Source organism: Geotrypetes seraphini, chromosome 6, assembly GCF_902459505.1.
Source record: "Geotrypetes seraphini chromosome 6, aGeoSer1.1, whole genome shotgun sequence".
Lineage (NCBI taxonomy): Eukaryota > Metazoa > Chordata > Amphibia > Gymnophiona > Dermophiidae > Geotrypetes > Geotrypetes seraphini.
Window position 1 is genome coordinate 226,542,553 of NC_047089.1, and position 243,078 is coordinate 226,785,630.

The following is a 243,078-nucleotide window of genomic DNA, read 5'->3' on the forward strand; positions in this document are numbered from 1 at the left end:
CAATAATTGGTCAGCGCCCAATTATTGATGGTTAAGAGCTCATTAACCAATTAATCTGCATGCAGATCTCAGCAGTGCCAAGTCACCAGTTTTCCTCAATGGAGGCCAGTAGCGAAGAAGGCATTTGATCTCATCAGAAATGAATCCAGCAGATAGTACAAAATTGTTTTATGTGACAATACAATTATTTAAATACTGAACTTTGTGAGCATTTACCCATAAAATAGACGGGATTAGTAGGAAGGCTTTTCTGACTAATGCTTTCTCATCTGACAGGGGTTTAGGCATGAGAGATATGCAAAAGCCCATCTCCTATGAGCGCTTGAAGCCTTTTCCTGCCTGCATATGAGTAGTTGAAACTAGTGTATTAAGCTTATAGTTTATTATTTATATTTCAATTTTATACAAAGCGGATCACACCAAAACATACATAATTAAAATACAACACAGCTTCAAACCAAATCAGTCACCCAGAATGCATATTTCACCTGACAAAGTTTGATTTGGTTTTTATAGTAGCGGTTACTTATTGACAGCCAATTGATAGTCAGAATGTCATATATAGACTCCAGAGGCCGGTGCTTTTTTCAAGTGGGTTACTATCTATTGAAAAGATGCATTTGGAGATTAAGTACCGTGCTCATGCTGCCGAGATGGTTTGGACCAAGACTGGACAGCTTAGATATGCTTTACTTTCTTTTCGAACTTTCCTTTATAGATAATGCAATTTCCTGTTCATTAGGGCTGCATTTTGACTAACATTTTAATTGCAATTAATCATGCAGTCAAAGGTATAAGAACATAAGAAGTTGCCTCCGCTGAGGCAGACCATAGGTCCATCCTGCTCAGCGGTCCACTCCCGCGGCGGCCCATCAGGCCCATTGACTGAGCAATGGTCTATACCTATCTATACCCCCCAATCCCTTTTTCTTCTAGGAATCTATCCAAACCTTCTTTGAAACCATTTAGTGTTTTCTTGTCTACAACAGCCTCTGGAAGCGCGTTCCATGTATCTACCACCCTCTGAGTGAAAAAGTACTTCCTAGCGTTTGTTCTAAACCTGTCCCCTTTCAATTTCCCCCAATGCCCCCTTGTGCTTGTGGTGCCCCTTAATTTGAAAAATCTGTCCCTGTCTACTTTTTCTATGCCCTTCAGGATCTTGAAGGTTTCTATCATGTCTCCTCTAAGTCTTCGCTTCTCCAGGGAGAAAAGTCCCAACTGCTTCAATCTGTCGGTATATGGGAGATTTTCCATTCCCTTTATCAGTTTGGTTGCTCTTCTTTGTACTCCCTCAAGTACCGCCATGTCTTTCTTGAGGTACGGCGACCAGTACTGGACACAGTACTCCAGATGCGGCCGTACCATTGCACGATACAGCGGCATGATAACTTCCTTCGTCCTGGTTGTAATACCCTTCTTAATGATACCCAGCATTCTGTTTGCTTTCCTAGAGGCTGTGGCGCATTGCGCCGATGCCTTCAGTGTTGCATCTACCATCACTCCCAGGTCTCTCTCCAGGTTACTAACCCCTAGTGGTGTTCCCCCCATTTTGTATGTGAACATCGGGTTCTTTTTCCCCACGTGCATGACCTTGCATTTCCCCACGTTGAAGCTCATCTGCCATTTTTTGGCCCACTTTTCCAGCTGCGTTAGATCCTTTTGGAGATCCTCGCAGTCTTCCTTGGTTTGAGCCCTGCTGTATAGTTTGGTGTCATCTGCAAATTAATGACTTCACACTTAGTTCCCGCCTCTAGGTCATTTATGTAGATATTGAACAAGAGCGGGTCCCAGCACCGACCCCTGCGGAACTCCGCTCGTGACCCCTTTCCAGTCTGAGTAGTGGCCCTTTACGCCAACCCTCTGCTTCCTGTTTGACAGCCAGTTTTTGATCCATCGGTGGACCTCCCCTTGTACCCCGTGGTTCCATATCTTTTTAAGCAGTCTCTCGTGTGGCACCTTGTCGAAGGCTTTTTGGAAGTCAAGGTAAATGATGTCTATAGATTCCCCTTTATCCACCTGGCTGTTCACTCCCTCAAAGAAGTACAATATGTTTGTGAGGCATGACCTACCCTTACAGAAGCCATGTTGACTTGGTTTTAGCTGCCCATTTTTTTCGATGTGCTCACAGATGCCGTCTTTAATCAGTGCCTCCATCATCTTTCCCGGGACTGAGGTCAGGCTCACCGGCCTGTAGTTTCCCGGGTCCCCCCTTGCGCCCTTTTTGAAGATGGGCATGACATTTGCTATTTTCCAATCCTCCGGGATCTCTCCGGTTTTTAAGGATAGGTTGCATATCTGTCGAAGTGGCTCCGCTATTACGTCTTTTAGTTCCTTGAGTACCCTTGGGTGAATGCCATCTGGACCCGGCGATTTGTCGCTCTTTAGTCTGTCAATCTGCTTGAGTACATCCTCTTGGCTTACCTCTAAATCGACCAGCTTATCTTCTTGGTCTCCTATTACGATCTCCTCGGGTTCCGGAATGTTGGTTATATTCTCCATCGTGAAGACTGACGTGAAGAACTCATTTAACCTGTCAGCTATCTCTTTCTCTTCTTTTACAACTCCCTTTCGGTCTCCATCGTCCAATGGTCCCACTTCTTCTCTCGCCGGTTGCTTCCCCTTGACGTATCTGAAGAACGACTTGAAGTTTGTTGCTTCCTTTGCCAGTCTCTCTTCGTATTCTCTTTTTGCTTTTCTAACCACTCGGTGACACTCTTTCTGGTGTTCTTTGTGCCCTTTTTGGTTCTCCTCTGTTTGGTCTTTTTTCCATTTTCTGAACGATGCTTTCTTGTCGCTTATCGCCTTCTTCACTGCACTTGTTATCCACACTGGGTTTTTTGTTCTATTTTTTTTGCACCCTTTTCTGAACTTGGGGATGCATATGCTTTGTGCTTCGTGCACAGTCTCCTTGAGTAAGGTCCAGGCTTTTTCTACGGATTCCGTCTTCCCTATGTTGCCTTTGAGCTTCTTTCCCACCATTTTTCTCATGGCATCATAATTTCCTTTTTTGAAGTTGAGTGCCGTCGTTGTGGTTCTTTTCCCCTTTGATGATCCAATTTCAAGCTTGCACTGGATCATGTTGTGATCGCTGTTACCTAGTGGGGGTAATACCGCCACCTCCTTTGCTGGCCCCCCTAGTCCGTTAAAGATTAGGTCAAGAGTGGCATCGCCCCGTGTTGGTTCCGTGACCAGCTGCTCCATGAAACAGTCCCTCGTGACTTCTATGAATTTTGTCTCTCTTGCGCAGTTTGAGTGCCCAATACTCCAGTCTATCCCAGGATGGTTGAAGTCCCCCATCACCACCACATTTCCGCTTCTGCATACCTGTTTCAGTTCAGCCTCCATCTCCTGGTCGATTTCTTCCGGTTGTCCAGGTGGGCAGTAGTACAGACCCAGTTTAATGTCTGCTCCTGCTCCTCCCTGTAGCTTAACCCATAGTGATTCCAGGCTATCCGCCCGTACTGTTGTTTCCGTCCTGGCTGATGGTATGGAGTCTTTTATGTACAGCGCTATTCCTCCACCCTTTTTATGTGTCCTGTCTCTCCTGTATAGTTTGTACCCTGGTATGGCCACATCCCATTGATTGTCCTCGGTCCACAACGTTTCTGTGACTCCAATTATGTCTAGGTCCTTATTGCTGGCTGTGATTTCCAGTTCTCCCATTTTGGCCCTCAGGCTCCTAGCATTTGTGTATAGGCAGTTTAAGACCCAGTTTTTTGTCCTCTCTCTTTGTTTCCCTTGTGCTTTGGTATTCCTGCAGTTTCCCTCATGGTTTGCCAGCCCCTGAGCTTCGTCCTCCTCCTGTTGTGTGTGTGTGACGTCCTCTGCCTGTTTCCCCTGCGCCTCCTGCTCTCCTAATTCCCACTCAGTCCTGGGCTCTTTTTCACAATGACTTTGCCCCTCTGTTTCCTGTTGTTCTGTATTGGTCCCGCTTACCTGGTCCATTTGTGCCCTCGATCCCTGCAATGCGTCTTTAGGTCCTTTTTCAACCCATACACCCTCAGACCCGAGTCCTCTTTTACAATGTCCCAGTTCAGTATCTTTGTCAGGTACTGATGTCCGATGTGTCGAGGTCAGGTCGACTATCGGCTTTCCCCTTCTTCTCAGTTTAAAGCCAAGTCTATGACGTTCTGGACGTTGCGTGCCAGCATCCTCGTCCCAGCTGTGCTAAGGTGCAGTCCATCTCTTCTGTAGAGCTTGTTCTTCCCCAAGAAGGTAGTCCAGTTCCTAACAAAGTGGAAGCCCTCCTCCTCGCACCATCTCCTCAGCCAAAAGTTAATTGATTGTAGTTCGCTCTGTCTCTTTGTGTCCGCTCTCGGTACTGGCAAGATCTCTGAGAAGGCTATCTTCCTTGTCCTTAGTCTCAGTTTCCTCCCCAGGGTCCTGAACTGGTCAGTTAGTGTAGTCCTGTTGAAGTTTCTCCTGCTGATATCATTGGTTCCGATGTGGATCACTACTGCTGTCTCCTCCGTCTCGGCTCCCTCCAGGATCCTCTCGATATTGTTGATGATGTCTTTTGTTCTTGCCCCCGGGAGACATGTTACCAGTCTGTCCTCTCTCCCTCCGGCTATGTGACTGTCTACTCCTCTCAGGATTGAGTCCCCGACCACAATAGCCGATCTCCCCTTCTTCAACTGTCTCTCTGGTCTCAGATCTGTGTCATATGTGTAGTCCGTTTGTCCGTCCTCTGGGCTCTGCTGTGTCTCCGCCCCTGGTCTCAGGTCTGCGTCATCTGCGCAGTTCGCTAGTCCTTTCTCCTGGCTCTGATGGATCTCCTCCTCCTCTGCCTGCCCAGGTCCTCCGCAAGGTCCTAGTTCCATGGTGTCTGGTGATTCCTGTCGTCCAACTGTCGGTTCCCTCCTGGTGTGTTGGTGGTCCTGTGCCTCTACCATCTTGCAGGCCTCCTCAATGAATTTCTCGAGCTCCCTAACTTGTTCTACGATGTGGCTTTCTCTGGCGGTGTCCACGGTTGTCCAACACTGTTCTTCCAGGGTTCACAGTCCCTCCAGTTCTTGTACTCGAACCTGCAGTCTCCCGACCTCCTTCTTCAGGCTATCCAGTTCCTGACATCGATTGCAAATGTATACCTGCCTCCCGGAGGGGAGGTAGTCATACATATGGCACTCGATGCAGAAAACTGGGTAGCTCCCCTGGGTTCCTGTAGCCTCCATTCCTGTAGCCTCGGTGATTTGGGAGCGGTGCCTGACGTGCAGTTATCTGAAAAAATAGAGAGAGAGAAAATGATAAGAGGAGAATAGTTTTTTTTTTGTTTGTTTTTTTTTAAGGTTAGAAGTTATTGAGGTTAAAAGTTAGAAGTTGGATTTAGATTTGCTGCTGGGCTGCCTGGGCTCCTTCACAGGCTTCCTTCGCAAAGGCGCTCTCGCTAAGGCGAGCGCCTTTGCCGCTCGCCTTCGCCGTGCGCCGAACGGCTGGGCGCCGTTGGCTCCCTTCTACTTAAAGGGGAGCCCGGGCGCCGATGCGACCTGTGACGCGACGGGGGGGGCGGAGCTAACTCTCGCCACAACCCCGGGTCTTTCTGCCTGCTTCCTGCCCTCGCTGTCTCTCCTGCTATCTCCGGCCCCTGCCCTGCAACAGCCGAACCTGCTGAAAAAAGAAAAAAGATTTGATTTTCTCACTGTTGCTCCTTGCTACTCTGGACAAGTCACTTGTCTTAACCCTTCACTGCCCAGAATCACAAAAAGCTGCACTGAGAAAAAAAAACCCCATGTACCTTTTAACTGCACAATTAATTGCATGATTTGTTACAATTCCTAATTTTAATTGACATGCAGCCCTAAAAAAGTTAAAAAACAAAGAGTAACGAAAAGAAATACAAAATACGAACTGAAAAATTACTGATCTAAAAGAATCTAAAACAGCATGCAGAATAGCTATGAACAGCCTTACAGTTTTCACAGCCTACTTCAGAAAAGCAAGTCTGTTATTCATAAAAGTATACTATTATACTGTATTTTAGTCTTTAAATCATCACAAAGATATTGCCTTTGGTGGTACTTTATATCAAAATTAAACATGAAACTATTTTATGAGGAACTTTTAACAGCCTTAGTTGAAACAGGACCTATTTACAAAGATATAAAAATGTTTGCACTATTGGTTAATGTATATCATCACTCTTTCTTTTCCCTCGTTAGCATTTGCATGAGTTCAGAGCTATGCCAAATAATGGTAATAAGCACACAAATTTAGCATAGGTCACATGAATGCTAAAATCCTTATTAAAGCAAAATGTAAATATGCCTTTGGTGCATTTGTACATTAAATGTGATTATGCTTTGTTGTGACACAACATGCTGTTCTTTAAAAGGCATAAAGCCTTTAATGCATTAAAACATTGTACTGGTAAGCAGACAAAAACAAAAAGCACCAAAAAAAACTCTGTGGAGTGACGATGTTCCTAAATGGACTTTATTTGAAAGTAGCAAAGTTCCAAAGGCACACTAAAATCATCCACATAAAATAATTCCATCCACATAAAAGTAAATCATCCACATAAGAGCCTTAAAGGACCTAGTCCGCTAGGGATACAGGACCCAACATGGTCTGCGTTTCGACAAAAAGTCTTCTTCAGGGGTCCCTATAATGGTGAGCAGTGTCTCACTTCCGGCTCACCACACAATTGTTTCCCACATACTCACCTTTATAGGACCCCCAGGGACCCCTGAAGAAGACTTTTTGTCGAAACGCAGACCGTGTTGGGTCCTGTATCCCTAGCGGACTAGGTCCTTTAAGGCTCTTATGTGGATGATTTACTTTTATGTGGATGGAATTATTTTATGTGAAAGATTTTAGTGTACCTTTGGAACTTTGATACTTTTAAATAAAGTCCATTTGGGAACATCGTCACTCCACAGAGTTTTTTTTTTGTTTTCTCTGGATTTTCTTCTTTGTGGATATTTTGGGGTCAATTCCTTTTGGTTTTTACTGGTAAGCAGACCCCAGAGTACTTTCCGCAGTTACCTCTGTAGAAACAAGAGAAACCTAGTTCTACCTAATTTGTAATTTCAAGGCACACTGTGCTTGACTATGGAGAGAGTCTAAGACAAAAAGGGAACGTGGGTTTCCTTTCCTGCTTGTCTCTATTCTTTTTATCCCTCAGACCAACTCTAGTTCCATGAAAAGTTTCAAGGCAGAGTACAGATTAAGAGATCTATATACCAAAAAGATGTAACAATAGCCAACATAATACTAATTTTAAATCAATTAATCCAATCAGAAAAAATAGTTTAACCTTTTCCTATCGTAATAAATTGTACGTTACGCTGGCTCCAATCGTAATTATGTTAGCAAAGTTTTGTATTATTCACCGTTATCATTTACGGCTATTGTAAACATAATGTAAATAAGTCATAAGTCTGTAAATTCAAATATTTTGTGTTCCTGGCTCTTTATTAGTCCATACAGACTGTTTATCCACGATGGCAACAGCATTTTTGGAATGTCCCGTCATCCGGGACACACAATAGGAAAAGGTTAATGCCTTTCAAAAACTTACTAAATAGGATTAAATTTGTCTAAATTTGACTAGGAATTCTATTCCAAACTTAAGAATCTTGAAAAGAAAAAGAATGTTGCAAACACAGATTTACAATGAACATTCCTCATAGTGGGATAGCCCAATCTGAGTGTTTTTAAAATGAATGGCAGGGGGAGGGGGGAGATCAGGTCTGGGAAAAGTAGGTACAGAGAATATAATGGAGTTGAGCATGGGGCTTCATAGACAACCCCGCGAAAGACAAAGGCGCGTGCCGACAACTGAGCGCAAGACGGAGGTGCGTGCCGAAGAAAATTACAGTTTTTAGGGGCTCTGACGGGGGGTTTTGTTGGGGAGCCCCCCAGTTTACTTAATAGAGATCGCGCCGGCGTTGTGGGGGGTTTGGGGGGTTGTAACCCTCCACATTTTACTGTAAACTTAACTTTTTCCCTAAAAACAGGGAAAAAGTGAAGTTTTCAGTAAAATGGGGGTTACAACCCCCCAAACTCCCCACAACGCGGCACGATCTCTATTAAGTAAAGTGGGGGGGTTTCCCCCCCACACCCCCCGTCGGAGCCCTAAAAACAGTAATTTTCTGTGGCGCGCACCTCCGCGCTGCGCTCAGTTGTCTGTGCGCGCCTTTGTCCTGGCACGCTTTTGACCTGACACCGAGCATGGGCATAGAACGAGAGAGCAGTGGTCTGGCCTGAGGAGGGATGGATAAGGGAGGGTTCTGGAATCTGGGCAAAGAAGACAACTGAGGTCTAGCCTGAAGAAAGCATACTGGAACCAGCCTGGATAATGAGAAGAACATCATCCCTGGAGGGGGTGAGAAATAGAGAATGTGGGCCAGATTCTGTAACCAGCACCTACGTTTACACGCCAGTTTTAGAATTTCCCCATGTGTATAAATGACACAGAGAATAAGTGTATACATTTAAGAGCAAGAGTGAGAATGGGATAGACTAGGCCACCAGGAGGAAGGGGATGGGATTCCAGGGCTGGGGGACACCTGAAGCAGCAGCCACTCAGTGTTATTCCCAGGGCCCATTTTGTAGGCAGTAAGGAATCGCATGCAAATCATGTTCTAATCATTTAGCCATTGCAATGTGACTGCACTGGTTAGTGCAGACACCCCTCCTCAGCCAAAAATAAATGGGTAGCATGCACACATCAGAGTTTTACCATGGGATGCCTCAGTGTGGAGAGTTGCACGGGGACAGAAATCCCACCCATCCCCTCTCCGTCCCCACCCATCCCCGCCAGGATCCTCTCCGTCCTCACCAGGAATTACCTCCATCCCCATAAAAGCAGCAATTACTTGTGTTTGCGCTGCTGTTTTCCTTGTGGAATCTCTTTGGGGGAACCCTTTTTTTGTTTTCTGTTCAGGTAATTAACTTATAAACCCCCCCTCTTTTACTAAGGCTGACGTGTCCATTATATTATATGGACGAACCCTGCTTCCAAAGCCTTCCATCCCTGTGGGAATCCCGTTGGCCAGAGGGGGGTCCCTGGGAGTCCCGTGGGTTAGGGAGGGATTCCTGCAGGACCCCCACAGGACCCGCGGGATTCCCGCGATCTCCGTTCCCGTGCAGACTTCTAGTGTATGTGCTGTACTAAGCATGCATTAGTGCTTACAATAGCTTGGTAAAAGATCTCTCATGTGCTTGTCTCATGATTTCTTGAATTCAGATATAGTATGTCTCCACCAGGCAGTCATTCCACGCTTCCGCCACCTTTTATATTGCATTAGTTTCTTTTATTCTGCCAATACCTTGTGATACTAGGCAGATTACAAAGGAAGAGATTCTGGTCATTTCCAGAAGATTACAGGGAAGCTATTGGTTGTAACATTTGGAGTCTGGTGAAGGAGTGAGGATATTGGTTGTATCAGGAGTTTGTCTTGACAAATTTCTTGAACAGTCTGGTTTTTATTTCCCTCCTGAAGGTTCTGTAGTTTGGTGCTGAAATTAGTACACTGGAAATATGGCTGTCTGGTTTCATTGCTTGCGTGGCGAGTAGTCCATTGTATATTTTTTTAATACTGAATGCCTTTGATTGGGGGGTGGGTAAAGGGTGTCTGAGTTCTCCTTGGTCTGGAAGAGTTGTTCCAAGTTAGGCGAGTGTTCAGGTAGGATGGTCCATTGCCATGTAGGATTTTGAAGAGCATGCAGTAGAATTTAAAAACTATTCTTGCTTGTTTCGGTAGCCAGTGTGTCTTGGTTTGTGGCGGTAATGTGGTGGAACTTCTTCAGTGAGTAGATCAGTCTGAGGGCTGTTTTGTACTGTTTGTAGTTGTTTTATCATGGTGGCAGGGCAGGGTATGTATATATTGTAGTAGTCTAGTAGGCCAAGTATTGGTGCTTGGACCAGAAGTCTGAATTGTGTTCTATTGAAGAATTTTCGGATATACCTTAGGTTATGCATGACTTCAAAGGCTTTCTGGACTGTTTTCTTGATATGTAGTTGCAAGGTACAACCTCTATCATAACCCCTATAATCTATGCAGATTACAAATTATTCAGGTACTCAAGCATTTTTCACTAACTGTCCCAGTGGGCTCCCACTCTAACTAATGTACCTGGGGCAATGGGGATTAAGTGACTTGCCCAGGGTCACAAGGAGCAGTGTGGGATTTGAACCCACAACCTCAGGGTGCCAAGACTGTAGATCTAACCACTGCACCACACACATCCCTTTCCATAAAAAAGTATTTTCTTAGATTACTTCCAAGTCTATCCACTTTTAACCTCATCTTATGCTCTCTCATTCCAGAGTTTTCTGGGTATTCAATCATAGTTTTTCTACTTACCATAAGTGGGTAGTATTTTATGTGTTGTTTGTTAGTCAGACCTATTTGTTTAGCGCTGGATGTCTCAAAACATAATACAGTATGCCCCTGAAATTCACAGGGGTTAAGTTCCTGGAGCACTCGTGAATTTTAAAACCCCCACGAATACTATTGGATGCGGGGGATCGGAGGCAGGAGAGGGCTGCAGAACAGTGCTGGGTGGGGGGGGGGGGGGGGTGGGTTGGCATTTCTCACTTCCTCATCCTGCCAGAAAGAATTTTGGCACACTTTTCGGTCTGTCATTAGCTGTTAGTCTGTGTCTCCTGTAAGCCCTGGGACTTTCTCTGGAGTCATTCTAGTTTAAAAGCACACACGGAAAACCCCGCAAACGACTGAGTCCGCAGTCAGAACCACAAATTCACAGGGGTATACTGTATTAGCAAAATAACACTGGTGGGAATTGTACTAGTTCATCTAAAAGTGCCACAAGTCAATATTTTGAATCGGGGACAGCTCATTGCGCTAACAGCGCCAGCAGCGTGACGGATTTTAAGAGAAAATGGGATACTCATGTGGGATCGTTAAGGGAGTAAACTCAGGGGGGAGGGATACTTGGAATGGGCAGACTTGGTGGGCTATAGCCCTTTTCTGCCGCTTTTTTCTATGTTTCTATGTTCTATGTTTCTAACTTGTTTTTGCATTCCTTTCTTGGGAGTCAAGTTGCAGTATGAACCATATGGAGAATGGGGTTCATATCATGAGAGAGGCCCATACCAGAAGGTAATCTATCTTGTCTGATCATTTCAGTTTTCCAGCCGAGTTGGTCCTGGTTTTTTTCCTCTTGCTGGCTTTCTAAATATTTTCCTGTATCTTCCTGCTCCCTATCTTCCCCATATCTGTTTCTGACATTGGTCCTTAGGTTTCACCTTTTTTTCTATTTCTCTCGGCTGCCTTTTTATCTACCTTGCCTTCTTCCTCTCCCCACCCTTCTAGTGTAGTCTCCCTCTTTTCACCTTTCACCTACTTACCAGCTTTCTATTTCCAAGTACTATCCTACGTGGAAAGACCAAAAGGTCCATCAAACTCATTATACTGTTTGCAACAGTAGCCAATCCGAGCTACAAGTACCTGGCAGAGTCCCAAAAGATTAAGGGCCCCTTTTACAAAACCTATATATTGCTTATACATAAAGGCCCTATCCCCCCTCCCCCTTGTAGGAGTGAAATTGTCCAGCTTCATAACTAAGATGAAATACAGTCTGCCATAATTTCAGGATCAATTTGAGGTACTTGATGGATCCAGGGTTTATTTTGTACATTTCCTGGGAATTTATCGAATAATGTGGGATTTTACCAAACATTTCTTGCTGCAAGCATAATAGTTGAAAAGTTATATTCTCCACACATTTAAACGTCTTAAGTTTCTGAAAATGTCTCTTACTTTGCCATTGTCACCCTTGTGAGTTTGAGTAAATCTAGGAGCTGTTGTCTGAATGGGATTTGGGTGATGATCAGCACCAATAGCACAGGCAGTTCAAATTAAATTTATTCAGTACAAATAATTTTGAACATTTCCTTACCTGCTTCTTAAAGACTGTAAAGGAAACTCATTTATAGTACTTTATGTCCGTGGTGCTGAAAAGGTATTTTCATCAACCATTCTCCAGGGTGAGGCACTAGAAACAGTGTCAAACCCAACTATTGAGGTCACACTGCTTATCCAGGGCCAATGTAATGAAAGAGCCATAGGGCAGCTGTGTGAGTGCAACCTGTGTATATGATTGTCAGTCACACAACCAGAGAGGTCTTACTAGCTTTGTCAGAAAAAAATACAAGAGTGTTTTAAAATACAGAAATCACATGTATTTTTCCATTTTAATAGCATATCACAAAAAAATTCAACAATACTTAAAATGCATAATTTTTTGGGGATTATACAGTATATACACACACCCCTTCTTGAATCAACCAGTGTGGTTTACAAATAATAAAAACACACCTACAGATAATGCTCTTACACATTAACAACAATGATGAATACGCCTGATGCTCTTGGACCAGGCTGACAGCTGGAACACAGATGTTTGCCTCTGATCACAGCTGTCACTGAAAACAGAGTTTAAAGTCTGGTACTTCTCTGATCAATACTGGCCATGTTAACCTCTGAACCCTTCAAAATATATATTCTGGCTATGTCATTGTTGGTGTGACTAGGGAAAGGGGATGAGGACTTGTATACTGCCTTTTTGCTGCTTTGGCATTTCAAAGCTGACATTCAAAGTAGAGAATGACATGGGGAAAAAATGTGTCCCCGTCACCGGCCCACCATCCTCTGCACCGCCCCGTCACCGCCGATCCCTTCACCGCCCCGTCACCGCCACTGCCATCCCATTCACCGCCCCGTCACCGTCCCCGCTGCATCCATATAAGCCTTTTTCCTTTCACTCCCTCCTTCCAATTTGAGCCGGGAACACTAGCGATCGCACGGTCCCCGCGGCCACTACCTGCCTGCCCGGTCAATCCTGGTGTTTGGCCGGCTCTCTCCCTTCTCCTCACCTTGGTTTGTGGGTTTTCTTTTTCGGCAACCTGCGCGCTTTCCCAGGGAGCCGCACACGCGCGGCTGCTCAGTGTTCGATCTTCTGCTCTGCTGCAACTTCCTGTTTCCGGTTGCGTCAGAGCAGAAGATCGAGGCTGAGCAGCGGCGGGTGTGCGCGGCTCTCTGGTAGCGTGCGGGTCGCCGAGGAGGAGGATCTGCGGACTGGGGTGAGGAGAGGGGAGAGAGCTGGCTGGACACTGGAATCGATTGGGCGGGCGGGTGTGAGCTGCGGGGACCGCGCGATCCTTCATGCCTCACTGCGGGGGACAAGACCATTCACCGCCCCGCGGGCGGTGAATGGCCTTGTCCCCGTCGCCGCAGCGACTGCTAGTTTTCTTCCCCGTTTTCGGCGGGTGACCCGCGGCTAAAATGCGGTGGCCGCGGGTAAACCGCCACCGTGTCATTCTCTAATTCAAAGCGGTGGACACTGGAGGATTAAGTGACTTGCCCAGGGTCACAAGGGGCAGCACCAGGATTTGATCTCACAAGCTCTGATTGCAGAGGCAGCAGCTCAACCAGTGAGCGTGGGAGCAATGCACAGCATTCAGCACGTCGGCCAGCGCTAAAAACCGCTTTTGTAAAAGGGATGGGGATAAGTGATGCCAAGGGTGGGCCCCTCTCAAAGACTCAAAGCCTGTGAGGTTTTCTAGTGGTGCATCTGAAGTATAAATGTTTTGCATGCTATACATGGCTGATGCCGAAACGCAATAAATTGGGAATACAGTATAATCTCATTATAACAGACTCGCTTATAACAGAACCTCGCCTATAGCGGATGAGGTCCGCTGGTCCCAGCCGTGCACCATTATAAACATACAGAAAATCATTGTATATAGCGGACTCGCATATAACAGACAACCACTTTGATCCCCAGAGCCGCTTTTAGCTGTAGTTTTCTTCGGCTGTAAGAGATATGCAGGCTCCGCCTACAAGGCGCATGGCATGCCGGTGATATAGTATCAAAATGCAGCCCAGAATAAAATGACAGAATATTTTTCTTTCCAGTACAGTACGACATAATGCTTTAGAACATCTTTTAGTGTTCTGGTTTTGCAATCATTTCGTGCCATACCAATGTTTTGCTGAGTTTTGTTCTTGATGTTGCTGATATGGTTGTGCAGTGACTGTTGTTCATTGATTGACTGTTGTTTCAAGTTGACCTAAATAAAGTTTTAAAAAATGCAACTCTGGATATAACGGACTCTGGATATAAAGGACCGTTTTTCCAGGTCCCTTGAAATCCGTTATAATGAGATTATACTGCACCTAGCATAGTACTTTTCTACTATTTCCCCTTTTACAAAACCACAAAAGCGATTTTTAGTACTGGCTAGCACACTGAAAGCTGTGCACTGCTCCAATGTTCAAGAGAACTCTATGAGCATTGGAGCAGCACATAATCAGTGCCCCGGCCGGTACTAAAAACTGTTTTTGTGGTTTTGTAAACAGGGGGATTGTTTGTTAATTGTTGACTTATTTCTCAAGTTTCTCAACTTGTCTGCCTCCTATTGTGGAGGGTATTGGTATGTTATTGAAATATTTCTCTCTTTATTATGTGACATGTTATTACTTTAAGCTGGCAATTGTCTACATAAAGGCTGACTGAATATGCACAACTGTTCCATTTCAGAAACTATCTTTTACTAGTTCAGGACACATCATCCACTAGACTGCTGCAGCTATAATACACCCATCAAGAAGGGAAGAACATCCTTTACAGATTAAGTAACTTTATTGGCTTAACTCATGATACCAAAGTAATACCTGTAAAATTATTTTACAACGGTGCTAAAAAAAAATGACATAAAACCTTCATTTATTTGATAAAGGCAAGTTAGGAGAATGTTATTCAAAGACTGTTAAAACACATAAAATAATTCCCAGCAGTGCACAGTAAAAGGTCTGCAGGGATTCTTGCTTTAGCTCCTGCAGACCTCATGGATCCCACTCACCCCAAGTATCCTCATACCCCCCAAGCAGGAGTTAAAATGAGGAACTGTAGAGAGAGAGATAAGCACATGTTTAAGGATGCGTGGTGTAGATCTTCAAGGTCCGCAGGATCCTCATTTTACCCAGTCCCCTCTGGGACTTGCAGACCCACTGGAGAGCCAAGTAGATCAGATCCAAACAGGTCTAGAAAACAGATTCAGCTCTCTAGGCCTGAGCAGATGAAGGCGAGTGTGCACTGGGCAGCGGCTCCCTTTACTTTCAGTGCCTCACAGAGGGGCACAGCTACTAAACACTGAAATTTTGCAGTGTGTATGGGAAATATTGCTACTCCTTGGATTTTGGCAAGTACCAGTGCCCTGGATTGGCCACTGTGAGAACGGGCTACTGGGCTTGATGGACCATTGGTCTGACCCAGTAAGGCTATTCTTATGTTCTTATAAATTGGGTGAGTCATTGAGGCCAGTTCATCAGGCTGAAACAGCTGTAATAAATCATTCCACACCCTCCAGTAGACTGAGTAGAGCAGTGGTCTCAAACTCAAACTCTTTGCAGGGCCACATTTTGGATTCGTAGGTATTTGGAGGGCCGCAGAAAAAAACGGTTAATATCTTATTCAAGAAATGACAATTTTGCATGAGGTAAAACTCTTTATAGTTTATAAATCTTTCTTTTTGGATAAGTCTTAATAATAATATTGTCATTTATATCTAAAGAGACATATGATCGAGAAACTTTTATTTTACTTTTGTGATTATGATAAACATACCGAGGGCCTTAAAATAGTATCTGGCGGGCCACAGGTGCCCCCCCCCCCAGGGCTGCAAGTTTGAAACCACTGGAGTAGAGGATATGTGTGTATACAATGCCTTCATTCATTCCGCTCTCCCAAAGAACAAATCAGGTACTCAAGCATTTTTCCCATCTGTCCGGCTCCTAATCCATCTTGCATACCTGGAGCAGTGGAGGATTAAGGGCTCCTTTTACGAAGCTGCGTTAGCGGCTTTATCGCACTCAACTTTTTAGCGTGCGCTAACCCCGCACTAGCCGAAAAACTACCGCCTGCTCAAGAGGAGGTGGTACCGCGTTAAACCATTAATGTGGCTTCCTAAAAGGAGCCCTAAGTGACTTTACCCAGGGTCACAAGGAGCAACGCCGGGGGGTGGGGGGGCGGTGCGCGAACCCACAACCTGAGGGAGCTAAGGCTGTAGTTCTAACCGCTACGGCTCTAAACAGTCCAGGAGCCCTTTCCTTCACGATTTCCAAGGGCGGGTTTTACTCGCTTCCTCCAGACAGCGAAATTTTAAGCCGCCCCACCGAGGTATCAAAGTCTCCACGCGCGGCCAGCGCAGAACACCCCACCCCCACCAACCAACTCTCTTTTCCCCCCCTCCCTGCTCTGGTACCTCTTCCTCTCTCCGCCCCCACCCAGATTCTACCTTCAAGCTTACCTTTAGCTACTAAATAACAGCGGCGCGTTCCACAGCTTTCCTTTTCCTATGTCCCGCCCCCTTCCTCTTCAGCCCCGTCCCGCCCTCTCAGCAACCGGAAGTCACGTCCGAGGGGGCGGGGCTTTCGCGGCCGGCTGTCTGTGAATTGCTACTTTTAGCGGTGACCTCAAAGACGAGTTTGGAAGGTAGGTAGGGCGGGCGGAAGGAAAGGTGCGCGAGGGCAGCCCGAGCCCACTCTGTCGCGCTCTAAACTAAAGCGTCCCTTTTACGTCTAATCCGCAGGGCGTCCCTGGTGTCGCGAGCCATGCTGCTAAACCCGGTTATCTCCAAGCTGGTGGGCAAGAGAGTGGTGCTGGCTAGCGGATCTCCGCGGAGGCAGGACATCCTTACGAACATGGTTAGTTCGGGGTAGCGGATATGCTCTGTTGGTCTGTTAAAAGAATGGCGGCTGTATTATTCGAACCAACCCCCCCCCCAAAAAAAAAAACCCCCAAACAAACTCCCAAGCATGCTCGATGGTGCTGCTTTCACTCGCTGCTAGCCGTGGTCGTAATCTTGCATGGTGCGCAGCAATATTTCAGGTTACACAAACTCGGGGTTGGCAAGTGTCTGTGCTTGACAACTAAATGGCTATTTCGCTGGGTCAGACCAATGGTCCATCAAGCCCAGTAGCCCGTTCTCACAGTGGCCAATCCAGGTCACTAGTAGCTGGCCAAAACCCAAGATGTAGCAATATTCCATGCTACCAATACAGGGTAAGCAGTGACTTCCCCCGTGTCTTTCTCAGTAACAGACTTTTCTTCCGGGAACTTGTTGAAACCTTTCTTAAGCACGGATAGTGTAGCTGATTTTAAGAAAGGTTTCGACAAGTTCCTGGAGGAAAAGTCCGTATCCATAGCATGGACTATTGCTACACCTTGGGTTTGGGCCAGGTACTAGTGACCTGGATTGGCCACCGTGAGAATGGGCTACTGGGCTTGATGGACCATTGGTCTGACCCAGTAAGTCTATTCTTATGTTCTTATGGGAAGGGGTAGATGTAGCAGAAGTACCATAATCATACATTTCTTATACCCTGCAGAATTTCAATGGCTTACAATAACTTATCAGAAGTTTACTTTACAGTTAGGTATTTGGAGTAACTTAGAGACAGTTCTGGGTATTACAGAGAAAAGAGAGATGTGTTTAGCGTTTTCTTAAACTGTTAGTATGAAGGGATCTGACGCAGTAGACAGAAACAGCAGACTATTCCAAACCTTGGGACCTCAAAATTCAAAGGTGGAATTGAATGGTTTTTCAGCGAATTTGTAGGGGAGATGAAACTGTGGTGGCTGTTAGTCTACTGTTCAAGGTAATACGTCGAAACAAAAACATAAAGAAAAAAGCCTCTTCTCTTTATTGGACTAACTTAATGTAGTTTATGATTAGCTTTCAAAGGTAACTCCTTTCTCTGATCAGATTTTTGAGGCTTCTTAAACTTCGTTATTAGGGTTGCCCAAGAGTTGAGTTCAATAAAAAAAGGTATTTTTTTTTCCTTTGTTGTTGTTTTATTTCTACACTAGTATTTTAGCCCGTTACATTAACGGGTGCTAGAAGTCTGGTCGGCTCTCGTAGTCCCTTGCCGCCGCCACCCCCCATTTCCCTTTCCGTGGTCCCGACTCCAAACCTGCCGACTCTAGCAGCTTCTGCAGCACTGTACACACGCTGCTTCGGGGCCCTGAAGCAGAGTGTGTAGAGTGATGCAGACGCTGCTGGAGTCGGCAGGTTTGGTGTTGGGACTGTGGGAAGGGAAGGGGGGGCGGCAAGGTGAAGAACTTACTTTTACCAGAGCAGGGAGTCCAGCGCTGGCGGCTAGTCCTGCCGGCGAGTGTAGTTAGGTGCTGTAAGGCTGGGGACCGGCGCATGCGCACTCCTGCCACCACGGACCTACATCTCACGGAACAGGGAAAATGGAATATGCAGGTAGGAGTGCATATGCGTGGCTAGGGTTTTATTATATAGGATATTACTGTAGGGGAGATGGAAAGGTCAGTTTAAGCTGCTATGGTGTTCTTGAATTGTGGAAAGACAAGTAGCCTTAATATCAGATCTGAGAGTTTTCTCCATATATGGTCTTTAGACCAGAGTTTCTCAATTTCAAGCCAAGTACCCCCTAAGTCTAATAAATCTCAGCCTGCCTAGGCTCCGCCCATGACCCCCACCCCCATAATAATAGTACTAATTGTAATGCAATTTCTACCATCCATTTTTCATATACACACAATATAGGGCTCCTTTTACTAAGCTGCGATAGCGTTTTTAGCACGTGCTAGATGCTAATGCCAGCAATGAGCTGGCGTTCTAGCCGCGTAGCTTGCGTGGGTTTAGCGTGTGTGGCAATTCAGCGCTTGCTAAAAACGCTAGCACACCTTAGTAAAAGGAGCCCATAATCTTATTAATACATAATGGTAACCTCAAAATTTTAAAAAACACAAAACACACTGTATGTAGAGAAAATGTTAATTATTTATATTCGTTGTTGAGGTTTTTTTGTGTTTTATTTCAAAAAGAGGTCAAGGCAGATGACTTTAAAATACACAATGATGCCTCAGTAACAACTATAGAAAAACAGAAAAATATAGTGCAAAATATAGACAACATATATAAATTCTCAAAACGGACACATTTTGATCACTGAATTGAAAATTAAAATAATTTTTATTACTTTTTGTCGTCTGGTGATTTCATGAGTCTTTGGTTGCATTTTCTTCTGACTGTGCATCCAATATTTCTTTCTTTCTGCCTCCTGTGCACTTCCTCTTCTCCAGATCTCTCACTCCCTTCACCCAACCAACCTATCTCTCTGAGTCCATCTTTTCTTCCTCGCACCTTCACCCCCATCGGCAACATGTCTCCCTCTCTCTCTCACTGTCCTCTCATTCCCTCCCTTGCTGCAAAGGGAGTGGTAAAAGAGAGTGAGAGATCCAGGATGCATCTCTACAACTCACTCTAGGCCACATCTAACATTTTTTCCTCTCTCATCTCCCAGATCATGTGCAGCATTTTTCACCACTACCCACCAGCTCCATGCCCATTTCTCCATCTATCATCCGTCTCCAGCACAATGCCACATCTCTCCCTCCATCACTATGTACAACATTCCTCCCCCTTGCATCCCCTTCAATATGTCTCTCTCCACGACTATATCTAACATTTTTCCCTCTCACCACTTTCTACCTCTTTGTTTACTCCTGGCAGAATTATGTGCATCACTTCATTCTGCTTCTGGATCAAACATCTTCCTTCTCCCCTTCCACCTCCTATGTATCTCTCTCTCTCTCTCTCTCATCTAACCCCATGTCCAATACCTCTTTCCCTTGTGCCCTGTGTGAAATCTCTCTATCCCCCTCCATGCACCATCTCTCCCTTCCTCTCCTTCATTATTTGCAATTTCATCTTAAGAACATAAGAATTTGCCTCCACTGGGTCAGACCAGAGGTCCATCGCGCCCATTGGTCCGCTCCCACGGCGGCCCATCAGGTCCATGACCCGTGAAGTGGTTTCTGACTAATCCTATAACCTCCCCTCACCTCTACTCCCCCCATCTTTCCTTCTCATCCTCCCTCTGTACCAACAGATTTTCTTCCTCTTACCCTCCCCCGTGCCATCAGATATCCTTTCTCTCCTTCCCTGTACTCAAGACTTGCTTTTTCTAGTCGCGGTATTGGCAGTGACTCTCACATGCTGCCTGCTGCTAACCTGGAAGTCTCCCCTCTGTCGCAGAGAGACTTCTGAGTCAGCAGCAGGCAGCATGTGAGAATTGCTGATATCACAATGCGATTTTATGCTGATTTGCTGCCGCCTCCCCCCCTCACACACACACACTTCTGACCTAAATGGCAGTGGTAAACAGGCTACTTGGCGGCCTGCCTGGGTCTCCCTCTGCCATGTCAACAGTGACGCGGCAGAGGGAATACCCCTGTTCACTGCCGCTGCTGCTCCTGCTTTGACCCAGAGGAAACAAGTCAATTCACCAAAGTGAATTGGTGAATCGATTTGAATGAATCGGGCAGCACTACTGTGTACATTTAAGGGTACACGTACACTTGTAGAGCATACAAGCAGTCTTAAACAGGGTTCTTTTTTCCATTGGAAGCCAGTATAACATTCTCAATAGAGGACTAGCCTCCTCAAATCAGTTTGCTCAAAAGATTAGCTGCTGTGTTATAGAGCAGTTATAGTCTTTTGAATTCCTCAGTGATACCAGAATACAGAGATTTGCAATAATACAGATAAGGGAGTAGAGCGGCTTGTGCAACTATCATGAAACTATTCTGGCGTAAAAGTTGTCTTATTGATCTAAGTTGTCTTAACCTGAAGAAGAACTTTCTGACCACGGAATTAATTTGTTTTCCAAATGTTAAATATGAATCAAGAATAACACCTAGAACTTTGAATGATTTCTCAATTTAAAGTTTCTCTCCAGAGATTAACATTAGGTCCATATGTGGAAGTGAATTGTAATTGCCAAACCAAAGCACCTTGGGGTCACAATCCCAACAAAAATGTGGTAAATGAGAAATTTGTGATCACTTAGGACGTCCCAGTTCCCACTGATAATTTGATGCAAGGAAACTGGACATTGTAGAAACCCCAAGAGCAGCAATATTAACGTAGATGCCAGTAGCAAGTGACTATCCTACATTATAAATACCAACTACCGTATTTTCACGTAGATAACGCGCACCCGTGTAAAACGCGCACACGGGTATAGCGCGCGGAAAACACAAATTTATGTACAGAAATTTTTGTATACCGCGCACACCCGTATACTGCGCATGCTGCCCGACTCTCCAGTCGCCCGCCCCGACTCTCCTCTGGTCACCCCGACTCTTCTTTCGCCTGCCCCGACTCTCCTCTCCCCCTTGAAGTCCTGTCCCCACCCTGAAAGCCTGATGCCCCCCCCCCCCCGGACGTCCGATTCATCCCCCCCCCGCAGGACTGCTCGCACGCACCCCTACCCTGAAGGACCGCTCGCACCCCCACAGCCTCCCGACCCCCCCCATCATGTAGAAGCTCCTACCGGTGTCCTGCTGCTTCCCCTCTTGCCCCGCCGACTCCCCGACACGATCGGGGCAAGAGGGAGCTCAAGCCCTCTTGCCCTAGCCAACCTTGGCACCCCCGACACGATCGGGGCAAGAGGGAGCTCAAGCCCTCTTGCCCCCCCGACTCCCCGACACGATCGTGGCAAAAGGGAGCCCAAGCCCTCTTGCCCCGCTGACTCCCCAACTCCCCGACAATATCGGGCCAGGAGGGAGCCCAAATCCTCCTGGCCACGGCGACCCCCTAACCCCACCCCGCACTACATTACGGGCAGGAGGGATCCCAGGCCCTCCTGCCCTCGACGCAAACCCCCCCCCCCCCACTGACCGCCCCCCCCCCAAGAACCTCCGACCGCCCCCCCAGCCGACCCAACCCCCCTGGCCGACCCCCACGACATCCCCACCCCCCTTCCCCGTACCTTTCTGTAGTTGACCGGACAGACGGGAGCCAAACCCGCCTGTCCGGCAGGCAGCCAACGACGGAATGAGGCCGGATTGGCCCATCCGTCCCAAAGCTCCGCCTACTGGTGGGGCCTAAGGCGTCTGGGCCAATCAGAATAGGCCCGGGAGCCTTAGGTCCTTCCTGGGGCAGGGCCTGAGGCACATGGTCGGGTTGGGCCCATGTGCCTCAGGCCCCACCCCCAGGAGGGACCTAAGGCTCCCGGGCCTATTCTGATTGGCCCAGGCGCCTTAGGCCCCACCAGTAGGCGGAGCTTTGGGACGGATGGGCCAATCCGGCCTCATTCTGTCGTTGGCTGCCTGCCGGACAGGCGGGTTTGGCTCCCGTCTGTCCGGCCAACTACAGAAAGGTACGGGGAAGGGGGTTGGGGGTGTCGTGGGGGTCGGCCAGGGGGGGCGCGGGTCGGCTGGGGGGGCGGTCGGAGGTTCTTGGGGGGGGCGGTCGTTGGGGGGAGGGGGGTTTGCGTCGAAGGCAGGAGGGCCTGGGATCCCTCCTGCCCGTAATGTAGTGCAGGGTGGGGTTAGGGGGTCGCCATGGCCAGGAGGACTTGGGCTCCCTCCTGGCCCGATATTGTTGGGGAGTTGGGGAATCGGCGGGGCAAGAGGGCTTGGGCTCCTTTTTGCCCCGATCGTGTCGGGGAGTCGGGGGGGCAAGAGGGCTTGAGCTCCCTCTTGCCCCGATCGTGTCGGGGGTGCCAAGGTTGGCTGGGGCAAGAGGGCTTGAGCTCCCTCTTGCCCCGATCGTGTCGGGGAGTCGGCGGTCCTTCGGGGTGGGGGTGCGGGTGTGTGCGAGCGGTCCTGCGGGGGGTGAATCGGACGTCGGGGGGGGGGGGGGGAGAATTATGTAAAAAAAATTTTGTACAACGCGCTCACGCGTATACCGCGCAAGGGTATGCACGGTTTGTAAAAACACGTATAACGCGCGCGTTATATGCGTGAAAATACGGTAATACAGAGACTAAGCAAATGTGGCAAAAATATGCAGAAATTGTTCCAGTTGTACCAGATGCCACCAACTTGATTAAAAATAATTTCTAAGTACAGCTCTGTGTTTCCCATATGCAATGTTTGAATTCCAGATTTCTTGGCATAGTACAAGTGCTTAAACAAACATAATTTAATTTTTAAAATAAATAATTTTAACACTCAATCTGAGAGATTGAAGTCGTCTTCTATATACCTTGGTTTACGAGCTATGTTCCCTCTAAGCTATGCACTTGAGCGATCGCTCTTAAATTCTAGGAGCGTCGCTCACAGATTTTACATGGTCGCTTGCAAAAATACTTACAATCTGGAAAATTGTTGGTTTTTAGAACTTGTTGCTCACACAAAGATTTTTCTTTAGAACTTCTCGCATGAGAAAAAAATTTGCATGCACCCAGCCAATCCTTAGTGGGAGCATTGCTTAGGAGTGAGGTTCACTCCTGATATTATTTAAAGACATTTCCTCAAACACCATTAGTGAGCTACATAAATATAATTCTCATAAACTCCATAGGTTTGGGGGGTATGCTACATTTCAACTGGAGCAAAAAGGGCTTTTAGTTTGTCTAATCCAACAACCAGCATGTACCCCAAAACAACCACACAACTTGGAAAGAAGTAACATTTTTCTTAACTTTTAATTCTTACACTTATTTTAAGTTTGGGGACTCGTATTTGTGGAGCTGTGGAGAAATGTGTAGGTTATTGCAATACAGATATAAGATCCTTTATCTAAAATGCTGAAAACTGAAATTTGACGTGAACCGGAAGTAGTTAATTTCCCTGAAGTGACACATTCTAGTGCTGCTTTACCTTTCTTGAAATAAGGAGACCAGAATTGAATGCAATACTCCAGCAATACAGATGCATAACATGCTTAGGGTGCCTTTTACGAAGGTGCACTAGTGGTTTTAGCGCACACACCGGATTAGCGTGCGCTAGCTGAAAATCCACGCATTAAGGCCCTAACGCGCCTTCATAAAAGGAGCCCTTAATCTTGTTAACCATAACTTTTCAAAAATAATTCCTAGCATCTTATTTGCTTTTTTGGCCACTGCCGCACATTGGGCAGAAGGTTGTCTACAATGACACCCAGATCCTTTTTCTTGGGCACTAACCCCCATGAGGGACCCTAGCATCTAGTAACTGTGACTTGGGTTATTCTTCCCAATGTGCATCACTTCGCATTTGTCCGCATTAAATTTCATCTGCCATTTGGACGCCCAGTCTTCCAATTTCCTAAGGTTCGCCTGCAATTTTTCACATTCTGCATGTGTTGTAACAACGTTGAACAGTTTAGTGTCATCTGCAAATTTAATCACCTCGCTTGTCATTCCAATTTCCAGATCATTTATAAATAAGTTAAACAGCACCGGTCCCAGTACAGACTTCTGTGGCGCTCCACTTTTTACTCTCCTCCATTGAGAAAAATGACCATTTAACCCTACCCTCTGTTTTCTATCCGATAACCAATTCCCAATCCACAACTGAACTTTGCCACCTATCCCATGACACTTTAATTTTCTCAGGAGTCTCTCATGAGGAACTTCATCAAAAGCTTTCTGAAAATCTAGATATACTACATCAACCAGCTCACCTTTATCCATATGTTTATAATATGCAAATAAATAATTCACTGAGGAGTACGTCTACTAAAGCTTAACGTGCACTAAATGTTGAGCATTCTATTTTATAGCCATGGCCACATGGCACTTAGCACATGCTGAGGTCTGTTATTGCATGCTAAACTTTAGTAAAAGGGTCCCTAAATAATGTAATTTATAGGAAAGAAACCTACAATTTAATCTTCTAATAAAATTGATTGTTTCTTTCCTATATGTTGTACATATTATAGGCAATTTAGGGGCGCTTCTACTAAGCTGTGGCAAATTTTGCACTTAACACAAAGTTAATGCAATAATTACTTTACTGTAAATGCAAAGGCTGTGTGGTAAATGTAGGGGCCATGACCACCATCTGACCTGCATTTACCGCATCGCATCGCGGTATATGCAATACCTGATAGTGTAAGTGCTCCTGAACGATTGGGCGCAACCTGGAACATAGTGCAAACCAGAGTGTTAAATAAATAAATAAAATCCAGTGCACCAGGCCTTTGGTGGCACTCCCAGTCTCCTTCACACAATACTCCCCTTTTGATTCATCTTCTGTTGATGCCCCCCTACCCAAACTTCCAGCCCCAAGAAAAGAAGCAGACTTCTCAAAGATAGAACTCAACCCCCAACGCAAGTCCCCAAATCCAACCACATTCCCCTCAAAAGACTCCACTCCTTGTCCAAGAAACTCTGTCCCCCCCAATTCCTCCATAAAACCATACTACTACTTATTTCCATAGTTCTATTAGACATATGCAGCGCTCTATATCAAAGCATAGAAGAGAGAGTCTCTGCTCAAAAGAGCTTACAATCTAGTCAAGACAGGCAAACTGGACAAGAAGTTGCATCTATACACACCCTGCTCAGGGATCTGCAGAACTTCTCAGCCACTGTGGCAGCAATCTCTCTCCGCTGTTGCATGGGTCACGTCTCCTGCAAAATAGTATATTGCATACCAGCCATAACCAATATGTATAATGCAAGTACTAAAAGGAGAAGTAGTGGGTTGTTTTATTTTATTTTTTTTTTTTTGAGAGACTGAAATTATACTACTCTTATCCCCACTCAGGCATGTGTGTCACTACTTCCATTTTACATGCAAAACTAACCCGTTTGGAGAAATTGGGATAACATTTTATGATCTAATGCTTCTTTGTTATTCATTCTAGGGCCTCCGATTTGAGGTTGTACCATCGTGGTTCAAAGAAACACTTGACAAGTCAACGTTTGCAGAACCTCATGATTATGCCATAGAAACAGCAAAACAAAAAGCACTTGAAGTGGCAAGGAGAATGTACCTAGTAAGTTGAGTGCCACACAGTGAAAATGTTCCAGTGGGGCAGTGTCTCCAAATCGGTTCATTTTGTAGGGAATAGGTTTAGAACATTACCTACTAAGTCATCCTTCCTTTTACGTATAATCTCTGAACATTGTAGCAATAGTCCTCCTCTCTGGTTCTTAAAAGAGGCGGACGGTGAATATTTATAAGCTATATGTGCATTCACTTTGCTCTGTGAACCGGGTGAATTTGTATATTTTGAATATCTTGATACCCAGACCTGTTGGAGGTTATGGCACTTATCAAACAATTCCATTGTCATCTGCTTAGTAGTAATAAACTTCTAAAACAGCTGACAACTAATACTGCTTTTCTCTTCAAATGAACTTATAAAGTGGCTTTACCATGAGAAATTTTGTGAGATGAATTGAATTCAACTGTTTGTCAATGATTATGTTAATTGGAGATGAGCAATTAAAGATAGTGCATAAGTAACCCCCCCCTTTTTTTTTTTTTTTTTTACAGAACCACAATAGCGGTTTTTAGCGGAGGCCAGCTTGCTGAATGCTCTGTGCTGCTGCCGACACTCATAGCATTCAGTGTGCCGGCCTGCGCTAAAAACTTCTCTTGCGGTTTTGTAAAAGGGGGGTAAATGATCTGTGATAGACCAAAAGATATTCCTTCTGTGCATCTTCTAAACCAGTGGTTCCCAACCCTGTCCTGGAGGACCACCAGGCCAATCGGGTTTTCAGGCTAGCCCTAATGAATATGCATGAAGCAGATTTGCATGCCTCTCACGTCCATTATTTGCAAATCTCTCTCATGCATATTCATTAGGGCTAGCCTGAAAACCCGATTGGCCTGGTGGTCCTCCAGGACAGGGTTGGGAACCACTGTTCTAAACAGCAAAATTAATTTCTGACAGTTTATTTTGTCTTCTATTCAGAAAATCTAATATTTTTTTCCAGAAACATCACATAACCCCGGATATTGTCATAGGAGCAGATACTATTGTGGTAAGTTGTAAGCACAACTTTGGTATGGAATCTGTAGAGACACTTTCTTTCTGCTAGCACAGGGGTAGGCAATTCCGGTCCTCGAGAGCCGGAGCCAGGCCAGGTTTTCAGGACATCCACAATGAATATGCATGAGATGGATTTGCATGCACTGCCTCCTTGAGATGCAAATCTATCTCATGCATATTCATTGTGGATGTCCTGAAAACCTGGCCTGGCTCCGGCTCTCCAGGACCGGAATTGCCTACCCCTGTGCTAGCAGATTTCGTACATTAGTCTTCCCAGTATATTTTTAGACTGCACACACCTGGCATTAGGTTTGCTTTGTGCACAATGCTTTCCTTCACCATGCTCCTGGCCTAAGCCAATTCCCCACCATCACCTTAATCATTTCCTATCCCCCCCTCACAAATTGATTATGCCAAGGGATAAAGCAGAGAAGGAGAGTAATTTTTATACATGATTATCTTCCCTCCTTCTCCTTGCATAATCATCCATTTCCTACCAGTATAATCATCTGATACCCGTTCTGATTGATTCTCAACAAGCAGGAGTCCAATAATAACTTCTTATTTGGCACCTCTCCCCCTCTTGACAGATTCCTTGTGAAGTCTGGATCAGAGAGAACCCCCATAGGTGAATTACTTCCTCCTGCTGGCTTCCAGCTATAGTAGAAAGAGGAAGAGGGTGATGCCGCACAGTAGATAGGAAGAGATGAATTTTGCGGCAGATAGGAATGGCTGTAGCCTGCTCCAACTTCCTGTTTCTGCTGGTATTCGAAATCATTTTGATTGATCCTAATTTATGAGTTGTATGCTTAATAAAAATGTATAGTATATATAATTTGTGTCAGGCAATCGGAGTCAGGATAATTACAATGGCTCATGGAACTAATTTCATTCTTCACCTGGGCGTGACAAGTTACTTTTGGAAAAATAAAATCTTGATGCTACCAGTATGAAATTGCTTCTTGGCTTCCATCTGCCATCTTCACATTTCACTGGTAAAATCAATTTATGTACTCATAAACTTTGGCTCACATTTCCCATAGTCTCAAGAAGCATTTTTAGATTATGTTACATTATAAACAAACATGTTCATGTTTATATAGGATGAGAAGAGTCCCTACAGTATTTTTCCAGCAGGACGATACATGATTGATTCCTAGGCGAATTCCATTAAAGCGTGTAGAGGTTTTAATTGAATCTGTGAATAGGCTCATTTGCTTTCATTTATTTTGTATTTTAGACTTTGGAAGATTCCATCCTTGAAAAGCCAGTTGATAAGCAAGATGCTTATAACATGCTGTCAAGGTTTGTAGCTTTAACCAAAATTTGTGCAGCTGAGTATAACTTTAACCCTTTTAAAATCCCGATGGTGTGTATGGGCATGGTATACTCCCTGGATTATACACTGGCTTTTGTACTATGATTGTGGATTACATTTTTAATTAAAGAAAAGGATTAAGAAATCAAAATCTTCTTTGTTTTAACATTGAATTAGGATCTATGCAACAACAATATCAACATCGATTTAATGTACCATCTAAACCAGTGGCTCAAGAATGGTTTACAGTAAGTTCAAATCATAGACATAAAATAGATTCACAAACCAATAATATAAATCTAAGAACTTAATCCAATTTTCAAGTATTTTTCAAATAGCTAAGGGCTCCTTTTACAAAGGTGCGTTAGGGCCTTAATGCGCGGAATAGCCGCTACCGAGGCGGTAGTTTTTCGGCTAGCACGCGCTATAGAGCGCACTAATCTGGTGCGTGCACTAAAAACGCTAGCGCACCTTTGTAAAAGGAGCCCTAAGAGTTCAGCAGTTTCTGAAATTTCAGATACTTTCCCCCTCTTCTATTAAACTGTGCTAGCAGTTTGTAGCACAGAGAGCCGCGCTGAATGGCCTGCATTGCCCCCGACGCTCATAGGAACTCTATTTCAGCACGGCTCACTGCACTAAAAACTGCTATCGCAGTTTCGCAGAAGAGGGGGTTTGTCTCGTATCTAATTCTCCCTGGCAAAGAATTCTGTAAAGGAGGCGTAGGTAAGTTAAAAAGTTGTCTTTTAAACGATGTTCTTAGCTGCTTGGAAGAAGGCAGCTCTAATTATTTAAGTGAATAGATCTTGTGGATTGAAATAAAATCAGCAATGTAAGAAGGACATTCACCATATAGAATATTAAATGCTAGATACAGGATCTTAAATTTCTTCTGGGAGTGACAGACAATCAGTGTAACTCACAAATAAGTGGGGTATCCCTATCATATTTAGACATTAAAAATGATCTTCACTGCTGTATTTTGTAGTAATTGAAGATGAGATAGAAATGATACCATCCCAAAATAGAAAAAAAATACAATAATCTATTTTTGAATGGATGGAACGCTACTACAAGTTTTTACAAATTGTCCAATGATAAAGAGCAGGTTTGACACACCAAGCACAGATGAACAAACACTGAGCTCATAAGATCATTAATTTGTGAACAGCCATTAAGGGGAATCTAACCACAATTCTAAGCTGTGGATCTCAGATTGTAAATGAATTATTTTACCTTCTAAAGTCAGATTCAGATTTGGACAAGGAAACTTCTTCCAAAGTAAAGATGTTTTTTCGGTATTATTTTTCATTCTATGAATAGACATCCACTGAGAGATATTTTTAGAAATTTGAACATCGTCACCATAAAAAAAAAAATGTTAGTCCTAATGATTCTAGTTCTAGACCCAGAATACTAAAAAAATATTAAACACTGGGGACAGAGAAGATCCCTGCGGAACACAGCACGGAAAAGATCAACTGTTAGAAGTAGAACCAGATTTTAAAACTGTATAGTTAATGATGTTTAAAAAAAAAAATAACAACCCATGAGAACCATTAAAGAACATTCGCAATAATTCCAAAAGATTCAAGTCTTAACAACAGCAACTTGTGATCAACCATGTTGAAAGCTGATAAAAGATCTAGTTGCATCAAAATACATGGAATGTTCTTAACCAATAAAGATTCTGTAGTTAACATCAGTAGACAAGTTTTGGTGCTATATGTTGCCACCTATGCAAAGTGGTGCTAGACGATATAAATGATCTATTGATAACGTGTTTTGGAAATTTATAAAGGCTTGAACACATAGCAAAGTAGAATAGTTTTTAATTTAGAGCCTTTTATAAACAGTTGCTTATATGTTTGTTTTTATGTATGTTTGTAGGATGAGTGGCAAAGAACACAGCGTCTTTACAGGGGTTGCCATAGTTCTCTGTAGAAGTGAAAACGGTAATAGCATGCTTTTCAATACAATAAAGATGCCTTCAAATATTAGATGTCTCATACAATCAATGCATCACACAATCAATGCATTTACTTCATGGGACAGTACACAAGATGGATCACAAAGGATTTCCAAAGTGAAACACCACCAAGATTATATATACCAAAACCTCATCACATTTTAAAAGACCCCCTCCCCTTCAATAAGATGCATCCTCAGGAGCTGCTCCTGCCTGCACCAGATTAGCTGATCGCTCTCCATCCCCTTCTGGGCAGCCAGGAGGTGGGAGATGGAGAATGATATTATCAGCTGGTCTGGTGTGGAGGGAAGGGGAGCAGCTTTAGAGATGCTGGGGGACGCAGCAGATTGGGTACTCATGGTAATTGCAGGGGTGATGGGGACATATACATATAGATTAGCAAAATTGCAGTGGTATGTATGTTTGTGCTCCCACTTGGTTTCTATTTTCTAACCTGCATGTATTAATGTTGAAACATACTCAAGCCATAGTGCTTTCCTCATGTATTTTTTTAAATAAAATTAGCTCTTCCCTGAGTACCATGTTAGCACCTTAGCCTACACATGTCCCACCTCACCTAAATATTTATTTTCCCAAGGGCATGGATATGTCAATTGTTGATGGGTGCTGCCTCTGCAGCCCTTCTCTCATAAAATATATCACATTTTCTGCATGTTTTCACTCCTAAGTCAATATTTACCATAGACAAACTATTTAAAATTCCAATTAAGGATGGAGCCTTTCCAGAGATTTGTCCAATTAGAGGAAGTGGTTCAAGAGAAGGCTCAAACTGTCCACTTTCTGGTTTGCTACCTTGCAGCAGTTGGTTGCAATGCACTTCTAGCAGTGCTCTCAAGCTGGTGGTTGCATTTTTGTATGACCATATTATCCCAGGACAAGCAGGCAGGTATTCTCACTAGTGGGTGATGTCATCAGACAGAGCCCCGGTACGGGTGATGTCATCAGACAGAGCCCCGGTACGGACGTCTCACAAGCACGTGTTGCTTGTAGAAACTTAAAAGTTTCTAGATGCCCGCACCGCGCATGCGCCGGTGCCTTCCCGCCCGGAGGTCCGGGCGTGTCTCCTCAGTTCTTTTCTTTCCGCGGAGCTGAGAAGTTCAACTTCATCATGCGCTAGCTGAATTCAGTTAAATTTGCCTTCCTTGTCCGCGTTTTCGCTTTCTTTTAATTACAGTTAACAGTACTTTTCTTTTTCAGTAAAAAAAAAAAAAAAAAAGAAGATTATTTCCTCCGGCGGGTCGAACGGGCCGGCCACGTGGCTCAGGCCCACTGGCTTCGACCTCGCGGCGGAGATTTTCCGGCCTATGTCCCGGCCAATCACCGGGTTTAAAAAGTGCAGCAAGTGCCAACGCGCGATTTCACTCACAGACCCTCACCGGCGCTGTTTGCAGTGTTTGGGCCCTGACCACATTCCGAAATCGTGCAGGCCTTGCTCTACCCTTACGGCACGCTCATTCAAGCGGCGTTGCCTATTGTGGGAATCGATGTTCAAGATGGACGCAGCTAAGGATCCCTCAGCCTCCACTTCATCTGATACCTCCCCGGTTCGGGCGAAACCGGTATCGACCCCTCCTGCATCGAGTGTGGTGAAACCGGCATCGTTCATCCCGACACCATCCACGAGCTCGACGTCGGTGCCTGCCCCGGTCTCCTCGGTTCAGGTACCTCTTCCTTCCACAGTGCCACCAGTGGTCATCAAAGTGCCGAAAGCTACTAAGCAGAAGCACTCGACCTCGAAGGAGCGCAATGACCGTGCAGGAGGACCCCCTTTCGGTGCGGATCCCTCCTTATCGGCTTCGCTACGGTCCATGCTGGAAGCTCAATTCGTTGAGCTCATGCAGACCATCGGACCCGGGCTCATCGCTGCCATACAGGGTGACCTCCCGGTACCGGTCCAAAGGGGCGGTCCGCCCCCTCCCCCTCCTCCACGCCGTTCGACCTCGAAAACCGACGAGGACGAACGGGGGAGGGCGGCGATGCCCATGCGGCAAGCCTCGCTTACCGATATGCCGCCATTAGAGCCCATTACGCCTCCGCGCCAACATGGGACCAGACCTCCGATCGATACTCAAAGCCCTGGGCATAGTCAGGAAGAGTTCTTCCGTACTCCTTACCAGACTTGGGTAGCATCGCAAGAATCCGCATCGCAACCCCAGTTGCGATCCACCGCTTCCAGCCCTATCCACCACTTGGGGGCCTCGGGAGACCATGCGATGCACAGACGATCCCGATCCCCGTCCCGCCACCGAGACGGGCACCGATCAAGACACTCATCCTGGCACTCTTCACGCCATTCGGAGGTGTCACCGCAGAAAAAACTGCAACGTATGGGATACTCCTCATCAGAGGTGTCCCCTCCGGAGGGACCGGAGTACGAGGAGACACCCGTACCCGATTCTCCTTGCCACTCCCCGATGTCCATGGACCCGGAGGCCTCCTCCTCCTCCAGCCCGTCCCACAGACCGACGCTGGCGGATCAATTGTCTTTCTCATCATTCCTCCGACAAATGGCGGATGACCTGGATGTGACCCTTGACACGGGCTCCCGATACTCCAAAGAGTATCTGGACACCATGCATTTACCTAACCCTCCAACGGAGTCGCTTCGGCTCCCCCTGCATAAATTGCTGGATCAGACCTTCATGCAGTGTTTCGAAACACCGTACTCCATACCGGCGATTCCCAGCAAACTCGATGCTCGATACCGCATCGTGCACCATAAAGGGTTTGAGGGCCCTCAACTCTCCCACCAATCCCTACTGGTCGAGTCCTCTCTTAAACACTCTCATCCCTCCCAGGTCTACGCCTCTGTACCGCCGGGCCGAGAGGGGAGAACGATGGACAAATTTGGTAGAAAATTCTATCAAAACTCCATGATGGCGTCACGGGTGCTGAACTACAATTTCTTTTTCTCTTCCTATCTGGAGTTCTTCTTGCCGGTGCTCCGCAAGTTCACTCCGTTCATAGACACCCAAGTTCGAGGAAGTGGTAGCCTCCCTCTCCCAATTACGCCTCCAGCTGATGCAATCCTCCTTCGATGCATTCGAACTCTCGGCACGTGCTGCCGCAAGCGCGGTAGCCATGCGTCGCCTGGCATGGCTCCGTACAATCGATATGGATCCCAACCTCCAGGACAGACTCGCCAACGTACCATGTGTGGGAGCTGACCTGTTCGATGAGTCTATCGAAACTGTTACCAAGAAGCTGTCGGATCATGAAAAATCTTTTCAATCCATCCTGCGGCCCAAACCCAAACCTCAACAGTCTCGACCTTCCAGGCCACCCCTGATTTACCAGCGGCGTTACATGCCCAGACAAACGCCTGCTGCGAGACAACCTGTGAAGAGACAACCTCCCCAGAAGTCTCAGCAAAAACCTCAGCCACCGGCTGCACCTAAGGCTCCCCAGCCCTTTTGACTCCCCTCCCGGGAGCATAACCGACACCGTTCTGCACTCAGCCTCTCCCATAGGGGGCCGCCTCCATCTTTTTTACCATCGATGGGAGGCCATAACCACGGACCTGTGGGTCCTTACCATCATAAGAGAAGGATACTCTCTTCAATTCCATCGGGTCCCCCCGGACCATCCTCCAAGAGAGTATCCTTCAAGCTCGACGCAGACCGCCCTTCTTCTTCAGGAAGTCCAAACCTTACTTCAGCTTCGGGCTGTCGAGCCGGTCCCGTCAGACCAATTGAACCGAGGGTTTTACTCCCGGTACTTCCTCGTCCCGAAGAAAACGGGCGACCTGCGACCCATTTTAGACCTTCGGGCCCTCAACAAGTTTCTGGTCAAAGAGAAGTTTCGCATGTTGACTTTGGCTTCTCTATACCCCCTCCTCGAGCAGAACGACTGGTTATGCTCCCTGGATCTCAAGGAGGCCTACACTCACATCCCCATTCACCCGGCCTCCCGAAAGTTCCTCAGATTTCGGGTGGGAAATCTGCACCTACAGTATCGAGTGCTACCATTCGGCCTATCTTCGTCTCCCAGAGTCTTCACAAAGTGCCTGGTGGTAGTGGCCGCGGCACTCCGGGACAGGGGTCTACAGGTGTTCCCATACCTCGACGACTGGCTCATCAAGGCCCCGTCAGCCCCAGAGGTCACTTCGGCGACCTTGGCTACAACCTACTTCCTCCAGAATTTGGGCTTCGAGATCAACTTTTCCAAGTCTCATCTACAACCCACCCAGTCCCTCCCCTTCATCGGAGCGGTCCTGGACACCACCCGACTCCGAGCATTCCTGCCTCTGCAACACATGGAGTCTCTTCTTCATCTCTGCCAGTCGGTGTCTTCTCGCCAAACCCTACCGGCGAGACAACTGATGGTGCTCCTGGGCCATATGGCCTCCACAGTACATGTGACACCCTTTGCCAGACTCCATCTCAGGATCCCCCAGTGGACCCTGGCATCACAGTGGAATCAGACGTCCGATCCACTATCCAAACACATCTTAGTCACACCTGCTCTTCGGCAGTCTCTACTTTGGTGGATGACCTCTTCGAATCTATCCAGAGGTTTGCTGATGCACTCTCCCCCCCATCAGAAAGTTCTCACAACCGATTCGTCGAATTATGCATGGGGGGCCCACCTGGATGGTCTCCGCACCCAAGGATTCTGGACCAGTGCGGAAAGACTACACCAAATCAATCTACTGGAACTCAGAGCCATCTTCAATGCGCTCCAAGCTTTCCAACACCTACTTCACGACATGGTGATCCTCATTCGCACAGACAATCAGGCCGCCATGTATTATATCAACAAGCAAGGAGGCACGGGCTCGGCCCTCCTTTGCCAGGAAGCTCTACGAGTCTGGGACTGGGCGGTGCGCCACAACGCCTTCCTCAGAGCAGTCTACATTCAGGGGGAGAACAACGTCTTAGCAGACAAACTGAGTCGTCTACTACAACCGCACGAATGAACTCTCCATTCCAGCCCCCTTCACCAAATCTTCACACAGTGGGGGACGCCTCAGATAGACCTCTTTGCGGCTCCCCACAACTCCAAACTGCCTCAGTTTTGCTCCAGGATCTACACCCCTCATCGCCTCGAGGCAGATGCTTTTCTACTGAACTGGGGGAAACGATTTCTATATGCGTTCCCACCATTCCCGCTGATCCAGAAGACTCTGGTCAAGCTGAAACTCGAACAGGCCACCATGATTCTAATAGCTCCTCGGTGGCCCAGACAACCTTGGTTCTCCCTCCTACTTCAACTCAGCAGCAGGGAACCAGTACCACTTCCAGTGTTTCCTTCACTACTTACTCAACATCAAGGATCACTGCTTCATCCCAACCTGCAGTCTCTCCACCTGACAGCTTGGTTCCTCTCAACGTAACCCCTCACCAATTCTCTCAAGAAGTGAGGGAGGTCTTGGAAGCTTCCAGGAAGCCCGCCACTCGACAATGCTACTCCCAGAAATGGACTAGATTCTCCTCATGGTGTGTTTCTAAATCAAAGGAACCTCAGCGAGCTTCCTTATCCTCCGTGCTGGACTATCTCCTACACCTATCTCAATCCGGGCTCAAGTCTACATCCATACGAGTCCACCTGAGCGCTATTGCGGCGTTCCACCAGCCCCTACAAGGGAAACCCCTCTCGGCCCATCCGGTGGTCGCCAGATTTATGAAAGGACTCTTCCATGTTAACCCTCCTCTCAAACCACCCCCAGTAGTTTGGGACCTCAATGTAGTCCTTTCCCGTCTCATGAAGCCCCCGTTTGAACCACTCAACAGGGCCCCTCTTAAGTATCTCACCTGGAAAGTGCTTTTCCTGGTAGCCCTTACGTCCGCTCGCAGAGTCAGCGAACTCCAGGCATTGATGGCGGATCCACCATTCACAGTATTCCATCATGACAAGGTGGTCCTCCGCACTCACCCGAAATTCCTGCCTAAGGTGGTCTCAGAATTTCATCTCAACCAATCCATCGTACTTCCAGTATTCTTCCCTAAGCCCCATTCTCACCACGGAGAATCGGCCCTTCACACTCTAGACTGTAAACGTGCGTTGGCTTTCTACCTGGATCGCACCAAGCCACACAGAACCACTCCTCAACTTTTTGTCTCCTTCGACCCTAATAAGTTGGGAAGACCCGTATCAAAGCGCACCATCTCTAATTGGATGGCGGCTTGTATCTCTTTCTGCTATGCCCAGGCTGGATTATCACTTCCTTGTAAGGTCACAGCCCATAAGGTCAGAGCAATGGCAGCCTCAGTAGCATTCCTCAGATCAACACCAATCGAGGAAATTTGTAAGGCTGCCACCTGGTCCTCGGTTCACACATTCACCTCACATTATTGTCTGGATACTCTCTCCAGACGGGATGGACAGTTTGGCCAAACAGTATTGAAAAATTTATTCTCTTAAGTCGCCAACTCCCCCTCCATCCCACTGAGGTTAGCTTGGAGGTCACCCACTAGTGAGAATACCTGCCTGCTTGTCCTGGGATAAAGCAATGTTACTTACCGTAACAGTTGTTATCCAGGGACAGCAGGCAGCTATTCTCACGTCCCACCCACCTCCCCTGGGTTGGCTTCTCAGGCTAGCTACCTGAACTGAGGAGACACGCCCGGACCTCCGGGCGGGAAGGCACCGGCGCATGCGCGGTGCGGGCATCTAGAAACTTTTAAGTTTCTACAAGCAACACGTGCTTGTGAGACGTCCGTACCGGGGCTCTGTCTGATGACATCACCCGTACCGGGGCTCTGTCTGATGACATCACCCACTAGTGAGAATAGCTGCCTGCTGTCCCTGGATAACAACTGTTACGGTAAGTAACATTGCTTTGTGTCCGTTTCTCAAGTGACAGGCCTGCAGCTGGTAATGTTCTGACCTTCAGTTCCTTGGAGTATTCTTCTGTGTTATTGATCGTAGTCTATGTCCCCTTGGAATTAGTATTGGCTTGGCAGAGATCTGCCCTGGCCTGGTCTCCTTTCCTAAGGGTGTGTTTGTGGATTTCGTATTCATGGATTTCAGTGCTGAGAAATTAAGTTATGTTCTTATGTCCTCACATACTGCATCATCATCCTGGGACAGATCAAAGGTACATCAAGCACAGTGTCCTGTTCCCAACAGTGGACAATCAGGTCACAAGTACTTGGCAAGATCCCAAATGAATGAAATAGATTTTATGCTGCTTTTCCAAGGTAGAAGCAGTGGATTATGAACTTTTTCTTTTAGGAACTTCTCGAAATCTTTATTTTTATTTTTTTAACTCTATTATGCTAACCACCTTTACCACATTTTCTGGTAATAAATTCCAGAGTTTAGTTACATGTTTATGAAGAAATACTTTCTCCAATTTGTTCTAAATGTATTACTTAGTAGCTTCATTGTGTGCCCCATCCTTCTATTTTTGGAAAGAGTAAACAAGCAATTTACTTCTACCCATTCCACTCTACTCAGTACGTTATAGACTCTATTATATCTCTCCTCAGCCATCTCTTCGAGCTTGAAGAGCTCCAGCCTCTTTAGCCTTTCCTTATAGGGAAATAATCCCATTCCCTTAACATTTTTGTTGCCTTTCTTTGTACCTGTTCTAATTTTGCAATATCTCTTATGGGATGCAATGACAATTGAATCCTCTTACTTGGTGGTCAGCACAGACTGGGTCTGTGCCAGCTACTCTGCATTCTAGATCTGGAAGATGGGCGTCTACTTTGAAAAAAGAATGAGCTCCACTTCTGAGAATATCCAGGGCCTTAGTACTCAATGTTAGAAACAAGTTATTCCTTTGGGCAGCACAATACTCACATTTGATGGTCTCTGTGATGTTTAAAGGCAGACAGGATTTATTTAAAAGATTTCTCAACAGCTTATTCCTAGGCAGCTTTACAAATAGTGACATACATAAAACAGAACATATAAGACTTGTACAAACATCAAAGATTGCAAACAATTAATTCACAGCTCTCCATAATAAATAAAAAAACCGGAAACATCATTCATTGGAATGCTTCTATAAAAAGAGTAGTCTTGAGCATTTCTTAAACTTCTAAATATCAGACAGAGGCTCTTTGCGGTCCAGTTAATTTGTTTCACGGTTACTCCTATGATGGAGATAGCCGAGGCTCTCGTATTCTCATAATGCACTTTTGAGAAGTCCATCAACGACAATCGTATCGCACCCTCAGACCGCAGAGTTCTAAGCGGTCAATAGATTGCCATAGTTTACGATAAATAGCAAGGAATCCCACCTTGGGAGCCTAGTGTCTATTGTGGCCTAGTCTTCCTGCCATCCAGGGTCCTTAGAGCTTCAGTGCTTTCCACTTTTCTAAACTGGTCTAGCAAGACGGCGTGGCAGGTGAAATTTGTTCATGTTCTACTATAATGATGCTATATAATGTTTCCTTTTTTTTTAAATATGATGCTATAATGTTTCTCTTTCTGATCACACTAAAACTAAAGTAAACTAAACCTTAAGTTTGTATACCGCATCATCTCCATAAAGATAGAGCTCAGCACGGTTTACAGGTAATTCAATAAATGAGGGAAGGACATAATAAGAAATTAGGGGTTATGAAGAGGATAGCTAGCTTTATGTTTTTAAATAGATAGCTTTATGTTTTGGAGAAAAGCCAGGTTTTCAGTTGGTTTCGGAATAATTGGAATGAACCTAGGTTCCGCAACGGGGCAGGGAGGTTATTACAAAGCTCAGTGAATTTGAAGAAAAGGGATTTCCCTAATTTACCTGCATACAGGACGCCTTTAATGAGGGGAAAGATAGTTTAAAGTTTGTGGGCGGATCTGGTAGTGTCAGGTCTCAAAGAATTCTAGGATAGTGGAATTGGGGGGGGGGGGGAAGAATGCTATGTAGGATCTTGAATATTAGGCAGGTACACTTAAAGTGAATCCTAGAAATCACCAGAAGCCAGTGAAGTTTTGACAGAAGCAGGGAAACATCCATATTGTTATGGTATGAGGTAGTTCTGTTGAGCTAAAAGCATTACTTAGAATTAATTTATAATGTTTCATATGGGTAGTTCATAAAAAGTGTTGCCGATCTCCTTTGTGAATAGTCAGCTAGAAGCTTTTAGGGTTGTACCACTTCTTAGGTTAGTCGGTTTACTGGTCAGGGAGCAGAACACATTCATCTGGACTTGCCTTTACAGGACTCAAGGAAAGGAAGTTTGCAGGTAAGGACAAATTTCGCTTTTATTTACATGCTTCAGCTTGGCTGTTGTCAACCTTTTAGCTGTTACCTTATATAGAGAATATTGGGGGTGATGGTAAACCTGCCTGATGACTTATTTTAGAAATAAATGTAAATTAATATTGTAATGTCTTTAGAGATCTATTTGCAATTCAGACCGCTAAGGGTTATAATTTTTCAGTGCTTTCATCGGAGAGAAATAGAAATTAGTTATAGTGGGTAAAACCAGAAAAGGTAACTTAGACTGAGCTCCCCTGGGGTAGTTCCATGGCTTAGTCCATTGTGTTGTAATGCAGGGGGACAAGTTTTTGATTTCTAACCATATCCATGAGAAGGGAAGGAAGAGTGTTGCCAAGTGTTCCCCAGAGATATGTGGGCAAACTTGCTGAAGAGGGGGGATTTTGAAAATGAGGATGGAAATGAAAGGGAAGGAAAAATTGGAGAAATTTGGTCTTTTGGATTAGGAAGAAGATAACGGGGTGTCTTTTATAACATTTCACTTAAGTGCAAGGGCATCAATATCTAATATTTTTTTTTAATAGATCACAAAAAGATCAGTTATTGTTAAGAATAGATATAGAACTGATACTCCATTATTTTATTTGAGGTACTTGTTTTGTTTTTTAAAGCAGAATTTAAGTAGTACGGAGACATTCCGGTTCCATAAACAAGCTTTTGAAAAACACGAGGCTACCAAAATCCATCTGCTCAGAACTCAAGTCTATATCAGAAACCCCCTTCTTCCTTTAGCCCCTTACTAACCATCCCCCTCCTTCCCCCCAAGGTGCAGGATGAAAACAAAATGACACACCAAAAGGCTGGCTGGTATCAGGTAAATAATAAGTATGAGACAAACCAGTGACAATGCTAAGAATGAGCATGTTGTGCTGTCCAGCTTTATTAAAAAATATACAATTTGATAATCCACATAAAATATTTCAAGTTTCAAGTTTATTAGGTTTTAATATACCGACCATCAAATAAATATCTGGCCGGTTTACATTACAATAAAAAAAAAATATAGGTAAGAAAGAAAAAAATTAATATAATAAATATTTAGAAGTACATATAGTGTATATTAAAATATAAACAAGACAAACTTGATAGTGAGGAGAGAGGTTTATGGGAGGGTAAAGTTACATTGTAGAGAGAAAAGGGAGAAAGAGGGAATGGGAATAAACATTTGGGTGGGGAAAAGTCTTTTTAAATATAATTTTTGAAGGTAAATAATTGAAAATATCAGGAAAAGTAGAGACTAAACTGAAGTGAATGCGTCGCGAAATAGAAAAGTCTTTAGGCCTATCTTAAATTTATCCAGGACCTAAACCATTGGGAGCTGTGGACCCAACACAGTCCGTGTTTCGACAATGCTGTCTTCCTCAGGGGTCCCTAAAAGTCCTGATATGAGAATACGTAGATTGAAAACTGAAAACAATACTAAGTTTATTTGCATTTTCTGTGGAATCAATCAAGGGTCAATTTTTTGTTTGTAGCGCTGTCCAACTAACATATTTGTCCCAGGTTTGGTGATCCCGCTTCATGGTAGTATGATGAAGGGCTCTGAGTTTAGACATTAGATCAGGGGTGGGCAACTCCGGTCCCCGAGGGCTGGAATCCAGTTAGGCTTTCAGGATTTCCTTAATGAATATGCATTGAAAGCAGTGCATGCAAATAGATCTCAAGCATAGTCATTGGAGAAATCCTGAAAACCCAATTGGATTCCGGCACTCGAGGACCGGAGTTGCCCATGTCTGCATTAGATGCAAATAACTCAATTTACGTTGCACCCAGAGTAAACTAGGCCTTTGAGGCTTTTTCCAAGAATGTGCTATTGCCAATCGAGCTGCTGCAAACACAAAGATGGCAAAGCTATAGTGGTTCTTCTTGTTTTTGAGCTTTTCGAGGGAACAGTTTAAGATAGTCCACACTAAAGTGAAAGTACATCTTAAGAATTGCCTTGTGGTCTTTGGGAACGATCCAAGATGGATGCCACTACCTGCCTGCTGTGAGGACGCCCCTGATCGTCCTTCTATTTTTTCCTTGTAAAAGTGTGGGAATATTCTCCAACTACGCCAAAGAGAAGGGGGAAAAGCATCGGCGGAGCCTCACGGCGCTCAGAACCCCCTCTTGCTACTATAGACGACTTTCTCAAATGTCTTCAACAAGAGCATCTGTGTCAGGGAATCGCTTGCTGGAGACGCCGGCAGTGAGTAATGCCGCGGCGAATATCCTTGGACTAGATGTTACTCTGAGACCCGACCTTAGGACTCTGCCTCTACAGCCAAAGCCGCAAGGAACCAGCTCACCATGAGACTAGATTACCCCCGAGGAGGAAGTTTTCTCATCCCGAGAGGCCAGTATATCAGAGGGCTCGCCAGTGGGAACAACATGGAGAGGTTTAATCCCCCTGAATGAACCTGTGGCCGGGACATCTCAAGCCATTGAGGTACAAGGTTTTCGGGAGGTAAAACAATCAAAAGAACTGCATCTTACTGCACTTGAAGTAGCTTTTTCTGCAGTTAAACCCCCAGAGGTTACCCTAAACGCCCTCTGGGACTTGGTGGCAAATTTAGGTAACTCTCTTAGTCCACAAATAAAGTATTTAAACAAGGAATTAAAAACCCAGAAAGAGGAAATTAGGTCCTTAAAACAGGATTTGACTTTGGTTAAAGCAGATACTCAGAAAATGGACAAAGAGGTAACCACAATTAAACAAAATCAAGATTTAATTGTAAAAGATAATATTATCTTGAGGAGGAAACTTGAGGCTCTTGAGAACAGTAATCGTGCCAACAATTTATGTTTGATAAATTTCCCCAAATTTTCTTCAGTTACTCCTCGAGATATGATTAAACGTTACTTATTGGAAGTCTTAAAAATACTGGAAAATTCCCTATCTCCCCTTAATAGGGCTTATTACTTACCTACAAAATCTCAAGATTTACAGACACAGGATTGTGACCTGCAGAAAGGTCTTCTGGATGTCACTGCATTATTGGAAGAATCAGATAGAGAAGCAGCTACTCCAGCTACTCTCTTATTGACTGTCGCATTATCCCCTGATAAGGACTGGATTCTCAAATTGTTCTTCAAGAATAGATCTAAAGACTTCCTGGAGTTTAACATTCAGATATTCCATGATGTTTCGAGAGAAACGCAGAAGAGGAGACGAGAATTCTTAATTTTGAAACCGGGGGTGACCCAGATACCGCTCTTTAAAATATGTTTTTTGTTGATCTGTCTCATTTAGTCAATTTTCTCTCCCTAAAACGCTTGGAGAATGAAGAAATAACTGTTTCACAGAAGATCCTAATTATTAATATTATCTTTTTGTAAATTACTCTTTCTTTACCTCTTGGACCATATATGAGGACTTGAGTGTAATTAAGTAAGTTTTGTTTCTTCATATGCTTTATGATTCTTGTGCTTAATTGTTATATCTTAATCACACTTTCTGTACAAGATGTTATGCTTGAAAATAATGTTGAAACCTTATAAATAAATAATTATAAAAAAAAAGAATTGCCTTATGTGAGAGAGGCTGTGGCTAAAATTTTGCTTTCAAAACTCACGTCTAATAAAATGTGACAAAAGCACACCATGAGATTTTTTTTTATTTTTTACCAAGTTCAACTTCTTCATACTTTAAAATGTCTCTGTTTAGGTTGTGCTGCCACCAGCATGTGTATTAACAAGTTGTTCTATATTATTGTGGCTCACACTGAGATTTTATTTCCAGAGAATGAACTAGAGACTGATGTGATTGATTTTTATGAAGAGACAAAAGTCAAGTTTGCAGACTTATCTGAAGAGCTTTTGCGGGAATATATTGACAGCGGAGAACCAATGTAGGTATTCAACAATCTCTATATGAAATTTATTACATGGGATCCACCAATAGCAGGTATGAGGATTTTTATAAAAGCAACAAGTTCTGAGGGCCTGATTCTAAAAATAATGCCCTGATTATAGTCGGCGGTAGGCGTCCTACCACCGGTTAACAGACCAATCAGGATTCACTTTTTTTTTAAAAATCCATCAAGCTTTGGATGCCTACAATATAGGTGGTATTTGCACACATATGGAGGTGTCTATGCACGCCTACGGATGCTTAAGTTCAGCGTAGGCATGGTTTATGCCAGAAGTGGCCTTAAACGTCCTAAGGAATGCCTAGGCACTTCTCACAGGTATGAATCAGACGCCTTAAATGTAGGCCCGTAAAATGCTGGCCTACATTTAAGACATCTGTTAGAAAAAATAGACGTGATTCCCTAAAGGATGCTGATTCATGATTGAAACGCAATCAGCGTCCTTTAGAGAATCAGGCCCTCAGTGTGCAGATTTTCTCCTCCTACCCCCCACCTCAGTTTTTAAATGTTTCATTGTGAGATCTGTTAGCTTTGCCTCCTGAGCTGTGGAAACTTGAGGCCTATGTTAATTACATAGATGAGTATGTTAACTTTTAGAAGATAGATGAAAGTATTTTTGTCATCTTGTCCAGGTGGAGTTTGGCTGCAGTGTGGCAGTTTATGTAGAAGTGGGGAACTGGAGAAAAAAAAAAGAACTGGTGATGGCTTCTTTGTAGTATGTGCTTTGCTTTTTTTTTTTTTTTAGAGGTCTTAACTAGGGCCATTTGGACACCTGGAAGGGGAGCACCAGGATGCCGATGTTGCTCCTTTATAGTTGTATCATTGGAAGGGAGGGCCTACCCTCCCTCCAAAGGTTTTGCTTAACCTGTGGCAATCCCAATTTCTTCCAGATCTCATGTTTATCAACTTTCCATGATCAGAAAATGGCAAATCAGTGTGTGACTGGCAATTAACTTTTTCATTTAAAAAAAATTCATGGGGCTTTGATCAGCCATGAACAAAATTAAGTTTTTGGAAAGATGAAATAAAAATGAAATTTGATTATACGAATTTAGCTTGTGTCTCTTCAGCAATTGTTCAAGGAATGTTATAATTGGATTACAGTATGTATTTCTGTCCCTGGAGGGTTGAAATCTAAGTTTGTATCTGAGTCGGTGGAGGATTATGTAATCCTGGTTCTCTGCCTACTAGGCTATGCTCACTCCATTCCTATGAATGCTAGCTAAGGAAAAGCAAAATATAAGTTGTAAAGTGTGAGCTTGAAGTCACAGTCGTGGCAGAAGATATCCCACCCTGAATCTGAAGATTAGGAATGCTGAAATAAATGTGAAGTATTTTAATGTGAAATTCATGCCCTCCTCCTGGCTGCTGCCATAGGCAAGTAGCTAGCCTTTGTTATTGGTAGGCTGGCCTTAAGGTGAATCCCTACTTCATTCAGGTGCTTATTGATACCTCTGTTTTCTGGGGCTAGGTCCTCCTTGAGCTAAGACTTAAGATTCTGCAAGGTATCCATGGGTAGAGCAAATGAAAGAGGAAAAGGGGGAAGAAGGGGCAGAGAAATTAGCAAGGGGGAAAGTTGAAGGCTTCATGGAACAGGAAAGCTTTGAGGACAGATTTAAACTTCACAAGGGAGGGTTTTTGGCAAAGGGAGGGAAGGAATTTCATAGTTTGGTGCCCAAGTAGCTGAAGGTGGTTTCTTGGGAGATCTTTGAGGTAAAAGGCAGAAAATGAAGGAACCATAAGGATATCCTGAAAACCAAGAGGTTGGGTGTGCTTTCAGGATTGAGTTAAAAAGCACTTGGCTAAGGGTTTTTACCACCTCCCTAGGCCAGAGAATGAGAGGGATACCATTCCCAAAGCCCTTATACTGATAAGTAGTTAGAAAGTTGCTGTTTTGATGAACCTCTGGATCAGGAAAGGTTTGAGTCTGTTTCACAGTTCCCTTCTTCTATAGCGTCTATTATTCCAGGCAACATATACATCCCTAGAATGGGAATAAAATGGAAATGAACGATTTTCTTGTATTTACAGCTATTTGAGGAGATCCCTAGATCTTTCAGCATGAGCAAGAGATGTATTTGTAGAACAGCTGTGAACATTTTTGAGCATGCAGTTAAATTTTGTTTATATCGCTGTTAGCTTTATACATTTAGAGAATATGGACCTTTTACTCAATTGGTCCTGTCTGAGTGTGATAAAGTTTGCCCAAGATGGGTTTTAATACAGCCCAAAATTTTCTTGCCATCTTATAAGTGTGTTCATCCCAACTATGTAACCAGCCATCCTTGATATTGTCCCCTTCTATTAGAGGGATATTTTTTAACAGCGCAATGGTTTGTGTTACATATAGTGATTTTTGAAGTTTTTCATTAATGATCTGCTTTGTATTCACAGACAAAGTGTTTCTCGTCAATTAGTGGACATACATTTTACATTGTCAGATAAAATTTATTAACCACTTGTGTTTCACATGTAGTCTGACCTATGGGCTATCAATAAAAATATTACCACGTTCATTTTCTTCCTACAATAAAACTGTAGCTAATATATAGGGGTTCTATATTCTAACCTGCAATATTTACCAGGGCTCCTGTTATTGGCAGAGGGACTTATTCACTAAAATGTGCTTAACTGCATGTGATCAGTTAGCAAATTGATCCTATAATCTTCACTGATCTGATTACCTCCATGTTTTGGTTTCTATGCAGGGACAAAGCTGGTGGATATGGTATTCAGGCCCTGGGAGGAATGCTGGTTGAGTACATTCATGGTGACTTCCTAAACGTAGTGGGGTTTCCTTTGAACCACTTCTGCAAAAAGTTAGCAGAATTGTTCTATCCTCCCCCTAAATACACTATACAACGCATAAAGCATGACTCCATACCTTATGTGGAAACATTTGAAGGCCTCAGTGATGTAGAGAGTGAGAGCTCCACTCACATTCAGTGTCCTAAAGCCACCAACACATTGGACACTAATGATCTTGCTTCAGATGCCAAGACCCATAGAGCAAATGGCTCAACTACTCCATATACTTGTGGACAGATGTCAGCAGAGAACTCTAGCAATGCAATAGTTTTTCCATCTAAAATGACAAAACTTCTGGATGGCTTTAAAGCATCAAAGGTAAATATGTCCTTAATCTTATCTTATCACATCTCTTGATGGCTCTGCCAAGGGTTCTGAAGTCCATCTTCGAGACACAACTAAGGACTACTACCAGCTCAGCCGCACAGTTACTGCTCTCCTAGTAATATGCGCTTATATCCTGCAATGCAGTTCAGCGTGGGTTTAACTTGTGCAGCATACATGGCTGCACATTGCATTCAAATTAATGCATTCGAGCAATGCAGTAAAGGAAACGGTAGCTTTGAGCATAGATACCACCCAAGTTTGCCTGGTTTAGAGTAGTATAGCCTGAACTAACCTCCATGCTCCATCTGTTGGGCTACTTTCTATGGTAGTTTGGGTGGGAGGGGAAGCGGCAGGAGGCAGTGGACCCCTCATGCTGATTTCGGGGGGGTACCTGTCAGGGGGTCCCTTGCCGCAGCCACTCAACTGATTGCAGCAGGGATATTCCCCCCCCCCCCTTAATCAGCTGAACCAGCAGGTCTCCCTGAAGCTGCAGCTTTGGGGAGGTCTGCCGGCTCACCTAATAGGGGATTCCCTTGCCACAATCAGCTGATGGCAAGGGATCCTTTGTAAAGGCAGGCGCAATTCTGTAACCAGAGCCAGTGACATGGGTGCCGGTTAGAGAATTTGGGGGTAAGGCATCTTGATTTTACAGACAGATGCAATTCTGTATAGGAGGCCGATGTGCTATTCTCAGCCACTGAGACCGGCATCTTATACAGAATCTGCCCCTGAATATAGATCTACAGACTCAGTTCACTTGAATGGCAAATGTGAAGCATGCTTGCTTTTTGCAATTCTGCTTAAGTATAATAACATATGGTCAGATTTATTTCCATCCATTTAAAGGCTATTTTGGTGTCTTTCTTTGTGCAGGCACTGTTTGTAGCATGCAGACTAAAAGTGTTCGATATACTGAAAGAAAGAGGAATGCTGAGAGCCATGGATGTTGCAAAGAAAAGAAACATCTCTGTGACTGGCACAGAGAGACTTCTTGATGTCTGTGTTGCCCTTGGACTTCTAGAAAAAACACACCAAGGTGACTTGGACTGTTGGGGGATCATTTTAATAAGAAATGCTCACACAGAAAGCATGCTTTACTCATGGAAAATGGCTCTGCTGTGCCTTCTAGAGGTTATCTGATAATGCAGTAGGCTATGGCAGTTAAGTTTCTAGTTCTGACAGAAAGTTCAAGTTTAAAATTATGGAGAAAACTACAGAAACTAGGTAATAAAGTTTACTTTTAAAATTCAACTGTCTTAGGCCCTCATACTAAACCTCAGTAGAGGTTTCTACCACAACCCGGAGCGCTAAATACTCCAACACTGCTCTGATGCTCATGAAACCTCTACTGTGTCTTAGTTAAAGGAGGGGTTAAACAATAAATCCCCACTTTCCCTTTGAACCCCAATCATTAGATCACCAAAGCACAGAGTAAAATATATCTTACTCAGAAAAATGTCCTTTTCTCTCTGAACATGTCAGAAAGAAGGTTGCCTGGGACCTTCCCTCTCTGGGGGAATTTCTTGCCGCGCTGGACTTGATAGAGGCTTATGTCAAGTCCAACGAGGCAAGAAATTTCCCCAGCGCCACCAATGCAATTACCAACTTTACCGTTTCCACACAGAAGCACGGTATCTTGAGAGACGCATTGACCCACATTGAGATCCAGAATTGACCTGAGTCTTGTTTGGAGATGATAAAGGATGTGAAGCATCTGCCTGAGCCCAATTCTTCATCCGGGACAGCTTCTATGGCTGCTAGATCCAGTAGCCTCTTTACTGTCACTCGGACCGCCTTCTTTGGCTTCCCAGCTGGAGAATCCACAAAAGGTCTGGAAGGGGATGAAAGAACTCAGCTTGTACCCCTCCTGAATAATTTCCAGTACCCAGCAGTCTGATGTGATCTTCACCCACGCCTCCCAGTAAGTCGACAACCTCCCTTCTATCCTTGGAGGTATGGCTCCTGAACTGGCATCAAAACTGTTTCTTGGGGGTCACTGCTGGGTAAGATCTGGAGGATTGGGGATATTTAGCTCTCTGAACTGAAGGTCTTCCCGAGTACTGGCGAAAGCGCCTAGAGCAACGAAAATAGCTCGACCTGACTCCCTAGTTTTCTCATGGTCCTCCCAAAGGTCTATGAGCATCTTAGCAATGTCCGGATAGGAGGGAAAGCATAGCACCTAAAACAGCCTGTGCTAAATAAGGAATCAAAAAAATTCAAGTAAGAGGATTTTAGAATTGGGGAACCCTGTCCCTAACCCCAGGAACCTTTTAAAATTCACTTTTTAGACACACCCCCCCCCCTTCAATTTCTCTCATAGGCTGTCACAGCCTTTCTCACTGAGAGCTGCAAAGAGCTGAAACTGCAGCCAGAGAACTTCTGCCTCAGAAAAACCTGGAACTCCAGATAGCTTGCTTCATCAGACTGTCCTCAATCTAACCAGCTGGACTGAGACTTCAATCCCCCTGGAACTCATGCGTGAAGTTGAGGGGGGGGGGGTAAAGAACCATAGTTGGCACCTGATCCTGGTGAAAATCCAACATAGAGCCACTCAGCCAGCGCTCAAGCTCTCTGCGGAAAAAACCTGGAGCAAGCCTTGCTCCCAAGGGAACAGACCCTGAGCTCCCTGACTGTTTACGCAGGCTGGCCAAGCAGGCTGCCTCTTGGCTACAGGCTACTGCCCTCAGAATCTGTGTTCTATGCAGACAGAGATGTCTCAAAATTAGGAGTCTCTGCAGCACTATAAAGCCTCACGACAAAATTTTTTTTTAAAAACCCAAATTAAATGCAAAAAAAAAACCACGAGCAGGACAGACAGACTCCTACCATCAGGTGTGTAGAGAGTAAAACTGAGGAGTTACAGGTTAGCCCAGAGTAAAGGGAGGTGGAATAGAAAAATGTAAAATGAGGCTCTCTACACCAGATTTCACGATCAGAGATATACAGCCCACATGTTCCAGAATGATGTGCCTATTGCACTAGAACAGGGATCTCAAAGTCCCTCCTTGAGGGCCGCAATCCAGTCAGGTTTTCAGGATTTCCTCAATGAAAATGCATGAGATCTATGTGCGTGCACTGCTTTCAATGCATATTCATTGGGGGTATCCTGAAAACCCGACTGGATTGCAGCCCTCAAGGAGGGACTTTGAGATCCCTGCACTAGAACTAACCATTAGGCTGCTCCTCTGGGATAAATTAACATGTTAACAGTAACCCATGTTGATAACTTCCCCATGAGAGGGAGAACAACTGGTTTAAGTTTGACAAAATATGTAGATATGTGAGCAAAAAGGAAATTGTAATAGACACAATGGCAGAAGTGAGAAAACAACGTCTTGGTGATGTTAAACATCTCTTAGAGAATATGGGATCTGCTATACCACCTTTCTGTGGTTACAGTCAAAGCAGTTTACCTATTAAATACAGGTACTTATTTTGTACCTGGGGAGAGGAGGGTTAAGTGACTTGGCCCAGTGTCACAAGCAGCTGCAGTGAGAATTGAGCCCAATTCCCATTGTCAGGCTACTGCACTAACCATTAGGCTAGGGCAGGGGTAGGCAATTCCGGTCCTCGAGAGCCGGAGCCAGGTCAGGTTTTCAGGATATCCACAATAAATATGCATGAGATAGATTTGCACCTCAAAGAGGCAGTGCATGCAAATCCATCTCATACCTATTCATGGTGGATATCCTGAAAACCTGACCTGGCTCCGGCTCTCGAGGACCAGAATTGCCTACCCCTGGGCTAGGGGAATATATGGTATATACGTAATAGATTGTAACATCTTCATAATTCCCCTTTCTTTGAATTGTATATGTCTTGTCTTCTTTTTAAGCTTATAGCAATACAGATTTAGCAAACACCTATCTGGTGACAGACAGCAAATATTCCCTTCATGACTACGTTATGTACTGTAATGACCATGTTTGGCCATTCTTCACAAACCTGGACGCAGCTGTTAAAGAAGGAACTACACTTCACCATGGGACCTTTTGCAAAAATCATGAGCACTTGCTCCAGGTAATAGAGAGCTACTACAGTTTGAAAACTTTATAATGGAGACCAATCACGGAATCTACAAATAACAGCCTACTTCTTTCGTTAAACTTATGGGTCCTTTTGTAAAAGGGCGTTAAGTCCTTAACACATGATTAGCACATCCAACAGGCTACCGCAGAATGCATTAGTAGTTTGCACTCATTTGCCTATTTGCATATGCTAAGCCATGTCCTACCTATTTTAAAAAATATTTTTCAGAGGGGGCTTGTTATCCCAGGACAAGCAGGCAGCATATTCTTGACTGATGGGTGACGGCACCGACGGAGCCCCGGTACGGACAATTTTAGAGTGATCTCACTCTAAGAACTTTTAGAAAGTTCTAGCTCGGCCGCACCGCGCACGCGCGAGTGCCTTCCCGCCCGACAGAGGCGCGCGGTCCCTCAGTTTCTTAGTTTCCGCGGAGCTAAGAAGACGCGTTTTTTTCAACGGCTGTTGAAACTTTTTTTCTATTGCCTTCCCGCTCGCGTAAACTTTTGGCTAATTGGCCTTATTTCGTTTCTTTTTTCTTTTTCGTAAAAAAAAAACAAAAAAACAATTTTTTCTTTTCTTAATTTGATTTTCCCCGGCGGGGCCTTCTGCCACCATCGAAGCCTCGGCCTTCGATTTGGCGGAAGCCGTTTTTCCTTTCATGCCCCCTCAACCGGGTTTTAAAAAGTGCCAGCGGTGTGCTAGGCCTATATCACTCACGGACCCACACAACTGGTGTTTACAGTGTTTGGGTCCTGAGCATCAGGCCTCCACTTGCACCCGCTGTGCCACTCTAAAAAAACGGACATTAAAAAATCGCCAAATACAGCAGCGATTACTGTTCGGTGCCGAGATGTCCGACCCCGTTCCTTCGACTCCGGCTTCGGCACCGATTCAGTCGGCACCCTCGTCTTCGACGCCGCGTGATTCCACACCGGCGTCTCAACAGTCAGGTAAGCCGGCTAAGAAGCCTTCCCCGCTGGAACGTCTTCCGGCCTCGAGTGCAGTGAGTCCAATCCTGCCGCCTGTAAGACGCCAGCGGAAGCGCTCCGCCCCTATAGAGGTGAGTCCCTCGACATCGGGCTCCTCATCTCCGGGGCGTCGAGCGGCACCGCAGGTACCGCAGAAGAAAAAAGCGGTACCGGTGCCATCCCTTGATGACCACATTACGGCCATCCTTCAGGTGCAGCTTAAGGAGCAATTAGAACGGCTCCTTCCTGCTATCATGACACCGAACCTTCCGGTGCCGGCCCGCACCGAGCTATCGGTACCGGTTGTGGAACAACCCGTATCGATGCCGATTGTGGAACCTGTGTTACCCGCTTCCACTATTTCGGTACCGCTTCACCTAACCTCATCGGTATCGATGCCAGTCCTTGCACCGGAGCCGAGAGCTCACCATCAATCGGTACAGACTTCGGCACCGGTGCGACCGATAACATCTCCTGACGCGGTATCGATGAGGTCGGGTAAGTCGGTGCGCAAAACCCGACACATGCAAATGTCGACACCTGAGTCTCGGGACCATTCTTCCCATGTCAGGGACCCTGATCTGTGGGGAGACTCAGAGGAACCCTTTCTTTCTGAAGGCGAATGTTCCTCAGAGGAGGAGGATTCGGCTGTCCCTGACCCATCCTCCAAACAGGTCACTTCCTCTTTCTCCTGTTTTTTGAAAGAGATGTGTGAATCCTTGTCCATTCCTTTGGAGGCTGAATCCAAAAAGTCTAAAGCTTTTTTGGATGCCCTTGATTTTGACCAGCCTCCAAAGGAATTTTTGAAACTTCCCCTTCATGACATCTTGAGGGAAACTTTCTATAAGAATTTAGAGACTCCTTTAACTGTCCCAGGGGCCCCACGTAAACTGGATTCTCTATATAAAGTAATTCCCATTCCTGGGTTCGACAAACCTCAACTTCCACACGAATCCTTATTTGTCGAATCCACCCTTAAAAAGACTTCAGGAGCCAGTGTATATGCATCTGTCCCTCCTGGCAGAGAAGGAAGGGCCATGGATAAATTTGGTAAGAGGCTCTACCAAAATGCTATGTTAGCAAATAGGGCTAGTAATTATGCTTTTCATTTCTCTTTTTATTTAAAGCATCTCCTTACCACCATGGCTTCTTTCGAAAAGTATCTTCCTTCACGAAAACATCATTCTTTTCACACCTGCCTGTCGTCTCTTTTCCAGTTACGTAAGTTTATGGTTAGATCCATATATGACACCTTTGAACTTACATCCAGAGCGACAGCAATGTCGGTGGCTATGCGCCGTTTGGCCTGGCTTCGGGTATCCGAGCTTGATGTTAACCATCAAGATCGGTTAGCCAACGCCCCGTGCCTAGGGGATGAGCTCTTTGGGGATTCCATGGACTCAACCACACAAAAGCTCTCTGCTCATGAGACGCGCTGGGATACCCTGCTTAAAAATAAAAAGAAGCCTCCTCCGCCAAAACCATATAGACAGCAGTCGGCCTATCAGCGCCGCTTCACAGCTCGTCCACTACCTACCACTGCTCAGCAACCCAGGCGTCAGAGGCAACAACAACGTCAGCCTCCCAGACAGCAGCAGCAACAACAATCTGTGAAACAACCTCCTCAGCAGAAGTCACAGCCCTTTTGACTTCATTCTCCACAGTATAGCCAGTATCCCTATTCCTGCTCTCCTGCCTCAGCCTATAGGAGGTCGACTTTCTCTGTTCCTCAGCCGGTGGGAAGTAATCACGTCGGACCAATGGGTCCTCAACATCATCCGCCACGGCTACTCTCTCAACTTTCAGACTCTTCCACCTCAAAGCCTGCCAAAAGAGTCTGCTTTGAACAGTCCTCAATCGGCCCTCCTTATTCAGGAGGTCCAATCCCTCCTCCTTCTGAACGCTATAGAAGAAGTTCCTCTAGATCAAAAGGGGCAGGGATTCTACTCCCGTTATTTTCTAGTCCCCAAAAAAACAGGAGATCTCAGACCCATCCTAGATCTTCGCGATCTCAACAAACATCTGGTAAAAGAAAAATTCAAGATGCTTTCTTTAGCCATCCTTTATCCCCTTCTAAATCAAAACGACTGGCTATGCTCCCTCGATCTCAAAGAGGCTTACACTCACATACCGATCAATGTAACCTCAAGACCATATCTCCGATTCATGATCAATCATTGTCATTACCAATACAAGGTACTGCCCTTCGGTCTAGCCTCATCTCCAAGGGTATTCACCAAATGTCTCATTGTGGTAGCGGCATTTCTACGCTCTCACTTCCTTCATGTATTCCCTTACCTGGACGACTGGTTGATCAAAGCCACCTCCGCTCAAGCAGTTCTCCTGGCCACCAACCAAACCATCCAGTTTCTACAAATTCTGGGGTTCGAGATCAATCTACCCAAATCTCATATCATCCCCACTCAAAGACTTCAATTCATTGGAGCGATCCTAGATACACTCCAAATGAGAGCTTTCCTACCATCCAGTCGTCTTCAGACCCTTCAGTCTCTATGTCAGCAGGTGCTTTCACTACCTTCCATCTCAGCCAGACAGATGATGGTACTCTTGGGGCACATGGCATCCACAGTTCATGTCACACCTCACGCACGTCTTCACCTGCGCACTCCTCAATGGACCCTTGCTACTCAGTGGTCCCAAGCGTCGGATCCTTGCTCACGACACATATCTGTGACATTATCTCTGCGTCAGTCTCTTCAATGGTGGTTGGTATCCTCAAATCTATCCAGAGGTCTTCTGTTCCATCAGCCTCCTCATCAACTAGTCACCACCGACGCCTCTCTGTATGCATGGGGAGCTCACTTGAACGAGTTCCAGACTCAAGGTTTTTGGACAGCCCAGGAAAAGAAGCATCAAATCAATTTCCTGGAACTCAGAGCAATGTTTTATGCCCTCAAGGCCTTCCAACATCTTCTCTTTCCTCAGGTCCTTCTGTTGTGCACAGACAATCAGGTTGCGATGTACTACATCAACAAACAGGGTGGGACAGGCTCTCGCCTTTTATGCCAGGAAGCCCAAAAGATCTGGACTTGGGCCATAGATCACCATCTCTTCCTGAAAGCTATATACATTCAGGGGGCACAGAATTCTTTAGCGGACAAACTCAGCAGAATTCTCCAACCTCACGAATGGACACTCGATCCTGTAACTCTACAGTCTATCTTCACTCAATGGGGCACTCCGCAGATAGACCTCTTTGCAGCTCCTCACAATCATCAGCTGCCCCTATTCTGCTCCAGACTTTACTCTCCGCACCGTCTGGCAGCGGATGCTTTTCTCCTCGACTGGTCGGATCTATTCCTGTATGCCTTCCCTCCTCTGCCTCTCATGTTGAGAACCTTGTTCAAGCTCAAGAGGGAACGAGCCACCATGATTCTGATTGCTCCGAGGTGGCCCAGGCAACATTGGTTCTCCCTTCTACTTCAACTCAGTTCCAGGGAACCCTTTCTTCTTCCTCTGTTTCCATCTCTGCTTACGCAACAGCAGGAAACCCTTCTACATCCCAACCTCCAGTCTCTACACCTGACAGCTTGGTATCTCTCGGGCTGACTTCGACTGATACTCTTTTGTCTCAGCCCGTTCGTTCCATTCTGGATGCCTCCAGGAAACCAGCCACTCTGCAATGTTACCATCAAAAGTGGACGAGATTTTCTTCCTGGTGTCTTCTTCATCATCTTGATCCCACTTCCCTGGCAGTGGAGACGTTGTTGGATTATTTACTTTCTTTGTCTGACTCTGGCCTTAAGTCCTCTTCCATCAGAGTCCACCTCAGTGCCATTGCAGCTTTTCATGAGCCAGTCCATGGAAAACTTCTTTCAGCTCATCCCCTGGTGTCCAGGTTCATGCGTGGGCTTTTCAATGTGAAACCACCTCTTAAAGCCCCTCCGGTTATCTGGGATCTCAATGTAGTTCTTTCCGCTTTAATGAAGCCTCCATTTGAACCTTTGGCTACCTCTCCTTTCAAGTTTCTCACTTGGAAGGTACTTTTCCTTATTGCTCTTACCTCTGCCAGGAGAGTCAGTGAGCTTCATGCACTGGTTGCAGATCCACCTTTTACGGTTTTTCACCATGACAAGGTAGTTCTGCGTACACATCCAAAGTTTCTCCCTAAGGTTGTTTCTGAATTTCATCTCAACCAATCCATTGTTCTACCTGTTTTCTTTCCAAAACCTCATTCTCATTCTGGGGAACAAGCTCTGCATACTTTGGATTGTAAAAGGGCTCTTGCTTACTATCTGGAGCGTACGAAACCCCACAGATCAGTTCCCCAACTTTTTCTGTCCTTTAATCCGAATAATTTGGGACGCCCCGTTTCTAAACGCACGTTGTCTAATTGGCTAGCAGCGTGCATTTCATTCTGTTATGCTCAGACCGGACTGACACTGGAAGGTTCCGTCACAGCCCATAAAGTCAGAGCAATGGCAGCATCTGTAGCTTTCCTCCGTTCCACTCCTATTGAGGAAATCTGCAAGGCTGCTACTTGGTCCTCAGTTCACACTTTTACATCTCATTATTGTCTGGATGCATTCTCCAGAAGGGATGGTCACTTCGGCCAATCTGTTTTACAAAATTTGTTTTCCTAATGGCCAACCTTCCCTCCATCCCTCTTTTTGTTAGCTTGGAGGTCACCCATCAGTCAAGAATATGCTGCCTGCTTGTCCTGGGATAAAGCACAGTTACTTACCGTAACAGGTGTTATCCAGGGACAGCAGGCAGATATTCTTGCGTCCCACCCACCTCCCCGGGTTGGCTTCTTAGCTGGCTTATACTAACTGAGGGACCGCGCGCCTCTGTCGGGCGGGAAGGCACTCGCGCGTGCGCGGTGCGGCCGAGCTAGAACTTTCTAAAAGTTCTTAGAGTGAGATCACTCTAAAATTGTCCGTACCGGGGCTCCGTCGGTGCCGTCACCCATCAGTCAAGAATATCTGCCTGCTGTCCCTGGATAACACCTGTTACGGTAAGTAACTGTGCTTTATGGATGGAGAGCGGATATTCCCGTGTTATCCAGCTAGCATATTAAACTTAGTGCTTACTAAATAGGAGGCAGTATGGGGGAAGTTCTGTATAGGTCTTGGCAGTCACCTAAGAAGCGGCTGAGAATCGCAGACTGGCATCCTTTACAGAATCACGTCTGCCCTAATGGACAGACACCTAACCCCGCCTAACCACCCTGATTCTCTTACTGGCACCGATTAGAGAATCACGCCTGATCCCTTGCCATCAGCTGATTGTGGCAAGGAAATCTCCCTGCCGCCATCAGGTGAGTGGCCGTGGCAGGGAACCCTCCTGCAAAGTCCCCAGCAGGAGGGATGCCCACTCCCTCCTACTCCCACCCCAACCCCGAGAATGTCGGCAGCCCCCAGGAATGGCCTAAGGCTCTAATTGGCCCAGATGCCTAAGGCCTCTCCCCAGTGCATCCCAGAATGCACAAGGAAGGGGAAGGCCAGCCACTTTGGAATGGTAGACCTGCCGGCCGGAGGGTGTATGCATCCCTCTGTCCGGACTTTCATCTTAAAAGGTATGAGGGCATGGGAGGGTGACGGGGTAGGTCTACATGTTGGGGGGAAGTACCTAATTAGCATGCATGGAATATTTGAAAATTAAAAGTATAATGTATTTCAAGAGGGTGTTTGAGTGGTAGGGCTCCTGTTTTTAAACAGTCTCTAAGTTGAGAAACAATTTCATGAGGGTGTTTGAGTGGTAGGGCTCCTGTTTTTAAACAGTCTCTAAGTTGAGAAACAATGTGGGTTTTAGTGAAGGTGATTTTATATAGAATGAGTAGATAAATATGAGATGTGTATTATAAAATGTCTTATTGTGAAAATTAAAGTAGTTTGATATTTTTAAAAAACAGCTTCTTATAATTTGATGTGATACTTATTTCTTAGGGATATTCAACCTGACTGTTGTATAGTTCTCTGGGGATGGACGTTCCCCACCCTTGCTCTGTATCTTTAAAATAAAATTATGAATTGTGAAGTAGTGAGCTAATTCCACCATATTAATTACTCCCCCTGGATGATTCTTATATTAAAGCAAGAGGAAATATTTTTTCACTCAGAGAATAGTTAAGCTCTGGAACGCATTGCCAGAGGTTGTGATAAGAGTGGATAGAAGGGTTTGGACAATTTCCTAAAGGAAAATTCCATAGTCTGTTATTGAGAGAAACATGGGGGAAGCCACTGCTTGCCCCGGATCAGTAGCATGGAATGTTGCTACTCCTTGGGTTTTTGGCCAGGTACTAGGGACCTGGATTGGCTACCGTGAGAATGGGCTTGATGGACCCAGTAACACTGACCCAGTAACACTATTCTTATGTTTTTTTTCTAGTTTTAATTCCTTTAGTAAGGAGTTCCACCACTGAGAACATTCTTTTCCAGACACTTTTGTATTTAATACTAGCTGATGCCCCGGCGTTGCACGGGTATTTAATTATAGCAATAACACTGTAAATGGATTCAAATAAAGATACTTTATAGTGGTGAATGAAAGTATTTTTTTACAGCTTAATAAAAAGTACAATATTCAAATAATAATGTGAAATATTTGACAAAATGAATACAATACAACTAACGCAAAACGTGATTATAAACAACAATTTTAGTTTCACCTCCTGGAGCAAGAACATATAAATTCTTGGGTGAACCCACCCTTGAGCAAGCAACATAGAGTTGTGGGCCGCGAGACCCCCAGAACATATCACCCCAGGTAGTGAGGGATCAGCATACCAAGTTTCGTTCAAATCGGTGAAGCCGTTTTTGAATTACTGTGAAAATGGCAGCTTTTTACATATTTTCCATTGACATGAATGGGTGAAATCTGGTTTTCTGTTTGTAGCTCCGCCCACGTGTGCAGGTGGGCCGTGAGCCCCCCAGAACATATCACCCCAGGTAGTGAGGGATCTGCATACCAAGTTTCGTCCAAATCGGTCAAGCCGTTTTTGAATTACAGTGAGAATGGCAGCTTTTTACATTTTTTCCATTGACATGAATGGGTGAAATCTGATTTTCTGTTTGTAGCTCCGCCCACGTGTGCAGGAGGGCCGCGAGACCCCAGAACATATCACCCCAGGTAGTGAGGGATCTGCATACCAAGTTTTGTTCAAATCGGTCAAGCCGTTTGTGAATTACTGTGAGAATGGCATCTTTTTACATTTTTTCCATTGACATGAATGGGTGAAATCTGATTTTCTGTTTGTAGCTCCGCCTACGTGTGCAGGGGGGCCGCGAGACACCCAGAACATATCACCCCAGGTAGTGAGGGATCTGCATACCAAGTTTCGTTCAAATCGGTCAAGCCGTTTTAGAATTACTGTGAGAATGGCAGCTTTTTACATTTTTTCCATTGACATGAATGGGTGAAATCTGATTTTCTGTTTGTAGCTCCGCCCACGTGTGCAGGTGGGCCGCGAGACCCCCAGAACATATCATCCCAGGTAGTGAGGGATCTGCATACCAAGTTTCGTTCAAATCGGTCAAGCCGTTTTTGCGTGATCGCGGCACATACACACATACATACCTCCGATTTTATATATATATATATATATATATATATATATACAGTATATAGATTTGATATCTTTGAAAGATGGTATTTCCAACAAGTATTCTTGGAGAGTGGTCTCTATCTCAGGAGGCCTTCGACAACATAGTGAAACGTTGGGGGTGCCCAACATTCGATCTCATGGCATCAGCCAGCACCAGGAAGTCAACTTGGTTCTTCAGTCAAAAGAACGAGCCTAGAAGTGAAGGTCTGGAGGCTCTGGTTCAGCCTTGGCCTCAGGCAGAACTCCTGTATATGTTCCCTCCGTGGCCAATGATAGGAAGAGTCCACTGAAGAATAAGGGCTCACCAAGGTTGGGTGATTCAGGTTGCACCAGACTGGCCGAGGCGGCTATGGTATGCAGATCTGGTGTGCCTCCAGAGGGGCAAGGGTCTCAGACTCACTTGTCATCCGGGCCTTCTCTCTCTGGGCCCGGTGGCCCTAGAGGATCCAGACCGCTATGGTATTATGACATGGCTCTTGAGCACACAAAGTTAGCACGCAAAGGCTGTTCTGACATGGTTATAGCCACTGCTGAGAGTGAAGAAGCAGTCTACTGTAGCAGCTTATGTGAAGGCTTTGGAGTTTTTCCCAGTTCTGGTGTGGTCGGAGGCATGCGGACCTGACCAAGGGTCCAATCTCATTAGTGTTAGCTAGCTTTTGTTCAGGAGGGTCTCAAGGCTTTGCAGTGGGCTTACTCAAAATGCAGATTGCAGGTCTCTTCTGCTTCAGGGAGCATTCAAGTAAACAAATGTTGGCTTCACATCCAGATGTGTCCAGCTTTGTAAAGGGAACCTATGCCTTCATCCACCAATACCCCAGCCTTTTCTTACATGGAACCTTAATTTGGTCCTACAAGCGCACACTAGAGCTCCTTAAGAACCCTTGGAAGAAGCATCTCTGATGGACCTGACGGTTAAAATCATGTTTTTCGTAGCAGTATCCTCAGCCAGAAGGGTGTCTGAGTTAGAGACTCTGTCCTGCAGGGAGACTTTTCTCATAATCTTGGACACTGGTGTTTCATTAAGAACAATTCTTTCCTTTTTACCAAAAATAGTTTTGAGTTTTCATGCAAACCAGGAAGTGCATCTCCCGGCTTTTATACCCACTGGAGCAAGGAAGGAGGATGGTTATGAAATCCCTGGATGTTCAGAGAATTCTCCTTCGGTACTTGGAAGTAACAAATGAGTTTCAACTATCCAATCATCTCGTCATGCACCTGGGGGCTACACAAAGAGGTAGGCCAGTGTCAAAGGCAACCATTTCCAGATGGATTTGGATGGCTATTTCTTCAGCTTATATCGGGAGTGGAAAACAGTCTCCTGTAATCTTGAAAGCACACTCCACAAGGGGGCGTTGCGTTATCCTATGCAGAGGCAAAAATCAGCCTCGCCTGAAGAAATATGTAGGGCGGCCACATGCTTCAGCCTTCATATTTTTGCCAAATTTTATAGGGTGGATGTCGCAGCCAGAAAGGATTCTTAGTTTGGTTCTGCTATACTGGCAGCAGGCTTACCTGTCCCACTCTAATATCCAGGGACTGCTTTGGTATGTCCCGTTGATCAAAATTGATGTCCCTATTGCATTAGAAGGGAAGATTAGGTACTTAACCTTGGTAATCTTTCTAATAGGTAGGAACACCAGTCTTGATGCCTGCCCTGTTTCAGATATGCCTATATAGCCTTGCTTGCTGAAAGCAACAGCAGGCTGCTTTTGGCCAGCCCTGAGTCTTCCTTCTGCTGCATCCCTTCTGCAAATTCCTGTCAGCGGGACACGGCAGAGGGAAGACCCAGGGCTGGCCACAACAACCTGCTGTACTTGCTATTGCTACCAGCAAGTAAGGTAACATTTAGAGGGCCATAGAGGAAGGCAGGAAAGAGGAGAAGAAGCAATGTCGGACTAGGGGCTTGAGAGAGAAGGGGAGAAAGCTTAAGCTTTGGGGGTGGGGCACCGTCATTAAAGTTGGCTCAGAGCACCATAACCCTTTGTCTCGGACATGCCTATATGGTCAGATGCTTTGTTTACCTCCACTGTCTAGCACAGTCAGGGAGGAGAAGAGGTTTAATTCCTATAGAATAACAATTACAAGTGTTAAATTCTAGAACTTCTGATGTAGGTTGCACACAGATAGGTGGCATATTCGTTTCCACCTCGTTATGAGTTACGTGTGTTTATATTTCAAACTGTCCTTGTTGAACAGAACAGACTGGTGGTGTGTCGGGGAGAATCCCTGTGTCCCCTCTCTCTCTCTTATATACACTCTAGGGCTGACTATCAACTTTGATACAGACTGAGGAGGTCCAGCTCAGCCTAGAATGAGGGGAGGTGAAGCAGAAGAATATGTAAATAAGGCTAGAGAATTACATTGGGACAAATTTGTCTCCATACCCGTGGGATCTCAATATCCCTATCCAGTCCCATTCTCTGTAAGATCTGCCTTATCCCTGCAATATCCCTGTCCTGTCCCAAGCCTCAAACACTTATGATTTTAAAGAGTTCAAAACTTGTGTAGATGAGGACAGAGTTTGCAGAAATGGGACAGAGCTCACGGGGATGGGATGGGGATAGAGATCCGTGGGGATGGGGAAAATTTGTCCTCGTCATTCTCTACTCTCTACACACTACACACTTCGCAGTCAAGAAGGGCTAAAACCTGTTGGTCAAGACTGATATTCCTATCTACTAGAAAGAAGATTTCCAAAATAAGCACCTATCCTTCCCTTTGAAAATTGCCCCCGGTATACAGTGATTTGTCAACTACATGCATGTAAAAACTGTTCAGCTGACATCGCAAGGATAGGCTCATCGTTTTAGAGGTATCATCTCAGTATTACTGCAGTCGTTTCACTTGTTACATGCAAAAAAAAGAAAAAAAAAATGGCCTTCAACACCTGGTGATATGAGTTGAAAGAAGATCAAGAAAACAGAGAACCTTGAAACTGAATTAAATATGATAATTTGCAATATTAAAGGTATATTTCATATTTTAAATTTTTCACATAAACTTATATGTCTAAATGATGTTTTTTCATCATTTTCTTTGAATTCCAAGGACTCTCAAAACATGCTGGTGAAGCAACGCTTGAGTGCCATGCACAGCTTTGTCAAAGTGACAGGAAGAGCCATAGCAACAGCCTTTGACCTTTCCAAGGTGAAATCTGCCTGTGACTTAGGAGGTATGGTAAAAGTTTTGTATATGGTTGATTTTGACTCAAGAAATGGTGGATTTCATTCTGATTTGTTCCTTGAATTCCCCTGGTTAGAAAGCATATAGCCAAGTAGAAGACAACCCTGAGCAGCTTCCATCTGTGTCCTTACCTCATTTTTGGTTTAAAAAAATGGGAGCATATCACTCCTTTTTATTTGAAACTCCATTGGTTGCTGATAGAGTCGAGAATTCTGTTCAGATTTTCTTGTATTTGTTATAAATCAGTTTCGGGTTTGTTACTATGTTGTCTTGTGTCTCATTTTTCTTTGGTATAACTCAAATGGCAGCACAACTTCACCACCATTAGTATACCCTTATGCCTTCAGATTTTTAGTCAAGTTTCAAGGATCCTCAGCGGCACCACTTGGAGCTCAATAACATTTCATTGCTCCAAGCTTTATGTGTCTACTCGTCATCGGGTCCTGTTGTTATGTTAATTATCACGTTCTATTATTTACTCTTGCTTTCTTCTATTATTTACTCTTGCTTTATATCAGAGTTTATATAATATTCAGATTGATATTTAAAAGCTGTTACTTAGCTTTTTCGTGTGGCCTCTGGCAAGGGGAATGTCAAACCGACATGTTTCGCTATAAGTAGCTTTATCAAGGAAAACCCCCTACGAAAACAGCAAAAGTTATATTAATATAAATACATCCTACTATTGCTCTCTAAGTAATCCACATCCCTTTGAAATCACCCAAACAGCAACCCTCTTACCCCAGTATTAAGCCGCCAGCACGTACGACCACTCAGTCCTTAGTGATGGCGGCAGCGTCTTCTGCTAACATTATATACAGTCTAACCCGGGAGCACTGTACTCACGTGAAAACGTGGCAACAGCGTCACGGGACCAAAAGCCGGTTTTAAGGTGGAAATACTGCTTCAATTAATTTAGTTTTAACTCAATTTCTTACCAGAGCCCTCCACCCGGCACAACTGACTAAATCAAAGTACCCCACTCCAATTCACCATTCAAACCATGGGGTGTTACAGTGTTTAAATGGTAAATCCACCGTTGTTCTTTAAAATTTAGCATTTGTTCACTATTACCTCCCTCCCTTCCCATCTCAAGGCTTTCTATCACCCGCCATTGAATCTGACCCATATTATGTTGCATACTTAAGAAATGTTCAACCATAGGAGCTTGAACGTTTTTAGTTTTAAGGCGCGATTTGTGCTCGTTCAGTCTGATATGTATGGGACGAGAAGTCCGGCCCACATATACCAGACTGGTATATGTGGTATACCAGGATTCTAAACGGTTTACAGAAAAATAGGGTGCATTAAAATTATAAGTAAAATAGGTACTTAGAAATTCCCTTGCTGTCCCGAAGGCTCACAATCTAAATAAAGTACCTGGAAAAATGACAATTAGTAGAGTAATGAAGAAATAAAATAGAGAATAGATGAGAAAAATAAGAAAATAAACATTCTAATAAGACTACAATGATCTAAAGGACTTTGAAAGGTTGAAAAAAGAGGGGAGATAAGAATAGATGCAGAGGGAGAACCGTTGAAGCAATAGAAATTTAAATGAAATTTGAATGATAAAATAAAACAAAATAAGTGGTAAAACAATAAGTGAGATTAAAAAATATATCATAAACTAAAAAGAAGAAGTGAAAATAAAATCAAAACAGTCAAAACTGAAGTCCAGCTTGAACGGGCCCCCAAGCCAACCGTTGGTCCGATGGCCGGACTGCAGCCCTCCTCCGTCGGCTCTCCCCTGCTGGAATGGAGGAGGAGCGAAGTAGGTCTCCATATTCAGTGCTGGACTTTGAGCACTGGCATTGGTCTGTGGTGATACCTGGAAGTTACATAGCTACAACCAATATGCAGTACTGTACCTGCATACCTGGCTGTCCTATCTTTGCTCAGTTATTTCCAAAGTCTAACTTGCCTGCTTAGGTATGCAAGGACTGGTATTGAATATCATTGGTGCCCACATAACTTCAGCACCACCCCACCATTGCACAGATAGTGCCGCAGTGGTCAAAACCAGTATTCAGAATATTGCCTAAGTCAGGGCTGCCCAAGTCCGGACCTCGAGATCTACTGGCAGGCCAGGTTTTCAGGATATCCACAATGAATATACATGAGAGAGATTTGCCTGCACTGCCTTCTTGGTATGCAAATCTCTTTCATGCATGTTCATTGTGGATATCTTGAAAACCTGGCCTGCCAATAGATCTCGAGGACCAGACGGGCAGCCCTGGCCTAAGTAATTGTGGCCAGCTCAGCTTCTTCTGCACAGTGACTATTTATCCTTTTATTACTGCTGACTGCCTAGCTATCTCTTCTTTTGTTCCTCCCAATTCTCTGCTGAAACAGTTGAAACTCTAAACCAGTCTTCGCCTTTAGAGATGGCCAGAATGACTTATAATTAGAAATGGAATTAGAGTTTAGAAGTTTAAAGTTGCTGTTTCTCCAAAGGCAGGGTTTACTGCATCCCAATATGCATTCTGTAAAGAGAAGGAAGAAGTCTCCTGTTTCCACTAACTATTGATCTCTACATATTTCCTCTGTCTAAAATCTGCTGGTGCAGTGTGTAATTCCACAGTACGTGTGCTTTTAGCCTTGTTTAGAGTAGGAATTCTCAGGAATGAAAAAGTATATATGTAGTTCTGCACTTTTCGATTCTGTGTGTCATTTTCCAGCAATGTTCTTTCTACCTACACAAAAAAAAAACACACATGCAATTGTTTGAGCTAGTTTCAAAGTGTAAGTACCTGACTACTTTCGCTTTGAAACTTGGAGCAGAGTCTTTGGATAAAATGTATCCAGAGCCAGCTCAAAGGGTTATGACTAGGTTTTCTCTCTCAAGCCCCTAGTCCAGCATTGCTCCTTCTCCTCTTCCCCTCCTTCCTCCGCGGCACTCTAAACGTTACCTTACTTGCTGGTAGCAATAGCAAGCACAGCAGGTTGCTTGGCCAGCCCTGGGTCTTCCCACTGCCGTGTCCCGCTGACAGGAATTTGCATACGGGATGCAGCAGAAGGTAGACCCAGGGCTAGCCAAAAGCAGCCTGCCTTTGTTTTCAGCAAGCAAGGTAATGTTTAGAGGATCAAGGAGGGAGGAGAGGAAGCAATGCCAGACTAGGGGCTAGAGAGAGAAGGGGGAGAAAACTTTGAATCAGGTGATCTCGGGGTTCCAAGGATTTCAGCACCCTGGGCCAGAACTTCACCAGATCCAGTGGTTGAGCTGGTTCTAAATATATCTGTGAATTTTGTCTTAAAAAAGGCAGTTTGAAAATTGGCCTGTATATGAGTCACAATTGGATTACAGTCATTCAGTACATAGCTGTGCAAGGAGAGTATTAATGGTAAAAGAAAACTGAGCTTTAACTTCTTTCTAGATGCATGTAAGCACTAGTGGTGCAACAATGAAACATCAGATACAGTAATTGCATAGAACTTATCTATGAGACAGGTATGTAGAAACTAGCTTGTTGGGGTTTTTTTCCTTTCAGCAATGTTGTTTTTCCCCCACAGGTTGTACTGGAACTCTAGCACATGAATTGGTCCAGATATACCCAAACTTAAGGGTTACGGTGTTTGACCTTCCCCATGTCATTGAAAATGTTTCTTCTTTTCAACCGTTAGGACAATGCGCTGCTCAGGTGGCATTCACCAAAGGTGTGTATAATAACATGTATATGACTTGCATGTCTTTAGAAAGCTGAACAAAATATGGCAAAGAAATTCCATCTGTGTTACTACAGCAGTTTCACATCATGCTTTCACCCTGGTTTCCCCACTCTGTGTATCCACCTCTCTGGCTGTGAAGAAATGTTTCCTTATTATTCGGGCATACTAGAGTTTTATGTATCATGTATATGTTTTTTGAAGAGGGTATCATGTTCATCTGCATTGGAGCTGAAGACCAGAACAGTTAGGATTTCCAGTCTCTATCAGCAAAACTCAAGGAGAAACCAGCTGGGACTGGTGTGGCAGGAGCCTGTTCTATTGTTCCTTTTTCTTTGCTAACACTGTAATTTTGGAATTTGCCTGTAATGCCAGTAGAGCAGAGGCAGAGTGCCGGCAGAAGAGATTCAGGTTATCGGAGGGAGGGAGGAAAGTAAAGGGCAGATGCTGGAAGGACTGGGAGAAGCAGTGGGCAGATACTGGGTTGGATGTGAATTCTGAAGAAGGTGAAGGCGGCAGGGGAATGAGAATGGAATGCAGGGGAAAGAGAGGAGAGGTGGGAGATAGGATACGTGGAGTTTGAGGAATGAAACAGTGGGCCTGGCAGGGCTTTCAGTCTCGTCAACTGAAAAACAAAAACAGAGCTGGGGTTTAAGTAGTACAAGTATTATGGTATCTGCCCTTTGACTCCCCATCCCCTTCTATAAAGCATCTGACCCTCTCTCCCTTTCCATCAGTATCTCCTAGTGTCTCCCCCTACTGTACAGCATCAGGCCCCCTCTCTCTTTTTATCCAATGTCATCTTCTCTCACCACTTTTCCCCTTTTATCACATCTCCATCCTGTCTCCTTCCATCTATACAGTTTCTTTCCCCCTCTCTTCCCCTTCTATATCCTCCGGTCTAGTATCAGCCACCTCTCTTGTCTCTTCCCTAACTTCCATCCAGCGTCTCCCCTTTCACTTCTTCCTTCCATCAACTCCCATCTTTGTCTCTTCCTGACACCATCTGCCCTCTTTTTCTCCCCTCTTCCAACCAGGATCTGCACTCTTCTCCCTTTCCATCAGTATCTCCTAGTGTCTGCCCCCATCTCTTTTCATCCAGCGTCTTCCTCTCTCTCACCTCCTCCCCCTTTCATCAGATCTCCCTCCTGTCTCTTCCCCACTTGACATCTGACTGCTGCTGCTTTTTGTGCCATATCTCCTACCTCCCATGGCCACCCCAGCCACTGCTGCTGCTTCGCTAAACAAGCAGCAAGTGGCAAAAACAGCCTCCCTCACAGCAATCGCAGCCTTAGTACACACAGGTGCCGGTCACACCCCTTCATCATACTCTTCCCGGTTCTAGGTCACAGCTAGCAGTTGATCTTATTGAGACTGTGGGTGCTGCCAGCAGGAAGCAAGACAGTCTGTTTTGCTGCTGCCGCTGCTAGTTTAGAAAAGCAGTCAGGATAGCGGTAGGAGGGAAGTGCTGATGCTGTGTGGTAGTCCTAAATTGCTGTGTGGGGTCTTTAAAAGAGGTGTATGGCCATGCAGCTTAGAGGGAACATTGCTCACACACCTTGGCTGGAAATGACAGCAGCATTAAAGTTTTATGAAGTGAGAATAACATTAAACACCTCTTAGAGCTATGCCATAAATTAGTGTAAGGCTGCTGGGGATGGAACAATCTTATAAGAGTCCTCCTAAGATCTCACACCCTCATATTAAAATTCTACATGTCAGATGAATCAACCGACCATGTCAAATATAAAGACACAAGTTGCAATATACAGTAGGACAATAAAGATGCTTATATTCCACAGAAATCAAATCAAAATCTGCCTAATGAAAATTCCTATTGCAGATAAATAAAAGAATTGTGGAAGTACCCAGATAGGGTAATCTCCCCAACACCCACAAAAATTACCATTTTGATCAAATTTAGCCACTTTCTCAAGTCCAAAATCTGGTTTTATTTGTTTAAATGTGCTTTCTGGAAACCTTTATTGTAAATGACATTTTTCTGGCAGGTGACTTCTTTAAAGACAACCTTCCTGAGGCAGATCTATACATTCTCTCTCGAGTTTTGCATGATTGCTCTGATGAGAAGCTCCATACCTTGTTAACCAAAGTATCTGATAGTTGCAAACCAGGTAAGAAATATATCTTTATGTAATCTTACTTTAGTGAAAAACCTTAACTTTATTATTATGCTTGCTGTATCTTGGAAGTCTTATTCCAAGATGCAGCAAGAAAATTAGAGGGGATAATCATTTCTGTAAAATTTACATTTTATCATCTAAAGTCCTTGATGCATCCTGGAGCAAAAAGATGTACTAGAAAAATTGTAAAAGTAAATTTTTTTTAGAAAAATTTGTATAAACTAGCGTAGTTGGTGTTTTGATTCCACTTGAATATAGAGAAATAAAGAGTCAAACAAAAGGCAAGGGAGGTGTCTTTTCAACCAATGATCAAGTCTTTATTTAAACTGGTGGTCCCAACAAGGATCCCAGTTTCGGCGTATAGAGGACGCCTTCCTCAGGGGACACTTTGCAAAAAGACATTGAGGGAAAATCACTCTTGTGTAGTCAAGCAGTAATGCTCAGAGCAGTGCAAAATGAAAGCTTTTCACTTTTGTTTTGCACTGCTCTGAGCATTACCATTTGACTACACAAGAGTGATTTGCCCTCTGCGTCTTTTTGCAAAGTGTCCCCTGAGGAAGGTGTCTAATATATGCTAAAACTGGAATCCTTGTTGGGACCACTAGTTTAAATAAAGACTTGATCTTGGTTGAAAAGATGCCTCCCTTGCCTTTTGACTGTTTATGCCTAAGGCAATGTGCTATTCTGATTGCCTATAGAGAAATAAAGGCCAGTAAGTTATGGGTAACACCTTTTTACAGGTTAAATTAATACCATTTGAACTGATTTTTGAGTTAGTTTTTTGTGGGGGGGGTTTCGACCACGGAAAGCAGTTTTGATAATCTGCCGCTAAAATACTTGCATGCTAAACCGTCTGGAACCGGTTTAGCGACTGCACTAAAGACAACTTTAAGTTTTGATAATCTGGCCCTCAATCACAAAAGTCAAATCAAATGAATTATTGCAGATACTAAGGGCCTCTTTTGTGAAGCTGCACTAGTTGGTGTCACATGGCAAAAGAAAACCAAAAAAACTCTGTGGAGTGACGATGTTCCTAAATGGACTTTATTTGAAAGTATCAAAGTTCCAAAGGTACACTAAAATCATCCACATAAAATAATTCCATCCACATAAAAGTAAATCATCCACATAAGAGCCTTAAAGGACCTAGTCCGCTAGGGATACAGGACCCAACACGGTCTGCGTTTCGACAAAAGGTCTTCTTCAGGGGTCCCTGGGGATCCTATAATGGTGAGCAGTGTCTCACTTCCGGCTCACCACACAATTGTTTCCCACGTACTCACCTTTATAGGACCCCAGGGACCCCTGAAGAAGACTTTTTGTTGAAACGCGGACCATGTTGGGTCCTGTATCCCTAGCGGACTAGGTCCTTTAAGGCTCTAATGTGGATGATTTACTTTTATGTGGATGGAATTATTTTATGTGGATGATTTTAGTGTACCTTTGGAACTTTGATACTTTCAAATAAAGTCCATTAAGGAACATCGTCACTCCACAGAGTTTTTTTGGTTTTCTCTGGATTTTCTTCTTTGTGGATATTTTGGGGTCAATTCCTTTCGTTTGTCACATGGCAAAAGCCCAGAAGCCCATAGGGATTTAACTTGTTAACTTTAATGCAGTCGCTAAACTGGTTCCAGACGGTTTAGCATGCATGTATTTTAGAGGCGGATTATCAAAACTGCTTTCCATGGTCAAAAAAAAAAAAAAGAGCTTCATTATATTTACTGAATTAAACAGAATGCCCATGCTAATATATGTTATAAAATATATTTGGAATATTAACTAATTTTTTTTCTAACTCAATATAGGCAATTTGTTGCTTGTGGTAGAAATTGTTCTTGATGAAGATAAAAGAAACCCCAGAGCACTGTTGCAATCTCTAAGCATGACGGAAGGCAAACAGAGGAGTGGCTCTGAATACAAACATCTTTTACAAAAATATGGATTCACCAATGTTCAAATTAAAATCACCGGAAATATTTTGGATGCTATTTTGGCTATTAAGGAATGAACCCTTTTATATTGTCTTGTGCTACAAATGACCTAGAAGTGCTGATTTATTTGTTATATTTTAGTTTGCAATATAATAAATTGTAAAGCTAAAATTAAATGGTTATTGTTGGTTTTATTTTTATCTTGATTATAGCTATTTAGATACTGTGACACAGTATTACAAATTACAAAAATATTTTTTAAATTATTTTTGTTCAGAATAAGTTTGTTGACATTTCTGAATTTTTTTCTACGTGGAAATAAAGGTTAACCAACAAAAAATGGACTATTGGACTATAATGCTTTGGGTAAAGTTAGTCTGCATGAATGCACAGATATAAAGGTTAAAATAGGGGCGATACGTTTTTAGTATTTTTTTTTTTATTGGGCCAGCATAAAATCACTTTGGGTGGATTAGCAAAAAAAAAAAAAATAGCAAACAGCAGAGACAAGGGGAACAAACAAGAACCAGAGGTGTCCATAAAATTTTAATGCTCGACTCTATTGAACTCGACATGTGTTTTGGTTAAAATAACCTGCATCAGGAGTCTAAAGTATGGCAGACAAGGGATTAAAGTTGTGGACCTCCAGTGGTAATGTGTGACAACTACACTGATAAGACTGCCGCCTGTAGCAGTCACATATTACCAGCAGAGGTCCATCCTTTTTATCATTTTTGTCGCCTTCTCTGTATCTTTTCGAACTCCACTATATCTTTTTTTTTCTTGCGACGATTTCCCTATGAGGAAAGGCTAAAGTGACTAGGGCTCTTCAGCCTGGAGAAGAGACTGCTCAGCAAAATGTCAGTTTTGTTTGTGGCCCCCCCCAATGTATGGTGGTAGGGGTTAAGTGAAAGGCGTACTGACAAACGCTGGTCCCAGATTCTGTTCCCTCACTGAAGTTTCACCAGGAAGTAGAATAATAGGCACAGCCAGAGGTGATTGCATAAAGAATATATTATAGAAATAGGCTTACAGAAAAGCAATATTTATAAGCATTACAATTAAGCAGAGAGCAAAGCAATTTCCCTGCCTTACAGAGTCCAGAAGGAAGTGTGAAGTTTCAGGGAAAGGCAGAGAGAGAGAAAGAGAGCCAAGACCCCTCTCCTCCACAGATTGATAGATAGATTGATAGCTAGCTTGATAGAGCAGAGAGGAGGCTTTTATACCTTGGCTGAATATAGAAACCTGTATGCCCCAGTATCTTTCTGTTTAGAACTTGCAAACTGTTTGAAACAATGGTTAATTTAATTGCTAAGGAGGGTGTGATACTTGCAAGCATGGTGATGGGATTAGCCTCTGGCTTCTTTGTTCCATGCACCTGGACCCATTGTCCTAAGCACCCTCTTAATCAGACATTAACACCTTTTAGCTAGTCATGATTCAATCAGGGCTACTTAAAACATATCAGTCAGGGCTACTTGAAACCGTCTTCCTGCCCTCAGGGTCTATCTGCATTCCCATGCCAGAGTCAGATTGATATAATTTCCCATAGGCCTCGCTGACATAAGTAATGCCAACTAAAAATGCTGAATGGTAGCGACAGCTAGGCTGACAGAAGCTACTAAGGGGTACATTTAAAACAAACCAGAGAAAATATTTCTTCACTCAACATGTAATTAAACTTCATAATAGAATCGGGGGGAGGGGGCCTAAGGAAGATGGCCGCGGGTGCTTGGAGCTAGACGCCACGGATGTTCCCTGACTGCTGTCTCTTCTGAATGGTGAAATGAAAATCTAAGCTTCGGATTTTCCCTGACAAATCCTTACCAGCAGCAATGGGCCCGATGGACGCCTTCCTTCAGCGAGGGACGCTAACACAGCCAGAGGCTTTCTCGGCTGGGAGAGACACGCTGGCTGAAGCGTTGCAGCTCTCCCTCGAGGCAACATCTTTGACCCCGGAAGAGCGGAGTCCTCCGAGTCACCCGGGGGCGTTTGACTGATCGACGGAAGAGCAAAGTCCTCCGAGTTGTTCGGGGGCGTTTGGCCAGTCGAGGGTGAAGGAAATGCCCCAGGGTGTTTGCTCTCCAGACATGCTGAGATCGGGAGTCGGCTCAGTAGGAGGAGGGGTGAAGCCAAAACTATTATCTGTGCATTCGGAGGAGCTGGGACAGAAACTACCTCAGGATTTCCTGACACTGACTTCATCGCCTGCTGAAGTTCCAGGTACTTTTTCACCAGAGGTTCTGGGTGCTGAACTGACACCAATGCAGAGACCCAAGGTTTTCAATATAGAGACAATTTGGGAAGCAATATCTAGCTTGCAAATCTCTCTGGGAATTCAAATGCAGCAACTTACTACACGTTATACCTCTGTTGTGTCTGAAAATTTGGAAATGAAAAATAGGATATCCAGCGTTGAAAATAAAGTGGATGGACATGAAACTAGAATAAAAACAGTGGAGTCCCAGGCTTCGGTCTGGGTAAAAGACAGTGGAAACCTTAATTTTAAGGTGGAAATGTTGGAAAATATGACTAGAAGAAGTAATCTTCAGATTATCAATTTTCCAAAATTACCACTTATTTCAGCGCAGGATACATTTAAAAAGTATTTGAAAGAAGTTTTGAAAGTTTCCGAAACCTCCTATCCGCCTCTCACTAAAATATATTATTTACCAACCAGAGCATCTGTTCAAAAACCAAACCAGCAGAATTTGTCTGCTGATAGTTTGGATTTGACAAATTTCCTGGAGAGGTCAGGTGAAGAGATACCGGCAACTGCTACGCTACTTGTACAATTTGCTATAGATGCTGACAGGGAATGGATGCTTAAATTGTTTTTTAAGTTTAAAGATGTTCCATTTATGACTAAAATAGTGAGAATTTATCCAGACGTGTCACGAATGACCCAAAAGAGAAGAAAACAATTTCTTATTTTGAGACCAAGGGTTCTGCAGTTAGGTGCGACATTTGTACTCAGATTCCCCTGTAAATGTGTAATGACCTATCAAGGGAATAGATTTATTTTCTTTGATCCTCAGCAGTTGACAAAATTTATTTCTGCTAAAGAGCAAATTTAAAATTCTTGAGAGAACTTCAGTCTCAACCTGCTCAAGTATAAGGTTTTTGGTTATGTTCTCCCCCGCTACCATCTTCATTTTCTTTGTATTATTTGATTAAGATTTCAGCAATTTTAAAGCTTTCTCCCCCCATGGATTGAGGTCTAACGATACAAACCAGTAAAAAATTATTTTGGGTTTAATGTTATGCCGTATGAGAAAGGAAAATCTTGCTTTGATTTCTGTATTTCAATTGTAAATGTTTATTATTACCTATTGTCTCATTTTTATCTTTGAACTGAGTTGTATTATTTTCTTGTTTTGACTAATATTATGTCAATACTATAAAATGAAAATAAAGATTAAAAAAACAAACAAAAAAAAAACCATGTAATTAAACTTAAATTCATTGTCAGAGAATGTAGTGAAAGCAGTTAGCTTAGCAGGGTTTAAAAAAGGTATGGATAACTTCCTAAAAGAAAAGTCCATAGTCCATTGTTAAGATGGACTTGGGAAAATCAACTGCTTATTCTAGGATAAACAGCTTAAAATCTGTTTTACTCTTTGGGATCCTGCCCAGTACTTGTGACCTGGGTTGGCCATTGTTTGAAACAGGCTACTGGGCTTGATGGACGTTGTCTGTCCCAGTATGGCAACTCTTAATGTTCTTATGTACAGCACATTGTATTGTCCTAGAGAAGGTTGCAAAATTCCTGCTCACCAGGTCACTAGTGTACCGTATTTTCACGCAAATAACGCGCACCCGTATAAAACGCGCACACGGGTATAGCGCGCAGAAATCACGCTGATATGCACAAAAACTTTGGTATACCGCGCTCACGGGTATACCGCGCATGCTGCCCGACGCTCCTTTCGCCCGCCCTGACTTTCCGTGCGCTGTCCCGACTCTCCGTTCACCCCCCCTGACTTCCGTGCACTGTCCCCCCTTGAAGGTCTGTCCCCATCCTGAAAGCCTGATGCCCCCCCCCCCCCGACGTCCGATACATCCCTCCCCCCGAAGGACCGCCGATTCCCCAACAATATCGGGCCAGGAGGGAGCCCAAACCCTCCTGGCCACGGCGACCCCCTAACCCCACCCCGCACTACATTACGGGCAGGAGGGATCCCAGGCCCTCCTGCCCTCGACGCAAACCCCCCTCCCCCCAACGACCGCCCCCCCAGCCGACCCGCGACCACCCTGGCGACCCCCACGACCCCCCCACCCCCCTTCCCCGTACCTTTGGTAGTTGGGCCAGAAGGGAGCCCAAACCCTCCTGGCCACGGCGACCCCCTAACCCCACCCCGCACTACATTACGGGCAGGAGGGATCCCAGGCCCTCCTGCCCTCGACGCAAACCCCCCCCCCCCCCAACGCCCGCCCCCCCCCAAGAACCTCCGACCGCCCCCCCAGCCGACCCGCGACCCCCCTGGCGACCCCCCCACCCCCCTTCCCCGTACCTTTGGTAGTTGGCCGGACAGACGGGAGCCAAACCCGCCTGTCCGGCAGGCAGCCAACGAAGGAATGAGGCCGGATTGGCCCATCCATCCTAAAGCTCCGCCTACTGGTGGGGCCTAAGGCGCGTGGGCCAATCAGAATAGGCCCTGGAGCCTTAGGTCCCACCTGGGGGCGCGGCCTGAGGCACATGGTCGGGTTGGGCCCATGTGCCTCAGGCCGCGCCCCCAGGTGGGACCTAAGGCTCCAGGGCCTATTCTGATTGGCCCACGCGCCTTAGGCCCCACCAGTAGGCGGAGCTTTAGGATGGATGGGCCAATCCGGCCTCATTCCTTCGTTGGCTGCCTGCCGGACAGGCGGGTTTGGCTCCCGTCTGTCCGGCCAACTACCAAAGGTACGGGGAAGGGGGGTGGGGGGGTCGTGGGGGTCGCCAGGGGGATCGCGGGTCGGCTGGGGGGCGGTCGGAGGTTCTTGGGGGGGGACGGTCGTTGGGGGGGAGGGGGGTTTGCGTCGAGGGCAGGAGGGCCTGGGATCCCTCCTGCCCGTAATGTAGTGCGGGGTGGGGTTAGGGGGTCGCCGTGGCCAGGAGGGTTTGGGCTCCCTTCTGGCCCGATATTGTCGGGAAGTCGGCGGTCCTTCGGGGTGGGGGTGCGAGTGGTCCTGCCGGGGGGGGGATGTATCGGAGGTCGGGGAGTCGGCCGGGCAAGAGGGCTTGGGCTCCCTCTTGCTCCGATCGTGGATGCGGGTGCGGGTGGGAGCGCGTGCGAGCGGTCGTTCGGGGTGGGGGTGCGAGTGGTCCTGCCGGGGGGGGGATGTATCGGACGTCGGGGAGTCGGCCGGGCAAGAGGGCTTGGGCTCCCTCTTGCTCCGATCGTGGATGCGGGTGCGGGTGGGAGCGCGTGCGAGTGGTCGTTCGGGGTGGGGGTGCGAGTGGTCCTGCTGGGGGGGTGAATCGGGCGGGGTGGGAACTATGTTTTAAAACTTTTGTATACCGCGCTCACGCATATAACGCGCGAGGGGTATGCGCGGTAGGTAAAAACGCGTATAACGCGCGCGTTATATACGTGAAAATACGGTAAGTCTTTTTTATTAGAAAAAAATAGGTCTAACAGACAGAGTAGCAAAGGACAAAGGTGAAAGAAATGACCATAATACCAATAAAAATGGTGTGAAAAAATACAGAGCTGATCTCCCATAGTCCAATTGACATGTGTACAGGAAACAATTGGTTTATGGAGCACAGCAGAGGCAAAGAAAGAAAGGCAATGAATATAACAAAGAACACACAGGTGCACCAAAAGCTGTATAGCAATAATATCCCAAACCCCAGATCCCTCCCACCCCACCGCTCCTCTCCTCTGATGAGCACCAAAGAATCAGAAAATGAACTTTCCGAGGAAGAAAGAGAAAGGGGAAAAAGAGAAAAGAACAAAAAGGAAGAGAGAGAGAAAGGAAAAAAAATAAATAAATCACCAAGTCACTAATGCTACTGCCCTTTCAACTGAGCTCAGGCTGCAGGAAGATGGGACATACCAAAGATTGGGAGAGGGGAAAAGAATACTGCCTATAAGCAGCAGGCAGAAGAATCGCTAGGTACTTATAAGAACCATAGAACCTCCTATAAGACTATAGAAACTCCTATCCAAGACTGGGATTATAAAAGCACATCATTAAATATGTTGTTTTAACAGCAGCACAGATTTCCTCCACTTCCAGATACACATTATAAAGTAATAATTTCATTTAAACAGATGCTTACATTAAGGTGGGGAATAACATAATAAAAGTATTACAATATTTCAAAATACTGTTGCAAAGCCAGTCCTAACATCAGACTATACTTCCAGTGAGTGTGAAAGACCCGATATGGGGTGTCAGATATGACCAATAAAAGCAGAACGCTTCAACGGTCTGTCAATTCTTCATACATCCCCAATCGTTATGACTTAGTGATGTCTTTATATATTTTTTCAGTATAATTTATACTTTTTATACTCTTTATACTTTTTATTAAAAAAAAAAAATTTCTTTTTACATTTTTCCGTGCATATATCTTAAAAATATGTTAAATTTAAAGAACTTATCTTCGTTCCATTATGGGTTGTGCTGTCAGCACAACTAGGAAGTTACAACTATGCAGAGCCCCCAGCCTTGATAAAGATCAGCGAAACGCGTTGGCAGAGGGGAGCGTTGACTTGAATGCAGGAACACAAGTTAATCACTACTATCACCCATAATGGAACGAAGATAAGTTCTTTAAATTTAACATATTTTTAAGATATATGCACGGAAAAACGTAAAAAGAAAAATTTTTTTTTTTTTAATAAAAAGTATAAAGAGTATAAAAAGTATAAATTATACTGAAAAAATATATAAAGACATCACTAAGTCATAACGATTGGGGATGTATGAAGAATTGACAGACCGTTGAAGCATTCTGCTTTTATTGGTCATATCTGACACCCCATATCGGGTCTTTCACACTCACTGGAAGTATAGTCTTTTGCCAATTTGAGTTTGGTTTAAATTTAACGTCTGAGAGGATAGTCCTAACATCAAGCACATAAGGGAGGAAGTTATTGGATTGGCAGGAGAAAGCCGCAAAGCAGCCTGTTTAGCGTGCTGCGGCTGCCAACGCTGGAGGGAGGTTTGTGCCAATATGTGGCTGTGAGTTTGGGCGATTTTGGGCCTCCTACGACCCCCATCTTTGTAGAGCAGGTAATCCAGCGCTGGTGGCGAGTCCTGCCGGCGAGTGTAGGTATGTGTAAGGCTGGGGACTCCACATGCGCACTCCTGCGGCCACAAACCTACGGATCATGGAAGCACGCAGATAGAAGTGCGCATGCGCGGCTAGGATTTTATTATATAGGATTAGAAGACCAACTTTCACAAATCATACCTAAGTTTAAGAAAAACAAAACACATGGTTAAACACTTCTGAAAATGTAAATATCCAGGTTCCAATTTCAGCTCCAAATATAGGATATTCCACAAAATTGGAATCCTACCTAAGCAGTGGTCTATTTTTGATATTAGATAGAAGGTTAAATTAAAAGTAAAAGCAAAATACATTTAACTGCTTTAATAAAAGTAACTTTGAGCAATTGAACATATCACTTTTCCACACAGTCCCCATGCAAGACGATGTATTTGTTGTATTGTTCAACTAGCTTCTGTATTCCTGCAGAGAAGAAATTTTTCGGCTGCTCACAAAACCAGAGGTGACTCTGTGACCTTGCAGCATGATTGCAAGGCACCAGATCTGGGCTGTAAGAAGGATGTGGAAGACATTCAAATCCAACTGTTGCACTGTCTCTTCTGCTATATGAGGACGTGCAATTTCATGGTGCAACAAGACTGTTTTGGATAACATTCTTCTTCTTTTGCTGTGAATTGCAGGTTTAAGTTCATTTCACAGCAATGCACAGTAATCTTCACTGTTCATTGTTTGCCCGTGCACTTGAAAATGAACCACAATAGGCCTGTCATGTCCAAAAGAAGATTAACATGATTTTCTTGGAGGGCTGATGTTTGAATTTCTTCTTCCCTGGAGAAGACAGATGTCTCCACTTCATGCTTTGTGTTTTGCTTTCCAGGTTGCAATGATACACCCATTTCTCGTCACTGGTGACAATTCTCTCCAGAATACCCAGAACTACTACTCACCGTCTTAGGAACTGGGTCACAACCTCCAAATGCTGTTGCTTGTGCAGATCAGGAAGCTGTTTGGGAACCCATTATGCACAGACTTTCCTGTATCTCAAGCCATCATGTATTATGGCAAATGCAGATCCATAGTTGATATCCAAATTTGCAGCCAATTGAAACACCGTTTGTCCATTGGCCTTCTCTAAGAAAGCATAGTTACCTGTAGCAGGTATTCTCCAAGGACAGCAGGTAAATATTCTCACAACCCACCCACCTCCCCTAGCTGGTTCCTTAGCTTTTAGATGGAACTGAAGGTTCTGCAAGCCAACGTCAGGAGGGAAGGCACATGTGCGGTATGGGCAGTGCTAAAGTTTTTAAAGTAACAGTATACTTTGGTACATGTCCATGCCAGGATCCGTGCCATATGTGAGAATATCTACCTGCTGTCCTCAGAAAACATCTGCTACAGGTGAGTAACTATGCTAAATGGAAGGAAGGAAATCTCAGCCCTGAGTTTCTTTAGCAGGAGATTCCTGGGATAGGAGGATATGTGTTATCAAGAGCCAGAGGCTAGGTAACCATAGTGATAAAAATGCACTTGCAAAACACAGTCACGTATGACAATGACGTATCTTACATCCTAACGTCTTGCGCGATTGTGTTATTAAAATTTCCTGCGCATGTGTTGTAGTTCGCTGCGCACAATTTCCGAAGCTAAGTTGTCTTGTGCGCAATTGTTGTTACGCTCAATTGTCTTGCGCTCACATCTGGTTGCGCTCAATTGTCTTGCGTGCAAGTGTCTTACGCTGAATTGTCTTAGCACAATTGTCCGCGCGCATTTGACTTGCCACCCTAGCCCTGCATTTCCCTTATCTTCCAGCCCCTTATCTTCCTTGGCCAATAACATATCTCTTTATTTACATACCGCAATATGCCTTTCGGTTCAATGCGGTTACAGAAAATAGATACAACAAGGAAGAAGACAAATGTTAACATCGAAAATAATAGAACCACTTATATGTAGGGATCATAATTTAAACTAATGTGTCTAAGAAGTAAAAGGTGTGAACTATATGTAAAAGAAAAGATAAAGAAAACAGTAATGCCTGAAAGGAAAGGGGTAATATGTTATACAATATTTGTAATACACTGTACAATGTAGGTACAGCTATAGGCCAATGTCTTGAGATCTCTATATCTCTCTCTCCCCTGCACCTCACAATTATTTCTGCCCCAGATTTGCAATACCGTCAGTCTTAGAAAATTGTACGGGTCAGTTCAGAAACAGAAACAATATAAAGGTGAGATAGCTAGATAGGGAGGGTCATTGGGGTGGGCAGACTGGATGGGCCGTGGCCCTTATCTGCCGTCTATGTCTATGTTTCTAACCTTGCAATCTCCCTGGGAATGCCAAAGCTAATTTCTTGTTGTAAACCGCCTAGAACTGAAAGGTATTGGCGGATAGAAGACATCAATGTAATAAAGACAGCATGCCAGAATGAGACTGGTACATTAGATTGTGAGCCCATCGGGACAGATAGGGAAAAATGTTTGAGTACCTGAATAAACTCATGTAAGCCGTTCTGAGCTCTCCTGGAAGAACGGTATAGAAAATTGAATGAATAAGACGTAACAGCACCCGAGCACGAAAACTAAGCAGCACCCCCCATCAGATTCGCCCCGCCCCCGCCGGCAGGTGGCTCGCCCCCCCCACCCCCCTGCACCTCCCAGCTTCACCAATAGGAAAGGCAAGCGGGTCGCAGAGGGCGGGGCTCCCGCCGCTTAGCTCACGCGTTGATGGTGTTGCGTCCTCCGGGTCTGTGAAGGGCAGGTTAGATTTAGGTGGTGAAACTACGGTTGCCTGGTCCTTTTCTACTTACGTTGAGCGGAGGGGGCAGGAAAAAAAAAAAAGGACCGGTAAGATATGGATCAGGCCGTCTCCTTCGCCAAAGATTTTCTGGCTGGCGGTGTGGCAGCTGCTATCTCCAAAACCGCTGTGGCTCCTATCGAGAGAGTAAAGCTGCTGCTGCAGGTAGGCGACCGTTTTTTCTCTGTGCGGCTGTGGGGCGAAGAGAGTGCGGCGCGTGAGCTGGCTAATTGCCGTTGCTGTGGCTACCGGCGCGTGCGCGCAAATAACGGTGCTCGCTTTGCGCGTTCCCTGTTCTTTTCCCACGCTACTGAAGGGGGGTGGAGAGGATGCGGTTCGGGCTCTTGTCAGTGCTCGGGTGGTGGGAGGTCTCGCTATCGTAGTTATCTCCTAAGTGCTGCGGTGACCCGAGCTCTGATGCTGTCACGTGACGTGCGGTGACCTAGAGGCAGCCTGCCCGCAGAGTTGGTGGTCGTTGCGGCGCGCGAAGTGTGGCCACGATAAGTACGTGGGGGGGTTTGGTGTAAAAAAAAAAAGCCGTGGATTAGAGTTGCTGATCACATGGTTTCTACCGGGAACTTCGCGACGTTATGAGCATGCACATAAAATAATCAGTAGCACTTATAAAAATCACCCTTTCTGTTAATGCATGAGCAGTGATTAATTTAGACATTGGCAGAAAGGGAGAGGTTTTAAATTTTTAAAAACGACACTGGTCCCATCTAAGTGCCCCCCACCCCCAGCAGCTGACCTGATTCCTCCTCCCCATGTACCCTAATCCCTCATATTTTGCTGCAGCAGTACCTCTTCAAAAAATGCCCTTGCATCTAGAAGTATCTCTTCTCTGACTTGAAAATGTCCTTGGTGCTTGCCTTGGATCAGTAGCATGAAATGTGGCTTGGGTCCAGGGCCTGACCTGGCTGAAGTCCCCTGAAGGCAGTTTCTATCGGTCCCTCACTCAGCCCTCAGTGGCTCCACCTGGGGAAAACTCTTCTCCCAGGAAAAATCCAAAAAACCTCTGTGAACAAGGTTGGCTAATAAATTAAACTGATTTATTTGCATTGTGTACATAGGCCTAATCGATAAACAAATTGTCAGGAATAGCTTTTAACAATTCCAGTACTCCCATACTTAAAACCAACACTAGTGCGATAATTTAACAACGTTCGAATACTATTCAGATATTCAAACACTCTGTTTATAGTCTCTCAAACCTTTAACTCTCAGTTCAAATCCAGCATTTCCAACCTTTTAGCCCCTTTCTTGTCTGATTGCCAACAGCATAATTGTAGGCTTCTCCAAAGCTTCTTAGCTTAAGTTACTAGGTGGGCATGACCATGTACCTAGATCCCTCCTTTCCAATCCATGTTCACTCAGTCCCCAAATTCTCACCCAATCCACAGACGCTCTTAAGGGTAGGTGGGTGTTGTCTTTATTAATTTTGAACACTAATTGGGGAGAATACATACTTTGTGAACAGGTTTCTGCCAGAGCCTCTAATATAAATACTCCAGCTGATGAGGACCTAAAGCTATGTCAACTGAGGACTTCCTCTGAAGATGGCTGGTGATCCCTTTTGCCAAGCTTGGTAGGCAGCAGTAGTGTCCCTGAGTCACAGATGCTGGCACTTCAGTGGCTCAGATGCTGCCAGCGACTGCTGCACTTGGTGGAGGTGCGTTTTGGCTGTCTTTGGAGGAGGTCCTCAGCTGGCGGTGCTTAGGGATCCCCACCAGCTACAGCAAGGGTCAGCAAGTACTTCAGCATTGGAGAAATAAAACCAGAAATGCATTTCCTTTTCTTTTGAATACAATACAAAAACATCTCCTATATAGATTTCCCAAAGCTAACATATTTCAGTCAATAAATTCCTTTTTACCTTGTTGTCTGGAGCTTTATTTCTCCATTAAGTTGTCCCAGTTTCTCTTTTTTTCTGCTTTCCTGTCTTGCGCAAATTCTTCTTCAAGTGGTTGCTGTCCATTGGTTCCTCCTACCATGGTCCAGCATTTCTCTCTTCTTTCCCATTGTACAGCATCCTCACTCCCTTCTATCCTGGATCATTCTCCCTTTTTTTCCCTCCCTACTCCTGCACAGTATTTCTTCCTGTCTCTTCCACCCCGAAGTGCAACATGTCTTCCTCTCTCTATCATCTTTCTCTCGTTCCCTCTCTTGCTGCAAAGGGAGTGGGGAGAGGGATCCAGTGTGCATCTCTCGCATCCCTTCTACTGCCCCATCCAACATTTTTCACTCTCCCGTGGACCATGTGTAGCATCTTTCATCCCTGCCCACCAGCCTAATACCCAATCTTTCTCCTATCACTCCTCTCTAGCACCATACCACATCTCTATCCACATTCCCTCCACCACCATGTCCAGCATCCCTCCCTCTTGCATCCCTTTCAATCTATCCCACTGTTCCCTCTCCACCATCATATCCAACATTTCTCCCTCTCATCTTTCTTTTCCCCATACATCTCTACCTCGCTCCTCTCACTCCCTGTGCCCAAAAATTCTTCTTTCTTCCATTCCCCGTGTACCCCATGTCTTTCCTTCTCACTCACACACCCATGCCCAACAATTCTCCCTTTCTGTTCCCTCCCCTACCTCAACATCTCTCTCTCCCTCCCTCCATCCTTGGTCCCAAGTTCAGGCCCCCTTCCTCTCTCCTTTCTCTATCCCAAGTTCATGCCTTCTTTTTTCCTTCTGTGTCCAAATACGTTCCCTCATTCCCTTGTGTCCCAAGTTTGTGCTCCCTCCCTCCTTCCAGCCTTTGTTCCAAGTTCATGCCCCTCCCATGTCCCAATGCACTCCCTCCTTTAACACAAGTTCATGCCCCCTCTCTCTCCCATCCTTATTCCAATGTGCTCCCTTCCTCCCTTCTGTGGCCCAATTACTTTCATGACCCTTCCCGCAAGACTACCGGAGCCCTCCAAGTCAGCCACCTTCTTCCTGCCTTCCAGCTACACTTCTTCACAGGGCCACAAGCCCTACATGCTGCACATGGCTGACCCAGAAGCCTTCCCTCTGACGTTGGAGAGAAGGCTTCTGGGTCAGCTGCGGGTAGCATGCTGGGTGCACTGTATGCTGCATTGTGGAGGGACAAGTACAGCTGGAGAGCAGGAAAAGGAGGCACACTTCTGAGGTAACATTCGACCCCCCCCTCGAGGTGTCGCAAACACCGTGGGATCCCCGTGACCCTGGAAGTGGGGAATCCCACAGGATTCCTATCATCCCTGTTCCTTTGCAGCTCTCGTCCCTGTTCCTGTGCAGCTCTCTACCCTGAGTTGCTCCCAAAGGCTGCTTACCTTGAGTCTAGCTCCGAAGGCCTGCTGGTCTTCTGCCCTGAGCTCTCTGCTTTGAAGGGCTGCTGATCCATTTCTTCAAGAGTGCCCCTAGTGGTACACTTCTGGTACACAGCATACCAGCTCTAAAAAGAGCTCTGTGTCAACTAGTGATAATTTCCCATCCAGGAAGCAACCTCCCAAATCAGTATAATGCATAGATAAGACTTTATGCCAGGGGTCTCCAAAGTCTCTTCTCGAGGGCCGAATCCAGTCAGGTTTTCGGGATTTCCCCAATGAATATGCATTGAAAGCAGTACATGCACATAGATCAAATGCATATTCATTGGGGAAATCCCAAAAACCTGACTGGATTCGGCCCTCGAGGAGGGACTTTGGAGACCCCTGCTTTATGCAGTACAAATTCATAGATTCTAGATTCTCCTTTAGCATGCTAGCTTTGTTATCCCTACTATGTCTTTTCCCTTCTGAACTAGTGGGGAGTAGATATCCACTTCTGTTATTCTGGCTCAGATTTTCTAAGCTCGCATCCCCATATTCATTTGAGCCCACAAGCTTTATTCCCATTCATTATATAAGATCTTAATGTGCATAACATTTCACCCCAAGTGTTTGAGTGTTCATCCCTCAGTGCATGATTTGCATATGGAATTACCCATCCCTCTGCATACTCAGCTATGTAACTTTCATAAATTAGATACAATCCTCCTGCAGTCAGATAAGTGGCAGGAAAAAACCCTTTTCAGTATTAACACATATAGATAATTGCTGGTTTTCAAATCCGTTGTTCAAACGCCTCTTTCTGAGCTCTGTCAGAAACCCACCCCCATGAAGTTTTCACTACTACAGTATTTGGGTTTCTGCCAGGTACTGTGACCTAGACTGTTAGAAAATGGATTAGATAAGTGGTTTCCAAACCACTTACTATTCCAAACTTTTCTATACCCCCATACCACTTACAAAAGTAATATCTCTACCATTGCTCAAGGCACATTGGCCACTAGCTGAGTGATGACTCGTCTCTAAGGGTTACAAACTATTTATTGGTACACCCCCTGAAATTCCATCTTGCACCCCATTTTGGGAACCCCTGGGCTTAGGGGTAGGCAATTCCGGTCCTTGAGAGCTGGAGCCAGGTCAGGTTTTCAGGATACCCACAATAAATATGCATGAGATAGATTTGCATCTCAAGGAGGCAGTGCATGCAAATCCATCTCATACATATTCATTGTGGATATCCTAAAAACCTGGCTTTGGCTCTCGAAGAACAGAATTGCCTACCCCTGGGCTAGATGGACCATTGGTATGACCCAGTATGGTGGTGGTTATGTTCTAATGGCATCCCTAGATCCCTATGCTTTGCAAGAGGCAAGAGCGATGCCTACTCGCTTGGGCCTCTGTGCCACCATCTTGAAATCTCTTAGGGTGTAAAAAGCAGGTTAGTTTTGATAAACAAGGTAATTTTTCCTTTATTTTGATAGGAAGTATTCAAAGTACCAAATAAGGGAGTCATTTCTATATTGGGCAGGTGGACCCTGTTCAGTGTATCTTGGGATGCATCATAGGGTTGGAGAGGCACTGCCATTTTTCAACATGGTGTTGCAGGGGCAAGTGGGCATCATTCTTGCCTCTTTCAAAAGGCAGTCAGTGCTGGGCCATCTGCTAAGATAGTGGTCCTCAACCCTGTCCTGTTAAGATTTTTGGGATAGCCCTTATAAATATGCATGTGGCAGATCTGCATTCCTATCATCTTCATTACATGCAAATCTCTTTCATGCATATTCATTAGGGCTATCCTGAAAACCTGACTGGCTGGTGGTCCTCCAGGACAGGATTGGGAATCACTGTGCTAAGAAGCTATCTGCGGTGGCATTGCATTTGTATTTTGTATCCAGGTTCCTTCTTGTTCCTTCCCTTCCTCCACTACGGAGGTGGAAAAGAGAAATGCTGGAGACCAGGAGTGGATTGGAGGAAGAGATGCTGAAGACCAGGAAGGTAGTGGAGGGAGAGTAGCCTGGATGAAGGTTCACCTAGGGCAGTGGTTTCCAACCCTGTCCTGGAGGACCACCAGCAAGTTGGGTTTTCGGGATAACCTTAATGAATATGCATATCTGCCCCATTATTCATTAGGGCTATCCTGGAAACCTGATAAGCAGGTGGTCATCCAGGACAGGGTGTTGGAATACATTTGAGATTGTTTTGAAGGTACAGGTGTCTTCGGGGCCTGGGGGAGTGGTGAGGAGGTCACTAAACACCAGAACTTATTTTTAAAAAAATATGGTGCGAGTGAGGGTTAAGTTGAGATCAGAGATTTTCAACCTTTCTTGAGCCACAGCACACTTATGCAGTGCTAAAATTGGCAAGACTTATCCCCACACATGATCCAGCATTTTACCTTCTGTTCTCTCCCTACCTTCCTCCACAAATACTCCAGCATCTCTCTCTCTTGTCCCCTCTCCATCCGGTGACCAGGCATCTCCCCTTGTCTCTTGATATGCCTCCCCCCCACAATGAACCTCTTTAAAAGTTTTCTTGTTTCTAGCAATTGGGAGCAACTATTTATACAGCCTGCTCACACCAACCCCAGCACCTTCACTCTAAAGCGTCCTATCTATGCAGAAGTGGGAAGTTGAGTCAGAGAGAAGTCTCTGTGGTAGGAGTGAGCAGGCTGTATGAATTACTGTTCTTGCCGACTGCTAGAAACAAGAAAATGTACTTCATTTCGGCACAAATTAAGCTGGCCGAGTTCTCATGGCACACGAATCTGCTGCAGCACATCGGTTGAAAAATGTTTCCCTAGATACCTTTTGGGTTTGGGGTACAGGTTTGATGTATAGTTGTATTTGTCCCATTCTACAAGCATAATAAAGAGTTCCAGGCTCCAACAGCTCTTAAATCAGAGATGTTCAGTATAGCCGTCTCCATCTGCTGGTAGGAGGACAGTCTATTGGTCTGGATTTGCGTAGCAGAAAATCAAGGTGAAATTTATTCATACCTCTTAAACTTTTAAGATTCATGTCCTAACTGTAAGGAACACCTACTGATTTATAGATAACTTGGGGCCAGATGCACTAAAGCCAACGATCATCGCTAAACTTATTTTAACAGCTTTAGTGAAAATCGCATTTGCCAACCCAATGCAGAAAAGGCTCACCACTGGGTTTTCTGCTCAATCGCTCATTATCCTAGGACAAGCAGGCAGCCTATTCTCAACATGTGGGTGACGTCATCCACGGTGCCCGGATGCAGATAGCTTCGCAAGCAGACTTGCTTGAAGAACTTTGGAAAGTTCGCAACTGCTGCACTGCGCATGTGCGAGTGCCTTCCCATCCGACGCAGGGTGTGTGTCTTCTCAGTTTTCTGCAGAGCCAAGAAGTCCTAATTCGACGCTCTGCTCTAGACTCAGTTTTACTTCGTGCCTTCTCTCACCGTGGCTCGTGTTTTATTTTTTTACAGGGTCGCTGTGTTTCTTTGCACGTTCTCATTTTAAAAAAAACAAAAAGAAACCCCTTAATTTTATTTTTCTTTTGTGTCAAGGCATGGTCTGCCTCGTGGCCTCAGCCTGCAGGCTTTGATCTCGCTGAGGCTATTTTTCCGTTAATGTCCCGGCCGGTCATAGGCTTCAAGAAGTGTAGCCGTTGCCAGGGTGCAATCTCCCTCACTGACCCACATAGGTGGTGTGTTCAGTGTTTGGGACCTGACCATCATCCGGAGTCGTGTGCCCGCTGTGCTACCCTTCAACCTCGAGCCCTCAAACGTCATCGAGTTCAGGTGGAAAAACTCTTTGGCAGTATCGATCTACTTTCTCCGGTCTCAACCTTGAATCCAGTCAAGCTTCTCACAGGGGTTCCACCTTCTGCCTCGGCCTCTACCTTAATCAAACCCTCCTCGTTCGGCAGGTCCTCAGCCTCGAGCAAATCTGCTAAGTCTTCTTCTGACAAGATGCTTGCCTTGCTGCCAGGTCAGGTACCAGCAGTGGTTATCAAGCTGCCCAAGAACAATGTCTCAAAGTTGAAGAGTCGTTCTTCCTCCTCTTCCTCAGAGACTATAGCCACACCAAATGTACCAGATCCTCAAATCTCTGTGTCACATTTGGAGGCTATGATTCAGATCATTTTGGATCGCCAGTTTGGTAATATGTTTGCCAAACATACTCCTACCTCGACTTTACATCCTGCAGTCCAGTCTGAGCACTTAGCAGTATCACAAGGAGTCGAGTCCTTGGCAGTGCTTCGAGCTGAATCTACTCACTCTATGCAAGGAGTTGTGTCCTTGGGAGTGCCTCAAGAGGATTCTACACACTCTATGCAAGGAGTCGAGTCTTTAAAAGTGTCTCATCTGGAGCATAAGCATGCTACTTAAAGAGCCGAGTCCTTGTCAGTGCCTCGAGATACCGCGACACAAGGAGTTCAATCCCTTTTGGTGTCTTGATCTCCAGCCTCCAGCCCTCTTTCCTCGCATAAGACGTCGCCCTTTCTGAGGCATAGGGTGAAGATTCCTCAATGTTCCTCTCAGCGAGACCTGCCTGGTTCGAGGCACTGTTTTTCTCATCAGTCGAGGCATCCATTGAGGCACAGATATTCTTCAAGGCCTCCAATTCTGAAGTCGAGGACACCACCTCCAGAGTCTTACACCTATACTTCTTCTCCTGTGAGGGATTCTATCCATTCTCTCAGTGAGTCTCTTGTCCTCCAGCGGAGTCTCTTAAATTGCCCATTAATAGACTTCTTTCTCAAACTTTCAAGCGGTATCTTGAAACACCTTATTCCATTCCTGCTGTACCAGGAAAGCTGGAATCTCGTTACAGGATGGTCCACTGCAAGAGCTTTGAGAAATCTCAGTTATCCAATCAGTCCCTTCTCGTGGAGTCTTCTCTGAAAAGCACCAATCCTGCCAAAGTTTATGCTATTGTCCCTCCTGTAAGAGAGGGCAGGACCATGGATAAGTTTGGTTGACTTTTTTTTCAAAATTCTCTTATGGCAACTAGAGTTTTGAATTACAATTTTGTTTTCATTTCTTATTTCAAGCATATTCCTCAGCAGTATCTTCCAGGGTTTCAGCATGTGATTACCACTCTGACTCAACTCCGCATGCATCTGCTTCAATCTTCCTATGATGTATTTGAACTTTCCTTGAGGGTCACTGCCTTCTCAGTGGCAATGTGCCGGCTTGCCTGGCTCCGCACTGTAGACGTGGACCCCAATCTTCAAGATCATCTGGCCAACATCCCTTGTCAAGGCAATGAATTGTTTGATGACTCCATCGATTGTCTGAACATGAGAAATCGTTTGCTTCCATCATTCGTTCTAAGTCTAAGCCTTCTACCTCTAAAGGCTTCAGGCCTCTTCCATCTTACCAGAGGCGTTTTCCACAGAGAGAAGATCCTTATACACGACGCCTCCTAAGAAACAACCACAACAACAGCAGTAAAGGCAGCAAAAATCTCAGACTCCTGCTGCGCCTAAGGCCTCTCAACCTTTTTGACCATCTAATACAGAGCATAACCTCATTCGTTCTACCTCTGTTCTCTCCCCTTCCCATTGGAGGTCGTCTCCATCATTTTTACCACCGCTGGGAGATGATTACATCAGACCTCTGGATGCTGTCTATCCTCAAGGAAGGATATTCTCTTCATTTCCTCCAGATTCCACCAGATCTTCCTCCAAGAGAGTATCCTTCCAATTCATCACAGACCACCCTTCTTCTTCAGGAAGCTCAAGCTTTGCTTCATCTCTGTGCCATCGAGGAAGTTCCCTTGGAACAGCAGAGCAGGGGGTTTTACTCCCGTTACTTCCTAGTTCTGAAGAAGACGGGCGATCTGCACCCTATCTTGGATCTCAGAGCACTCAACAGCGTCAGGATGCTCTCATTCACCTTTGTCACAAAGTGTCATCCCTCATTATACTATCAGCGAGACCCATGATGGTTCTCCTAGGTCACATGGTCTCTACAGTTCACGTGACTCCTTTTGTCAGACTTCAGCCCAGAATCCCTCAGTGGACCCTGCCATCTCAGTGGGCTCAGGCTTTCGACCCACTCTCTCAACACATCAGAGTGACTCCTTCATTGAGACAAACTCTCCACTGGTAGATGCTGTCTTCCAATCTCTCCAGAGGTTTATTGTTTCAAATATCCCCTCATCAGAAGGTCCTCATAACAGATTCTTCGATCTACACTTGGGGGGGCTCATCTCAATGGTCTCCGTACTCAAGGCCATTGGTCCAGATGGATCGTCAGTGTCATATCAATCAGTTGGAACTCAGAGCAATCTTCAATGCTCTCAAAGCTTTTCAGCATCTTCTTCACGTCCAGGTAGTCCTTATTTGGACAGACACCATGTACTATGTCAGCAAGCAAGGAGGAACAGGATCTCTCTTTCTTTGCCAGGAAGCTCTGAAGGTTTGGAATTGGGCAATCCTTCACAACACCTTCTTGAAAGCTATCTACATTCAAGGAGAGAAAAACTGTCTGGTGGACAAATTGAGTAGTATTCTACAACCTCATGAATGGACACTCAATTCCTCGCCTCTTCATCACATTTTTTTCTCAGTGGGGAACTTCTCAGATAGACCTATTTGCGTCTCCCCACAACAACAAATTGCCTCAGTTCTGCTCTAGGATATACTCCACTCACCGACTGGAGGCAGATGCTTTTCCCCTGGAATGGACGAATCGGTTTCTCTATGCGTTCCCTCCATTCCCTCTCATTCTCAGGACACTTGTCAAACTCAAACAGGAACATGCCACCATGATTCTGATAGCTCCTCGGTGGCCCAGGCAACCTTGATTCTCCCTTCTACTTCAACTCAGGAGCAGGGAGCCACTACTTCACCAGTTTTTCTCTCTCTGCTTACACAAAGTCAGGGGTCTCTACTTCATCCCAACCTGTAGTTTCTACACCTGACAGCTTGGTACCTCTCAACCTAACTGCCACTCTACAGTTTTCTCAATCTGTACAGGACATTTTAGAGGCTTCTAGGAAGCCTACCACTAGACAATGCTACAATCAGAAATGGACTAGATTTTCTGCTTGGTGCACCATCCATCACAAGGAGTCTCAATCTACCTCCTTGTCTTCAGTTTTGGATTATCTGTTCCATTTGTCTTAATCAGGCCTCAAATCCACATCCATTTGAGTCCATCTCAGTGCAATTGCTGCTTTTCATCAGCCTATCGAAGGGAAACACCTTTCTGCTCATCCTGTGGTTTCCAGATTTATGAAAGATCTTTTTAATGTCAAACCACCTCTCAAACCTCCTCCAGTGGTTTGGGATCTCAATGTTCTTGCTCAATTGATGAAGCCTCATTTTGAACCAATGGCTTCGGCTCATCTTAAATATCTCACGTGGAAAGTGATTTTTCTCTTTGTTCTCACATCTGCTTGCAGGGTCAGCGAGCTACAAGCTTTAGTTGCAGACCCACCTTTCACAGTATTCCATCATGACAAGGTGGTCCTCTGTACTCATTCTAAATTCTTTCAGAATTTTATCTCAATCAATCCGTTGTACTTCCAGTGTTTTTTCCAAAGCCTCATTCTCAACCTGGAGAAACAGCTCTTCATACTCTGAATTGTAAGCATGCTTTGGCTTTCTACTTGCAAAGAACTAAACCACACAGATCTGCACCTCAACTTTTTATCTCCTTTGATCCAAACAAGTTGTGACATCCGATTTCCAAGCACACAATCTCCAACTGGTTAGCTGCTTGCATCTCTTTCTGCTATGCTCAGGCTTGACTACATCTACAGAGTTGAGTAACAGCCCATAAAATCAGAGCCATGGTGGCTTCAATAGCTTTCCTTAGATCTACTCCTATTGAGGAAATCTGTAAAGCTGAAATTTGATCCTCGGTTCATTCCTTCATCTCTCATTATTGTCTGGATGCCATTTTGGCCAGGCAGTGTTACAAAATTTATTCTCATGAATTGCCAACACTTCCACTATCCCATTCTGGTTAGCTTGGAGGTCACCCATATGTTGAGAATAGGGTGTCTGATTGTCCTGGGATAAAGCACAGTTACTTATCGTAACAGATATTATCCAGGGACAGCAGGCAGCTATTCTCACAACCCACCCACCTCCCCTGGTTGGCTTCTCTGCCAGTTATCTGAAATGAGGAGACGCGCGCCCTGCGTTGAGCGGGAAGGCACTCGCACATGTGCAATATGGCAGTTGCAAACTTTCTAAGGTTCTTCAAGCAAGTCTGCTTGCGAAGCTGTCTGCATCTGGGCTTCGTGGATGACGTCACCCACATTTTGAGAATAGTTGCCTGCTGTCCCTGGATAACACCTGTTATGGTAAGTAACTGTGGTTTCTGCGATCTGACCTTGCAAATAAGCTAATTAATATTAAAATGCCATGTAAACTAGTAGAGCGATTGATGCTCTAACATGGCTTATGATGCACTAAAAAAAAGTGATCACTTTTTTAATGGGCATAGATGCTATGCATGTAACACTTGCACAATATCTTTCCCATTAGAAAAAAAAAGCACCCCCCATTAATGAAAATTGGCAGGAGAGATGCCCACTCCCTCCTGCTAATGCAACTTTCACCCACCCACCCCCGACGCGGCAGCGATACAGCAGCTGGGATGCCCATTCCCTTCTGCCACCGAAGGCCCACTCCCATGCTAGGCACCCCCAAAATATCTCCTCCCCTCCCCCTTTAGTGCATCAATAGCTCTTTCTGAATCGGTCAAAAAGTCGGATCAGTGCAGACCCACACAGTACATCTAGACCTTTAAGCTTTGTTAGTTTCAAAGGTGTATGTATGTTTGTTTTTTATTAGGAAGCAACATTTATAAATGGCGCATCTTGACACTAATTTTAAGCTGCAATTTAATGGCTCATTCCACTTGAAGAAAGCACACCAGTATATTCACTTATTGAATGCTTGTTTCTAGTGCAATGTATCTAGTAGTCCTGAACACTTGGGTTTTATATCTTGCAGAAAACTCACTCATGTCTTCCATTTCCTTCTCCTTCTCAAGGAGCTGCTCCTGCCCCCTTAGTTTGTTTTCTACAAGCAAATTGTTCAGAAGCATTTTTGCTCTGCTCTGCAGTGTGTTTTGTTTTTGGGTTGTTCTTTTTTTTTTTGGGGGGGGGGTATTTTTTCTTAGTGATCTTTGGAGGCTCAGTGCCTAGAGGTTCCCACTTGGTGGAACCTCTGGAAGAAGATGTGGATTTGCACAGAAGTCTGCTGCTGGCAGGATCAGCCCCTCGGGGACACCTATCTAGCTAGCCAGCCTCTTGTATTTTTTAGAGCTCAGGGGTCATCCCCTGCATAGCAGCTTGCATCCCTGATTCAGTCAGGAGCTTGAGTGCAGGCTGTGTGGGCTCCTTCCCAACTCGGCTGGGACCAACAGTGAGCTGTTGTGTGGTTCCCCCCTCCCCCCCAATTTTGTAGCACGCTTTTCCAGGTGTTGAGGTTTGGTCCAACTGGCAGCGAGAAGACCAGGTTTGTCCAGTGAATCTGTGTGGCAGATATCTTCTCCCTTTGATTCCAGCTGAAATCCTATGCTGAAGCATGCAAGCATCACATGCCACAGTGATGTCATGCTATTGAAGCCTATTGGGGAAAATTGGAGGGGAAAGTTGATTTTTGAAGGGTTCTGTCTCCAGAGCCCAGGCCCCCACCTCAAAACCCCTTTCCCTGTGAATATTTCCTTCAGGGAGGTCTCCACGGATCGTTTTCGGTGCAAATTTTTCTGGCAGTGGTCATCTTAGATTTTAAACAATCTTTTTTTTATTTTTTTTATTTTTTTTATTTTTGCCTCCTCAGGCGCTTTTACCCCTGTATCATGCCAGATTTGCACTGGATGTCCCACTTATAACAGAGTACGCTTGGAAGGGGTGGGATCCTCAGGCTTAGTCCTCCAGGGCTGTGAATCTGAAAGAGGTGCATCCACAGGGAAAGAAACCCCTTCTAGGACCCTCAGAATCTGTATTGGCCAAGCGTAGTTACATATCAGCCACGGAGCCCAGGAGTACCAGCCAGGGTCTGAGGGACCCCCAGTACCAGGCTTCATGCCATATTTTGTGAACTTGATGTGGAATGCTTATTTGAGCTGCCAAGGGCATCTGTTAGCAGTGCACCATTGGTATCAAAGGTGCAGGGGTTCTCTCCTTGACAGGCCCCCCGACTAGATAAGGATGTAGACTTGGACCAGTCACATACTGGAGATAGTAAGTCCATTTCCATGCCACTTTTATCCCAGGATGAAGTCTCCCTGGCAGAGCCTGCTTCCGTGAAGGACAATGGTCAAGAGGTAGTAGTGACACTGGATCAGGTGGAAGACCTCCCTCACATCTAGTCATTACTGATCTGGTCATTAACCACTGGGAGTCGCCAGAGGGATCCCTTTGTGTGGTTATGGCCCAGCTGTATCCAATGGCGCCAGATTTCCAGCAGCTGTTTGTTCACCTGCAAGTGGATTCGCTGGTGTCGGAGGTCACTATATCTTCTTAGTGATGGAGGGGTGATGTTAAAAGATCCATAGGACTGCAAAGTGGATTTGCTCCTCAAGCATCATTTTGAAGCTTTGGCCCTAGGGATTAAAGTGGCAGCTGCATCTTCTGTTGTGGCATGTGCTTGTCGCACTTGCCTGTCTTGAACATCTGACCTGATAATTCTCCTCTCTGAGGTGCTTTATATTGCTGATGCTCTGTATGATCTTATCAGAATTATGTGCAAGGTTTCAGCCTATGATATCTCCGCCCGACGGATGCTCTCGATCATACAGTGGGCAGGAGATAACTACCTCTAAAACTACACAAAGCAGGCTTCCATTTCAAGGGCAGATGTTCTTTGGCAAGGACCTAGATGACTTGATGGCCAGAGTGATGGATCATTGCCCCAAGTCCTTACCAGACAGCAGACCCCAGATGGACCAGAAATTGGGTTGTGGCAATTTTCGAGGCTCCCAAAGATTTCATATGTGTTTGGGAAGCTAATTGACGTAAAGATCCTTTCAGGGATTGTGTCAGAGATTCAGCGGAGGCAGGAGACAGCAAGCCTCGAGCGCTTGTTGCTCCCCAGCCATTAAGAAAGCACAATGATGCCAGAGGCTGAGCTCCCCCAGATAGGGGGCAGGCTGTCAGCCTTTTGGCCGGTCTGGTCTCAGATTGCCACAGACCACTGAGTTCTAGACGTTAATTTGTACATTAACGTCGTAAATCAAGTTGTATATCCCTCTGCCAACCGCTTTCTAACATCTCCAGCTGGCCAGAGAGAGCCCTTAAAGTTCAGGCTATATTGAAAAGGCTACTGTCTCTTCGGTCCATAGAGCCGGTCCCAGATACGTACTCGGGCAGATACACTATATGCTCTCTCATGCCAAAGAGAGGCTCAGATGACTGCAGACTGATTCTGAACTTTAAGTTTAGAACTGTTGGTCAGTGTGGCTCTTAAGGTACTGCACTTTCGTATGGAGACCGGTTATTCATAGCACCAGTGGTTCCCATTCTCCCAGTCCACAGAAGGTATTTGCTATTTTATGTCCTGGAGCAACATTTTCAGTTGTCTGTGCTTCCCTTTGGCCTGGCCATGACACCTCACCTTCAGTAAGGTGATGGTAGTGGTAGTAATGTCAAAACAAAGAAACATCAAACGGGTCTGCAGTAAAAGGCGAACACCAAAAACAAAGAAAGGACTGCAGAGTAGAACGCACAAGGTGCAGGAATCTTTATTAAAAGTCTATATAAAATATTAATCCATAAAAAGCGGCTCTCTTATACATGGAGTACGGACCCAACATGGTCTGTGTTTCGGAGAAACACTCCTTCCTCAGGGATCTGGGGTATCCGATCTATCACATAGAGAGAGTCATGCGGAGCACACCATTGTGGTATAAAATAATCAAAATTTGTGAATTGAAGGCAAGAAGTACTTTCAGGCTTGTGGAAGTAGTTTACCGCCACAAAGATGGGATTCATGTGCACCCATATTTGGACGATTGGCTCATCAGAGCTCTGTCCATGGTGGAAGGTGAGCTGGTGGTTTTGAGAGTGGTGCAATTCTTCCCGGACTTTGGCTGCATAGTTGTCTTCAAGAAGAATCAGCTGGAACTGACTCAGCACCTGGGGTACTTGGGAGTCTTGTCTGACACAGTTTTGAGCCAAGTGTTTCTTCCAAAACCAAACAAACTGAAGCTTCAGAAGTTGTTTTTGGAGCTGCTCCAGAGGACGGCTCTCAAAGCGTGACGGCATCTGCAGGTCTGTGGTCAATGGCGGAAACCATAGATGTTGTTCCTTGGGCCAGAGCGCACATGATACCTCTCCAAGGTTCTCTTCTTTCTCTCTGGTCTCCTGAGTTGGACTTGCTACAATAGCCACTCCCCTGGCTACATACAGTGAAGAGCAGCCTGCGATGGTGGTTGTGGTCAGCTGCTCTGTCCAGGGGTAAGCCTCTTTGCATCTCTTCCTGAAGAATACTAATGACCGATGCCAACCTCTGCAGTTGGGAGGTCACTGTGACAGACACCCAATCCATGGGTGTTGGACTCCTGCTCAACAGACTGGAACTCAGGGCCATCCATCTAAAATTTCAGACACTGGAGAAGTCTCTTGAAGGCAAGGTAGGCAGAGTTTTCTCAGAAAATGTGACAGTGGTAGCATATGTCAACAGGCAAGGAGGCACTAGAAGCGCCCTGTTGTGCCTAGAAGCTTAACTCCTTCCAGCGGACAGAAACTCACTTGCAGGCCCTCTCAGCCGCACACGTCGCAGGAATGGAAAATGGGCAGGCCGACTTTCTCAGTCGGCAGACTCTCGACCCGGGAGGCATGGTCTCTGTCTCCAAAAGGCATTCAGCTCCATAGTTCGGCGGAGGGGGCCTCCACAGATGGATCTGATGGCCTCGGCGGCCAATATCCAAGAAGCCTAATTTTTACAGCCGAAGATCCAAGTTCAGATGTGAAGGGTTGGATGTGTTAATCCAACCATGTTCGAAGAACAAACTCTTGTATGTGTTTCCCCCGTGGCCCATGCTCGGCGAGTCATTCACAGGATTGTGATCAATACCAGCTTGGTAGTCCTAGTGGCACCTGATTTGCTTTTGTAAAAACTGAAGGGACACGATCAGCTTCCTGGGAAAGAGGAGGATTTGGAAAACATGATTTCACAGTTTTCTGCAAGCAACTTCCTGGTTGGGATACAAGACCCTCGTGTTCAGGACCACTAGACACATCTACAAGAAAGAAGATTACAAAGGTAAGAGCCTAATTTTTCTTTGGCTTCTAATACCAATCTCCTTGTGTTCTGTGTACTTTAAATTTTAGCTTTGTCATTTTATAAATTGATAAAATAGACAGTAAATTTACAAAGCTCTAAATCTTTGTCATAGGTACAACATGCGAGTAAACAAATTACTGCTGATAAACAATACAAAGGTCTTATCGACTGTGTGGTTCGTATCCCTAAGGAGCAAGGAATGCTGTCTTTCTGGCGTGGTAACTTGGCAAATGTAATTAGATATTTTCCTACACAAGCCCTCAACTTTGCCTTCAAGGATAAGTACAAGCAGGTTTTCTTGGGAGGAGTGGACAAGCACACCCAGTTCTGGAGGTATTTTGCTGGTAACTTGGCCTCGGGAGGTGCAGCAGGGGCTACTTCTCTTTGTTTCGTCTACCCCTTGGACTTTGCCAGAACCCGTTTGGCAGCTGATGTTGGAAAAGCTGGTGCAGACAGAGAATTTACTGGTTTGGGCAACTGTCTTGTGAAAATCACAAAATCTGATGGTCTGCGAGGCTTATATCAGGGCTTTAATGTCTCTGTGCAGGGCATTATCATCTACAGAGCTGCTTATTTTGGAGTCTATGATACAGCAAAGGGTAAGTAAAATTGACAATATCTTCCCCTGATTATCCTTGAGTTCTGAAATGTATATCTAGTGTTTTGTATCTTAAGAATTTTGCTGTAAGCATCAAATAGGAGGAAACGACCTCCTTCCTTGTTCAACATCTACGTAAGAGCCCCGGCAAAAAGATTCTCCTCCCCTCAAATCCACACATTTTCGTACACGGACGATAGCATCCTACTTTGTGTAGCCAGAGACTCTTGAGGCCACCCTACAACACCTGGTGAGGAACTGAGCACATGGACACAAAAGAACTTTCTTAAACATAATGAACAGAAGACCAAAGTGCTTTAGTTTGGGGACCACAACTCACTACCACGTACAGATCTGGTACTGGCTACCGGTGAGATCCTCAAAATTGAAAAAACTTCAAAAATACCAGGCATTACCCTAACTCCCAACTAACCTAACCTTTTGAAGATCAGATCAACTCCATGGACAAAAATTATTTTTCAGACTAGGCAGAGGTTTTCAGCATGCAGTACGTGTACCCCAGGGGCTATGTGTACCATTGTCGGGTTATGCAGGTTTCTTTCTCCCTGCCCCTTTCTTTCTTTCTGTCTCCCTGCCCCCTTTCTTTCTTTCTGTTTCCCCTTTCTTTCTTTCTATTTCCCTCCTGTATGCTTCCTCTCCTCCAGACTGCATTCCCTCACCTAACTTTTTCTTCCTCTCTCCCTGCCCCTCCCCTTTCTTTCTGCCTTTCTTTCTCCCTGCCCCCTTTCTTTCTTTGTCTCCCCTTTCTTTCTATTTCCCTCCTGTATTCTTCCTCTCTCCCTGCCCCCACCCCTTTCTGTCTGTCTGTCTACCTGCCCCCTCCCCTTTCTTTCTGTCTCTGTCTCCCTGCCCCTCCCCTTTCTTTCTGTCTGTCTGTCTCCCTGCCCCCTCCCCTTTCTTTCTTTCTGTCTGTCTGTCTCCCTGCCCCCTCCCCTTTCTTTCTGTCTGTCTGTCTCCTTCCTGTATGCTTCCTGTCCTCCAGACCTCATTCCCTCCCCAACTTTTTCTTCCTCTCTCCCTGCCCCCTTCTTTCTTTCTGTATCCCTGCCCTCCTCAAAGTCACCTCTGCCGCAATTGGAGAACAGGCCCCCCCAAGCCACCCGCCGCCGAGTTGTGAACTCTCCCTGCTTCCCGACGCAGTAAACAGAAGTGCCGGGCCGACCAGCCTTCCACAAGATGTCAATTCTGACGTCGGAGAGAATGTTCCAGGCCAGCCAGGCATCGATTGGCTGACCCGGAACTTCCTCTCCGATGTCATAATTTCTGGTGCTTCTATTTACCATGTCGTGAAGCAGGTAGAATGCAAAGGCAATGCAAGTCTATCACGGAGCCCGGGATGGGCGCCGCAATCGACTCGTGTTGCCTTCACGATCTACTTGTCAATCACAATCGACCTTTCGGGTACCCCTGCGGTAGAGAATGGGGACAAAATTTTCCCGATCCCCACAAGTTCTTTTCCTGTCCCTGCTCCATTCCTGCAAGCTCTGTCCTCATCTGCACAAGTCTCAAACACTTTAAAATCATAAGTGTTAAAGGCTTGTGCAGTTAAGGCAGAGCTTACAGGAATGGAACAGTAACAAAACTTATTTTAATATTTTAAAATTTCAAAAATCTTAAATTCCTAAATTTTGAAAATTTAAAATATAAAATAAACTGCTATCTTACCCTAGCCTACTGTACTTTCCTTTTATGTTTTACCTTTTCTATAAAAATTGTAGTTCTTCCCCACTTCCCTATTGCTTGCATAGGTCCGTACGTCTGTGTGTTTGTTTTTTTAATACTTGGATTCTCTTCCAGTACCCCCTGTTTTTATCTGTTTTTATAATGATGTACATTTTTTCTATGTATTGCAAACTGCTTAGATATTTGATTAAGCGGTCTAAAAAATCTTTTAATAAACTTGAAACAGGAAAATTGAGTTCCTGCAGGGATAGGGACAAATTTGTCCCCGTGTCATTTTCTAATGCTTAGTTGATATTTGTTAGGGGGGATACTTGGCTTGAAGTTGAGAAACACTAGACTAAAGTATCTAAGGTCAATAAGATCCCTTTTAAGCCAGGCTAATTTTAGAACTGTTACACAGGCTGCCTTGCTTCCGTACCTAGACTATTGTAATTCCTTGTACTGCAGCATCACTGAAAAGGAACACAAAAGATTGCAACTACTCCAGAATACTTTGGCGTAGGCAAATTGGAGAGGGCTAACCCACTATTGGGAGAATTATACTGGCTTCCAATTTTAAAAAAATTATTTTCAAAATCACCTGCATGGTCGAAAACTGGTGGACTAGTATCGGACATCAAGAGTGCTTCTGCCCCGCTCGCTGCTAGACCACCAGTGTTGTAAGATAGACCCAGGGGTGGGGTTGGGGGAGTGTAGAGCAAGCCAGGACAGGACATGACACCTCACCTCAGAAAAGAGGGATTGCTCCTGCCCCAGCTCACCACTGTACCACCAGGACTGTAAGTTAGGCTCAGGGGGAGGCCTATGGTGGGTCTGCTGGGTGGGGCTTGAATATAAACAGACACCCCCCCTATTTTTGGCCCAAAAATCTAGGTTTATATTAGTGTATTCAGTAATTGCATTTGTTAACTTCTGTGTGTGCTTGCATTAGACTAGTACTACAGTTGAGGTTTTGTGAATAAATATAGTGATCACAAATAGTAGGCATTACATAGAAACATAGACACATGATGGCAGATAAAGGCCAAATGGCCCATCTAGTCTGCCCATCCGCAGTAACCATTACATTGTTGAAGTATCTAATATGGCATAATCACTGTCGCTCAAGAGTTAATTTTACTTAATAGGTATGCTTCCAGATCCTAGGAATACTCACATTGTGATTAGCTGGATGATTGCACAAACGGTGACTGCTGTGGCAGGTGTGATATCTTACCCTTTTGATACAGTGAGACGTCGTATGATGATGCAGTCTGGCCGTAAAGGAGGTAAGCTTGAGAACTTAACGCTAGCTAGCACAGGGATCATTGATTTACACTGAAATGTGTAACAGAAGGCCATGTAACATTTTTCCCACACGATATGACAAGTCAGGCAGTGTATTGAATTAGCAGAACTGTGTGTCCAGTTTAGTTCTGTAGACAGTTCCCTTTAAAGAAACATTTCATATACCAGTCAGTTGATAAATGCCATGTTTTGCATTAACCCTGTATGTATCATTTTGAATGACTTCCTGCTTGATCTAATTTGCTTTCAGACTTTTTCCAAGGGCAAGCAGGATATTGGATGATGTCACTGATGGGAGCCTAGTGCAGGGAAATGAGCTTTTTCAGCTTTCAAGTTTTCTGAAAGCTTTTGAGAAGCCTTACTGTATGTCACTTCTGCCTGCCAGCATAACATGGGACCGCTTGTCTGTATTTCACAGAGCTATCTAGTACATCATATAGTGCTCCTCATCAAAGTGAATTCCAATTATGTGTTTACATGTTTTCTGTTTTTCTTGTCAGTAATACAGACCTTCAGTATACTTAGTTTATGCTTTAGGTTTTTGTCTAACTTTTTAGGAATATAGAGCTTTTTGTATATATGTTTTCATGTTACCCATTAAGGCCAATTTTTACATGTCTCAGACCTGACTAGAACTATCTGATCAGTCATTTGATTTTACCGTGACTCCAGATTTGTTGGAAACCACTGTTGGAATTACCATTACCAAACTAACTCTAATTGGATAGCAGATTGCATTTCTTTCATATATGTCCAGGCAAGTTTGGTTCTTAAGGTTGGCCTCCATGGAGGAAACTGTCTGGTAAGGGACCTGTGAAGCAACAGTAGGCTTGACCAATCTCCCCTTCAGAATATTCAGCATCTGTTACTCAGGCTCATTTTTGTCCTTTTCAGCTTTGTTCCTTGCTCATCGGGAATCATTTGGCAAGTTGTAGAGAAGGTAGCTCAACTGATGAGTAAGCTTGTAAACAAATCTCTGAAAGATGGTATATTTCCAGATGGATGTAAACAATCGACTGTTAGACCCATATTGAAGAAGGAAGGTGCTGATCCTAATCAATTGGTTAATTTTCAACCCATTTCTACTGTGCCCTTCATTTAATTTTGCAAAAAGTAGCGTTGACACATACCGTGTTTCCCCCAAAATAAGACACTGTCTTATATTAATTTTGGGCCCAAAAAAGCACTAGGTCTTATTTTCAGGGATGTCTTTTATTTTTTTCATGTACAATGATCATCTTTCCCTTCCTTTCCTCCACCCCAATTCTTCCTATTTCCTTTCTCTCCCCCACATGTACAGCATCTTTCCTCTTATCTCACCCATCCCCTTGTGCAGAACAACCCTTGCAGCTTCTATCCCTCCCTCCCTCCCATCCCTTGCAGCTTCTATACCTCCCTTCCTCCCATCCCTTGTGCAGCAGAACCCTTGCAGTTTCTATCCCTCCCTTCCTCCCATCCCCCCGTGTAGCATCTTTCATTCCCTCCTGCCGCCGACCCATCTCTCCTTTGCATCTGAACCACGAGACAGAAATAAATACCTTACAACAAACCGGTAGCAATCTAGACAGGCTGCTTCGTGGCCTTCTATCGCCCGGGTGTTCCTCTGCTGCATTGCTGATGACATCATCAGTGATGAGGCAGAGGAACACCCGGGCGATAGAAGGCCACAAAGCAGCCTGTCTAGATTGCTGCTAACACTTCTGGTTTCTTATAAGGTATTTATTTCTGTCTAATGGTTCGGATGGGAGGGAGAGATTGGTCGGGGGGGGGGGCGCGCTGCTGCTGCCGCCAGCAACTAGGGCTTATTTTCGGGGAAACACGGTATATCTGCATTTGTTGAAAATGTGGGTTGCCTGAATCCATATCAATTTGTATTCAAATAGGCACATAGGAGCAAATTATATAAGCGGCATCCCGATTGTGGGCAGCGGTAGGCATCCTACCGATGTCTAGCCAGACAATCGGGATGCTTTTTTTAAAAAAAAAAAAAAACCCCAATGAGGCATTTTCACAAGCCTAGGGAGGCACGTAGGACCACCTAAGCTTTCCTAAGGCTAGGCGTGGACATGGTTTCGTCCAGAAGTGGCCTTAGGTGAGCTTAGGTAGCCCTAGGTGTCTCCCTAGGGCTGCGATAAGCACCTGAAATGTAGGCCAGCAAAATGTTGGTCTACATTTCAGATAGACATGGCCGCTGATCCAGTCACAGCAAGGGAATCTCCCTGCTGTGATCAGATTAGCTGCAGGGAAACACCGAAGCCACTGCCCACTACCAAATGTCTGCAGCAGGAGGAGTGCAAAATTCCTCCTGCCACCACCACCCAAAGACATCCCCCAGCAGGAAGGATGCCCAGTCCCTCCTTCCGGAATCCCCCCCCAAGACATCCCCCAGCAGGATGGAGTGGCCTAAGGGATCTGACCAATCGAAATGTTAGGCCACTCCCAGTGCATCCCAGAATGTACTTCGAGAGAGACCCAGTATCCCGATTGGCCCTGGTGCCTAAGGGATGTCTCTGGCGGGGGGAGGGGAGGTTGATGTCTCAGGGAGGAGGTTTCCGGCAGGAGGGACTGAGCATCCATCATGCCAAGGGGGAATTGGGCATTCCTCCTGAAGCAGACATTTGTGGGTGGGGAATGGGGTAGCTTCAGGGGTTCCGGCAGGAGGGAGTGGGCATCCCTCCTGCTGGTAGTTTTCGGGGGTGGGGGTGTGTGTTTCCTGCTGCTAAACTGATCACGTCAAGGAGATTCCCTTACCGCGATCAGCTTAGTGGCAACCCGATTCTCTAACCAGCACCTGTGACATGGCGCTGGTTAGAGAATTGTGTTAGGCGGGCTTAGGCATCTGTCCATGAGAAAATACACGATTCTATATAGGACACCTGTGTGCAATTCTCAAAAGCCGCTTAGGTGGCTTCTGAGACTGGGCATCCTATTCAGAATTCAGCCCATAGTGTTGAGTTATTGATGGTATCTGCAATAAATGTTTGAGGTTAGGAATAGATCATAAAGAAACATATTGCATGATTTTGTTAGATGTATCTGGGCCATTTGACTCGGTGAACCTACAGTTGTTGATGAAATTGGAAAAAACTAGGAATGCCAGGTAGTCTTGCAGTGGTTTGCATCTTATTTGGTCGGTAGGACTTTTGGTGTATTGAATGAAGTTGAAATGTCCACAGAAGCCTCTGTAGGAAGAGGAGTTCTTCAAGGATCAGCATTGCTGGCATTATTGTTTGTTTGTATGGTGTCATTGGGAAAGGTTTTTGAATCTTTGAATATTAGTTATAGATCATGCAGATAATATATATTTTTTTCAATTTGATAAATCAGGGAAAAAATCTGAAAAATAAATCGGAATTCTGCATGTTGAAAGTTGTGGATTGGATGAATGCCCATGATTTGAGTTTGGACTTGGGAAAGACTGAAATAATGCTTGTGGGAAGTTGCACTAGTTACCAGTAGCACAGAGAATCCAATATAAAATCTTGATTGATCATCAAACATTTTACCATCCAATACCTTTATACAGAATTTTAAGCAATTGCTTATATACTTTCCCGTTAGAGCACTGTGTTAAGAAAATGCCATATTACTTGAAACATAGATATTCCCCCCTCCCACTCCCCCTCTCCCTTAGAGGAAAAATGTTAACTTTTCAAGGAGCTGTATTCTACTGGGTGCTTAAATAAAAAAATACTGAAGTGGTTCCCACACAACTGTGGCAGACAGGAAGTAAAATGCATGCACAGTGAGGCTTTAAAGAAGCTTTTAGAAAACCATGTAAGCTGAAGAAGCTTTTTATAGTGATGAGATCCATCTGTAAGGATTTGTATCTTGCTATATAGTACTCCTGGTGGAATTCTGCCCCCAAAAAAAGAAAATCCAAATTGTCCACATGAAATTTGCAAATTCTGCAAGTTAACATTTAAACAACATTGCCCCTAATTCAGAATTTCAATACAATTCAGTATTTTCATTAACTTATACTAGAGAAAACAAAGAGCTTTTAAGTTTGTCTCGCTTGGTGACTTTCTTCTAGCAGCACACCTTTATAAAAGCCCACCTTAGTGAAGTTTGGTTAGTTTATTTTCATTGTACTCTGCAGGCTTCCCTCCAGTGCAATCCCGCCTGAAAAAAGAGGAAGTGACATTGAGGGTGGGACCGTGGTAGAGGGAAGCCTGCAGAGCCTGTGTAGGCAGCCCGAAGATGTCGCTATCAGAGATTTGGGCTGCAGAGACTGAGGGAGTGCTGATTCTTCGCAGAAACAGGTAATTCTACGTGACTGAGTAATTCTGCACAAATTCTGCATTGTGCAATTGCACAGAATTCTGCCAGGAGTAGTAATATGGAGAACACTTGCTACAGGTGAGTAACTTAGTTTCTTGTTCTATTAAGTAATAACTTTGTTGCTATCCTAGATGTTTTTGGAATATTTTGATTTTTTTTTAATAGGCCAGTTATGCTTTACTATGTTTTCTGAGCGGCAGGCAATTTTAGCATACACATGACCTGTTCTTTGATAGATCTTTTGCACAAAATTTACAGCTCTTGAATCTAAACTTCATTGCTGGACCACAGAGTCTAAATGATATTCAAAGCTGCATCTCCCAGCCCCCCCCCCCCCCCCCCCCCCCCCACACACACACACAGTTTCAATATTCAGTTTGTCTAGGTCAGGGGTAGGCAATTCCAGTCCTCGAGAGCCAGAGCCAGGTCAGGTTTTCAGGATATCCACAATGAATATGTATGAGATGGATTTGCATGCACTGCCTCCTTGAGATGCAAATCTATCTCATGCATATTTATTGTGGATATCCTGAAAACCTGACCTGGCACCGTCTCTCGAAGACCGGAATTGCCTACCCCTGGTCTAGGTAGATATGGCTGAATGTCCAGGTATAAATAGTCAAAACTTCACTGCTTTAAATGTTGTTCCTAATTTTTGTAAAGAGAGGACTAGTTGAACAGTTTTAACTCAATAGTATTCAATATAGCAATATCTTTCTGAATTTGCCAACCTACTGTTGTAGCTTTGTTCCCTCATTGTCTGGATAACTGGATGAAACTAATATATAGTTACCAAATCAAAGAGTAGGGGAAGATATCTTTAACACACACATTTTTGCTAGTAAAACTCGCAAAATATATGAATATTAACCTCCATATTGTCTGATTTTAATACCTGAAGAATTGAGTTAAATTTGCTTCAAGTTCAAAACATGGAAGTTAATAATGGTTCTTGTCTAGTTTTATTTAGCATAGAAAGTTGTTTGCAACTCAGAATTGCAGAGAGACAGGATCTGACTTAAAGAATGGTTCGTTCATCTTCAATAATAATGCATCCAGTAGTTTGGAGAACCCAGGTACTTACGTAAGTAATACCTTAGCTATTTGGCCATTGTTATCATAAGTGGATATTATACATTTTCTCTGCATCAAAGCTTTTAAAATTATCATAACATCTTTAATTGCTTTTAAACACTAGCTCTGATTTGAGTGTGAAGGAATGCAACTTAGTATGCAGTGCTTTATCATAGAAGGTGAAACTTTATAATGACATTTCCTGTTTATATTCCTTAACTAGCTGTGAACATATATTCTGGAACATATGTGGACTTTACACCACCTCTTAAACTAACCTGTTTGCATTTGATAATTGTGTAGCTCGTGCCCTGGCTGTTATAACTTTTAGTTTTCAGTCCTGAGCTGTGCCTATTATTAAAAATTGGAGGAAGAAAAAATAAAAATCCCCCAAGTCATGACCCCCTCCCCCAACCCTCTGTAAATTGGCATAAGGGATACCCACTCCCTCCTGCCGCAGGGGTCTCCCACTCCCCCCCCCCCCTGTCAAGCCCCCAAACCTTTACATTGAAGACCAGCAGGAGGAATACTCACTCCTTCCTTCTGCTTAGTTCCCCCACCAGCAGGAGGGATACCTCTTCAAAATGGTAGGCCTACCCCTTCCTGGTACATCTCAACTTCTGTTCTGGTGTAGATGGGACCACTATATACCGTGTTTCCCCGAAAATAAGCCCTAGCATGATTTTCAGGGTAGATCCCTAATATAAGCCCTAGTTGGATCAACCCCCAAAGCCCCTCCCAAATGTCCCCAATTCACCGGTGGCAGCGGTTTCTCTCCCCCGACCCCATGTACAGCATCTTTCCTCCCCTCTCACCCATCCCCTTGCGCAGCATCTTTCCATCCCTCCGTCCCATCTCGCGCAACAGAACCCTGACGACCTTCCCACCGCGAGGCCGACATACCTCCGTTCCAAGCAGCAGCACTGAACAGGCTGCTGTGGCCTTCCCTGTGCTGCAAAGTAGCCTGTTCAATGCTGCCGCCGCTGCTGTTTGGAACAGAGGTATGTCAGCCTCACGGTGGGAGGGTCGGCAGGGTTCTGCTACACAGGGGGATGGGAGAGAGAGATGGAAAGATGCGCAGGGGGATGGGTTGTCAAGGTTCTGCTACACGGGGGGCATGGCTTCGTATTATCTGTTCCACAAAGATCTCAAGACTTTATTTCAGAAGTGTTATATAACATCTTAAATTCATTTTATTTAAGGATGATCTGTAATTTGTTTATTTGTTATCTATTTAAAGCTCTATTTTATAGAAACATAGAAAAAGACGGCAGAAAAGGGCTATAGCCCACCAAGTCTGCCCACTCCAAATACCCGCCCTCTGATTTCACTCCCCCAGGGATCCCCTGTGAATATCCCACCTTCTCTTAAAGTCAGACACGCTGTTGGCCTCAATCACCTGCAGTGGGAGTTTGTTCCAATGATCCACCACTCTTTCAGTGAAGAAGTATTTTCTGGAGTCGCTATGGAACTTCCCTCCCCTGATTTTTAGCGGATGCCCCCTGGTGGTCGAGGGTCCCATGAGGTAGAAGATATCTTCTTCCAACTCGTGGCCCGTGATGTACTTAAACGTTTCAATCATATCACCCCTCTCTCTTCGTTCCTCAAGTGAGTACAGCCTCAGTTTATTCAGTCTTTCTTCATACGTGAGATCCTTGAGCCCCCAGACCATCTTTGTGGCCATTCGCTGAACCGACTCGATTCTCTGAACATCCTTCCGGTAGTGAGGTCTCCAGAATTGAACGCAGTACTCCAAGTGAGGCCTCACCATGGTCCTGTACAGCGGCATCATAACTTCAGGTCTCCTGCTGACAAAACCTCTACGAATACAACCCATCATTTGCCTTGCCTTGGAGGTAGCTTTCTCCACTTGATTTGCAACCTTCATGTTATCACTAATGATCACCCCTAGATCTCGTTCCGTCGTGGTCCTGGCCAAGGTCTCACCATTTAGTATGTAAGTTCTGTGCGGGTTTTTCTTTCCCAGGTGCATTACCTTACACTTTTTAGCATTGAAGCCTAGCTGCCATGTTGCTGACCACCGTTCCAGCAGCAGTAGATCCTGTGTCATATTATCAGGCATGGTGTTTTTACCTACTATGTTGCAAAGTTTGGCGTCGTCGGCGAACAGTGATACCCTTCCTCTAAGTCCTTGGGTCATATCTCTTATGAATAAGTTGAATAGAATCGGGCCCAAGACCGACCCCTGCGGCACTCCACTGATCACGCCTGACGTTTTGGATGGGGTACCGTTTACCACCACCCTCTGAAGTCTACCACTCAGCCAATCCTCAACCCATGTAGTTAGAGTGTCCCCTAATCCTATCGACTTCAGCTTGTTCAATAACCTTCTGTGTGGGACGCTATCAAAAGCTTTACTGAAGTCTAGATATACCACATCCAATGACTCTCCGGCATCCAATTGTCTAGTAACCCAGTCGAAAAAGCTGATTAGGTTAGATTGGCAGGATCTGCCCTGGGTGAATCCGTGCTGGTGGGGATCACGTAGGTTTTCCTCGTCTAGGATTGTATCAATATTTTGTTTGATCAGTGTTTCCATGAGCTTGCACACTATAGATGTGAGACTCACCGGTCTGTAGTTTGCCGTCTCTGTTCTGCAGCCCTTTTTGTGGAGTGGGATAACGTTGGCGGTTTTCCAGTCCAAGGGGACTCTTCCTGTGCGTAGGGAAAGATTGAAAAGAACAGATAGTGGTTCTGCCAGGACTTCTCTCAATTCCCTGAGCACTCTGGGATGTAGGTTGTCCGGTCCTATGGCTTTGTTCACCTTGAGTCTTGATAGTTCGTAGTAGACGCTACTGGGCGTAAACTCGAAGTCCAGAAACGGGTCATTCTGGCTGTCTCCCATCTGAAGCTGTGGACCAGCTCCCGGTGCTTCACAGGTGAAGACTGAGCAGAAGTATTCGTTTAGTAATTCTGCCTTGGCAGAATCTGATTCTACAAGGTTATCGTCCGATTTCTTCAGGCGTTCTATCCCATCTTTGTTTCTTTTCCTGTGACTAATATAGCTGAAGAAGGATTTATCCCCTTTCTTAATGTTCCGTGCTAGATCTTCTTCCATTTTGAGTTTGGCCTCCCTGACTGCTATTTTGGTCCGAAATTTCTGCGCTGAACCATTGGGGTCTTTTGTTCAGCGCAGAAATTTCGGACCTCGTTAAAAAGAAAAAAGAAGCATTTATCACCTACAAACATTTAGGAAAACAAGAGGCGGAAAAAGACTATCTGGACAGGTCAAAAGCTGTCAAAATAGCAGTCAGGGAGGCCAAACTCAAAATGGAAGAAGATCTAGCACGGAACATTAAGAAAGGGGATAAATCCTTCTTCAGCTATATTAGTCACAGGAAAAGAAACAAAGATGAAACAAAGGGAAGGAGAGACAGGGTGGAGAGCCTGGCAGGGAGGGGGCACGACGACAGGGTGGAGAGCCTGGCATATAAGGGAAGATGTGGCATATAAGAACAATGCTTAGATTAGATTATATCTAACACAACACAATGAAATTGCTTTCGGGGTTCTGCTGCATGGGGGGGATGGGAGAGAGGGCTAGAAAGATGCTGCACAAGGGGATGAGTGAGAGATAATCATTGTACACACACACACACAAAAAAAAAAAAAGACATTCCTGAAAATAATTCCTAATGTGTTTTTGGACCCCAAATTAATGTAAGACAATGTCTTATTTTCGGGGAAACATGAGCACTTGGACTCTCCAGGCCCATTGTTTGCCAAGCCTTCTCTTCCAGAAAGTACCATGTTTTTCGCTCCATAAGACACACCCTAGATTTAGATTAGGAAAACAAGAAAAAAAAACATTCTGAACCAAATTGTGTACTAATATATACCAGGCTCTGTACCCAACCCCACACTCCTTACCAGGCTCTCCACCCTGTCTCTCCTTCCCTGCCAGGCTCTCTACCCTGTTCCTTTCATTTTTCATATACACACAGCAGATATAAATTCTCAAAACTGACACATTTTCTTACCTTTGTTGTCTGGTAATTTCATGAGTCTCTTTCCTTCCTTCCTTTCCCTTTCCCTTTTTCTTTTTCTTCCTCCAATTGTCCCTTTCTATTCCCTACCACGCCAAAGCCTGCCTACTCGCTGCTGATTCCGCCTCTTTTGCCCCCTATCCACTGCCGCTCACCGCAACTCCAGGAAGGTAAGGTAAGGGCCAGCGATTGTACATTGCCAGTCCACAAGCTTTCCACGAACATCAGAGAGAAGGGCGATATCAGAACTGACGTCGGGGAAAGGCTTGTGGGCCGGCGACGTGTAATCACTGCACACTGTGTAATTACCTTCCTGTAGTTGCGGTGCAGCAGCAGGGAGCAGAGACAGTGGCAGGGGATGGGTGGCAGTCAGCCCGCGTACTCCCAACAACGGGACATTTAAAAAGGTATGACGGGGTGGGTGGGACATATTTTAAAAATTTATCTTCACTGCATAAGACGCACCTACATTTCCACCCACTTTTGGGTGGAAAGAAAGTGTATCTTATGGAGCAAAAAATACAGTATTTTAGCAGAGGGCAAGAGAGAGCATACTACCTTGAAGTGTAGCTATCCTCCACCATCTCATTCTTCCCAGACAACTTGGGGACCTAGCTCTCGTCCAAGACGGAAGAGGACCCAACAGTCCCAGGCAGCTTTCAAATCAAAACCAGGGATTGGGGATGAGCTTTTGATTGATTCCAGCCTCAGTCTCTCTAACAGTACAAATGAAGACCAGGCACATGATTCGATTTCATTCATTGATGCTATGAACTGTGGGTCATTTATAAGTTGTTTGATCTGTGGACCATCGAAAATTCCTGCCTTCAGTTTTTCCATTGTAAGTCCAGGTAATTTTTTAAATTTCTTTATTCATTTTATAACTTACATCAAGTGTACAGTAAATATCAAACAATTATAGTACAACATCACTTGAAAATCTACAATATCATACAACAAGAAGATTTAACCCCACCCCCTCCCAAATTCATATACAACTAAAATATACCACATGAAAATAATATCTTATGTCATTCATAAATATATTATTAGTGGAAAACCAAGAATCCCTTTCCCCACCCCAAATCCACATGAGTATTAAAATTGGGAAAAGTGTAAATTATTCATTATAATACTTTAATAATGGTCTCCACATATCCTTAAATTTATTATAGTAACCTTTTTGAACTGCCAACGCTCTTTTCCATTTTATACACTTGACAAACTGAATTCCACCAGAAACAATAATTCAGTCTTTTACAATCCTTCCAATTATATGTTATTTTTTGGATGGCAACTCCTGTCAGTATCATCAAAAGCTTGTTATTATTAGCAGATATTTGACATTTAGTTCTCATAGACATACCAAATTAATTTTACATTACATACCAAGCATATAACTTGTGCAGAAAGCAATTAAGCCATAAGAAAAAAATTCCATCAATTAAACAACAAAAAAATGAATACAATAATATTGGCTTAAATCAGCTCAATTCCTCTAAACTAGGACCCAAGATATTAGAAATGACGGGTATAAAAGAAACAAATGCAAAGGAAGCTAAAAAGCTATAGGACTGAGCTGTGCTAGGTATTCAGTGCACAAACTGTCTTTGTTCAAAGCCTTTACAAATTGATTACATTTTGTACTCCAACCACCATATATTCCCTCGGAGGCCTTTTTATTGCCCAATGTTTGTTTGGCTCTTCTATTCCAAGGCATATCTACTATCCCATAACTATATCTAAGAAACCAGAGCTGATGCGGTCTATCCAGTGCAATTTTCTGAATCGATGCCCCCAAGTAACTCCAGGAACAGGTTAAAAACCCAAGCCACTAAGAATTTTATTTTTGTTGGCCTGTGTAGTATACAGTTTCACACATTCCAACATCTTCTCAGTCACTGGTTCCACCCTTTAGATAGAATGCCCTTCCCACACACCTCCGGTTGGAAACCTTCCTGGAGAACTTTAAATCTATCCTCAAAACTTTCCTATATCAAGATGCCTAACTCCTAAACTCTCTCCTCCCCCTGCTTCTCTGAAACAGTTGCTGTATCTTGAATGCAAGACAGACTATATTCTCTCCCCCTCTCCCTTTCTCTTTCCTATCATATATTGTAGTTCTCCCTAGAATTTCTTTGTTCTTAACCTTTCTCCCTTTACCTATGTTTATAATCATTGTATACCACATTGATATTTTCCTTGAAATGTGGTATATCAAACCAAAATAAAACTTGGAATCCCACTGTCCTAGGAGAACACATTACAGGCAAGTAAATTATTTATTTTTTAATGTCTTATTGAGACCATGGTTCTCTTAAAGGAGAATGCAAACTCCAAACTGGATATTCGTGAGCTATTGAGGAAGGAGTGGCCTAGTGGTTAGATCTACAGCCTGGACACCCTGATGTGGTGGGTTCAAACCATGCACTGCTCTTTGTGACCCTGGGCAAGTCGTTCAATCTTCCATTGCCCCAGGTACATTTGATTGTGAGTCCACTGTGATAGATAGGGGAAATGCTTGAGTACCTGATTGTAAACCGCTTAGATAACCTTGATAGGCAGTAAATAAATACCTAATAAAATAAATAAAAAAATTAGCTAGCCAGGCAAGATGCTAAATCTCTTCTGTTGTGACTGTAACTGAATGTGGAACTGCCTCTTTTTTTTTACATTTCCCAAACCAGCAATTTCCAAATAGAATAGCGTTCAGGAGGAATAGTTGTTCCTAGAATACATGTTATGTTTCAGGAATTAGCTGTGACTATCAGACCCTACTAAAGAATATGATTTGAAAATATATTCTTGAAGGGTATAATAAATGTTTTGAATTATTAGAACCTGAAACACTACAGCAGATAGGAAATGCCAAAAGTGGCTTTGTTTCTTTTTTCCCAGTGTTGAGATTTTGAAGTTTAACCATTAAGGGCTCCTTTTACAAAACCACAGTAGTAATTCTTCAGCAAATGCACTGAAACCCATTCAGTTCTGTTGGGCTTTTGCGTATTTGCTGCGGGAGAATTATGGCTTTGGAAAAGGTGCCCTAGCATTTTTAGCGCACACACCGGATTAGCGCGCGCTAGCCGAAAAACTACCGCCTGCTCAAGAGGAGGCGGTAGCGGCTAGCACGCACGGCATTTTAGCATGCGCTATTCCGCATGTTAAGGCCCTAATGCGCCATCGTAAAAGGAGGCCAAAGTCTTTATGCATTTTTTTTCATCCTTATGCAGTGGATTTATATGAACCAAGACCTTTTCTTTTGGCTTGGTGAACTATAAATTTTCCACAAAATTATGATTTTATTACCACTGCTAATTTTATACCAGCCCCTAAAATCTGAAATGGACATCTGTCAATAAATATTTAACTTTATGCTTGTTCTTTCTTTTATTATGGGTGAATTCTCATTCTGAAATCTCAAATCTTTGGTTGTTTTTTTTTGTTTGGAATCTAAACCAATTCTTGCTTCTTTTTTTTTTTTTCCAGCGGAGATCATGTATACTGGAACAATGGACTGTTGGAGGAAGATTTTAAGAGATGAGGGTGGACGAGCCTTCTTCAAGGGTGCATGGTCTAATGTCCTTAGAGGCATGGGTGGTGCCTTTGTGCTTGTGTTGTATGATGAATTCAAGAAAGTTATTTAAACATATCTGAATTAGTCTGAAAATACTAGTTGATAACATAGAATACTTGTATCATAATGGACCACTAAGCTTCATGAAATTCCAGTTTATCAAGGCCATGTCATTGTTGCAGATCATAATGTCGGAAGTATTCCACCGTAAGGCTTATGAGTCTTCTTCAAAGGTGAACATAAGAAGTGCCATCTCCGGAACAGACCCTAGGTCCATCAAGTCTGGTGATCCGCACACGCGGAGGCCCCGCCAGGTGTACCCTGGCATAGTATTAGTCCCCATATCACTCTACGCTTCTCATAAGAGGTATGGGTGGTGCCTTTGTGCTTGTGTTGTTATAATGAATTCAAGAAAGTTATTTAAACACATCTGAATTAGTCTGAAAATACTAGTTGATAATATAGAATACTTGTATCATAATGGACCACTAAGCTTCAAGAAATTCCAGTTTATTTATCAAGGCCATGTCATTGTTGCAGATCATAATGTCAGAAGTATTCCACCGTAAGGCTTATGAGTCTTCTTCAAAGGTGCATGGTCTAATGTCCTTAGAGCCATGGGTGGTGCCTTTGTGCTTGTGTTGTTATGATGAATTCAAGAAAGTTATTTAAACACATCCGAATTAAGTCTGAAAATACTAGTTGATAATATAGAATACTTGTATCATAATGGACCACTAAGCTTCAAGAAATTCCAGTTTATTTATCAAGGCCATGTCATTGTTGCAGATTATAATGTCAGAAGTATTCCACCGTTAGGCTTATTTTCTACATCTGAACATTTTGGCAATCATGTTCTAATTAAGGCAATTGTGCTGTAAAAAAAATAAAATAAATGGTATATAGTATGTATTGTGTTAATTATTGAAAACAAAAAACTGTGGATACAGATGTTCTGGAGATAATTTATTATACACTAACATATAAAAACATGAAAATTCAATTAAAAAAGTACAGTGATAAATACTGTGATTATTAGCATATTTAAATAACACTATCGGTGTTAGACTATGGGTGAGAACTGCTAATCTGTATTCACACTTTTTGCTGGTGTGCCACTTTGCCAAAAATGCCAGCATTTTTAGATATCTGTCTTATGAATGTGACTGGCATAACTTCCAATCTTACCCAATTCTCAAGCTTGTGCAGGTTTGTAGGAAATCTGGCAAAAGCAAGAGAAGGTGGGCATATCACTGGAGCACGTGTAATTAATGGTGAGCTCTATACAGTGGAAACATGTTCCTTGATGAACTGTTTGACAGGAAAATATTTCTCTCTGGAAATTGCTTGCATTAATATACATGTGCATCAGTTGGCACACCAATTTACACCTGCCTTTGACATGGCATAAAAGGACAACTAAACATGGGTGCACCAGTGCGGACTTATGCTAGTTTCTATAATGGAATCATGGGGCACCAGAATTGGTTCTAAGCGCTAGAGAATGGCATGGGGACAAATTTGTCCCTGTCCCTGCAGGAACTCAATATTCCTGTCCCCATGAGTTTTGTCCTTGTCCCTGCCCCATTCCTGTGAGCCCAGGATACACTGTCATATTTTCTTGGGCATTCAGAGAATCTTGAGTTTAGTGTTCCTCTATGGGTTGGGTTGATTGTTTGTTTTTAAATTGTCATTTCTTCAATAGAAGTTATAAATATTTCTTCAGTTTCAGCTTTCTGTAAAAGTTGTTCTTTTCTTGGGCAGTAGTTCTGCAACAAGACAAAAAGAAACTTGTTAGGTTGCAGTGGATTGCACAAAGAAAATACTTAACACATCATGTTATCATATTCCATTTGTATTCTTTTTTATTTTAATTTAACTCTAAAATTGCTTACCACTTGAATAATTGACAAGGAACCAGTGCTGATAGTGACCATATCTAAACAACTACTTTAAATATAATACTTCTAAATCTATTACTATTGTTTATTTGATTTCAGCGACCAATTTTTTTTTTTTTTAATTTACATTGGCCTAGATTTACTAAGCAAACCGATCGTGTATCGATCGGTTTGTGAGCACGTTCCGACACGATTTCCCTTCAACTCCATTCACTAACGCCTGTAGCGATCCAATCCTGATCCTCCCATGCAAATTAGTAAAACCCCCATGCAAAATAGCCAAGCAATTGATTCACTAACAATTGCTTGGCTATTTTGAATCGGGTTTTACTATTGGCAAACCTGACTGCTGCAGACCTGTCGGTAACTGAGTTACCCAAACTACACACGGCTCAATTTAGAGATTATCCAACCCACAACTGAATGTCTACAAACAACGGAACTGAATGGAGTTACCGACAAGTCTGCAGGTTTTTTGACAAGCCTGCCTGTCTTTTGTTTTTTAATTCATTTTTTTCCATGGCACAGATATTTTGCGTGTATTACACACGCAAAATATCTGCCCCATTAAAAAAAAAATGAAAAGGACAAGCAGATCTGTCAAAAAATGGCCACAATGGGGAAAAAAAGCCTCCCCTACAAAGCACCCCCGAGCTGGACACCTTTTCTGAATTGTTGAAATTTTTGTAGTCTGAACTTTGAGCACATGCTGCAGGCACTTAAACATCATCAGAAGCATCAATAACTTAAAAAAAAAAAATGGGCAGCACCTTGGGCTGCCACCGCTCCATTTCCCAAGACCTTTCGGCCAGATCCTGGTGACTGAACATCAACGCAGCCATTGAGGAGGAGCTGATGACCCTATGGGGGTAAGCCGGGCCGTGGCATGCTGAGTCTGCAGAGCAAAGAGCTCGAGCTCCCTGACGGCAGCCCGGGGCAGCTGCAGGTAGCGTGTGTGCCCCTCGAGCCCTTCCCCAGCATGCACAAGTGCCGGCCCTTGCTGCATGTGGCCACACGGAACCTACAGTGCTGCTCCATGGACAAGGCTTACAACCCAGTACTCTGCATGACCCAGCTGGAGAAGGGTAGGGATCAGTGGTTTTAAGCAAATGCTTCACTTTGGCCAGGAGGGGTAATTTGCTGTACTGCTGATGGGTGTGTGAGGTGGGGGGGGAGAAATGCTGCTTCTGCACAGGGAAGGGAAGGGGGAAGAGAAATGCTGCTGCACCCAATTGGGAAGAGAGAAGGAAAAGGGAGAGGATGCCAAGTCCATGGGAGGGAGATACTAGATCATGGAGGGGGAGGAAGACATGCCAGGGCATTGGGGGGAGGGAAGGAGAGGGGATGCCAGATAATGGAGGGAGAGGGGAAGGGGGAGTTGGAAGGAAAGGAGAGATGTCAGGGCATGGGGAGAGGGAAGGGAAACTAAGGAAACAGATGCCAGACCAGAGGGGGAAGAGATGCCAGAGAGGAGGTACCAGGGCATGGAGGGAGGGAAGGGAAGGTGATAGAGATGCCAGACCATAGGATGAAATGGTTAGGAAGAAAGGAAAGGAGAAGAAAGATATACCAGAGCATAGGGGAGGGGTGGAGACAGAAAAATGGAGAGGGGGTGAAACTGAAATGAATCGTATACAAAGGAGAGAAGGGACATAGGATAGACAGTTTATGGAAGGAGCCCTGTCTTCTCCAGTCTCATAAAGATCCAAGTTCTTCCCCTGTGCTAAAATAATCTTTAAAATCAGACACCAGCAGCGAGTAGCCCTTCAGGAGAAGGCAGAGAGGGCTGGGGGCAGCAGTGAAGGAGACAGAATGAAGGGAAAGATAGAGGGAAGCATGAGCCATAAGATGGAGAATGGAGGGAGTGAAAGAAAGATGCAGAGGTGAGGGAGATAATAGGAAGGGATAATTGGGTGTCTGAGAGAAGGAAAGATGTTGCAATTGAGGAAATAAAGAAAGAACTGTTGGGCAGAGAGAAGAGGGACGGAGACAGAGAATTATTGAACATACATCCAATAGAGGAGTGGAGAGGAGTGAGGTAGAGATGCATGGGCACAGAGAGCAAGGGGAGAATATGCTGGGCTGAGGAAGCCTCCTGGACTTTTTTTTTTTTTTTTGAGGGGGGTGGGTATTAAAAGAAGTGCCAGATTGGGCCTGGTGGGAGAGCTTATAGGGCCAGAAACAAGGCAGAGAGAGAGAGATGGTAGGCAATGGTCTGAAGGGAGAGAAGTTGGACCTGGAGTAGTGTGGAGGAAGAGGGAAAGAGATACTTGAAGGGAGAACTGTTGGGAAGAGAGAGAAAGAAAGAAATGGTGGACCTGGGGAAGGGAAGCAGGCAGGCACGGGGAGAGATGGGGTGGGGGCAGTTGGGAAGAGAAAGGGAGAGAAGTTAGATCTGGGGATGGGAGGGAGGGAAAAATGTTAGGCCTGTGGATGGAAGGCAGAGAGATGCAGCATCTCTCTTTTTTCTCTCCATTTCATTGTTCAGCATCAAGGGGGGAGGGAAGAAGAAAAACAGAAAAGAGAGGGAGCAAAATGTTGGACCATGGAGATAGAGGAGGAGAAAAGGAAAAATGGAAGGGCAGGAAGGAAGAGAGCTGGGATAAGCTGATGCTAGGGTTGGAAAGAAAGGGACAGGGAGTTATAGCCTGAACAGTGGAGAGAAGGAGGGGGATTCTGAAAGTGATGAGCCATGTGGATGAGGTCAAAATGGAGATGACAAGATGAGTGAAAGAGCAGTGAGTACAGTGGTAGAAATGTGGTAATGGGGAGTAGATAGAAGGGAATAGGAGGCTGGGAAAGGAATGAGATGGAAAATGTGAGAGCTAGAAAGACTGAGAGAAAATGGAGAATTGAGAGATAGCTGAACATTTAAAAAAGAAGAAGGGTGAGAAAGAAGGCAAGATTTGAGTAGACAGAGGCAGAAAAGAAAAAGTTAAGAAAGTTGAAAGGGAAAAATCAATACACTGGAGACAGGCATAAGAAGGAAATGGAACGAGAGAAGAGGAGAAAAAAATGGACAGCAGACACTGGAAAGAGAATTAGTTGAAGATAGAGAAAAAGCAGAAAGAGAAACTGGGACCAAGATGATGGAAAAACAAAACATCCAGACAACAAGGTAGAAAAAATTGTTTTATTTTGAATTTATTAACTGGAATATGTTAGCTTTGGGATATGTTTTTCAAAAAACTTTTTAAATAGCTGTGAGCTAATTGTCATCCTTAACTGTCCAACTAACTTATTTCATAGTTTTACTCTGGCCACAGTGAAAGCTTTCGCCATTGTATCAGCATATTTCACTTTCTGTGAACTGTCTAATAAAAGATGCATTGCTACCTTAGACAAGGAGCATTGGATGATACAATATCATATTTTGTGACAAACACCAAGGTATTCGCAAATGGATAAATTGAAAACACCAGCATCTTAAATATAATGATCTGAAAACGGGAACAAGGAGTGAGGAGATTACAAGAATTTGCAGATACCACAAAACTATTCAAAGTTGTTAATCGCAGATAGACTGTAAGAAATTACAGGAAGATCATAGGAGACTGGAAGACTGAGTATGCAAATGACATGAAATTTAATGTGGAAAAATGCAAAGTTAAGCGCATCAGGAAAACTAATCCAAATCATAGTTACTTAATGCTAGGTTCCACGTTAAGAATCACCATTCAAGCAAAAAGATCTAGGTGTCATTCTGGACAACAATATGTTGAAATCTACTGAGTGTGGTGGTAACCAATAGGGCAAAAAGAATGCTAGGAATTATTAAAGATAGAAAATAAGACAAAGATTATTATAATGCTTCTGTGACTTCACCTAAGTGTTGTGTGCAAATCTGCTCATCTTATCTAAAATATATAGAGAGAGTAGAATTAGAAAATGATTAAAAGAAAGGCAACCAAAGAGATTAAGATGAGTGATAGAACTCTTCTCATATGAGGCAAGGCTTGAGAGATTAGGGGCTCCTTTTATCAAGGCACGCTATGGGGATTAGCGCGTCGGACATTTCATCACGCGCTAACCCCCGCGGCAAGCCTAAAAACTGTCTTGTCAATGGAGGCGTTAGCGACTAGCACGGCAGGCGGTTGAACACGTGGTATTCCGCACGTTAACCGCCTACCGCACCTTGATAAAAGGAGCCCTAGGTCTCTTCAGTTTGGAGAAGAGATGGCTGAGGATATGATTGAGATCTACAAAATCCTGAGTGGAACAGAATGGGTAAACATGAATCGACTGTTTACTCCAGGTTTTTTTCACTCAATGAATAGTAAACCTCTGGGAATTATTTCTGGAGGATGTAAGAATAGCAATTATAATTTCTGGGTTTTGAAAAGTTTTAGACAAGTTCCTGGAGGAAAAAGACATGTAAAAAGCCATTAGTTATCCCTGGGATTGGTATCAGAGAATCTTGCTATTCTTTGAGATTCTGGCAGGAACTTCTAACCTGGAGTGGCCAATGTTAGAAGCAGGTTACTGAGTTAGATGGACCATTGTTGTGACCCAGTCTGGTTATTCTTATCTTCTAATCTTTATCAGCTATGAATATATAGATGTAATACAACAACAACAAAAAAATTTAAATGGTTATTGATTAAATGCAAACACTAAGAACCATTAACAAATCAAAAAGGACTGTAGACTGATGAACTAAATAGTTAATAAATATTTTAGTTAAGATTTTAGATGGAAGGTTAATTAAAGATTTATTTTATTACATTACATTACATTAGTGATTTCTATTCCGCCATTACCTTACGGTTCAAGGCGGATTACATCCAAACTAAAACAAGAATTACATTCAAAATTTGAAGGAATAAAAAAGCGATGACATAAAATTTTTAAGGTAATGAAAATGTCGGGTAAAAAGAGTTACCAACGGGAAGAAGAAGTCTTTAGGAGATAGGAATAGTGTGAATTATGGGGATTTTAGATAACATTTGGTAAATAAGAATGTTAGAGAGTATTAAATGTATAGAGAGTATTGGATATTGGGTTGGGATTGGTCGTGCTGGATAGGTTTTATGTATTTTTTGAAGAGTATGGTTTTAGTATCTCTCTTGAATGTTTTGTAGTTTATAGTTGAAGATAACAGTGGTAATTTGTCTGTCCAATTTAGCTGCTTTGGAGGCTATTAGGTTGTCATAAAGTTTTTTTCGTTTGACATTTTTGGATGATAGGCGGGAGAATAGTGAATGGGTTCTTCTGTGTCTGGTTGAGGAGGATTGATTTAGTCGGTTGTTCCAGTAGGTTGGGCTTTCTCCGTTGATAGCCTTGTAAAGTAAGCAGTAGAATTTGAAGTGCACTCTCGCTTCTATTGGAAGCCAGTGTGAGTCATGGAATGCCTGTGTGATATGGTCATATTTTTTTAGTGAATAGACAAGTCTTAGGGCTGTATTCTGTACTGTTTGCAATTGCTTCATCATGGTCACGGGACATGGTAGGTATAGTATGTTGCAGTAGTCTATCATCCCAAGAATAAGAGATTGTACCAATAGTAGGAACTGCTTCTTTTCGAAGAATGTTCGGATTTTTCTTAGATTTCTCATGATCATGAACGATGCCTTTATTATTTTGTTAATTTGGGGTTGCATGGTGCAGCCTCTGTCAATTGTGATTCCAAGCAATTTTAGTGTAGGTTGTATTGGGTATGAGAACAAATTTATAACAAGATTAGTTAATGTTGGAGTTTTGTTGTTTTCTAATAGGATGAAATTTGTTTTGTCAGGGTTAAGTTTTAATTTGTGCTCTGTCATCCAAATTGCAACTGATTCGAGGGTTTTGTGTATTGTGCTTGTCATAATGGATACTGGCTGGTCGAAGGGTAGGAGACAATATATAAGGGCAAGCCTCAGATTGTGGAGTAGATCTTCCCATTCTGGGATTTCTTCACGAGAAAAGAAACCATCTTTCTCTTTCTCCTTTATAACATCACCGGCTTGACCCAACCTACCTACCAAATTAATTACCGACTTCTAACTCTACTACTAACAGCTACTTTGATAAGGTAAAAAGCAGTGCTCATGTCTCTAAATGCAGCTTTTAAACTGTTTGTTTTTCTGAAATATAACATTAAGCTCTCTTCTTTAGCGTTGCTTTAGCCATATCCCTGACGCAACAGTTTTTAAGCCTGTCCCTGCGAAATGCAGGCCTCGTCGGAAGACGTAAACAAAAAATACAAGCAATTGCTGTGGTTTTCTAAAGAGTAATCTTGAGCTAAGTACTTTAAATTAACTGTTTTTTGAACTGAAACATGAACTGAAGTAGGAAGCATGAATTTAAGTATGGACTGAAGTGAAATAAGAGTTGAAGTATTTATAGCACATGAGCACTTTCAACATTTGAGCTGTATTAAGCATTTTAGGCATTTTAGCACTTTATGCAGCTGAAGAAGTTGTATGAATTGAACTGAACTGAAATGAAATGTTATGAAATGATCTATAAGAAATGAAATGATTTTCAAGAAATGAATTAAGTACTAAAGTTACAGAAGTACACAAAAAAGCACTTTAAAGCATCAGTGCACTTTATATCTAATATAATAAAACCCTAAGCCGCGCATGTGTACTCCCACCTGCGTGCTCCCGTTTTCTGTGAGCTTTAGGGCACCGCAGGTAGGAGTGCGTATGCGCACGAATCTCTCTCTCTTTCTCTCTTCCCCCCGAGGCGGAAATCGGCTGTGGTGGCTGTTGGTGGCTGCCGGCGACTGCAGGCTGCGGCGGCCGAGCACGAAGCCACTAGCAGCGGGTGGCGGTCAGCCCGAGAAACCCCTAACCTACAGGCCGGGCCGAAGTTTAAAGTACTGAGTGTAGGAGGGGCAGGAGAAGCTAGACTGAGGGAAAAAATGATGATGCACAGGGAAATGGAGGGAGAGGGAATGCTGCGGCTGCTGCACAGGGAAGTAGGGAAGGAGATAAGAAGAAAGACACAGGGACAGGGGCAGAGAGAGAGACAGACAGACAGACAAAGAGGGCCAGGGAGGGAGAGAGACAGAAAGAAAGACAGACATATATTCTAGCACCAGCGGGAGGAAGGGAGTCAGAAAGAAAAGAACAAAAACAGACAGACAAAGGGGGACAGGGAGAGAGACAGACAAACAGCGGGACAGAGAGAGAGACAGAAATAAAGACAGACAGACATATATTCTGGCATCCGTTAATGTAACGGGCTGAAATACTAGTTTACAATATACTTTTTGTTGATTTCGAGTATTAAACTGGCATGTGGACTTTAGGGAAATTATATTTATAATTTTTAGATTATGATATATTTGACTATTTAATAAGAATGAATTTAATAAGAATAAAATAGTATTCAAAAATTAGCATTTAAAAGAAAAATAGCATTTTTGTAAAAATATCAATTTGAATTAAAATTAGTAGTAGAGTTAGAAGTCAGTAATTAATTTGGTAGGTAGGTTTGGTCAAGCCGGTGATGTTATAAAGGAGTAAGAGAAAGATGGTTTCTTTTCTCGTGAAGAAATCCCAGAATGGGAAGATCTACTCCACAATTTGAGGCTTGGCCCTATATAAAAAAAAAATCTTTAATTAACCTTCCATCTAAAATCTTAACTAAAATATTTATTAACTATTTAGTTCATCAGTCTACAGTCCTTTTTGATTTTTTAATGGTTCTTAATGTTTGCATTTAATGAATATATAGATGCCATGATAAACAGTCCAATTCAAACCAGGGATTGATGACATAGACAAACCTGACCCACATAACAGAACTGGATTTTATTTATAGGCCATAATTTGATTATATTTTCAAAACCTTTTGATTACCCAAAATATAAATTGCAAAGTACCTGCTTATCTATAACACATTGATTAATATCATTGAATTTGTTCTTTGGTTGTGGAATTGGAGGAAAAAGCTTCTGCATCACGTGGTACCTGAGGAAACAAAATGTTTGTGGAAAAAATACTTTTAAAACATAAATATGCCAAACTATATAGCGCTAAAATAAAAATGGAAAGTTGCACTGCAGTTCATACACAAAATTTCTGAAGACCTCTTTATATTGAGCACAAAGCTCCAAAATGTTTCATGTTTGTGTGGGAGGGGGGGAGTGACATGAAGATATTTGTAATAATATATGTGAGCAAGCCTGAACCATTTGTGTGTATGTGTGTAGCAGAAATGTCAAAAACAATTGGTGGCTTTTTATGCAAGAGTGAGATTGTGAGACTAATAATTTTGTCCAGAATCAAATTCATCACCTCAGGGTGCTGAGGCAGCTGCTCTAACCACTAGGCCACTCCTCCACTTGTAGTAGAAAGTTGTATTCCTTCTAGAGCAGGGGTGTCAAAGTCCCTCCTCGAGGGCCGCAGTCCAGTCAGGATTTCCCCAATGAATATGCATGAGATCTATTTGCATGCACTGCTTTCATTGTATGCTAATAGATCTCATGCATATTCATTGGGGAAATCCTGAAAACCCAACTGGATTGTGGCCCTCGAGGAGGGATTTTGACACCCCTGTTCTAGACCTAGGAAATAGTTGAGAAACCAAGAAGATGCCCATGTGTGGGAAAAGCCACACACAGAATCTTTTACTTATTTCTGGGCTCTGGGAGAACTGTTCAGACCTGATACCTCTTATTTGCCTTATTAATCCTGTTTGTTGACAATATCAGCTACAGGTCAGAAATAAAGCTGTGGAGGGACATTTTCAATAGAACATCTAAGTCCAATTTAGATGTTTACATCAAAACGTCTAAGGTCACGAACCAAAAATTGGCCCTTTTTGAACTGGAAGTCCAAATATATATTTTTTTAATTGTCTACTTGGATGTCTTGGCTGCTAGAACAAAATCTTTTCCAGAGAAAGGAAAATGGTAAAACCAGAGGACATAATTTGAGGTTGAGGGGTGGTAGATTCAGGGGCAATGTTAGGAAATTCTACTTTACGGAGAGGGTGGTGGATGCCTGGAATGCGCTCCCGAGAGAGGTGGTGGAGAGTAAAACTGTGACTGAGTTCAAAGAAGCGTGGGATGAACACAGAAGATTTAGAATCAGAAAATAATATTAAAGATTGAACTAGGCCAGTTACTGGGCAGACTTGTACGGTCTGTGTCTGTGTATGGCCGTTTGGAGGAGGATGGGCAGGGGAGGGCTTCAATGGCTGGGAGGGTGTAGATGGGCTGGAGTAAGTCTTAACAGAGATTTCGGCAGTTGGAACCCAAGCACAGTACCGGGTAAAGCTTTGGATTCTCGCCCAGAAATAGCTAAGAAGAAAAAAAAAAAAAATTTAAAATTGAATCAGGTTGGGCAGACTGGATGGACCATTCGGGTCTTTATCTGCCGTCATCTACTATGTTACTATGACCACCACGATGTCTAACTTTATACCCTGTTTTTAACCACAAAACAATCTAAGTCAGAAATGTCCAAATCAGTCCCATTTAGACAAGAGAGGGGCCAGCATTACAATGGACTGGCCATGTAGACATGCTAATAGAGCAGTGGGGCACCTTAGAAGTCACTGCTGTGAACTTCACTGAAAGGGTACCACGTATACATCTCATTATAACCCCTTTATAATTCATAGTGAGCCCTCCAAAACTCACTCAAAACCTACTATGCCCACCTGTCTACCATCCCAATAGGCCTTATTGCTACAGGTGGCACCTACAGTCATGTGAAAAAATTAGGACACCTCATTAAATATTCAGTTCTTTCTTAAGAAATGTTCATATATCGATGTCAAATCTTTTTTTTTTTTTTTTTTTTATTTATCTCTGGAAAAGAAAGTGATGTAATTGCAGGTAAACAACAAAAATTTTCCTGAAACAAGATATCCACAAAAATGTGTATTCTGAGGAATAAATTAGGACACCCCCACATATCCTCCCACTTAAAGTGGTTCAAATCACACACAGGTGTATCACATCAGATGCACATGATTAGAACATCGTTACTCAGCATTTTGAAGGAGGTTTGCCCTACTTAAACCCCTGACATTTAGTTTGGTGTGCTCATGACTGCTGCATTGAGAGTGAACACCATGGTGAGATCAAAAGAGCTGTCTGAGGCCTTCAGAAATAAGATTGTAGCAGTTTATAAGTCTGGTAAGGGATTTAAAAATACAGTATACCCTCACGAATTTGCAGTTCTGAATTCGCAGACTCAGTAATTTGCAGAGGAGGGTTTCTTTAAAACCCTCCTCCCTACACCTGTCTATCTGACGTTCGTCTCCAGCTGCTCCTCCTATGACGCAGCAAAAAGGGCAAACAGAATGCTAGGAATGATTTAAAAGGGAATCACAAACAGATCTGAAAAGGTTATCATGCCGTTATACTGAGCCATGGTATGCCCCCACCTGGAATACTGCGTCCAACACTGGTCGCCATACATGAAAAAGGACATAGTACTACTCGAAAGGGTCCAGAGAAGAGCAACAAAAATGGTTTAGGGACTGGGGGAGTTGCCATACAACGAGAGGCTAGAGAAACTGGGCCTTTTATCCCTTGAGAAGACTGAGAGGGGACATGATCGATACATTCAAAATTGTGAAGGGAATTGACTTAGTAGAGAAAGAGAGACTGTTCACCCTCTCCAAGGTGAAGAGAACGAGAGAGCACTTGCTAAAGTTAGAAGGGAAAAGATTCTGTATAAACGTAAGGAAGTTCTTCTTCACCCAGAGAGTGGTAGAAATCTGGAACGCTCTTCTGGAAGCTGTTATAGGGAAAAGTATCCTTCAGGGATTCAAGACAAGGTTGGATAAGTTCCTACTGGAACAGAACATACGCAAGTAAAGCTAGACTCAAATAGGGCACTGGTCTTTGACCTAAGGGCTGCCGTGTGAGCGGACTGCTGGGCACGACGGACCACTGGTCTGATCCAGCAGCGGAAATTCTTATGTTCTTAGAAAAATTTAAAAAAAAAAAGATTTGACATCCATATGTGAACATTTCTTAAAAAAGAACTGAATATTTCATGAGGTGTCTTAATTTTTTCACATGACTATATGGCAGTATAGTAGCATTTTGGAGGGTTCATAGTTTACCATAAATGAAGTAGTTAGAGTAGCTTATAGGCCTGGCCTCTCTATGGTTCACTAGCTCACCCATCTGGCTACTTAAGACACCTGTGTGATGCTCTACTTGGCTTCCCTATACCAGATGCTGATATTCTAGAGACAGGTGTGCTGGGGGGTTGAAGGGGATCACTGGGAGAGGGGTGGGGGTCATTGCTTAATCCCTTCAGTGGTCATCTCATCCATTTGAGCACCTTTATGACTCAATTTTGATAAATCTTATACAATTTTAAATCTCTTTTACTATTTTATAAATTTCATAATTTTCCCCATCCTTTCCTTTCATTTCTTCCCTCTGTTTTTTTTTTGTTTTTTTAAATTGTAATTTTTTTTTTCCATATTCCCCTTTTGTTTAATTCCTCCTCCCGACTTACTATGTCTGTCCTTGTATTGTCTACCCTAGTATTGTCTTTACCCATTATTTTATTTCTGATTTTAATTGTACAATGCTTTGAAATATATTGTAAAGCGTTTTATCAAATTTTAAATAAACTATAAACTTAAATACTTCTAAAACAGGTCTAGCCTAAAATGTCCAAGTTCCATCCAGGACATCTTGCGAAAGGTTCAATTATAGCCACAAGATGTCCAAGTCAAAACCACCCTAAAACACGCCCCTTTACTAGTTAGATGTTCTGGAGGGAAACATCCTGTAAAATGTCTAACTATTTTGTTTCAAAAATCGGCACTTGGATGTTTTAGCAAGAAAAACATCCACGGGCCAACTAATTTGAGCTGTTGGCCGTTTTGTAGTTTTTGAAAATGCTCCTAAAAGTGTAATTGCCATGGCGGCACTATGAAACAGCCTAAAACGTGTTTACCTTTTACACAGGAGAATTGAGAGCACCGTTATGATTGGCACAATCATGAGAAGCAAAAAGGTATAAAACCTGGATTGGCCGTTATTACCTGCAAGAGACAAAACACATCAACAAAATGTGACGTTATGATTCATAGCATTAATAAATATATATTTTGATGCTTTAAAAAATCAGTTCAGTTTTCAAAAGAATGTGTCCATCTATCAGAATAGTGCCACTGAATTTTTCTTTAATCACCTTGGCAGGAGGAGAGTGGTTCTATAAAGGGGGCACCTATCTGGAGTTTAACAGGTAAATTATGTGCGATTTAGGTGCGACCATTTATACCAGCTATAGAGCTCATTTAAATACGTGCGCCTATATCGGAGAATTTTATAACCAGGTTCAGTAAATGGTGTCCAAAGTTGGGCACCATTAGGACTCACACAAGATAGTGCTCTGAAAAGAGCGCACTGGCCCCAGTTCTATAAACTGTGCCTAAAATATAGGCACCGAGCAATGCAGTTCACATCGCATGTCCAATCTTTTTTTTTTTTTTAAATAATCTTTATTCATTTTAAAACACTTTCAATAAGTGGAAACAGAATAGATTAAACATTTAACACTTTAGACATCACTTAAAATTTTAGAAGATTCATACAGATCATTACCCTCCCCCCCTCCCAGCCTAATTTTATCATTAAAGTAACTATAAAATTTTATCATAGTTTCAGAAATACATTATACATATTTTAAACCTAAATTACACATTTATAATCAATCAGACTTACTTATCAAACCTCAAAAATATCACCCTTCCCCCCATTACCATCCTTAAAAATAATAAAATAAGCTTATATTCCTCCCCCTCCCTCCCTGGACGTGCATTTTTCTAACAACAAAAATCTTAGTTATAATAATTCTACAAAAGACATCAATGGGGCCCATATTAATTTACAGTTTTTTATATTCCCTAACAAATCAGTGTTCATTTTCTCATATTTATATATTAGACATAAACTAGCCCACCAGAATGTCAATCTTAAGTGAGGCGCCATTTACAGAATTACACCTAGCGGTGCATAGAGTGGACCTAGGTGCCAGTAGGCATCTTTAGGTGCACCCTATTTATGCCAGGGTTTTCTTAGCCTAAATAGCGCCACCTAAGTCCATGCCAAACACAATCATGTTCTGCTTCCTAACTATGCCTGTATTCTGGTAGGCGCCTTGGCTTAGGCGTCTACCATCCAATTAATTTTAATTTAAGCCATTTATAAAGTACTAATTGCTTGTCATTGGCACCGATTAAACTTTTTAAATAATTAGGCGGCATGCCAATCTATGTGCCTAACTTTTAGGTGTGTGTGGTTTTTTAAAATAAAATCTGGTCCTCTGTGCCCAACTTTGGGTGCTTGCACCGATGCCTGGCAAAAGCTGATGTAAATGCTCACGCCCAACGCAAATGCAGGTATTCTATAATATGGCACCTAATTTCTGGAAACCTCTATGACCTGCCCATGCCCCTCCCATGGCCACATCTCCTTTTGAGTTGTGTGCTATGAAATTTAGGTACACATTTTATATATGTAGGGCAAATACATGTGTAACTCCTAATTACTGCCAATTAAGTGCTTATTAACACCAGATTGCACTTAATTGACTAATCTACACATGTATCTGGGATCTACGCCCAAATATTTGTGCCTTATTCGGAATCTAGGGATATGAACATAAGTGATCTGAAGAAGAAGGGTTACCTGCAAAAGCTAATCAAAAATGTATTTAGATCAATTAAAAAGGTATCACCTAATTTTATTTATGTTATTTATATGAATTACCTTTAAAAGTAGACTAACACAGCTACTACACCATTTTACTCAATAAACTTTGGAATATATCATCCTGATTAGATATATAATAAGCCTACATTCACGCCGATCACCTCACCTAAACAACATCACTTCACTATCTGGTTTTTCAACTGTTCCAGTGTTTTCTTCAATGGGAACTGATCAGGCCCTGCCACTTCCTGACTGGTGATCAGTAGGGCCCGTTTCTTGCAAATTCTTCAAAAACATATTTTATACTTATCTTCTTCCACCTCGTTTCTGGAAACACTTGCTCCAGATACAACTTTTTAATAAGGATCAGATCCTCCCGCCTGAAAACCATGGTGACTGTTTATGGTTAAAGCAAAACGGCATAATCAGTAGGCAGTGCCTAGCATGAGTGCAGGTTTATTGCAAATTTATTCTTATTTGACGTGAAAAAATGGGACATTATCACCCCTTTCTACCACAAACTCCACTGGCTCCCACTAGAATCATATTCAAATTCGCCTGTTTTTGCTACAAAACAATATTTGGTTTATCCCCAAGCTACATCACCCCTCACTTCACCCTTAACCACAACTATAAGAACTCCTGAAAAATTCAACTCTTCGCCTTCCCCTCCCTAAAACTGTCACTCAAAAAAATTCCTTGATAAAACCTACGCCTTCCAAGCCGCCAAACTAAACCCTTGGCTAGCCCAAATGGTCCTCAAGGCCTACAACTACCTCGACTTTAGAAAATTACTCAAAACTCGCCTATTCCGAGACCAAGACCCTTAATGCCTCTTTTCAATCCTCCCCCGTTCTGATCTACTCCCCTCCCCCCCCCCCGTATCCCTCCTCTCCCTCCTACTTCTCTCCTTGCTGTTTGCAACTCTATGATCAATTTGATATGTAACCACTTGTAATCTCTGTCTAACTAATGTGAACCGCCTAGAACTCTTCGGGGTATGGCGGTATACAAAAATAAAGTTATTATTATTATTATTATTCAGGAAGATGCATCCCAAATTGTATTGGAAATTGGTCAAGTTTTGACAGTCATACAGAAAACAAACTTTGTACATTTTTCTGTTGAAAGCGTAGATATAAATGTAGATATTTACTGACTTTGTCAGCGATACTGAATATATGTATTCTTTAAAAAGTTGCAGCTGGTATTTAAAACATATGCTCACTGCTGCAGCTGAATATTGACTAAATGATAAGGCAACATATACATTATTTGTAGAGAAGCACTACAATACAAGTCCAAAAATCCAGACTGCAAGGGGATTAGGTCGGTACAGTTTTATGGGATTATCTAGATTCTGAGGAAGTAGTTTTAAAATGCAAATTTAAGGAAAAATAAAGATGAACAGGCAAGTTTGTCTCTCTTCCCCCTATCCAGTATTTCTCTCTGTCTCTCCCCCACCCCCCAATTTGACATCTTTTTCAGTGGTTTCTTCCCCATCCAGATACTGCTATGCCCTCCCCCTGCACACTGCAAAATCTCTACATCCCCTTCTGAGATCAAAGAAGAGGGTCTTGAGCTCAGTGGCCCCCAATCAAGTGGCTATGCCCACTCATCTTCCCTCCTCCCTGAACATAATATGACATTTCTCCCTCCCTCTGATCCCTCCCACTCCCACCCTTTAGAAAACAGGACATTGCTTCAGAAGGGGCAGGGCAGGATGGCTCAAAGGGAAAAGCCCAGTGAAGGCTTCAGGCAGCCTTTGAGTAACACTGGCACTGGTGTTGAATGAAAGAAAATGTGCTTGTTTCTAAAAATGCACACAAGTGGGGGAGGGACTGAGAGAGAGCTACGGGAAGAGCGAGACACCGAATCGTGCATTGGGGGTGTGGAGGGGGGGAGGGAGGGAGAAGGTGTGCAGCACTTCTAAGTCTGGATTCTTAGACGGTCCAGATGTCACAATTTTCAAGTGTCTGAATTCTGGCATTTGGATTTTTAGACCTGTAATATATGTATATACATATATATACATGTATATATATTTATATATATAGCCAGCAAATTCGAATCAGCATTATAATAGCATTTATTGCATGTGTTTTAAGATGATTGTACATCTACAGAGCAAGAACAAAAAGGCACCTTGGGAATGTGTTGTTCGAAATAAAAACCACTTAACAGGTAACAGTGCTTGTGTAGGAGAGGTTGCCATTCCCCCTCTCCCACTAGCAGGGGTAGACTGGCAGGCCCCAGTTAAAAAGGGATATAAGCCCCCTACTCACTTCTCAAATGTAATTAAACAAGATAGAGGCTAGTGAAGATTGGGCCTCCTATTGCTGTGGGTCCTTGAGCACTGCCTATTGTCCCAATACCCATTCCTCACTAGTGTCATTGACAAGTCTGTTTCCCCTGAGACCTTTGTGTGCTATCTGATGCCTCACAGGATCTGTATGCTTGTAGGAGCATCATGGATGAATGCAAAAGGGAATGTGCCCTAGGTAAGTTAATACCTGGTGAGAAGGGGTTACTAGTCTCTTTTTCTTTCTCAGTCTATTGAGATATAGCCAGAACTCAGAGAGGACTACCTGAATCCTTCAATGAGGAGTAACTAGACCAGGCTAAGAGAGGGAAATCCTATGAGGAGTCCTCACCCTCGTGGTGGATAGCTAGGCCTAAAAGAGAGCATCTGGACTCCAAAGTGAGGGCATCACTGTGCTAGAAGGTGCCTGGGAGAGGGGATAGAGTATCCAAAGAAGACTTATGTTCTTCAGAGTTCCATGAAGGAGGAGGGGGATCATGGATGTGTATTAAAGATCCCAAGAGAAAAGGAACCAGAAGGAAAGAGAGAAATAACTACCTAGTCACTTAAGTCAGTGAAGAGGAAGGAGAAGATTCAAGAGAATCGTACCATGTTTTTGCTAGAAGATTTTTTTTGTTTCACCTGGTCCATTCAAGAAAGCATGGGCAAAGCACTTGGGATTTCTTAGGGAGAGGAGGAGATAGTGGCTGATGAGGATGGATAGATTGGATGGGTCATTTGGCCTTTATCTGCCATCATGTTTCTATGTGGGAGTGTGTGGCACAGGGGTTAGAGCTACAGCCTCAGCACCCTGAGGCTGTGGGTTCAAATCCCTCGCTGCTCCTTGTGACTCTGGGCAAGTCACTTAATCCCCTCATTGCCCCAGGTACACTAGATAGAGTTTGAGCCCACCGGGACAGATAGGGGAATATAGAAAAGTACCGGAATGTAAACCACTTAGGATATAATAAAATAAATATGTTTATATCTAAGACAGAGTTAAGGATGTTGTAAGCCTGTATAATGCAAATGACATTCTAGTATGCTTAGGCAGTTCTGCATTCCTCTCATGTTGTTAAGCCCTTTTTACTTATCAAAAATTGCATAGAATTTTATTTAAAACAATGAAAAGTTTGATTATACTGTATATAAAATTTGTTGTTGAGCACTATTAGTCTTGTATAAGATTTTCTATTGATCAGAAAGGGTGCCCATATCGAACATGTGAGAAAAAAATGCAACACTGTCTGGGGCAGAAAAGAACCCATAAGAAACGCACAAGAAAAAATACCATGTCTATGGAGGCAACGAAGTGCGATGTGATGAACTGTCTCCAGTGGTGTAGTAAGGTGGGGGCGTTGGCACCCGTCCTCTTCTCTATCCCCGTCCTTCCCATCCCCTGCATGTGCCCCCTTCAATTCCCATGTACCTCTTTAATTTTCCAAGCACAAGCAGCATCATGAACTTGCTGCCCACGTGTCAGTGTCTGCTCTCTCTAATGTCACTTCTGGGTCCCGCACCTAGGAAGTGACATCAGAGGGAGAACCAACAAGATGCGGGCAGCAAGTTCGTGATGCTGCTCAGGCTGGGAAAATTAAAGAGGTACAGGGGAAGGGGGCATGCACATAGCAGTGGGGGGGGGGGGCAGGAAACAGCGGGGGGGGGGGGGGAAGGTGACAGAGAAGAGGGCAGGGGAGGGGCACCACTCACCCTCAGTGCGCATGACCTGTTGCATGATGAAGTGTCTCACTAATGAAATGTCCATACATCATTGTGAAGCCCTTCCCCCACCAGCCATTCAGGATATTACACTTGTAGGGTTTAGCCAGAGTACACTGAGATGTTAAAATTCGCAGCATTCAGATATTACCAAATTCAACTGGTGGGCTCCATTCACCCCACTCATAACTTTTGTCAATAACCTTTTCTAGGCGTGCTCTCATTTTCAAAGTGTGCACCCTTTCCAGATTTAAACCAGAAATTTGGTATGAAGTTCGGTCTTTCACTGTAACATTTATCTGCAAAATTATAAAGAAACATATTGATAATATTTATTACATGTACATATTACATTAGCAGCTTTATTACATCAGTTTTTCTACAATAACTAGAATTAGTGGTTTCTATAGTTCATTGGTAATATATAGAAATAAAACAAAAAAAAGGAAATAAAGTAATATATTTTTATTGGATTAGCTTAAAGTATTTTATGATTAGCTTTCGAAGGTAACCCCTTCTTCTTCAGATCAGAAATAAGCATTTCATTGGAAAATAGTTTTAATACTAATACTTTTTGGTGGGCATGCTCTGCAGTACAATGCAAAAGTCATACGCCTAATATTTGGCCTGCATTGGACAATAAATTTAAAGGCGTTGACCACTGTGAGATGAATTTGACCTGAATATTCCATGGGAGGTGTTAAAGGCATTGGTCTCAAAGGGTCCAGAAGCTGCACCAGACATGAGTTGCATTAACACTCAGGAACATGAGCTTTTCTTTCCATCAAGCATTGATAAGAATCCATTTGGACAGGGCCGGCTCAACTTATGGATCAGGTGAGGCACTGGTCCAGGGTGCTGGTGATAAAGGGTGCCAAAGTCCTAGTCTGGTTTACCTTCAAGCTCCTAGAAGGGTAAATGCTGGACTTGGGATTTTAGCATCCTTTATAATCAGTGCCCAAATCAGATCTGAGGCTCATATCTGTTCCCTTCACTAGTGGTAGGTGCCAGAAGGGTTTGGGAGATGAGCATTCTTTAAGAAGGGGATCATAAGCAACATGAGCCCAGCGCTGTAGTATCACCCCACGCATTGGGAATTTGTTTTGTATCAATTTATTCTGAACAATTTGGGGCTTTAGAATATTGAAATTTGAATTTTTCATTTTTGCTATGTGACTAAGGGCTCCTTTTAATCAGGCGGTAATTTTTCAGCTAGCACGCACTATGGCACACGCCAATCTTGTGCATGCGCTAAAAACGCTAGCACACCTTAATAAAAGGAGCCCTAAGTGATGTGAGAAACAAATGATTATAAGATTTGGATTACTCTAGTTTCAAGTTTATTTAAAATTTGATAAAAACGCTTATAAAAATTTTCTAAGCACTGTACATAATAATAAAAATAGAGGGTGCAAAACAATCAGAAATACAAACAAGACGATCTTTGGACAACAACTAAAAGGACCAAAGGGGAAAGAGGGGAAGAACTACAATGGTATAAAGAAAAGTTCACAATAAAGGAAAAAAAACGATGGGATGGGGACATGTCTAGAAAAATTTGTTAGGAAAATTGAATAATAATAATAATAAACTTTATTCTTGTATACTGCCCAACCATAAGTTCCGGGCAGTTAACAATCAAGAAGGACTGTACAATCCATGAAGCATACATGTTAAACAGAATCAAGAAAATGAACATGATACAAACTTATCAAACAAATACGTTTTCAATAACTTTCTAAAGGCATGATATGATTGAGTTTGGGAAATCAAAGGACTTAACCAGGAATTCATTTTTCCTAACTGGAAAGCGAAAGTCTTGCCTAAAAATCTTTTATAGCATCAAGCCTTAACAGATGGAAACATAAACATGAAAACATTATGAGTATTTTTGTTCGACTTATATAATTTAAATTGGGAGGATAAGGTATCCTGGAGCCAGACCAAAAAGAGCTTTAAAACAAGTAGAGCCGAATTTAAAGAGAATTCGCGCTTCAAATGGCAACCAACGTAGCTGCTGATAAAAAGGGCTCACATGATCATATTTTTTTAACCCAAAGATCAAACGCACCTCCGTATTCTGTATTACTCGAATGCGATTTAATGTTTTCTTGTAGGTTGCTAGTAGATAATATTGCAATGATAAAGAGCAGATAGAATTAAAGATTGGACTAATAATCTAAAAGAAACAAAATCAAAATATTTTTTAACAGTTTGCAATTTCCAGAGGATCACAAAGCATTTTTTTAATCATGAGATCGGAATGATCTTCTAAGGTTAAATAGCGATCTACCGTCACCCCTAAGATCTTAATTGAGGTGACTATATCAAAATGCTGCTTATTGATTTGAAGTTTCTTGTCTGCAATGCTATCATTTGGACTTGCAAGGAAAAATTTAGTTTTTTCTGAATTAAGCTTGAGTTTAAAGAAATTGAGGGATTAACGGATCGCTTGTTTAGACAGGATAGGGCTAGTGGATTTAAGTTTCAAATGCATCCTTAAAGAGAAAAGTTTTCAAGGAACTCTTAAATTTTTCCTAGTATGGGTTCCTCTCTAAGATAATTTGGGAGCGAGTTCCAAAGCTGTTGCGCGGTGATTGAAAAGATCTCATTACACCTAGTGCTGATGATTTTTCATGAGGGTTCTGAGAGATTATTGACTCTCAAACAAAGTGCTCTGATGGTGGAATGGGGAATTAACGGTTCATAGACAAAACCGCGGAAGACAAAGGCGCGCACCGACAACTGAGCGCAAGATGGAGGCGCGTGCTGAAGAAAATGACAGTTTTTAGGGGCTCCGACGGTGGGTTTTGTTGGGGAGCCCCTCCACTTTACTTAATACAAATCGCGGCAGTGTTGTGGGTGGTTTGGGGGGTTGTAACCCCCCTCATTATACTGTAAACTTAATTTTTTCCCTGTTTTTAGGGAAAAAATGAAGTTTTCAGTAAAATGTGGGGTTACAACCCCTCAAACCCCCCACAACGCCCCTACAACGCGGTGCGATCTGTATAAAGTAAAGTGGGGGGGTTTCCCCCCACACACCCCTGTTGGAGCCCCTAAAAACAGTTATTTTCTTCGGTGCGCGCCTCTGCGCTGCGCTCAGTTGTCGGCACGCGCCTTTGTCTTCCGTGGTTTTGATCTGACACTGGAATTAACAATCTGTCTAAAAAGATAGGAAACTGAGTTTGACAAATCTCAAAAGATAAAAAGGACAATTTTATAGGAAATACAGTAAGGGATTGGCAACCAATGAGCATTTCTCAAAAGCGGCATTACACGATCGTATTTCTTGGGATTCGTCATGATTTTTATTGCGGTATTTTGTACTAATTGAAGTTGCCTTAGAACCAAGAACCCTTAAACCCTCTACTGTACTCCTTTTCACATTTTCTTGTTTCCCCACATTGTGACTTTATGTAACCAAAATCCGCACTGTTATTTTTTTCTTCGCTGTATCCAAAATCTCCATTGTTATTTTCCTTCACTGACTGTCCAGCTCTTCTTGTTGTAAACCGCCTCGAACTACTATGGCTTTGGCGGTATATAAAAAATAAAATTATTATTATTATTAATTATTATTATTAATTGTTTCTAGTAATGCCTGGAGTGGGCACTGCAATAGCCGCAAGCTATACGAGACCTTATGATCCTATTTCCAATCATAAGTATAATGTTCCTCCACCTACCATATGTCATACATGCTTTATTTATCAGTGTTGAAGTTAACAACTATAAGATCATATGAGACAATAAGGGGAATGTGTTTTTAGTACAAACTTTGAAGTATTATGGTTACAAAGCAAATGTTTTTCAAAATTGTCTGTATTGTGATTGAGAGTGTGTGGGAGGAGTGTGTGGTGCAGTGGTTGGATCTACAGCCTCAGCACCCTGGGGTTGTGGGTTCAAACCCCGCGCTGCTCCTTGTGACCCTGGGCAAGTCACTTAATCCTCCATAGCCCCAGGTACGTTAGATAGATTGTGAGCCCACCGGGACAGACAGGGAAAATGCTTGAGTACCTGATTGTAAAAAACCGCTTAGATAACCTTGATAGGCGGTATATAAAATCCTAATAAAACTTGAAACTTGAGACAAGGGGTCCTTGTTAAGAAACTTTTACAGTACTGTATGCTAAACATAGGTTGAGTACTGTATCTATAGGTTGAGTACTATATCTATACTGTAGTATAGATACAGGTGCACACAAAAGATCCTTGAAAACAAATGATTTAAAGAATGTGAACGATTATTCTCTTACAATACCTTCTCATTCTTGTTGACATCATTAACGTAGATGTGATATCTAAAGCATTCGTCACATGCAGGATAATTGGTATCTGGTTTTTCCCATTCCACTGTGACGTCTTGTTGATCATGACTCAAAGTGATATTTACAGGAGGATTTAGCCTTTCTGAAAGGAATTTGAAAATATTTGATTTGCAGATCAGCACTGATTTTTCATTGCTAGCATATGAGTAATGTAAACTGTCGTCCCTCCGAGGAACGGTCTGTCACTGGAAAGCATAAGAATATATATTTTTTAAAACTCTTTATTTTCTGTAAAGTCTAATTTATTTTATTTATTCCATTTTCTACACCGTTCTCCCAGGAGAGCTCAGAACGGTTTATATGAGTTTATTCAGGTATTCAAGCATTTTTCCCTGCCTGCCCTGGTGAGCTCACAATCTAGCTAATGTCTATCCAGCTTTTTCAGCATTTTAGTCCTATTTGCCCCCCCCACACACACACACCAAAGTAAAATATTTACAGAACAATGAAATGGCCCATGTCAGATTTTGAAAGCTTCAATTTAGGCCCTCTTTTACTAAAGGCACCGTAGAGGTTTCTACCACGGCCCAGAGCGCTAAATGCTCATAGCGTACCAGAAAGACCCAAGTAAGGGCACATTGAGCCCACGGTTTAGTAAAAGGAGCCCAGAATAAGGTAAGTTAGGTGCACCTTTGCCGCATTTAGGTACCTGCAGTTACACCAGATTCGTGGCTGATGTAACTGCGGGTGCATAAGTATAAGGCACGTCAACAAAGTTTGGCACCCAAGTGTCTTTCTAGCGTACGCTCTCACTTCCAAACATCACAGCACCTAAAAGGAGGCACCTACTTAAAGAATTACCTTCTTAGGGAGTAACTTTATATAGTGGCATAGTAAGAAGGGGGGGGGGGGGGGTGCGGTCTGCCCCGGGCACCATCATGGTGGAGGCACCGGCACCCATGCTCCTCTCCACCGCGCCTCTTCTCTTTCCTACCCTCCCCCCATTGCATGCTCCCCTTTCCTCCTGTATCTCTAGTTTGCCGCCATGAGTAACAACTTCAGCGTGCTCCTCGCGACTGCGTCTGCTCCCACTGACATCACTTCCAGGTGCCGCACATGGGATGTGACGTCAGAGGAAGAGGACACGGTCGCAAGGAGGACATTGAAGTTGTTGGTCGCAGCAGTGAACTAGAGGGAAGGGGGGTCGCTTGCACGGCAGGTGGGTTGGGGAAGGAGTGGGGGGGGGCAGAGACAAGGGCAGGGGAGGGGCACCATTGCCCCATGCGCCTCTCACCCTGCTATGCCACTGACTTTATAAGCCGCATCTGTGAGTAAAACAGCATTTTACGTGCAGGAACATTTAGGTTATCTTTTTAGGTGTCAGGTCAAAAGCGCGCCGGGACAAAGGCGCGCCCAGACAATTGAGCGCAGTGCGGAGGCGCACGCCGCACAAAATTACTGACGGGAGGACGTGGGGGACTTTACTTAACTTTTTCCCTGTTTTTAGGGAAAAAGTTAAGTTTACAGTAAAATGTGGAGGGTTACAACCCCCCAAAGCCCCCATAACGCCGGCGCGATGTCTATTAAGTAAACTGGGGGGGGCTCCCCAACAAAACCCCCCGTCGGTGCCCCTAAAAACTGTAATTTTCTTCGGCGTGTGCCTCCGTCTTGCGCTCAGTTGTCGGTGCGCGCCTTTGTCTTTCGCACCGTTGTCTATGAACCATCTTTTTATATGCTTATAAAAGTATGCAGAGCTTTTCTGTGTATACTTATATCAGGAATGAGCACAGGCCTTGTAACATATATGTGTGTGTTATACAGTACAATGCAAAACAAAACACAAAAAATGTTGTGAATCTAATCACTGTTTTACAAAGATCTATGAATCTGATTCAGTTCACCTGGACATTTAAATTCTTTATCAATGATTCTATTGAAAAATGTATTAATAAAGAGAGTTTTAATATTTTGTTGAATTGAAACAGATTGTTGATAGCATTTTCAGGGTTGGGTTATTTTGGGGTTTTTTTTTAAGAAAATGCATGCTGATGTGCTTAACACTGGCAGAACATCTGTGATGTTTCAGAACAGGTGTAAATATGCGTGCGTATTTCAAGGGGGGAGGGTTATACTTGCATACTGAAGCAACAAAACTGAGAGGGCATAGGATGAAGTTAAGAGGCTCCGGAGTAATCTAAGCTAATACTTTTTTACAAAAATGGTGGTAGAGGTGGTGGAGACGGAGACTGTGTCTGAATTGAAGAAAGCCTGGGATGGGCACGTGGGATCTCTTAGAGAGAGGAAGAGATAATGGTCACTACAGATGGGCAGAAAGGGTGGTAGATGTGTGGAACAGTCTCCCAGAGGAAGTGATGGAGAAGAATTGAATTGAAGAAGGCATGGGATAGGCACGTGAGATCTCTTAGAAAGAGGAAGAGAGAATGGTTAGTGCAGATGGGCAGATTAGATAGGCCATTTATCTGCCATCATGTTTCAACATTTCTATGTTTCTATCATATTTAGGAAGCAAGCTGACTCATGCTTATTGGCTTGTGGTCTTGCAATTTGATAAGTTCAAGCCTCCAGGGTTAGCTACAACATCAGATTTAATGATTTTATTTAGATATCTGCAGTGGCGTACGTAGCATATGTAACAGCCGGGGCCCATCATTTTTTGACACCCCCCCCATCTGTAAGAATAACATGATTTTTAGTAACAAACCACATGTCACACATGAGTACCTAGGAAAAGGCAGCATCTTACATATGCAGTGAGCAGTACATCAATACACCCATTGTAAAACTAAACAAGCCAGACTAGTACAGATCAATTGTACACCGTCAATCCTAACAGAAAACCATGTCTTTCAAACACACAGAACACAGAAAATACCTTTGCCTAATATGGAATATGTCATCACAAACTAACCCCTCCCTCTTTTACAAAACTGTAGTGTGGATTTTAGCCACGGTGGTAACAGCTCTGACGCTCATAGAATTCTGAGCATCAGAGCTGCTACTACCACGGCTGGCACTAAAAAACGCTCCACAGTTTTGTAAAAGGGGGGATAAAATAGAAATACATAGACAAAGGTTAAATTGAACCAGCATGAAGCTGGACTCTGCATACAATGCAATACCACAGAAACAGTGACACATGTCTCCTAAAGCAAAAAATAAATAGAAAATTTTTGTTCTACCTTTGTCTTCTCTGGTTTCTGCTTTCCTCATCTTCTTGTTACTCTCTTCCTTCCATCCACTGTCTGCCATCTCTCTGCCCCTATATGGCATCTTCTCTCCTTCTATGCCCCTTCCAGAAACTGTATGCCTCCCCCTTCCATCTCTCCTTTCACCCCCATTGGTCTGGCATCTCTCTCCTCTCCTTCCCTCTCCCACACCTCTCTTCTGCAATCCCTTTCTTCCCTCATTTTCCTTTTCAATTTATTTTCTGCATCCATCTAGATTACGTTCTTACTACCCTCTCATCAATTTCCTTTTTTACTGTCTACCTACAGCTCGCCACCTCTTTCCCTCACCCCCTCCAGTATTTCCCTAACTCAATACTTTTCCCCCATCATGTGCCTCACCTTTCCAATTTTGGCAACAAGATCGGTAAGGCTCTCCCCCCCCCCCCCCGCAACGGCACTGAGCATCATAGGTGCCCCCCCCTCCGCGAAGGCACTGAGTGGCATCGCCCCCCCCTTCCCCGCGACAGCACTCAAGTTCGGCCTCCTCCCGGCATCAGCAGAACTTCAGATCGGCAACAGATGCTCAGTCAAAAGCTTCCCTTGACTCAGCTTCCTGTTTCCGCCCAGGCAGTTCAGTCAGGGGAAGCTTTTGACTGAGCACCTGTTGCCAATCTGAAGTTCTGCTGATGCCGGGAGAAGGAGGCCGAACTTGAGTGCTGTCGCGGGACAGGGGGGGCGCCGATGCCACTGAGTGCCATCGCAGGGGGGGCGCCGATGCCGCTAAATGCCATCGCAGCCCAGGAATTTTCCGGACCTGTCCGGCTGTGCACCCCCCTAAGGCTGCACCCGGGGCAGACCTCCCACTCCCCCCTTGGTACGCCACTGGATATCTGTCTGCACTTGCTAGCTTGAGCAATTCCACTTCCAATCAGAGCTGACTTTGGATCTTCTTTTGTGACACATGACGCCTTTAACTCATGACCCATACCTATGACTCGTGGTGCGTTTTCCTGGCTCCAGACATAGTGTCAGCAGATAAGGCTAAAATTGATGAATATATAGGATTACCAGATTTGTCCTTGGAGAAACCTAGACACATGGCCCTGCCCCATTCTGTCCCCCTGTTCTGCCTCTACCCCCACCCCATTCCGCCTCCATCTCCGCCCTATTTTGCCTCAAGTCCTGCACCCACAAAGCCACATCTTTCTTTTTCGACCTCCAAGCCACGTCTGCAAGACCTCTGAGCATGCGCGGATGCATGTGACATCATCTGCTCATGCTCAGTGGCTCTCCAGACGAGGCTGGGAGGTCGGGGCTTTCCAAAACCTGGACAAACTACTGGGGTTTAGAAAGTCCATCCGGGCACCCAGACAGTCCTCTAAAAAGAGGACATGTCCGGGTTTTTCTGGACGTCTGGTAACCCTATGAATATAGGCCTCTTACTAACTGGCATTGCACTGTTAACTGCCAAGCTAGTTCTAATTGTGACAGCAATGGTTCAAGTTCTCTTCTTCTTTTATTTTTATTATTTATTTTATACTAACTGATCACTCGGCGTTGCCTGGATATTTATTTATCCCAATCTTCCGGTATCGATAGACTACTCCGGAAACTGAAGAACCATGGGGTGGATGGAGAGGTACATAGATGGATCAGAAACTGGTTGGCGGGTAGGAAACAGAGGGTAGGGGTGAAGGGCAACTATTTGAACTGGAGGAGGGTCACGAGTGGTGTTCCGCAGGGCTCGGTGCTCGGGCCGCTGCTATTTAATATATTTATAAATGATCTAGAAGCAGGGACGAATAAAATTTGCGAACGACACCAAACTATTTAGGGGAGCTCGGTCTAAAGAGGACTGCAAGGAATTGCAAAGAGACTTGAACAAACTAAAAGAATGGGCGACAAGATGGCAAATGAAGTTCAACGTTGAGAAATGTAAAGTATTGCATGTGGGAAGCAGAAACCCGAGGTACAACTATACCCTGGGAGGGATGCTATTGAATGAGAGTATCCAAGAGAGGGACTTGGGGGTAATGGTGCACACATCAATGAAGCCGACAGCACAGTGCGCAGCGGCTGCTAAGAGAGCGAATTGAATGCTAGGTATAATCAAGAAGGGTATTACAACCAGGACGAAAGAAGTTATACTGCCGCTGTATCAGGCGATGATGCGCCCGCATCTGGAATACTGCGTCCAATATTGGTCGCCGTACCTTAAGAAGGATATGGCGTTACTTGAGAGGGTTCAGAGAAGAGCGACACGACTGATAAAAGGGATGGAAAACCTTTCATACGCTGAGAGATTGGAGAAACTGGGTCTTTTTTCCCTGGAGAAGAGGAGACTTAGAGGGGATATGATAGAGACTTATAAGATCATAAGGGGCATAGAGAGAGTAGAGAGGGACAGATTCTTCAAACTTTCAAAAAAATATAAGAACAAGAGGGCATTCGGAAAAGTTGAAAGGGGACAGATTCAATACAAATGCCAGGAAGTTCTTCTTTATCCAATGTGTGGTGAACACCTGGAATGCGCTTCCAGAGGACGTTATAAGGCAGAGTACGGTACTGGGGTTTAAGAAAGGATTGGACAATTTCCTGCTGGAAAAGGGAATAGAAGGGTATAAATAGAGGATTACTGCACAGGTCCTGGACTGCCGCGTGAGCAGATTGCTGGGCAAGATGGACCTCAGGTCTGACCCAGCAGAGGCATTGCTTATGTTCTTATGTATTCAGTGAGTACGACTGGTACAAAGGGAAGTATTTGATTGTTTATTTCGTGGACATCTGCATTTTTAGCAGCAATAATGGCCCTCTCTATGGGGACACTAATATCTCTCATTTTCAATTATTTTTACATGTCACCCCCTTCCCAGAAAAATATTCCTCTCTATGGGGCTGAACTTGGACTTAAACAGCATTGGGAGGGTCAGTATTAATCTCAGCGAGTCCAAAAACTATGGGTTAGACACTAATATCTGTCATTTTCGATCATTTTTACATGTCACCTCCTTCCCACCCTCACAGTATTTTTTCCCAGATAGTAAACCATATATATACCAAGTTTGGTTGAAATTTCTCCATGCGTTTTAGAGTTGTGCTGGAACATACATAAAAAAAAGCTGCAGAAGAATGTACAAAGTGCAGGAATTTATTCAATAAAACTCATAAAAACATATATACACAAGATATATAGAATAATTGTATCCAAAAACTTGTCCTTGTTCAAGTAAATGATGGATCCCACATGGTCCGTTTTTCGAAAAACACTTCTTCCTCAGGGATCCTACGAGAAATGGTATCATGGTCAAGTGTAAGGATCATGTGAAAATGATGATAAAATTTGTATAAAAAACGTTGAAAGTAATGGTGCGTGTGACAGTGCTATGAGGAGAAAACGTGATATGAAAGGAGAAAAGAAATATAAATAAATGAAAGTAAAAATAAATAAATAAGTGTAAACTGGTTCTTTTAAGGTGAAATAAGGTGAAGAAACCACTAGAAATTTATTTTTTTTTAAAAAGCACTATTGAGGTATATGGGGTGTCTTGTGGAAGGGATGAGGGCTTGGATGTGCAACAAGAGAGAGTGCCACAATTCACATGAAATGAAATGATGGTGTTTCAAAGATCATACAAGATGTGAAAAAAAACACTGTTGAGATGTATGGAATGGAATGATGAAATACCTAATAAAATGGATGAGAGTTGAGGCAGGAGAGCATGCTCTGATCCTGTGCCATGTGACAAACTTATAAAAAAGAAAAAGTATACAGTGCTCCCCCGCAAATTCGCAGTCCCGGTCATTCGCGGTATTTTCCGACTGGAAATCCAAGTTTCCAAGTTTATTATAAGATTTGATTAATTGCCTATTCCAAATTCTAAGCGATGTACAGCTAAAAATTACAAAGTTAGGGGAAGCATACATGACTAACAAAATTATTACTAAACATATTAAAATATCATAAAATACATAACATAATATAACATGACTAAACATAACTAACAGGACTATTTTTACATACAAGATCAAGTAATGGGATAGTTACAGGAAGAAATACAATTGAATATAAAAGAAACAATTAAGGTTAATGACCAGCATTGTAACTTTTCCCCCCTTTTTCCTTCACGACTCACGTTAGTTTTACCCTATATTGTCAATGTCACTTTGTACGTTAGCACCAGATATTTATTTGTACATTTTTTTTTAATTATATTGTACATCGCTTAGTAAATTAAATAAGCGATTCATTAAATACGAATAAAAACTTGGAGAGGGCAGCCAGAGCGCCAGCGAGTGAAGGAAATCACTCGTGGTATGCTCTGACCGCCTCTTCCTGTACTAAAGTCGGGCCTCACCTATCAGGAGCTGCGTGTCAAAGCAGCTAGGCGCGGATCCCAGAAGTGACGTCAGAGAGAGCACCAATGCCGTTGCAGGCAGCAACCTCGTGCCAGAGAAAACAAGGGGCACGCGCGTATGGAAAGGAGAGGCGCGAGGGGTCAGAGAGGAGGAGGGATGCCACGCCTTTAGGAAGACTGCGCTTGGGGTAGACTGCACCTCCCTTATTATGCCACTGATGGGCAATATTCAAAGGGAAAGTACTCCCTGACTTACTTTTAACATTTATATAAAAACCTATGGTTACAAAATGTCTACAGCAGGGCTGCCCAAGTCCGGTCCTCGAGATCTACTGGCACGCCAGGTTTTCAAGATATCCACAATGAATATGCATGAGAGAGATTTGCCTGCACTGCCTTCTTGGTATGCAAATCCCTCTCATGCATATTCACTGTGGATATCCTGAAAACCTGGCCTGCCAGTAGATCTCGAGGACCGGATTTGGGCAGCCCTGGTCTACAGAGTTTCCACCTGGGTAGACACCCAACAATGTTGGTATAATTGGTTTTATGCAAATTTAAACTTCCCCACCCCCCAAAAAAAAGAAACACTTTCGGCTTACCATACTTGTTGATTTTGAACCATTTGTCGAAAATCTGGATTCTTGATTTTTTGCTGGTACCGTTTATTAATATGTAAGCTATCTTATCGAAGTTTATGTTCAAATGCTGAAAATGACAGGCGATGAGTCTTCCAAAAGAATCCTTTTGATATTGTTGACATTTTTCCACTTTTTCTCCTTGCCTGCACATTCCAAAGGATTTCAGATGTAGTTAGAACTATTAAGGCACAGGTCACATAAGAGATGAAACTTTCATTAACCAGTGTGAAAAAAAAAAAAAGTGTTACTTGCCTCAACATCATAAAATACTGGGTATCTTGTGGCGCTTCCCTGCCCGCAAACCAGGAACAGTTCATAAAAGTGACATTATAAGCCACACAGGAGAAATTTTCCACTGATGTCCCATTCAAGCCTGCAACAAATCTTATTTATGTATTTATTCAAATTAATCAATTGCTTCACTTCAAAACTGAAAGTGATTTCTAATACACAATACCTAGCACCCCTCCCACAGAGTCACATAAAGAGGCACATTCTAACATTTGACGAAACAAATGAAAAGGTCTTGGTCTGCAGACCACAATTATGAACCAACCAAAACACAAACCAACAGACTTGGTAGAAAACGATAAGTGCCATCTCTCTCCCTCCCTTCCCTCCATCACTATGTCCAACATTCCTCCCTTTTGCATCCCTTTCCATCTGTCCCACCTTTCTCTCTACACCACAACATTCAATATTTCTCCCTCCCCCAGCCCATGCAGCGTCTCTCTTTCTCTCCTCCCCCCAGCCTGTACAGCAGCCTCTCTCTTTCCCTCCCTTCCCACACCCCAGCATGTGCAGCCTCTCTCTTTCTCTCCCTTCCCCCCTCCCCCAGCCCATGCAGCATTTCTTCAGGTTGCCGGCAATGGTTCCTACATGCTGCCGGAAGCCGACTCGAAACTTTCCCTCTGATGCAAAACACAAACACGTAAATGGGAAGGCTTCTGGGTCAGACAGTATTAACATGTAGGAACCGCTGCCTGTGGCAGCGATTATATCAAAGTCCTCTGCTGATTGGCGGGTGGGTGGGCTGAGCCCAAAATTGGTGGGCTAGTTCCAACCAGGCCCACCCTGGACTGAATTGTGTGCAATGGTGATGGGTCAAAAGCGCGCGAGAACAAAGGCGCGCCGACAACTGAGCGCGGACAACTGAGCACAGGGCGCAGTTTTGATCAATGAAGTGGTGAGCATGTTTGAGGAGTATGGTGGGTCTGGAATATCTGGATGTGAAGCAATGATATGAACACCCCTGACGCAGCGATTTGATGCGAAACGGAGGGTTCCCCGTTGGGTGCCTGGCCTGGATTTGGATTTGGAGGCCATTAGCAGCTAAGTTATTTTTCTTGCTTTTGCTGTGGATGTTATGAGCTGGTGCAGAGTGGCATAGGGACAATGAAGTGATATGATGATCCCTAATATACCCCAGTTTGGTGAGATCACTGAATCAAAGGGTATTGGTCTGAGCACTTCATACTAAATACATTTTATTTTTTGTGATTAGTATAATATTTGATTAAATTTTCATCACAGAATAATATTGAATATCTCCCCAGTAATTTGTGTAATGGTTGTAAGCAAGGCCTTGTAGTGTTGCTGGTTGTGTGTATCGTTTGTCCGTGTGGGGCTTGTTTTGGGTTAATAAGGCACTTAATTTATCCCCAACCAGTCAAGGCAAGGCCAAAAAAGCAATTAATTGTTGGGGTTTGAAGAAAACATATTTAGTTGATCGATGGCAAACAATAGACTTACAAGGGTGCCTCAGATAGAATGTAGCCCCCAGTGAAATGACCCCCTGGTCTCAGAAGAAGAAATTCTCGGCGACGTATGTAATGTTTTTCAATTGTACTAGTTTTATAAACCACTTAATACTCATGTGCTAACGGTATATCAAAGTTGATAAATAAAACACTGCATTACCTTCCGGAATGTAATAGGCTTCTGTAGACAAATGTAAGTGTTTTATTCTTGTTGTGACACCGAATGATAAACTTCTATGTAGTTCCATGTCTTCTCCAAAATGTTTAGTTGATATCTATATGTACGACAACATGCAATTATTTATTTCTGAATTGCTTTCTCGATGCTATGGTTAGAGCAATGCACAAACTTGATCCTTAAGAGCTGCTAACAGGGTAAGCGTTCAGGATAGCATGTCAATATGATGCGGGCGTTTGAACATAGGATGAAACATGCAGTAGAAACATGAAGGCAGATAAAGGCCAAATGGCCCATCTAGTTTGCCCATCCGCAGCCAGTAACCATTATCTCTTCCTCTTCTTAAACCTGTCCTGGGGGGACCCCCAGCCAGTCGGGTTTTCAAGATATCTCTAATGAATATGTATAAAGCAGATTTGCATGCCCGTCACCTCTATTCTATGCAAATCTACTTCATGCATATTCATTAGGGATATTTTGAAAACCTGACAGGCTGGGGAGGGGTCTCCAAGGACAGGTTTAAGAACCATTGCTCTAAGAGATCCCACGCATGTTAAGTCGATGAAGAACCAGAAAATTTGGTGCTGCCTTATGACAAACACAAATTAAATGCATGCTATGCTGGTTTCCCCATGTATAAAAAACCTGAATTAACATTCTTGAAATTATATGTTCATGGCGGCGCCAAAGTTTCTTTATGTGGGTAGTTCCTGAAGAAGAGGTCTTGCTCCTTGAAACGGAGCTCCGTAGAGCGAGCGATGGTGGAGTTTTAAAATTACGCATATAAGCTGCATTCCACATAGACGCACTGCCTGGTCATTAAAACTTAGGGCCTGTTTTACAAAGCCACGCTAGCGGCTGCAGCACGGTAACGGCCCCGAAGCCCATAGAGATTTAAAGGGCTTCGGGGCTGTTGCCGCGCGGAAGCCGCTAACGCGGCTTTGTAAAACAGGCCCTAAGTTTAGCCAACACTTCCTTTGATTGAACATGATTTATACCATTTATTATCTGGTTATGCATATATATAGATATATAAATTTTTATACAATATTTACTGGGAGAGTATTTTTTCACTGAGCACAATTATTTTTAGTGCACACAAAAAATATATATTAATTTAAACCACATAGCACATAAGGGATATCCAATGATGGTGTGTGGCCGACAGTGGGTAACAAGTTTTCCGCTGTTTTAACTGAGGTGGAAAGTTAAGCAGTAGAGCTTTTTGTTCCTTTGAGCTATACTGTCACACTGAGGACAACCTGTTTAAATAAAGTACTATTATAAAATACAGTCAAACCTCGGTTTGCGAGTGTTTTGCAAGACGAGCAAAACATTCTCGCATCGCTCCCCCCAACCGCTCACAAAGGCCCCCCCCCGCTCGAATCAGCACCCCCCACCCGACCAACTTTAACTCACCCCCCCCCCCCCCCGTCTGGCAGGACGTGCCGGTGCCGCTTGAAGATCTTCTTCCTGCTTCTGCTGGCTTTGCTCAAGCCCTTCTAATTCTCCCTCTCCCGGTGCCAGACGGGGGGGGGGGTGAGTTAAAGTTGGTCAGGCAGGGGGTGCCTGTTCTCGCAGGGGGGGGGTGCCGATTCGAGCGGTGGGGGGGGGCCTTTGCGAGCGGGGGGGGGAGAGCAGTGCCGCTGGCCTCGGGGGGGGGAACGTATCAAAGCGAGTTTCCATTATTTCCTATGGGGAAACTCGCTTTGATATATGAGTATTTTGGTTTACGAGCATGCTTCTGGAACGAATTATGCTCGTAAACCAAGGTTCCACTGTATGTTGATATACCTCCCTGAAATATTTGTGCATCTTATTTTGAATTTTGAGCCTTTTTGTTCATGGGAAAGATAACAAAACGGTGGTAAAGGGTGAAAAAAGCCTAACATGCAGACCCTGCTAGTTCCTTTGGAAAACCCCTCCACCCGCTATCACCCCACATGGCAACAAGACTTCCCAGACTATAATCTCCGCTCGTATCCACGCAACATATTTACTCAGACCCCAATTCTATACTTTTACAGCACAACAACCAGATAATCTGAACCATTGAAAATACAATCTCCCTTCAAGGCCTTTCTGATATTCCATATGTTTTAGTAGACAGGAGAGGTGCTTACATCCTGCTGTTTGCCCAAAGCTCAAAACTATACTTTCTCTGTATCACTAGTACTTTGATGGATCAAAGTATGAAGCAATTAAGACCCGGCTCTATTTTGAACAGGGGGAATAAAAAAGGAGGTTTGCACTTATCCTCCAGTCAAGAAGGCCTGAGTTCTGGGGAGGATGCAGTAATGTTTATAATGTGAACTTCAGGGAGATAAGTGGGACAAGGTAGGATTGCATCTCTTTGGCTGGCAGGGCCTCAGCATCCCTGCCAGCAAAAGTATGTTCACTTAATCCCCCCATTTCCCCAGATAGATTGAAAGCCCGCCAGGACAGACAGGGAAAAATGCTTGAGTACCTGAATAAATTAATGTAAACCATTCTGAGCTTCCCTGAGAGAACAGCACAGAAAATTTAATTAATAAATTGTAAAAGGAAGACTTCACAGTCTGTGACCCAAAGATAGCAGGGACTGATCAAGAACAAGTGTGCATTTTTTTTTTTGTGTCACATTCACTTAAAGGTTGATAGCGAGTAAAATGTTGGTTTTTAGCATTGTTAGATTGCTGGTTTATTCAAATATTTACAATAAACAGGACTATCCAAAATGTTCTTTGTGCAACTGCAAAGACAGAGCCTTTTGGTAGCCTGTTCCATCTGTAATTCTCTTACCCTCTCATGAAGTGGTTTCCTGAGACCAATGGTATAGTAAGGGTAAGAGGTGCCTCCCCGCACCCTCCTCTCTATGCCCCCCTGCCCCGCTCCTTCCTGCCCCCACTCCACAATCACGCTCTCCCTTCCCCCTCCCCATACCTCTAAATCTTCACCAGCTTTGACTTCTCCAGCATGTTCCTCTGCCAGCGTTGGATTTCTCTCTGATGTCACTTCCTGGTTCCATGACCCAGAAGTGATTCAGAGGAGAACCAAGCAGGCAACAGGCAGGAGATCTATAGAGGTACAGGGGGTGGGGGGTGGGAAAGAATGGAGCGAGCAGGGTATGGTGGGGTGGAGAGGTGCCAGCGCCCCCACCAACACAGCGCCTAGGGTGGTCTACCCTCCCTGCCTCCCTCCTTACTATACCACTGCCTGAAACTTCCTCCTCCCCTCTCCTAACTGTAGTCCATAAATATTTCTCACTCTCTCAGCATTATATTGCCCTGAAACTTCCTCTTCCCCTCAAATAACCCTAGTCCATAACTCTCTCTCAGCATCTTGCTTTCCTGAGACTTCCTCATCCTCCCCTCTCCTAACTCTAGTTAGTAGTTCATAACTGTCTCTCACCCTCAGGTTTCCATCTTCCTCTCTCCTACAGGTATAAATGCAATACAGTATTTCACAAAACTGCACATATAACAGTTGTCAATTAAGAAATCAAGCTCCTAAAATTCAATTTATACATTTTAGGGTCATTTTTAAAACCATGGAAACAAGTTCCTACCTACTTAAATCATGCTGAGTGATATTCAGCAAGATTTAACTAGGCAGTGTATGTTTAGGCATGGAAATCACAAATACGGATTCTAAATGTGAATCCATAGCTAGTGTAATATGAACATAATTCTGTTGTATAAATTATGGGCACATATATGGAATATTTTACTCGAGTTTCTTCCGGCTCAGATCCTGATGATTTTCTCACAGAAACTGTGTATTTGGTGTCTTTCTGTATGTCATCAGTTACATTGCAATCCCAGGTCAGAAGAACAAATCCTGGCTTTGGCACAGTCATCTTCAAGTTTGTAAGAGATATGTGTAAGTCCTCCACTGAAAAATATAACAATAGCTGATTTTACAAAAAGCTTTCATTATATTTAAAAAAAAAACTTTTATCAGGTCAATATTCAATAGCAGAGGCGAAGCAACTTTTAAAACCCCAGTCACAATGTTTAAAAAAAAGTGTGCTGCACATGGACAGGTGGCAGCACAAAACATATAGGACTGGAATTCTATATATTACGCCTAAGAAATCAATGCTGACCCCCTACCTAAGTGCTATTCTCTAAATGGCACCTATGGTTTAACAAATAGGCTTCAAAAAAATGATAATTACCAATAAAAAAGAAAACTAATCCAGAAGAATTGGTAAAAGCCTTTACCCCCCAATAAGAATAACACCCGCAACTCAAGTATTACAAATACTGAATAGTAGTAATAATGGGGTTTCAGTATGGGCTCAGTCAACCCTTCAAATCATAGTTAACCCCAGGCAAGTGTTTATATCAGTGATTCCCAACCCTGTCCTGGAGGAACACCAGGCCAATCTGGTTTTCAGGCTAGCCCTAATGAATATGCATGAGAGAGATTTGCATATGATGGAAGTGATAGGCATGCAAATTTGCTTCATGCATATTCATTAGGGCTAGCCTGAAAACCCAATTGGCCTGGTGTTCCTCCAGGACAGGGTTGGGAACCACTGGTTTATATGATTAATACCAGACCAAAGGTCTAAATCAGGGCTGCCCAAGTCCGATCCTCGAGATCTACTGACAGGCCAGGTTTTCAGGATATCCATAATGAATATGCATGAGAGAAATTTGCCTGCACTGCCTTCTTGGTATGCAAATCTCTCTCTCATGCATATTCATTGTGGATATACTGAAAACCTGGCCTACCAGTAGATCTCGAGGACCGGACTTGAGCATCCCTGGTCTAAATAAACACTGCTCCTTACATCATGAATTCCCCTATTTCAAAAAATATATAGTGGAAATAAATATAAAGTGCGAGTGTGCATTCAAAAAAACGGGGGGAAAACTGTAAGGTGCTTTAAACCCCCGAAAATCTAATTGCAATCAAAAATAATAATGAAAAAATATATATATCCAAAATCCAATAAAGGAAAAATCTAGAAAGTCACATTTTGAAATCAAACAGCTAAAATACAGTTCAACTTAGCTGAATCCTCTCAGGTTCGTGTCGCCAGTTTAGCTACACTCCTATAGTTTAAAGCAGTGAACATAAGAACATAAGAAGTTGCCTCCGCTGAGGCAGACCATAGGTCCATCCTGCCCAGCGGTCCGCTCCTGCGGCGGCCCATCAGGCCGTGGTCTATACCTATCTATACCCTTCAATCTCTTTTTCTTCTAGGAATCTATCCAAACCTTCTTTGAAACCATTTAATGTTTTCTTGTCTACAACAGCCTCTGGAAGCGCGTTCCATGTATCCACCACCCTCTGGGCGAAAAAGAACTTCCTAGCGTTTGTTCTAAACCTGTCCCCTTTCAATTTCTCCGAGTGCCCCCTTGTACTTGTGGTGCCCCATAATTTGAAAAATCTGTCCCTGTCTACTTTTTCTATGCCCTTCAGGATCTTGAAGGTTTCTATCATGTCTCCTCTAAGTCTCCGCTTTTCCAGGGAGAAAAGTCCCAACTGCTTCAATCTGTCGGTATATGGGAGATTTTCCATACCCTTTATCAGCTTAGTTGCTCTTCTCTGTACTCCCTCAAGTACTGCCATGTCCTTCTTGAGGTACGGCGACCAGTACTGGACACAGTACTCCAGATGTGGCCGCACCATTGCACGATACAGCAGCATGATGACTTCCTTCGTCCTGGTCGTAATACCCTTCTTAATGATACCCAACATTCTGTTTGCTTTCTTTGAGGCTGTGGCGCACTGCGCTGATGCCTTCAGTGTTGCGTCTACCATCACTCCCAGGTCTCTCTCCAGGTTACTGACCCCTAGTGGTGTTCCCCCCATTTTGTATGTGAACATCGGGTTCTTTTTCCCCACGTGCATGACCTTGCATTTCCCTATGTTGAAGCTCAAATTGTGTGCCGCAGCGAGACTCTGGGTGTGTCGCCAGGGATTGAGTCACTTCTAGCGTTGGTGTCTCTCCTGCTCTCCACCCCCCCCCCCCATGAACCTCGTCTTGTTTTCCCTGAGCTCAGGGCCGTGTCTGGAGGGCCTCCGAGCATGCGCTGCTGATAGAACTACACTGGCTGCCAATCAAGTATAGAATTCAATTTAAAATTGCATGTATGGTTCATAGGGCTATATATGAATACGGTTAGCAGATTTTCCAGAATGAAAATCTGGCCCCTTAGCCCCACCCCCAGGCCCGCCCAGCTCTGTGTCCTAAAGCCTCCAGTGTTTCTTGTCAAGCCATTTGCTTTCATTATTCCTAGTTTGCGCTGTTGTGTTGGATTCACTTCTTGGAGGTACAATGATATTAAGCCTTACCTAGAACCAGTGGCGTAGCGAGGGTAAGTGATGCCCACACCCTCTTCTCTGCCCCCCTCCCCGGTTCAATCATGACCCCCCTGTCACACACCCGCCCACCTTCCCTCCCTCCGTACCTTTTTTGTTTTCCAGGCGAGAGCAACAGCAGAAACTCGCTGCCCGTGTCATATTGGCTATTCCTCCGACGTCACTTCTTAGGCGCGGGGCCCGGAAGTGATGTCAGAGAGAAGCGACACTGACGCAGGCAGCAAGTTCATAATGCTGCTCGCGCAGGAAAAATGAAACAGGTGCCAGGGACGGGAAGGGGCGCACGCGCGTGGCAGGGGTGGGTCAGGAAGGAGGGGTGACAGAGAGGAGGACAGGTGCCTGCATCCTTTAGAACAGGGGTATAAAAGTCCCTCCTCAAGGTCCGCAATCCAGTCGGGTTTTCAGGATTTCCCCAATGAATATGCATGAGATCTATTTGCATGCACTGCTTTCAATGCATATTCATTGGGGAAATCCTGAAAACCCGACTGGATTGTGGCCCTCGAGGAGGGACTTTGACACCTCTGCTTTAGAAAGATCGTGCCTAGGGTGGAACCTCCCCCCCCCCCCCCCCCCACACACACACACCCTTTACTACTCCAGTGCCTAGAACAATCCTGGTTCTCATCTTTTTGTCTTGTCTAGTATACAAGCCTTGGGAACCTTTGTAGAGAAAGTTTTAAGGAACTTTAAGCCCTTCCAAGATGGGGTTAACAATTTCTGTTTGTTCCTTGTTCTATACCTTACAGATAGAGTTTTAATAAACCTGATCATATAAGGAGAAGCAAGACACATAAGTATTTTGAAAACTTTCCCCCTAATTAATCCCTCTCTCTCACGCTCTCTTTGTTTTTGGGGGTTTTTTTTGCAAATAATTCCCAGATCACGGAATCTCTGAATTTTCCAATCTAGCAAACATCCTTAAATTCAAGAGGAGTAGTCTAGGGTTTTACTTACATTTTGTATCCTGAGATAGAACACAGTCCTTAGGAAATATTATTAGCATCCAAATCAAGGGACCAAGTCCTATTGTAGCAACCATGCCGCGTTTACAATTTTGAAAAATTGGTATAACTTGATCTGCAATAGAGGGATCTCCATTAATTAAAAAAAATATCTTTTTTTTTTTTTAATTCTTTATTCATTTTCAAACTTACAATAAGTGTGACAATATGTCCAAACAAATTAACAATAAATATATCACTTAATAATCATCAATGGTATAAATGATATGCTCTTATCTCCCACCCTTCCCTATCATATAATCAATACCTTATACAATAAGTAACAATAAAATTATCCCCTCCCCCTCTCACAATTGAACTTGTAAATTTAAGAGAAAAAATGTCATCTAATCAGTACAATACTTTGTTAATGGCTCCCACACATCTTGAAATTTCCTGAAACATCCCCGCTGTATTGCAATAAATCTCTCCATTTTATAAACATGACATAAGGAATTCCACCAAAAATTATAATTTAATCTACTCCAATTTTTCCAATTATACGTAATTTGTTGAATGGCAACCCCAGCCATTATAAGTAATAATTTGTTATTATTTGTAGAAATCTGACTTTTTCCTCTCATCGCCATACCAAACAGCACAGTATCATATGATAATGCCACTGGATTGTCTAATAAACAATTAATTTGGTCCCAAATTGATTTCCAAAAATTCATAATAAATGGACAATAGAATAATAAATGATCTAAAGTCCCTGCTTCGAGATGAGATATCATTAATCAAAAGCAAAAACTATTCAAAACAATTTTTGGAGGGAGGGGGAAGTAGATTCTTTCTTTTACTCGATTTTTCCATTGAATCTTAAACTTGACCCCCCAGTCCTGGCAAGGCACATTGGATCACTGTTTACAACTTATCTGGAGGTTTTCTCCAAATTTTAATCCGAGGCCTACTCCCCTTTGCCTCCAACCATGCATTGTCAGGGGAAATCCTATGGCTGAGCTCTCCAGAACCAGGTGCTCCTTAAAATCAGTCAATGGCAGGGATATCCCCTTCACTCCCACAAGATCCTATGAACGCTGCCTGTAACTGTACAGCATCCTTAGTCCCTGCCCACCCTGGAAAGCAGGAACAAAGTCCCCACTGGACCACGGCCCCCTAACACTAGATCCATGCTGTATGGTATATTGCAAGTGAAAAACATGTTTATATAACATCTACTTTCTAGCCAATAGTAATTGGCTTAGAAAACAGAAGTATAATAAGTTTAATTTATTAAAGATATCTCTAGAACAGATATGGTTAGATAGCTCTCTGTAAATTAATTTACCCTTGTATCCTTGTTTTGTTTTTCTTGTGCTCTTTTAATAGAAGAGGGTATGAAGATTCAGCCCCTATCAAAAATACCTAGATTTTTATAAATGAAACCGTGCTTTTAAAATACATGTGTCATATTCTTTATAAGGCTGTAGTAGTCAAGTTATGCTCTTTCTCACGCTATGCAGAAGGAAATGCTGTTTTAGCTACATGAGGGGCCACTGAAAAGTTCTCAGCCCAACCAAGAAGAGAACGATGTGGAGCCATGAAACTTACAAGTTATGCCACACTTTTCTTGACACTTTTCGTTTCAATTAGGTGAATGCATCTAGTAAATGGGCACAAGTATAGGGAAACCAAGCCATTGTGACATCACCGATGGCTCCTAGGCATTGGTGGAATGAGGCATTATGACATCACAATAGGAGGGGCTGCTCAAAAGTTCTCAGCCCAACCAAGAAGAGAATGATGAGGAGCCATGAAACTTACAAGTTATTCCACTTCTTGACACTTTTTGTTTCAATTAGGCGAATGCATCTTGTAAATGGGCACAAGTATAGGGAAACCAAGTCACTGTGACATCACCGATGAGGTTGCCTCTTACACATTGGTGGAATGAGGCATTATGACATCACAATACCAGGGGCCGCTGAAAATGTCTCAGCCCAACCAAGAAGGAAATGATGTGGAGCCATGAAATTTACAAGTTATTCCGCACTTTTCGCCAACTGCGAAGGATCAAACCCTACCTCCCAGAAACAGACTTAACCCAACTGCTTTATGCCTACGTACTCTCTAGACTAGACTACTGCAATTCCCTATTCAATGGCATCGCTGCAAGAGATCAAAAACACCTCAAAAAAGTCCAGAACTCATCAATTCGACTCCTATACAACCTCAGCTACCATGACCCCATTACTACAGCGCTCTATGCAACTCACTGGTTACCAGTCAAAAAGCGATGCATCTTCAAAGCCCTAGTCATGACACACAAGAGATTCTACCAAAAAACCCTAGTCTACATAGCATCCAAGCTACGCCTATACACCCATAACTGCCCCCTCCGCTCCAAAGCAGAACAAAGACAGCATTCCCGCAGGGAGATCCCTCCGAATGAGTACGGCATACAAAAAGATCCACAGCCATTTCCTCAGCTATGGAACCGACTACCCACACAGATCAGGTCGCTAGACTCGCTAATGACCTTCTGCAGAGCAGTAAAGACCTTCCTCTTCCGCCAATTGGGCCATTAAAAACTGCCTCCTCAATATACTTCTCCTAGTACTCTTCGCTATGACCAGTCTGGTCTCTAAAATAAGCGCCGTTATTGTCTACTGTAACCTATTTGTTGTCATGACTAGTCTGTTTTCAAACGATTGTGAATGTCTACTTGTAACCCGTTCTGAGCTTCTGGGAGAACGGGATAGAAATTGATATAAATAAATAATCATTTCTATAGTGCTACTGTACATCGAAACACAGAAGAGACAGTCCCTACTCAGAAGAGCTTACAATCTAGTCAGGGCAAACTGGACAAGAAGGTGCTCAGGTAGAGGAGTTACAGAGGGAATGATAAGACAGATATTGGTGCTTAGAAGATGGGTTGGAGTTTGGAATTGAAAGCAGCTTCAAAGAAGTGAGCTTTGAGTCTGCATTTGAATGCTGCCAGAGATGAAGCCTGACGTATCGAGTCAGGCAGTTTGTTCCAGGCGTACGGTGCAGCAAAGCAGAATGGACAAAGTCTGGAGTTGGCTGTAGAGGGGAAGGGTACAGATAAGAGAGACTTATCTGATAGCCAGGGGGGGAGGGGGGGAACTGTGCCGAGAAATGAGAGGAGAGATACTGAGGAGCAGCGGAGTGAATACATTTATAGGTCAGTAAGAAGAGTTTGAACTGTATTTGGAAACAGAGAGGGAACCAATGAAGTGACTTGAGGAGAGGAGTAATTGGAGGGCTGGCTACGCCCCTGCCCCCAACCATGATTAAGGACTCCCAAATCCTGATCCAGCATCTATTCCTCCACCCCCTACCCCCTGAGCTGTAAGGGGGAGGGAAGAAAGAGGAAAATATAGTGGACTGGGATTTTGGCACCCTTTGTCACTGGCGCCCTGAGCCAGTGCCTTTCCAGAGCCATAGGTTGAGCTGGCCCTGACTACAGGCTGCAGAAATGCATTTCTTAAAAGCTCCAGTTATGCAGTATACAGTACTCCCCTGATATTCGCGGAGGTTCCGTTCCAGGAACCCCCGCGAATCTTGAAAAACCGCAAATACGGGGTTTCAATGGGGAAGACTGGAGAGGGCAGCGGGAGAGGCAGGAGAGAGCAGCCGGAGCGCCAGCAAACGCAGGAAATCACTCGCTGTATGCTCCGACCGCCTCTTCCTGCACTAAGTCAGGCCTTACCAATCAGGAGCTGCATGTCAAAGAGGCGGTCGGAGCATACAGCGAGTGGTTTCCTGCACTCGCCGGCACTCCGGCTGCTCTCTCCTGCCTCTCCCGCTGCCCTCTCCTTGGCGGTTCGTGGTCAGAATGTATCACGAATGACCGGGACCGCCAACCACGAATGACTGGGGGAACACTGTATTGCAATGCTGTTTGGATAAAAACATGTTACAGAACGTACTACCACTCTTGATATACAAACTACTGGGGCTGTACCTTCATCTGAAACAAATGGAAAATGTAATTGACATTTTCCATGTTGTCATGTGTTTATTTTTGCCCAAAATGCCAGGGAGAAAACAAATTAGATTTTTTTTCCTGTGTTGTAAATAGTGAATAGGGCACATTTTTGGGAAATAGTGCATAATCTTTCAGAAGTATGCAAATATGTGCATTATGTGCAGATGTGTGCACTTTCGAGATTTAGACTACTGCAATTTACTTCTAACAGGTCTCCCATTGAACCGCCTCTCCCCCCTGCATTTTGTGCAACACTCTGCTGAACAAATTATCTTCTGCCAACCTTGCTACGCTCACGTTACCCCTCTCCTCAAATCACTTTCACTGGCTCCCTATCCGCCTTTGTATACAATTCAAACTCCTATTATTAACCTAAAAGTGAGTTCATTCTGTTGCCCATCAATATCCAAGTTTCCAAGTTTATTAAATAATTTGATTAATCGCCTACTCTACATTCAAGGCGATGTACAAGATAATCCTAAAAATTATAAACATAGGTAAAATATATAAATAGACAATATTACAAAATATCTCTCCTCTTGTCTCTCCTTGATCACCGTTCCTCAAATAAGTTGCTTTTATCAGTACCCTTCTCCTCCACTGCCAATTCCAGACTTCATTCCTTTCATCTTGCTGCCCCGTATGCCTGGAATAGACTACCCGAGTCTATGCGTCACGCCCCTTCCCTTGTTCAAAAATAGACCAAAAGCCCACCTTTTTGAGACTGTCTTCAACTCATAACCTTACTCAACACTGTCCTCTGCTCATCACCCCAGCCAGTAGTTTAACCATCCCCCCGCTAACTGTAACCCCCTTCCCTGGCATCCTGTTTGTCTGTCTTGATTGATTAGATTGTAAGCTCATTTGAACAGGGACTCTCTCCTTCGTGACTCTGTACAGCGCTGCGTACATCTACAAATCGTTAATAGTGTTAGTAGTATTGGAAGAGTGTATGTTACTGTCGATATTACTCCTGAAACAAAAACATTTTTTTTTTAAATGAAAATTCCCATAAATGCCAGGGGAAACAAGACAAAATTAGCATATGTAGGCTGTACAGTCCTATTGTCTTCAGTATTAATAAATTGTGCATAACGTTTTATTATTTTAGAAGATAAACCGAGCATAATAGCCACCTTGCATTTCATTAGTATAAAAATAAAGAAAAGTTATAACATGAACTAGTAACCATAACAACAGTAGTTTCAATTGTGTGATAGGAGCAAGCAATTGCAATTTGGTTTTATATCTGAATGTCAGAATAGTTTTCCTTACCTTATGTAAATGATTGATGGACACAGAGAGCTCTTTGGTCTCAGCTAATTGGAGTAATGTACGGTAACTGACAGATGTCTCTAGTCATATACTTATACGTCTGAGCCCATTTCCTTCTCAAGAAACGGGAAATGGTGCAAGATTGATAGGCTGAGTCAGCTCTCTTCATTCTTCCCTAGAACTTCCTGGCTAGTGCAACATAAGGTGCATTGCCACGTATCACTCAAGAGCAGGCTGTGTGCCGGGTCCAGCTTTCTGTTCAGAATCCAATCTGACTTTTAAAACACCTCTAGAAGACCAGATGGTCAGTCAGTGGCCGTGCTAGTAAGCGTAGTGGTTAAAGCTAAAGCCTCAGCACCCTGAGGTTGTGGGTTCAAACCCCATGCTGCTCCCTGTGACCCTGGGCAAGTCACTTAATCCTCCACTGTCCCAGGTACATTAGATAGATTGTGAGCCCACCAGGACAGCTAGGGACAATGCTTGAAGCACCTGTATGTAAACCTCTTTAAGTGTGGTTGTAAAACTACAAAAAGGTGGTATACATGTCCCAATCCCTTTCCCTGATGTCATAATGCCTCATTCCACCAATAAAAGCCAACCTTATCAGTGATGTCACAATGGCTGCATTGTTCTATTCTTGGCTCACTTCTGATATTGTATTGGAGGAGAGTGTGGCACAGTGGTTAGAGCAACAGCATCAGCACCCAGAGGGTGCGGGTTCAAACCCTCTGCTGCTCCCTGTGACCCTGGGCAATCCTCCACTGCCCCAGGTACATTAGATCAGATTGTGAGCCCACCAGGACAGATAGGGAAAAGAAGTACCTGTATGTAAACTGCTTTGAATGGGGTTGCAAAATTGCAAAAAGATGGTATACAAGTCCTAATCTCTTTCCCTGATGTCATAATGCTTCATTCCACCAATAAAAGCCAACCTTATCAGTGATGTCACAATGGCTTCATTGTTCTAACTTGGCTCACTTCTGATATTGTATTGCAGGAGAGTGTGGCACAGTGGTTAGAGCAGGGGTAGGGAACTCCGGTCCTCAAGAGCCGTATATTTCCCCAATGAATATGCATGAGATCTATTTGCATGCACTGCTTTCAATGCATATTCATTGAGGAAATCCTGAAAACCCGACTGGAATACGGCTCTCGAGGACTGGAGTTCCCTACCCCTGGATTAGAGCAACAGCATCAACACCCAAGTCACTTAGTCCCGCCTCCGATGATGCAACTTCCTTCTTCCTTGGAAGCGGGATGGCCTAGCAGAGGCCCTGAGGCTGCGGAAGGGAATTGACCTGCTAAAGCTACGGAGGAGAGCGTGGTGCAGCTGCTAATCCAGGATAGTGTTACCGGGAGGGTTTGAAAAATCGCCTGGTTTTTCGGGCTTTTTTTTCTTTTTTACTTTCTTTGGCCGGAGTCAAACACAGAACTTCAGGTTGTGCCAAGTCAAGCCGGGGAATCCACAAGCCGGTGAGAGCCTGTTAATTGGGAGGGGGGCGTGTTGCCGATGGACCTGGGAGATGAGAGGGAGAGGTGCTGATAGGAGGCGAGGAGAGGAGGGAGTGGTTCTGCTAGTCTTGGAAGGTGAGTGGGTAAGGTACTGCTTCTAGTCAGAGGGGAGGGAAAGGGAAGGGAGAGGAGCCTTGCTAGTCAGAGAGGAGAGGTGCTGTTTTCCCTGGAGGTGGAAAGGAGAGGTGCTGCAGCTAGATGTACTGTTGGAGCTGAGTAGTGGAAGGAGGTGATAGAGAGAGGTGCTGCTGGATTTGGAACAGATGAGAATGCTGCTGGACTTAACATGGAAGAGAGAATGCTGCAGCAGGACTGAGGGGAGAGCAGTGGAGGAGAAAAGTGGATGGGGGAAGGGGGAAAAACAGTGGAGGAGGAGAGTGAGAGGGGAAGGGGGGAAGAGAAATGCTGCTGCTGCACCCAATTGGGGAGAGAGAGGGAAGGAGGGATAAGGAAGCCCAGGAAGGGAGAGGAGAGGAAAGAGAGATGCCAAGACCATAGGAGGGAGGGAAAGGAAAGGCGATACTAGACCATTGAGGGAGAGATGTCAGGGCATGGGGGGGGGGAAGGAGACAGATGCCAGACCAGGGGAAAGGAATGGAAATGGAAGGGGAGGACAGAGATGGAAGATGGATGGTTAACACGGAGAAAGAAAAAAGAAGCGAGTTATCAGAAGACAACCAGAGCCTGGGACCAACATGATTTGAATAATGACCAGATAGCAAAAGGTACAAAAACTAATTTTATTTTCTGTTTTGTGATTACAATATGTCATATTTGAAACGTGTATCCTGCCAGAGCTGGTGTTAGACCGCAAACGTGAGCTAGGATTTAACAGAGAGAGGAAAAGTCTTTTTTGTTTGTTTATTTTGTTTACACCACAGGACCAGTGTGGGTAGGAGAGGGCAAAGGGGGTGAAGAGGCTATAAAATAAACCTACCAGGATGTTTGGAAAAAAACACCCAATTGGGCAGGAAAATCGAATCGAATTGAATAAAAAAAAATCGATTCAATAGGCTGAATCGAATCAAAAATTTTTTTCCTGAATCGGGCAGCACTACTCATCTACTCCAGTGTTTCTCAACTTGGCCCTTGCCAGTCAGGTTTTCAGGATATCCACAATGAATATGCATTAACTTGATTGGCATACATTGCCTCCATTATATGCAAATTTCTTTCATGCATATTCATTGTGGATATCCTGAAAACCTGACTGGCAAGGGGCGACTCCAGGACCGAGTCAAGAAACTATGACCGAGTCATGGTAAGCCACAAAGGTAAGATTAAAAGAACTCTTAAAGCTTCACAGCTGTAACAATAAGCAAACAAATGTCTGTAACTCTGGGGCCTTGCGACACACTGAGTTCTGCATTGAGAGAAGTATATATTACTAGAAATGATGACTACAATAAGCTATAAAAGGACTGACCACAAGCGAGCATGAAGACGTAACAGTGGGAGGCAGGAAGTGGTCGAAGTAGCCAGAAAGATGATTCTGTGGATGGCCAAGACCTTAATGGAACTATTGGAGAACTCACAGATTGCGGTGGTCACCAAAATTACACCCTCGTGCCTGACTGGCATATGATTTTGCGTCTGTATTTATGTAGGCCCTCTTTTACTAAGCCACAGTAGATAGGGTTACCAGATTCCAGATGTACCCGGACATGTTCTCTTTTTAGAGAACATGTCCAGGCGTGCAGATGGCTTTTCAAAACCCGGCACTTTGTCCAGGTTTTGAAACGCTTCCAGTTCGGGACCATATAGAATTATAAGACCCTTACTGGGTCATACCAATGGTCCATCAAGCCCAGTAGCCCATTCACTAGTACCTGGCCAAAACCCAAGGAGTAGCAACATTCCAGAATCCCAAAGAGTAACAAAAGATTCTAGAACCCCAAAGAGTATCAAGATTCCATGCAGAATCTCAAAGAATAGCAAGGTTCTGGAACCCCAAACAGTAGCAACATTGCATGCTACCGATCCAGGGCAAGCAGTGGCTTCCCCCATGTCTTTCTCAATAACAGACTATGGACTTTTACTCCGGGAACTTGTCCAAACCTTTCTTAAAACCAGTTACGCTATCCTCTGGCAACGCGTTCCAGAGCTTAACTATTCTCTGAGTGAAAAAAAATTTCCTCCTATTGATTTTAAAAGTATTTCCCTGTAACTTCATCAAGTGTCCCCTAGTCATGCATAAGCGTGTGTGCGCATGACATCATCATGTAGCATCTGCTCATGCGCGGACGTCCTCCCTGCTCGACAGAAGCAAGCAGCGGGAGGCGGGGCTAAGGCGGGATATGGGCGGGGATGGGTGGAACTAGGCGGGCCTGGGGGGGGGCGGATTTTCCGAAAGGAAAATCTGGTAACCCTAAAAAGGGGCCCTCAGTTTTAGTAGGTTGGATAGCATAGGGAAAGTGTGGCTCACTGGTGGAGTTGCTGCCTCTCCACCCAGAGGTTGTGAGATCAAATCTCAGTGCTGCTCCTTGTGACCCTGGGCAAGTCATCACCCGGAATGGTGTGAATAACACGAAGAAAGACCTGGTGAAGCTTGAAGTAGAGAGTTGCACGGGGACAGAAATCCCACCCATCCCCATCAGGATCCTCTACATCCCCACCTGTCACCGCCAGGATCCTCTCCGTCCCCACCCGTCCCCGTCAGGATCCTCTCCATCTCCACCTGTCCCCGTCAGGATCCTCTCCGTCCCAACCTGGATCCTCTCCATCCCCACCCATCCCCGTCAGGATCTTCTCCGTCCCCACCCATCCCCATCGGGATCCTCTCCGTCCCCACCCGTCCCCATCAGGATCCTCTCCGTCCCCACCCATCCCCGTCAGGATCCTCTCCATCTCCACCCATCCCCGTCAGGATCCTCTCCATCTCCACCCATCCCCATCAGGATCCTCTCCGTTCTCACCAGGATCCTCTCTGTCCCCACCCATCCCTGTCAGGATCCTCTCTGTCCCCACCATCCCCGCAAGGAATTACCTCCATCCCCGCCTGTCCCCATAAAAAGCAGCAATTACTTCTGACAAGATCATCAATTCCACAGTTTCTTTTATGTTTGCGCTGCTATTTTCCTTGTGGAATCTCTTTAGTGGAACTCTTTTTTTGTTTTCTGTTCAGGTAATTAACTTATAAACCCTCTCTTTTACTAAGGCTGACGTGTCCATTATATTATATGGACGAACCCTGCTTCCAAAGCCTTCCATCCCTGTGGGAGTCCCGTGGGCCAGAGGGGGGTCCCCGTGGGAGTCCTGTGGGTTATGGGGGGATTCCCGCGGGACCCCCGCAATCCCCGTTCCCGTGCAGACCTCTAGCTTGAAGCTTGTTTCTGTGTTTCAACCCTACTGCTCTGCTACGCCAAAGCCACCAAAAAGCAGCCCCCTTTACCAGTTGAGATATGTTTTAAGTAAAGATCTAAATCTGAGATAGGATTGGTTCAACCTAATATGTTGGGGTAATGGATTCCATGAAATCGGTGTTATGTTGGGGGGGAAAAAACCCCTCTTCCTTGTTGAATCGTATTAAGCTTGATGAAAGGATGGTAACCAAAGTCAGTGATCATTCAGTGAAGAAGTGCACGAGAGGGGTAGTAAGAGTAAATGAGGGAAGTATGCATTAGTGTTTATCGCAGCTTAGATAAAGGACCCCTAAGAATTTAAGAACAGGCTGCTGTTGGGTCAAAGTTATTTCTGTATTTCTTGATTTCTCGAGATCTGTACCGATGTGGTGCAAGAGGCTCCTTTAGCTAAGCAGGTTGTGATCACCCTTTCTCCTTCAGTTTCATATTCTTTGAAATATGAGGATTAAAATTACTGGATTGATTTTCAGCCACCAAAGTCGACATTTTTTTTTATTTTTTTTTATAATGCTGGTTGCATCAATTAAATAAAATATGAATATTCTGCACCAGCACTAAGGGGCCCTTTAACAAAACTGCAGGAAACACCAACCCATACTTAGCACAGCAAAAAAAATGGCTTTTTACCATGGGGGTGGGCTGAGGCATCCTGTGGTCATTTGGAGAATGCTAAAATATAGAATTTATTTATTAGCGCTGAGGGTGGGTTTAGGGTGGGTCTGGGGGTGGAGAGTGAGCGTGCTCTGTGATAATTGATTGGCGCATGGGCGTTACCGTGCACTAAGGGCCCGATTCTCAAAAGAATGCTGATCTCGTCAGCTGCCAATCGCATGCCAATCATGCATCGGCGTCTTTTAGAGAATCGCGTCTTTTTTTTCCTTACAGACCACCTTAAATGTAGACCAGCATTTTAAAGGCCTACCTACATTTAAGGCCTTTGGAGACTCATAGGAATGTTTATGGATGCCCAAGGCCACTTTTGGAAGAAACCTTGCCCACGCTGGCTTTTGGTAATAATAATAATAATAATAACTTTATTCTTGTATACGGCAATACCATGGAAGTTCAATGCGGTTAACAATAGAAGAGACTGTACATTTACAGCGATGATACATAATACAGTGTTGTTACATTTAAAGAGATGTTACATAAATATCAGTAGACATGCCTAGACACCTCCATAGGCGAGTCAGACAGCAATATTGTAGGCGTCCTTTACAGCATGGATTAACCCCCCCCCAAAAAAAAAATAAAAAAAGCAAAAAACATGCGTCCCAATTGGCTGGTGAGATAGCAGTAGGAAATCTATTGTCGCCTACAATCGGGACACTGTTTGTACAGGGTGGGCCACGGAAAAGTAGCCCGCCTCCGGCGATAGTATGACAAGATGAACGAGCCATTTCCAAACCAGACTCTGATTACAACATTTAGCTGGTGCTTTTATTCCTGGGTATCTGTCGGCACATAGCCTTCGAGAATCACTATTCGCTGTTCCAGGGAGAACGCCATCTTTCTGGCACTGATATTAGAGGCGGGCTACTTTTCCGTGGCCCACACTGTACAAACAGCCCCTAAGTGATTAGCATAGGTTTAGTTTTCAAGTTGCTATCCCGAGCAGCTTGCATTTCTAACAGATAGTATGAGGCAGAGAGGAGAGAAAGAGAGAAGAGGAACAAGTATGGGTGGGGAGAAAAAAGAACAATGATTGACAGGATAGATAGAGCAGGAAGGTCAATGATGGGGGGGTAGGGGTGAAATGGTCTCAAAGGCTACCATACCAGGGGTAGAAATAGGGCCGCAATCCAGTCGGGTTTTCAGGATTTCCCCAATGAATATGCATGAGATCTATTTGCATGCACTGCTTTCATGGTATGCTAATAGATCTCATGCATATTCATTGGGGAAATCCTGAAAACCCGACTGGATTGCGGCCCTCGAGGAGGGACTTTGACACTCATGAAATAGGTTAAAGGTTAAAGCGAAAGGCTTTAAAGTCAGTTTTGAATCTTTGGCGAGAAGTCTGGAAGTGTAGATAGGGGATGTAGACAGGGCGGGGCCAACAACAGAGAACATTGAGTTATGAGCGTAATCGTCTGTGATCTGTCCTGAAGCTGGAATACCTGGGTTGGTGATATTGAGAAGAGCGAGGGAGCGGAAAGGTTGATAAGGCATCAGGTGCCACGCACAAGTCCCTACCCCTACAAAATGGATGGCAGTAGGGGGCCACGAGCTAATGGGAAAATTAGTATCTGGCCATTTTACCCATTGGTAGGAACGGCCTTAGTGCAGGGTGGAATAAGGCTACTTTTTACTGTTGTTTGGTAAAAGGACCCCTACATGTCTGGATAGGGCAGTGAGTAGCTGTTGAGGGAGTTACATTGGTTGCCACTTCAAGCACATATAACAGTGTTTCTCAAACTTTTTTTTAGCTCCGGCACACTAAAGGGAGCAAATATTTTTCACAGAACATTATAAAATGATAAAATTGCAAAGCCGACAAAATTTTAAATCTGAGAGTTATTTATTTACAGTTCTTTAAGCTATGCGTGGGTAATTGTAATAGCAGTGAAACTAAAGTAGGACAGAATACTGTAGAATGGCTAATCAATGCAATGGGTGCATGGGTGTCGGAACGGGGGTGGCCAAAGGAGCCATGCCCCCACCCCAAAAAATTGGAGGTCAGAGATCAGAGGAGATGGCTCTCACACCTCCCCCATCCACTTCCTCCCCAGCTGCTTTCATTTTTTACAAATATGGTAATCCTATTTCTATACCACTGTTAGACGTACACAGCATCATACGGTCCCTACTCAATAGAGCTTACAATATATTCAAACAGACAAACGGGGTTTGGGAGTTTCTCAGGCATAGATGTTTAACAAGCAAGTGGGGGTTATGAGTTAAAGCGGGCTTTTAGCCTGGATTTTAATACTGCCAGGGACAGAGTCTATTTAACATGCCAGTTGATTATCAATGACATAGTGAAGATGTGAAGGTAGGAGGCACCTGGGACAGTGGTGCCCCCTTGCGCCCTCCTCTCAGCCACTCCCCACTCTTTCCGTGCCAACCCTCCTGCCCTACCTTCCCACCCCCGTATCTCTTTAGATCTTCACCTGCACGAGCAGCTTCTGCGGCCTGCTGCTCGTGCTGGCATTCCCTCTGATGTCACTTCCTGCCCCCATGACCCAGAAGTAGTTTCAGAGGGAGCCAGGCTGGAGTGAACAGCAGGCTAGGGTAGTTGCTCCCGCTGGCAATGATTTTTAAAGAGGTAGGGGGGCGGGCAAGGGAGGGCATAAGCATGGCATAGGGGGTAGAGAGGTGCCAGTGCCTCTACCAAGATGGCGCCCAGGATGGTCCCGCCCTCCCACTTCCCCCTACTATGCCACTGTTTACACGTGCAGCAAAAATCAGCAGGTTAGTCAAAGAATTCAACTGGGTGACCAGACAATTGGATCAAGGACATGCGCTAAATGTAACTTACTTAGATTTTAGCAAAGCTTTTGACACAGTTCCTCATAGGAGGCTCTTGAATAAACCTGACAAGCTGAAGTTAGGACCCAATGGGATGAACTGGATTAGAAACTAATAGACAGATGCTAGAGGGTGGTAGTTAATAGAATTCACTCAGAGGAAGGAAAGGGGAGTACGAGAGTGCAGATTAGCACAGGTTTGATCAGGAACTTAAGCACCTGTACATCAGAGCAATTGAAAAATTCAGTGTGCTACCAGACATATTCTTAGGCGCCACCTAGAGGCTAATGCTAGCATTTATACACTGGGCTTCTGATTATACAGCACAGAAAGGTTTTCTGCTGTGTCTAGTCTATCACTTTCCATTGTCCATCTCGGTCTACTTTTTTTTTTGTGCAGTCTCTCCCTTCCAATGCACTTCTTTTTTTTTTTTTTTTAATTCTTTATGAAAATGTCCCCTGCTGCACTATACATAACAAGGTCACTTCCAGTGCAGAACTATATGATCCATAGTAAAAACTCAATCGGTATCTGATTGCCTGGAGAATTCAAGTGGACAAACATCATTGCACTTGGAATTCAGTCATGCAAGTGTTTTAAATGAAAATCAGCTACTTAACTTTGGTCACGGTATACCTTGGACGTCTGAAGCTTTGAGAACAACCTGCGAAAAACTTAAGGCCCTATTAGAACATAAGACAGCCATACTGGGTCAGAGCAATGGTCCATCAAACCCACCAATTTACAACAGTTCCACCAATTTACAACAGTGGCCAATCCAGGTCACAAGTACCTGGCAGAAACTGTAAATTGCTGTGCCGATTAAAAGAGGCATTGAAAGAAAAAAGGAGAAGGAAGCTTCTCATTTTGCAAGATAAGGCTGTTTTGACACAGTTCGGGTTTCAGGGCACAGACCATCCACCCTACTCATCAGATCTTGCCCCATCTGTCTATTTTATGTTTCCAAACCTTGGAAAGAGCTTGAAAGGGTGACAATTTTCAAGTGATTCGAAGGTGATTGCAGCAGCGGAGCAGTATTTCAGTGACCAGACATCAGAGTATTTTTTGGGGAAGGTTGACGGAAACTTCAGACACCATGTGCCAAGTGTGTTGCACATAGGGGTGAATACAGTGGCATAGCGAGGGTGAGTGGCGCCTCTCTCCCACCCCTCCACTCCTTCCCAACCCCCCCCTTCTGAGCACACCACCCTTTCCCTTTCCCCGTACCTCTTTCATTTTCCCGGTGGGAGCAGCATCACGAACTTGCTGCCCGTGTCATGTCTGCTCTCCTTCTGATATCACTTCCTAGGTGTGGGACCCGGAAGTGATGTCAGAGAGAGCCAACACAGATGCACCCCAACACTTAACCCACACAGCATAAGCAACTAGGGAGCCCCCCATCATAATCTCAGAGATTCTTCCACGGAGAGACTTTCTCAGAGATTCTTCCACAGAGAGACTTTCCCAGAGATTCTTCCACGGACAGACTTTCTCGGTAATTCTTCCACGGACAGACTTTCTCGACAATTCTTCCACAGAGAGACTTTCTCGGCAATTCTTCCACAGAGAGACTTTCTTGGCGAATTTTCTGATGTTACACAGGCTCAAGTTTATTTTTGTTGCGGTTTGTTTTGAGACCTTTTACAAATTAGGGACCCCTGATGAAGTGTATACCGAAACACCGACCGTGTCAGGTCCCCTGGTTTGTATAAAGGTGGTTACATTAACCGCAATATATTTTTATGAATAAACCTAGCTTGCATCTTGTATCCTTGTCTGCAGTTTTTTCTTGGTTTGTTCTTAAGCCACATGGCTTTTCTGTACTCTCAAATTACGCTGGTTTGGCCATGGATATAGGTTTACCAGATTTTACGTATGTAAAATCCAGATCCATAGACCAGCCCCCAGGTTTGGCCAGTTCCACCCATTTCCACCCCGTTACGCCCACGCCACACCCCAGCCTCGCTCCTAGCCTTCCCCCCCCCCCCCCCAGCCTGCTCGTCTTGGTCGGGAGGGCATCCACGCGATCTGCTTTTCAAAACCCGGACAAAGTGCTAGGTTTTGGAAAAGCCGTCCGGACGCCTGGACATACCCTCTAAAAAGAGGACATATCCGGGTAAATCCGGTAACCCTACATGGATATCTTGAAAACCAGGAGTGGCAGAATACCTATTTAATTATGATGGGGGGCTCCCTAGTTGCTTATGCTATGTGGGTTAAGTATTGGGGGTGTGGTCTACTCCCACGCCTCCCCATTCGGCTGCCTAATCTGGTCACATTTTAATGCCCGCTTTTCTGTGCAACTGCACCATGCCGAGAATTTGTGCAGACTTCCTATGAAATGCAGAATTTACCCCTATCCAACAGAAGGTGGAGCCAGAGCGACTGTCTACAGTTGAAGAAGAGTCATTGCTGAAATCCTGCATTGTTGTTGCAAAACGTTTGAGAGTAGCACAGGATTTTGTGCACCGCATGACTCACACTTTGAGTGCAATGCACTTAAGAAGACATCTGTGCTGAGCAAAGTGTCTAAAACTGTTGTAAAATGATAAAAGAAGGGGCTAGGGAAGCAGAGCCGGAGGAGAGGTGCTGGGGCAGGCTGGGTAAGGGGATGTATGTGAAGTGAGGGATGAAGAGAAAGGATGTGTGTAAGATGAGGGAAGAAAGACAAACTGCAGGTGTGAGAGCGTTGAATGGGTGTGAGCTGGAGAAGAGGGGGAGAGTGGTCTACAACAGAGAATGACACGGGGACAAATTTTTCCCTGTCCCTGGAGGAACTCAGTTTCCTAGTCCCGTTCCTGCAAGTTTTGTCGTTCTCCCTGTCCCATTCCTGAAAGGTCTGTCTTAACTGTACAAGCCTCGAACATATATAATATTAAAGTGTTTGAGGCTTGCGCAGATGAGGACGGAGCTTAGGCATTGGTGGAATGAGGCATTATGACATCACAATCTGAGCTCTAGGATGTTGCCACTTATGATTTTAAAGTGTTTGAGGCTTGCGCAGATGAGGACAGAGCTTAGGCATTGGTGGAATGAGGCATTATGACATCACAATCTGAGCTCTAGGATGTTGCTACTTATGATTTTAAAGTGTTTGAGGCTTGCGCAGATGAGGACAGAGCTTAGGCATTGGTGGAATAAGGCATTATGACATCACAATCTGAGCTCTAGGATGTTGCCACTTATGATTTTAAAGTGTTTGAGGCTTGCGCAGATGAGGACAGAGCTTAGGCATCGGTGGAATGAGGCATTATGACATCACAATCTGAGCTCTAGAATATTGCTACTTATGATTTTAAAGTGTTTGAGGCTTGTGCAGGTGAGGACAGAGCTTAGGCATCGGTGGAATGAGGCATTTTGACATCACAATCTGAGCTCTAGAATGTTGCTACTTAGGATTTTAAAGTGTTTGAGGCTTGTGCAAATGAGGAAGGAGCTCAGGCATTAGTGGAATTAGGCATTATGACATCACAATCTGAGCTCTAGAATGTTGCCGCTTATGATTTTAAAGTGTTTGAGGCTTGTGCAGATGAGGACAGAGCTTAGGCATTGGTGGAATGAGGCATTATGACATCACAATCTGAGCTCTAGAATGTTGCTACTTATGATTTTAAAGGGTTTGAGGCTTGTGCAGGTGAGGACAGAGCTTAGGCATCGGTGGAATGAGGTATTATGACATCACAATCTGAGCTCTAGGATGTTGCCACTTATGATTTTAAAGTGTTTGAGGTTTGCGCAGATGAGGACGGAGCTTGCAGGAATGGAGCAGGGACAGGAAAAGAACTCGCGGGGACAGGATGGGAAAATGAGTCCCCGGGGGGACGGAGAAAATCTGTCCCCGTGTTATTCTCTAATCTACAACTCCCTTTTGGTTACAGCTTCTGGATTTTTAGGGATTTTAATTTGGTAATTGGCGAGGCCCAAGAAGAACTGAAGGCAACAGTGGCTTTCAGCTGCTGGCATTTGTAGCAACAGCCACGAACACCACTGTGCTGCTGCAAATATTGGCAGTGCCTCCGTAGGCGCAATGCAGTCGCTGTTTTTTAAGGCACCAGTAGGCACCTACATTTTCCTTTTTTAAATGCTTTTTTTTCCTGTTTCTAAATGGCATTTTCAACTTCTTAGATACTAGTAGGGCACCTTATTTATAGAATATGGGCCTGAATGCTTGAGTGTTTGGAACCTAACATAGTAACATATAGTAACATAGTAGATGACGGCAGATAAAGACCCGAATGGTCCATCCAGTCTGCCCAATCTGATTCAATTTAAATTATTATTATTTTTTTTTTTTTTCTTCTTAGCTATTTCTGGGCAAGAATCCAAAGCTCTACCCGGTACTGTGCTTGGGTTCCAACTGCCGAAATCTCTGTTAAGACTTACTCCAGCCCATCTACACCCTCCCAGCCATTGAAGCCCTCCCCTGCCCATCCTCCACCAAATGGCCATACACAGACACAGTAGATGACACCAAAGTGTACGTGTTTAGCTATTAGCGAAGTACGTTAAATTTCTGTTATTTTCCACAATAAAGGGCAGATGTTGAAGGTTCATTTAATAAAATACTGATAGACCTTTTTTTGCATGAAATGTCTTTTATCAACGTACCATTGCTGAATGATTAGAATTAGAACTAGATTAGAAACTGGTTGATGGACAGACGCCAGAGGGCGGCGGTTAATGGAATACGCTCGAAGGAAGGAAATGTGAGTAGTGGAGCCCCTCAAGGTTCAGTGCTGGGGCCGATCCTGTTGAAAATGTTTGTGAGTGACATTGCTGAAGGGTTAGGAGGAAAGATTTGCCTCTTTGCGGATGATACCAAGATTTGTAACAGAGTAGACACCGAGGAGGGAGTGGAAAACATGAAAAAGGATCTGCAAAAGTTTAATATCTGGCAACTAAAATTCAATGCAGAGTAATGCATTCGGGGATTAGAAATCGGAAGGAGCCGTATGTGCTGGGAGGTGAGAGGCTGATATGCACGGACGGGGAGCGGGACCTTGGGGTGATAGGGCTAGATTCACTAAAGATAGCGACTCAATCGCTGTCGGTCAATTTTCAAACAGCGATTGATTCACTATCAAGTTTGCATGCAAATGATTTGCAGGGAGGTGCAAATCATTTGCATGCAAACCCACTGACTCAATCACTCAGTGAGCGATTGAGACATGCGCAGAGCCCTGACAGTAGTGACAGGAGAAGCAGCCTCCTGTCACTGCTGTCAGGGCTTCTGCTTTTTTTTTAATGGGACAGATGTTCCATGTGACTTAAACGTGCACCATCTGTCCCATTAAGAAAGCTGACAGTCGCACGTCCCCCTGAGCCACCGTTCTCCCGCTGGCCCCCCCCAAGCTACCGTTCCCCCGCCCACCCCAAAAAACTGGCAGGAGGGATGCTCACTCCCTTCTTTCCCCAAAGGCCCCTGCCTGCTCCCTGAAAAAAAATGGCGGGACGGATGCCCATTCCCTCCTGTCCACAAATACCTCCCCCCTCCTGCCCTAAAAAAAACAACAGCAGGAGGGATACCCACTCCCTCCTGCCATCAGAGGGCCCCCGCCCATTCCCCCCTGCCTCTGACGTTGGGAGCAGGAGGTACTAAAAACACCTCCTGCTCCAGCTCCTCCCCAATGACACTAGGCCTTAGGCCCCTCCCCAGTGCATCATGGGAGGGGCTTGAGGCAGCTGAGCCAATCAGGGACTTCCTTAGGCTCCTCCCTAATCAGTGGATTTGAGCCACCCCAGGATGTGCTTGAAAAAATTCATGGCAAAATCTTAAATTCGCCGTTTTTCCAGCTTTAGGTTTTTCTAGACAACCCTATTCCCCCAGCCTTTATTCACCCCCCCCCTTTACTAAACCATGATAGCGGTTATTAGCGCAGGGAGCCATGCTAAATGCTCCACACTGCTCCCAACGCTCATAGAAACTCTATGAGTGTCAGGAGCATTCAGCGCGGCCCCCTGCGCTAATAATCGCTATCATGGTTTCGTAAAAGGGGGGGGGGGCGGTCAGTCTCTCTTTCAGGCGTGACCTAATGTTTAGCGCAGTGACCTGAGAAACAGGGGAACCAGATTCAATTTCCATTGTAGTTAAACTAAACTAAACCTTAAGCTTATATACCGCATCTTCTCTATAAGAATAGAGCTCGACACGGTTCACAATAAAAATTAATAAAGCATAAGGGAAAGAAAAGATATACAGTGAAATCCGTAGAGAATAGAGATAAAAGAGGTTTTACAGTTCTGAGAATAACCAAGTTGTTGTCAGATGTTCACGAAATAATTGAAAAGAGCCCAAGTTCCGAAGCTATAAAGGGAAATTATTCCATGGATCGGTTGCTCCTTGGGACTCTGGGCAAGTCACTTAACCCTCCACTGCCCCAGGTACACAATAAGTCCTAGTATATAATATGTAAACTCCTTTGATTCCCTTTACCCAGCCCCTCTCTCTGTCTCTTTCTCTCGTGCAGGTGCATTGCCAGACATTGGCTTTCGGGAGGGCAGGAGCCCAAAGTGATAATGGGGGACAAAATTTTAACCAGCTTCCACCCACCCCATACCTGAGCTGGCAGGGGTCCCCAAGCCCCACCAGCCGAAACCCTTCTCACATTTCCAGGCTGCTGACATCCAGGCCGTCTCTCCCCCCCCCCCCCCCCCCCCTGCAGGCCTCCCTCTCACACGCTCAATTTCACAAAAATCAAGCATGTATGAAGGGGGTTCAATGTGTCAAAAGTTCAGGAAAAAGCTTATCATTGAGGAGAGCTTCCGCTGGCAGGGCTTGGGGACCCCCACCAGCCACAACAATACACCCAGTAGTGTAGTAAGAGGGTGGCGGTCCGCCCGAGCCATCATCTTGGTGGGAGCACCGGCACCCATCCTCCTCTCTGCCCCCTGCTCCTTCCTGACCCCCCCACACACACGTGTGCCCCATTCTCTGCCCCCCTGCTCCTTCCTGACCCCCCCCTCCACACATGTGTGCTCCATCCCTTCTCTGTCCCTCTTTCATTTTCCTAGCATCAGCAGCATCACAAACTTGCTGCCCACATCAGTGTCGGTTCTCTCTCTGATGTCACTTCCGGGTCTCGCACCTAGGAAATGACATCAGAGGAAGAGCCGACACGGTCCCGACACCTATTCCCCTCACTAGGCTGGCTTTAGCTGCAGAAGATCAGTGGAGTGCCGCAGGGCTCGGTCTTGGGCCCGATCCTATTCAACATCTTCATAAGGGACTGGGCTGAGGGACTTCAAGGTAAAATAGCGCTATTCGCCGATGACTCCAAACTATGCAATGTAGTAGGCAGGAACACGTCAGACCAAAGCACAGGGCCGGACGGAAACTCAATGCCCGGCAGTATGGTGCACGACCTACTCCTACTGGAGCACTGGTCCAGGACCTGGCAACTCAGTTTCAATACCGAAAAATGTAAAGTCATGCACCTTGGCAGCCAAAATCCATGCAAGACTTACACCTTTAATAGTAAAATCCTACAAAGGACTGTAGCAGAATGTGACTTAGGGGTGATCATCAGTGAGGACATGAAGACTACCAAGCAAGTGGAGAAAGCTTCATCTAAGGCTAGACAAATAATAGGTTGTATACGTAGGGGTTTCGTCAGCCGGAAGCCCGAAGTGATTATGCCATTGTATAGATCCATGGTGAGACCCCATCTGGAGTACTGTGTACAATTTTGGAGGCCGCATTACCGCAAAGACATGCTGAGACTTGAGTCGGTCCAGCGAATGGCCACCCGGATGGTCTCGGGACTCAAGGATCTCCCGTATGAGGAAAGGCTGAAAAAATTGCAGCTATACTCACTCGAGGAACGCAGAGAGAGGGGAGACATGATCGAGATGTTCAAATATCTCACGGGCCGTATCGAGGTGGAAGAGGACATCTTCTTTTTCAAAGGCCCCACGGCAACAAGAGGGCATCCGTGGAAAATCAGGGGCGGGAAACTACACGGTGATACCAGGAAATACTTCTTCACCAAGAGGGTGGTTGATCACTGGAATGATCTTCCACTGCAGGTGGTCGAGGCCAGCAGCGTGCCTGATTTTAAGTCAAAATGGGATCGTCACGTGGGATCTCTTCACAGAGAAAGGTAGATGAGGGTTATTGGGGTGGGCAGACTTGGTGGGCTGTGGCCCTTATCTGCCGTCTATTTCTAGGTTTCTATGTTTCTAAGAACAAACACAATTCCTGCTTCCCCGATGGAACTTGGCTCTCTGCAAGTCTGAACTGTGCAGTTTAGGAAGTCTGGATTGGTCTCACAGTTTCAAATCTTGCAAGACTTGAAACCACAAGAGCTCCTGAATTTCCTGTACTCTGTGGCTCAAGCTTACAGAGAGCCAAGTCAGTGAGGTAGCAGAAATCGTGGTATTTTCCTGAAGCACCACAACAAAAAAGATTCCAATTCCGGGGAGGGGAGGGATGAAATCCCAGACACCAAAGTGTAATTTTTAGGTGCCATGCTGACTTGGTGTATGAGGTTTGTTGAGCCCTAATTTAACATAATTTTTCATAGGATTTCCCCGGACTTGTCCTCCTTTTGAGTGATCCGGACGGCTTTTCAAAACCCGGCACTTTGTCTGGGTGTTGAAAAGCTTCTGACAACAAGCAACTTCGGGATGGCATTCACGCATGCATGGATGCAACCCGGTGATGTCACTCGTTGCTTGTGCAGTCCGAGGGGGTGGAGCCTGGGGCAGAACAGGGCGTGGCTAGCCGGAAAGAGCAGTGCCATGGGGCCGGATTTTCCTTTTGGAAAATCTGGTAACCCTAATTTTTCATAACTAGTTGCTGAGCTTCTATGGGCTAGATGGCAGCAATTTGTGCCTTTCCAAGTGTATTTAAAATTTGTTATACCGCCTACCTGAATTCTAGACGGCGTACATTAAAAATGCATTAAAAAATAATTAAATTAACAAACCTAGACAATATAGGGGCTTATTGTATAATGATACATAACAAATTGTAATTGTATTCCTCTTCCTGGAAACGTCCAGCTATCTTCTTGATGTATTAGGCCCAATGTCTTTAATTGTATCCCTCTTCCTGGAAATGTCCAGTTATCTTTTGATGTAATCCACTTAGAACTGCAAGGTACAGGCGCAATAGAAGTCATTAATGTAATGTAAATTGGATGTACAGAAACAAAAGAAAAAGGGATCGACGTAGGACAAGCCTGCTTTATAGAATACTAAAACTGCAGTGCTAACACATTTAACTGCCAGCTCCTTTCCGTCTCTGCCCTTTGAACTCCCCTCTTCATCCCACTTCAAAAATGGCCCATCAAAGCTACATAGTAACATAGTAGATGACGGCAGATAAAGACCCGAATGGTCCATCCAGTCTGCCCAACCTGACTCAATCTAAAAATTTGTTAGGGTTTTTTTTTTCTTCTTCTTTGCTATTTCTTGACATGAATCCAAAGCTCTGCCCGGTACTGTTCTTAGGTTCCAACTACTGAAAAGCAGTGGCGTACCAAGGGGGGGGGCGGGGGGGGGGCGGTCCGCCCCGGGTACCAAGCCCTGAGGGGGTGCTCCCGGTCCGGTCCAGTTACCCCCCCCTGCGCCGGGTGTCGCGTCTGGAAACAGCCTGCAGCAAGATCGCGATGCCAGAGATCTTTGCCTGCTTCGACTGTTTCCTCCGCCACGGTCCTGCCCCTCCTCTGATGTCAGAGGAGGGGCGGGACCGCGGCGGAGGAAACAGCCGAAGCAGGCAAAGATCTCTGGCATCGCGCGATCTTGTTGCAGGCTGTTTCCCCAGGGCAGTAGCGTACCAAGGGGGGCGAGGGGGAGGTCCATCCCGGGTGCCGCCTTAGGGGGGGTGCACAGCTGGCCCGGTCCCTATCGCGCTCCTACCCTCCCAGCGAAAGCAGCATCGGCGCCATTATCGAAAAAGGTAATGGCGCCAGGCCTTGGAGCACCAAGGCAGACCGCTTCTCCCCCCTCCCAGCCGAAACCCCGCTGACCATCCTATCTCTCTCCCCCCCCCCCCCAAGTGAACCTTTCTGACCCTCCCAGCGAAAGCAGCAAACCTCCCTCCAGTAGCGTCGGCTTTATCCTCCCTCTGCCGCATCACTGATGACGTCATCAGTAACGCGGCAGAGGGAGGAGAAAGCCGCGAAGGAGGTTTGCTGCTCTCGCTGGGAAGGTCGGAAAGGTTCACGGGGGGGGGGGGAGATAGGAGGGTCAGCGGGGGTTCGGCTGGGAGGGGGGAGAAGCGGACTGCCTCGGTGCTCCATTACCTTCTTCGGGCAGCAGCAGCGTTTACAATTCGCTGCTGTTGCCGGCTTCAGGCCTTGTTCTCTGCCGGGTCCTGCCTACTTCCAGTTTTCATGAAGACAGGACCCGACAGAGAGGAAGGCCTGAAGCGGGCAACATCAGTGAATTGTGAATGCTGCTGCTGCCCGATGAAGTTCAGGACATCAGGACATCGGGGAAGGAGCAGGGATAAATCGGCTGCTGGCTTGGGGGTAAGGGTAGGGAAAGAATCGTGGAAGTGGAGAAATCGGCACGATGGCTTTGTGCAGGCTAGGGGGGGAGAGAAAGAAAGGAAAAAATAAAGAGGGGGAGCCAGGGGGAGAGAGAAAGAAAGGCAGAAAGAAAGAGGGGGACCAAGGGGAGAGAAAGAAAGGCAGAAATAAAGAGGGGGACCAAGGGGAGAGAAAGAAAGGCAGAAATAAAGAGGGGGTCAAGGGGAAGAGAAAGAAAGGCAGAAAGAAAGAGGAGGGCCAGGGGGAGAGAGAAAGAAAGGCAGAAAGAAAGAGGGGGACCAAGGGGAGAGAAAGAAAGGCAGAAATAAAGAGGGGGGTCAAGGGGGAGAGAAAGAAAGGAAGAAAGAAAGAGGGGGGCCAGGAGGAGAGAGAAAGAAAGGCAGAAATAAAGAGGGGAGCCAGGGGGAGAGAGAAAGAAGAAGGATCAGAAGAAGGACCAGAGACTCATGAAATCACCAGACAAAAAAGTAGGAAAAATGATTTTATTTTCAACTTAGTGATCAAAATGTGTCCGTTTTGAAAATTTATATCTGCTGTCTATATTTTGCACTATGGCCCCCTTTTACTAAACCGCAATAGAGTTTTTTAGCGCAGGGAGCCTATGAGCGTCGAGAGCAGCGTGGGGCATTCAGCGCAGCTCCCTACGCTAAAAACCGCTATCGCAGTTTAGTAAAAAGGGAGGGGGAATATTTGTCTATTTTTGTATAGTTGTTACTGAGGTGACATTGCATAAAGTCATCTGCCTTGACCTCTTTGAAAACCCGCGGAATATAAATGATAATTAACATTTTCTCTGCGTACAGCGTGCTTTGTGTTTTTAAAATTTTATTGTTGGTAGATCATTTTGACTTGGCCACAAAGGTAAGGGGGAGGGAGGGAGGGGAACTGCTGAAAGACATCTAATAATCCTTGCAGGCTTGACTGCAGGGAATTATTTTTGTAAAATCATGTTTTGTTATGTGACTGGCATTATCTAGACTTTAATTTCTATGAATGAATAGAATGAAAATGATATAAAATTACTTGCTTGTTTTTATGTGCGTGCGCTGAAGGAAAGTGGAGAGAGAGTGGGCTGAGGATGCTGAAGGGAAATGGGGAAGAGAGTGGGGAGAAGACGCTGATTTATAAATTGACAATTGTACAGAATATTGTTTCTTTTTATACTTTAATATAAACAATTCAAGGCTTGTGTGGATGGAATCAGGTGGTTTGCGGGGATGGGGACCGAGCTTACGGGGATTAGTCCAATAAAATTGTATTTTTTTATATCTCATTATTTGTTTTATTTTTATTTGTTAATTTATAAAGTGGTGATTGTTATGTATCAGTTTTTTCAAATTTACATCTACTGTCTTTATATTTTGCACTATATTAGAGGACATGTGTTACTGTTTTTTGTGGTGTTGCATTGTATCCAGGGTCTGGTTTCTTGGCGGATCAGTTTAACTTTTGTCTACATATTTCTATTTTTAGTTTGTGATTATTCCATTTTGGGCGAGGGTGTATCTCTGTTCTGTGTGTATGAAAAAGACATAGTTTTCAGTTGGCATTGACTACAGGACCAATTGACTGTGCGGGATCTGGCTTGTTTAGTTTTACAATGTATGTGTTGGTGTTCTAGTGCTCACTGCAGTGTTTAAGATGCAGCCTTTTCCTAGGTACACTCTTGTGGTGCGATATGTAGATTGGTACTAAAAATCATATTTTTCATATAGATGGGGGGGGTGTCAAAAAATGATGGGCCCTGGGTGCCACATACCCTAAGTACACCACTGCCTGCAACTACTCCATATGTACTTCTAATGTCATGACAATTTAGACATAATTTATGTTTTGTTATGTTTGGAATAATGGTTACATATATGAGGTTCAATAAAAGAAAATTTTCACTGCCTGTTTCTATTCTGACCATTTATTCCATTTCATGGTTATTGCAAAAAAAAAAAAAAAAATTTTTTTACATGGGGGGGGGGGGGTTGTCAAAAAATGATGGGCCCCGGGTGCCACATACCCTAGGTACGCCACTGCTGAAAAGTTCTTGTTTATTATATAGACTTGCACCAAAAAGCATTACAATTCAACATATTACAAAGTCACAGCAGCAAATATCATACAAATAATACAAACATAAACTGACATTTCACTATCCCCACACCAAACCTGTACATATGAAAACTAAACAGCCCCAAACCCTGTACACAAAGTAACTAGAAACCCCCCTCCCCCCTGAGCAAGGGACATCGACGCCTCTTGAAAGCTCAAGGTTTGAAAAATAATAAAACATGCAAAATGACACCAGCGCAAGGTTTTAAAAATTCTAATTAAGATTTATTGAGTTATTGTTTCTATTTTTTCATTATGAGATCAAAAGAATAAAGCATAATTGCTTGCATTAACAGTTGCACTAATGGGAGATCGTTATAGTTACCAAATGCTGGCCTTCTGATAACGAGCTCACCTCAGGATCTCATGACCCTCTATTATATACTTTTGGCTCAGTGACATCATCAGTTTGATAACCAATAACAATTAACAAAGGAGGTGTTTAAAAGTTAGACAAAGAAATTCCTCTACGGTTAAAAGTTAGACAAAGCTTTAGAAAATTACTTTTGATTTCTTATATTCATAACATTTCCAATATTCCTTTATCATTCTTAAAACTTATTTCAGAGAATTTGTCTATGTATTAAACAAGCTGTTGAAAAATTCTAAATTCTTCAGTGCTGAAAAGTTCTCAGCCTTATGAACCATGCTGAAAATTAGTCAGCCTTAGAGGAAAAGAGGAAACTGACAGGTTCAAATTACATAGCCATTACACAGAAGCCTTAGTCTGGAGGAGGAGGAGGAGCTAGTCTCCCCCTCTCTTCATTAGAAACTGTTACTCATTTCCAGATGTTTTAGGATTTCTTTAGGTTGCAAAGATATATAATATGTTTTTCAAAACCCATTCCTTTGTTCAATACACAGCCACACATCCACTCCAGTCATATTTGCTTGATTCATACTTGCTTCATTCATACTTGCTTGGCCAAGCATTTCATACATTCATAACTTGATTAATTCCTCTTATATCTTAGTTTGGGACATGTTATCTTCCTAACCAGTCTAAGCACATGTGGTATTTATTAACACCACGCTGCTGGGAGCGGGAAAACTAAACAAAGAAAAACAGAGAGGACAAAGAAGACAGAAACTAGTCACTGGCACAAAATGGTGTCCAAAGACAGAGCAGATATAGTAAAGACAAAGAACCCAAAATGGATTCCATGTAACCCTTATGATTTCCTCCATGATCTAGCCTAACAGCAAAGTACACAAAAAGAACACCATTCTTTCCCTTATATTAATCTGTAGTGTGTTTTTCTGGCTTTAGCTACATTTATATTTAGATTTTTATTCACCAGTTTTTTGTATGCTTCCATTGGGTGTGGCCTTAACTAACACATATGCTTGTATCTAACTAGAATTACCCAGAATCATACGAAAAACAGGCACTTTTGTAGAAAAACTCCACAAAAATACTGCACTATCATGCTCTGCTATCCATTCCATTACCGTCCCATAAACATCACCCCCCACTGGCCACGAGCCACTACTCCTCACCCCCAGCAATAAATAAACATAAATACAAAAACTGTTAAAACAAAAAACTGAAACACGCGTCAGGGAGGCCGAAGCCACACCCCATTCCACAGTAGACGCCATTGCTGTTCACGCCTCCTTTTTCTCTCTGCTTTTGCAACTTGGCACACTGCCCGCACCACATCCATCGCCACTGTGTCCAGTGCCAGCTGTCGCTGTCTCAGCGACATCTGGCAATGTGCCATCCAAATGGTATTTCAGTATGGACAAAATAATAAAAAAAGTTTCACCATACACCCTCTTCCCCCCACCACCCCCATAAACCCAATCTGCATAACTCAGACTTTCAAACAAACCCACCTGAAACCCCAAATCCCTGGCCACCCTCCTCCCCACCTCAACTGAAAAGGGACAAAAACACAAAAAATGTTCCATTGTTTCTAACACTCACAGTCAGCCACAAGTCTACACTTCAGATTCGCCCAGACATACATCTTGCCGTGCAGTGCCAGCTATGCCACATTTGAAGTACTTAGGGAGCAGGCATGGCATCGCCACAAAATGGAGTGTCTTCTGTTGACTTATCCCCGGGCAATCCTTCAGCAGAGGTTCCACCACATAACACTGGTGCAGCACTCTTTCCGTCCATTTCTTCCTCCCCTCCACCACTTCATCCACTGTTACCCTCCAACTCCTAACTAAACGGGCTATGTCCCCCTGACCCGGCACCCCTGCCAAAACCTCCACCACCTGCTTCTTCCCTATTTCCATTCCCCCAACCAATCTTTCCAAAACACTGTACCCCACATCTGAACACTTTCTACCCATGCCACCCTTGCCTTCTGTCCCCTCACCAACCCCCCCAAATGGAACTGGAGGAAGAGGGAGGAGAAAAAAAGAATGGGGTTCACCATCCCCAAGCCCCCTTGTTCTTTTGCCAAATACGTTACCCCCCTCTTTATTGGATTTAAGCGGTTACCCCAGAGGCACTGAAAAAAAAAGACTGTACATCGTAGCGTGCAACCCCTGCGGGAGCAAACACACATAACTAAGGAATAGGAACAAAGGAACCAAATATACTTTCATGAGACACACCCGTTCCAGAAATGTCAGCTTCCACTGCTTCCAGGCTTCCACCTTCTGCCGCCCTTCCTGGATTTTCCCCTTCCAATTCTCCATTTGATACGCCTCATCCCCACTGAAGACAACCCCCAGCACCCTTACCCTCCCCTCAGGAGGCAAGAACCCACTTGTACTCCCCACCTCCCATGCCGGATCCCCGAGTTTCAACAAATGACTCTTTTCCTGGTTAATGCACGCCCCTGTGGCTCCTGAATACTCTCACAGTTTTTCCTCCATCCACCTAAACTCTCTCTTTGAAGACACAAACACAGAGATGTCATCGGCATATGCCACCACCCTGACCTTTGTGCCTTCCCCCATATCTATCCCTGTTAAACCCCCACCCTTCTCCAGCCGCTGCAGCAATGGATCGATGGCAAACACATATAGCAATGGACTTAAGGGACATCCCTGTCTCACCCCTTTCCCAATGGAGTAACTCTTCCCCCTCCACCCATTCACCAAGGGAAAGGTTGCTGCCTCCCTATACAGAGTCTTCAACCCCTCCAAAAACTGCACAGGAATCCCATACTTTGTAAGAACCCCCCACAAATATTCGTATGGCACCCTATCAAAGGCTGTGGCTTGGTCCAAACTAACTAGCACCTGCCCCCCCTGGGCCCTCCGACCCCTCTCAACTGCATCTTTTTTACTGTTACCGCTGCTTCTATTGCCCCACCCTCCCCTGCACGCCACACATCTGTGCTGGTGCCAGTACTGCTGCCGCCACCACTCCCAGTCTTGCACACATCATCTTTGCTAAAATTTTCCTATCTGTATTAAGCAAAGAAATCAGCCTCCAATTTCCCACCCTTGACCCTTCCTTCCCTGGCTTCGCAATCAAAACCAATACCGCCTCCCTCATGGACCTCGGCAGAATAGGCTGACAGCTAAGCTCCTTAAACAGCCGCACCAAGAAAGGTATCATCTGCTCACAAAATGTCTTAAAAAACTCATCTGTCAACCCATCTGGACCGGGTGATTTCCCTCTGATCAGGCCGGCTATCGCCCGTCTTACCTCCTCCACCGTCCATGGGCCATTCAGCGCTTCTGCCTGCTCCTCTGTTAACCCTCCCCCCCACCCCTGGGGGATCCCCTCTATATATTCCTCCCACCCCTCCCTTTCCTCTTGCCCAACTGCAAAGAGCCCCCCAAAATGCTCTTCCACCACCCTCAAGATCCCTTCTCGAGACTCCTGCTCTATCCCCTCATTGTCCCACAAACTCCCCACCTGATCCTCTCTTTGCATGCCATGAAAGGGTCTGGTGAGATGAAATGCCCATAGTCCCTTTCCCACACTAAGGACCTATATCTATCGTACTGTAGTGCTTCAATTTTTCCCTCGAGTACCTGAATCCCCTCCCCCTTTTCACCCCCTTCCACCCTCCAATTTAATTCCTTCCTCAGGGTTACCAGCCTCCCCTCCCTATTTTGTGATGCCCTCCTACTTATTTTCTTGAAAAAACCCTTGATCCTACCCTTCACAACCTCCCACCATCCCCCCAATGACCCATACGCGCTCACAGTAGACAGTTGGTCTGTCCAGAACTCTCTAAAGGCCTCCTGTACACTCTCCTCCTGGATCCATGCATTGTTGAGCCTCCATAGACCCCTACCCATAACCGGGTTTTTCCCCCTACCTGTATGCTCACCAAAGCGTGATCCGTAAATTCAACATGCTGCACTTGGGGAGGGACCTGACAGTCTTCCCTCCTTACAAAACACCTGTCGATACGACTGCGGCATTGCCCCCTGCCAAATGTAAACCCCCCTTGCTTCCCAAAAACTGTATAAATATCAACCAGCCCTGCCCCCTCCCCCACCTGTTTAAAAAATAATTCATCATATCCTAAAGAAAATTTCCTCCCTTCCCTATCCTCCTGCCTCACCACTGCATTAAAATCCCCTCCCCACACCACTCTCCTGGCCATGTATAAATATGGTCTGATCTGGGAGATTAGAGCTTTACGCTCCCACTTCCTTTGAGGACCATAGATCTTCACCAACCTTATCTCCTCCCCCTCCACCCTTACATCCAATATCTGCCCCCTCCCCCCACCCAATTCCACCACCCTACGCACTTCCACCGCCCTGGAGTTAAACAGAATTGCCACCCCCCATAAGCCTCCTGGGCCAATACCCAGTATGACGGCCCCCATTTCCAGTCCCTTTCCACAATAAACTCGGGTGGTCAACCCTTGTTTCTTGCAATATGATAACATCCAATTTTTTGGAAGCCAGGAACTCATAAACCAGAAACCGCTTTCTCTCCGTTCGGAGACTAGCAACATTCAAAGTTGCAATATTCAAACCGGGACCCCCCATCATGACACTAATTTAGATTTCTTTCCCCCCCCTTCTCTCCGCTCCCCTCTTCCATTCCCCTCTTCACCACCACCCCTGGCTGGTCCGCCTTGCCCTCCGCCAGAATCAACTCTTCCCCAATTCCTTCCCTTTCCTTATCTTCCCCTTCCTTAATCACATCCCTCCCCACTAGCAAAATGTCCCCCCCCCATCTACTTCCATACCCTCCTTCCCACCCACCTCTGTATTTAGAAAATCCCCTCCCCATCCTCTCCCACTTTCTCAACCCGCAACCTCTCCAGAATCACTGCCGGGTATTCCTGCTGCCCTCCCTCCCGACCTTTTTTCCCTTTCCTCTTCTGGGACATCCCACCTCCATCCTCTTCCTCCTGTGCCAATACACTAAACCTATTAGTATCCTCAACCCTATCCCCCCTTCTTTTCCTCTGGTGTTTCCCCACCTTCTTACTACGTACCTTTTCCCATGTACCCTCATCCCCATCCCCACCCTCTTTCTCCCCCTCTGTTTCCCGCACCAGCCCTTCACCCTGCCTCACCTTTTCCTGGCTATCTTCCTGACCACTCTCCTGATCCTGTTCCTCCTCCTGGGCCCGCTCCTGAGGTTCCTCCCCTCCCCCATCATCTTCCTCCCTCCCCCCCCTTCATTTTCCTCTCGTCACCTGTTATGTGCAGCCCTCGGAGACTTGCTGAACGGGTGCCCCAGACATCCACACAAGTTGCACTGAATGAGGTCACACTCCTCCCCAATATGCCCCTTCCCTCCACATTTTACACACATCAGAGTAGGACACACCATACTTAGATGCCTAAATGATCCACATTGAAAACATACCCTGGGCTGCCCCTTGTAAAAACATTGGATGCGCTCTCTCCCAATGTATGCCACTGGTGGAACATGCTATATCACATTACCCACTTGACTTAGCTTCATGCTGGCCATCCATCCACCAGCCCAGACCCTACTCGGGTCCATGATCATCACTAATGGAGTCCGAAGCACCCCATACCGATTCAACTAGTATGTCAGATCTGAACTGGGGATGAACTCATTTCTCACCAACACTGTCACTTGCACAAGATCAGGTTTACTCACAGGTATGGCTTTAAATTCTGCCCACTGCTCCCTCCCCCTCACCCCCTCATATTTTTCCCAAAATAACTCTAAACCCCTCTGTCTCTGGAAACTTGGGCCCATCTTATTCAATATCTTCATAAATGACCTTGAAGAGGAAACAACAAGTATTATAATCAAGTTTGCAGATGACACAAAACTATGTCGGGCAGTTGGGTCACAAAAAGAAAGTGAAGATCTCCAGAAGGATCTAAACCAGCTGAAGGAATGGGCAGAAAAGTGGCAGATGAGGTTTAACATAGACAAATGCAAGATGATGCACCTGGGCAAGAAAAATAAGGAACATGAATATAAAATATTAGGTGTAACATTGGCCAAATCCGATCAAGAAAGGGACCTGGGGGTACTGATAGACAGGAACCTGAAGCCATTGGCTCAATGTGTGGCGGCGGCAAAGAAAGCAAACAGAATGTTAGGTATGATAAAGAAGGGGATCACGAGTAGATTGGCGGCCATTATAATGCCGCTTTACAGAGCAATGGTCAGACCACACTCGGAATACTGTGTCCAACACTGGTCTCCATACCTAAAAAGGATATAACCCTGCTGGAAAGGGTGCAGAGGCGAGCCACGAAGCTAGTAAAAGGTATGGAAAATTTGAGTTACAAAGAACGCATCGAAGGACTGGGACTGTTCACCCTCGAGAGGAGGAGACTGCGAGGAGATATGATTGAGACTTTTAAAATACTGAATGGATTCGATAAAATTGAGCAAGAAACATCGTTGTTCACATTGTCAAAAGTGACACAGACAAGAGGTCATGGACTGAGGCTGAGGGGCAGCAGGCTCAGGACAAATGTCAGGAAGTTCTGTTTCACACAGCGAGTGGTGGACGCTTGGAATGCTCTCCCAGAGGAGGTGGTGACGGAGACTACCATTCTGGGTTTCAAGCGTATGTTGGATGCACACCTCCTTGCAAATCACATTGAGGGATATAGGTAATCATGGTGTCCATCTGGGAGCACATGGCTTGGCCTCCGCGTGTGCGGGTCGCCGGAATAGATGGATCTAAAGTCTGATCCGGTGAAGGCGTTTCTAGTACAGTATTGGGGTTCAAGAAGGGATTGGGCAATTTTCTGAATAAAAGGGGATAGAAGAGTACGGATAGAGGACTACTACACAGGTCCTGGACCTGATGGGCCTCCGCGTGGGCGGACTGCTGGGCATGATGGACCTCTGGTCTGACCCAGCGGAGGCACTGCTTATGTGCTTATGTACTTTAGAACCATTACCGGGTGAATACAGGCATACAGGTCCTCAGTGATGAAGCCCAACCCCAGAACCATTCTCAACACCCTGTCCCTTGTTGGCATATTCCCCACCCCCACCTTCAACTGAACCACATTTCTTCTCTTGAAAATAACACCCTCTCCTCCACTGCCCCACCCCCCACTACCATTACCATTCCCTCCACCATCCTCCCTCCTCTCTCCCCTTGTGCATTCCCCCTCCCCCAATTTCTACCCCCTGCCCCAATCCCCCAGCCACCACATCTGCAAAAGACATTCCCCTTTTAACCCCTTTTCGGTCACCATGCCCACCACCACCAGATCCCCCATCCTCTCCCATCCCCTCCCCCTCCCCAATACCCCCATTCACATCCATAGGGATCTGTCCTACTTCAAACTGCCCTGCATTCAGTTCTTTCAACTGCAGTTCTTTAGAACAAGGCAAACTTGCTCTGTCCATTGCTGCTGTTATGGCAGCGCAGCTTCATTACCTGCAGCCACCTCCTGCTGTACCTCTCTCTGTAGATTCTCAGGTTCCAGCTCCTGACTCCACTTCACTCCTTTCAACACGCTGGAAACACCTCTTTGCTGTACTCTGCACTTTGAATTAGGCTGAGTTCCCTCAGCACAGCTCAGAGAAGACTCCACCCCTTTCTCAGTCACACAAACGATTTCACCCACCAGTTCTTGGGAATTCCTCCCGTGAGTTGCATTCTGGGATATTCCTTGCAGATGGAACTCAGGTGTTTCCAATCCATGCTGCTGCTCAATCACTTTTATACCACATTCCTCCTCCTCCTCCAAGAATTGTAGCAAGTTACTGGGCAAACTAGTCTCAGCTACCTGCTGTTCCAGTATTCCCTCAGGTGCTTTTATTAAAGTTTATGGTAGCTCAGTCTCTGTTTGTGGTTTCTCAGTCCCTGCTAGTACTTGCTCAAACTCTATATGAAGTTTCTCAGTCCCTGCTTGTTCCGGGTAGTTCACTCTTTGTGTGGCTTTATTCTTCCTGCGCTCCTTTGTCCGCCCCTCCTCCACTCTGGTTTCTGCTGTGACTGCACTCTTTCCCCAGCTGTACCAATTAAGGTTGTCTCCCAACTTTTCTCCAGTAGCCTCCGTGGTAGCTTTTTCTTCCACTGCTGTGGGAGTTTTCTGCATCCCTTTTAACTGTCCTGCTTCTGCACAGGGTTTTTCTGTAGAAACTTGTTTGTACTTTCCCCTGGTGTACCTGCAGCCCTGCCATTCTCTCTCTGTTCTGATACACTTCAGCCATGGGGTTAGACACATCTTTTGTGATAACAGCCATTTCTGTTATACAGGTCTCCACTAGAGAGCTGCACGGGAACGGGGACGACGGGAATCCCGCAGGACCCGCGGGCATCCCGCGAGTTCCCCCTTCGGGTCACGGGGATCCCGTGGGGACGCCCCCTAGGCTCACAAGAATCCCGTGGGGACGCCCCCTAGGGTCGCGGGGATCCCGTGGGGTCGCCCCCTAGGGTCGCGGGGTTCCTGCGGGGCTGGATGTACTAAGTCGCGCGGCTTTTCTCCCTACCTGCTCTGCTTGCAGCACAGAGCCGAACGGAAGTCTTCCCGATGTCAGCGCTGACGTCGGAGGGGAGGGAGGGCTTAAACAAAGCCCGATGTCAGCGCTGACGTCGGGAAGACTTCCGTTCGGCTCTGTGCTGCAGGCAGGGCAGGTAAGGAGAAGGAGAGTAGCCTCGCGGCTCGAGTGGCTACCAAGGGAGGGGGGCGGTTCGCCCCGGTGCAGCACAGCCGGCCAGGTCCCCTTTTGTGGCGCTTCCCCGACCGACCGACAACAGCCCCGTAAGCAGCTGTAAGAAGGAAATTTAGATTCATGGATAAGGGCAGGGAGGTTTGTCAGACCGGGGCTGTTGTCGGTCAGTCGGTCGGGGAAGCGCCACAAAAGTAAGGGGACCTGGCCGGCTGTGCTGCACCCGGGGCAGGAGAGAAGGAGGGGGGAGAAGGACGCTGAAAGGCCATGGGGAAGACGGGGGGAAGGACACTGAAAGCACTTGTGGAAGACAGAAGGGGGAGAAGGACGCTGACAGGGCATGAGGAAGACGAGGGGGGGAGGACGCTGAAAGAACATGGGGAAGACAAAGGTGTGGAGAAGGACCCTGAAAGGACATGGGGAAGACGGGGGGGGGGGGGGGTGGTGGAGAAGGACGCTGAAAGGCCATGGGGAAGACAGAGAGGGAGAAGGACGCTGAAAGGACATGGGGAAGACAGAGGGGGAGAAGGACACTGAAAGGACATGGGGAAGACAGAGGGGGGAGAAGGACACTGAAATGACATGGGGAAGACAGAGGGGGGAGGACACTGAAAGCACATGTGAAAGACAGAGGGGGGGAGAAGGATGCTGACAGGACATGGGGAAGATGGGAGGGGAGAAGGACGCTGAAAGGAAATGGGGAAGAGAGAGTGGGGAGAAGACGCTGGCAGGGAAGAAGACAGAGATGCCAGACTATGGGGGGAGCGGAGGGAAGAAGATGGGTGCCAGACCAATTTGGAAGGGGGGAGAAAGGGAGAGGCACAGTAACAGAGCAAATGGAAGACGCAGAAGGAAGAGAGACAGTGGATGGAAGGAACTGAATGAGAACATGAGGAAAGCAGAAACTAGGCAACAAAGGTAGGAAAAGAATTCTATTTCTTTTTTTTTTTGCTTCAGGATAAAGTAGTATATTAGTTGTGTTGATAAAAATTTATAAACAAAAGAGGCTCTGGTAGAAACCCATTTACAAAGTATGTATTCTTCCCAATAAATATTTCCAAATTAATAAAGTCTTTTTGCTTATTTGTAAATGGGTTTCTACCAGAGCCTTTAATTCAGTAGCATAATTAAATGAAATAACTATTTCTGAAGTTTATAGGGACGGGCGGGGATGGAGGGGATTCCTCACGGGGACGGGCAGGGACGGAGGGGATTCCTCACGGGGACGGGTGGGGACGGAGGGATTCCTCACGGGGACGGATGGGGACGGGTGGGATTCCTCACGGGGACGGGTGGGACTTTGGCGGGGACGGGTGGGATTTCTGTCCCCGTGCAACTCTCTAGTCTCCACCTGCCGCTGAAGGTATTGCTGTTCTTTCTTATAATTTTTCTTTTGCTCCTCTGGAGCCAGCTTATACAGAGTGGATACCTTATGTTGTTTCTTTTTCTCCAGCTTTTCTGCAGCTTTTTCTCCAGTCCAGCAATCCCCTTAACTGTTAGTATAGCTCTTGTAGCCAAATCCATGTCCTTCTCCACCTCCTCCTCCTCCCCACTGAAAATATCCTCCTCTGACCCCTTGTGAGTCCTCCATATCCTCCACTACTGTAACAGCCTGGGCTTTCTGCCTGCCCTTCTCCACCTCCAACTCCAAGGCCCTGCCAGAGCCCTGTTGTACCTTCATGCTCCTTGGTGTCAATTCTGGAACAGGAACCCTTCCTCTAGGAGCTCTGGGGTCTGGCTCTCCTGGCCTCCTCCAGCCTGATGGCCCAGGCTTTTCACCATCTGGTTCCCTCCTTCCTTCCATAGTAGGACCTCCAAACCAGGACCTTCCCTGGGAAGGGACCCCCATGCTTCATAGCTCTGCCTGGGGCACAGAGCTAGGCCCAGCTCCCATCTTCCACAGGCCTCTGGTTCCCAGTTGCAGCTCTCTCTTCAGCTCCTCTCACAACCACAGTCACACACAGACTGGTTCCAACTACTGAAGTCTCCGTCAAAGCTCACTGCAGCCCATCTATACCCTCCCAGCCATCAAAGCCCTCCCCAGCCCATCCTCAAACAAAAGGCCCTATACAGACACAGATCGTGCAAGTCTGCCCAGTACTGGCCTTAGATCTTCAGTATTTACTATTATTTTCTGATTCTAGATCCTGTGTTCATCCCACACTTTTTTGATTTTTAAGCAGGCAGGAGCCTCTCTTGCCTGCTTAAATAGTTGGTCTGAGTTTTTGTTTTAGCTACAGCTGCTTTTTTGCTGACTTTGAGAAGTCGCTGCCCAAGGTAAACTGCCTGGTTTACCTGATGTTTAAGCTGGCCCTGCTTAAATGTCTTCATCTCCCAACCTTTAGAACTGAACAATGTGGAATGAGCTTTCCTAGTCAGGATCTGTGGCAGGTACTTCCAACTTACCTGAACTGTCCAATGGATCTTGGGCTAAATGAACCTTTGGTCTGCCCCAGCTTGGCATATCCTGTATTCCGTAATGAACTAATTTAGTAGTCCAAGATAAACGTACTATTGGCAGTCCGCTCACACGGCGGCCTCCAGGTCAAAGGCCAGTGCTCTAAATGAGTCCAGCCTCACCTGCGTATGTTCCAGTAGACTGACTTATCTATCATACATCAGTAATTATAGGACAGATTTTTTTTTTTTTCTCTTTGGGTGTTGGGAGAGGGTCGTGATCACTGAGGGAGTAAAGGAAGGCCATGCCTTAAATCCTCCAGTGGTCTTCTTGTCAGTTTGGGCACCTTTGTGGAACTTAAATGCCGACAGTTAGACCTGTTTGAGTTGTGTCTAAGTTCCCTCTAGGAAAGCTTTGATTATGGCTGTGGTACGTCCATGTTGAAGCCTGCCCGATTCCCACCCATAACACACTTCCCAACACGACCCTTTGCTCTCTGGACGCACAGCAGCTTAGAAGTGGTGCTGCATGCCCAGAAAGTTGGTTTTGATTATTGGCACTTGGACTTCCCTGTTATTAGGACGTCCAAGTGCCGACTTAGGCTGGATTTTGGACGTTTTAAAGTTTTGATTATGAGCCCCATAGCACAATATGTTACCTGGACTTACCATGGAAAAACTGAAGGCAGGAATTTTTGATAGTTCACAGATCAGACAACTTATAAATAACTCACATTTCATAGCATCAATGAATGAAATCGAATCACGCGTCTGGTCTTCATTTGTTCTTGTTGTGAAAAATTTTCTTGGCAACAAGGCAGACAACTACACACAATTAGTAGAGGATATGCGCTTTCATTTCAACAGGCTTGGCTGTAACATGAGTGTTAAAGTCCATTATCTGCACAGTCACTTAGATCGCTTTCCAGAGAACCTTGGCGACTTAAGCGAAGAGCAAGGTGAAAGATTTCACCAAGACATAAAAACAATGGAAGCCAGATACCAAGGAAGATGGGATGCACACATGAGGGCAGACTATTGTTGGAATCTTAAGCGGGATTGTCCTCGGAAGTCTTACAAAAGGAGCTTCTTGTGCGTCGAATGACTGGAAAGTTTGTGTCATAAACTTGTGCTTTTGGTAAGAAATAAGCAGATGTTCATGTTGTACACTTTTTTTTATAATTTCTAGTATGTTTCCGTCATGCTTAAAATATATTAATTTAAACACTACATTATAATAGCCTGATTTTTTAATGGGCGAGCAGAGTGAAGAGTGGTATATGGCACATATTTTGTATCTCAAAAACTAGAGCTGAGAGGAGAAAACTGGTGCCATTTTTTGAATCAGCAGGTCAAAAATACCCAGAAACAGGTCTAACATTTGAGGCACCAAAATGAGTGTTGGCCAGTGTTATCGGAAGCTGCTACAAACCATGGAAAAGGCCACGATTTGCAGTTTTGGACATCGAGAGCTGAAATACTTCAACACTAAACAGGCTACAACTGGTTCAGTGTCGATCATTAAAGGCACGGTGAATTTTGAACATATGGGTTCAGATCTTTTCAATCAACCTTTGGCTTCGTATAGAGCACTAAGCTCGGGCCCGATCTTTCAGTCACACCAACACATCGGAAACGTTCCACAGCATGGCTGTAACCACGGCTTCCAAATATTATTCCACCACGTGAACTGAAGTGGCACCGGTGTCAGTGTCTTCCGATGTTCCTCCACTGCTTGCTCTATTCTCTTTATGATCGTATCAAACTGTGGTTCTGTGGCCGTGGAAAGTGGTTTACTCTCTGACGGATCTCTGGAGAGATCAAAGAGCAGGGGTGGATTATGATGAGTTACATGTTCACCGACGCATGGGCACATTCTTCTCCCATAGCAAGCTCCAGCACCTTCTGGCTGGAACACTGGCGTTGTATAATGAGCCTTCCACACGGCACCCACTACATGAAAAGAAGTCATAATTTGCAAATGGTTACCAGTCGCCAAATCAAAGATTCGTTGTTGCAAACTGATTTCCCTGTTTTTCATAAAGAAATGTGACACTGCAGTGGGTTTTCCATCAGTGCTAAAGAATAACTCTCTATAGCCAGCTACAAGCAAGCACCAGTAGGGATCGATATTGCATGCCATATGTAGCACAGACATCAGTGGCATGTGATGAGGGCTTTCAGGGGATTCCCTGCTTTCTTATTTTTTTTTGTGTACTTTATGCATTTTGATTTGTTGAGTAGGCAGCCTGCTTAACCAGTCTAACTGCATTAAACAAAATGTAACCCCCCCCCCAAAAAAAAAAAAGCGGGACTCTTGGGCTGGGGATTCTCCAAACCCCCTGAAGGCCCTAACAGTACTGATTTGAATTTGATTGGCTGAGCAGCATCTGCCTGTTGCCTGTTCAACCAATCAAATTCAGAGCAGTGCCCTCAGGGCCTTTAGGGGATAGGGCGAATCCCCTGAAGGCCCTGACCTCACACCACTGACAGACATGCTGCTGAATGCTAAAAGGAAGAAGCTGAACATTACCATAGATTTTTCCATTACTACTAGTAAGTTGATCAAATGAGCACTGGAAAACAAAGTAGACTGCTACGTTAAAGACTGGCACAGCTTCCTACATAAGCCCCCTAAGCCCCCTAAGTTATCTGAATAAGGTCAGAATCTAATCAGAACCACGGCTTCTATCTTCTCTCTCTCTCTCCTTCCCTCTGGTCTTTACACAGAACATCTGCTGCATTAATCTGATCCCAAATGTTCTTGAGCGGATATATATTTCGATAGAGTTGACATTGATGAAGTGGAGACGTTGTAATTCCTTACCTTCCTTTTGGTGCCAGCGCACTGCATGCAGGTAGATACCGCAATAATGAAACATGAACTCGTGGTCTGAATGCTTAACCTTCCGCTGGAATAATGGCATCAAGTCATGACCATCAATTATCCTAGAGCAGGGCACAATAACAGTGTGATGAAACACTGTCATTACTTATTCCTGCAGTAACTGAAAACTCGTAAACTGTGGTTAGTTTACAGGAATTTTTACATAATGGAGTGGAGTAGTGGCCTGCTGGTCAGAGCTCCAGAATTAGAAACAGGGTCACCAGTATTCAAATGCTTCTCTTATGGCCCAAGGCAAGTCACTTCACCGCCTGTTTTGGGTATATACTTAAGGACCCGCTTATTAACTACAAGTATGACCCTATGTTATCAGTTTATCTCAAAGTACATTGGCTTCCTGTTCAAGCTCAAATTTTATTTAAATTTTACTATTTATTACATAGGAGGGGCTCAAAGTATCTGAATCAATTGGAGTCTTAGGTCCCTCCCAGTGCATCCCAGGATGCACTGGGAAGGGGAAGGCCCTCCATTTTGAAGAGACGGGCCTGCTGGCAGGAGGGCGTGGACATCTCTCATGCCAGATTTCTACAAGAAGGTATGAGGGGGGTTTGGGGGGTGTGCTTGAGCTAGCTGGTTCTGACCCCCCCCCCCCCAGCCCACCAGGGCCTTCTCTTGGGAACTTTGTGGGGTGGGGTGATGGGTCAGAAGGGGGGCCCCCAGGTTTTGGGCAGCCAGGGGTGTGGGGGTGGCAGGGCAGGAGGGTGTGGGCATCCCTCTAGCTGATGATCTTCACGGGAGGAGGCATTCAGGAGTAGGGAAGGTTCTGGTATTACTACTATTTGGGATTTTGCCAGGTACTAGGGACCTGGATTGGCCACCATGAAGATGGGTTACTGGGCTAGATGGACCACTGGTCTGACCCAGTAAGGCTAGTCTTATGCTCACATGTTATAAAATAGGGCTTAGGGCAGATCTGCCGTAACTCCTAATTCCTGCCAATTACGTGCTTGTTGTCTCTAATAATTGATTATTAGCTTCTAATTGGCTAATAGTTCATATGTAGATCTGGGATTGGTGACCAAATTTGGGTGATCTGTACAGAATCTAGGGCAGGGGTGTCAAAGTCCCTCCTCGAGGGTCGTAATCCAGTCGGGTTTTCAGGATTTCCTCAATGGATATGCACTGAAAGCAGTGCATGCACAAAGATCTCATGCATATTCCTTGGGGAAATCCTGAAAACCTGACTGGATTGCGGCCCTCAAGGAGGGACTTTGAGATCCCTGGTTTTGATAGACTGTTGTGGGCTTCGATGGCAGCTCCAATAATTGGAACCTAAGGACAAGGCTAGGTGGACGTCTATGGTCTATATCAAGGGTGGGCAACTCCGGTCCTCGAGTGTCGTAATCCAGTCGGGTTTTCAGGATTTCCCCAATGAATATACATGAGATCTATTTGTATGCACTGCTTTCAATGAATATTCATTGGGGAAATCCTGAAAACCCGACTGGATTCCTATCTACAAGAAATGCCAAAGAAAGACAGATTAATAACTGTTGGTCAGACTGGATGGACCATTCTGGTCTTTATCTGCCATCATTTACTATGTAATTAAAAAACTTTCCAGCTTGTGCATTCTAGATAACACTCGCTAACTGGATAATGCTGAGTTAATGCGTGATCACTTAGCACAGGGGGTGTCAAAGTCCCTCCTCGAGGGCTGCAATCCAGTGGGGTTTTCAGGATTTCCCCAATGAATATGCATGAGATCCATTTGCATGCACTGCTTTCATGGTATGCGAATAGATCTCATGCATATTCATTGGGGAAATCCTGAAAACCCCACTGGATTGCAGCCCTCGAGGAGGGACTTTGATACCCCTGATCTAGGGCCTGTGTGTAGTTTCCAACTTGATACATTTTGTATTTTTAAAACCAAAATGAAGCGTGTTTGCGCTGTTGGTTTAGGAACCAATTGCACTTCTTTCAAACTGAACCCACTTCCTTTAACCCTTTCAGGACCATAAGGATCGTAGGCCAATTTTTGTGGTTTTGACGACATTTTTATGGTAAAAAGGGCTTGCAGATGCCAAAAAATTGATTTTTTTTGTGAAATATCATTATTTTTATTTAAAAGATCACACTTCTGGCTTATGGACAGTGTGGCAAGTGAATCTTCTCGTCAATCTGGCAACGACGCTAATGAATGAATGTCGGAACCAGTTTGTTTACATAAAGGCAGTATCATATGGAATCCGTACATATCAAATTTAGAACTGTAGACTATCCCAATCAAAATTTATAGGATTTTAAAGTTATGGGACAAATATGTCCCTTGGTCCTGAAAGGGTTAACAGTGGACCCTACTGGCCAAACACAGATCTCCTGGCATGGTGCTGCAAAACCTTTGCAAATGTATATATTGTAATTTAGACATGGAATTCATTTAACACAGGCACATTTTGCTTGACGAATAATAAACTTAAAAGACACAAGTTAATCTAAATGAGAATCCTGCAGCACTGGGATAAATGATGAGAAAGTGCAGAAAAGTCTTTGTACCTGTCCTGTGGCACTTTGCCTCCTCCCAGGTGAATCGCTGTAGGATAAATATCCATCAGACTCGTAGGTTCATCAATGACTGTATCAGCAGGTAACACACCCGGCCATCGAAATATTCCTGGGACACGGATCCCACCTTCCCAGCCTCCCATGCCTTTCCCACCTTTATTAAAATAATAATAATAATAATAAATGTTTATGCAATAATAATTTCAACCTCTGAAATTGTGCTTTATAGGTCAAGATTATTACATTCCTCTTGCAAAATCAGAACTTTGGTTTTGGAAGTCAATCTGTTCCTTGTATCGTTACGATGCACCTTTTTTCCCTGCCTGCTAAAATTGGTCCTCACCATACCATTCTATTGACATCAGAAGCTGGTACTTCTGGCGCTTCAATGCGGTGCCATTATCAACACACGCTGGAGTGTGTGGCGCAGTGGTTGGAGCTACCGCCTCAGCACCCTGGGGTTGTGGGTTCAAAACCCCGCACCGCTCCTTGTGACCCTGGGCAAGTCACTCAGTCCTCCATAGCCCCAGGTACGTTAGATAGATTGTGAACCCACCGGGACAGATAGGGAAAAATGCTTGAATACATGATTGTAAAACCGCTTAGATAACCTTGCTAGGCGGTATATAAAAACCTAATAAACTTGAGAAGAATTAGGAGAAGGCCCTGCATCTCACCAGTCAATCTTGCACTTAAGGCAACAGATGCCAGCAATGAGTTCATCCTCAGTACTTTTGGTCAAGGCTGCTCTCACTACATCAGAATCAGGCCTTGATAACCCTTCAAAATAGAATGGGTGAACACTGCGATGTTGGCATGTGCCTTACTAAACAACAGACTGACTCCTGGTTGACCATGCTGGAGGTGATTGCATCCCTCCCTGCATCCAATCTGAGGTCCATCATCCAGCGAGGCTCAGGTAACACAGACCCTCTCACCACAGACGTATCAGTGCTCTGCTCTCCTCACAGTTGCCTCGATCTGGCCTCACGTAGCCTGAAGATTTGCTACAACTATGGCACAGAGGGAAAGTACAACTATGGCATAGAGGGATCCCCAGGCCCCACCGGTGGCGTAGTAAGGGGCGGTGCAGACCGCTCTGGGTGCTGAGGCAGGGGGGGCCCTGGCACCTCTTCGTATCACCCCGCCACACCCCCCCATTCCACGCTCACACCATCCCTTCCCCCCCCCCAACCCGTACCCTTGTATTATCATCACTGGTGATTCATTGACGGTACTGCTTTCTCAGCCGCACGTTCTCCTTGAAATTTTTACTTGATTGCGGCACTATCATCGCATATGAGGCCCCTGAGGAAGGGCTTTCACCCGAAACTGAGCTTGGTAGAGCCTGGAAGCTTGGTCTGCAAGATGTTCAGATGCATTATGAAACAGTGAAATACGGAATACACAGAGGTGCCCAATAATGGAAATTTGTGAACTGAGAATGGGGCAGCACCTGAGATAAGTACTTGATTTTGTGCCATTTTTGAGCGTTTAGTCTTGATAAGTCGGTAACAAAATTTACTTTTCCTGATGTAGATTGCACTTCACTTAATTGATGTGTTTGGCACTGATATAATTTAATCACACATGGGTGTACTCCTATGATGGTGTGAAGCATGGCTTGCAAGAGAGCCTGCGTAATAAAAATAAGCCTAGGAAATTGGGGTTTTTCCAATGTTCTGTTAGCTTTCACAATCATGATCACACTGAGGATACACCAACTATTTATTGACAGATATTATGAAGTAAAGGGTTGTGGTCAATGGTTGCTTCTGACTTATCTTGACTATTCTAACAGGGTTGGTTAGTTTTGAAAGTCTTTAGTAAGTTCCCTGAATTGGGTTTTTGTATGGAGTGATTTTGATGGGGGCAATGGGGAACCTGGCACACCCACTCTTACCACCAAGGAATGAAGGAGAAGCTGGGCCTAGCAGCGTATTTCCAGCAGGGCGACCATGATCACCGCATATCACCATAGATGTCAGCTCTGTGGGCGCACCCCCAGTAACATAGAAACATACATAGAAACATAGAAGATGACGGCAGAAAAGGGCTACAGCCCATCAAGTCTGCCCACTCTGCTTACCCACCCCTTGTCTATGCCCTAATGACCCAATTTCCTTATCTTGACCCTCGTAGGGATCCCACATGGGTATCCCATTTATTCTTAAAGTCTGGCACGCTGTCTGCCCCAATCACCTGCACTGGAAGCTTGTTCCAATGATCAACCACTCTCTGTGAAGAAATACTTTCTGGTGTCGCCATGAAATTTTCTGCCCCTGAGTTTGAGCGGGTGCCCTCTTGTGGCCGAGGGTCCCTTGAGAAAGAAAATATCATCTTCCAATAATGATCAGCTGCCTTCACTTTGTCAGAGGAGACTGTAGGCAATAATCTTCTGTGAAACATATTTGTACACATAACGACAACGAAGGGGTCAATCCTTTTTATTTTAGACTGGACACGATCGTGTTTCGACCCTGAAAGGCCTGCCTCAGGAGCCTTGCTGTTAAATCATGATAGATAAGGTATACTGATCCACATGTTTAATTACTTCAATGAATTATCTTGAAAAACACCAAGCCTGAGGCAGGCCTCTCAGGGCCGAAACACGATCGTGTCGCGTCTGTTACTTAATAAAAAGGATTGAGCACCAACTGGTCCCCTTCGTTGTCATTTTATGCTTCTCACTATCGTGAAGGCAGTTTCTCCTGTTTGTTTTCTAAACATATTTATACTATATGCTGCGCTATTATAAAGGAGAGTTAAAGATGATATTCACATATTCTCACAAGGAAGATGAAAGGACTTGTTGCAGGTTTCCGGGTCTCGCTGCATCTCAGCGAGACCCGGATACCTGCAACAAGCACAATGCCAGCTGCGGAAACCCTGAGAGAACATAATAAAAGGACTTTGTAAATAATGTTGGATTGTTACCTCTGCCAAACTGGTTTTCTTTTTGTCCTTGTTATTTACCACAAAGACATTAAGGCCCTAATTCTGTATAGGACGCCCGGGAGAGGTTCGGCACCCTCCTGCTGGTGATCGGACAGGCGGCCGCGGCTGCTATACTTATTGCGGCAGGGAGATCCCTTGCCGCGATAAGTATAGCGGCCGCGTCTCTTCCTCTACTAGGGAGACGCACAATATAGGCGGCCTGCCTGGGGAGCATTTTTTTAAAAAACGTGCATCCCGATTGGTTGATTAGACAGCTGTAGGACGCCTACAGCTGCCTAAAATTGGGACGGCACTTTTCAGAATCAGGGCCTAAGAGTGGAGCAGCCTGTGAAAAACGCAGTGTGTGTGACGTAAGGCCCGGATTCTCTATAGGACACCGATACTGGCGGCCACCTAAAAAAATGGCTGTTGATCGTGTGTCAGTCACGTTACGGCACCTTATAAAGAATCACGCCTTGGTGAAAGATAGGTGCCAGAAATGTAGGCCATGGTTTTCGAGGCCTACATTTCTAGCACCTATCTACGCTGTGAATTGTGCTTACGTAGGCATTGTAAGGTGTCTAATGCCATTTCTGGCACTAGCCATGCTCATAGTGGCATTATGTGCCATAAAATGCATACGTAGGCACGATTCCGGTGCTCGTAGGTGCTTTAATTTAACCGTTTTTTGCCATCTTAAACAGTGTTTCTCAATTAACTTAGGCACTGGCAAGTCGCTTACTGGCATCTAAGGTTCAGTGCCAATTATAGAATATCACCCTAACTGCCCCAACCCTGGTCCCAAACCCAAAAAATTTTTTGTGAAAGGTCCCCCCTTATAGTCTCCAAATATACACCTGGATCCCCTTTTTACACGTATAAAAATCTGAACTTAAAACATGATGTATGTACAATAGACAGAAAAACACTTTCTAAATTCTACCATTCATAATTCATCCAGTGCTCCATTTTGAAACTGAATTAATTGCAGTTAATCCACTAGTTTAAGGGGAGCATAGAGCTTACACCACTTTATCTTACCTTTGTAAATCCCATTCCAGCCACCCAACTGAGCGTCTCCTTCCCGAGCCTCCAAAAATCCCCCATGATCCGAGGCAAAATAGGTTAGTGTGTTGTTTTGCAAACCTTCCTTGTCAACAGCGTCCAAAATCTGGCCTGAAAGTAATATCATATGGTAGATACATTAGACTGCCTAAATTGAAGAATATGTTTAGAGTGATATGTTTACATTGGACTACATCATCGAAACATTCAAGGTACTGAAGTGAATAGACTTAGTAGATAAGGACAGGTTATTCACTCTCTCCAAGGTAAGGAGAACGAAAAGGCACTCTCTAAAATTGAAAAGGGATAGATTCCGTACGAACTTAAGGAAGTTCTTCTTCACCCAGAGAGTGGTAGAAAACTGGAAAGCTCTTCTGGAGCCTGTCATAGGGGAAAACACCCTCTAGGGATTCAAGACAAAGTTAGACAAGTTCCTGCTGAACCGGAATGTACGCAGGTAGGGCTAGTCTCAGTTAGGGCGCTGGCCTTTGACCAGAGGGCCGCCGCGTGAGCGGACTGCTGGGCACGATGGACCACTGGTCTGATCCAGCAGCGGCAATTCTTATGTGCTAATGTACTAACTTAGGGCTCCTTTTACTAAGCAGCATGAGAGCATTTTACCGTGGACCAGTGAGGTAAATGCTCCGACGTTCATTGAATTCCTATTCGAAATGACCTATAGTGAAATCCCAGGAGCCTACCCCCTGCTCTTTCCTCATGTCCAGTCCCTAAATCTTGTTGTAACCCTTTGATTCCCCCCCATTCTACACCGAATGTACATGTCCTGATCTTAAATCTGTATAGGGACACTGGATCATCTGATTTTCTATTGTCCTTTAATATTTAATTTTTGGAAATCCATATGGGTCAAATAAATACAATTTTGGAAATTCCATTATCATTAGCATATGATATAGTAATGTTTGGAACGCTAATAATGCCTAAAAGTCCAATAAATGTAAACAAAAATAAATTGCTTTACATAATGGCAGGAGTTGCCATACAATTAATTACAAAAAAAACTGGAAAAATTGGGAAAGATTAAATTATGGTTTTTGGTGGGCATCTTTATGTCAAACATATAAATTGGAACAAATACGGGCAATAAAATCAGGGCAATATAAGGAATTTAGGGAAGTTTGGGACCCGCTGGCAAAATTTTGTAATGAATGAATAAACACTTTTGAATATTTACACCTTATCCTGTTAGCTATAACTGCACATCCAAGGAAGGGGGGTAGAGGAGGGTGATTATGATATGATTTGGGGATTGCGATGTGGGCATATGCAAGTAATATTATTTGGTTTTCATGAGTGTGTTGTAATAGGGGAGGCTGCTTCTATTATGATATATTGCATCTCGATAGCTAACAGAAATATTCAATTTTACATTGTCTTTCACTCTTAAGGATCTTTGTTTTGACTGACAAAATTTTATTATTTTTTTTATTGGGAATCACTCATGGAGCTACAGAGTAGGTATAGTTTAACACAAAACTTGCAATTTTGTTAACGGCATAACAGTGGTAGAATGACCAAACGAATATAGATACAATGAATGAGGTAACCTTGAAATCAGCAAGTTGAAATCTAATAGGACTACCATGAAACAGTATCAAAATATACATATTTAACAGCACTAAAATTCAAATAACAGAGATATAATATGATGTCAGCAAAATACTTATGAAATACCTAATATGCACAGATTAGAACATTCAAATAACATAGATATGATGGTAATATAGTAGATGACAGCAGATAAAGACCCGAATGGTCCATCCAGTCTGATCCAGTAATGCTTTTCTACAATACAGCTTATCTTATAGCCAAGCGGCCAAGTGCAGATATATAGATAGGGACAAGATGATTGTTACTGTTTTCTGGGTCTCGCCGCATCTGGGTAGGTAGAACTGACATTTCAGCCATCATGCCATGGTTTCCCTCAGGGTGTGCTGTGAGGCCTGCAGTTTGTCTTTATATATATATTTGGTCCGCTGACCTGACTGAGAACAGGGAGGACCATTGGTCATGATTGTGAATTTTGGCGGGAAAGTTCGTTGGTCACAAAATTTTAAATGTGGCGGGAAAAATCTGTTGGTCTCAGATTTGAATTTGGCGGGAAAGTTAGTTGGTAACACAAATTTGAATTTTGGTGGATATGTCTATTGGACACAATTTTAAATTCTGGTGGGGAATTCTGTGGTCACATTTATTTTTAAATTCTGTCAGAAAAAAGGGAGTGGAACATGTAACTTAACACCTATTCCAATTAGTAAATCAACGAATCAGTCTTTATGGATAAACTCCAAGATTCAAATTGGCGGATCTAAAATTTTATGGAAGAACTGGATTATTGCAGGTATTCAAACTCTGAATGATGTTATTTCAGATGGTAAACTGCTTGAATTTTCACAGCTGCAGCATAGATTTGGTCTTAATAAATCACAAAGTTTTAAATGGTTGCAGCTGAAGCAGGCTATTCAAGTGGGGTTCCCTGAATGGAAAACATTGAATAATCATTATAGTCTAGAGTTCCTATGCTTTCAAGCGGACTTCCTGGGACATCAAGCCGCATTGTGGTATAAATTAATATCTGGATATATGAATAAAAGACCAAAAAACGGTCTTAGAGACATTTGGAGCATTGAGATTAAGCAGCAAATTTCTGCATCTCAATGGCCACGAATTTGGTCTTGGAGAATGAGATGTACAGTATCAGCATCTATGAGGCAAACTTGGTTCTTTTTGTTGCCTAAAGCGTTTTGGACCCCTGTTCGTTTACAAAAGTTGGTATTGTAATCTGGAAATGGGGACACTTGATCATTTAATTTACCATTGTCCCTGTATAAGATTATTTTGGAATTCAATTTGGACTCAAATAAATTGTCTATTAGAAAAACCATGTTGCATTATCCTATGATACTATTCTGTTTGGCATGTCTATGAGGAAAAAAAGTCAAATATCAGCACATAATAACAAACTATTATTAATCTTGATTGGGGTTGCTATTCAGCATATCACTAATAACTGGAAAAATTATACTAATCTTAATTATACATTTTGGTGGAATTCGGTATGCCATATTTTTAAGATGGAAAGAGTAATTGCAATACAGAAAGGGAACTATAATAATTTTATAAAGATCTGGGGGGCCATTGGAACAATATTGTAATGAGTATACATCATTTTCCTTGGATGAATATATGTACACACAGGGGGGGGTGGGGGGAGTTTTTCTGGAAATTTCACTAAATTATATGTTTATATTATATTTATGATATAATTGATTATAATATTTGAAAGAAGGTGGGTGGGATGGGATATAATTTTTATGTTTTTAGAATTATATGAGAATTCCAAGTGTTATTGTTGTTACTAATGATATATTCCTGTACGCTTGCTGTAAGTTTTCAAAATGAATAAAGAATTTTTAAAAAAAAGAAAAAAGGGAGTGGAAACTTTTAGCTGGAGAGAGAAAATTCAAATTATGACCAATGGTCCTCCCTGTTCTCAATCAGGTCAGTAGACCCACTAAATATATATATATAGACAAACTGCAGGCCTCGCAACATACCCTGAAGAAAACCACAGCATGATGGCTGAAACATTGGCTCTAACTAGGGTTACCGGTCGTCTGGATTTCCCCAGACATGTCCTCCTTTTGAGGACATGTACGGGGTCCGGATGGCTTTTCAAAACCTGGCACTTTATTCAGATTTTGAAAAGAAATTGCATCAGGAGGGGGCATCCGCGAATGCACAGATGCCTTCCTGCCTGACGAACAGGCAGTTGGGGTGTGGGGGGGGGGGCTGAGGGCGGAGCTGGGGCATAACAGAGTGGGGATGGGTGGAACCGGACGGGCCTGAGAGAGGGTCTAGGGGGGTCTGGATTTTACTAACGTAAAATCTGGTACCCCTAGTTCTACCTACCCAGAAAACAGCAACATTCATGACTCCAGCCACAGAAGCCTAAGAGAACAGGGGCAAGATGGTTGGTACAGAGTCAATTGGGATAAATAGATGGGTGGCTAAACTCAAGTCAAATTCTTTCTACAGTTAACCCTTTCAGGACCATAAGGATCGTAGGCCAATTTTTGTGGTTTTGACGACATTTTTATGGTAAAAAGGGCTTGCAGATGCCAAAAAATTGATTTTTTTTTGTGAAATATCATTATTTTTTTTTTTTAAAATCACACTTCTGGCTTATGGACAGTGTGGCAAGTGAATCTTCTCGTCAATCTGGCAACGACGCTAATGAATGAATGTCGGAACCAGTTTGTTTACATAAAGGCAGTATCATATGGAATCCGTACATATCAAATTTAGAACTGTAGACTATCCCAATCAAAATTTATAGGATTTTAAAGTTATGGGACAAATATGTCCCTTGGTCCTGAAAGGGTTAAACAAGATATAAGAAACTGATCTAGGTTACAGGTGCAGAACGAGCGTATAGTTAGTCACCCTATGTACTGAAGGATCAGGAGAAGAGCCACCTGCTTCCTGACGTAGAGGTAGTCTCGAGGTCAGACATAAAAGTCACTTACCAATCATCCAGTCCATCTCCTCCACATTATCTCCATATAATCCATGCTGACTGCGGCCAACGAACCTCTCGCTGGTGACGAGCGGTGTGTGCACGTGTAAGAAGGAAACGAACAGAAGGAAAGGCCCTCTCCTGCTCCTAGAAGCAGAGATATCAGCCTGTTACTCCTTGGGAAAAGTTCAGGCTTTGGACAAACACCAAGAGGAAGAGCTTCTTTAGGAGAGTCAAAAGCAAGTGCCACTCAGTTTTTAGTGAGCACTGAGAAGGTCTCTCTAATGTACAGCTAGAACATGAAGTATGCGTAGTGTTACCAGACGTCCTCTTTTTAAAGGACTGTGCAGCTCGAAGTACATCTGGAGGCCACATTACCGTAAAGATGTACTTCGAGCTGAGTCAGTCCAGCGAATGGCCACTAGGATGGTCTTCGGGCTCAAGGGTCTCTCATACGAGGAAAGACTGGGCAAGTTGCAGCTCTACTCTCTAGAGGAGCGCAGGGAGAGGGGTGACATGATTGAGACATTTAAGTACGTCACAGGTCGTGTCGAGGTGGAAAACGACATATTCTTTCCTAAGGGACCTTCAGTCACAAGGGGGCACCCGCTCAAACTCGGAGGAGGGAGATTTGGTGGTGACACCAGGAAGTATTTCTTTACAGAAAGGGTGGTGGATCACTGGAACAAACTACCGGTGCAGGTGATCAAGGCCACTAGCGTGCTCGACTTTAAGAATAAATGGGACATCCACGTGGGATCTCTATGTGGGTCGAGCAGCACTCTGACTTAATGGGGTGGGACAGTAGAGTGGGCAGACTTGATGGGCTATAGCCCTTTTCTGCCGTCATCTTTCTATGTTTCTATGTTCTATGGATGGAAAGCCCGGCAGTTTGTCTGAGTTTTGGAAAGCCCCGATGAGGTCTGGCCACAACCGGAGGGCCTCTGAGCATGCGCAGATGATGTCAGACACTTCCGCGCATGCTCCAGGCCCTCCAGACCTGGCCGGAGCTCATCAGGAAGAAGAGAGGAGGTTTTGTGGGGGCGGGGGCTGGGGGACGGAACAGGGCGGGGCTGGATGTGGAACTGGGCGGGACCAGGGCTGGAGGTGGAACTGGGGGCTCCTTTTACAAAGGCGCGTCAGCGGTTTAACAAGCGTAATACCGCGCGCTAAACCGCCGGCCGCGCTTGCCGTTACCGCCTCCTCTTGAGCAGGCTGTAGTTTTTAGGCCAGCCGCGGGGGGGTTAATGCGCGATGAAAAGTCGCATGCGTTAACCCCGCTAGCGCGGCATGATAAAAGGAGCCCTGGGTTGAGCCATGATATAATAAACCTAAGTACAGTGGTATCTTGGTTTACGAGCATAATCCGTTCCAGGATCATGCTCGTAATCCAAAATGCTTGTTTTGCAAAGCAAAGTTCCCCATAGGCTTTAATGCAAACTCAGAAGATTCGTTCCACAACCGAAGTTTGCAATGGTGGCCCAGGGGTGAGTACCTGCCTGTGGGAGCTTCACAGTGATTCGAAAGTGGTGCCTTCCTTGCCTCGGGGTCCCCATGCAGCTGCCCTCCTGCTTCAGCAATGCCTCTGCCGTCCGTCAGCGCTCTCCCGGCTCCCATCTAAACCGGCCGCCATCCTGAATGAGCATGCACGCGACTTCTCTCTCTTCTCCTAAGTCAGTCCTGCGTGCTTGTACGTGGTGAGCGTGTTGTCGGGGCAGCGGCTGACTTAGGAGAAGTCGTGCATGCTCATTCAGGATGGCGGCTAGTTTAGATGGGAGCCGGGAGAGCGCTGACGGACGGCAGAGGCATCGCCGAAGCAGGAGGGCAGCCGCATGGGGCCCCCTGAGGCAAGGAAGGCACCTCTTTCGAATCGCTGTGCAGCACCCGCAGGCAGGTACTCACCCCTGGGCCACCATTGCTGAGTGCTCGTTTATCGGGGCAGTGCTCGGTTTACGAGACAAAAGTTTGCTGAGTGTTTTGCTCGTCTTGCAAAACACTCGCAAACCGGTGCACTCGTAAACCGAGGTACCACTGTATATTGTTTGTTGACTTCCTTCATTCTGCTACAACACTGAGCTATCAAACACAAGAGTGGAGTTACAAAAAGAAGGCAATTCTATAATGGTGCCCCTAGAGAACGCCAACTAGGAGACTATTCTATAAAGGAAAGTAGCTGCTAAAATATGGTAAACCTAAGTAAAAAGGCCTCTAAGTTTTGAGGTGAAAATTCATCTAAATTTAGTAGCTTAAAAGTTATTGAATTGAGACCAGGATTTTGGCCCCTAATTTAGATGCTGAAAATCAGTGCTAAGCTCTTGCCCTATATTTGCTCCTGTTGCCACCCACTCTTGCTCCTAAATTTAATGGTCTATTGAAACTAGGAGCATAAATTTAGACAATCTGCTCTATTCAAAGAGGCCAATTTAGAAGTCCAAATCTCAAAATTAGTAGTCTAGACCCTTTAAATATGAGCTTCAAAAGAAATACTTTCCAATCTGATGCTCTCCACTGAACAATTTCTCCAAAGGTTTACCTCTTAACTCAAAACTGAAACGACTGCACCAAGCTACAGTAGATCCAAATTAGAGAATGACACAGGGACAATTTTTCCCTGTCCACGCGGGAACTCATTTTCCCGTCCCCATCCCCACAAGTTCTTTTCCTGTCCCTGCCCCATTCCTGTAAGCTCCGTTCTCATCTGCACAAGCCTCAAACATTTTAAAATCATAAGTGGCAACATTCTAGAGCTCAGATTGTGATGTCATAATGCCTCATTCCACCAATGCCTAAGCTCCGTTCTCATCTGCACAAGCCTCAAACACTAAAATCATAAGTGGCAACATTCTAGAGCTCAGATTGTGATGTCATAATGCCTCATTCCACCAATGCCTAAGCTCCGTTCTCATCTGCACAAGCCTCAAACACTAAAATCATAAGTGGCAACATTCTAGAGCTCAGATTGTGATGTCATAATGCCTCATTCCACCAATGCCTAAGCTCCGTTCTCATCTGCACAAGCCTCAAACACTAAAATCATAAGTGGCAACATTCTAGAGCTCAGATTGTGATGTCATAATGCCTCATTCCTAAGTTCCGTCCTCATCTGCACAAGCCTTGAACACTTTAAAATCATAAGTGTTCGAGGCTTGTGCAGTTAAGGCAGAGCTTAAAGGAATGGGGCAGGGAAAGTGACAAAACTTGCGGGGACAGGACAGGGAGATTGAGTCCCTGCGGGGATGGGGGGAAAAATTGTCCCCGTGTCATTCTCTAATCCAAATCTAATCAAAAACATGTTACCTTTCAATGAATGAAACTGCTTCCTTCAACACGAGAGAGTATGCTCTTTCCACTTTCATTGGTTGTTCAGTAACTTCGTAGTTTCTCATCATTAAACAGTCCCAGTACCGGATGAATCCATAGCTGGAGTACCAAGATATGAAAAACAAAATTCCAAATAGCGCCAAGGAGGTGATCATTTTCCAAGAGAATGGACAGAAACCAGTGAGTTTTACGAGGACTGCTGTAAGCACAGCGAGGGCAATCATTTGTGTACAAAACCACAGTCGGTATCTGAGAACTAGGCCTAGTTCAGAAGGCTTTCCTGGCTGACAGTCATTGAGAAGAGTGTGAGGCATGCCATAAAAGTAATCAAAGCCGTGGTTTAAGGGATGGTGGCAGTGGTCAGTGTGGGATTCGCAGTTCACTCCCAGATGCCATTTTCCTGTGAAACACAAAAGGTTAACAATTATACCCCAGTGGCTTTAGTTGATCAGTTTAAGTGTTTAACTGGGGGATGCACTAAAGTCAGCGATCGTCACTAGACCTGTTCGCACAGCTTTAGCGACGATCGCTGTTGCCGACCCGATGCACAAAACGGCCCACCGCGTGTTTTTCCTCCTCAATTGCCCATTTTCCGATTCGGCCATGCAAATTAGCTAAAACTCCATGCAAAATAGCCAAGCAATTGATGCACTAACATTGCTTGGCTATTTTGCATGGGGTTTTAGCGATTGTAAAAAAACAATTGTGTTACCGATAGGTCTGCCTGGGGTTTTTTTCAATGGTACAAACATTTTGTATATATTACATGCAAATTAGCTGTCTCAAAAAAAAAAGAAAAAAGTTCCCCCCTGCCGCCGCAGGCCCTCCCCAATAATTATGCTCCCCCCCCGAACCCCTGAGGTATGCCCACTCCTTTCTGCCACCGGAGGTCTCCCGCCGTCCCCTACCACCCAAAAAAATGGCAGGGGGGCTGCCCTGATTAGTCAAGCCAATAAGGGCCTTAGCATCTTCCCTCAGTATCCTAGATACAGAGGGAGGTGCCTAGGCCAATGTTAGGCCTAGGGCCCGGGGGTAAATAAACTTAGCATACATGTCTCCTCAAGTCTGTTTTCCTAACCTCCTTAACCTTAGTATTACCTTGACAACATCAAATGCTTTACTAAGAACCCAACAGCTTTTCCCTGACTTCAGTTGCAATGCGTACTGCTCAAATAACATCAGTAAGGACAGACCTGAGTGTCACCAAAACAGAGAACAAAAGAGCAAGACCAACCGTTTACTAGTCCCTGCAACACCTCATTAATAACCTCAAAAGGACAGTAACGCCAGATGGGACCTGAATGTTATCCAAACAAAGAAACTGGCCAGAGGGGTAACTGAAAGTCAGCATGCTACCGACATGAATCCACAAGTCTGTTTATCTGACAATCTGACATTTTGACCTGAATGTTGCCTACATCACATCAAAGAAAGAGTGAAACCAGATGAGAAGCCAGTTTACTGTAAGACCTCCTTATGACATTCTGATCTATGTGTTGTCAAAACAAATAACAAAGGACCAGTACCAACTGTCTTACTAAGAGGACAGCAGTTTTTCTCTATAAAAGAGAAAAACTCAGCCCATAGAATTTGAATCCAATTTCGTTGCAACAAGGGACAGCCCGTTCGATTCTCCTTTCCTATCAATCGCTTTGGGTTCCAGATTGTGAGGGATAGTGATGTCCGGAAATACGGTGATGTTAATCTATTTTAATATTTATCTATGCATGTAATAAAGTGTTATTGTTTAAGCTTTATATTGTCTGGGTGCCTTTCTGAGGGTTACTGATCATCCCATTGGGCAGAAATAAGTGGCAGAACAGCCTGATTGACTCAGACACCTAAGGCCCCACCCCTTGATGCACCTTCCTAAGGTGCCTAGGCCTGATTGACTCAGACACCTAAGGCCCCACCCCTTGATGCATCTTCCCCTTCCTAGTGCATCATGTCTTTGGCCCCTCCCCGTGCATCACACGATGCACCAGGAAGGGGAAGATGCATCATTTGGGACCAGCAGCCAAAGCAGGAGCCTCTCTGCAGGCTTTCTGCTTCCAACGTTTTAAAGAGGTATGTCGGAGGTTTGGGGGGAGGTTCAGGGTGGGGTGGGGGGCATCTGGTGGCAGGAGAGAATGGGCATCTGTCCTACCATTTTGGGGGGTTTGGAGGGTGGCGGAGACAGCGGAGGACCTCTGGTTGCAGGAGGGAGTTGGCATCTGTCCTACCATTTTGGGGGGTTTGGAGGGTGGCGGGGACAGCGGGGGACCTCTGGTGGCAGGAGGGAGTTGGCATCCCTCCTGCCGCATTGCTGCCATGGAGGGGAGGGGGCAGTCACATGGGCAGGAGAGAGTAGGCATCCCTCCTGCCATTTTCACTGCCGTGGGGACAATCGCGGTGCCCTAACAGCAGTGATAGGAGGCTGCTTCCCCTGTCACTGCTGCTAGGGCTCTGTGCATGTCTCAATCGCTCACGGAGCGACTGATCGGTCATGTTTGCATGCAAATGATTTGCACCTCCGTGCAAATCATTTGCACGTAAACTTGATAGCTCATTGATCGCTGCTGGAGAATCGGCCAACAGCGTTCGAGTCGCTATCTTTAGTGCATCTAGCAATGTAGAGTCTTGTACAAAGAATAAGCACAGGGAATCCTAACCTCGGGATTAACTATTTAGTTAAGAACGTAAAGCGCATAAGAGGTGCCATACGGGCCTGGGACGATTCAGTGTGATTGTTTCAGCCAGCCCGGTTCAGCATGGCCGTTTAACCGCAGCAGTTTCATCATGGCAGTTGCAATGGCGAGTGCTCACATTGCTGAAGTTGCGAGTTTGAAAGAGAGGGGAGAATAAACTCACACCACCCACCCCCCATTGGTGCTTCTTTCCCTTCCCTTCATCCATCTGTGGTCTTCTTCTCCTGCCTTCGCATCATCTGGTGACTTCAAGGTTTGAAAGAGGGTGGCATTTTTCCCTCTCTGTCCTGTCTTCCTGTTTAATCCTCCCTTTCTTTTCCCCATCTACAAAGAGCGGAGAAGAGTTCTACATTCCATGCTCCGAAGAGCTTCAAAGGTGCATGCACCTTTGGACACGCCCCTTCGGATACACGCCTGCGGCCACATGCCCCAGACGTCCAGATATCCCAGCCTGCTAAGACCCCTCTCCGGCTTGGTTAGTGGGGCGTCCAGCCAGGTGCCTGCCACACAAAGGCTCCTTCCAAGCTCCCCGTGTCCTTAGTATCTTCACTCTAGTTTTTAACTCAAATTTGATCATGTTATCATGTTACTGTCACTATTTCCAGGTGGCCCCAATACCTTCATTTCACTAAGGACTAGAGCTAAATTATAAAGATTATGCTTCTTCTCTCTCCCAATTGCTTTACCTTTTCCTAGCATAAAATTCATTAGGACTCTGGAAAGGGCATAGTTCACTCCTTTCCCTTTACCCACCTACTGTCTTCTTATATTGCCTCCACATCTAGTGATTTAAAGGTTTGATGGGGGGGAGCCTGATCTCAGATCATTCAAGTGAATCGTTAGGTTTCCCTTTATGTTGGAACAGAAAGTTGTCCAGAGGGAAGACTTCCGAAGTAAAAGGTTGTCTATAAGAGAGTGTCTTAATATTAAGAGATGAAACAGCCCGCGCTGAAAGGGCCATGATGAACTGTCCTGTGCTGAAAGGCCTGCTCTGACGTGACCATGCTGAATTGTCCTGTTCCTTGCCATGCTGGGACTGACCAAAGAACCATCAAGTCCAGTGTTCTGTTTCCAACAGTGACCAATCCAGGTCACGAGTACCTGGCAAGATCCCAAAAGAGTAAAATAAATTTTATGCTGTTTATCCTAGAAATAAGCAGTGGATTTTCCCAAGTCTATCTTAATAATGGCTTCTGGAGTTGTTTGTTTTTTTTTCTTTCTTTTAGGAAATTATCCAAGCCTTTTATAAACTCTGCTAAGCTAACTGCTTTCACCACATCCTCTGTCAATGAATTCCAGAGTTCAATTACACGCTGAGTGATGAAATATTTTCTCTGATTTGTTGATAATATGGTTGCAAATTTTGGTTTTAATAGACTGGGAGATAGCAAAATTACTGATATTCAGTTCTTATCAGCTAAAGGGCATGATCCCCTTCCAGAGTCCTAATGAACTTTATGCTAGGAAAAGGTAAAGCAATTGGGAGAGAGAAGAAGCATAATCTTTATAATTTAGCTCTAGTTCTTAGTGAAATGAAGGTATTGGGGCCACTTGGAAATAGTGACAATAACATGATAACATGATCAAATTTGTGTTAAAAACTAGAGTGAAGATACTAAGGACACGGGGAGCTTGGAAGGAGCCTTTGTGTGTGTCAGGCACCTGGCTGGACGCCCCACTAACCAAGCCGGAGAGGGGTCTTAGCAGGCTGGGATATCTGGATGTTTGGGGCATGTGGCCGCAGGCATGTATCCAAAGGAGCGTGTCCAAAGGTGCATGCACCTTTGAAGCACTTCGGAGCATGGAGTGTAGAACTCTTCTCCGCTCTTTGTAGATGGGGAAAAGAAAGGGAGGATTAAACAGGAAGACAGGACAGAGAGGGAAAAATGCTTGAGTACCTGCATATAAACCACTTAGGCTATAAGTGGTATATAAATAATAAATAAATGCAGATTAAGGGTCCAATGGATAAACATTTAGGGCTCCTTTTACAAAGGTGTACTAGCATTTTTAGCGCCTGCACAAGATCAGCGTGTGTTATAGCGCGCGCTAGCCCAAAAATTACCACCTGATTAAAAGGAGGCGGTAGCGGCTAGCGGGCGTGGCATTTTGCTAAAAAACACTAGCGCAACCTTTGTAAAAAGAGCCCTTAATTTTTACAACTGTGTCATCGTCCGTTGACTCTTCCCCTCCTCTCAAAACTTTCCTATTAATACGGGGGGCCCCACCCTGCCCCCGCAACCTGTTTGTGAGAAACTTGATCTTTCTCCTAAGGAAGTTCCGAAGTTAACTTTTCTACAGGAAGGCTCAAAAAGATCAAGAATCTTTTGAATTATCTCAGCAGTCGGAGATTTCTGAAACTGGAACAGTTAAGGTTTCTTTTAATTAACATTCATTCAATGAGTCTTCCTCAGAAGAATGTGACTGTTCTTTAAGAGACATAATGCTAGCAATAAATACATTAGATAAGACATTACAAGATAATTTGTCGCAATATAGTCAATTTACTGAGGAAGCTTCTAATACATTTACAGAACGAGACATAAGATCAACCATGGTACATAAGAACATAAGCAGTGCCTCTGCTGGGTCAGACCAGAGGTCCATCATGCCCAGCAGTCCACTCATGCGGTGGCCTACCAGGTCCAGGACCTGCATATTAATCCTCTGTCTATACCCTTCAATCCCCTTTTCCTTCAGGAAAACATCTAATCCTTTCTTGAAACCCAAATACCGTACCCTGTCCTATCACACCCTCTGGAAGCGCATTCCAGGTGTCCACCACCCTGTGGGTGAAGAAGAACTTCCTAGCATTGGTTCTGAATCTGTCCCCTCTTAATTTTTCCAAATGCCCTCTCGTTCTTGTAGTTTTTGAAAGTTTGAAGAATCTGCCCCTCTCCACTTTCTCTATGCCCTTCATGATCTTGTAAGTTTCTATCATGTCCCCTCTAAGCCTCCGCTTTTCCAGGGAAAAGAGCCCCAGTTTCTCCAGTCAGCACAAATTGGAAGCTGTTGAGAATGTTTCTAGGGTGACTAATTTAAGATTTCTGAATCTTCCTGTGACTCATTTCCTTTCTCCTAGGGAATTTTTCAAAATGTATTTTAAGGATGTACTTCAACTGGTTCTATACGATAAAGAAATTGTTAATGCTTATTATGTACCATGTGAAACCAGAGAGGTTGTGCAAGACGGTGGGAAAGATAATATAAATTCCCCAGATATTTTAGATCTTACAAAATTTTTAGAAACAACTCAGGATTCCATAACCAAGAGATTAACTCTATTTGGTTACTATATCTTCAGTGGAAAAAAATGATAATTATGAAATCTTTTTTTTTTAACCAGTATTATTTTATGGTCAACCAATTTCTATGGGCTCCTTTTACTAAGCCGCGCTAGCGGGGTTAACGCGCGTGAATTTTCATCACGCGCTAACCCCCACGCTGGCCAAAAACTACCACCTCCCATCACTTATGGCTCCCTCAGGGGTGTCCACTCTGTTACAAATCTTGGTATCATCCGCAAAAAGGCAAACCTTATTTTCTAACTCTTCAGCTATGTCGCTCACAAACATATAGAACAGAATCGGACACCACACCGATCCCTGAGGCACTCCACTTCTCACCTTTCCTTCCTCTAAGTGAATTCCAGTAACAATCACCTCATTTCTCCCTCCCCTATATTTCTATTACAGTGGTGTCTTGTTTCTAATCTGTGATGCCTGAATTGTAAACCATCTTGATTTTGCAAGTGAAAAGTGGTATATTACAATGCAAGAAACATAAATGGGAACAACGGCAAGTCTATAAATCAGAAGATCCCTGGTTCATTCCTGGAGTCAGGTCATCTTTTCAATGGGAAAAGTAGGCATGCTTTGTTCGAGGGCGACACCAAGGCCTATGATTAGAGAGTTCTAGAAGAGAGGCCTGGTGCATTGCCTCTAGCCAAGGTCCACTGCTGCAATGATTGGAATAACAGTGGAGGTAAAAACTCATAGGTCAAAACAAAGGCAAAAATCTTCAAGAATGGACAGTTTACAATGGTTTTAAAAAAATACTGTATAAACACAAAATGTAAGCAACTAATTACTATTACTATGATTTGTCACCAATTTTTATATGGCACAATCCCAAAATTTTTAAGAGCAAGATGTCTAGTTATCAACCAACAAGATCATTGCATTCTGAAAATTCTGCATTACTGAAAGCAAATGCTAACCCAAAAATATGCTGAAACCAATGCAAAGACCTTTTCATGTGCAGGAGTAAAATTGTGGAATACCCTTGCAGGAAAAATTTGGAAATGCAGTGATAGGAGTTCATTCAGAAAATTGCTAAAACACAATTATTTGTGGATGCATTCTTCTGTTTCTACTTGTTTTAGTTTGTTTTAAGATTTTGTGTATGTAACCATTTTGTAAACCGTTTTGATGTAAAATGGTATAGAAATTTTTTAAATAAATAAATATTAAAGTGCATAAGAAAACAAGAAGCTCCATACCTATAAGTCCAGTGGTGTAACCTTGTTGTTGTAGGACTTTGGCAAATGTTGTTTCATTTGGTGGGAGTCCCCCTGACCCACCAATCCAAAATAGAATACGAAAAAAATTTGCAGAATCCATGCCTGAATGTGTGACAGAAAGTTAAGGCATTTTCTCATTATAAGGTAAAAGGACAAAAGTGTATCCCATAGTATGCATAGTAGATGACGGCAGATAAAGACCCGAATGGTCCATCCAGTCTGCCCAACCTGATTCAATTTAAAAAAAAAATTTTATTTATTTATTTTTTTTAATTTTTTCTTCTTATCTATTTCTGGGCAAGAATCCAAAGCTTTAACCGGTACTGTGCTTGGGTTCCAACTGCCGAAATCTCTGTTAAGACTTACTCCAGCCCATCTACACCCTCCCAGCCATTGAAGCCCTCCCCTGCCCATCCTCCACCAAACCGCCATACACAGACACAGACCGTGCAAGTCTGCCCAGTAACTCATGTCATTGCATATCATTTAAAAAAAAATAACGAGCAGGAAAACAACATTTTGAGTTTTTTCACTTTCTGATAATCGTGTGCACTCTTGGCAGAGAGACCGCACTCTTAATGGCATTGGGATTTGATTGCTGATCTACCCAAATCCAAGATGCAAATAAATTACATTTCAGGTATAGTAGGTATTTCCTTGTCCTCAGAGAGCTTACAATTTAAGGATGACATGTACTAACAGCTTTAACTATAAAATATAATAAGAAAAAAATAAAAAAATATTAGGTTTGATATACACAGGGTGAACTCAGTGAGGAGTGCTGCTACGCTGATATCTTTCAGAGTAGCGTTCTGAGATATCCCCAGTGTCTATATATCAAAGTTTAGTTCTTTGCATTTGGAGTTATACATGGCACGATAGCTGGTTTGCTTTAGACCAGTGGTCTCAAACTCAAACCCTTTGCAGGGCCACATTTTGGATTTGTAGGTACTTGGAGGGCCTCTGAAAAAAGAGTTAATGTCTTATTAAAGAAACTAGTGTTCTTTCCCTCCCTCCATCAAGTGCAGTGCAGCTCCACCAATGTTAAAAGGAGCCGCGTCGAAATCGGAGGCCTGCCACTGCCGTAGCACTTTCCCCTCTGCCTTGGTCCCGCCCCTTCTCTGACATATGGGACCGCGGCAAAGGGAACGTGTTACGGTGGCGGCAGGGCTCCAATTTCAAAGCAGCTCCTTTTAACATAGGCGGAGCTGAACTGAAGGGAAGGAACGGTGGGTCCGGGTGAGGAAGACCGCCTGCTAGGTAGGGGAACAACAATGGCGCTTATGCTCAAGCCCCCGCCGCAGCTCCTCTCTCGATCCTGGTGCGGTTCGAGAGAGGAGTCGTGGCGGCGGCTTGAACATAAGCGCGATTGTTGTCCCCCTACCTAGCCGCGAGGCTGCGGCGGGGTTTCCATGGCAACACGATCGCGGATCTCAGTGTAGGGCTGGGCGCCGTGTAGGGCGGAGGCGGGACCTCAGCACTGCACCGCCGGGCGGCTCGCGCCGCCGGCCCCCAGGAGCTCGAGGCCGGTTGCGGACATGCCTGGCGAGGCATGGTGCAGGAGGAGTGATCGATGTCGCGAGGTAGAGAGCAGGTGATGACAGTGATTGGTGGCGCAAGTTGGAGAGTAGGTGATGACGTAAAACCCGCGCATGCGCACTCGTGTTTTCGGGACGGATCAGGGAACACGTTTTTTTTAGTGCGCATGCACGGCCTATCATTTTATTATATTAGATGACAATTTTGCATGAGGTAAAACTCTTTATAGTTTATAAATCTTATAAATAATATTGTCATTTATAGCTAAAGAAACATATGATCAAGAAACTGTTTTATTTTACTTTTGTGATTATGATAAACATGCCGAGGTCCTCTAAATAGTACCTGGCAGGCCGCGAGTTTGAGACCACTGCTTTAGACTGTTATTGAAAAGTAGGCCAGCAGTTTGAAGTCCTGCATTTCAGGCGTCTTGTCTCCTGTCTATGGAGAGGCGAACCGACGCTTAAGCCCGCCCAAGGCCACTTCCGGGCGAAGCCATGCCCACACTATCTTTTCCCTTTGTTTCTATCCTGGTTTTTTTTTTTTATTGTAATTTTCCCCCTTCTATCCTTCTTGCTTTAGCCTTTCCCCCCCCCCAATTCTTGCTTAAGCCTTTCCCCCCCTCCCCCCACAAGTTAGTCTGCTTTTCTACTGTTTTTGTTTTTGTTTACTTTAGATTTTTAACGTACAACGCTTTGAAATTTTATGTTAAGCGTTAAATCAAATTTTAATAAAGTATAAAACTATCCACTACTTTTATCGCAAATTTTGGTATCATCCTCAGAGAGGCAAATCTTACCAGACAGCTTTCAAGCAATATCACTTACAAAAAAAGAATAGGCCCGTGAATGGAACCTTAAAGCGCACCACTGGTATCATCCCTTTCCTCAGAGCGATCTCCATTGACCACTACCCTCTGTCGCCTTCCACTCAGCCAGTTCCTCACCCTAAATCTGGTCCTAAGTTTGTACCCGAGCCTGTTTTACATGTGAAAAGGGCTCTCATGTGGGGCACACAACGGGCCTGATTCTATAAATGGAACCTAGGCCTGGCGGCACCAGATGGTGTGGAATGTAACATTTTTTTAATTGGCATGATAATTGAAAACACCATTAAAAGCCAATTAAAAAAAAAAAAAATTAAAAAGCAATTAATTCAAGTTCCGCACCAAATTCAGCAAGGTGCCACCAGCGCCTGCACAAAAAGTAGGCATGATTAGGGAGGCAGAGTTTGGGCGTGGGAAACTGGTAGGCAACGGTAGGCATTAGTATTCCAGGCAAGGAACACCTTGGCCTAAGTTGTAGACACCTACCTGCGCCTAATAGGTGCAATTCTACAAATGACGCCTACATTTGATTGACATGTGGTAGACGAGTTTCAAGTTTTATTTAAAATTTGATACACATGTTTATCAAATATTTCTAAGCGAATTACAGTACTATAATGGGGGGACAATAACATACTTGGACAACTTCGAACAGACATACAATACTAGACTGGTAACAAGCTGGAATGGGGGAAGAACTACAATGGTTATAGTGCAAGAGAAACATATAGGGTTAGAACAACGGGGAGGTTGTAAGAGTAAAATATGGATATAAATAAAATATTGTCAGAAAATTAAATGATAGAAAATACGATACCTTTTCCCTAGGCACTCACCGACCTAGGCACCATTTATATCATCAGGTCCAAAAAGCATGAATGCCAAAAAAACTGTGTTCTTCCACGCAGATGTGCATTGGGGTTCCCTGGACAGATTTTGGGCAGAGCAGAGGCAGAGTTGCCCATATATTTCAAAGGGTGACCTGTCAAATGCGCGCCCTGACAATTGCACCATGACAAATGCGCCCTGACATTTGCAAGCATGATAAATGTGCGCACTGAATAGGAGGTGACCCGTCAAATGCACCCCGACAATTGCGCTCCATGCGGATACTATTTTGTCTTTTGAGGGGGTAGGGTGGGGGAACCCCGAACCCCCCCATTCCACTTAAAAGGTTCACTTGGTATCTAGTGCTAGGGTTAGATAATGATTATGGGAACCCTTTACATAGGTGGATATGTGGAAGGCCCTGATTTGTTCAGACTCCTCAGGCCCCGTCCCTTGGGAGGGGCCTGAGGAGTCTGAGCAAATCTGGGCCTTCCACATTTCCACTTATGGCAGATTTAGAGTAGCACAATGAATATATTCCTTTCAAATGTTCCCTCTTTGGTGTGCGCATTTCACGGGGTGCAATTGACAGGGCGTCCAGCCAGGTGTCTACCACACACAAAGGCTCCTTCCAAGTTCCCCATGTCCTTAGTATCTTCACTCTAGTTTTTAACTCAAACTTGATCATGTTATCATGTTATTGTCACTATTTCCAAGTGGCCCCAATACCTTTATTTCACAAAGGACTAGAGCTAAATTATAAAGATTATGCTTCTTCTCTCTCCCAATTGTGCGCGCACTTGTACGGGCGCACAATTGTCGGGCGTGGATTTGTCAGTGTGCCATTTCCAAGACGTGACCACGTGCATAGAAGACGTACGCAAAGTTACACTATCTTCGGAGCAGGTGCGGATTGGTGCATGGGAATTTATGTGATAGCAGGCTGGTTCTGGGACCTATTTCATATAAGGTAGTCACCTCTTTTGAGGGTTTCACCTGGGCACCTTCCTAGAAAAGTGGCTCCTGATATCCACGAAAAGACTCTTACCTGATCTCACGGCGTATCTGCCCGTCATGAAAGCTGCCCTGCTCGGGGTACACAGCGGCGCTGCAGCAATGTGCTGAGTGAGTTTCACGCCTTCCTTTGCTAGTCTGTCAATGTTAGGGGTCCTAGAAAGCAAGATATCACGCCATTACGGGTTTCCTAAGTCTAGTATCGATTGTACAATTCTGGAGGCCGCATTATTAAAAAGATGTGCGGAGAGTTGAGTCGGTTCAGCGAATGGCCACCAGGATGGTCTCAGGACTCAAGGATCTCCCGTATGAGGAACGACTGGGTAAGTTGCAGCTGTACTCACTCGAGGAACGCAGAGAGAGGGGAGACATGATCGAGACGTTCAAATATGTCATAGGCCGTATTGAGGTGGAAGAGGATCTCTTTTTCCTTAAAGGACCCACGGCAACAAGAGGGCATCCGTTGAAAATCAGGGGTGGGAAATTTCATGGCGACACCAGAAAATATTTCTTCACCGAAAGGGTGGTTGATCGCTGGAATAATCTTCCACAACAGGTAATTGAGGCCAGCAGCATGCCAGATTTTAAGAAAAGATGGGATTGGCATGTGTGATCTCTTCATGGAGGTAGTTAGGGGGTGGGTCATTAGTGTGGGCAGACTAGATGGGCCTTGGCCCTTTTCTGCCGTCATGTTCTATGTTTCTATGTAAGCGTTTTTGAACGTCAGAGAGTCTGTCTTGGTATTTGGCAGTTCCATATCTATTATGGGCCTGATTCTATATTTGATGCCTAACTCTTAGGCCCAGCTCGGCATGGATATCAATCAACCGCCAGGCGCCGTTTATAGAATCACACCTAGCCGTGCCTAACTTGACTTAGACATCAGTAAGTGCCATTATGGTAGGTGCCGGTATATTCCTGGCCTAATTTACCAGCACCTAAGTCATACCACACTTAATCTCTGCCCCTAACTACACCCACTTCTCAGGTAGTGCCTCGATGTAGGCACTGGTAGGTCTCCAAGTTCTGCATAGAACTCTTTTTTTAAATAATTTTTAGTTTTTAATGGCATGGTTAATTATCATAGAAACCTATTCAGAGCTTAATAGTTCAAGGAATATATCCAAGACTTTAAAGGTTCCAGATTCGATCATAGATGCTCAAAAAACCTCTCTTGTGTTGAACCCACCGCTTGTGATCAAAATCACCCTTGCCTATACATCCTCTCCAGCATGCATCTGGTGAGGCAGTTTGCATCTTATGATGTTTCTGGTCTATTGCATTCTTGATATTGGTCTATTGCATTCATGTTTCCCCACTTCTGTCAAAACTTCACTGGCTTCTAGTAATTTCTAGGGTTCACTTTAAATGTGCCTGCCTAACATTCAAGATCTTGCATGGCATTCTTCCTCCTCTAATTCCACTATCTTGGAATTCTACGAGACCTGACACTACCAGATCCACCCAAAAACTTAAACGATCTTTCCCCTCGTTAAAAGGCATTATCTATGCTGGAAAATTAGGGAAATCTCTTTTCTTCAGAATCACTGAGCTTTAGAATAGCCTTCCTACTCAGCTGTGTAATTTGGGCTCCTTCCAATTATTCCGAAAGCATCTGAAAACTTGGCTATTCTCAAACATGTAAATCTCGCTACCCCCTTTATAATCACTAATTCTTATTATGTTTTTCCTTCCTTATACTCAAGTTTCTATAAACCATGACGAGCTCTATCTTTATGGAGAGGATGCGGTATATAAACTTAAGGTTTAGTTTAGTTTAGATATTGGTCTATTGCATTCTTGATATATAAGAATTATGGAAAAATAACACACACCTGCCTGGAAAGGTTTAGTAGTGTTTGGTTGTTCAACATAAGTACCTAAAAGTTCAAAACTGCAGGACTGCTAAATAGCTAAAGATACGCTAGTCAGTTGTTAAACCAATCTTGACAGACTCAACCTTTTTGTTTATATGACACTGTGAGTACAATCAAGTGGCTTGCGTGGCAAGGATTTATTTTTGTTTGTTGCTTCAAATATGATATTGTACCGATCTCATCACTTACTGTTTATTCATTATTATTTGGATGTAGGCAGTGGCGTAGCGAGGGTAGGGTGCGCCTCCCCGCTCCTTCCCCACCCGCGCATGCACCTTCCCCTTCCCCCCGTACCACGTCAGCTCTTCGCCGGCGCGAGCAGCATCTCCAACCTCGGCTCTCCCTCTGACATCACTTCCTGGTACTTGGGAGTTTTTTGTAGTCGGAAATGGCATACCAAGTTAGGCGTCCTAAAGTTGGACATCCTGATGGCCAAGACGTCCAAGTGGCTAATTTAAAAAAAAAAAAAAAAATTTTGGACGCCCAGCGGTTTCAATAAAGGGTGTTTCTCTGCCCCCACCTATGGACGCCCTTTGGGAAACGTTCAAAGTCGGACTTAGACGTCCTATCGAAAATGGCCCTCCACGTGGTCTTTCACAATTTTCTCATGTCGAGCGTGTTTTACATTTGGGAACGGGATCTTATAGAATTTACAGCCACGTGTGCTGCAAGAAAAAGGCACACAGAGTAGCATGTGACTACGTTATTTTTTGTGATGCTTCACTTCCTAAAGACTGTCTTGATGTAGCTTGCGTCGTTGAGAAAATACAGACAGACCTTTTGGAGATATAGAGTAACCCCCCTCTTTTACTAAAGTGCGCTATGCTTTTTAGCGCGTGCTAAATATTAGCGCACGCTATACACGCGCTAAACGCTAACACATCAGCGCACGTGTCAATTTAGCGCGTGCTAAACGGGCACTAAGACGCGTAGCGTACCTTAGTAATAGAGGGCCTAAGCCTCAGGAACATACCGTAATATCACGTCAATTAACTTCTTTAAGAACCCTACTGAAACCCTGCTAAGCTATTTACTTGATCCAAGACTAACAATTAGCCTAAATTAGGTTTGATTTCCAGTATAAACGACTGACTTCATTTCAGTTTATGCACACCTCACACACAAAAAATTGGTAAATGTATTCTGCCCACTTTTAATAAACTGTGCAGAAAGCAGATCTGCAGTTTACAGTAGGGAAATAATATGTTTTATATGGCCTTGTTTATCGGATATTGTGTCAGAGTCCAGTCCAGACTCACCCGGAGCACTGCCCACGTGCACTCAAACAGCACAAACAACCACAGAGAGGCATAAACAGTTGTGTTGTATGTGTGTGTGTGTTGTGTGTGGTGTGTGGGTGTGTGTGTGTGATGTGTATGTGTGTGTTGTGTATTATATTGTGTGTGTGTTGTGTTGTGGGTGTCTGTGTGTTGTGTGTGTGTGTGTTGTGTAGGCTTACCTTATTGTGACATTGCCATAGCAGCCCACGTCTCCAATGCCAAGGTCGTCTGCCATTAATATCAAAATATTGGGCCTGGAATCGGCTCCTGTTCGGGCTTCACATGCTCTCCAAAGCAAGAGGGAAAAGAACAGCAAGACTGAAGGATTCCTACAAAAGTACAGACAATGAGAGCATCTGGTGGTGGCTAGGCGGGGAAATGATTTGAACTATTATTGTTTTGGATAATTTGGCTCTGCTTTGCTTCCTCTTCTACTACTTCTACTACTATTTTTAAAGTGCTACCAGAAGTATGCAATGTGGTACAGAGTCATGAAGGAGGGAGTCCCTGCTCAAAGGAGCTTACAATCTAAACAGGCAAGACAGACAAACAGGATGTCATGGATACAGTTAAGGGGAACAGTTAATCAGCTGGCTGGGTTGGAGGGCAGAGGGGAGTACAGAACAGTCAAGCCATTGTGACATCACTGATGAAGTTGGCTCTTATTGGTAGAATGAGGCATTATGACATCACAATCTCAGCTCTGCTTCCCAAAGACTGAAACTCTTCACACTACTACTATTACTATGAATTATTTCTATAGCGCTACCAGACACACGCAGCACTGCACAGAGTCACAAAGAGTAAGAAAACAGTCCCTGCTCGAAAGAGCTTACAATCTAAACAGGCAAGAAAGACAAACAGGATGTCGTGGATACAGTTAAGGGGAACAGTTAATCAGCTGGCTGGGTTGGAGGGCAGAGGGGAGTACAGGACAATCAAGCCATTGTGACATCACTGATGAAGTTGGCTCTTATTGGTAGAATGAGGCATTATGACATCACAATCTCAGCTCTGCTTCCCAAAGACTGAAACTCTTCACACTACTACTATTACTATGAATTATTTCTATAGCGCTACCAGACGCACGCAGCACTGCACAGAGTCACAAAGAGTAAGAAAACAGTCCCTGCTCGAAAGAGCTTACAATCTAAACAGGCAAGAAAGACAAACAGGATGTCGTGGATACAGTTAAGGGGAACAGTTAATCAGCTGGCTGGGTTGGAGGGCAGAGGGGAGTACAGGACAGTCAAGCCATTGTGACATCACTGATGAAGTTGGCTCTTATTGGTAGAATGAGGCATTATGACATCACAATCTCAGCTCTGCTTCCCAAAGACTGAAACTCTTCACACTACTACTATTACTATGAATTATTTCTATAGCGCTACCAGACGCACGCAGCACTGCACAGAGTCACAGAGAGTAAGAAAACAGTCCCTGCTCGAAAGAGCTTACAATCTAAACAGGCAAGACAGACAAACAGGATGTCGTGGATACAGTTAAGGGGAACAGTTAATCAGCTGGCTGGGTTGGAGGGCAGAGGGGAGTACAGGACAAACAAGTCATTGTGACATCACTGATGAGGTTGGCTCTTATTGGTGGAATGAGGCATTATGGCATCACAATCTCAGCTGTGCTTCCAAAAGACTGACACACTGCTTCTACTACTATTAGTTATTTCTATAGCACTACCAAATGAACGCAGCGCTGTACAGAGTCACAAAGAATATAGTCCCTGCTCGAAGGAGCTTACAATCTAAACAGACAAGACAGACAAACAGGATGTCATGGATACAGTTAGGGGGACTGGTTAATTTGCTGGCTGGGTTGGTGGACAGTGGGGAGTAGGGTTATGTATTGAAAGCTACATCAAAAGTCTGCTTGTAAACAAGGGAAGGGAAGGGGCGTTGCGGACAAATCCAGGTAAACGGGGCAGCTATATGAAGGGAACAAAGTCTGGAACTGGCAGAGGAGGAGACGGGTACAGCTAAGAGCAGCTGATCTCAGAAACAAAGTTCTCTGGGAGGTGTATAAGGAGAGAGAAGAGAGGAGAGATATTGAGGGGCAGCAGCATGAACACACTTGTAGGTTAGTACTAGTAGTTTGAACTGTATACGAAAGCAGATAGGGAGCCAGTAAAGTGATTTAGGGAGAGGGGTGACATGAGTGAAGCGAGGTTGGTAGAAGATGAGTCGAGTAGCAGAGTTTTGCACAGATAGTAGGGGGGAGAAGCGGCACAGCGGGAGACCCGTTAGAAGTAGATTGCAGTAGTCTAAGCGTGAGATTACGAGAGGGTGGACAAGGGTCTTGGTAGTGTGTTCAGAGAGGAAGGGGTGAATTTTGGTAATGTAGAGCTAGAAGTGACAGGCCTTAGCAGTTTGTTGGGTGTGTGTAGAAAATAAGAGGTCGGAGCCCGAAGATGAGTCCAAGGTTGTGAGCGGAGGAGACTGGAACGATGACAGTGTTACTTACAGAGACGGAGAACGGAGGGTTTAGGAAGAAAGAGGAGCAGCTCAGTCTTAGACATGTTTCGTTTCAGATGATAACAGGACATCCAGGCAGCAATGACAGTCAAATAGGCTGAGACTTTTTCTTGGACTTTAGGTGAAATTTCAGATGTAGAGTAGTATATCTAGGAGTCATCGGCATCGAAAGATTAGGTTCTTACCTTAAACAACAGAGTATGTTTTATAAAATGATCCCCCTACGGCACAAATCTTTTCTGCAAGTAAAACACTGATTCACAAGCAGAAAGGACTGCTTATAAAAACTAAGTCACATGTCAAAAGTATGTGCAGTGCAAAATAGTGCACACCTGTAGAGTAGATTGTGATCTATGCATGTCAGTATATACCCTACAGGGCTAGTGTTAGACATAGTGTTAGTCTCTTCCCTGAAGAAGCCCTTTCTGGAAACGTCAATTGCTCCTCCTAAACTTACTTGCTCCACTTCATCACTGACGCTGAAACCGTGGATTAAAGACAAAGTTTTATTTTATTTTTCTTTCCAGCTTATGATTTATCTTTAATCTTATCTATTGTTTTGCCTTTTGTCTTTGTTTTGTTCTATTTCTATCATTTAAATTTCCCCCTTCTGCTTCTATTCCTTTCTCTCCTCTCTTCTACCTTCCAAAGTATTTAGATCAATGTTGTCTTGTTAAAATGTTTATTTTATTTTTATTTTTCCTCTAACTCTACTTTTCACTTCACTATTACCCTCCAGGTACTTTAGTTAGATTGTGAGCCTTCGGGACAGTAAGGGAATTTTTCAAGTACCTTTCTTATTTCTAATCTTAATGTATATTTTCTGTAAACCGCTTAGAACCTAACGGATGTAGCGGTATATAAGAAATAAATTACATTACATTACATTCTGAAGCTGAGGGCAGAAATTTCAACCGCCTAATCCAAACTACCACCACCAGGCAAAGGAGAACCCAGACACCATTCACGCACCCTCCAATCAGAGGCGTCAAACGCAAAAAAAAATGTACGATGGTCTACTGGCCACACAAGCAGCGAAACTAGACCTCCAACTCTCCAACCTACTGATCACGACACCAAACTACAAAACTTTCAGAAAAGAAATAAAAACCCTGCTATTCAAGAAATCCATTAAGACAAACTAACGCCGCAGGAAGCATTTCAATCCCCCGAAGCAACCCGCTCTACTCTGTAACACTTCTGGAAATGTCCAGATAACCTCTTATGTAATCCGCCTTGAACCGCAAGGTAATGGCGTAATAAAAGTCACTAATGTAATGTAAATTTGGGAGTGAGCCCCAGAGCCACCTGGTAGGCTGTACTTTCTTACACTTTGGGCAAGTTTGGGACCCACTGCATAAGGGGGGGGGGCCCAGGGCAGTTGCTGTGTTTGCACACTCGTAATGCCAGCCATGGTGCCATGTGAATGCCCACCTACATGCCATTAAATATTGGCACATAATTACAGAGTAGTGCAGATATATGCACATTATATCTCCACATATGCACATAAATGACTAAAATATTGGTACATTTTTGCCCCTTAAATCTAGGTGCAGTGGCGTACTTAGGGGGGCAATCCACCCCAGGCGCTCTCTTGCTTGGGGTGCCAGCACCATCCCACCTCTCCACACACACACCCCCACTCCTCCCCCTGTCACACGCACACCCCTTGCGTTCGGCGCCAGCAGCCACAAACTTGCTGCTCGCGGGACCCATACCTAGGAAGTGACGTCAGAGAGAGTGCCGAAGCTGATGCAGGCAGCAATTTGGCGGCTGCTCGTACCGAAGTTAAAAAGGTACATGGAAGGGGCGCATGTGGGAGAGGGGGGGAAGAGGGCGGGAGAGGGGTGCCCCGCCGCAGGCACCACTCACCCTCGTCACGCCACTGTCTAGGTCGAAGCTCCTTAGAAAAATACTCCCAATAAGCGTACTTGGGGTTTTTTTTAAAATTTGCTTACCAATAACTTCGCAGCAGACATTCCATGTTATCCCTTTACCAGTGTCCTCTCAGATGATTTACTGGGTTAAATTCAGTCAAAGAGGAACTTTCATACCTTGTTAATAAACCCTAAAACAGAGACAAGTTTCGTAGCATTAAAAACAAAGTTGTGGAGACTAAACTTTAAATATGAAGGTCATTTCATAAATAATGCACACTATTTTTTAAAATTTACATGTTTTAGTTTTTTCAAGTATTTCTTTACAATCCTACAATATAGTCTCCCTGCTTTGCAATGACTGAGTCCCAACATCCAGGAAGCTTCATTATTCCATCCAAGACACCGTTTTGTTCGGTTGCCGAATGGCTTGGATACCGGCGGAAGAAATCTCTTCCAGAGATGCAGAACGATGTCCACGCATAGGTTGTTTCAACTTTGGAAAAAGGTCGAAGTCTGGTGGACTCATGATCTGGACTGTAGGGAGCATGAGGTAACACCTTCCAGCCGTAGTCGCGTAGTTTTTATGAGTAGAGAGCTCCATCTTCCCCACGACCCAAAAAATTTTGATGAGCTCAATCAAAAGACAAACAAATGATGATTTTTGCTTATGATCATGAAGGCATCATCATCACAGATAAAGTTCCATGTGGAAGAAGTGTTACAGCAGTGTATTATCGTGATTTTTTGCAAAAAAATGCGCAGAAAAATGCACAAAAACCTGACCTCAGTTGCTCTTGGCTGGGCCACTCATTCTTCACGACATTGCTCGCCCACACAAAGGGAATGTCGTCATTGAAAAACTACGCAAATACAGCTGGGAGGTGTTACCTCATGCTCTCTACAGTCCAGACATGAGTCCACCAGACTTCGACTTTTTTCCAAAGTTGAACCAACCTATGCGTGGACATCGTTTTGCATCTCTGGAAGAGCTTTCTTCTGCCGGTACCCAAGCCATTCGGCAACTGAACTAAAATGGTGTCTTGGATGGAATATGAAGCTTCCCGGACGTTGGGTCTCGGTCATTGCAAAGCAGGGAGACTATAGTGAAGGATTGTAAAGAAATACTTGGAAGAAAAAAATAAAACATGTAAATAAAAAGTAAAATAGTGTGCTTTATGTATGAAATGACCCTCGTATATCTCCAAAAACCAACAGAAAAGAGAATTGGGTTAAAAAATAACTCCACACCCTGCCACTAAAATTCCTTTTCCAAATACAAGGGGGGGGGGGTAAATATTTAGCAAGTGCCATTGAGCGTTTTGACTGCTGCTGGTGTTATTCCCAGATATTCAATGCCAGGCTATGTCTGGGGCTTCAGCATTTAATTTCTAGTTTATGCAGCTTAGATCATTCACTCTCACTTCCCTAAACTGCTTCTCGATAAGGAAAAACAAAACACCCCTCGTGGGAAAATTCCATAACAGGCGCCCAAAGTTAAGTTCCTAAATAAATAGACATCTAAAGTTAGGCGCCTAACTTAGGCCGCACATACTGCACGTGGCTGGCTCACAAGTCTTACTCCCACCATCTCCCCCCCCCCCAATGTCAATTCTGAGGTTGGAGAGAAAGTCCCAAGCCAGACATTGGAATTGACATCAGGGGGTAGGCTTGTGGGCCGGCCGCTGCAAGTGCCTTGGCCTGTCCCCTATGCCGAGTTGCTGCTGGGGGGGTGCGTGTCGGCTCCGGGTCGGCTTCAGGGGGTGGGGGTGGTGCAGCGGGTGTGCATACAGAGGCAGGGAGGCATCCCTGGCAGCAGCAGCTTCAGTGGGGGCAGGCAGGGATCTCCAGTGGGAGGCAGGGAGGGATCCCTGGCGGTGGCCATGCCGCGTACCCCCAACAGGCAGCCCGCGTACCCCCAAGGGTATGCATACCGCATGTTGAGAAACATTGGTGTAAACAAAATAAAAAATACTTTTCCTCTCTCTGTTAGGTCCTAGTTCATGCTTGCTGTCTAACACCAGCTCTGGCAGGATACCCATTTCAAATCTGACGTATTGTAATCACAAAATAGAAAATAGAATTTTTTTTTTTTAACCTTCCACTGTCATATCTAACATTTGTTTCTTTCCCACTCCCTCTCTCCCTCTGCCTTGTGCCCTAGGTCACAGTTCTCTATTTCCCTCCATGCAGCATCTCTCCTTTCCTCCCCTCCATTATCTTGTACATTTCTTCCTTTCTCCCCTTGTACCATCTCTCCCTGCCCTCTACCCTTTGTCCAACATTTCTCCCTCTCTCTTCTCCATGCATGTCTCCCTCCCCTCCACAATATGAATGATTTCTCCCTCTCGCCTCTTTCTACCTCTTTGTTTCATCTCTACCTTCCTTTCCTCCACCCCAACAATTCTTCCTCTCTCCTTTCTCCCCGTGTGCAGCATCTTTCCTCCCCTCCCACTGAGCAACAGCTTTCCTCCTCTCCCACCCATCCCCCTGTGCAGCAGCTTTCCATCCCTCCCCCCTCCCATCCCCATGTGCAGCCTCACTCACCGATCCTCCCACCGTGAAACCTGAAATACCTCAGAGGCCTCCTAAAGCAGCAGCGCTCTGAACGGACTGCTTTGTGTCCTGTCCCACTAGGGCTTCCCTTGCTGCATCACCAATGATGTCATCAGTGACGCAGCAGAGGGAAAGCCCCGGCAGGGCAGCCGCAAAGCAGCCAGTTCAGAGCACCACCACTGCTGCTGCTTTAGGAGGCCTTGGCGGTATGTCAGATCTTACCAGGGTGAGGGTCGCTGAATGGGTGAGTCTGATTTTCTCAGACAATGAAACTAAACTAAAACTTAGCTTTGTATACTGGGTTTTCAACCAAAATGGAGCTCAACTCAGTTAACAGTAACTTAAAAAAAATACTTTAAAAAAGTAACATTAATATTAATATGACTGATTTCCAAAGTGTTTGGCAAATAAAATAGTTTTTAAAGATTTGCGAAAAAGTTGAAAAGGACCGGGACCCCTTAAGATAAGAGGAAGTTTGTTCTATAGTTGAGAAAATTTGAAAACCAATGAATTGCAACAGGTTCATCCAATGAATAGAAGTGAATTGGTGAATCGATTCGAATCGGCAAATTTGGCAACATTAGAGATAGAGCTCTTATTCTGTTTGGCTGTGGAAAGAGGGCAGGTAAGAGCTTTCATTGGTAGGATACACTAAGTGCTGATTTTCTGATTACCGAACCAGCTTGAAAATAGTGCCATGATGCAGCCCAAATTAATGCCCAAAAATAAAAAAACAGCCCCAAAAACACAACTTGCAGCTGCTGAAAATTTCCTGCAACCAGTGTTCCAAATTGGATGAGAAAACCATGGATCTGGCAACTATGGCTCTCTCACTGGGCCCTCTACTGGCTGCAAACCTTGAGGGCTCTCCCATCCCTCCAAGTTCTACCAAGTAGACTTAATACAGGGAAGGATCTCTCACTGCCTCTCTGTCCACTACACTGTGCACCGTGCCCCCTATCAGCACTGGTCAGCATTAGATAGCTCCTCTACTGCACCAGGCCCACTATCAGCACTGGGCTTACTGGAAGTTAGGCCAAAGTCAGCATTCCTCCTCCCAAGGGTCACCGTGCTCTCGAAGAAGCTCTTGGTTTTCTCTGCTCTCTGCTTGGGACCTGTCCTTTTCAGCACCACTTTTCCCTCAGGATGAGTGGATAGTTCCCAGTAGTCTTTGCAGAAAGTTATACAGATTAGCTCTTTCTTTCAACTGCTCAAGCTCCCTCTGCTGGCCCAGGAGCAAACCTTCACCCTATCACAGTATCCTTTAGTATCATTCCGGGGAGTTTGTCTTACAGTGTAATTACAAAGTAAATACAATTTAGTACAGAACAAAGGATGCCACAGAAGACACAATACAAAGCATTTTGAGAGATAGACTAATACAACGGAAAGAGAGCTAATGCTGTTTAGAGAGAGATACTATGAGGTAGAAATTGTGCATTATAGTCCAATGTCAGGAGGCCAATTGTCTGTTTGGATCCATAGATGTGGTAGGAGGTACTCGGGAACACTTGTCATTGTCCTTGTGTGTAAATGGTATCGTAGAAGTGGGTCTTTAATTTCTTTTGGAAAATGAAGGAGCCCGGTTCAGTTCTGATGGCTGTAGGGAGGCAGTTCCACATTTTTGTGCCAATATATGTGACCATAGCGTTGAAGGTGTGCTTGTATCTGAGGCCTTTCGTAATGGGAAGAGAGGTACCCTTGGTAATGTGCAATACTAGTGAATCCACCTTCGGACTAAAAAGCTAGTTAAAAGCGGCATCCATCGGACATACTGTAGATTAGCCATGGCTTTGGCCACCCAAAGGGGCCCCTCCGGAACCTCCCAATGATCTGTAAGCATTTTCGTAATGTCTGGATGGTAGGGAAAGCAAAAGGACTGCTCATAAGTGAGCACTGCGTGGCAGAGGACGGAGAAGTCTCAAGCTTCAATTCTAGGAGGGATTCAGTGATCATTCCCTAAGCGCTGAAGGTTTAAACAGTCAGCGCACCATTGGGTTTTCACCAAGGTCTGCAGCCTCCCCCCAAACTGGGTCCTCACCTCCTAGGGACACAGAAATATCCCCTGTTTACAAAGGAGCCTGACTGTAAGAGTAAAAGCATTAAAACAGGATCAGTATCATGATCTGAATTATCATCTGACCCAGCATCCCTGACCTGCGCATGGCTCTTTTGTTGGGGAGCTGTGCTCTTTGGGGGAAAGGGACCCCCGCGCGATTATGGCCACAGTTCCAGAGGGTACTCATATAGGCTTCAAACATCATGTTAATGAATTCAGGGAGAAAACCCTGCTGTTGATGTCCAGACAACCCCTGTGGAAGCTGCTGGGCACCTCTCTGGGTTTTTCCCACCTTAACATGGCTGCACTTCACCAGAGACACACTTGCGCTGCTCCCCAGCTCAAATCTGGACTTTTTCCCTGCTCCTTGGACTGACTGGGCACTAATACACTCCAAGGGACCAGAAAGAGCTAAGCCAATGACTTCCACCCCCTCCTCAAGCGCCGCATAGCATGTGGAACATGCGTGCTCCTCGGACTGCCATCCACCAGAAATGGGGCATGAATCTGAAGTATCCTGACCTGAGGAGTCCATCCCATCTGTTTCTAATCAAAAACTAGGTGTTTGGAGGCAGATAGAGGCTTTCAAATTCAAATTGGGAAATCCAAAACAGCTGCCGCAGCTGCAATTTCAGCACCAAAATGACCCGAGATAACTAAACTGAAAAATAGACACTGGCGATTTTAGAGGTGAGGGAACCTTACTCTAATCCCAGAAATGAAGAAAAAATGATATTAAGGACCCGACCTCCGATTCATTTTACCAGGCTGTCAGACTGTTGCTCACTGTGTCGTGCTGTGTGCTGGGGGCTGCAATAGGAGAAGCTGCAAACAACTTACAGGGAGAACCTCTGCCTCAACAAGCCTGGAATTTGGACTGCTTGAGTCTTTTGACTGCATCTCAGGCCCAAACCACTGGCCAGAGAGCTCACGCCCTCCATGGACCTCATGCACACCAAATGGGGGGAAGGGGGAGAAAGCAGTCAGCCCTGATCCTGGAAATCTGTCATGGAGCTTCACAGCCTGCACTCAAGCCCACTGCGGATGAACCTGGCGCAAGCAGTGCTCCCAAGGCAATGGTCCCTGAGCCTGCAAACTTTTACTGCAGGCTGTCCAAGTGGGTGCACTGCAAAGCAGTGTGACTCTACCCTTTGGAAACAGACCCTAACCCTCAGAGTCTGTGCTCTTCCGCAGCCAGGGCTGTCCCACAAAGGGGGATCCTCTGCAGCACCAAAAGCCTCACAATTAGAGCAAAAAATACTCTAATTTAAAGAAAAGAAACATGAGCAGAAAAGACAAGCTCCTACTGTCTCACTTGTAGAAAGACATCTGAGGAAGGACAGCCCAGAGGTAAGGGGTGAGGAGCAAAAAGGTATGCAAATGAAACTTCCTACAAGAGTTCTCGTGAGAAGGGATTGATTACCCGAATGATCGGGAATGAAGTGTCTGTTGTACTAGATTGTCTATTCTGAGTAACGACAATGCGATTTATAACTTGGCTGTTTTAGAAGCCTCAGGGTTGTAATCTGATTTTATCTTACATTCTATGCATATTTTACCCACCTAGAACTCTGTCTTACGAGGATTTGGCGGGATATAAGATTATATATAACATAACATACAGTGGCGTAGTGAGAGTTGGAGGTGCCCAGGGTGGTGGACTCCCCCCTCCCCCCCCGACCCTCCGCTCCACACCTCACTCCTTCCGCGGGGATACAACACTCGCGCCTTTCCTCCCCACCCCTTACCTCTCTGGCCTGATTCTCGCGCTGGTGTTGGCTTTCCCTCTGACATCACTTCCTGGCTCCATGATCCAGAAGTGATTTCAGAGGGAGCCGGGCTGACGCGAGCAGCAGGCCAGAGTACTTTATCGCGCTGGCAAAGATTTAAAGAGGTGCAGGGAAGGGAGGGCACGAGCATGGCAGGGAGGTGCCAGCGCCTCCACCAAGACAGCACCCGGGGCGGTCTGCCCCACTGGTCCCCCCCCTTACCATGGCACTGATAACATAAGATTGTTAGTCCAATAAAAAAGGCATCACCTTATTTCCTTTATGTTATATTTTATTTCTATATATTACCTTAACAAATTAACAAAATGAGATTCAGGTTTATCTAAAGTTATGGTTACCAGATTTTACGTCAGTAAAATCCGGACCTCTAGACCCGCACCCAGGCCTGCCCAGTTCCACCCACCCCATCCCGTTATGCCCCAGCTCCGCCCCCCACTGCCTGTTCGTCGGGCAGCAAGGCATCCATCCGCGCACGTGCAGATGTGATGATGTCACGCGCACGTGTGCGTGCACGCGACATCGCCGTGTCGCATCCCCGCATGCGCGTAGGCCCCCTCCCGACGTGATTTCTTTTCTAAGCCCGGACAAAGTGCCGGGTTTTGAAAAGCCGTCCGGGGAAATCCGGACGTCTGGTAACCCTGTCTAAAGATATGCCATTGACGTCTAGTCCCGGGGTGTCAAAGTCCCTCCTCGAGGGCCGCAATCCAGTCGGGTTTTCAGGATTTCCCCAATGAATATGCATGAGATCTATTTGCATGCACTGCTTTCATTGTATGCTAATAGATCTCATGCCTATTCATTGGGGAAATCCTGAAAACCCGACTGGATTGCGGCCCTCGAGGAGGGACTTTGACACCCCCTGGTCTAGTCCCTTAACATAATATTTAACATTACATACATATACTGTAGCCCTTACCTACTGGCCAGAAGTTCCTTCTCGTTGCAATAACTAAACTGATCTCTGGCTTGCCACCTTCTTCATTCACATTCACTAATTTCTCTTCATCAGTTTCTCAAAGAATGATTACTTCCTAATCATTCGCTTCCCAGTCATACTGCACTTTCTGATGCAGCAGGGGGTCACTATGAGCCAAAGCAAAATTATGCGCGTGCGTCTGATAGCAGCTGCTCAAGACCCGCCTTCTCTCACTCCTGATTGGCCCATCCACCAACTTCCAGCTCTGGCACTGCCAGGATAAGCTGTTCTTGCTCTCCCGTTGAAGGCAAAGTCCGTGTCTTGCTGAAGCACTGTGCTGCAACCTCTTTTCTCCTCTCAAATTACAGTATTTCAAGTGCATGCGTGTCAGAGACCCATCTTTATTTCATATCCACTATACTGCTTAAACTGACTTTGCAGAGCAAAGCAGTTTGCAGACTAAAAGAAAGCATATTTTATAGAAAGGAAACCACTCTATGGACAGTAAAGCAAAGAAAGCGGATGCAGAAAAAAAATGTCTTTACAAAGATTGCTCATAGATATGCAGTGCGAAAATATCTCTTTTATAGATAAAAGTGGGTTTAACAGGACATCCACGCTACTGTATAGTAGTTTGGACATTTTGGCACCTGTGATATAAAAACTGCCTTTTGCTTTTGTGCCTGTAATTGAGCTTATCAAATGGCTGCATCTCTCTTGGGAGATCCTGATTATTATTTTTTGTCAAATTGGATACATGCATATGGAGGTCTTATTTCCCCCCCCCCCCCCCACACACACACTTTTACAAAATTGCACAAGAGATTTTTAACGCCGGCCAGTGTTCTGAATGCTCTGCGCTGCTCCGATGCTCATAGGAACTCTATGGGCTAGATTCATTAATCTTTGATCCGTGTGCGTTTGCATGCAGGCCGATGAATTCACTAAAGACCTGCATGCAAATGGGGGCGATTGTTGACACGCCCCCCATCGACCGCACGGATCGCTAGAGAGCGATCCTTGAGCACGCGCAGACCATCTTCCTTGCCTGTAGATGGTCTACCCATGCTCTCAGCAGGAAAATTTTTTTTTTTTGCAAGCCCGTGGTTTTAACCCGCTTTAAGCCTATGGGTTAAAACCATGGGCTTGCACTACGGTGAAGGGCAGGAGAGTTGGGGCGGCAGGAGAGATTTTGGGCGAGAGCAGGAGATCGGGGCAGGCAGCAGATTGGGGCTGAGAGCAGAGAAGCAGGGCGGCAGAAGGCATGGCAGTCGGAAAGGACCTGAGCGACTGGTCCTCATAAGAACATAAGTCGTGCCTCTGCTGGGTCTGACCTGAGGTCCATCATGCCCAGAAGTCCGCTCACGCGGCAGCCCATCAGGTCCAGGACCTGTATACTAGCCCTCTATCTATACCCTTCTATCCCCTTTTCCTTCAGAAAATTGTCCAATCCCTTCTTGAACTCCAGTACTGAACCCTATCCTATCACTCCCTCTGGAAGCGTGTTCCAGGTGTCCACCATCCGTTGGGCGAAGAACTTCCTAGCATTGGTTCTGAATCTGTCCCCTTTTAATTTTTCTGAATGCCCTCTCGTTCTTGTAGTTGTCGAAAGTTTGAAGAATCTGTCCCTCTCCACTTTCTCTATGCCCTTCGTGATCTTATAAGTCTCTATCATATCCCCTCTGTCTCCGCTTCTCCAGCGAAAAAAGCCCCAGTCTCTCCAATCTTTCAGCGTATGAAAGGTTTTCCATCCCTTTTATCAGACGTGTCGCTCTCTTCTGAACCCTCTCGAGGATCGCCATATCCTTCTTTAGGTACGGCGACCAATATTGGACGCAGTACTCCAGATGCGGGTGCACCATCGCCCGATACAATGGCAAGATAACTTCTTTCGTTCTGCTTGTAATATCCTTCTTGATTATTCCTAGCATTCTATTCGCTTTCTTAGCAGCCACTGCGCATTGTGCCGACATTGTCATGTCTACTCTTACCCCCAAGTCCCTTTCTAGGGAACTCTCACTCAATAACAGCCCTCCCATTGTGTAGCTGTACCTTGGGTTTCTGTTTCCTACGTGTATGACTTTACATTTCTCTATATTGAACTTCATCTGCCATCTCGTCGCCCACTCCCCTAGTTTGTTCAGGTCCCTTTGTAAATCTTCACCTAGTTTGTTCATGTCCCTTTGTAAATCTAGTCCTAGCCCCGTTAAATAGCTTGGTGTCATCTGTGAATTTTATTATTTCGCTCTACATTGAATAGCATTGGTCCAAGCACCGACCCTTGCGGAACACCACTTGTGACCTTCCTCCAATCCGAGTAGTCATTTATTTTGGATCAGTCAGCCCAGTCAGTGCCTCTCTCTCTTTTTTTTTTTTTTTTTTTAGTGAATCGTGTCCCTGCCTACTTTGCATGCCGTTTCCCCTCATTTGCATGCACGGATCGGAATTGGATCGGTACACAGGTTAGTGAATCGGGTCGGAGAGAAATCGGGTCGCAAAGGGGTCGCAAACCAATCGGTACACGATCGGTTTGCTTTGTGAATCTACTCCTACGATCTTTGGAGAAGCACGACCCTAGTTTTCTGATTGATATTACTGTGTAATCCACTTTATTTTGCTGAACAATGTATGGCTTTGGGTGTTATAACATAACGTTTGGGCTGCTATGAGATGGAGCCAGACTGGTAATTAGTATTATTGCAAGTGATGTTGTTGTATTGCTCCGATGCGGGAGAAGCATACTGCACATGAATACTGAATAAGAGACAGAGCGATCTTGGGGAAGGAGATGCATCTTAATATGGAGACTTGTTCTGAGACTGCCTTCCCCCTACCCCTTCCCTATGCACCCACAACTAAGCATCCCCAGCACCCTGAGACTTTATGGACCAGTCCTGGGACTCATAAAGGATTCCTGGGCTGCTGCTTTCCAGGAAAAGGTAGCTTGTAGTTATTTTTTTTCCAGACACCCACCCAGAACCTTTTCTTCACCAACCCTACTCGTCCTATGGTTAAGTATTGACAGAGTGACGGGAGACTAAGGTTTTGGACTTATATTTTATTGGGTGTTTTTATTTTATGTATTTTAATTTTGGAATCCACATAGGTTTCAGATATGTGGACTGTAAGTATTTTAAATAAATAAATATGCTATTAGAATTAGAGAAAACCCCTACGAATCAATACTCAGAGTAAAAAGGAATGTAGGGGCAGAGATCCTCTGTGTTTATCCCATACGTTCTTGAATTTCATCGCCGGGTTCTTGTCTTCGCAACCTCCCTCGAAAGGACATTCCAGGCATCCACCACCCTTTCTGTGAAAAAGTATTTATTGACGTTGCTCCTAAGTTTCCCACCCTGCCACCTCAAGTCATGACTTCTACTTTGACCACTTCCCAGTCTCTGAAAATTAAAATGTCTTTTTTTTCCTTTGATATTTCTGGGCCCCAGACCAAGAAGAGTAAAACTGTGACTGAGTTCAAAGAAGCGTGGGATGAACACAGAAGATTTAGAATCAGAAAATAATATTAAATATTGAACTAGGCCAGTACTGGGCAGACTTGCACGGTCTGTGTATGGCCGTTTGGTGGAGGATGGGCAGGGGAGGGCTTCAATGGCTGGGAGGGTGTAGATGGGCTGGAGTAAGTCTTAACAGAGATTTTGGCAGTTGGAACCCAAGCACAGTACCAGGTAAAGCTTTGGATTCTTGCCCAGAAATAGCTAAGAAGAAAAAATTTAAATTGAATCAGGTTGGGCAGACTGGATGGACCATTCGGGTCTTTATCTGCCGTCATCTACTATGTTACAATGTTTTTGATATAACTTTCAATCCTTAACCCTACTCCTCTGCCCTCCAACCCAGCCAGCTGATTAATCAATTCCCTTAACTGTATCCATGACATCCTGTTTGGCTGGCTTGGCTGTTTAGATTGTAAGCTCTTTCAAGCAGGGACTGTTTTCTTCTTCTTTGTGACTGTGCAGTGCTGCGTGCGTCTGGTAGTGCTATAGAAATAATTTATAGTAGTAGTAGTAGTAGTAGTAGTAGTGTGACGAGTTTCAGTCTTTGGGAAGCCAGAGCTGAGATTGTGATGTCATAATGCCTCATTCCACCAATAAGAGCCAACCTTATCAGTGATGTCACAATGACTTGATTGTCCCTCTACCCTCCAACCCAGCCCGCTGATTAACCGTTCCCCTTAACTGTATCCATGACATCCTGTTTGGCTGTCTTGGCTTAATAGATTGTAAGCTCTTTTGAGCAGGGACTGTTTCCTTCTTCTTTGTGACTTTGTACAGCGCTGCGTGCATCTGGTAGCGCTATAGAAATAATTCATAGTAGTGCTGACCTTAGTTTCCAACTACTAGAGCTGCCGTTGAAGCTTACTCCAGCCTATCCCAACCATCTCATTTGTGGGATTCAGACTGTGCAAGAGATGGTTGGAATAGGCTGGAGTGAGGAAAAAAAAAAAGATTAGTTTGCATACTAATATCTTTTAAGTATTTTTATTTTATTTATTCCATTTTCTATACCGTTGTCCAAGGGGTGCTCAGAACAGTTTACATGCATTTATTCAGGTACTCAAGCAGTTTTCCCTCTCTGTCCCGGCAGGCTCACAATCTATCTAATGTCCCTGGGGCAATGGGGGGATTCAATGACTTGCCCAGGGTCACAAGGAGCAATGTGGGTTTGAACCCGCAACCTCAGGGTGCCGAGGCTGTAGCTTTAACCACTGCACCACACTCTCACGTTTGGTCCAGTTGTTAAAGTCACATTTGTTTAAAGTGGAGTTTTTTGCCAACGATAAGACTATGAACGGCTCGAAATCCTGAGCAGATTGCCGTCTTAATTGTATACGCTTCAGGCTTTGCCTCCACTGTTTGATTTAAATATGCGTTTTCTGAGGTCAGATCCACCACTGGCTGATAAAAGATTAGCATTTTTGTGAATTTAAATGCCTGAATCATGTCCCCCCCCCCCTATTCCTTCTTTCTTCTAGGGTAAACGTATTTAAATCTTGAAATCTCTTCTCATGTGTCTTTTGGCCCAATCCTCATATCGTTTTTGTCACCTTCCTCTGAAGTGCCTTAAGTCTCGAGATGTCCACAGAGAGATATGGCCTTCCAAAACTGAACACAATACTCCAAATGGGGCCTCGTCAATGACTTGAACAGAGGCATTGGAAGCTCTCAGAAATATAGCCTTGGCTTTCCCACTGTTACAGGAATCAAAACTAAGGCCAATTTTCGTCGATCATTTTCTTTTTTATTCGTAAAAGTTTGGAATGACCTTCCTTCTATAATTAGAGTTCTCTCTCATCTACCCACTTTTCGTAAAGCACTGAAGACATATTTATTTCAGAAATTTACTAATGATCCTTCTTTTTCAAATAATCAGTCATAAAAGATAAAATTCTGGCCTAAAAGATATTGGGCTCCTTTTACAAAAGGGCGCTAAGCATTTTAGCGTGCTAACCACACGCTAAACGCTAACATGCGCATGTTAGTCTATGGACGCGTTAGCGATTAGCGTGCTTATATTTAGCGTGCGCCGAAACGCATAGCGCACCTTAGTAAAACAGGGTGACAGTATCTGTTCTAATTTCCTGTATAATTTATTAATATCATAGTCTCTGCTTTTGCGTGTGGGAGTGAGATCGAGGAACGCTTGCTTAGTGGTCCTTCCCCTTTCCCCCACAAGCCTTCTTGAAGTTATTTCTGTAAACCTGGACCATTTATTTATAGAAAAAAAAAAATTTGATGGAATATAAAAAAAAAACCCAAAGCGTTAAGTAATGCAATGAAAATTAATTTAGCTTGTTTTGCTATTATTGCACTTTCTACTGTACGGTAATGATAGTCATAATTTATGTCATCATGGAGCACTGCTCCCTCTAGTGGAGGGCGTTGTTTCACGATCACATTTTCAATAGGCAAGCTCTGCAGGACTCCGGGGTGTAATAAAAAGGTTGGGGGGGGGTCCGCCCCAGGTGCAGTCTTCCTAAGGGCATGGCGGCATTTGCCCCCTCCCCCTCACCCATTGCTCCTTTCCTTGCCACATACAAGTGCCCCTTGCCTTCTCCTTTACCTTTTTGGCGCAAGGTTAGTGGGGCGGGGGTGGGTGGAACTTGTGCGGTCCTGGGGGCGGGTCTAATGAATTACAGATCTCAAAAGAAATTGGTTTTGTGCTAGTCGGGTAAGGTCCTCCAGCGTCATTCCTATGGTTGTTTTCAACGTGTCCAGCCGTCTGATTGCAGATCGCCCTCTTCGCCTAGTTCCTACGATCTTCTCAAACATAATGTCCTTCTCCAATGATCATTCTCTTCTGACAATGTGACCAAAATAAGAGAGTCGTAACTTCATTATTTTGGGCTTCGAATGACATAGCCGGTTTGATTTCTTCCAGAATTGATTTGTCAGTTCTTCTGGCAGTCCACGGCATGCATAAAATCCTTCTCCAACACCAAAGCGCAATTGAGTCAGTCTTCTTTCTGTCTTGTTTCCGGCGTGCCCAGCTTTTGTATTTGTAATTGACCACTGAGAAAATGAGTGCGTGGACAAGTCTGATCTTCATTTGGAGGGTTATTTCCTTGCCTTTGGATACTTTGTTGAGAGCCTTCATTGAAGAATGATCAATTCTGCGGAGTATTTTTTCCCTGCTATTTGTGTCTTTGGGTTAGATTCACTAAGACCACAGATCCGTGGCTGGGGGGGCTGATTCATGAAGCGTTCATGCAAATGAGGGTGATCGGAATCACGCCCCCCAACCGACCGCACGGATCGCTGAATAGTGATCCCGATGCATGCGCAGACCATCTTCTTTGCCTGTAGATGGTCTGCACATGCACTGGCTCTCCATAAGCAAGGTCAAAATGGGAGGGGAGGGCTGAAACAGAACGCGCTGCAGGGGGATAGGAAATGCACCAACGAAGGTTGCCGGTTACTCGTGAGTTTTCTGCCCCGACTGTCCTGCTCTTTACCGCCCTTCCCCGCAGTGCAAGCCCATGGTTATACGGCGTAGTACAGCCCCGCTTTAAACCCGCAGGTTAAAACCACAGACTCGCACTGTGGGGTAGGGTGGCAGAGAGCAGGAGAGTCAGGGCAGAAAACTTAACAGAGGCAGTTACAGAAAAAAAAAGTTGGCCGGCTTTTTTTGGCATTTGTTTAAAGGCAGGGCGGCAGGGTTTTTGCACAAGGCAGAGTCGGGACGGCAGAGCAGGTCCACCACTGCTAAGCAAGGAAGGGAAGAGCTGGATTCCAAAGAAGCATCCGACAAGGGAGACAGGCTCTGGGGAGAGGCAGAGAGGCAGGATTTCAGGACGGCGGAGAGCAGGAAAGGACAGTCGCGGCAGAGAGCAAGGCATTCAGAAAGGGCCTGAGCGACTGGTCCTCAGCAGTCGTTTATGTTTTGATCGGCCAGCCCAGTCGTTTTCCCTCATTTTTTTTTTTTAGTGAATCGCTGCCTGCCTATATTTGCATGCTGTTCCCCCTCATTTGCATGCACGGACCGGATCGGGCATGGATCGGATCTGGAGTAAGGTTAGTGAATCGGGTCGGGGTCACTAAGTGATCGCTTAGTGGTCGGGACACGATCGGTGTCCATAGTGAATCTAGCCCTTTGTTTATAAAAGAGCCCAGGAAATTGAAATCCTTTACAACTTTTATTCTTTGGTCTGTTATGAGCTGTTAATTGCCAATTATTGTTCCCAATTAGGCTTGTTAAACAATTAAGTTATGCATGCAAATTAGCTGAGCACAATGATGTGCATGCATATCTTAAGGTTCCATATACAGAATTGGGGGGATTAATAAATCAGTCCCTTTCCTCTTTCCGCTCCCAAGACCTATACCACAGCATACGTAGACTAACTGTTTCAGGAAGCAGTCTGCAAGAATTCAAAACCTTCCCCTTTCATTTCCACACCAGTTCCAAGAATCTGGAGACC

General features: G+C 44.5%; 4 protein-coding genes across 7 annotated transcripts; 2 read left to right on the forward strand and 2 right to left on the reverse strand.

Moving 5' to 3' along the window:
• Positions 1–16,329: 16,329 nt before the first annotated feature.
• On the forward strand, positions 16,330–70,001 carry ASMTL (acetylserotonin O-methyltransferase like). Of its 2 annotated transcripts, XM_033949021.1 has the most exons (14): positions 16,330–16,464; positions 16,562–16,676; positions 25,589–25,720; positions 26,667–26,714; positions 27,963–28,027; positions 29,928–29,992; positions 42,915–43,023; positions 45,753–46,170; positions 47,053–47,215; positions 50,015–50,199; positions 61,792–61,915; positions 65,440–65,583; positions 67,602–67,724; positions 69,542–70,001. In XM_033949021.1, exons 2-14 carry the CDS (start codon positions 16,584–16,586, stop codon positions 69,742–69,744), a joined length of 1,872 nt encoding a protein of 623 aa, XP_033804912.1. In that variant the 5' UTR covers positions 16,330–16,464; positions 16,562–16,583; the 3' UTR covers positions 69,745–70,001. The 2 variants fall into 2 exon arrangements, with proteins under 2 accessions (XP_033804912.1, XP_033804911.1); XM_033949020.1 differs by lacking the exon at positions 16,330–16,464 and having other exon boundaries at positions 16,473–16,676.
• Positions 70,002–79,605: 9,604 nt separating this feature from the next.
• SLC25A6 (solute carrier family 25 member 6) lies at positions 79,606–113,654 on the forward strand. 2 transcript variants are annotated; one of them, XM_033949120.1, is made up of 5 exons: positions 79,606–79,856; positions 96,331–96,817; positions 99,648–99,788; positions 112,659–112,808; positions 113,163–113,654. In XM_033949120.1, the coding sequence occupies exons 1-5, from the start codon at positions 79,749–79,751 to the stop codon at positions 113,168–113,170; spliced, it is 894 nt and encodes a 297-aa protein (XP_033805011.1). In that variant the 5' UTR covers positions 79,606–79,748; the 3' UTR covers positions 113,171–113,654. The 2 variants fall into 2 exon arrangements, with proteins under 2 accessions (XP_033805011.1, XP_033805010.1); XM_033949119.1 differs by having other exon boundaries at positions 79,609–79,856; positions 112,659–113,654.
• A 43-nt stretch (positions 113,655–113,697) lies between these two features.
• Positions 113,698–188,518, reverse strand: LOC117362562 (interleukin-5 receptor subunit alpha-like). Of its 2 annotated transcripts, none has more exons than XM_033949118.1 (11): positions 187,966–188,518; positions 153,964–154,086; positions 150,398–150,561; positions 146,671–146,785; positions 145,003–145,123; positions 144,712–144,893; positions 136,560–136,708; positions 132,450–132,597; positions 126,518–126,605; positions 122,464–122,551; positions 113,698–114,515 (listed from the first exon to the last, which is right to left on the reverse strand). In XM_033949118.1, the coding sequence occupies exons 2-11, from the start codon at positions 154,046–154,048 to the stop codon at positions 114,429–114,431; spliced, it is 1,227 nt and encodes a 408-aa protein (XP_033805009.1). In that variant the 5' UTR covers positions 154,049–154,086; positions 187,966–188,518; the 3' UTR covers positions 113,698–114,428. The 2 variants fall into 2 exon arrangements, with proteins under 2 accessions (XP_033805009.1, XP_033805008.1); XM_033949117.1 differs by lacking the exon at positions 187,966–188,518 and adding an exon at positions 159,244–159,276.
• Positions 188,519–192,892: 4,374 nt separating this feature from the next.
• Positions 192,893–235,281, reverse strand: LOC117362561 (arylsulfatase D-like). The gene is made up of 11 exons (XM_033949116.1): positions 235,137–235,281; positions 227,897–228,006; positions 223,629–223,778; positions 220,327–220,448; positions 216,065–216,187; positions 208,853–209,276; positions 205,566–205,702; positions 200,992–201,126; positions 197,005–197,167; positions 194,428–194,549; positions 192,893–193,553 (listed from the first exon to the last, which is right to left on the reverse strand). The coding sequence occupies exons 2-11, from the start codon at positions 227,920–227,922 to the stop codon at positions 193,213–193,215; spliced, it is 1,743 nt and encodes a 580-aa protein (XP_033805007.1). The 5' UTR covers positions 227,923–228,006; positions 235,137–235,281; the 3' UTR covers positions 192,893–193,212.
• Positions 235,282–243,078: the final 7,797 nt, after the last annotated feature.

Coding starts and splice junctions, on each gene's coding strand:
- ASMTL (XM_033949021.1), top strand. CDS start 16,584: ATGCTGCTAAACCCGGTTATCTCCAAGCTGGTGGGCAAGAGAGTGGTG. Junction 61,916..65,439: donor ATCTGCCTGTGACTTAGGAG/GTATGGTAAAAG, acceptor TTTCCCCCACAG/GTTGTACTGGAACTCTAGCA. Junction 67,725..69,541: donor ATCTGATAGTTGCAAACCAG/GTAAGAAATATA, acceptor AACTCAATATAG/GCAATTTGTTGCTTGTGGTA.
- LOC117362562 (XM_033949118.1), bottom strand. CDS start 154,048: ATGGTTGCTACAATAGGACTTGGTCCCTTGATTTGGATGCTAATAATA. Junction 144,894..145,002: donor CAGTATTTTATGATGTTGAG/GCAAGTAACACT, acceptor TGGAATGTGCAG/GCAAGGAGAAAAAGTGGAAA. Junction 136,709..144,711: donor GTTCAAAATCAACAAGTATG/GTAAGCCGAAAG, acceptor AATTCCTTTCAG/AAAGGCTAAATCCTCCTGTA.
- SLC25A6 (XM_033949120.1), top strand. CDS start 79,749: ATGGATCAGGCCGTCTCCTTCGCCAAAGATTTTCTGGCTGGCGGTGTG. Junction 79,857..96,330: donor GAGTAAAGCTGCTGCTGCAG/GTAGGCGACCGT, acceptor TCTTTGTCATAG/GTACAACATGCGAGTAAACA. Junction 99,789..112,658: donor GCAGTCTGGCCGTAAAGGAG/GTAAGCTTGAGA, acceptor TTTTTTTTCCAG/CGGAGATCATGTATACTGGA.
- LOC117362561 (XM_033949116.1), bottom strand. CDS start 227,922: ATGGAATGTCTGCTGCGAAGTTATTG. Junction 216,188..220,326: donor CAGATACGCCGTGAGATCAG/GTAAGAGTCTTT, acceptor TCACACATTCAG/GCATGGATTCTGCAAATTTT. Junction 197,168..200,991: donor CTGGAATGGGATTTACAAAG/GTAAGATAAAGT, acceptor ATTTTAATAAAG/GTGGGAAAGGCATGGGAGGC.